This window comes from Gobio gobio (genome assembly GCF_949357685.1).
Source record: "Gobio gobio genome assembly, chromosome: 21".
NCBI classification, from domain to species: Eukaryota; Metazoa; Chordata; class Actinopteri; order Cypriniformes; family Gobionidae; genus Gobio; species Gobio gobio.
Window position 1 is genome coordinate 35,160,157 of NC_137117.1, and position 288,358 is coordinate 35,448,514.

Here is a 288,358-nt window from a genome sequence, read left to right on the forward strand (position 1 = left end):
TGGGCATTTGTTGACAAGCCTTAAAGGAGCCGCCCCTTAAAAACTGATCATTTCAGGGTTGAGGGTTGAAAATAATAGTTTTTCCGCAAAAAAAAACTACTAACATTATAAGTGAACCTCAAGGGACATATTAAAATCATTTTAAAAAATCCATGTCATGACCCCTTTAAAAAACGTATCTATGCATGTTCTTCAAAGGGTTTATAAGTGTCGCCGTTAATCTTTTATCAGACCAAATAAAAGACCATTCTTTTCCAGTGCAATGGGGGATTTCAGTGTGATGGAAGCCGCAGAAGATGTTTATTTGCCATTTAATGCTTTGTTTCTGATGCAGGACAGTTAAAATGAGATCGGCTACAGTATTTCATGTCATAAACATGGGACTCGATGGCAAGTTTGACTAACTGGTTCACAATTTCATGCGCAACATTCCTTAAGGTAGATTGGCTACTATAGCACCTTTTGCCTAAAACCACGACAAACCAACCCCTAGTTTTCTTAAGCAACTATGAGATTAAGATCACATTTACAAGTATTAGTATAAAATAAATGTATGCAACTTTGAGCTTATTCTTTTTTTCTCATTAGATAAATATATTTTTTTAATAATTTATCCTTTTTTTTTTCTTCAGTTTTTGACCTGTATGCTAATAATTTTATGGCAATTAATTTTTCATGATTTCAAGTACCTCAGTTAGAATTATTAGGGTTTTGGAATACATAATTCATTTTTCTGTTGCAAATGATATATTTTTTTCAATCTATAATCTTTTATACAAACCGAGGAAGAATAAAAAGACACACTGCTTCCATTAGTCACCTTTGAGGGTGGACTGTTATGGCTTCAAACATCATTTTCATTTCATATCTGACATAGATTTTCTTTCTAAATTGGGCAATGGAGGACGCGCTTCCTTTGCACGTATCACACGGATCAGGGTGGCCTGTCTGCGATCAGTTTCTCGAACCCTTGTGGATTTATGTAAAGGAAACTGATCTGAGATCTCACAAAACAGCCACTCGTTTAAGGTCGGGAGAATGGAAGCCTAACAGTGCCTGCAAAGTGCAAGATAAGGAGGGAGGGGGAGGAGGGGTTAAAGTGCAGTACGAGCATTTTTCTCAAACAGGCCTTAAATCAGAAAGTTGGGAATCAGTATGTGCGGGACCATTCAGGTGTTCAGTTTGTTTTTGGACAGGCGCTCTGATTCGGAAACGTTCGGATAAAGCCTGCACCATTCTGATTGTGCTCTTCAATGCTTTACACCAAACACTCTCACTATTGCATACAGTCACTGAGGTCCTTAAGTGCATTCCACACACATTGCTTGTACTCCTATCAAAAGTTAATGGGTGAATCTCGCAAAAACATGCCCAGGACTCATTTCACCCTAAAATCAAATAGAAATTATATTGTGCATTAATAAAACAAAGTCTAATTTGATTGACAAGATTGTTTGCATTGTGACAAATTCTCATTACCGTAAGGCAGAGGTATTCAATTCAAGTTCTAAATACTGTTTTTGGACAGTTACACATTTCCATCGGAGCAGCAGCGGTACTTTGTAAAAGAAAAAGATCCTAAACACTCAAAATAGTCATCAAAGATGAGAATCTTGGGCCCCGAGAGCCAAATCAATGATGTCTACGAAGTTTAACCAATTTTATGATTTACCCATTTTTTGGGGATATATATTCATATAAAAAGGTCGATCAGATGTTTTATCAGGCTTTTTTTTAGCATTTAGACACCTACGTGTATGGCACAGAGAAGACATACTGGGGGTGCAGGGTTTACCTCCTAAGAAAAGTATGGACCATAATTATATTTTGCTACTAATACCAAACAATGTACATAATCTAATAATTGTTCAATGCTCTTAAAGGGATAGTACCCAAAAATTTTAACTGGTAATTACTTGCTCACCCTCAAGTTGTTCCAAACCTGTATGAGTTTCTTTCTTCTGTTGAACACAAAAGAAGATATTTTGAAGAATTTTGATAGACAGTTGACGGTGCCATTGACTTCCATAGTAAGAAAAAAGAAAATACTATGGAAGTCAAAGGGCCTTATCATACACCTGCTGGCGCAATGCTAGTTTCAGCCTGACGCAGTTATCATTTTCACGTCCAGCAACACGTTGTTTAAAAAGCAAATGCACTCACGCCCATCTGTTTGCCCATGGGCGTGCTGGTCTGAAAACCAGGTGTGTTCAGGCGCATTGTTGGTGTGTTGATATTTTGAGGAACTGAAAACGACCAACAAAAACCTGGTCTAAAGTCAATAGCGCAGTATTCTTTGTGCCCAAAACACACCCATGACTCATTAAGAGACTAGGTACAACCCTTTTGGATCGTTTTTTCCCCTTTGTTAAACGACACTTTTTAAAAAATTATCATGATTTTAATGATAAAAGAATGTAAAAATGCTACGGCGAAAAAACGTTAAATGGTTAACAGAAAGTTTTCCGTACTATATATGGTGAATAACTGTAATAGAATTCCATTTAATGTAATTTTACAGTAAAATACCTTTTTTGGAAGAGAAAAAGAACGTCATTGTGTAATTTACAGTGAAAAATAGTAAATTGACAACTGCGTGACACTTCACATTTGATGTATTTTCATTGAAATAACAGTTTCTTCGTTTTTTTTCTAATCAGTTAAGTACATTAGGGTTTTATGTTACATCTAATGTTGTTAAATTAATGTTTATTGCATTTTTAAATTTTTCATGTGTGTTACCATGATGGTGTTTAGTGTTGACACTGTGCACCTTCTATATATTAGTATTGTGATGAGGTTCATTCATCATGTGACATTTATCACCACTATGATTGGTGGTTGTCAGTATATATCAAAGGTTCATTACAGATATTAGTATTTCAATAGGTTGGTAATTTAACATTATTTCAGTTAATGAAATATGTTTTCTGACTGTAAATTTAACATAAATCTGTAAAACCTAAAATGTTGCAACCATATTTTTTAAGGTAAATTTCTGGCAACCACAGCTGCCAGTTTTTTACAGTGTAGCAAAAGTGGATTTGGACACACCCTAAGTGCACCTGCGCCTTGCTCTTCAGACCATGTGCTCAGATCGTTAAAATAGGGCCCAATGGGTGGCGTCAACTTTCTGGTTACCAACATTCTTTAAATATCATATTTTTTCCTCAACAGAAGAGAGAAACTCATACAGGATTGTAACAACATGAGGATAAGTAAATGATGACAGAATTTTCATTTATGGATGAACTATCCCTTTAATATGCTGATTCATAATGCTAAATGTATGGGGGGAAAGGCGCCACACGTTAACTTGAAACAAAACTGGTTTAGTTAAACGATCGGAGTCATCTCTATGACAAATAATTGTATTTTCTGCATTCTCGTTTTCTGCAGTGTTTTAGCAAAAGTATTCATTTTGCTGCTCACCGTGTTTCTGCTACTGTTGTTAAAATAACTGCATCATCTGCAACTTAATGTGGCATCTTTAGCGGGAGAGAGAAGCAACGAGCGGAAGGGCTTGAATGAACAGCGTTTGGCTCTAAATAAAAATATTAGAGGATGTTGCGCTGAAAGATCATTACCGTAAACAAACCTGCGCACCTGTGGTGTGTAGCGCACCGTTGTTTTGACGCGCTGCTCACTTTAAACTATGGACACGGTAAAATGCCATAATTTTGTCCCACGGTCCGAATGTAATTATTTGAATATACTACAATATATATATATATATATATATATTATTTTTTTTTAATTTAAATTATATTAGGCATTACAACAACTACTACTATAATGTATAAATACACATTTTAAATAAAGCATTTTTTTGTAATATAATTAATATAATTTATTTTATATATAACATAAATGAAAACTTTTTTGCATTAAGGTAAAGAGAATTTGGGATGCAAAATGTGTCATGAAAAATTAATAGTCCTAAAAAAGCTTAATTTCCTTTTAGTGAAATAGAAATAGTTTGTTTTTGAGGTGAATTCATTCTTGACATGTTTTGTGATATTCGCCACTTGCGAATTTCCCCACTCGATCACTATCATTTCACTGGAGTCTTAGGGGCCGTTCAAACAGAACGCGTTTTTGCATTCCACTGCATTTTTCCATTGTGTTTATATGTAAACATGCACTAGAAGGACGTGTTTTGCAGCATTTTGCGCATGACATGGCGATCTATAAAACCCATCTATAGAACTTCCACTGCCCCACGTCTGGCGTTTTTAAACGCAAAAATGCAACAACAAAAATAAATGTGTGAACGGCCCCTCAAGCTTAAGCAAGGACTGATGACATCACAGATGTCAAAGGGCATTCCTGTGCTTTGAAGGATTCAATTTGTAGTCATCCAACCCATTTGTAGTCATTTATTAGGCAGCGCATGCCTGCTGCAAGCGTTTCCATTTTGCTATTGATTTGAATTTCTCTAATCGTCTGCACTGTATATTCCTTCTAAGTTAAGCATCACAAGCTCCCATAAAAACAACAACAATCAGACAAAATGAAAGCACACAGCTCTACCAATTTCCGAAGCATTTAAAAGGTTTTAACAAAGACCTCCGGGTCAACTGCAGCAAACTACAAACTACAGCCCAAAGGGATGCGGGATAAGGAGTTACACAAGGCTACGAGCTTAGACCCCTCACGATTCCGAGCAAGAGACAGGACAAGAAACCACGAAAGCAACACTATTGCACAGTCGCACACTGTTACAACAGCCGTCGATCTAATTCCAACCCTTCCTTCAGCTGCCACTGACGAAACACATCTGAGGAAAAGCAACCTAAACAATGAACAACTTTTTTTTGACGCACCTTGACGTTTGAAACCGATGGACGAAAATGAATTGCTTTGAATATATTCATATATAGATATAGATATTATATATACACAGCAGAGTATTACCGTGATAAAATGTTAGCAGTAAATTAGCTCACCATGCTAATTGAATGAGTTTGATATTCGTTGTTCAAACACATCATGAAACCACCGGACATGTTGACGTACTGTAGCTACCCAAAAATTACGTAGAAACGTAACTTCGTAACTTCTGCTCTAAAAAATTAAAATTAAAAGTTATCAACTGGGAGCTTAAATGTTATTGACCCCTCCAGAATGAACAACTTATTAAAATGAACTATAAAAATGGAATGAAAAACCAACAGGAGTAATATATATCAGTATACACAAGCACACACATAATGTATATACTCAGCTTAAAAAACACAAAGATCAGTGTGAAATCAATTCAAGAGCAAATCGTTGTTTCCTGCTGTTTTTCATCCCCTCGTTCTTACGTTCAACTTTCCGAGCTCTTTCTTCTGTGTCTTCCTTCATTTCCGTGACCGAACTGAATAAAGTTCACCGGTGTAGTTCGGAAAGCATCCCTTCTGGTGCCGACATAGTGAAAGCCGCGTTACTCAGTGGTCAGTGCTTTCTTAGGTTTGGCTCGTTTCTTTATAGGGGGCGGTGTGTCTCTGGTTTGGGCTGGATTCCCACTGTCCACTGGGTCAGAGGGTGTGGTTGGGCTGTTGGGGATGGGGTTGGATGCTGGGGTTCGGGTTTCTGAGGCTGAGGTTACGATCTGGAGAGGAATCGGAGCTGGAGCAGGGGTTAAGCTCTGAGTCTCTGCTGGAAAGGAGGCTGCCACCAGGTGGTGCTCTTTGGGCTTTCGTCCCCTCTTCTTCCCAGGCACTACGTTTTTCATGTCCTTCTGGAAGCCATTGCTCTCTGGCTCTTTTCTCTTGTTGTTGGCCACCTCGTTGGTAGATGCCCGAAACCAGTTCTGTGCACACAGAGCCACATCAAGTTCAAAGAAGAGTCTAAAAGCCTATTGATGGATTTGCATTATTTTCAGCAGCAGAAGGAAACTATTCATCCTTATAAAGCCCTTCTACATACAAATGCACAAGGTGATGATTTGTGCATAATATGAGATTTTTTTACTATAAAGTTATCTTTATGTACTAAAACTGAAACTAAAGATTGATTTAAAAACATATATAGAAATATGTCTGTAATGCCCAAAAGATATATAGTGCCAAAATTGTCAAATGTCTTGGTTATATTAGATGTAAATAATTCTGAAAATGTTCAGATTATTCCTGAAACCAAAACATATATATATATACTGTATATACACACACACACACACACACACACACACACACACACACACACACACACACGCACCAAAATTTATTCAGACACCTTCATCATTTTCTCACATTATCACAAGTTATTGGCTATAGTTTAGAAAATGGTAAAAAATATGACAAAAATTCATCATGATGATGTCAGATAACTTTGATAGAAAGGGATGTAATGGATTACAATCAACCAATCAGCTGTTAAATTTAAGTACACAATTAGATAATACCAATTTAGGTCAACCAATGTCTAAACAATGCTTCATTTTGTTCAGTCTGTGGTGTGTAAGGTCGCATTAGCAATTAAATAAAAAACACTAAAGCAAAACATGCTCAGGTCAAAGTGTCTGAATAATTTTTGATACCAAATTTTTATAAATTTTACTGGTAGTCACTGTATGAACATTTTTATTTTGGGGTATAATATGTCACAGTTTACTTTATTTTGCTATCCTCACTTACATAAATGAACTATAGGTGTCCTTCACCCACTAGTAAAAAATTATATCTGGTGTCTGGTATATATATATATATATATATATATATATATATATATATATATATATATATATATATATATATGTTTTAGTTTCAGTAATTACAGTTAAGTAATCTGCAAAGAAATAATCAGAACATTTCCAGAATTATTTACATAGAATATAACCAACACATTTGAATTGAATTAACTATATATATATATATATATATATATCAGGGCTGTCAAAAGATTAATCGCGATTAATCGCATCCAAAATAAAAATTTGTGTTTACATAATATATGTGTGTGTACTCTGTTAATTATTATTTATATATATAAATACACACACATTCATGTATATATTTAAGAAATATTTGCATGTATATACTGTATATACATTTATATAATCTATAATATATATAAATATAAAAATAATATTTTTTTCTTAAATATATACATGCTTGGTTGTGTATTTATATATAAATAATAATTAACAGAGTACACACACATATATTATGTAAACACAAACTTTTATTTTGGATGTGATTAATCGCGATTAATCTTTTGACAGCCCTAATATATATATATATATATATATATACATTTTATTTAAACCTGAAAATATTATCAAAATAAAAATGACTTTCATTGCTTAAATGGAGGCATTGAAACATCACAGTTGCTGTACTTTTTCTTGTTTTTTTAAAAAATTGCACAGTTTTGTATTGTTTATTCACATTGAACTTGATGTGAAAAGTCCTTAAAGGGTTTGTTCACCCAAAAATGAAAATTCTGTAATTAATTTCTCACCCTCATGTCATTCCAAACCCATAAGACACAAATGAAGATATTTTTGGTGAAAACCCGAGAGCTCATAGACAGCAAAATTAAAGAACACTTTCAAGGCCCAGAAAGGTAGTAAAAACATCATTAAAATAGTCCATGTGACTCCAGTCGTTCAACCTTTATTTTATGAAGCGATGAGAATACTTTTTGTGTGCAAAAAACAAACAACATTATTCCATATATAACATATTCAACAATTTCTTCTCGTCTGTGTCAGTCTTCTACGCTGTTGACGTTGGTCAGATCCTGCGTCAGCCTCACATGCATGCGTTGTGGAGCTCACGTGAACAGCATCGGCCAATGGTAAGCCGGCGTGTTGACGTAGCTCTGACGTAACTCGGAAGCATTGGACTGTATTTCCTACGTCAACAGCGTAGAGGACTGACACAGACGTGAAGAAATTGTTGAATAAAGTCGTTATTTTTGTTTGTTTTTTGCACACAAAAAGTATTCTCGTCGCTTCATAAAATAAAGATTGAACCATTGGAGTCACATGGACTATTTTAATGACGTCTTTACTCCTTTCTGGGCCTTGAAAGTTGCTAAATTGCTGTATATGGAATGGTCAGAGAGCTCTCGGATTTCATCAAAAATATCTTCATTTGTCTTCAAAAATATCTTCATTTCTGAAGATGAACGAAGGTCTTATGGGTTTGGAACGACATGAGGGTGAGGAATTAATGACAGAAATTTCCTTTTTTGGGTGAACTAACCATTTAACGGTTGACATTTTGTTATACTAGAACACTATGAAGGGTAACTGCTCAGATTACTTTGCATTGAACATACAATATGCAGGGCGAGTGAGTGAGTTTTTGGTTTACCTGCGAGTGTGTCTTGCTGATATGATACTTCACGCCGCTCTCAGAGTTAAACTCCTTCTGACAGAGCAAACAAGTGTACTTCCCTACGTCGCCCCCTCCCTGTGTGGAGAACAATAACAGCAGTGACGCTGATACAGTATCAGCAATGTCTGAGACTAAAAGTCTCCACAGTTGTGAAATTGATCTATAAATTTACAACTACGCCAAAGCACGCAGAGGACTTCTTATACCTTGTTACAGCTTGCCAAGTGAGCTTTAAGTCCAGATACACTTGAGTAAATAGCCTCACAGTTCTGTAATGGAAATCAAGAGAAATATGAAGAGAAGAACTGAACAACATAAACAGCAATGTTCGAGATTTCAGCATTTTACAAGAGCTTCAGTTTGTCAAGCAAATCTAAATCTACTGATATCGTTCAGATGCTCATATTGAGGTTGGAATCTTCCATTCAAACACTAGCAGTTATTAAAGTACGTAATTATTAAATGAAAAACAAGGCGGTGTTCTTACGCAATTGGCGCAGCAGATGAATCCTTTTTCCTTCACCTCATTCTTCCAGCTCTCCACAGTTTCAGGGCTGAAGTTGGGGAGGCCTGGTCGTGTGTAGTTTAGCTAAAACAACAGATATAAAACAAAGTGTGTACAGGAAATACTAAATAAGTAGACAAATGTGTATACAAGTAATTACCAAAATGTACAAACACTACTGACTTTTTTTAACTTATTTTTTAAGTATCACAATATTAGCTTTTTGTGGCAACATGTAGCTGTTGCAAATGTTTTCAAAAGCTATGTTTCCAACCAAAGTTGTGAATTTAACGTGCACAAAATTGGAATATCGCATAAAACATTGATTAAACAACATTTGAGATGCTGTGCAATGAAACTGGTCTGCGGGTTACTCCATGCAATCACATCCTCTGATGAGGCAAAGTCACGTGACTTTTTTTGTTGCGCATTGAGGGATTTATTCAGTGAATGTGTTTATGTGTATGTCTTCTTATGAGATAAAAAATGAAGTGCATACATTTTTTATGTGCAATTTTAGAAACTTGCTGTTTCCGTACAGCATTTTTTATGCGATAACCTAACAACAGCTTATTTTACTGATAAAATAAATATAAAATAATTATTTCAATTTAAGTTTAAAGGTCCCATGGCATGAAATTTTCATTTTATGAAGTATTTCAACATTAATATGAGTTCCCCTAGCCTGAATATTGTCCCCAAGTGGATAGAAATGTTGATCGGTGTAAAACCGAGTTCTGGCTGTCTTTCTCTGCCTTTGAGAAAATGACAGGCCAGACGAGCCAATCCTGAAGTCTCCTGGTTTGACGTCCAAGCAGGAGCGGTTACCTCCCTTTCCTCCGCCCAGAGAATCTGGCACACCCATGCAAACGCTCGAGAGATCATGGGTTGTGAACGAGTGAACGCTGGCAGTTTCTCAGTGTTTGGATGTACAAATGAAAACAGAAGTCTTTTTTCAGTTCCTTCTGATCTGTGATCAGTGATTTCTTATGTGTAGCTTATTATTTATTATTCGTGCACACACTGCGGCTTCTCTCTCTCCCGACAGAACGGTGTTTTCTATCTTGTGAGTCAGTGTTTTTGTACGTCCTCGTGGCGTCTATCTGTTCTTAAATGTGCATACAGTCGGGAGTTTCTGCTTAACATCGGCAGAGCCACAACTTTTAGAAATAAACCTCACGCACGCCGAAGCTCGGCCTTCAACATCCCCGACCCCCAGTACTGCATCTGGCCCACAGCGGAGGCACCAAACGCAGCGTGAGATTAAGCTGAAGGAGGGTAAGCGTGAGGGTATCCGGCTAGGCTAGCCAGCCAGCCTAGCCAGCCTAGCCCCACAATAAACTGGATTACATTCGATTACTGCTGTTGTCTTTGTTTGCGCTGTGTAAGTTACTCAATGCGCGTCATTGACGCTTTTCATATGATTGGAACATATCTAGAAATAATGCTTTAATCAAACTTACTAACTCGTTCATCTCGCTGTAATGGTACATTGCATGTGTTACAAAGTTGGTAGAATAATGATGAAGACGGGGTCGGCGTGACTGGGACTCGTGTTTATTCAGAACTCTCAGATACAAACACAATAAACTCGCGCTGACTGACAGCGCTCTCATAACTCAGTAGTTACTATAAATAACTTTGTTAGCAATCGCTCCGTCTCCGTGATGTCCGGTTCGCGAACGAATCATTCTTTTGAATCGGTTCTTTTTAGTGAACCGAACCAGTTCACCAAATCGGACTGAATCGTTCTAAACGGTTCGCGTCTCGAGTCAGCACTGATCCATAATTTACTAAAGTTACTAACTTTCTGACATGAGTGACAGTCCCTCCGACTAGAAATAAACTTATAACCTGAAGTATATTTTTGTAACTACAACAGTTCACCCTGAACTGAGACATGCTGAGAGAACTGATGAGAAGTGAACTCAGGTCCATCCGTCTCTCTGGCAGCAGCTCGTGCGTCGTAGACCTCGTTAAACCACGCCCCCTCCGCTCATATTAAATGCAAAGATGTCAGCCAATCACAACAGTGGGCGTTTTTACTGAAGTCTCACAGCAGACACGCCTCTTGAAGCAGGGCATTCAGCCACAGGGCAAACAGCAGTATAGACAAAATGCCTTTTATTTCTAAATTATGACATTTTATGATGTAAAAATCATACTAACAATATAAGTACACCCCAGGAAACACTATAAAATAATAGAAAAATGCCATGCCATGGGACCTTTAATACTACTGTTTATCACTATATATTTTCATAAAGTTTTCAATGAAATATAAATGCAAACATTATATATATATATATATATATTAGGGATGCCACAATTCTCAATATAATATTGAACCGTTCGGTACGGCATCCACGGTTCAATACGCGCTTGTGAATTGCGTTTTTTCGGTTTTGCATTGAATTAATAATTTTTCTGCAAAATCTATAATTTGCCTCCATCCCAATATTGAACAACGCGACATACATTCACATCACACGTTAGTGGTAGAGTTATACTCACGGAACACTATAGTTATTCACAATCACGAACGTTCATTATTTGCATGCGTTTTAAAGCCTTGCCGGTTCATTCGCGTGCCCGGTTTTAACATGCGCTTTTCCGAGCGCGTGCACTAAACGCCTGTCAAACATGTGATTACTGAACTAAGTAGTCGTCTAACTGCGCTAATACTGTCAAATACACACAAGGTTAACATAAACACAGTTGGATATGTCTAAAGTGAAAGTAAAATCGCGTGTGTCTATTAGATGCACGGAGGTCTTACATTGACAGCAGCGCAACCTAGTGAACACGCTGTCCTTAAAGGGACAGTTCACCTCTAAAATTATGTCATTATTTACTCCAATGTTCCAAAACCTGTATTAATTTATCAATGACAGAATTTTCATTTTTGAACGAACTATCCCTTTAATGTTAATACAACAACAAAAGACAAAGAGAAAATCACTCACTGCTCTTGACTGAAAAACTAATACAGTAATAAGAATCAGTGTATATTTTATAGTGAAGTCTATGTAGTGTATTATTTTTACATTTATTCATTCAATTTCATACTTAAATGCTGCTGTACAGCTCTGAGCTGCCAGTGGAAATCTTTATATATATTTATTTTATATTATACATACTAGGAATGTGTACAAGGTTTTTTTTTTTAAAGTAAGAATAGAATAGCAAAAAACCGAACCGAACCGAAAACCGTGGTTAAAAACCGAGGTATGTATTGAACCGTGGACTAACTGTATTGTTGCATCTATATATATATATATATATATATATTACATTCTTAAATATTAAAAATAAAAGGACTCCTTTCTGGAGAAGTGTCCATGCAAATTGTGAATCCGCGTTACTGGCTTTTAAGGGGAATGGGGGATGAGACTCTAACTGGTTTATTGCACGTTACGCCCAAAACACATCCATGACTAGGGACAATTTTTAGTCCACCCTGGCGGGCCGACCATTGTCGTTAAACTGAAAAAAATGGACACGCCCTGAGTGCACCTGCGCCATGCACTTCAGACCATGTGCTCAGATCAGTAAAATAGAGCCCATAGTGTATCAGTTCAAAGTAGCTTCAACACAGCCGTACCCTTTTGATGTCCGGTACGAGGTCGTCTTTGATGCGGCGTTTGTTGCCCCAGTCTTTGGCCAGCTCGTCCTCGGCGATCTCCTGCAGGTGGAATACTGCCACCTGAGCCGAGCGCCGTCGCACCCTGCCGCTGGGCGTCCTCTCCAAATCCAGCAGATCCTCCACCTCTGTTTTCTCCTCCTTCCTCTCCTCCATCTTCTCCACCTGCTCGTCTACTCTCTCCTTTGCCTTCACTCTGGCCTTTTTCAGCTCAGGCTCTTCCTCCTCCTCCTCTTCTTCCTCCTCCTCCTCCTCATCCTCCAGCACATCCTCCTCATCTTTGCTGTCTTCCTGTTTCCAGTCCTCAGATGTGAGCTAAATGGGGGAGGCACAAAATAAAATAAAATTGTGAGATAAAGAATTCTGCCTTTAATGTGTATAACAGATATGAATTACTGATCAATAGCATCACACTGGTTGTGACATTTTCCATTTGATGTCACATTAGGACTATGAAGTGAAGCCTGTCTGTGTAATCTCACCGAGTGAGTGGACAGGGCGGTGACAGGGTGCTCAGTGCGCAGGTGGTAGTCACGGCCAGCTTTGGAGCGATACGTCTTACCACAGTGCTGGCACAGGAAGACAGGCTTCTGTGTATTTGGCAACTCTCTGCCACAGCGTTTCTGATGATACTGATAACCCATCAGACTGGAGAAATGAGCTGAACAGCCCTGTTTGACAGAGAATCAAACACACTTCATTAATTCACTCATTGATCTGTGGGTTGACAGTCTGGGTACAGCATTCCCTTGAAGGGCTTGTTTGTTAATACAAACAGCATGAATGTACTTAGTGATAAATAAGCTATTTTTCAATAAATTTCCACATATTCTCCCCTCCTCTCTATATTTTTCTTCTCATCTCTTTATCCACAAATTTTGCCCTGCTGAAAAGACTAAATTACAATGAATTTCCATGCTGGTTTACACTGGTCTAGCTGGTGTACCAATACATCCACACTTATTGACAGACAGACAGACAAGCAGATAGATAGATAGATGGATAGATGGATAGATGGATAGATGGATAGATGGATAGATGGATGGATAGATGGATAGATAGATAGATAGATAGATAGATAGATAGATAGATAGATAGATAGATAGATAGATAGATAGATAGATAGATAGATAGATAGATAGATAGATAGATAGATAGATAGACAGGCAGACAAAGAAAAGCAGATGGATGGACAGACAGATGGGCAGACAGACAGATGGGCAGAAAGACAGACGGATGGACGGACAGACAGATGGATGGACAGACAGGCAGATGGATGGACAGACAGGCAGATAGGCAGACGAATGGACACACAGACAGACAAATGGATAGGCAGAGAGGTGGATGGATGGACAGACAGATAGACAGGCAGACGGACGGACAGACAGACAAAGAAAAGCAGATGGACAGACAGACAGATGGGCAGAAAGACAAAGAAAGAAAAGCAGTTGGATGGACAGATAGACAGACAGATGGGTGGAAAGACAGACAGACAAGCAGGTAAACAGACAGACAGATAGACAGACAATGAAAAGCAGACGGATGGAAAGATATACGGACAGATGGGCAGACAGATGGATGGACAGACAGACAAACAGGCAGACAGATGGACAGACAGACAAACAGGCAGACAGAAGGACAGACAGACAGATGGGCAGACAGACAGATGGATGGACAGACAGATAAACAGGCAGACGGATGGACAGACAGACAAACAGGCAGACAGATAGACAGACGGACAGACAGACAGATGGATGGACAGACAAACAGGCAGACAGATGGACAGACAGACAGATGGACAGACAGACAAAAGGCGCGGGTTGTGAGCGCGTTGTTTGTGTTTGAGCTCCGTCAAATTGATTCATAATCCTTGATTTTCTTCTTAATACTCGCTTACAAACGAATACTTTCTATTATTTACAGCGTGTGAACATTTCTCCGATACGATTCTCTATAAAAAACAATCGGATTGCTTTGATATCGCTACTTATATCCGAACTTCCGCTACTAGCCGTAGCCCGCTAGCCTTGCACGTGTGGTAACTTGTTTAACGTTACACCCGGTAAACACTGATAGCTACAATTCGCCATCGTAGCACTTCTGCTACAATGGCGAATAACTCGGATGTGTGTCTAATGTTACCTTTGAGTGCAGGTGAGGACACGTTCGAGCTGCATTCGGTGCAGTTGGAGTTGGAGTCGTTGGAGACGCAGATTCGCGGCCTTCTAGACAGACAAGCTGTGCTGAGAGAGCGGCGAACGGCGCTTGAAACATCACGCGCCGATGCGCACAAGTCAGTGGATACTAACATTTTGACTCCGACCTCGTCTACTCCGTGTGTTTCTCTGCACAGGACCCAAGCACCCAGGACGCGATCATCATCCCTGGTTTCGTTCACACCGGCACCGACACAGCACCATGGACCCTGGGTATTTCCACACCGGAAGACGCGAGCCCGGACCAGAGCGAGGACCTCTCCGCCCCTCCCGGTCTTCGAGATCTCCACCCAGAACCGCTTCGCGAGACGGAAAGCGACGCTGTGGTCATCGGTACTTCCATCGTCCGGCATGTCCACGCTACCTCAGGTAAAGGCAAGGTTATCACTCACTGCTTTCCTGGTGCTCGTGTTCTCGATGTCGCTGCGCAGGTTCCCGAGATCCTGAACGGTGACGAGCGCATCGGAGCTGTCGTGCTGCACACGGGAACGAACGACACCAGGCTGCGACAGACGGAGGTTCTGAAGAGGGACTACAGGAGCCTGATCGAGACGGTGCGCAGAACATCGCCTGAAGCAACGATCGTCGTTTCTGGACCGCTTCCCACGTACCGACTAGGACATGAAAAGTTCAGTAGATTATTTGCTCTAAATGAATGGTTAATGTCATGGTGTAATGAACAGAAGCTGCTCTTTGTAAATAATTGGAATCTGTTTTGGGAGCGACCTAGGCTCTTCCGTCCTGATGGCCTTCACCCCAGCAGAATCGGAGCGGCTCTTCTGTCGGACAACATCTCCAGAGCGCTGCACACCATCATATGACTAGTAAGTCAAAGTCCAAATCACAGTATTTGCTGTCCTAACTTAATTGACATAAGTACCAATGTAGAACATTATACAGAAACTGTGTCTATTCCTCGTTTAGTGAGGTCAAACATTAAATCTACTGTAGGATCTAGGAAAAATCTAATTGTGATTAAACCAGAAAATCGCAATATTAGTGAACAAAAACAATTTCTAAAACTAGGTCTTCTAAACATCGCTCACACCTAAGGCGATAATTGTAAATGAAATGGTCACAGATAATAGTTTCGATGTACTTTGCCTTACTGAAACCTGGCTTAAGCCAAATGATTATTTCGGTCTTAATGAGTCTACTCCACCAGGATACTGTTATAAGCATGAGCCCCGTCTGATTGGTCGTGGCGGGGGTGTTGCAACAATCTATAGAGATATTCTTAATGTTACCCAGAAAACAGGTCACAGGTTTAATTCGTTTGAAGTACTAGTGCTAAATGTTACGCTCTTAGATGTAAGAAATCCGTATTATCTCTAGCCCTGGCTACTGTATATAGACCTCCAGGGCCCTATGCTGATTTCCTAAAAGAGTTTGCAGACTTTCTCTCAGATCTATTGGTCAACGTCGATAAAGCATTAATTGTTGGAGATTTTAACATACACGTAGATAACACAAATGATGCGTTAGGGGCTGCGTTTACAGATCTATTAAATTCCTTTGGGGTCAAGCAAAACGTCACTGGTCCCACTCATCGTCTTAATCACACACTAGATTTAATTATATCACATGGAACGAACCCAACCGATATAGATATTATACCGCAAAGTGATGATGTCACTGACCATTACATGGTAACTTGCATACTGCGTACTGCTGAAATCTGTCATGTTGCGCCACGTTATCGCCCAGGCAGAACAATCATTCCAACCACTATAGATAGATTCTCAAATAGCTTACCTGATCTGTCTCAGCTGCTCAGTGAACCCAAACAAACAGATGAACTAGAGGAAATGGCTAGCAGTATGAGCACGATTTTCTCTAGTACATTAGAAATTGTAGCACCAATTAGATTAAAAAAGGTTAGAGAGAAAACTAAAGCACCATGGTACAACAGTGCTACATATGTTATCAAGAGAGAAACTCGTAACTTAGAGCGTAAATGGAAACAAACTAATTTAGAGGTCTTTAGAATCGCGTGGAAAGATAGTATGTCACGTTATAAAAAGGCCCTAAAAGCAGCCAGGGCTGAGCATCTCCGCAAACTAATAGAAAATAACCAAAATAATCCAAGGTTTTTATTTAACACTGTGGCTAGACTAACAAATAAACAAGCATCGCCTGAACAAAATATTCCGTTACAGTTTAGTAGTAATGATTTTAAGAACTTCTTCGCTGACAAAATAGAAAGCATCAGAAACAAAATTGTAAATGTACAATCATTAATGATGTCTTATGATTCAACCGCAATTATCGCCCCTCAAGAACTACTACACCGCTTTACAACTATAGGACAGGAAGAGCTAAATAAACTTATCATTGCATCTAAACCAACAACATGTTTATTAGATCCAATACCCACTAAACTACTGAAAGAGTTGTTACCTGTAGTGGAAGAGCCTCTTCTCAATATTATTAACTCATCTTTATCTTTAGGTCATGTTCCAAGAATATTCAAGTTGGCAGTCATAAAACCTCTCATTAAGAAGCCACAATTAGATCATAATAACCTAGCAAATTACAGACCAATTTCAAATCTTCCATTCATGTCTAAAATACTAGAAAAAGTTGTGTCCGCTCAATTGTGCTCTTTCTTGCAAGAAAATGATATCTATGAAAAATTTCAATCAGGATTCAGGCCGCATCACAGCACAGAAACCGCGCTCGTTAAAATCACAAATGATTTACTTCTAGCTTCTGACCAAGGCTGTATCTCAATACTAGTTCTACTCGATCTTAGTGCTGCGTTCGATACTATAGATCATAAAATACTATTAGATCGACTTCAAAATTACACTGGTGTTCAGGGACAGGCATTAAACTGGTTTAGATCGTATTTATCAGACCGCTACCATTTTGTCTGTCTAAATGGGGAAAAATCAAAAGATAACATCAGTAGACTATGGGGTGCCGCAAGGATCCGTGCTAGGCCCTCTGCTATTCTCTATATATATGTTGCCACTTGGTAATATTATAAGAAAACATGGAATTAATTTCCACTGTTATGCTGATGACACTCAATTATATATTTCATCACGACCAGATGAAAACGCAAAATTATCTAAACTGACAGCGTGTGTTGATGATATTAAACACTGGATGACGTGTAATTTTCTGCTATTGAATTCAGATAAAATGGAGGTATTACTTATTGGTCCAAAAAACTGCCCACAAAACCTCTCACAATACAACTTTAACTTGGAAGGATATCCTGTCACTTTATCCACTACAGTAAAAGACCTGGGTGTTATATTAGACCGCAACTTGTCTTTCGAAAATCATATTTCATATGTTACAAGAACGGCATTTTTCCACCTTAGAAACATTGCTAAGCTACGTAACATGCTATCTATCTCTGATGCAGAAAAGTTAGTTCATGCATTCATGACCTCGAGATTAGATTACTGTAATGCTTTATTAGCTGGTTGTCCTACATCCTCAATAAACAAACTACAGTTAGTCCAAAACGCAGCTGCTAGAGTTCTTACTAGGTCAAGAAAATATGATCATATAACACCAATTTTATCATCTCTACACTGGTTACCTATTAAGTTCCGTATCAATTACAAAGTATTGCTACTGACCTATAAAGCCCTAAATGGTTTAGCTCCAGTGTATTTAACGGATCTTTTATCGCCCTACAATCCATCGCGCTCTTTAAGATCACTCAACTCGAGGCTTCTGGTCATTCCTAGGATATCTAAGTCCACTAAAGGAGGGAGGGCATTTTCACATTTAGCTCCTAAACTCTGGAATAGTCTTCCTGATATTGTTCGAGGTTCAGACTCGCTGTCCCAGTTTAAAACTAGATTAAAGACGCATCTCTTTAACCAAGCATTCACATTATAAATACGTTTTATACTACAGTTAAATCGCACCAACAGCATTAATATTCTGAACAGCAGCTATGCTAATTATTTCCCATCTGCTTTTCTGTTGTTTTCTCGGGACACTAGTCCCGAGGTAACTAGTTTGTCAGCTCCAGTTTGTATCCAGCCTCTCATGGAGACTTCAGATGCCCCAACACCTGTGATGAGACGACTCGACGCCTGTGAAGAGACGACTCAACGCCAGCGTTGTTATGGCCTAAAATAATACATGATTGATTAACTTATCCTAACATTTTTCTTTAACATTCTCTTTCTAACATTTTTCAATGTACATTTATGAAATGCACTTTCTGTGAAGCTGCTTTGAAACAATGTGTATTGTGAAAAGCGCTATACAAATAAATTTGAATTGAATTGAATTGAACAAACAGGCAGACAGATGGACAGACAGATGGACAGACAGACAGATGGGCAGACAGACAGATGGATGGACAGACAGATAAACAGGCAGACAGATGGACAGACGGACAGACAGACAGATGGATGGACAGACAAACAGGCAGACGGATGGACAGACAGAATGATGGGCAGACAGATGGATGGACAGACAAACAGGCAGACGGATGGACAGACAGACAGATGGATGGACAGACAGACAAACAGGCAGACAGATGGACAGACAGATAGACAGGCAGACGGATGGACAGACAGACGGATAGGCAGACAGACAGATGGACGGACAGACAGACAGACAGACAGACAGACAGGTAAATAGGCAAACAGAAAGACAGATAGGCATTACAGAGAAAGTGAGAGACAGAAATTAGGACATATTGAGAACAGACAGTGCCGTCTAGGGAGACAGACAGGCGGCAGCCACCAGTGACAGAATTCCTACCTCGTTGGGACATTTGATTCTGCCCATCTGTTTGAGGACGCGGCGTAGCCTCTCTCTCTCCTCCTGCTCCTCCCCAGACACATTTTCACTTGCAGAGGGCTTACAAATGGGAAACAAATACAATGCAACACATTAGTGTCTCTCCAGAAACTCTTCCTCAACTCTTTACAACAATGTGCTTTCAATAACTGCTTTCTGAAAGCCAGATGCCCTGCGCTCTTCAAACCTTTATAGAAAGGCCATTACTCAAGGCGTGTTAACGACAATTGTCAGACTTCACTGCACTTTACACAACACTGTATTTGGTCTGTTGACCAAACATCAGCAGAGGAAATGAGACATAAGAGGCATCTAAACAGGACACTAGACACCTCAACAGAACACCTGAAGGTGAACAAATACTAAGCCTAAAATGCAAAAAAAAGCTAATACACAGAGGCACACAAAACAGAGAGCTGATAATGAGGAGGCCCAGACGATGTGTGACAGAGATGCTCTGCATCCTGCATCATCTGACTATATCAGCCAGCAGCTCTCGCCTGGTTTCTCACTCAATCTAAGCAGGGTTGAGCCTGATCAGTACCCGGATGATGCCGGGAACACACAGCACGTTTTCAGTCATCCCTATTTTTCTCACACTACTCAACTGTCTGAGGTACCATTTAGTTGCTAATGTGTTCACATTACACAACGTATTGGCGACAGGGGGTCACACATTACACAATAGGATATAGTCTACAAACTATATTGCCAAAAGTTTTGGGACGCCTCCCTTTACATGCACATGAACTTTAATGACATCCTATTCTTTATTTGAAGGGTTTAATATGGAGTTGGCCCACCCTTTGCATTCTATAACAGCTTCAACTCTTCTGGGAAGGCTTTCCACAAGGTTTAGGAGTGTGTTTATGGGCCCATCGACCATTCTTATAGAAGCGCATTTGTGAGGTCAGGCACTGCTGTTGGACGAAAAGGCCTGGCTCTCAGTCTCCGCTCTAATTCATCCCAAAGGTGTTCTTTTGGGTTGAGGTCAGGACTCTTTGCAGGCCAGTCAAGTTCCTCCTCACCAAACTCCCTCACCCATGCCTTTATGGACCTTGCTTTGTGCACTGGTGTGCAGTCATGTTGGAAAAGAAGAGGCCATCCCCAAACTGTTCCCACAAAGTTGGGAGCATGAAATTGTCCAAAATGTCTTGGTATGCTGAAGCATTTAGAGTTCCTTTCACTGGAACTGTATGTTCTTCAACACTAGTTGTTGAGGGGACAAATAAATATGATTTCAATTTACATCTTAATTCTATGTGTTTAAAAAAAAAAAAAAATTAATTAATAATTGAGTTTGCTTATTTTAATATATTAACAATAAAGCTCAAAGGTACTAGTCATTGTGATTGGTAGAGACTCTATTGCCAGACACACGGCATGATTTTAGTCCCAATTTTCATTCATTGACCGTTTTGTGGAAATCGCTGACAAATGCCTGAAATCGGAGGCAAATCAGTGCTCATTCACATGAGTTCATTGTGCCAAGTGTAATGTTTGGTGGAGGGGGGGTTGTGGTGTGGGGTTGTTTTTCAGGGGTTGGGCTTGGCTCCTTGGTTCTTGAAACTTCTGGAATCACTAAATTAATCATGGTTGATTAATACATCAATACTCACAGTTTCGCTTAATAATAATAATTAAAAAAAAAACAAGCAGCTTTATGATAATTACAGAATTACTGAAAATTATGACCTTTGAAAGTTTTTTGTACGATGGAAGATCCATTAATACAACTAATTTCGATCCACAAACAGTTTTGTACAGTATATTTAAAAAGTTGTCAAGAGATTAGGGTAGTTATGCCATCTGAAGGAAGAACAAATATTATAATATTTATAATATGTTTAGTTAGTCCCAAAAAAGTGAAGTTGAAATGAAAATTTTTGGTTTCTGTTTCGTTTTGTTTTCCAGGACAAGTGTGTCCAGAAGTTTCACTTTTGTCCAAAAATGCTCATTTTGATGCATCGCTATCTTTAGACAACCTGGCCCAAAATCGCTTCACACGCTTGACGTTCTCTTCCTGTCTGAGTGGGCGGTTCTTGGCTGGAATGATCTGTAATGTGGTCCAGACCTTATGCTGATTCTCAAATGTTTGGCTCAGTCAGACTACTCAGCACCTGGCTCAAATAACAAAATCACAGACCGAAATGCACATCCTCATTAATGTTTCATACTGTTTCTGAGACATTTGGTTGTGCATAATTTAACACATTTCTTTGGAAATATTGTTTGCAGCTAATGCTTGAGCTTGGCAGATGGAGCTTACATCCTCATGGCCCTCTTTAACCAGTTTTTCTCTCTCATGTTTTTACACTAAACCTCACAAGGGTCACAAGGGACGGCATCATCATTACGGGATCTGCCGTTCCTATTTAGATGTTGGCGAATTCGACTGGAATAAACAGATGAACTTTACTCATAAGGCAGATTACAATTATTTGCTGTGAAGCAAAGATTACTGGCAGGAACGGTGTTAATAGCTTAGGAATGCTGAGGACATTATTACAGTAGAGAAATAAGCCTGGGGAATAGGAGACAATCATTGCATTTGAAATGCTGCAAGAAGACGTGAGCTAGACCTTTTCCCATATGTGCAGTAAATGGTTAGAGCCTAATGGATGCTTTAGGTTTTAAAGTGATGCTGGAGTATAGAGGTGGTGTCAGATATAGTAGTAGAGATTAGAGGCCGATGTGGACGTAGGGCAGCCACTGGTCTCTGTAGTGGTCACTGAATGTATTATTAAACACTGCTCCGCTGCACATACTGTACACACACAGCTCCACTAGTTCATTAAAAGGATTGAAATATGTCTACCACTGTTGGTTCGCATTAAAAGCACATTTCATATAGGCTATATTATACTATAGTTTCAGCATGTAATTTTTTTTTCAACCAGGTAAAAGTGCCTTTTTACTTTGAACATAAAACATCTTGATGCTAACTCTTTCTCTTTTTTTTTGATAATTTTTTTTCCACAAAGATTTCATGGCCCCCAAATATTTTGTTGTATGAATATTTGAACACGCAATATATCAAAAGAAAGAACAGATCCTCCGCACAAAATGTTATTCTTTTTTTATCAACACTTGAATGTTTCATAAAAAAAGCTATATTTTGTCATAAAAAAAATCCTCTTTTGTCAAAGACTACATCTGGATCAGATTCAGAACGATGACCAAAACACAGATGGAGTAAATCGAGTCCATGTCCTTGTCCTGGGTCGACATTTTTGTTCAGTAATATTAGGCAGTTTGAATATGATTACATAAGATATCGCTTGTTTCTGCTTCTACTTCGCACATGTTTTGATCTGGAGATTCAGTACTCTTTCAGAAGATGTGTCATTGCGTCCCCCCCCCCCCACACACCGTATATATCAGTGAAAACACGGAAAGCCGGAAATTTCTCTGGAGAACGAATTAAAAGTGCAATTTTAACGGATAAATAACAGTATTTCGAATCAATTTTGACATCTTGGAGTTGAGATGTACTATAGATCCGTAGCTGAATTCTTATAAAAAAAGATGAAGTAAACATTTGTTCTGGCACTGTCGCTCACCTTAGTGTGGTCAGCCATGCAGTGGTAATCGAGTCCAGCTTTGGATCGGAACTGTTTCTGACACTGCTGACATTTGAGAGCGTCCCGCAGCTATAAGAAAAAAAAGACCACAGTTTATGAAGTCAACATCAAATATCATGAAATCATGGGTTCTTAATGTGACATTTATATTTCATATTCACAATTACAATGATACATACTTGACTTATTAATGTAAAATAAATGGTGCACATTATAGTGGTATTTGTGCTGTATATTGTGAACTGTGAAAGTCATTTGTAGGATTTTGTAGGTTTATTTACCAGAAAAGTATAAAAATATTCCCAACCAGCCCCACACAACAACTAGTTGACATTTTTTGATTGATTTTTTTGGTTATACTAATGGAACAGAAATTACACACTTGACCTTTTATAATCAGCTTATATTTAAACAAGATTAAGGTCAACGCGTTAATGCATGCAATTCATTTTTTCAGTTTAACGTGTTAAAAATATTTCATGCAATTAACGCAACATCTGTTTTTTCTGTCATCCTTTGGCTAGCGTTACATTACATGATCACACTCTTATTCATGCAAATGCTGTTAAACCATTCAAGCACGACAAGACAAAAGAGAACGCCCTGTCTGTGAATGTGCTGACACACACACGATGCAAAAGACCCGCGCCAGTATCGTGCGCACAGACAGCGATAACAAAGGTAACAGAAAATTACTCCCTGCTCTTGACTAAGAAACTTTAAGAGCTTTAATAAGGATTTGTCTATATTTAATGTATAATATATGCAGTGAAGACTGTTTGATAACTTTATTCAATTTCAGTATATTTCACAGGGCACAAGTAAATATGACAATTATTATGGGTTTATGTGAGGACTGATTTAAGTTCACTTAAATTAATTTTTGAAGCCTTATAAAAAAATAAAAAAATATAGCTTTCAATTACACTGTAATGTTGAATGGCTATAATTAATGTTTAAAACTGAAAAAAAAGAAAAAAAATTAATAGACATCAGTAGCAGTATTAGTATCAGTGATGATGGCCTTCATTCATAAAAAGATGCCATTACGACAAATATTTAAAATATACTGTCTTCTATTCATTTGGAGATTGACTGTGAAATTATTACATAGTAAAATATTAAAACTTATATTAAAAATGTAAGTGTTTTTAATTGCAATTAATCACAGAAAAGAAATTGATTAATCTAGTTAAATGTTTAAATCGATTGACAGCACTATATATATATATTAACAAATTAAAGGCACATTTTCACCATGAAAAAGCATAGCTGCCATGGACTTTTACTACTGGCATAATTTAATCCAACAACAAAAAAACATTCACATTTTTTGGACACTCTTATTCTTTAATTGGTGAAAATGAACGCACTGATCAATAAGATATAATCTTTGGGTCATGTGTTTGGTAACAGGCAGCATTACAGATAGATTACAGATGGAACATTCATTCCTGTTTGACCTATTCAGTTTATGCGAGAGACATTACATTTACATTTAATCTTTTAGCAGACGCTTTTATCCAAAGCAACTTACAAATGAGCAGAACAATAGAAACAATCAAACCAGAGACAAAATTCATTTGATGACAATGTAACCATGTGTGTGCAATAAAGCAAGTGACATCTGTATAATCAGATGGGTTGTATTTTGAATTAAAGCATGTGAATAACTGAAGGTGTGTGAACATTCTGTCGACAATTTGCTTCTTGCTACGTTTTTCAGGATTATTTGATGAATATTTGAAATACAAATCTTTTGTAACATTATACATGTCTTTCCTGGCACTTTTGGTCAATTTAAGGCATTCTTGCTGAATAAAAGTACACATTTCTGCATGGACATACACAAAAACACAAATGAGAAAATAAGGTCAACGATTATCATTTTAATACATTTTCTTTGCCGTAAAACGTCTTCTCCCTTAATGCCCATCACAGCTATCATTGATTTCACGCAGGGCTGAGGAAGAGCCTGGAGAAACTACAATTACTTGTGACCCCGCAATAACGCAGCCGATCGATTCCCCCTTTAATAGACATGTCATCATTTTTATAGAGTTGTGCTTTACACTGGGCTGGCACCATAAGACTCTACTCCAGATGCACACTGGGTAGGGCCACTCATTGCATCGCTCTCACAGACACTCAATCAATAAAATGCCCCTAATGACTCCCTCTGGCCCCATGCGCGAGGTCCCGAGAGAGAGGTGTCTAATTGCATGCCTGAAACATTCTCCTCTCCACTTCCTCTGCGGTTTGGTTGTATAAACAACAGAGGGAGAGTAATACATTAAAGGTTTGATTCTGTCTCTTTCGTTTTTTTCTGCCTCAGAAAGAACAAATTTCTGTTTAAATCACTCATAAATCCGTTCTTACATAAACCGCCCAGATGAATTCAACGTGACAATTTACGTAAGAATGTTTTCACATATGATTTACATTCAGAAATTCTTTCTGTTTGTGTTTCATGAATAAGGCCTTGTCCTTCATATGGAAGAGCTTGAGCACATCTGTTACATTATGTTTGTTGTGTTTAGAAAACTGAGACAGATGTTGTCTTCATCAGATGATCGGGGCTGTACGTACAGCACAATCCACCAAAGTCCACCAGGGCAGTTTAGGTTATTAATACCTGAGGAAAAAGACCTTCAGGTGGGAATGTCAATGCAAACGTCAATGCCAGCGGTCTGTGGTGGTATCTAACTAGATATCTTGTTACATGTAATACGTTAGATTTAATGGTTGCTGGATAGAGTGAATTGGCGGAAGGCAGGAAACCATGTTTCTCTCGCAGGGACCAATGGGTTTGATTCAAAGGTAAAGTGAGTCATTCTTCACCACCAAGTAGGTTTTCCAAACACAATTCCTGTTTGCTTTTTGTCCAACAGATCTTAAACTCCATTGGGATGCCACTGGGTTGGAATCACACTGGTCGGATGCCCAAACCAACATAAACTCCACCTTTAACCCTTAAAGGTGCAGTGTCAACATTTTAGTGGCATCTAGCGGTGAGGTTGTGAATTGCAATCACCCACTGCTCATCCCTCCCTTTCGGAACAAATATAGAAGCTACGGTAGACTACACAGGACAAAGATGTTGTCGTCTGAGACAGCAGAGACTAGCTAGCGCTCTGTAGAGCAGTTTGTCCATTTAGGGCTACTGTAGAAACATGATGACGCAAAATAGCAACTTCTCTCTAAGGGGACCCGCGGTGTATGACATGATTCTTCTAAGGAAATAAAAACATAACGGTTCATTATGTAAGGTCTTTATACACCACTGAAAACATAGTGATGTATATTATATTGCATTTCTGTCAATAGATCCTCAAATATTACACACTGCACCTTTAAACACCTAAAAAAATTATTACATACATGTACATGTAAAAATGTACCAAATTTTAACTATACAAAAGAATAAAATAAAGTGAATTTCTTGTTTACCTTTTGGAACTTGGAAGGGTTCAATTTGAGCAGATCAGTTTTTTTCATTTTTTTTATACAGTTTTTACAAAACGTTAATAAGAAAACAGGCATTCTTTTATAATTTTTCTTTTTCTTGTTATATTGTTTATAATGAATAGACTGAGGAATACTATGAAGGTTGATGTCTAACTTTACAAAATGAATGAGGAGGAGGGCTTTTAAAGTGCCAGGATATTTATTAATATAACTCTGATTGTGTTCATCAGAAAGAAGAAAGTCATACGCACCTAGGATGGCTTAAAGGTTAGTAAATCATGGGGTAATATTCATTTTAAAGTGAACTAATCCTTTAAGGGTTAAACAAATTGTTCCATTGGGAATGTTGAGAGTAATTTGTTAAATAATGTGTCTAAGCCTATACGCTAGTGTTGTCCAGGTGTCCAAAGTGAGTCCTGACCTTCTGACAGATCTCCATGTGCTTCTTAAGACCGTTGACGGTCTTGCGAGTGACAACAGAGCAGGTGGGACAGACCACTTCCCCTCTCTCAGAGATGGTGTTCTGCCACTGGGCTTCAGCAGGGGGCGCTGAGACAGAAATACATTTAATTAAGATCACAATAATGTAAGTTACACTACAGTTCAAAGGTTGGGGTCGGTAAGATTTTTTAAAATTGTTTTTGAAAGTCTTTTATGTTCACAAAGATCAAAAATAATTTATTTAATCAAAAATACAGTAAAAACAGTGATGTGACAGTTTATTCAGATTTAAAATAACGGTTTCCTATTTTAAAATATTTTAAAATGTAATTTATTTCTGTCAAGTCAAAAAATGTTTTAAAGCCCTTCTCACGTTACACATTGTTTTAAAGCAACTTTATAGAAAATCATGACATTCATGTTTATTATATCTTCATTCTTTACAGTCGCATTTAGCAAGCTGGGTGATAATATAGTTACATTTTGTGATGAAATAAAAAAATCAAGCAGTTGAGATTTGCTATATAGTATATATATAACTTTACATGAGTGCACTGCATGAATGAGGTTAAATTTGGATATAATATATATCCGATTGTATATAGTATAGAGCTGTGCGATAATACGATATAAACGATCACACAGCCACGCAGCGATGGCAAAGCTGAATTTTCAGCATCATTACTCTAGTCTTCACATGATCCTTCAGAAATCATTATATGATGATTTGCTGCTCAAGAAACATTTATTAGTACTACCAATTATTACTAATTTGCATAATTGTATTACTTTATTGCACATTAATTGGATTCATATTTTATTGTTTTATATTTATTTGATAATAGTACTTATTTACTCGATTTGTACTATTGTAATTTTGCTTTATATGAGTTATTTTGATACGGGCCATGCAGAGAGAGAGCGAGAGAGAGAGAGAGAGAGAGAGAGAGCGAGAGAGAGAGAGAGAGAGAGAGAGAGAGAGAGAGAGAGAGAGAGAGAGAGACCTGAACTGATGGCAGCAGGTTCTTTTCTGTTGTGAGCTTGAACCGACTGCTTCCTCTGTGTCTCCTCTGTGAACAAAGTCCCTTCCGCCCTCTTCATCCGACCTGCTTTTAACTTCTCCTCCACCTTATTCATTCCTGTACAACACATAACAAATTACATTCAGGGGAAGCAGAGACCTCACAAGAAAAAAAAAATGCCACTAAAAAGAACAAACAAAGAACAAATGAGGAAATGAAACTCTCAAATTCTCCAGGTGGTCAAAGAGACTTGTTGTGTTGTGTGTCTTGTGGTGCAATGCTTCTTGAACATGTACCATTATAACTTCAACAGGAAATGAAACACTTCTAGAAAAGACCTTACAGACCCCCTATTAGCACCAACAGGGGGTAATTATTATCAAGGAGTATAAGGTTGCTAATTATAAACACACAGGAGCAAAAATACCACTGAAATATCAAGGGGTATTTATTGAATGGAAACCTGGACTATTTTCTGAAAGTCAATGTCTGACAGATTTACTTCAGATACAACAAACTTCTCACAACAAACGCCACTGTGAGGCAGTAACTTCCCTTAATGTAAGAGTTTGGCTTTTCTAAATAAATTAATGACAGCTAATGCAAAAATTCCACTAAAAGTGACAAAAATGCAGGAGAAAATTAAATAGTAAGTGCATAACACGAGTCAGCTTTCTGAAAAAGCAGGAAACGCAAGTAAAAAGCAAATTAGATGAGCTCTTCCTGTAACACAGGGCTCAGCCTCAGTGCCTGTGCTTACCATTTATTCCCAATTTGCACAATGAGTTGTGCAGTTTGTGGGACAAACCGTACTCAGCCCATGTATCTAATCCACCTAGACATGAACATCTTAGATGAGATGGGGTCGAGTAAATTGTCAGGAAATTTTCACTTTGAAGTGAGCTAATCCTTCAACTAACATATTATGACCATATAACCTTTTTGTATAATATTATAGCCTTACTGTAAAGTGTTTTAGGCCTAGAAGAGTTACGAATATTACAAAAAATATGGGCTTAGAACCAATTACATGAATCTATAGTGAATGTTAACATTTTTGAGTCTGAAGATGGACTGGTTCAATACAAAAACTCTTAAAAATTGGGAAAGATTCTCTGCAAGGAGTGTCATAGAGCATCAAGCAAGGTCTGATTTAAACATCAGTCATGAATTTACAGTCCTTTTGGTACAGCTGCACCTCTAGGCTCAGTGGGCCCCAAGATGCAGCTCCGCACCTAGGCTTAGTAGGTTTTGTAGTGTAGCTCCACCTCTGGGCTCAGTGGGCCTTGTGGTGCAGCTCCACTTCAAGGCTCAATTGGGCCCCACCATTGTAGACCTCCACCTCTTGGGTCAGTGAGTGTGTTTAGCAATACTGTTATAAAATATTTACAGATGTTTTTCTTTTTGATGTTGATTGATTTGTTTGGTTTTAACTGCCATACTTGTTCACTGACTGTTTACATTTTATATTTTTATGGCTACAAAAGTGTGCCAAATCCCTCTCAAAATCAAATCCAGAGGACAATTATTGGTCCTTAATAAAAAAAAATATTTACTGGCTGGAGGAATAGGAAGAGTGTGTATGTGTGTGTGTTTCAGGTTTTATTAACTTAACGTGGAAGTTCATAAAGGGACAAAATAATATTTTCACATAAAATGGTAAAAAGAGTAAAGGGTTAAAGTTAGTTTATAACAGTGTACGGTAAGTTACTAAAAACATAATTAATTACTAGCAATTAATTACATATTCAACAGTGTATTTAGATTACTAAAAAGTATTGGATTACTTATTACTAATTACTTATCCTATATCAACCTCAACCAGTTGAACAATATAAGTATTTAATTGACGTTAAAAACATTCATTTTAACATTAGATGTTACATTTTGATGTTTTCAAGGAAAAGGTAATGAATTACTTAGTAATACATTACACCCAACACTGGTCTATAGTAATACTCATTCACTTTAATAATACTGAAGTCAGACTTAAGAAAAACTTGTGTGTGTGTGTGTGTGTGTGTGTGTGTGTGTGTGTGTGTGTGTGTGTGTGTGTGTGTGTGTGTGTGTGTGTGTGTGTGTGTGTGTGTGTGTTTGTGTTACCTTTCAAACCGAATGTTCCTGAAATAGACGGCTGCTCCCCGGTGAACTTCTTTGGAGTTTTCTGCTTCCTCCCTGGCTCAAATGGAGAAGAACAACAACAAGAGGTCAAACATCTCAATAATATGGCAAAGAGCTACATTCATGGTTGGCTCTATGACAACGCTCATAAGCAACTGCTGTAATTTACACTCTCATTAATGATGCTCAAACTTCAACACACCAAAGCACCTGCTGTTGCACATGCTGCGGTTCCTCATGTGGAGAAGCACACAAGCTTCAGGAACCAGTCATGGGAGCAGAGATCTGATATCCATTTCTATGTGTTAGCATAGCCTTTGATTGTCAACTTATGTCACACAAACACAGCTGCTCTAGTGCTTTTTTCTTGACATTTCAGACATCTACACACGCACAGATGCACACACACTGTCCTCGCCTCTGGCTTGGGCATGGAACAACAAACGAAGGGATCGTGTACCCAAACAAAGGCCATAAATAGCGGACTCACAGCATGAGCCACGTCGACATCTCGACACACTGCGTCTCTGCCAGGCAGAGACAGAGACAGCAGCCGCCACCAGGTACCAGAGAGACTTAATGACCAGCAGCCCTCAGCCCTCGGATCTAGCACAGAGCACTTACACACTGCTGCTTAAAGGGCCAGGCCACCATTTCCTACAGATGTCAATGAGGGCATTTCTGGGATGTGTTCATGAAAACATGTTGAGATCAAACCCTGGAAATTGCAGTACAGTTTGAAGTACTAGGAGCTTCATCTTTTTGAGTGGAACTATTTTTCTAGATGGTGGAACTTTTGGTTATGTATTACCAACATAACCTCTGTTGTGTTGCTCAGTGAAACATGAATTTATATTTATTATTTAACATTCATTTGAAAATTATTTTAGAAACATTATTCATTATACATTTCTACACAGTATAAAGTGTTTCTTTTTGTAAAAAATTAAAGAATGTAACATTTTCACTGCCAACAACACAATTCAAAAAAAAAATTTTTTTTTAAATTGACATTAAATGTATATTTTTATATTTACATGTATTTACATTATTATTTAACATTTACTTGAAAATTATTTTAGAAACATTATTCATTATACATTTCTACACAATATACAGTGTTTCTTTTTTGTAAATAATTTAAAGAATGTAACATCTTTATTGGCAACAATTATGAATACAATTTTAAAATTGAATGAAAAAGTAATATATATATTTTTTTTACATATTTTTTTTTTTACATATTTTTACATATTTATTATTTAATGTATATTTTAATACCTTTTTTAATATTTATTATACATTTCTACACATACACAGTATAAAGTGTTTTATTTTTTTGTAAAGAACTTAAAGAATGTAACTTTTTTGGCCGCATTTTCACTAGTAAAACGTTAACAACACAAAAAGTTATGAATAAAGAAAATATAACATTTTATTGAAATGTATACTTTTATATTCACATTTATCATTTTAAATGTATAATTTTTAATTTATATATTTAATATATATTTGTTATTATATCATTTTACACATCTTTTTTGTAAAGAACATAAGTCATCACAAACATCACAAAACAACTTGTGTTGACAAGTTCATTAACTATCTGTGAAGTTTAAAAGAGTTAAAAAGCAGAATTCACATCCAAAAGTCACAGAAAAACAAATGTTTAAGTTTGCAAGGCAAAAATATGCTTGTGCATGATGTAACTGGCCCAAAACTCTCTCACACTGGCCTTAACTAAAGACTTATAGTTATTGGTGCTGAATGATTACCATATTCATGTATTATGGTATTACATGTGGTAAACCAAGATACTTCAAAGAATATTCCCATGTCCATGGACAGGTTTCGGCTACTTTCATGCACAGCATTAATCTCAGTGTGTAGCAATCTTACTGTGCTTCATTCTCTCAGGGTCCTCCTCCTGGAAGGGTGGGGGCAGACTGTCCCCCTCGCTCTCACTGCCCCCTGCATCTAAGGACGTCCCCTGCTGCTCGGAGCTGTGCTGCTGTCTCCTGTCCGGCCTTTGGGAGGCGCATTCCCCATTCTGTAAGGACTGCGACACCTCCTGGGTCTTCTTCACCTTGAAAAATACGGGTGATAGAGGGCTGTTCTCCATGGGCCTGAGAGGGAGCACAGGGAACACAGATTATTAAAGTCAATCCTCAGAGAACTGGTACCATAGCGACACAAGAGGACTTCATCTGGAACTTAATTATGGCAGTGTGGAAAACAAGTCATGTCCTGAAGCGATTTTTGCTGTGTGTTCAAAAATTAAAAAAGCGCAATCAAATTTGCTGCAGAAATGATTCATGCGCAAGGTTATTCAGGAAAAGGGTATTGAGCTTTCAAACCTTTTTTTGGCATTTCCCTTCACAGGGCTTTTCTGCTGTTTGGGTTCGGACTTGGTATCGGATTTGGTCTCCAATGTGGCCCTTTCTGGATGATTCCACAGCTTGTGCTTCTGAAGACGCACCTTGGTGGCAAATACAGCCTCACAGTACGGGCATCTGTGACTCAGCTTCTCTGCTATGGTCGCCTGAACGCCACACACACACACACACACACACACACACACACACACACACACACACACAAAGTAAGTTCAAGTGCTATAGGTCTCGGATCTAAGTGAAAAAGACTTAAGTAGGGATTGGTCAAGATGGTTGACTAGTTGACCTGTCATTGACTTGTTAGGTCAAGTAGTTTGACTTTTATGCTTTCTATATTAATTATACGTTATATATTAATAAATAAATAAATATGTTATATTTTATTCTTTAAACTAAATTCTAAATCGAATTCAAAATCTTGGGGTCAGTAAGATTTCATTTTTTAAGAAATAATTTTATTCTGCAAGGATGCATTAAATTGATTAAAAGAGACATTTATTAAATAAAATTACATTTCAAATAAATGCTGTTCTTTTGAACTTTTTATTCTTTAAAGAATTAGTTTTCACAAAAATATGAAGCAGCTCAACTGTTTTCAAACCAGAATGATGATGATCATTATAAAATGTTTCCTGATCATCAAATCATCACATCAGAATGATTTCTGAAGGATCATGTGACACTGAAGACTGGAGTAATGATGCTGAAAATTCAGCTTTGACCACAGGAATAAATTACATTTTAAAAAATATATATTAAAATAGCAAACACTTATTTAGCATTGAACATTTATTTTATAACATTACTGTTTTTATTTTATTTTTGAGCATACAAAGGTCATATAAATTGTGAGCATAAGAATCTTACCCACCTCAAACTTAAACAATATTAATAGTGTATACATGCATGTATAATTAAAAATATATTTTAGGTGTGATATATTTCTAATATATTTGTAAAGGGGATCTATTTAAAGCCTCCTCCCAATGTTTTGGATAGAGTTTTTAGTGTTCTGTGCTTAGCATACTAAAACCCTTAAAGAAGTTGTGTCTCTAAATTACTCTTAAAAATAAAAAAATGGCCAGTCAGCCACAAAAACACTACTTTTCAAATCTGCTAACTTCAAAACAATTACATTTACATAAAACAAGCTTAATTTTAAAGGGCTTCTTATGACTGACTGACTAGTTGAGTAGCTGTTCAAACAACATACTGATTTTAAATAAATGCAGTTTTGTACATAACTATTAATGAATATATTAATGAGTTGGTTGCATACATTGGTTTTGCAGTGTAAGAATGTAGTTTGGATTTCAGGTTTTACCCCTTGGCATCGCTGATAGTGATATTTAAGTCCGTAAATACTGGGGAATTCCAACCAGCAGCCTGAGCTTGGACATTTCACCCTGGAACGACTCTTAAACTCCTCTTTCCACTGAACCATCATATGGGCCTGCGTGAGAGAAACACACACACACACACACACACACACACACACACACACACACACACACACACACACACACACACACACACACACACACACACACACACACACACACACACACACACACACACACACACACACACACACACACACACACACACACACACAGAAGAGGCATTAGAAACTTTTACACACAGCCCTCTGTGACATGTTCGTCCTCCAAATACAACAGTTGGAAATAGTTTGGAAAGTCCCTTTATTCGTTCACAAATGGCATAAAAAAACACCCGGAATCTCAATCTGGTGTAGCTTCACTCCTTCATCAACAGCCAAGATGGACATTTTATTGCTTTACTCACGGGAATAATGCGCAGCTCCTGCATCTCCACACGTGGACGCCCTTTCTTCTTGCCTTCGGATTTCTCATTGTAGGAGGAACCTGAGAAAATATCAGTATGAAAGAACATTTCCAACCCATGTTATAATGTGATGTGATGCATATATATAGTGTATGTTTTATCTATCCATAACTTTTTTCTCACATCTACTGTCGTTATTTTCTGTTAACTTTATTACATTAACATTACCATTGTTAAATTACTTTTGGCAAGATTTTAGAAATACTACATTTCTACAACAGTCATCGAATACAATTCCTATATACTACAGTGGTATAAAAAGTATTTGGACATTTAACATGAATGTCTTGGCAGTATATAACAAAATGTCAAAGCAAGTGATATTTATTTATTTGAAAGAAATATAGCACAAACACACTTTTAAAGCAATACATTTCACAAAAATAAGTGTTTGGACACTTTGTGGTTGTCAAATGTTACATGTCCATAGTTACTCTACATGTGGTTCATCTGTGGGGTTTATTGAGTTGTGACTTTAGTGTCAAAAAAGTGTCTTTTGGGGCCATTTTAGCTGTTTTGGAACTGTTACCATTAGTATATTATCCACCCAGGTATGGAGAAAACAATGGAAAGGAAAGATATTAAATAAAAAATTATAAACCAGTTTTTTTTTTAAATATCATGCACTGACAAAATAAGAGCAGAAAAGTGAATAAGAAAGTCAATGACTTCATGGTGGTTTCTATGGAATTCCAATCTTATCCTCTCCTCCTTAAAACACATTGATTTTATCAAAGAAGAACCATTAACCTTACTTCAGATTAATGATTGGCTCAGAAACTCCCCTCAACACCTCTCAACATGGCAGCTCTCCATATGTTCCAGACGTCCCCTCTGGGACTTTAGTGAGGCTGAACGAACATTTAGAGACACAGTCAATTGCAGATGCATTCTGCGTACAAATTAGTGCCATTGCTTATTTCATGCAAGTCCCAGGAGAACAGAAGATGATAGCATGTGTTGGCTTTCTGGTTGGCGGAGGTCACGGAAGGTTGCCGCAAATCCATACTAACGGTGGCAAGGTCAAAACATTGAGCAAACGGCAGATAATTACACACTAATTCTCCATAGAGGCCTGCTGGCTTATGGCTGCTAAGCAACTATATAATAAGGACACTTACAAAGTGCCTTCAGACAAATTGTCTGCAGTGAGTGTGTGTTTAAATGAGAGTGATAAAGGCCTTCCGCAGACTAGAGTAAATCAGCCATTAATCAGCCATTTCTTTGACACAGCACTAGGAGGACACACACCTCGAGTTAAAGGGATAGGCCGCCTAAAAATGAAAATTCTCTCATTTACTCAACCTCATGTCATTCCAAACCCATTTGCTGTTATCCCTAGAACACAAAAGGAGTCTTGTTTTCGATACAATGACAGATCAAGCTTCAAAATCAAGATGTTTGTCATACACCCTCAAAACTAGTAGTAACAGCCCATATTACTTATGACTCCACGCAGGGGAGTGCGATATGTAAGCAATAAGGTATGAGAGGCTGCAAAGCGGCCGTGCCTGACTTACTCACGATACAGCACTAGCCTAGAGTACCTTATTGCTTTTATAAAATGGTTACTACACAATACAAATATTAAATACAAAAAATATGTATCAATGCAACTTGCATAAATTAAAATCACTAAAATCACCTTCCTTCCGCTGGAAAAAATAGTCCCTAACTGTGAACTGCAATAGAACATTATTACAGGGATTATTATTATACATTATTATGCCATAAGATTGGCAAAGACTGTCTTCATGAGGTAGTCAGTCAGTAGCGAAGACTTTTATATTGAAAGAGACTAAAACTTGTTGTGAACACGGAGCAAGAAGCAACCGACAAATACTTTGACTAGCACCATTAACTGTTAAAAGGACAAGATATCGCAGCAGACACTCAAATGGATTTTCTATTATGAACATAGGATGGACCTGAAGGAAAATGCTACATCTTAATGCAGGTAATACACTCGCTCACTCGATCTCGCTCTCACAATACTCTTCTATATAATACAGTGAACTTCAATGAACAATATAAATGAGAACAAACATATGTTTACGTTGCTAAGAGTGGTTGCTAAGGGTGTTGTGCAGTGATACACAGAACTGTTGGGTGAAGCGGTCATAGCCGTGTTTTATCGTGCATTTTATCATGGCTACAGCATAATATAATAGAGGTATAAATTCCTTTTTAATTGATTAATAAATTGTTTAAGGTACAAAATTACGTTTTATTCATGCTAGTTTCCATGACAGAGTTTAAGATAAATCCTTTTATTACTACTGGAGCTTAGCCTGACGAGCCAGACCCATTGAGTCTGGGAACTCAACATTGGCAGGGCTCAATCTGAGGGGCAGGATAAACGGTTGTCTTTCAAATTCCCTCTGCACGCAATAGGATAGCTCTACAACCAACCAGAGCAACGAAGAAGGTGAAGCGGAGCTAGTTGATAGATTAAACTTTCCGTATCCGGTTGGCAAAATTCCGGACACGTCTTGGCCTGACCAGAGTTTGTTTTTTCCAGCTCGCAAGCCAACGGAGAGTTGCTAGACTACCCTGACTGCAAATTATATTTGCTGCCGCTAGGGTGCGTCTAGATTTCTAGGCTAACTGAAGCTGCCAGTTTTCTAAGATTCAAATTATTATTAATCAGCAAGCACAATTTATGCAAAACTGGTGGCCCTTCCAGCACACTCAGTGTCTGAATTCACTCACTTATTTTCATTCACTCCTTCAAGTGGACTATATTAGTGGAGTAATGTAGGGACTAGTGAATGAGGGTATAGGGGGCGATTTTGAACACAGACAGAATTTTCAATTTTGGGTGAACTATCCCTTTAAGAATCACACACACACACACACACACACACACACACACACACACACACACACACACACACACACACACACACACACACACACACACACACACACACACACACACACACACACACACACACACACACACACACACACTTTTCTGCTAAATTCTCTTTCTCTCTGTGTATGGAGGGCAGACTCCTTCACTGGCACACTCCTCTCATTCACAATTAGCCGTGTCCTCCATCACAGCGGCTCTGCCAGCCCTGCAACTCTCCACAGAAGTGTGTGGGAGGGGTACAGAACGCTGGGAGAGTACAGAGCAGGGGGAGGAAGGGCGGGTCTGAGACCAGACAACGTGCTAATTAAATGTCACCGAATCCTGCTATCAGCCCCTTTTCACATCTGAGCAGTAGGAACGGCTGGTTTGCTCTTTTTCTCTTCTCCTCACTAATGGCTAGACCCGTTTGTGTGTTAAAAACCACAAAATCTTAAATAATCATAATTGACCGTAGCGAGGTTTGTTGACAAGGGAAGACGGAGGAGGGAACTGGCGAACGTTTTACACAATACTTTGATCGTAAAATAAACAAACACAAAACGAAAGTAAAGTGGCAGCCCCTCACGGACGCACAAACATAAACAAAACACAATGTAAAGTCCAGGGGTCCGTTCTTCGTACCTCACTTTATACATCTGAGATGATTTGACAGATCCCAGATCTTTTAATCGTGATAACTGATCTCTGGCTAATTTGGTACTTCAAACGGATTGGATTCAAATATCTGGATTAAATTGTCTGGATTAAAAGTGTCCCCTGAAATGGGCAGATGCATCGATACTCGAAACCACGATCCGCAATGTAGCGATTGGCTGGCGTCAAGCAACGTAGTGACATCATATAATTAAAAAAGACACCTGACGAAAAACTTGACGAATTTCTGGACCTTAATAAGGAAGCAGCCAAGCAACCCAAATTACATAAATGTTATAAAAGATCAATTAAATGTGCAAAAAAACACAAAAAACCCTACCTTTGAAGCAGATTTGTTACGTGACAGCATTATACTAAAAACATATACCTACTAGGCTACTAAAGTTTCTTTAAAGGGTAACTCAACTAGCCTAAATCCACCCACTGGCAATAATTGAAAAATGCTGGAAAAGTAGGCAGAGCCCAGCGGAGACAGAGGGGACGAACCAAGGGCGGGGCTGAGTGGGGGGCGTGCACCTGAGACCCGCAGTGGCGGATTGATTGACAGCTGTCTGACTCGCAAAGATGGAGAATGACTGGAGTGATGCCAGTAGCTTTGCAACAGAGCGGTCATTCGAAGTAGAGGACTTTTCTCCCCCACCTTCACATGAAGTGGAAGAGGGTGAATTGTCTGTGGACACAGGGCCAGAGCCTTATCAATTAGAGCCGCTGGCTCAAACTGCGTTAACTCCCGATGCCAGCACTGAATGGGAGAATGGGACCACTGACCCATCTATGAACAGCCAAATCCTTATACCGAATACTAAAAATAGATCAGATACATGCAATGTATTTTTTTTCAAAATTAACTGAATCAATAGGCAGCCCAGGACCAATAAGTTCAAACCTAATAGCTTATTATGTACAGATTTCCTCAAATAAAAGTTAGACTATATACGCCAGCACGTTAAGGTATTGTTGTTCGTTACTACGGCAACCACTTGTGTGTCAGGGTTTGAAAGCGCATCTCATGCACGAGTACACATGACGGGTGGCAAAAATATTGCAAGAAAAGCCTGATGTGTACTGACAACTGCATTATTTAACCGCATTTTCTTCATTAGAATGTTAAAGCATGTGTCAAGTAAGTTTCATTCATAATGTTTCTACTTCATGCAACATGAGAGTTCATAGTGGAATGAAGCCGTTCTCATCATGTGATCACGGGAAAACATTTCTTAGGGTGTGGGTAGTGAGCCGTTACGATGGCAAACACATCCAATAGGAAAATTCAACTGCAGTAGCCACCGTTCAACCTTAAGAGGGCAGCACTCAGACGTTTTTACACCATATATTGTAGAATTAAAACACTTTATACCCAAATGTCAAAACATTTCCTCAAATCAATGAACACAGCACTAATAAAGCCCCAGTCTTGCAGATCATTAACTAAAAAAAGTTGTTTTAGGGTTTAGTTACCCTTTAAAGTTATCTGCATGTCATGCGCTGTATCAAGCCTAGGGCTGAACAATTAATTGCATTTGCGATAATATCGCGATATGCTATAACGCGATTTCCTAACCGCAAAGGCTGCGATTACAGTCTGGTCACGTGACACGCGAGAGTAAAGTCTGCAGAAGAAGCATAAACTTGGCACGTTACACATATCATATGCCTGGCCTAAAAGAAAAAAAAAATATTTGTGTTTGATCTATCTAATATGGTGTTGTTCCTACTATAGGCTACTATCATCTCTCCAATGATTCTGGATCGATTCTGAGCTTAGATTTTAACTGCAGGTGCGCTGTGGCGCTGCGTGTGTTTTAAAAACACCCGTATTCTGATTGCTTCCATTATATATCTCTCTCTCTCACACACACACACACACACACACACACACACACACACACACACACACACACACACACAATCACGCACGAACCATAAAATAATATGTCATAACGTTCGGAAAGGTTGACGGCGCGAATTGCAATGACATTCGCAGGCTTCTTTGCACAGGATAAGCGCTGTGAGAAACTGATGTCACGCTTACAGTGTGTTCTCGCCCGCCGGTATTTTCCTTACAAACGCTCAACGAAGGCTTCATTCATGTCGTTAGAAACTCACTGACAGAAGGCTTTCCATTTCAAATGCTCACGCGGCGCATTGTGAAGAGTGCTCGCGAGCACGCGTCTGTGCGCGTCTCAAAATGCTTTTATGACGCAAAATGAATGTAAACACCATCAGTAATGTCTAATGAATTAAACAGACAGGGCAAAAACATCTTATATTTCAAAAGAGATCTGTGCAATAGGGCCCTATCTTGCACCCAGCGCAATTGACTTTGTACGCCGACGCATGTGTCATTCCTATTTTGCACCCGCGCAAAGCGCGCTTTTCCCTCCACAGAAGCACGTCGCTAAACTAGTGAATGAACTTGCGCTCCCTGGGTGGTTCAGCGCAAAAAAGGAGGCGTGTTCCGGCGCAAACAATCCCTGGTGCTATTCTGCTGTTCCATTAAACAATTGCGCCACTGACCAGAAAAAACCTAGTCTAAAGTCAGTGGCGCGTTGCGCGTTGTTCATTATGCTATTTTAAGGGCGCATGCTTGACCATAATGTATAGCGTGCACAACGCGCATACACTTTGCTCATGTAATCTACACAGATGCAACAGTTATTTTTGCAAATCATAAATTGTTACACAAAAAAAAAAAATATTAACACATGAGATGACGGAAATCATTGTGGTGTGCCACGAAGATGTGAAAAAATAGGCATAAATCTAGCTTACAAATGATTCAGGCTAATTGTAATAATTAAGGATAAGACCTGTTTGCCCAATAGTGGCAAGACATATATGTAGGCCTATATAAGGACATCTGACAAATTGGTTTGTCCGTAAAGAACCAGGAAAAAAAATCGACTGAAAAACTGAAAAAACTGAAAGGCTGAAAAAAAAGACTGTGAAATCACCTTTACCATAATGTACAACATTACAACTTCACTTCTCTGTCTTTCACTGCTCTTACAAGCACATCAGTCTCCTCGGCTGTGAACCGCTCCTGGCGTGCGCCTGGTAAATACGCCATAATAATAGCAATCCATAATGGAACTTGCGCACCTGCTTTTAAAGGGAATGTTGGATGACGCTCTGATTGGTTTATTCACGTTATGCCCAAACCACACCTATGAATAATGAAGCTACTTCAGACCAACCCATTTTAGATTTGCGCCGGGCGCAAGAGCCATTTATCCCGCCGGGAAAATAGCAACAGTGCCGAGACCCGCCCACAAAGTTACTTGCGCTTCGCGCTTTGATACTTGCGTTTCAGATCGTTAAAATAGGGCCCTTAGTGTGAATGCAGGTCTCCCGCTGTCTATGATGTCATGATTAATAATCAAACAACAGTAAAGCTGAGAAAGAGAAAAATCACTCACAGTTCAGACACTCTTAAATAGCCTACTGAAAGCACTCTTTGTTCATTGCTTGTAATATGTTTTTTTGTTTCTCTTTATGATTTACTACTTTATGTTTTGCAGCTATATTAGTTTATATATTTAAAATTATTAACATGCAATTGTTTTAATTAAAATGTTATAATGTGTAGTTATTTTAAAAAGCTTATAATTACATATATCATAATAAAAAACATTTTAAGTTTTTAATAAATTAATAAGATTAATTAATAAGGAAAAAGTTCAAGAATTGTTTTGGAATCGGATCATGACTCCCAGAATCGGAATCGGATTGTGAGGTACCAATTAAAGATTTCCACCATTACTATACAATAATGTATTGTTGAATAATTCAGAAGATAAAGAGTTTAAAAAATAATCGCATATTAAATCACAATCGCAATATTGGTTAAAAAAAAAAATCGCAATTAGATTTTTTTCCAAAATCGTTCAGCCCTAATCAAGCCTCTCCCATAATGTCTGTTGTGGTTCAAATTAATGCACCCACGGCAACTGTACATCCTGTATTAGGCCCCGATCACACAGAACGCGTTTTTCAAGTTCGAAAACGCGAGGCGCACCGCACTGCCTTTTATTAGTTGACGTTTTTCAATTTAGAAAATAGCAGTGCGCTGCGTTTTTTTTATGTTGCTAGGAAACCCCCGAATCAGCTGTCCTGTCAGTCTCATCAAGGTAACGGCCGCCACAACGGAAGGCCCGCCTCTCCATTCATTCGATTGGACAATAGAAAAAAACATGATGACGTCGGGCGCTTTTCCACTCAGAGTTGATTTTTTTTCAACGTATGCGCTCAGAGCGCTCCTTCTAAAATGCGAGGCGCCCGGTGCGCTTAAGCAGCGCGCATAACGCTCTCTGCCATCAGAAATCTATTTAAAAAAGGCGCCTCTCGCCACAGGAATAAATTACATTTTAAATATATTACAAATAATATTTCACAATATTACTGTTTTTTTTATTACCAAATAAATGCAGCCTTGGTGATCAGAAGAGACTTCTTTTAATAGAATCTTACCATCTTCAAACTTTTGGTTAATGGTATACTAAATATCAAAACATATCATTTTAAATTTCAGTGCGTACTGTATTATGGCCTATTAAAATGCCATATTGCTAGATTGTGAATAAAGTCAAGGGTTTTACGCTTGTGTTAAACTGTTTAGTGAATTCACCGCTCCTCTTTGTACATGTTGGGTTCTCTAAGCTGTTTTAAAATTAGATTCATACTATTATTTGACCCAAAAAGATCATGTAGTACAAACATTCCTGAGGCGGTTCTCTTTGGAGGTATCCCTGTTAGTTTAGTGGTTTTAGTCCTGTTGGATAAGGGATTAAACATAATCTTTGATCTCAGCCTTAGGAGGGCCAGGAAAGTCAATAGCAAAATTATATGCTTTTTAAAATAATGTTTGGGAAGGTTAAAGGAAGAGCCATGCTTGGGCTAGAGGCTATTGTGGGTGGATTTGAAGGCACACTATTTATGATAACGAGAATTAGAGAGATCTGTTCAGGTTGAATTAGGCTAAAGCACACATATGACATTTGCCGGGTAGATAAGGACTGTATTGAGTGTGTGTGTGTGTGTGTGTGTGTGTGTGTGTGTGTGTGTGTGTGTGTGTGTGTGTGTGTGTGTGTGTGTGTGTGTGTGTGTGTGTGTGTGTGTGTGTGTGTGTGTGTGTGTGTGTGTGTGTGTGTGTGTGTGTGTGTATGTGTGGGCATGTTTTCGTGAACTATCAGGACACAAATGTGTATAATGACATGGGTATGACACAGGTATTACAAAAAGAGGGTGAAATATGAGGACGTTCCCCATGTCCTCACTTTTCAAAATGCTTATAAATCACACAGAACAAGGTTTTTTTCACAGAAAGTGAACTGCACAGTCTCCTGTGAGGGCTAGGTTTTGGGGCAGGGGCAGTGTAAGGGGATAGAAAATACGGTTTGTACGGTATAAAAACCATTACGCCTATGGAATGTCCTCACATTTCACAAAAACAAACATGTGTGTTTGTGTGTGTGTGTGTGTGTGTGTGTGTGTGTGTGTGTGTACCTGGTATTCCCTACGTTATGGGGACCAAATGTCCAGAAAACCAGTAATACCAAGGAACCAGTAATTTTTAACCTTGTGGGGAAAATGTTTGGTGCCCATGAGGAAAACAGCTTATAAATCATACTATGAGTTTTTTTTTAAATGTTTTTTGAGTTTTCTGTTTCCTCTGATTCAGTTTTTTGTGATGGGTAGGTTTAGGGTTAGGGGATAGAATATACAGTTTGTACAGTATAAAAACCAGTATGCCTATGGAAATTCCTCATAAAACATGAAAACAAATGTGTGTGTGTGTGTGTGTGTGTGTGTGTGTGTGCGTGCGTGCGTGCGTGCGTGTAAACACTACAGTACTTAAGAGATAAGAAGTACGAACGTAAACACATGAAAATGACATGGGAGTTAAGTTGAGAATATTTTGTCCGTCATTATGACACTTCTGCTGATGAGCAAATGAGGTATGAATTTTATGAATTTGCAAATATACAGGTCCTTTAGATAAAGAGCATAATTAAAAAATGTTGCTCTCAGGGAAGACATGTTTGTGTTGCTATGGGAATGAGAGCCACTTGTCTAAGTATCTGTCAGGCCGCTTCCAGTGTGGATGTACTACACACACACATTACTACCAAAGAGGTTTGCTTTAATAATACACACGCAAACTTTTTCATTAGTGGTGTTTGCTAAGGCAAGCTGAAAAAAACCCATAATCATAAATATTACACTTCCTCATGCACTGTTTGGCTATGGACATGAATGATAGTGTGGCTTGATGAGGAAAGATGTTCAATTACTGAACTTTTTTAAGTACTTATAAATGCAATATGGCTGATGATGAAACAAAAAAGAGCAAAAAAGACACATTGGTTCCCTTGACGAAAAACACAATACGATTTTTCTATTGGCTTTTGGATTATTGCAGAAAATAAGCTCTGTAACTAACAATAGTTAATGATTCTTACATTTTATTCAAGATAACCTTCACAAATGAACACAACTTTTATAAAATTTGAAGTAAAGATACAGTTTAATCATCAGAAGTAAAAAAAAGTTAAGCTATAAACAAACTACACCAAGGTTGCGCGACTTCAACCTCACCACCACTAAACTTTCAACAACTCTTCCAGTCTTTGTTTAAAATCAACGAGTTGGAAAGTTTGGGTTAGGATAGTTTGCAAGAGCGTGTGCATACTAATGAGTATGTGAGTTAAAGTGTTAAATGTCAGGCATTTAACAAAAAAAAACATTTAAAAAAAACATTGACGTCAGGACATGGAACTGGAAGTGCTAAAATGCAAATCATTCCTGCAGAACTCTACAGTAGTAAGTAACCAGCAAGGTAAACACCCTAGCAACAACCTAGTAACACCCTAGCAACCCCCCATAACACCATAGCTACTGCATAGCAATGTGTGAAAACTATACAATCCGTGGCATCATGGCTGCGAGTTCTGCACAGATCAGAGTATTCAAATTCACTAAAGGAAATGTAAACATGTTGTTATCACCAGTGTCTATTATGTTTAAGAGCTGTTCACACCAAGGACAAAAACTATAACAATATCTATGAAGTTTTAATAATCATTCTAACTCTATGAGAATAGGGAGTCCACACCACATGACCACAACCATAACAATAACGGCACAGAGGAATGATATATAGTTAGAATCACTTTAAGTGCACTTTTTTTCAATCAGAAGCCACCTGACTTTCAAAGAGATTAAGCATTTAAAGGACAATATCATTTGCATTGACACAATGCAATCTCTAGCTCCTCACTCTAACCCTACCCATCTCAACTAAGTGCCTAACCTGAACCCTTAGTTGGGTTTTATGGAGACTTTCCATAGACATAATACATTTTTAAACTGAATATTCTATCCCCTAACCCTAAACCTACCCATCACAGAAAACTTTTACGCTGCATTTTTACATTTTCAAAAAACATCATAGTATGATTTATAAGCTGTTTTCCTATTGGGGACCAAAAAAATTTCCTCACAAAGACAAGGATTTCAGATACTGCCATCTTTGTGGGGACATAACGTTGGGTTTTCCAGGACCACGCACACACACACACACACACACACACACACACACACACACACACACACACACACACACACACACACACACACACACACACACACACACACACACACACACACACACACACACACACACACACACACACACACACACACACACACACACACACACACACACACACACACACACACACACACACACACACACAACTCATTGTTTTGCCCAAATAAACTACTCTCTGTTTTCAGCAACACCCCCTTAAAAAAGCCTAACAAAAGGTGTGTGTGACACACGCATTCCCCAAGACACAAGAACAACTATTGTGAAAGTCATTGTATATAATTATAAAATGGTAAAATCTGCTCATGACCGCACACACCAAACACACACAGATGGGTATGCTGTAATTTTTGAGAGAGTGAGACCCTCCCAGCTGTCTTTGGCTGCAGCTGCACATTGCTCATTTTCATCCTCACTGGAGCAGGAGAGAGAGAGAGAGAGAGAGAGAGAGAGAGAGAGAGAGAGAGAGAGAGAGAGAGAGAGAGAGAGAGAGAGAGAGAGAGAGAGAGAGAGAGAGAGAGAGAGAGAGAGGGAGGAAGGGTAGAGCCAGAACGGAGTGCTGCCAACTGCATAATGATCTCAAATAACCCGGCCACTCTCCTCTTTGCTTTGCCTGCAACAACTCTCCACACACACACACACACACACACACACACACACACACACACACACACACACACACACACACACACACACACACACACACACACACACACACACACACACACACATACACACACACACACACGCTACTCCTTGACCCTCTTATTTTTCCCTCCTCTGTCTTCCTCAATTCACAGGGCTCCTCTCATGGGTCTTTCTGTGTACAATAATCAATTTATATGGCATACAAACAGTAATGAAAGCAATATCTGGGGCTGATTGCAGATATTAAATAACTGAAATGAACACCCTGTCAGTGTTATACATTTCTTCAGCAGTATTTAGAGATAAACACCATACTCTCAACACACTTTTGACTATCTGTGCTTGATTTATTAGCTATTCATGAACTCTTCATTATGTAGTCTTTAAGGGTTCAAAAGATGCTTATAATGTTTTCATCACATGTTCTGTATGCTTCCTTTATGTGTCCATAAGGTTTTCGTAAAGTTCTCATTATTTCAAGGTGTTCTTATGATGAATGTATTCATAGAATAGAAATATCAAAAGTACTAAGTCAAAACTAATAAAGAAATTCCAGTTTGTTTGTTTATATGCATTTTTAAATAACAAAGTGTTCATTAGCATATTAGTATTTGCTGTGGTATCAACATAATAAAATGGTATTGTTAATGGAATCAATAATTGAAATGATCATCTATCATTAAGTGTTCATAAGGTTTCTACACTCAAAAATGATTCTTGCTGCTAATGCAAATTACTTTGTTACAAATGAGCTAAAACAACACAATCCTTGAACATTTTATGACAAATTCATTCCATTATGTTCAATCCACTTAAATTTGTAAAATGGAAGACATTAATGTAATCATTTTGTGTTAGGACTACATGAATAATTTTTCACAAGTTTTCAAAAGTTATATATACTTGGATTTAGTATAAAATGTGCGTATTTGGCATGCTGTCCGGGGAGAGGGCTCAGAGCTTGGAATTTGGCCCAATATCCGAAGGGAACAGACAATGAAGTGAACAAAACACAGGGCTTAAATAGAGCAAACTAGACAATCAACAAAACAAGCCAGTTAATAGTTAATCAATGAAAAAACTATAGAAACAAACTGAAACGCGTGTCAAATCCAGCCAAAACAGAAATCAACACAGATTACCAGTAACAATGAGAGGGCTCCCTTTATAGGCCTGTTTACATCAGTAGTGGTAAAATGGTTCCCCTTCATGGGAACTCGAGCTGCGTCACCGCTTTGGGAACGCCTCTGCGTGCTTGCGTCGTGAAGCACGTATGTCATCAGTCCAATAGAGAGACGGAACATCATAGACGGCTGACATCATCGACTGGAAAATATAAAGCATCCCCGGAAACACACGCCCATAGCTTCTGTTGTTTTCAGCAACCGCTCTGTGTCTATTGTCGATTGTCAGCTCTGTGTTTTGTGTCCGAGTTCAGACTTTCTTGTTTTTCAAATTACACACACACTGACTTTGTTTGAGAGAAAATGGCGAGTGAACAGCAGTTCGTTAGATGTGTTCCTCCCTGCTCACGTTACATCACTCGCGGGGATACACATCTAATGTGTGTTGTTTGCTTGGGTGAGCAGCACGCGCAGTCGGCACTCAAGGGTGCCGGCTGCAAGCATTGTGAGGCTTTGCCTTTGCGTGTGCTGCGATCCCGCCGGGCGCTCTTTGAGGAGGGCGTCCCGGTTCGCGCTCCCCGCGGCTCGGGCCCCACTGTTGTTGAGGCACAGCGACTGCTCGCGACGTGGGGTTCGCAAATGGATCTATCGGGTGGGTTTGAGACGGGCCCCGCCCTATCTCAGCCTTCTCCCGTCAGATCCACGGCTGCTTCTCTGGGTTCGGGAGCCCGCGCTGTGGTTTCTCCCGCCCAGTGGGCGGCCTCGGTGCTGCAGCTGTCATCCTCCGAGGAGGTTGATGTCTGCAGTATCGAGCCGGGGGTTGAAGATTCGCCACTTCAATCCCCCGCGAGTGAGAAGCTTGCAGATGTTCTGAGCAGAGCGGTGGCCAGATTAAACATCGACTGGCCAGCGCAGGATATTAACCAGGAGCGCGCCGCTGTTAAAAGTAGGCTCGATGAGCGCTTCCTGCCTGCCCGTCCTGCTCAGCCTCCGCGGCGGAGCCTTCCATTCTTCGCGGATCTCCACACTGAGGTGTCGAGATCGTGGAGGCGGCCCATGTCCGCCAGAGTTTTCAGTCCCCATACATCTGTGTATAGTAACATCGGGGGGCTGAAAAGGCATGGGTATGGTTCGGTGTCGAGGGTGGAAGAGACGCTTGCGAGCCATCTCTCTCCCGAATCAGCATCGACTATTAAGGCTCCGTCGCTGCCCACTAAACCGCTCAGAGTAACATCAGCTTTAGTGGGCAAATCATACCCGGCAGCAGGTCAGGCCGCCACATGTCTGCATACTATGGCTATAGTGCAGGCATACCAGGCTGACCTGCTGAGGGACCTGGGGGAAAGCGCTGAGATCGGAGCTGATGTGGTCAGTGAGCTCTGATCCTCGGGAGATTTAGCCCTCCGTGCCACCAAGGAGACGGCCAGATGAATTGGCCGTTCTATGGCAGCCCTGATGGTCACGGAAAGACATTTTAGGCTAAATCTGACCGAGATTAAAGAAAAGGATAAGAGTTTTCTGCTTGATGCGCCGGTGTCTCCTGAGGGCCTGTTCGGTGACTCCGTTACTACGGTTACCGTCAGGTTCCAGGAGGCAAAGAAGCAATCTGCGGCACTCAAGCAGTTTCTCCCTCGCAAACCCCGCGCATCCCCTCAGAAAGGGTGGGGCGGTGGGGCGGTGGGCGGTGGGCGGCGGGCGGCGCAGCCTTCCAAGGGCAAGACTGATCTGAGGACACTTATTGTCTCGCGGAAGGCTGCGTCGAAGAAGCCCTGACACCGGTGGGCTCAGGGCTGTGAGGGTGATCCCTTCTGGGGGCGGACGGTGCTTACCTCATCTCACGGTACCCGTCAGCCTTCAGCACCCTCACAGGGTCATTCCACCAACCCCGCCCGAGTGCCGGGGCGTGGAGGGCCCTCGCGAGTCATCCGAGGATGGCCCGCCCCCTCCGAGGAGGGAGGTGGCGCTGTCGGGCCAGTTGTTCCCTGCCGGTTCGCCGTTACAGGGCGCTGCACTCGCGAGAGGCTGGTACCCTTAGTAGATTTTGTGTCAGAGTGGGAGAATCTGCCAAATATATCTCGTTGGGTCCTGCGGTTCATGAAAATTGGGTACGCCATTCAATTCAGATGTCGTCCTCCCAGTTTCAACGGGGTTCTACCCACAGTGTTGGGCCCCGAGCAGGCTCTGGTTATGTCTCAAGAAGTACAGACTCTGCTGCAAAAGGGGGCGATATGGTTCTCGGCCGAGTATGGTTCTCGGACATTGTGTCTCTCCTCGACGGCTCTCCCCAGGAGATTCCGCTCAGGGAGGACCTTCTTTCTCAGGCGGACGGTGTCTTCGTACACCCTCGCCCAGAGTTGCGGAAGCTGTGGGCTTGACCTCTGAGGGGGTCCAGCTCATAAGTTCTGGTCTCTCAACCGAGGTTGTTGAGACCATTCTACACTCTAGAGCTCCCTCCACGAGGAAACTGTACGCACTGAAGTGGAGACTCTTCACCTTATGGTGTAGAGCTCGCTTGTGGGATCCAGTTAACTGCCCTGCGAGTGCGGTGCTGGAGTTCCTGCAGGAGAGATTCTCCACTGGGTTAGCTCCCTCCACACTGAAGGTGTATGTGGCGGCCTTAGCTGCTTACCACACTCCTTTGGGTTAGTAACTCGTTTCCTCCGTGGAACCTTGAGGTTAAGACCTGTTGTTCGCACCAGGGTGCCAGCTTGGGACTTGGCCATTGTGCTTCAAGGCCTTTCCGAGGCTTCCTTTGAGCCACTTGAGGAAGTTTCAGAGAAGTTTCTTACTCTTAAAACTATCTTTCTGCTTGCTATTTCTTCTTTGAAAAGAATTGGAGATTTACAAGCCCTTTCGGTGGCACCCTCGTGCTTGGAATTTGCTCCCGGTATGGCCAGGGCCTTCCAGTCTCCTAGGCCGGGTTATGTTCCGAAGATTCTCACTAATCCTGTGAGACCTATTGTACTTCAGGCCTTCTGTCCTCCGCCCTTTGTGACGTCAGACCAGGAAAGACTTAATCTGCTTTGCCCTGTTCGTGCACTAGATGCTTATGTCCACAGAGCTACCCTGTGGAGGAGATCTGAACAGTTGTTTGTGTGTTACGGGTCACCCTCGAGAGGGGGACCCGTTTCTAAGCAGAGGATGAGCAAGTGGGTGTTCGAGGCCATTTCACTTGCTTTTGTGGCGGCCGGGCAGCCTTCTCCTTTGGCTGTCCGGGACCACTCTACTAGGAGTATGGCGGCCTCTCAGGCTCTTTTGGCAGGGGCTTCCCTGCAGGATGTTTGTGATGCGGCGGGATGGTCCTCACCGCTCACTTTCATCAGGTTCTATGAACTAGATATTAACACTACTCCGGGGGCTCGGGTGCTCGCTTCCTGAGTACACAGGCGGGCATCCAGCTACTATGGGGGCGTGGTTAGTCTCATTCCCAAAGCAGTGACGCAGCTCGAGTTCCCATGAAGGGGAATGTCTTGGTTACGTCTGTAACCTTAGTTCCCTGAGTAGGGAACGAGACGCTGCGTCCCCCTGCCATACTCCCTGCATGCCCGCGAGCACCTTGCTTCATCCTTTTTACAGAAGCTATGGGCGTGTGTTTCCGGGGATGCTTTATACTTTCCAGTCGATGACGTCACCCGTCTATGACGTTCCGTCTCTCTATTGGACTGATGACATACGTGCTTCACGACGCAATCACGCAGAGGCGTTCCCAAAGCGGTGACGCAGCGTCTCGCTCCCTACTCAGGGAACTAAGGTTACAGACGTAACCAAGACGTTTTTTTCCTTAAAGGAACACGCCGACTTTTTGGGACTTTATCTTATTCACCGTATCCCCCAGAGTTAGATAAGTCCATACCATTCTCATCTCCGTGCGTGCCATAACTCTATCTGATGCACCCACCACTAGCCTAGCTTAGCACAAAGACTGGAGGTAAATGGCTCCAGCTAGCCTACTGCTCAATAAGTGACACAATAACGACAACATTTCCGTATTTACATGTTGTGATGTGTATAGTTACATTGTATACTAAGACCGACGGAAAATGAAAAGTTGTGATTTTCTATGAGTCTAGGAACTATACTATCATTCCTGCGTAATAATCAAGGAATTTTGTGCCGCACCATGGGTGCAGCGGCGCAATGATATTACACAGTGCCTGAAAATAGGCTTACTACCCGTCAACATAACCAACGTGACAACCTGCTTGCACAGAGAACGTGCTGGGGACTATTTTCAGGCGGTGCGTAAAATCATTGCACCTCTGCACCCATGGTAAGGCAGTAATTTATAAATTTATTTAGAATTGTGTTGCTGTTGTTTTCATCAGAAGAATGTCACAATGTAAGCATGTCACATTATGGGCTAGATTTACTAACAAATTAGACCGCGAGAGCACAATTCCAAAAAAGCGCAGATGGGAGTGGAGAGTTCTGCGTGTGATCTGCGACGACACGCAAATGAAAGAACACAGACGCAGCCGGATCATTTCCATAATAACCAATGCAATCTACCAAGAGCAGCGCATATTAAATTCTGGTTTTGGTTGGTAAACAATGCTGCAAACACCAGTAAATTGACTAGCGCAAACCTTTGTAAATCACCTTGCATAATTGAAACACTCTCCTCTAGGGCTGGGCGATATATCGCATGACATTGTTAGGCGCATCTCGTCAGTAAAGCCGGTTCCTTGATTAGTAGTAAATCGCCATCACCTGCTTTCAGATAGAGCGGCATTTACTACACAGAGCCGTAGTTCACTGACAAGCTGAGCCATATCGCATTAATTATCACGGACGTATCGCCTGCGATTATTAATGCGATATGGCTCAGCTTGTCAGTGAACTACGGCTCTGTGTAGTAAATGCCGCTCTATCTGAAAGCAGGTGATGGCGATTTACTACTAATCAAGGAACCGGCTTTACTGACGAGATGCGCCTAACAATGTCATGCGATATATCGCCCAGCCCTACTCTCCTCCCATAAATGTTGCGTCTGAAAGGTCAGCCGCAAAAATAACCCTGCCCACACCCTTTCAGCACTAGTTTTTTAACGGCAAAAGATGGTTTGTGATGGCGCAAGCTGTAAATTTGGCCCTATTTTTCAATATGTGTTAGTATATGTTTAAATATTTTCCAAGCAAGTACATTTTTTCCAGTATGGTTTCATTTGACTGCATGTGGCTCTAATTAGCAATTAACACAAAGCCGGCCTGACACCCTTTGTCCAGCCTCTGGCTTTCCAATAGCCTTGGCAGTAGCACAGCAAAACTGTGTTTCATAGAGAAGATGGAAGAAAATCATTTCCCCTGAAGAACTGAAGAAAAAACACATCCTTCTCTGTGAATGTTGCTCTGACAGCTACTCAGCCAAGACATCGTATTTTCACTCCAGAATCAACACTTAAAACCCACAGAGACTGTTCTCCACCTTCTCATCCCTTCTCCATCGTTACCCACCTCCTCCACCATTCACATTCAACACAGAACTCCTGAACTCTCTCAACTACTTGTATCTTTTCCGAGAGATCTCCTCTGATCTTTTGCCTTACCTGTTTTCTGACACCTTCTCAAATGGTGCTGTTCCATCAGAATCCATCACTATAAAATATGCTGTATTCCGTCATTATGTAAATCAGAAGCATTATCCAATCACAAACGTTCTCTTAACACTGATTTGGTGATCAGTGCATTTGAATAATTTCTTTTTATATTTTGATAAAGTTAATGCTGTTCATAATAATTAATAATTTGAAAAGATTCCCTAAATTTCCATTAAAGCATGTTATAAATATATTATCAATCATACCGTTCAAATAAGTAAGAAATTCATACTTTTATTAAGCAGGGATGCATTCAATTGATCAAAAGTGAAAGAAAGGGTATTTATAATGTTAAAAAAATATTTATATTTCAAATAAATGCTGTTCTTTTGAAGTTTATATTCAACCAAGAATCCTGAAACCAGTTTCCACTCAAATATGAAGCAGCTCGACTGTTTTCAACACTGATAATTATCAGAAGGTTTCTTGAGCAGAAAATCAACATATTAGAATTATTAATCAAAATAGAAAACAGCTAACAATATTAATGTTTTTACTGTTTTTTGCAACAAATAAATGCAGCCTTGGTAAGCAGAAGAGACTTCTTTCAAAATTATAAAAAAAAAAAAAAATCGACCAACCCCAAGCTTGTGAACAATAGAGTGTCACACACTTAGAAACGGTCTTAAGTGTGTGATGGACCAAATAAATCATGTGACTGAGAAGCTCATTCCAGAGAACAGCGCTGTGCCACAGAGAATCACTAAGGACACAAAGTCCTTTGTTTTAAGCCCAGACTGAAGTTGTGCAAACATGAAACGCACACTAATAGAGAACAGTGTTTGAGTATATGTGTTGGAGCACCAGAAATCTGCAGTGACAGCTACAGTACAGAATGATATAGAGGATCTGCTGAAGCCATTTATGGGTGTGCAGTATCATAACCAACAGCTGGACGCACTGACCCCCTCTCTTCATTTCCCACTTTCTCTCATTGTACAAGACTCATTGTTCATTTTCTCATGCTTGGGCCTTTTCCCAGACGAGAACAGGGGTCAGGGGAGCTAAAAAACATAACCCCATTTTACTCTCAGAAGAGATAAAAATAGGGTGACCAGATTTCTCATGGTGGAATACTAAAATATTAAGCAGCTCAACTATGATTAACATTGATGCAGTTTGCATACAGAGCAACTGTGTAGGATGCAGTCAACTGATCCTGCAACATCTCGAAAGACCCGGGATCTTATTTGTGGACTTCAGTTCGGCTTTCAACACCATCAGACCAGATCTTCTATCATACAAACTGACCCAGCTTTTCTTGCCCACCCAAATCTGTCAGTGGATCACCAGCTTTCTGACAGATAGGCACCAGCTAGTGAGACTGGGAAAACTTATATCAATCTCAGCACTGGTGCTCCTCAGGGTTACATCCTCTCCCTACTGCTCTTCTCCTTATACACAAATGACTGCACCTCTAAAGACCCATTTGTCAAGTTTCTGAAGTTTGCAGACAACACCACTGTCATCAGCCTCATCCAGGAGTCTGCATACAGAAAAGAGGTTGAACAATAGATCTTTAGGCTGTCTGGTGCCGTCGTAACACCCTGAAGCTTAACATGCCCAAAACAAAGGAGAATAAGATTACATGCACATGCGCATTACCTTGCTTAATCGACGATCGATAAGTTTGATCAATTAAATTATTATCGACAATCCCAATGGTTTGCATTGATTGCCCACAAACAACGTCTACTTTGACACAAATGCTGTAGCTGTGTAGTGTACATGTCGAGAAGAGGCTGTTTTCTGCTCTGTAAAAGCAAATTCTCTTTGCAAACTCTTCCAACGGATGAGGATGTGAAGAGTCAGTGGTTAAAGGTGCACTATGTAAAAACATTTCAGTAAAATATCCAAAAACCACTAGGCCAGTGTTATATATTTTGTTCAGTTGAGTACTTACAATATCCCAAATGTTTCCAACTATTTGTAAATCGTGAGAAATTGCTATTTTAACCAAGGAACCGGGACGTGTGAGGTAGTCGCCTGGCGATGACGTCATATCTGTGTTCCCCTCGGTTTCCGGTTTAATTTTGCAGAAACGCTTTACTCTCACTGCAGTGTGAACAAATGTCATAGCAGCCGCCGAGCGAACGCACAGAGTAACGTCATAACATAATTTTCAACACACTCAGATGTATCTAATATGATAAACAGAGCTGCGTTACCTCATACTCATGGCCGGAAAACCGGAAGTGGAGCCGGCTATTGTGTCATAATAAAAGTCTGGCTGCTCGCGAGGCGTGTGTTGCCTTCATCTTATTAACAATCGCTCCAGCGGCCTTGCTCAGCTCCACAACACTCCGTCCTGCTCTGCTTCATACTACAGTAACGTTAAAGGGTTGGTTCACCCAAAAATTAAAATGATGTCATTAATAACTTACCCTCATGTCGTTCGACACCCCTAAGACCTTTGTTCATCTACGGAACACAAATTAAGATATTTTTGTTGAAATCCAATGGCTCAGAAAGGCCTCCATTGACAGCAATGTAACTTGCACTCACAAGACCCATAAAAGGTACTAAAGACGTTGTTACAAAGTCCATTTCACTAGAGTGGTTCTACAATAACTTTATGAAGCGATGAGAATAGTTTTTGTGCTAAAAAAAAAAAAAATCTAAATACCTTTATTCAACAAGTTCTTGTCTTCCACCTGAACCTTTGACGTGAACTCACGAAGCACCACGACGCATGCGCGAGAATATAACGTAGAGCCGGCGTTCTGACACATGACCCGGTAGTGAGGAGCTTTGTTTACAAGCAGAGGAAGACGCGTCATATCTACGCTGTTGAATTCTACATTGGTCTTGCTTTAGGTCTTGGCGTAGTTGTCAAAATGGGGCTAAAGTGTGCATTTCCTGGATTTCCTGAGTGCACGTAAAAGTGCCTTATCAAAGCCGCAAAATGAAAGTCATATTCTCACGCATGCGTCGTGGTGCTTCGTGAGTTCACGTCAAAGGCCCAGGCGGAAGAAAGAAACTTGCTTGAATTAAGTCGTTATTTTGAATTTTTTTTCCGCACAAAATCTATTTTCGGCGCTTCATAAAGTTATTGTAGAACCACTGTAGTGAGATGGACTTTGTAACGACGTCTCTAGTACCTTTTATGGGTCTTGTGAGTTTAAGTTGCATTGCTGCCATTTCTGAGCCATTGGATTTCAACAAAAATATCTTCATTTGTGTTCCGAAGATGAACAAAGGGGTAAGTAATTAATGACAGAATTTTAATTTTAGGGTGAACCAACCCTTTAATAATCACATCCATGAACATGATTTCTACCCGAGTCCTATCCCGATTCTTTTCCACCGACTGTGAGGTGAAGACCACATGTCCCACGATTCTGCGCTCAAACGTGGCGTCATCAAGCTACGCCCTTGTTTTGAACAGGCGACCTCTAGTGGACGGAAAAGTTACGTAGTGCACCTTTAAAATGACCACAGTGATACAACAGCAGTACAATCTTTAGACGATTCCGTCTAAATGGGGTTTACAAAACGCAATATTATGAGAAAATGAAAGTGTTCTTTGACCTTTGACACATGTAAACCTGTTGTAAGAGACAAAATTATGAACCTTTAAAATAGCATAATAGAGGCCCTTTAAGATAACTAATGTAAACTCAGGTTTACTGTCAGTTCTCATCTCTCTCTTTTGCTTCCAGACTGCATCACAGCTCCCAGCTAATTTTAGACAAATCCAAAATAGAACAGAGCCTTCATCTAGAAGACACAATTTTACACCTGATGAACAGATAAGACAGCACAATGCCTGCTCAAACATTAAACTTGTGCAATTTGCACTTACTTACAACAAAGGTACAAATGAACAAGTTGTTTACTTACAACAACCAAAAGAAAAAGTTTATTTACAACTCTATAAATGCCAAAAATGAACCACCACCTAAATTTAACACTCACCAAGTGCCAAAGGCAAATTTTAACCATAGTTTGACTCCCAGTGATGTGAGCAAACCATATCAAAGAAATGCAATGTTTTCAAATGATTAAAATGAAATGAATGAATCTTATTTGGTACATTATCAAGAAATACTTTGTTAAAGCTGCATTACAGAAGATGCTGTGCTTAAATATAAACTAAATTTTATTATTAAAGTAAAATAATAGTTTTTTTCCCAATTCACCACGTTAGGCCTACCATAATCATTTATGGTTTAGCCTGTCAGGTCAAATGCTGGAAAATAGCAGGCATTTTAGCTGTCATTCATTCTAGTGTGTTTGTGTCTCCGTAAAATAGCAATTAACATGGACACTTCTAAACACCATCCCTCCTTGGCGTCTGAGGAAACCTCCAATTTTATTTTCTACCACAAATGGCGACAGATAAGCCAGCTTTAACAAAAATATGGCATTTAACAGTAAAATGAAATGAATATGGCATGAACATTGGCAACATTTAATAAACATTTAACTCCAACCAATTGTGATTGCAAGTTTGTTTTGCTTCATAACACAGCTACTTAATTTGTTTTTATTTGTCTTAAGAATATTCCTTGTGAGTAAACGTCTGTTATATAATTTATTAAGATCGCTGTTAAATGAATTATAAAAGAGCCCAGCAGGCGGTATTTTAACAAGCTGCAAGCCGAACTCAAATTACTTACTCAAACTTACACTGTAAAAGAGCAGAGCAAACTGAATTTCTGAATGGATTCGGATTTCTGCAGCAACAGGGAGGCTGATCGAGTGGAGATGGGTGGAGTGTGTCTGCACGGGGTCACAAAAAAAGGAACGAAAAGCGGTCGGATCCATTTCCCTTGACTCAAGGTCCCTGCACTGACTCTTAAGGGTTGAATCGATTTTTAAACTACTCTCCATAAAGCTACAGCACATCATTGGCCTTGCGGAGCTTGTTCTGGGCATAATCTCCAGCTATCATCTGCTGACACAGGGCCAAAAGTCTGCGGCAGTCCCAGCATCCCATAATTCACTGCTGCTGATAATACTCCAGGAAAATGTTGCCCTTGTACACTAATCTAGGAGCAGGCTTAATCATAAGCCTCGGAAGCTACTAAAATCATTTTTTAGAATGGCCTTTTTCTAATGATAAAACATTCAGGTTCCTCTTTAAATAAAATGATGCTTAATCTAAGTAGCATAGCAGTGTAATCTGCCAAACATGTCTATTTTATCAGTACCCTGTTATCCAGGGATAAGGGGTTATCAGATAGAGGAAGAAAATGATCATGTCTATTTGATGGATCGCACCCGTCATCAAGATATAATGTCAACAGTCTGACAGTGACTTGATGATACAGGATAAAAGGACTATCCATTTTACGGCACAAAAGAAAAGGACAAAAATCAATATCTACACTTACTGTGTGTGGGAGAGATACTTTACTTGTAGTTTAATAAATGTTTTACTTGTAGTTTAATACAATGCCTGTTTACAATTACCTGTAGTTTAATACAACAAGCCTTTAATACAAAAAGGCTTTTCACATTGAGTTAAAGGGATAGTTCGCCCAAAAACGAAAATTAGCCCATGATTTACTCACCCTCATCCCATCCTAGGTGTACATGACTTTCTTCTTTCAGACGAATACAATCAGAGTTCTATTAAAAAATGTTGTGGCTCTTCCAAGCATTATAATGGCAGTGATTTGCTGTTTCTGTTACACCTAGGATGGCTTGAGGGTCAGTAAATCATGGGGTAATTTTCATTTTTGGATGAACTAACCCTTTAATGTCTTTTAAACCCCAGACTTAAACCGTTTAACACTCGATGAAGCAACACTTGACACTAGCAATTTTGAAAGTGGGTAAGCCCCAATTTACTCCTGATAACCCTAAAATGTGTTGCCAATGTATACTTGTCACAATCACGTTAGTTTGGACTTATGTTTCGTCATCGTCTGCCTTCATCACTCATTTGCTGTCACGGACACTAGTTATGTTCAGCTGTGCACTTATCAATCACCATCATCACCTGTATATATGTTCGGTTCTGTTTTCAGTTCATTGTCACGTGTCGTCTAATGTGGATGTGTTGTGTGTTGCTCTGTTCCTGTTCTTGTGAATCATCGTGTGGATTTATTAAGTATTACAGAGTTATCTTCATCTCCGTGTGTGTTTATACAACCAGCCCCTGACCATACTGTGTGATATCCCAGCATCACACACCAAAACATCCCATATTCTGGTTACTAGCATTGCTGGATTTTTCAGCAGATAAATATAGGCCATGTTAAGCTTTGATAAGAGAGAGCAAGAACGGATACAAGGCTGAAAATGACACTCAAACTTTATTTCTGCATGCGATACTGTTTGTGTTCACACCTAGCAGCTCTCTTCATCAATGGTGTGAAATGGGCGTAGCTCAGGCATGGAACAGATGGACGCTATGCAGTGGGTCAGAAATGAGCTGCATCATCCCTGGCACCTGACAGCATCAGCACCACAGCAACACCGCCATCCAATAAAAAAAGCGGTCGCTGAATTTCTGAACCAGGCGACTAGAGACTAATGTAAAAAAAAATATGGACATGATCCAATGACATTCGACAACCAGGAAGTGTCCAAATATTTTACATTTGATATTTTATCAGTGCTGTCAATAGATTAAAATAATTAATTCGATTAATCACACATTTTTTTCTGTGATTAATCGCGATTAAAAACAAGTATACGTTTTAAAGGTCCCATGGCATGAAAATGTCATTTTATGAGGTTTTTTAACCTTAATATGAGTTCCCCTAGCCTGTATATGGTCCCCAAGTGGCTAGAAATTTAGATGGGTGTACACCGAGTTCTGGCTGTCTTTCTCTGCCTTTGAGAAAATGAGAGCTCAGACAAGCTGATCTTGAATTTTCCAGTTATGACGTCATACCAGGAAAGGTTACCTCCCCTTCCTCTGCTTTGCCCGCCCAGAGCATTGGGGGAAAATGGATTCAGTTTATGTCAGCGCAGGCTTTACAAACAGACTTTACGCTATGAATTCTACAGCACCGCGACAAACAGTGAGTAAAAGTGTTCATTAATGCCTGATCTGTGATCAGTGATTTCTCATGTGTAGCTAACCATTCAAGTTCACTCAGACTTTCTTTCTAGATCGTTTAATGATCGCCGTCTTGATGCCCTAAGCGTAATGTATCAGTGAATCAAGCCAGTGACTAAAACGATCGTTTCTGTTAGTAGCATGAAACAAATCCGGTTTTTAAGTGATTAAACTACAGAGAACGATCAAAGAACACTCTTTATAATGTTCGGATCTGTCAATCACACGTTGCGAGTGTATCTGCACACTTGCCCAAACTGCCGTTATAATGAATGACGCTGTTATGCAGCACAGCGAAGCTCTTACTGTATTTATGTCGACGTCGTATTTGCTGTTAGTTGTGGTGAAAGCATTTTGTGAGAGAAAACGCGTTGCAATGAGGAGATCACTGCATTCACGCGATCAACAGTCTGCCTGTGTACTCAATGCTCATCACTGCAGCCTTTCATGTGATAGGAATAGATCATAAAATAATGCTATAATTAGGAGGTCGACCGATTCATCGGTTTTGCCGATTAATCAGCACCAATAGTTGATTGGTGGAACAATAGGTTATCTGCAAAAATCCACACCGATAGTTTTCCTGTGTTGCGTCCATTGCTGGTGCGGCTGAGATGGGTGCGCTGTCATTACACAGTATGAGAGCTCTGAGAAGGGTCTGCTGTCATGATATAGCACGAGAGCGGCCTCTAGAGGCGAAAAAAACCCTCACGTGTTGTTTACATTACCACGCGCTGAACGAAGAGCACACGCTACACAGAGAGCACTGACACTTCAGATGTTTAAAACACGACAGCAAAACGGTATGAATACAGAGCACTACAGTACTTGTTACCAAATCATTATAAAGTCATTCATTTCTTCACTAGATGCTGCATTAACATGAAAATAACTGAATGCTGTGGAAGTATTGTTCATTGTCAGTATGTTAATTTCAACATTAAATTGTTTGAATTTGTATCTGTTAACCTTGGTTAATGCACTATGAACTAACATGAATGATCAAGGTACAGTTGTATTGCTTATATTAATACATGCTATAAAAATGTATGCATAATGCTTTTAGTTCATGTAAGCTAACACATCCTTGTTGCATAGGGACTTGCAAAGTGTTACCTATGAAAATGTACATGCATGTTTCTAGATTATAGGTAAAGAAACAAATTTGACCTGTAATATTTTAATGTTTAAATTATTTTCTGAAGAATTTGTTCTGTTAGAACTTCTAATTTTAATATTAATATTTATATGTTTTTAATGTAGCACATTTTCAAAGTTCAGCACTGTTTTAATTATGTTTTTTTATCCAGTATCCATTTGAAAAACTATCAGTCGATTAATCGGTTATCGGCAAGTGCGGTCCAACCTAGTTATCGGTATCTGTAAAATCCACTATCGGTCGACCTCTAGCTATAATCCACACTTTGCTTACACGGCTTACAAACGAATACTTTCTATTATTTACAGCGTGTGAACATATCTCCGATACGATTCTCTATAAAAAACAATCGGATTGCTTTGATATCGCTACTTATATCCGAACTTCCGCTACTAGCCGTAGCCCGCTAGCCTTGCACGCGTGGTAACTTGTTTACACCGGTAGCCCGCTAGCCTTGCACGCGTGGTAACTTGTTTAACGTTACACCCGGTAAACACTGATAGCTACAATTCGCCATCGTAGCACTTCTGCTACAATGGCGAATAACTCGGATGTGTGTCTAATGTTACCTTTGAGTGCAGGTGAGGACACGTTCGAGCTGCATTCGGTGCAGTTGGAGTTGGAGTCGTTGGCGAGTCAGATTCGCGGCCTTCTAGACAGACAAGCTGTGCTGAGAGAGCGGCGAACGGCGCTTGAAACATCACGCGCCGATGCGCACAAGTCAGTGGATACTAACATTTTGACTCCGACCTCGTCTACTCCGCGTGTTTCTCTGCACAGGACCCAAGCACCCAGGACGCGATCATCATCCCTGGTTTCGTTCACTCCGGCACCGACACAGCGCCATGGACCCTGGGTGTTTCCACAGCGGAAGACGCGAGCCAGGACCAGAGCGAGGACCTCTCCGCCCCTCCCGGTCTTCGAGATCTCCACCCGGAACCGCTTCTCCCCTCTTCGCGAGACGGAACGCGACGCTGTGGTCATCGGTACTTCCATCGTCCGGCATGTCCACGCTACCTCAGGTAAAGGCAAGGTTATCACTCACTGCTTTCCTGGTGCTCGTGTTCTCGATGTCGCTGCGCAGGTTCCCGAGATCCTGAACGGTGACGAGCGCATCGGAGCTGTCGTGCTGCACGCGGGGACGAACGACACCAGGCTGCGACAGACGGAGGTTCTGAAGAGGGACTACAGGAGCCTGATCGAGACGGTGCGCAGAACATCGCCTGAAGCAGCGATCATCGTGTCCGGACCGCTTCCCACGTACCGACTAGGACATGAAAAGTTCAGTAGATTATTTGCTCTAAATGAATGGTTAATGTCATGGTGTAATGAACAGAAGCTGCTCTTTGTAAATAATTGGAATCTGTTTTGGGAGCGACCTAGGCTCTTCCGTCCTGATGGCCTTCACCCCAGCAGAATCGGAGCGGCTCTTCTGTCGGACAACATCTCCAGAGCGCTGCACACCATCATATGACTAGTAAGTCAAAGTCCAAATAACAGTATTTGCTGTCCTAACTTAATTGACATAAGTACCAATGTAGAACATTATATAGAAACTGTGTCTGAACATAACTGTGTAGAACATTATATAGAAACTGTGTCTGAACATAACTGTGTAGAACATTATATAGAAACTGTGTCTATTCCTCGTTTAGTGAGGTCAAACATTACATCTACTGTAAGATCTAGGAAAAATCTAATTGTGATTAAACCAGAAAATCTCAATATTAGTGAACAAAACCAATTTTGTACTAACTTAATTGACATAAGTACCAATGTAGAACATTATATAGAAACTGTGTCTATTCCTCGTTTAGTGAGGTCAAACATTAAATCTACTGTAGGATCTAGGAAAAATCTAATTGTGATTAAACCAGAAAATCTCAATATTAGTGAACAAAAACAATTTCTAAAACTAGGTCTTCTAAACATTAGATCGCTCACACCTAAGGCGGTTATTGTAAATGAAATGGTCACAGATAATAGTTTCGATGTACTTTGCCTTACTGAAACCTGGCTTAAGCCAAATGATTATTTCGGTCTAAATGAGTCTACTCCGCCAGGATACTGTTATAAGCATGAGCCCCGTCTGATTGGTCGTGGCGGCGGTGTTGCAACAATATATAGAGATATTCTTAATGTTACCCAGAAAACAGGTCACAGGTTTAATTCATTTGAAGTACTAGTGCTAAATGTCACGCTATTAGATGTAAGAAAGAAATCTGTATTATCTCTAGCCTTAGCTACTGTATATAGACCTCCAGGGCCCTATGCTGCTTTCCTAAAAGAGTTTGCAGACTTTCTCTCAGATCTATTGGTCAACGTCGATAAAGCATTAATTGTTGGAGATTTTAACATACACGTAGATAACACAAATGACGCGTTAGGGGCTGCGTTTACAGATCTATTAAATTCCTTTGGGGTCAAGCAAAACGTCACTGGTCCCACTCATCGTCTTAATCACACACTAGATTTAATTATATCACATGGAACCAACCCAACCGATATAGATATTATACCACAAAGTGATGATGTCACTGACCATTACATGGTAACTTGCATACTGCGTACTGCTGAAATCTGTCATGTTGCGCCACGTTATCGACCAGGCAGAACAATCCTTCCAACCACTATAGATAGATTCTCAAATAGCTTACCGGATCTGTCTCAGCTGCTAAGTGAACCCAAACAAACAGATGAACTAGAGGAAATGACTAGCAGTATGAGCACCATTTTCTCTAGTAGATTAGAAATTGTAGCACCAATTAGATTAAAAAAGGTTAGAGAGAAAACTAAAGCACCATGGTACAACAGTGCTACACATGTTATCAAGAGAGAAACTCGTAACTTAGAGCGTAAATGGAAACATACTAATTTAGAGGTCTTTAGAATCGCATGGAAAGAAAGTATGTCACGTTATAAAAAGGCCCTAAAAGCAGCCAGGGCTGAGCATCTCCGCAAACTAATAGAAAATAACCAAAATAACCCAAGGTTTTTATTTAACACTGTGGCTAGACTAACAAATAAACAAGCATCGCCTGAACAAAATATTCCGTTACAGTTTAGTAGTAATGATTTTATGAACTTCTTCGCTGACAAAATAGAAAGCATCAGAAACAAAATTGTAAATGTACAATCATTAATGATGTCTTATGATTCAACCGCAATTATCGCCCCTCAAGAACTACTACACCGCTTTACAACCATAGGACAGGAAGAGCTAAATAAACTTATCATTGCATCTAAACCAACAACATGTTTATTAGATCCAATACCCACTAAACTACTGAAAGAGTTGTTACCTGTAGTGGAAGAGCCTCTTCTCAATATTATTAACTCGTCTTTATCTTTAGGTCATGTTCCAAGAATATTCAAGTTGGCAGTCATAAAGCCTCTCATTAAGAAGCCACAATTAGATCATAATAACCTAGCAAATTACAGACCAATATCAAATCTTCCATTCATGTCTAAAATACTAGAAAAAGTTGTGTCCGCTCAATTGTGCTCTTTCTTGCAAGAAAATGATATCTATGAAAAATTTCAATCAGGATTCAGGCAGCATCATAGCACAGAAACTGCACTCGTTAAAATCACAAATGATTTACTTCTAGCTTCTGACCAAGGCTGTATCTCAATACTAGTTCTACTTGATCTTAGTGCTGCGTTCGATACTATAGATCATAAAATACTATTAGATCGACTTCAAAATTACACTGGTGTTCAGGGACAGGCATTAAACTGGTTTAGATCGTATTTATCAGACCGCTACCATTTTGTCTGTCTAAATGGGGAAAAATCAAAGATAACATCAGTAGACTATGGGGTGCCGCAAGGATCCGTGCTAGGCCCTCTGCTATTCTCAATATATATGCTGCCACTTGGTAATATTATAAGAAAACATGGAATTAATTTCCACTGTTATGCTGATGACACTCAATTATATATTTCATCACGACCAGATGAAAACGCTAAATTATCTAAACTGACAGCGTGTGTTGATGATATTAAACACTGGATGACGTGTAATTTTCTGCTATTAAATTCAGATAAAACGGAGGTGTTACTTATTGGTCCAAAAAATTGCCCACAAAACCTCTCACAATACAACTTTAACTTGGAAGGATGTCCTGTCGCTTTATCCACTACAGTAAGAGACCTGGGTGTTATATTAGACCGCAACTTATCTTTCGAAAGTCATATTTCATATGTTACAAAAACGGCATTTTTCCACCTTAGAAACATTGCCAAGCTACGTAACATGCTATCTATTTCTGATGCAGAAAAGTTAGTTCATGCATTCATGACCTCGAGACTAGATTACTGTAATGCTTTATTAGCTGGTTGTCCTGCATCATCGATAAACAAACTGCAGTTAGTCCAAAACGCAGCTGCTAGAGTGCTTACTAGGTCAAGAAAATATGATCATATAACACCAATTTTATCATCCCTACACTGGTTACCTATTAAGTTCCGTATCAATTACAAAGTATTGCTACTGACCTATAAAGCCCTAAATGGTTTAGCTCCAGTGTATTTAACTGATCTTTTATCGCCCTACAATCCATCGCGCTCTTTAAGATCACTAAACTCGAGGCTTCTGGTCATTCCTAGGATATCTAAGTCCACTAAAGGAGGGAGGGCTTTTTCACATTTAGCTCCTAAACTCTGGAATAGTCTTCCTGATATTGTTCGAGGTTCAGACTCGCTGTCCCAGTTTAAAACTAGATTAAAGACGCATCTCTTTAGCCAAGCATTCACATTATAATTAAGTTTTATACTACAGTTAAATCGCACCAACAGCATTAATATTCTGAACAGCAGCTATGCTAATTATTTCCCATCTGCTTTTCTGTTGTTATCTCGGGACACTAGTCCCGAGGTAACTAGTTCGTCAGCTCCAGTTTGTATCCAGCCTCTGATGGAGACTTCAGATGCCCCGACACCTGAGATGAGACGACTCGACGCCTGTGAAGAGACGACTCAACGCCAGCGTTGTTATGGCCTAAAATAATACATGATTGATTAACTTATCCTAACATTTTTTCTTTAACATTCTCTTTTCTAACATTTTTCAATGTACATTTATGAAATGCACTTTCTGTGAAGCTGCTTTGAAACAATGTGTATTGTGAAAAGCGCTATACAAATAAATTTGAATTGAATTGAATTGAACTTTGACGATTCGTTCATCTCGATGGCTGTAATGGTACATTACATGTGTTACAAAGTTCGTAGAATAAGGTGGAAGAAGACAGAGTCAACGTGACTGCAACTGTATATTTAGAACTGTCAGATACAAATAAGCTCGTGCTAACAGCACAGTGCTCTCAACAACTCAGTAAAATAAAACTTCCTCCAGCTCTCCGTGGTTCACGAGTGCGCAGGCAGCCTCTCTCTCTCTCTCATGCATGCAGTGCGTGCAGTGCCTCGCTAAACCATGCCCCCTCCGCAAAATAAACTAACTCATTTCAAATGCAAAGATGTCAGCCAATCACAACAGTGGGCATTTTCACTGAAGTCTCACAGCAGACACGCCCCTTGAAACAGAGCAAAAATGCCTTTTATTTCAAAATGATGACATTTTTTTATGTAAAAATCATACTAACAATATAAGTACACCTTAGGAAACATAAAATAATAGAAAAATGCAATGCCATGGGACCTTTAATATTTTATAACCTAATAATTTCACAGTAACTCTCAAAATTAATGTAGAAAAAGCATAAAGGCAGCATAAATACTTGTAATGGCATCTTTTTTATGAATGAAGCCCAGCATCACTGATACTAATACCTGATGTCTCTATGAAATTTAGAGACATTAGTAACTAACTTATTAGGATACTGGTAAAAACGGACAGTTTGGCATAATTGTATGTTATTATTCGTTCAAGCGCGAAAGAAAACTAGATTCTGGCACGCTGTATGTGCATACAATACTGGCGCGGGTCTTTTGCATTGGGTGTGTGTCCAGACATTCACAGACAGCGCGTTCTCTTTTGTCTTGTCGCGCTTGTATGGTTTAAAAAGTATTTGCATGACTTAGAGCTTGATCATATAATGTAACGCTAGCAAAAGGATGACAGAAAAAAACTGCTGTTCCGTTAAATATTTTAACGTGTTAAACTAAAAAAAATTATCATATGCTTTAACGTTGACACTACTAATTAACGTATTTAAATGCCAAGACAGAGCACTGGTTCACATGATAGAAAGGCAACAGTAACTCAAATAACCACTCGCTATAACCGAGGTCTGCAGCATCTCTGAACACACAACACGTCCAACCTTGAAGCAGACCAGCGACAGCAGCAGAAGACACACCGGTGACACTCCTGTCAGATAAGAACAGCAAACTGAGGCTACAGTTCACACGGGACACCAAAACTGGACAATAGAAAACATGGAAATGGAAAAACTTTGAGTCTTGATGGTTGGGTCAGAATTTGTCTTTAGCAACATGAACACATGGATTCATCCTGCCTTGTATCAATGTTTCAGGCTGCTGGTGGTGTAATGATATTTTCTTGCCACACTTTGGGCCTCTTAGTACCAATTGAGCATTGTTTAAACGCCACAGCCGACCCTGAGTATTGTTGCTGACCACATCCATCCCTATATGACCAGAGTGTATTATCTTCTGATAGCTATTTCCAGCAGGATAACACACGTCACAAAGCTCAAATCATCTCAAACTGGTTTCTTGAACATGACAGTGAGTTCACTAAACTCAAATGGCCTCACAGTCACCAGATCTCAATCCAATAGAGCAGCTTTGGGATGTGGTGGAACGGGAGATTCACATCATGGATGAGCAGCCGACAAATCTGCAGCCACTGTGTGATAATATCGTGATAATATGGACCAAAACCTCAGAGGAATGTTTCCAGCACCTTGTGGAATCTCTGCCACAAAGAATTAAAGCAGTTCTGAAGGGCAAAAGGGACAGTAAAGACATTTATAATGTTAATAAATGCTGTTCTCTTGAACTTTCTATTTATCAATGGATCCCCCCCAAAAAAAGCAGCACAACTGTTTTCAGCATTGATGATAATCAGAAAATGTTTCTTGAGCATCAAATCATCATATTAGAATGATTTCTGAAGGATCATGTGACACTGAAGACTCGAGTGGTGATGCTGAAAATACAGCTTTGATCACAGGAATAGATTACATTTTAAAATATATTACAATAGAAAATAACGCCAATTTACTGCTTGAAAAGTGAATAAATGTTATTTGGTTTTGATATCTATTGCAATTACATACTTTTTGGGGACACTGAAATGAAAATATCCAAATCAAAGTCACAGGAAATTTGTAACTATTTGGATGTAGGCTGATGATTGTTTAAATATTATATAGCACGATAGTGTTATAATAATAACTTTATAACCAAAGAGCTTTCAGGAGCACTTAAAACCTCTATGCATAATGCATTATAAAGTATTCATAATGTACATTAAAATGCATTATAATATTTGCAGATTCCTTTTTACAACTGAAATTGGTTGTTTGTCATGTTTTTGATTGCATTATACTTCCTAAAAGTGTGTTCAATTAATAGATAAGTATTATAATGTATTATAACTGTGGTTACAATTATTCATGAGACCATAAAATGCATTATATAGTGCATAATGCATAATTAGTGCATTAAATATACTTTTATAATGCAATATACATAAAGTGTTACCGAGCTTTCAGACTGATCTGTTTTCAATTTTCCTAAATAAATGAACTGATATATAACTGTGAGTTAACCTCAAGCCAAAAAAATGAAACTATTCTCTCATTTGCTGTATGTAATAGTTTTTCCAGCCTCTCTGACAGGAAAGAGGCCAATTATAAAGAGGCATATGTTACACTCGCACAAAAAGGTCTTAAGACACACAGTCAAAAAGCGTGTCTGCTCTGCGCTAACTACAATTACAGCAGTCAGTAAGAATGACCTTATTTGTTCCTACTGCCTATTTCAGCTGCACTGGCCAACTGCACACAGCTGTTGCCAAAGGCTTTCCAATGCCTCAGCAAGCACTGCGATCATTCAGCTTTCCACAGGGAAGCTTTCCTAATGCTAGGAGACATATCCAGCTGCAGCCCCGCAGCACACCAGTTTCAGAACACCAGTTTCAGAACACCATCCACAGAACCGGAAGTGAGCGGCGCTACCCATACACGTCTTTTTCATATGGATTTTAAAGTTACTTTTCATGCAAGAAAAACATGCATTTAAGCCAGTGAGATGTGAACAGAAGCATGAAGGAGATTATATTGAGTTGTGAGTGATATTTCTGTCATGATACATGTGGTGGTGAACGAATATTGAATCTGTTCACGTCTTTCACGTTTTATCATTAAAGCTTTTTTTGCCTTTGTCAAAATATATTATTTGTCTTAATATTAAATAATTATTAATTAATAAAACATATTAATTTTGTTTTCAGGGATGAAAAGACTTTCATCTTTTCACGTCTTTCACGTTTTATCATTAAAACTTTTTTGCATTTGTCAAAAGATATTATTTGTCTTAATATTAAATAATTATTCATTAATTAAACGTATACATTTAGTTTTCAGGGATGAAAACACTTTCATCTTTTCAAGTATTTCTGCAGAAATGCCATGATATAGGCTTAAGAGTCACAAGTTTTTGTGTTTTAAGTTTTTTTGCATGTTTTTATTTTGTATTATGTGCCGTTTAAATTCGTTTTAAATATTATTTTAGAAATATTTTATATATGTCCTATTTGTTTTCTTTCAGAGAAACACGTTTCACTTTAAGGCCTTGTATTAAATGGTTACTACAAAATAATACTAATATATCTATAGTCAAATGAGAAACACTTTACAAAATGTTATACATTTATTAATATTTTTTAAATAAAAACTGTGTATAGTTTTAGCCTGTTTTCATGAAGTATAAAGCATGATCAATAGGCTATGTTTTAAAATGTTGATCACTGTACATCATAACATGCATATTATATGAACAGAAAAGTGACTTTATTTAAAAGTATTGTTGTTAAATATTGTAGACATCGATCCGATCAAAATCCATGTGAAAACAGCTTATATTTATCAAAAGAAAATTACATGTATGGATAGCGCAACTATGACTGTTTAAGCCCCGCCCCTCACTTCCGGTTCTGTGGATGGTGTTCTGAAACTGGTGTTCTGAAACTGGTGTGCTGCGGGCTGCAGCTGGATACTATTGAATGCTAGGGGAGAGAGAGACAGAGACAAATTGTTTCAGAGATAAAGAAGGGGAAAGGGAGGAAAACTACGACAGGGATTTTATTAATGGGCACATTGCAAAAAGTGAACGCTCTATGTATATTTTAAAAACCATTCTACATCTAATGTATAAGATAAGCTTTCTAGTAACTTTATCTATCTTAACAAAGTTTAAATATTTTTACAGGAAAACAAGACAAAAATATTGATTAATATATATTTTTTGCAGTGTGCTGTATGTGCAATTTATAGTTGGAGGAGCTATTTCTCAGGATGATCTAAATCTTTAAAATCATTTTCATTGCAATGTTGGTTGGGTTCAGACATATTCAGTACTTTCTACATTAATTATATAATCAATTATAACTTCTTTCAATTTTATATAACATTAATGTTTTTATTTTACTTCATTTTTATTTCCAGTTGCCACTGGGTGTTTTATCATCTCTCTTCTAACTAATGGGTGATTTAATTCAGAAAATATGTTTTCTCAAGTAATATGGGAGCATTCTAGCCAGAGCCAAGCATATAATGAAAAGAAGACAGCAAACTCCCCTGTGGGGAATTATGGGCTTTAACAGTTTGCTACAATTCACACTGTATACAAAACAAAATGGCTGAAATTAGCCTAAATATTTTTATGCCTACCTATGTTCTCAAGAACTCCTACTGTATATGTTGAAAAAGACAAATCGCTTCAGTTTTTCAGCAAAAAGGAACAGCTAAACACACTGAGAAAATGTTGATCAAGTAGCATAGAAGGGACTGCAGTGGCTATACACTGTAAACCCTAACGCTCCAAGATAATTCATTGGTTTGAGTAGGGTAAACTTAAATTAAGCAAATTAGTTCAATCAAATTAACTTTTATGAGTATTTAGAACTTTATTTTGCTTTTGAGTTCTCAAAACTGACACATTTGAAGTAATCTGAATTGTTTCATTGTTTTGAGTTTTGTGAACTTGTTTATTTTCATTTAGACCAACTTAAATTCAACTGAAACTGGGCTGGGATTTCTATTTCCCAGCATGCTTTGCTATGACACTCGAAAGAGAGAGCAAATTGTATGAGTACAAAAAAAAACTGCTAGTTCTGCTCACTTAAACTTTGAATGTCTTAACATAAATTTTTATGTAACTGATTCCCTCAAATTTTTTGAGTTTTGCCAACTTATTCGGGTTCTGTAAAAGTGTACATACCCCTGTTAAAACTGCAGTTGAGATGAGAATAATCAATCAAAGATAAATCATGTCAGATCTTTTATGCAAAAATGCGATTATTCAAAACCAACAAAGGTCAAGTAACATACAAATAAACAGATTATGGGACGGATTATGATGTGGTTGTGCCCTGTGCACGGGCATGTGTAAAGGCCCCCCCTCGTTCAGCAGGGATGTGTGTGTGTGTGTGTGTGTGTGGGTGTGGCTGGTGGTTGCGGCACTCTGATTTCTCACTTTGGCGGGGTGGGCAGTTGGTGGGAGGGGGTGCTTGGAGTGCGGTGCTCTGATTCTAGTTCAGCTTGGGGGTTAGGGGTGCCAATAGGGCCCACCCGCAGACACCCACCTCCTCCCTCTGCTTGTGCCTGGAAGGCCCATGCGTTAATCCGTAAAAAAACTACAATTTTAGCAGGGGTGTGTAGACTTTTTTATAGCCACTGTACATCATGGAAGGATTTTTTGCCTCAAAACTTCATACAGCAAGTCCAAACCCAAGCCATTTACAAAAACTAAGCTGCAAAAATGTTTGCTGCTTCTCTCCTAAACTTTAGTGAGATGTCAAGATTTTGAGTGAAAATAAATTGAATTCTCTTCCTCACAGAAAGTGATTGCATGACTCCAGAGCACTTGTTGAGTGCTCACAATTTTGAGTTGAGTTGTATGGACTACTTTTATGATGATTTGGCTCCATGCACCTGTCAACCGTCCATCGTTCAGAACCGGATTGTTTTTGCTCCAAACAAATAATCGGCAACCAGACGTTTTTTGTTTTGTTTTATTCTGGCAGATCTCTGTTTCTGGACTTGTACACAAAACTGCATTGCAATCATTTTACCAAAATGTCATTTGTGTGGAAATATTAAGTCTGTAAACAGGACGTTGACAAAGGCCAGAGACGGGACACGCTGAAGACAGACACAAAGAGGAGAGGAGAGCACAGAAAATAGCCTACTGTATCAGGCACACCAAGTTCACTGTTCACAATGCTCAAAATATTCTAAGAAAAATATAAATATTGAATTGAGGGTGAGGATTTATATGATTGTATCTCTGAAGGGAACTGGCTGTCTTCAGAAAAGTTTCGATGGCTTTTTCTTCTCGCCTCTGACCTCTGTATAAATGCCTAGTTTATTAGAGGTCGACCAATAGTGAATTTTACAGATAGCGATAACTAAGTTGGACCATACTGGCCGATAACCGATAAATCATAAGTGACCAGCTGAATATAAACTAATGCAAATAGAAGTTAACAATCGTGACATTCAAAATTTGGGTCAGATTTGCGTGCATTTTTTTTTTCTTCACATTGTCACATCCCTAGCTCCAACACCATTTCATCTGCATGGAAAAGAGCACCCAGTACAGTTATCCAACATTCATCCATTTGTGTTCCATGGAACAAAGAAAGTCATACAGATATGGGTCAAACAGGATAACATTTTCCCCTTTAAGTGTACAGCAGCAAAATCTCTAAGGGTCAAAGAGAGGGTGGAAATGGTCTTAATTTTGACTAACACTACATGTCTATCTTGACTAACCTTATAAGAGACTGATAACATTGTTTACAGATTTTCAAACTTTCCCACTCAATTGATTATCGATTATTAAATACAGGGTTTTTTGTTTGTTTCTCTCAGTTACCCGTTTTCCTTTGTTCCAATTTCCCGCTCTTCATTTGTTACCATGGTTTTTAACGAATTAGTTGTCACCTGTTCGTCATTGAGTTCACTCATCCGGTGTATTTAAGTTCCTCATTTAATTCAGTTTGTTTGTGTGCCTTTCTACTTGTAGATTACTTTGTTTTAATCATCACCTGGACTAAACGTGACATCCATCTGGTAGGTCTCTAGATGTAGCGCATCCAGCAACACCATTACACCCCTGCCATTTCAACAGGAACCAACAGTGTCACAGGTAAATTGACTTAATATTTGAAAGTTTTATCTTTTTATTAAAATCCAATCCAATATTAGGCTGGTAAAGCCTAAACTAATATTGGTTATTCTGTAATTACAAGTGGACTTCAGGGGAAAGATAACATACAGCAAACATGTTGAATATGCCCATTTTAAAGTAAGATAAAGCCGTTCCAGACATTAGAAACGAAACAGCTGCAAGCGTGCAATTCAGCTGCCGACATCTAATTGACTAAGACCAGACAACTGTCTCGCAACCTTGGCAGGAGAAGCCATGCACTGTCTCACAAACACGTACACGCTTTCACACACAAAGATCAATTCATGAACGACACTTTGGGTTAACCCACATCCCAGGAAGGCTTGCCTGAATGCTTCGGGTTCGACCCGACCCGATGGCACTGTGACATCACAACCGCAGCTAGAAAACAAACACTATTGTTCATGTCTGAATTCCTTCCAGACACATTGTTTACAAGTTAAAATCAGTAGCCACAATCGCAGGCCAAAAAGAATATCTAAATAAACAGAAAATCTCCATTTTCCATTATGTAAATCATTCTGATGAACAGTTGCTGTCTCAATACAAAGAAAAAAACACCCTCATGATCGGTTTCTTTTAAAAGATCTGAGCTTGTCAAAATGCCATCAGTAAAAACCCTGATGAGAATATAATGTGTCAATTGATCAATTAACCCGCTAACCCACCCACATCAATTCCCTGTGCCTGTGTCACTTACTTTTGTATAGACAACGGCATTCAGTTCTGCCTCAGTGGTCGGTGGAAACACTAACGGCAGATTGTTGTTCTACAAAAGCCGACATCCATTCCAGTAAGTGTTAAATGAATGCATTAGGAACCTGCTTTAGAACATGTAGCCTGTGTCGAGGAGAGGCTCTCTGCATATAGGGGCTGCAAACTCAGCGATAAATATTCTCCGGCAGAGACTGTCTGGCTTGACGCTGCGAAAGCAATAAAATGCTCTTCACAATCCGCAGTAAAATTCAAACAGCATGGCCCGGCACAAATATCATTCTCCTAGCTCATTTGTGAGTCAGCGCCAAGTTTGTTTTCCACCAGACTTCTGCCAGTAAGACGGCCTGCATTCGCTTCAGTCTGAGCAAAGAATTATGGGATTTTTATGTTCATAGCAGTTGCTCAAATTTAGCGTACTAACTAAAACTGTGTGCTGCAGCTGGCACATTTTACATTCAAACAAAACAAAATGCTAAACAAGTGGAACAGCTGAATTACATAATTGTAGTAAGCCTCTCCATTTAGCAAAATAAATATAAAAACCCATTATCATTAAAGCCTATCAAATTATGGTTACCAGAGAGAGCCTCAATTACTAATAATGCCCATGCTGGCCTAACACTGACAATAATAAAAAAACATGAATATGGAACTTCCTTTTGTTCTCTTTCAAAGCACTTAACTGCCGTAGAAATGAGCAGCGCTAGTGGAGTGAATGGACCAGGACGCTGAAACATCGCTTGTTTTTTCACAAGAGCTCATTAAACAGCAATACAAATACATACTCAACTACGACATTTCCCTAATTGTGCCTCAGATTGGTGGTTTGGATGTGAGTGATCGCTGCTTATTGTCAGAATGTCTTTTTGCTATAGAACTGGGGTTTAACACTTTAACAGCCAATAATGTTGTACTGTAAGTCTGGCCTATAATAATATCATACTCTGTCATACTTTGTTATGATACATTGCAGTACAAGCCACGAAAATCATCACTTTTTTTATTTAGCTTAAAGGTGCTCTATGAAAGGTTTTTTAATAAAAAATTAACAAAAATCAATTGATGAGTAAAAAAAAAAAAACCCAGTTTAAAACGGTCTCCTTGCCTTACCCCGATTCACAATTTTAAGCTTATAATAATGATTTATAATTTCAGCTATTTTTGTTGAGAAATGTCAAGTTATGTGAACAGTACCTTAATAGTATGTGAGATAAGTACTAGTAAGCATAGTATGTTGAAAAGAGTATGTCAAAAGTCCCCGGATGGTCTACAGCGGTAGATTTTTAGAAGTGTGGATCCGTGCACTCTATAAAGGCTAATATTGCCCACAACCCATTGTGCTTTGGAGGAGGATTCGGTTCAGAACTACAAACTATGAGAAAACTACAAAACATGGCGGATGTGTGCGGCCAACCATGAGAGGTTTAATAAAGGTTTGAGTGACTAACAATTAATAAAAAATATTTGTTAAATGTTATCCGTGTTATTTTTCATCTGCAATAATAATGTGGACTTTTATAAAGATTCGTTTGGCCATTAACTCTTAAATGCATCATTAAGCATTAATATGAGGAGAGTGTTTGCATGAAAGACATCAACGTGCTACTGCGCTTCTCTCTGATATGGTAGGAAATGAAATTAAATGTGGAGGATTTGAACTGTGACAAGATGATTGACAGGCCAGTTTACGGTGACAGGATGCGACAGAGAGCAACCGTTAAAGACGCAATTGATGTGATAGTATGTCCTAAAGCTTGTGTACACTTTTGCTACACACTCAAAAGTATGTACTTTTTCTTCACAAAAAGAGTACATACTTAAGTATGCATAAGTAGTTTAAGTAGGCGAATTGAGTCGCAGCATATATAGTGACCCCTAACGGAATTACAAAAAGAAATCATATTTTCAAACAACCCTGCAAATGCCTCTTTCGTGCATCGGCCACCCACAACCTGAGCATCACAACACACAGCTCTTACGGGTGCTTGTAACAACATATCTCTACAGATAAAAAGTAGGCTACTTTCAATAAAAGGTTCAACATTTTAGGAATACTTTAACTGTGTTGCTATGTGTTATGAGTGAGCAATTGAGTAGCCAACACTCTGTCTAGAGAAAATGCAGGCGTATTGCTTAAAATAAACCCATCCGTATCTGCACTGTACACATTTTTGACATGGCACGCCATTGAGGCTGTCTACACTGGAGACAGCCCGTTCTACCCTGTTCGCTTGACCCAGAGCCGGCCCAAGGCATAAGCCAAGAGCACATGAAATGAGCGGCGCCATCGGCTGGACACTGTTAGCTTGTTAGCCAGGGTTCAAAGTGCAAAGTGCGAGAAAAATCAGCACTGACACGGTGCTACTCGTCAGCTGCCCGGTAACCTTTTTATGAATGGATGGATTTGAGAATGTGATATGGTTTAGTGCAAATATCGTATTTGACGTGCTGCATGTTTTGGAGTACAGCATAGTTTCTGTTCACAGTAAATGCTTCTCTGCAAGTGCTATTTGTTTAAGTCGCTAAAAATTATCATTTGGGAAGGCAACAAGCAGCAAACATCTTCCCAGATTCGTAATGAAAATCATTTTTGAAATCTGTTGTTGTCAACAAATAGAAGCACTAAGGTCTTCCTGCGTGTTTCTGCCAAAATAAAATCTCTGTTTAACGTTTGAAAGAAATCCACCAACATTTCTTGTTTTTAAAAGTCTCTTCTGCTAGCCAAAGGCTGCATTTTATTTGATCAAAAATACAGTAAATACAGTTCCTGTGATCAAAGCTGCATTTTCAGCATCATTACTTCAGTCTTCAGTGTCACATGAGCTTTCAGAAATCATTCTAATGATGATTTGCTGCTCAAGAAACATTTCTGATTATTATCGATGTTGAAAATATTATCTTTATTTAGGACTCTTTGAAAGCTTTCTATTTCAGATAAATGCTGTTCTTTTGAACGTTCTATTCAAAGAATCCTGGGGGGGGGGGAGCATATTGTGAGCATATTTAGCATAAGAGACTTCTTGTAAAAACATTTTTAAAAAATCATACATATCCCAGTCTAAACTGTACTGTAAGACTTTGAATATTAAGTGCAAATTAACATCTGACCACTCTTGTGGGTTTGCTACTGTAACAATTAAAAACCGTATAACGGTAGATACATGACAGGATGAAAGCAGCACAGCTACAACTAATAAAATTGATAATGGGTGAGCAAATTATCAATAATTGACAATAGTCAATAGTACCGAGGGGCCCCCAAATAAAATTCTGCTTAGGGCCCCATAAAGGCTTGGGCCGGCCCTGGCTTGACCGGTTTATTTTTTGAAGGTCTAAATGCGGTGAATTTTGGCTTGTACTTCTGTAACCGAAGCTGAATGTCTTTTCCCTTGTACCACATCAGTCATGGCCCCACAGCTGCTAAACACCTTCTTGCTCCGCCTGCTACAGTAGCATTTTTTGAAGCCTAATAAATGTAACAAAAATTGATAGCTTTCAGTTACACTGTACTGTTGAATGTCTATGATTAATGATCGGGGGGGGATCAATTTCATAGAGACATCAGTAGTAGTATTAGTATCAGTGATACTGGCCTTCATTCATAAACAGATGCCATTAAACAAGCATAAAATATACTGTCTTTGTTGTTTCTACATTCATCCGGAGAGTAATTGTGAAATTATTACATTATAAAATATATTAAACATTTTTTTAATCGCCATTAATCACAGAATAAATGAGTGATTAATAGTTAATTCGTTTTTTATTGATTGACAGCACTAATTTTAACATAAAAGCCGCAATTAAATGTCTAACAGGTAGGAAAAATACAGAAATTGAATAAAGTTATCAAACAGTCTGTACTGCATAAATTATAAATTAAATATAAATGAATCCTTGTTAAAGCTACCATCTTCTCTGGTACCTTTGTTCTTTGATTAACATTAATGACAGAATCACAGCAACTGGTGTATTAGGCTGCTGTCACTTTAAGATCCCCAGCTGCCGAACATGACGCGGATCTGACACGCATCTCATTAACTCCTAAAGTTCATTTAAGACGTTATTTAACTCATTTAAGACTGCTCTTATGAGAATACTTGACAAAACTGACATTTTGCCATAATTCTGTGTGTTTATTGTTTGTTCAAGCGCAAAAGAGAACTCAATTCTGGACATTCACAGACAGCGCGTTCTCTTTCGTCTTGTCGCGCTTGTATGGTTTAAAAGCATGTGCATGAATAAGAGCGTGATCATATAATGTAACGCTAGCCAAAGGATGATATAAACAACAGACGCTACATTAATTGCGTTAAATATTTTTAACGTGTTAAACTAAAAAATTTATCTCATCCGCTAACACGCTAATTTTGACAGCACTAATCATTTCATAGGTGAATCTGTCATTCCATATCGACTTTGATACATTTTCATGTTTGAGGGCAATTGCTATGCAAGTTGAAATTCAAGCAGAAAAATTCAAACAAAAAAGGAATATCGCGAAAATAACAAATAAAGCACCATTTCCATCAGTGGAAAAACATAATATCTTATAATAATAATCAATCAAAAGTGACTGATTAATCTTTGCATTTTGCATCCAAAAATGTATTCATCATTAAAAATACGTTAAATTAGTCATAGTTACGTTATTTGCAGTACGTGTACTTACATGTACTTACCTATGTAAATAATGGGTAATATAAGGTAGGGGTAGGTTCAGGGTTAGTACCTAGCTATTACCCAGTTATTGTAATGACTGTGAGTACATAGTATGAACATGGGGAACAGAACAGTAAAATAAAATGCTAACTTGCAGATTTTTAATTTTGTAATCATACATTTGAATTTCTCTGAACTTGAAATATTTGAGTGAGCTAATTCATACATTTAACAAAAATATCATGTAATCTCACATTTTTAGTAGTGGAAACTTGGCTAGGTTTAACAAGCTAATTTAATAACACCACCTTGATAATTGGTTACACAATGCTTTGGTAGCATTAGCATAGAACTTGCTAATGAGGACAGTGATATAATACATTTAACCAGGGTTGCCAGGTGTTTAAGTTCAGGTGGGAGTGAGATTTTTTTGTTGTGGGGTGATTGGCACAAATATCGCTTTCGATCTTGTTTCAGTATCAATTCATATGTATATAGCCTACTGTATATATAAGGGAAAATAAGTTTGCCTTAGCACTATTTTAAACATTTCTTGGGTTAAATTATATGTGCTTGCATTAATTTATATTAATTTGTGTGTGCTTATATAAGTATCATTAAAAATATTAGGATGTAAGTTATTAACGTTTTAAAATTTCACATTTAAAGAAATCTAGTGTTTGATCATATCTAAATATTTATTAAAATGCAAAACCTTCAAATAAGTAAGCAGTTATGATTTGCAATACTTTTTTGAGCAACTAGACTAGATACATGTATGTTTATTAAAGAGCCATACAGGCACCTGGTGGGTAATGGCATTACAAATGAAAGGTTTTTTTTTTTTTTTTAAAGCCACAAAATGACTCTAATTTGCCTCTTTGAATTAGAATTCTCTATTTAACCTTCATTACTACACTAATGATGATATAAATAATACAAATATTAGAAGAAAAATATTTTAAGTGGTCATTAATGGACCATAATTTTTGCACAAATAGTATTTAGTACCAAAAGATCTCCTCAAAATATTCAATAATATTATTGAACTAAAATATAGAACATTTATTTAATTGAACAATATTTCAGGTGTATGGTCACATTTGACCATCAATGAGTATGAGTATGAGTGTGACCAATTAGGAATACATGAGGGCTAAATACAAGAAAAACATTAACATTAATGTTAACAATGTTGGATCTCCAACACTCTCCATAATAAAATGATCCTGTAAATATGGTTGACGTAGTAATCAATGCACACTATGCTGTACTGTTTACCAAAACTTGCTGCAAACACCTGTATAGTGAAGCTGTTGTGTATCCGCTTAAGCCATTCAAATGTATTGACACAGCACTAGAAGTATTGAGCGCTCCATGAACCACGTGACCGCAACTCTGCTCTGGCTTTAACTGTTGGGCCTCATTAAGTGCGCCAAAGCGGTATTTATTGTTTGAATTTCATATTAAAACTTTGTTTAATATCAAAAGCAGGTTTGGCCATTTGGCGTGAGATTAAGTTGGGCGGAGTGAGACCGTGTGACAGAGCCTGGAAGCGCGTGTCTCACGCCAAATGCGTGAGAGTTGGCAACCCTGATTTAACATAAGCTCATGCTCCACTCGTCACCATGATGGAAACCCTACAAAAAAACAACGACATAACAAAATCTCTTCTAAATTAGCATAACAAAACATTAAAGGCACACTATGTAGTTTTTCGCCTCTAGAGGTCATCTATTCAAAACAAAGGCGTAGATTGATGATGCCGAGATTGAGCGTGGATTCATGGGAGATGTCGTCTTCACCTCACAGCCGGTGGAAAACTAATCAGGACGCATGGAGTGCTGTGGGAGCTGATTGTTAATGAGACACGAGTGCGACACGCGGCTCGACAGCAGCTTTTATTATGCCACAGTCGCCGCTTTCGCTTCTTCCAGTCATGCGTATGTGAGGTAACGCAGCGCTGTTTTATCATATTAGATACATTTGAGTGTGTTGAAAATGATGTACTAACGTTACTCTGTGCGTTCGCTCCGCTGCTGCTATGAGACACTTAGCAATAAGCTAAAACACTGCAGTGAGCTAGATATAAACGCTGGATGGCTTGTGTTGCTAAATGGCATGCAATTAACTTGAAAACATATTGTATGACGGAGAAAATTTTGTATTACTGTACAATAGTTTCCGGTCTATAAATGTCTCCAAACAGTTGCTCACCTGTCTAAGAAAACATATAATATATTAAAGTGTCTTTGGTATTGTCCTGTTTGGTTTGGTCCGTGTCCTGGTTAAAATCGCTTATTTCTCTGGATTTAAACATTCTTGGAAACATTTGCGATAATGTAAGTACACAAGTCAACCAAATATATAATATTGTTCTAGTGGTTTTTGGCTATTTTAATTGTGCATTTAAACACTACTAAATCTCCCACTTAACGGTAATCTTGCACAAAAAATATAATATAACACTTAATTTTGGCATTTCCTGTTTACTGATTAAAATTTAAGTTAGTCTAAATTAAAAGAAACAAGTTCATAGAACTCAAAACAATGAAACAATTCAGATTTCTTAATGTGTCAGTTTTGGGAACTCAAATGAAAAAGAAAGCTCTAAACTTAACAATTGAATTTGTTTGAACTAATTTGTTTAATTTGAGTTGGCTCCACTAAAACCAATTGATTATTTAGAGCGTTAGGGTTTACAGTGTACCAGTGCTACTCTGCTGATCTAATAAGAGCATAGTTTCTCCCTTTGACCACTTCTCTTCATTCTGCTTGTCCATTTAAACAACTTACTTTGCTTGTGAACTCAGAGAAAATTACACAACATTTATTTTTACTCCAGCACTTAAAATCTGTATAGGCCTGAAGTTCATCTAAGTTCAGCCATGCAGGGAGATGGTATGTGTTTCACTGACATTAAAAGCAACCTTACTACCAGCAGAAGGACTTCATCTGTCAAAACACCTTTCACCATAATAAGGCAGCCATCATTTCCTCTCTTAAGCACACAAGTGTGAAATCGCTTGTCAAAACCGCAGTGTGTAGTTGTAAAAAACCCCAGCTATTTAAAGTGTAAACGTACTGCACGGGCTTCTGAAATACGCGCAAACAAGAAACTGAAATGATGTCAATGATTTTACAAAGTTGTTTATTTATTTTCAATATGCCTAGCATTTAATCCGTCTATGTTTGAGTACCACCTGCATCAACCAATGATTTGTTAGCACTTTGCATGCACTGTGCGTGTTAGATGTAGCTCTTTGTTGTATTTCTAAATTCTTTCTAGTTCTTACCGTGATTGTCGTTTTCAGTGCTGGCCATGCGGGCCATCTCGGCGGGGTGGGCCTGTTTGGCAGCACGTCCCTTTGACATGCCCGAGGAAGGCTTCACCACCCGGGCACCGCTGGAGGTGTCCATGCCTGTTTAGGACACAAATAGATCAGGCCAAAGGAAAACGCATTATCTGCATGCAAACAAAATAAACACAAAGATGTTTTCACTGTATTTGAAAGTATTTAAATTGGGGATTACAAACACCTGCTGAGACCGTACAGCACACACACACAGAATGGCATAAATTGCACATTCACACACATCTAATTTTCTTAGCCTGATTGCATGGGGGAAAATTACAATTACAGTCTTTCAGCGCAGTTGTCTTCCCATGCCAGAGAAACTTCATGAATGAATGATTATCTATCTATCGATCTATCTATCCATCCATCCATCTACCTGTCTGTCAATCCATCCACCCACCCATCCATCCAATCATCCACCCATCTATCTATCTGTCCGTCCATCCGTCTATCTACCTACCTACCTGTCTATTTGTCTATCCATCCATCTGTCCGTCTATCTATCTACCTACCTGTCTGTCTATCTATCTGTCTGTCCATCCATCCGTCTATCTACCTACCTACCTGTCTGTCTATCTATCTATCTATCGGTCCTTCCATCCATCCATCTATCTGTCTGTCTGTCCATCTATCCATCCATCCATCAATCCAGCTGTCTGTCTGTCTGTCTGTCTGTCCATCTATCCATCCAGCTGTCTGTCTATCTATCTATACATGTATCTATCTGTCCATCCGTCCGTCCGTCTATCTACCTACCTACCTACCTGTCTGTCTGTCCATCCGTCCGTCCATCCGTCTATCTACCAACAAGTCTGTCTGTCCGTCCATCCCCCCAATCACCCACCTGTCTGTCTGTCTGTCTATCTATCTATCTATCTGTTTGTGTCTCTCCGTCTATCCATCCATCCATCCACCTACCTACCTGTCTGTCTGTCTATTCACCTGTCTGTCCGTTTTTCCTGTTAACTACACATTTGATAATTACTTTTAAGAGCACACACACACACACACACACACACACCCCCACACCCACACACACATAAAACACACACATAAAACCAAATTAATTGAGTTCAATCTCTGGCTGAATGTATTTTTTTCACAGTCATCAATCCAGAAGGGAAATGGCCAGCTCATTGCAATGAATGAAGCCTGACAATGACTAATTAAAGTAAACAGCGCTGATTAGAATGTGATCATACTTTCTTATTAACTTAAATCAATGTCATTTCAGTTCTTCATTAGGTTTGGCCTAATGGGTCACTAATTTGTGTCTTTTTAAACTGCCATTAATTTAGTGTTCTATTATTTGCCGAACAGTGCCCGAGCATATGGCTGCATGATTTATCATGTGTCAAAAGAGATTTTATGAACATCACAGATAAATATTTCAACTAATGCATGCCGTGGGAATGTTTCGCTGTCAGAGGCACAGATACATTTCCGGTGAGTGCTAATTGAGAGGTTTACTTTTGCCATTAAAGTGTGATCATGACAAACTTCACTAAGATTAAAAGTAGAAATGCTACATGAACTGACACACACATACAGTATGTCTGAAAGACAAGAAATCAAGCTCTAGCTACTCTAACCATCACAGGATATGCGATAGGACGTGACAACCCTTCCCCATTCAAATGCCAACCAAAACAACAGGTACTGCACAGTTTCACTGTGCTACTAAACCACAAAGCGAGCCTGCATGCCGTATCACCATATCAAAGAGTGGCCCGCGCATCACCTAACCCACATAGAAGAACGATGGATCTTCAAGTGCTGAAGATCATTAGACCAAATTATTTATGGCCCAGAGACTCAAGCTCATTTGTGAGCCAGAAGTTTATTCCAGAAAGGAAAGGAGCAATAAGGTAATAGGAAAAGCAGCTGGTAGGACTAAGGGCTATGGTATTTGGGGAATTTATCACACACTTTAGAAAGGCTGTGGATGGATGTGTGCCTACACAATCAGAGAAACACACATGGCTCATTCCTGCAGTGCCTATCAAACTATAACTTTTGAAGAATTAATTTGCTTAAGTTGTCATTTAATCAAGTATTTCTATAAAAAAAATCTTTCTGAAATGCTATGGTCAGGTTCAAGCGCTCCAATGTTATTAAATATTCACAAGCAGACGAATTAAGAGTATACTTACTTAACAGAATAGAAATAAATTATTGCTTCTTAGGGACTGAGTTGACTTACATTATAATGTCAATTTTTTAAATAACACTTTTGAAATATTAACACTATAAGCGTTTTCTGTGGTTTTAACTGGATGAGATGTTTTAGAGTTGCACAAACCAACTAACAGCAATACCACAAAACATCACACAGTCCATTGCTAATATTTCACACATTTACAAATAGATGTTTTGTTGTTTTCCCAAGAAAAATTATGTCACTTTCTGGAGGATGATGCCATTAAGGAACTGGATTTGTTCATTATAGTTGGTTTTGTTAAGGTTTTTAAGTGATGGACAGTGATATTATAACAACAAAAACACCTGCAATATTATATATAATATAAAAATTCTATATTGTTTTTCATTTTCACCCCATGTTAAAACTAATCTTGTCTGAAAATGTAATATTTAACAATATTTAATATACTCAATATTTACATTTTATTGCACCCTCAGATTCCAGATTTTCAAGTAGTTGTATCTCTGTCAAATATTGTCCTATCCTAACAAACCATACACCAATAGCTTATTTATTCAGCTTTCAGATTATGTATAAATCTCAATTTCAATGAAATTGCCCTTATGACAGGTTTTGTGGTCCAGGGTCACATACAGCCTACTAGGACATGTAGGCCTACTACATAGTAAGCATGGCCCACATAAGTCTTTCCAAGTGCTCAAACAGTGTGTGAGTGTTTATATTACACCTGACAGTTCATACATAAACACCACAACACATTTATCTTGCATTTTTCCTCCCCCCCAAAAGCTTTAACACCTTGTAACACATGAAGCCACGCTACTTTGCAAAGGAAATGCGAGCTTGTGTCTCTATTGGCAGTATTGACAGATAATCGACTTCTCGAAGACCACACCTACCTGGAAAGCCACCCAACACTGGCGGGTGAGCGGGTCACCCACGTGGGGTCAGGCTGTAGCCTTTACTCTCGCGTCGCGCCGCTTGACTTTACATGGCAAACACACCTGGCGCGCGGGGGGTCGCGGACAGACGGGCGTTACGGTCGGTAGCCACACTCACAGCCCCCGCTGTGCGTACCCGCGGAGGGAGATGATGAGGAAGAAGAAGAAGAAGGAGGAGGAGGAAGAAAAAAAGAGCAAGCTGATGCAAATGCCCACAAGCCGAGCACTTTCACCGTGTTTCCAGACTGCACTCGGCGCCCCTCTTCATTAATATGTAATCCACGAGCTCTCTCGTATGAAAATCCAACTCAAAAGCACGCGCACAAATACGCAGAAACGCCGGTAAAAATATGAAAATACAAGAAGCTTTCATAGGCAGTGAAGCAAAATGGCGACTTTAATACGAAGGAGGAGTAAAAAAAAAAAAAAAAAAAAAACCTCGCGCTGTTGCTAAAGGAGGCACGGGGATTTGTTTAGTGCAGTAATCGAGGGTGGAAGAAGTGAACGCGACGCAAAGAAAGCGGAGGGGAAGGCACGGCGTCGCGCAGTTTCCCCGCAGCCCCTCGGTTCCTGTCCTTACCTCGGGATTATGCCGTGTATTTGTTTGATAGGGATATTATCTCCGCGACCGTGTACAGTAACAGTATGGGTGCTGGGTCACGCGCGTATCCGCTGCTGCTGCCTTTGACAGTTGTGACTACAGTCGGCAGGCAACTTGCAAACTCTCGCGTTATTATTTATGATCACTCATTTTGATATCAGGCCAATCATTTTGGTATTTCTGCATCATAAAGCCCCTCTGCCTCAATGGAAGCGTTTGATGCGGCTCGACGTCATGCCGCTCAGTTATGACGAAAAGGCTCTTCAACGTAGCTTTATAACGCGCGCATCATTCGATGATGTTCCCGATATTATGACGTAGCCTATGCGATTCCGAGTTTCGAGAAAAGATGACAAAAAAAGATGAAGTCAATATGATGAGAATATCCATACCGTTATGACCCCGTCTACTTTGGATTAAATATTTATATTTTATACGCTCTAAAAATGCTGGGTTAAAGACATCCCAAGTTGGGTTAAAAATGGACAAGTGATTGGGTTATTTTAACCCAGTTTTTGGGTTAAATGTTTGCCCAACGTGCTGGGCAGTTTATAACCCAATTATTGTTTAAAAAATACTATATGGCTGGCTTAAAATGAACACAAAATAGGTTGGAAATTAAAAATCAGACATAATTAGGCTACTTAGAGGCAACGATAATAATCAAAAAGTGAACATTTACAATTTTATTTAATAAATGTTTATTGTTTAAATATTATTCATTAAACATATTAATAATGTTAGGCTATGGTATTACGCATATGAATAAATGTTCATTTCTAACATACTTTGGGTTCATTTTAACAATAGTTATATTGTTAAATAAAACTACCCAGCAGGTGGGGCAAACATTTAGCCCATTCACTGGGTTAAAGAAATCCATTTGCTGGGTTTGTCCATTTTCAACCCAACTTCGGTTGTTTTTAACCCAGCATTTTTTTAGTGTACTTTGGTTTCTTAGGGATTTTCCCATAGTGTTAAAATGTATTTTCTTAACCAGTGGCTAATTATCTGGATTTTTGCCGTATATTAGACAAAAGTAGCCTAAATAATCGTAGAATATTTTTTTGCATCTCTAAAAAATATTACGTTATTGTTCATGTCTGTACTTTCCCAAATTAAACTTAGGCCTAAATGGAACTTTTGAATATTTGTAATATCTTAATTCGGTTAATCAACTAATAATAAAATACGTTTCTGTTTATATTGGATTCTCAAATTATTCATATTTATATTGTCCAAATAATTAGCAACTGAGGTCTCGCTTTCCACACCCCCGTCACGGGGCTCTTTAAAATGGCTTAATAGAGACTTTGACCCATTTTTCTTCTCTTCACACTATGACGTAATGTAACAAACCCACCATTATTGCGTCCACCAGGAGGGGGAGGCAAATGACTGCTTTTCTGAGGCTGTTGCTGAGACTCCCAAATGTGGAAAGGGTGATACCCTGAACTGAATTCTTACTGGCTGTTAATAGAATATTCGTCCCCTCAAAAAACACCTGAAAGTCCAACGTTAGCGCACAAGCTCTTGAATGGCATGATAACATGCTCTGTTTAGTTATCCTATCAGTTTTACAGCATTAGTCAATTCATTCTAATTTAGCAAAAGGGGTTTTCCATCATTACCTTCTTCTCTCATATACGTTTCATTCTCATAAAAGTGTCCACTAGCAGGATTATTTGACATTATAGGATGAGTTTATGACAGATGATAACAGGCGATGAGCACTTAACACGTCCGCGGGCCGTATAGGCCTGTCCCTCAAACCATCAATCACATGACTTTAATAATGCACATGAAATGTAAATATAAATCCTGTAGGCTTTTGTATGTTATTAATACATCAATCTTTTCAGCACAATTCACCAAAGCCGTCCAGATATAATCCGCTACAGAAAATCATATGTAACGGTTCAGCAAACCTTTAATCCTATCCACTAGAGGCCATAAACAGCACATGAACCTCGTGTTACTGGCGAAGGCTGACCTAGAGTTACAAAGTACTCTTACATAATGGACAGTGCCTCTCATTTGGATGCATTCCCATAACCCTGCGGTTATACTGTAAGTTAGCAGTCCAGCTGTATTGTAGGCCATTAAATGAAGTAAAGCAAGCTGTGTGAAAAACTGCTCCACCGCCGAGTAACTCCTCACTGATGAAATCCAAGAATAATGAATACATGCAGAGAAATTTATTTTTACTGCTGAGATTGGCAGTGTGTGTGTGTGTGTGTGTGTGTGTGTGTTATTTCTGTTTGATCAAGAGCTGTTAGTTCAAAGGTAGAGCAGTTTCCTTTGGGTTTTCTTTGACATTCCAGTTTGCATAACTGTGATTCATCTATCAATATCAATTCACTTTCCAGGGGGTCTTCGTCTGGTGTCCTTAGGGGGTCCACCATTTATGGCTGGATCACAAGCTACTTTATGTGGAAAACATGTAAACAGAAATACAATATTACATTCTAGTTAATAACATTTTTGAAAAAGGTCAACATTTTGAAAGTCATGCTGAATGCTGTCCATCTCACACTGAAATGCATTATATATTCAATTTTAATTGTGCAGTGATTAGTATTATGTCTACCAGGCTCTTTAAATGACACCAATAATTAATTTTTCAATGGCTTTGAAACGTAAGCATTTTGAAAATGCATTAATATAGTGCATTGCAATAGTCATTATTATGACGTAATTTAGCTTATATTAATTCATATAATTATTATTTATTTTATTTAAATGTTTTAATGTTTTTTATTTATTTTTATGAAACGTTTTGTTTTAATATTAGTTCAAGTTAATATTATTATTATGTATAAATAATTATATGAAATTTAAAATGTTTCAAATGTATTCATTATTTTAACTGTAATATTATTTATAAACTTATTTAACTTATAAATAATATTAATAATAATTGTAAAACTATATATATATATATATATACAGGGAGTGCAGAATTATTAGGCACGTTGATTTTCTGATCATATTTTTTTTCCAGGCACATTTCACCAATTCCAAACCACAGTAATCCTAATAACTACTATTGATTTAGTATTTAATAATGTATAAGTGATATATAATTGTTCATGAAGGCTGGAAATGAAAAACACCTTATATTCAGGTGTGCAGAATTATTAGGCATGTTTTCTTTTACAGATAAATTGAGCCAAAAAAGAGATTTAAAAAGTTTTAAATGCCCATGAGAAGGATGCAATACTAATGCAATACTAGACATTGCAGTTAAGGCATGACCATTGGACAGTGAAATGCTCGTTGGGTCAGCAGGATCTGACAAAAACAGGTGGTGAAGAAAAGACACCTGTTAACCGCAAAAGAATTAAGAATTAAGGTGAAGAATTAAGGGTGAAACCATCAGGAACCCTTTAGTCTCCAGCGCCACCATTTTCTAAAGCTGCAACCTACCTGGAGTCTCCAGAAGTGCAAGGTGTCAGGATCTCAGAGACTTCAGTTAGGTTAAGAATCCTAAAAAATGACCCCCACTAGATAAGAATCACAAGCTGAAGTGTTGTAAAATACATGAAGAAGGTTTTTTTATAGGCTTTATGGACAGAAAGGTTGAGAGTGACTCTTGAAGGACCAGCTCCTCATCCTCTAGTACCACTGTTTGAAGAATTCATCTTCCAGAATCTGGCAGTACGTTTTGGGAGTTCATTTTTAGTCCATCTCTGCAAAACGGACTTCAGGATGGACTAAAATGAACTCCCAAAACGTACTGCCAGATTCTGGAAGATGAATTCTTCAAACAGTGGTACTAGAGGATGTGGTGCTGGTCCTTCAAGAGTCACTCTCAACCTATCTGTCCATAAAGCCTATAAAAAAACTTATCTAGTGGGGGTCATTTTTTTAGGATTCTTTACCTAACTGAAGTCTCTGAGATCCTGACACCTTGCACTTCTGGAGACTCCAGGTAGGTTGCAGCTCTGGAAAATGGTGGCGCTGGAGACTAAAGGGTTCCTGATGGTTTCACCCTTAATTCTTCACCTTAATTCTTAATTCTTTTGCAGTTAACAGGTGTCTTTTCTTCACCACCTGTTTTTGTCAGATCCTGCTGACCCAACGAGCATTTCACTGTCCAATGGTCACGCCTTAACTGCAATGTCTAGTATTGCATTAGTATTGCATCCTTCTCATGGGCATTTAATACTTTTTGACTTTTCAGTCTGAGTTAAATCTCTTTTTTGGCTCAATTTATCTGTAAAAGAAAACATGCCTAATAATTCTGCACACCTGAATATAAGGTGATTTTCATTTCCAGCCTTCATGAACAATTATATATCACTTATACATTATTAAATACTAAATCAATAGTAGTTATTAGGATTACTGTGGTTTGGAATTGGTCAAATGTGCCTGGAAAAAAAATATGATCAGAAAATCAACGTGCCTAATAATTCTGCACTCCCTGTATATATATATCAGGCATAACATTATGACCACTGACGTGGTGTGAATACTGAAGTGAATAACACTCATTATCTCTTCATCACATTTTGTCCTCAAAGTTGATGTGTTAGAAGCAGGAAAAATGGGCACATGAGCATCAGAACTGGACCAAGGAGCAATGGAAGAAGGTGGGCTGGTCTGATAAATCACAATTTCTTTTACATCACGTGGATGGCCGGGTGTGTGTGCGTCGCTTACCTGGGGAACACATGGCACCAGGTGCACTATGGGAAGAAGGCAAGCCGGCGGGAGGCAGTGATGCTTTGGGCAATGTTTTGCTGGGAAACCTTGGGTCCTGCCATCCATGTGGATGTTAGTTTGACACACACCACCTACCTAAGCTTTGTTGTAGACCATGTACACCCTTTCATGGAAACGGTATTCCCTGGTGGCTGTGGCTCTTTCAGCAGATAATGCTCCTGCAACAAAGCAAAAATGGTTCAGGAATGGTTTGAGCACATCCCACAGATGCTCGATTGGATTGAGATCTGGGGAATTTGGAGGCCAAGTCAACACGACTTGGCCTCCAAATTCCCCAGATCTCAATCCAATAGAGCATCTGTGGGATGTGCTGAACAAACAAGTCCGATCCATGGAGGCCCCACCTCGCAAATTACAGGACTTAAAGGATCTTCTGCTAACATCTTGGTGCCAGATACCACAGCACACCTTCAGGGGTCTAGTGGAGTCCATGCATCGACGGGTCAGGGCTGTTTTGGCAGCAAAAGGGGGACCAACACAATATTAGGAAGGTGGTCATAATGTTATGCCTGATTGGTGTGTGTGCATATATATATATATATATATATATATATATATATACTTTTATATTAATTAATTTTCAGTTAGTCTTTATTTGATATACAAATTGTGTGTTCTGAAAGAAAACAGAAACATAATATTAGTCTCTCTTTCTCTTTATCTCCCTTTTCCCATCATATAAAGCAGCTGTAATTAATGGTTATGGCTGAATACGGATCGACAGAGCATAAATCTACTTCCAGTGGTGCTGATATATAGATTTGTGTGTTGCTGATAAAGCAGAATGGTGTCATAGATCTTGAACACCACTAAGCAGATTTCTCAACACTTACTCCATGGTCAGTTTACCATCAGGTGTTCACTTACCTTTAAGTCACGGCCCAGTGGCTGCAGGAGAGAGGAGCAGTGTCACGAGAAGAGTTAAATGATAAATAAGATGGCATGAGAGATCCAGTATAGGCTGACTAGGGTGTGTGTGTGTGTATCTGATACAGCGACGATCGATCACACAGATCTTTCATCTTAAATAGATGGAGTGTGTAACATGTGTTCTGTGGAGCACAACATGAACAGAACCCAGGGGAAAGTGCAGTCATATATCACAATAGCAGAGCAGTTCAGGGATCTCAAATAAATGCTGCTGTCACAAGCTCACTGACAGAGATACATATGCATCCACGCTGTGCCTGACTAGTTCTGAATCTGCCCCGTCACAGACGGTGTTGTGAATAATGAAAGAGAAGCTACACGGAAAGCTTTGCTAAAATAGAACAGAGTATTTGTACGTAGACCCTGCTGGATAAAAAACTGTCCGGTTAGCTGGTCCGGGGGTTTGTTTGCTGGTTTTATAGAGGATTTGGATGGTGGCTAACCAGGTAAACCACCTGAACACCAGCTTGTCCAGGCTCACTATTCAGCTTAAACCGACTAAAGACTAAACAGTAAGATTTAAGGTGCAAACTATTTTTTTTTACTACTTTTTACTTTATGATTACATCACACGTCATTTTAAGAGTCATTAAACTGAAACTTTTCTCAAAAAAGGTATAAAAATGAAAATGAAAATAAAGAGTACAATTCTATAAACCCGGTATTTTACACTGTTTATAGGATTTTTCACTCACACTTTATATTAGGTGTCTTTAAATATTATGCACTTAATAAAATAAAAAATAATAATGATAAATATAGCTGCAAGCAGCAATTATCGAGGCCAGGCAACAACCAAAAAAGACCAGTGAGCTTCAGAAAAACTGCAACAATGAGTAATTAAAGACATTTAAAAAAAAAACGTTTTGGTCAAAACGGCAGAAATATCACACATTCAATTAAGTACAAGTAATATGTGGTCAGTGCGAGGTGAGAATGACATACAAAGTTTGGTGTCAATATGCCAAAGTGTTGCAGACCTTATACTATTATACTATATTGCCAAAAGTGTTGGGACGTCTGCCTTTAATGACATTCCATTCTTAATCTGTAGGGTTTAAAATGGAGTTGGCCCACCCTTTGCAGCTATAACAGCTTCAACTCTTCTGGGAAGGCTTTCCACAAGGTTTAGGAGTGTGTTTATGGGAATTTTTGACCCTTCTTCTAGAAGCTCATTTGTGAGGTCAGGCACTGATGTTGGACGAGAAGGCCTGGCTCTCAGTCTCCGCTCTAATTCATCCCAAAGGTGTTCTTTCGGGTTGAGGTCAGTTCCTCCACACCAAACTCGCTCATCCAGGCATGCCTTTATGGATCTTGCTTTGTGCACTGATGCGTAGTCATGTTGGGACAGGAAGGGGCCATCCCCAAACTGTTCCCACAAAGTTGTGAGCATGAAATTGTCCAAAATGTCTTGGCATGCTGAAGCATTAAGAGTTCCTTTCACTGGAAGTAAGGGGCTAATGCTGCGTTCGCACCGAACGTGCGTTCTGGAGGTCCTGGGGGCACGATAGACGTGTTTAGCCCAGGGCTAGGGACGCGATTTCGCACTCAAAGACGTGAATTGAGCATCTTGCGTGATACACGTGTTACGCGCGAGTGATTTTATTTGGTGCTTTTTGTGCATTCATGTGTTTGAAGCGAATTCGCGTCTGACTCACGAATTGAAAAATCTGAACTTCGCCTTCTGTTCAGGAGCCTGCTTGCTGCTGTCACGTGATGAAGTGACGTGACTAATGGCAAGTCAATCCGCTTGTTATATGCACACTTATTGTCTGAACCACATATTAATGTGTTTAATATTTGTTTTTAAATGCAAACGAAAAGAGGCATGATTGTGTTTTAAATTTCGTTTGTTATAAATATACATGCAGTGAAGATAATCAAGGTATGCGTTGCCTGAACCACATTTGTGTGGCTATTAATGTTTAATATTTTTTTTTAAGAAAATGAAAAGAGGCAGAGTGGTGTTGAACGCACGTCTATTTAGCTTCAAATGCTCGATTTATACGGATTCAAAATGATCAAGCGTCCAACTAGACACGATTTTGAAGCTCTATTTGCATTCGGTGTGAACGCAGCATAAGCCCAACCCCTGAAAAACAACCCCACACCATAATCCCCCTCCACCAAACTTTATACTTGGCACAATGCAGTCAGGTAACTCTTTGAGACCCTTTCATCGGACTGCCAGTAATAATTATACCTGTAATAAGGGCACTGTAAGTCACTTTGGATAAAAGCGTCTGCCAAATGCATAAATGTAAATAGAAGAAGAAGAAGAAGATGAAGAAGAAGGCTAACGAATACAATAGTTGCCATTGCACCATTTGGTGCTTCGCCCCTAATAATTTGGTCCAATGTACTTATCGTGTTTATGTTGTATTGTAAAACACTTAATGCTACTGAGGTGGGATATGGGTAAGGTTAGGGACGGGTTTAGTGGTATGGGTAGGGTTAAGGGGTAAGAGAAGAGTCAACAGTGTAATTATAGGTGTAATTAAAATTACATGCAAGTATTTTTCAGATATAAGTACAATGTAAAAACATGTATGTACACAATATGTGTATTGTATTAATTTAAATGTTAGTGAAGTAGTTAAATACACTTAATATAAAGTGGGACCCTTTTTTCCTTTTAATTTTCTTGTCATTGGTCCCATATAATCCCACCACTGTGGTGGTGTTCACGTGCACTCATATACAATCATTCGGACATGACTTGAAGGCTGCACACACTGTATTACTGCATTTCTAAGGGAAAATATTTTCAGGTGGCAGATTTGCTGCTGGTTCTGGGAACGAGACACCCTCTGGACAGTGTCCCACAGCTCTAACTGCCCTCTGTACTGTCAGCATTTGATTGGTTAAGCCATGTGGCAGCCAATGAGGCATAACCCCCGAGCTCCAGCGCTGTCAGATACTGTCACATAATGTCACAGGCTGCTTATAATGTGCACATTTGTGTGTGTCTGTGTTCCAAACGCGCAGATAATTATGCGACTGCAATACTCCATGTTGTGTGGTAATTGCCTCTCAAGGTGGCGGTGGAGATCGACCGCTCTTTAATTATCGGTTTGTGTGACAGCTGCTTCCACAAGTGACACTCACAGACACAAAGGTGCGCCGCGCCAGACGCACTGGTCTGTTCTCTGTGGCAGAACTGCACAGTCACTCAGGACGTTGGGCTGACAATTTTCCCTGCAGGGAAAGAATGAACAGGTGGCGAAACAGAGATAATGTGTGGAGAAATGACCTAAGGAGCTTGTGTTATGGTGTAGTGTTTATATTAGAGAATGATGTCCTCTGATGCCATAAAACAGCTTTTAAGTGTAGTACATTCAAATCTTATGGTTATTATACACACAAGTTCTTTGTATTCATAAACCTGAAGTCCCTCTCTCTCTGGAAGAGACGAAATCCATCATTGGTTCTCACATTTATCACCAAGGAGCTACATTTAAATTAAATATTGAATGTCGAATTCAGAAATCAAATAATTAAATACATTTGGCAGAAAGCCAAATAAGTCACTATAGGCCACTGGGATTTCTCAATCCAGGCCTGTAGACCTGCTATATTTTATGAAAGATAGGGTCTGTCTGGATCACAAAATGCTTTTTGTGAATAAAATATTCATTTTGTGAATGTAATACGTGATTTCATGCATTAATATGGATAACAAAAGAAACGTACTAAAGTATGAAATATGTATTTCGTGATACAGATCCTTTCATCCACGAAATTAGGCTCTCCTTAAAAGAGACAAACGGTAAATTCAGAGAAAAAAGTAAGAATTACAAGATTTCGAGAAAAACTCAGAATTGTGTTTTAAGGCCGGGACACACCAACCCGACGTCAAAGAACTAGCAGCAACGAAAGCCTGTTGTTGTCGCCTTTCGTCGGCCACGTCTGGGCCAAAAAGCTGCACTTGAACACACTGAGAGAACTACAGCCGACTGTCAGCTAGCATGCGCGTTCTGTGCCTGCGTGTAAATGAGACAACTGTCCAATTTTTGCAGATATATTCCTGTGGCGAGGTTGACGAGCGAGAGACGTGGGAGGAGCGAGCGAGACCGGTGCGTGATTGGGAATGAGCAAGTACTCTCATTAGGGAGCCCGGAGGCATCTAAGGATGAGCGACACTACTGAAGGACGAGAGAGGGCCAGGCCTGGACTTTACGTTGTTTTGTTTACGTTTTGTTATGTGTGTGCGCGGCAGTCTTCCGTGAGGGGCTGCCGCTTTTATTTTCAGTTTGTTTGTTTATTGATTAAAGTCTTTTAAATGTTCGCCGGTTCCCGCCTCCTTCTTCCCATAACAACGAACTGCGTTACATTGGTGCCGAAACCCAGGAGGAAGGAGAGACATGCTGTCGGAGAGCCCTCGCTGCTGAGGGGGATCGCGGTGCTGAGGAGTTCGGGCAGCGCGGAAGAGAGAAGGCCGCGAGTGGCTGCCTGAGGCGGTGGTGCTGGAGCGAGTGCAGACCGGTGGGACGGAGAGCTCGCTGCCGTGCCCCTGGGTCCAGGCGGGGTGGGTGCCGTCCTAGAGGGAGCGGAGGAGTCGCCGGCGTTCGCTGTGGGCCGTAGCCTGCAGCTGTCAGCCATGTTGGGGAGGAGCAGGGAGTGCGGGACCTGCTTGCCAGGGGGTGGAGGAGGATCGAGCCATCCACCGAGCGTCCAGTATCATCGCATGGCACCGCGAGGAAGAGCTTCTCAGCGGGCTGAGGACTTGAGACCGGTGTGTCTTGCAGGTGACGCTCATTCCCAATCACACACCGGTCTCGCTCGCTCCTCCCACGTCTCTCGCTCATCAACCTCGCCACAATTCGTCTATATTCGTCATTCAAAAGGGAAACCAACGCTCCAAGCCGCAGATACACCAACCGTAAACAAATCAGCGCTTGCTTGCTGTTCTGCTATTATTCTCGTGGACTGACCCATTTGCTAAGCTGAACAACCAATCAGATCTCTCTCTCTCTCACTGATGGCCCGACGTCGTTTCTACAAAAAATCCAGACGGTGTCCGACTAGAACCAACGGTACAGAACACCCCAAAAAAAACTAATTCGGCCGGTGGCCAATCGTTGGTTTGGTGTGTCCCGGGCTTTATAAACTCGCAATTCTAAGAAAGTCTGCAAGATATAAATTCACAATACTGAGTTTAACTCAAGGGATGTTATCTAAAAATTGTGAGAAAAGTTGCAATTACCTTTTTTTATTTATTTATTATTTATTTATTATGTGGCTTCCAGACAACCTTGGAAGGCTAATTCTGTAAAAGGATAAAAGTTGCTAACAAATGGATCCATACGTAAGGATTACAACAACTGTTCAATTCATCAAGTACACAAACTCATGTCCTTCCGTCAGCAACCTCAGATTTGAGGTAGGAATATGTCTAATTTATTCTGACAAGTTGAGTTTATTTGTAAAAACCCATTGAAAACTCATGAGGAAATCCTTGGCTAGAAAATGCTAATTCTGTTACGGGTGTTAGCATACAAACCGAACAGCTCTTTTGAGTATTGAATGATTTCGAGAGGCTTTAGAAGCGGTTTCAATACATGAAAATGAGAAGAGGAGAAATAATGGATGTGGGCCAGATGCACACAGCGGGAAATAAACCGGTGATTAAAGGAATGTGGAGGAGTTTGAGGAAGATCATAAAGAATGGCTGTCTTTTAAAACCTAGTGGGCTGCCTAACTAAACAGTGTTTTTGGGCATCATAGCCTGGTTTCAAGGCATCAATCAAGTGGGCTAAGCAGCTAGCTTGCTAAGCGAAGTTTAACCAAAATATAAAGGAAGGGAAGTGTTTAATTTGAACTTACATAGCTTCAGTCAAATAGTGATATGTCCTGCTTAGGACACAGTGTCACTACAAAAAAAAAAATGTTTCATATGTAAATGTAGCCCACTGTATTATGGTTGATTCAGTCAGGATAAATACTTCATTTGAGTTGTTTTAATTTAACCCACCAAGGCATCCCACTTAGTTTTGAGAGGGTGAAAAAGACAAAGGTTGGCAACAAGACAATAGGTAAACGTGTAGGATATAGTTAAACTAAAATAAATATTTTCACTCATGGCATGTGTACTTTTTGACAGTGGGCCTGCTGAAGTGAATCAGCTTCCTTTAGTGTGACCAGGAAAAGCTTGAGGTATTCAGACACACGGCTCAGAGGACACTCGTGAATAAAATAGCATGCCGAATAACTCCCCTCCATCTCAGCCTGCACAGCTCTGGTGCGAAGAGATTCTGCTCAGCAGGAGCGGACAGAACACCTGTGGATGTGAGAGAGAGATTGGAGTATACCGGTGCACTGCAGAACGGGTAAAATCTCTGATGGTGGAAGCAACTTTATCAACTTTTTTGGTTTTGGTGCATGTAGTGTAAGAATAGGCTGTATTAAACAGAAGCATTCATCAAAACAAAACAGTGCTATAATATGGGGCATTAGCAGCATTTCATTTGTTAACAAAGCAATGTTTGTAAGCAAATATGAATCGTCTTTACTCGATTTCATGCACAGAATGTTTTCTGAAATATCTATTTTAATTGAATATGACTATTTAACTGAAATATCACCTTTTGTAGTGAGCGACAAACAAAATGAACTAACAATAATGAACAAATTAAACGTCTTTCTCACAGTAATAATTCAATGATTCATTCAAATGTAAGAACACATTGTCCTTAATGGTTTCCTCAAAAATATTAAGCAGCACAACTTGAGCAGGATCATGTGACACTGATAATGCTGTGCCATCACAGGAATAAATTACATTTTAAAATATATTCAAATAGAAAACTATTATTTATAACATTTATAACGATCATGCAGGAAGGGACAGAAGAAGCAGGATCTATTTGCAGCAGTCACTTTTATTTACAAAAGACAACAAATGCTGGAGACTAGCAGGAGATAAAGCAAGCAAACATAATACAGATGAGAGGAACTGAAACAAACAGGGATTAAATACAGAGAACATAACAAGATGATTTACTAGACACAGGTGTAGCACATTAGGGCAAATCAAAACCCATGACATCAAACATGGGGAAACTCAAACCAAGACAAAACAGGGAAAGACACAGATGAAACCTGACATTTACACCCCTCCCCAGTGGGCGCCTCCATGGCGCCATAAACAAAAACATCACTAGAATGGATGGAAGGGGGTTATCAAAAACTCTTGGGGTGGGAAGGAGGGCTAAACACTAACATAAGTTCAGGGGTGCAAGGGGATGAGTCCAAAGAGGAGCCGGCAGAGGACAAAACCATGGGGGAACCAGCTGAATGGATGCCGTGGCTCTTCCTGATGATGCCGGAGGGACGGCTGTCCATGGTGGAGCTCTGGGTGGCAATGAGCAGGGAGGAGTAAGAGCAGAGTTGGAGAACCAGGTGAAGCCGGAGGGATGGAGGGACAGGGTGACACTGCAGGACCGGAGAGCTGAGGTGAAGCCAGGAGATCCAAGGACCAAGCTGGAGCTGGGGCTTGGGAAGCAACAGAGACACTGAAGAGATGGAGGAGCAGGGTGGAGCCGCAGGACTAGAGGAACCAGGCGTAGCCACAAGCCCGGAAGTCCGAGGGCCAAGGTGTCGATGGTGGGACGAGATAGCTGTTGGGATGACAAGCCACTGGGGAGCCAAGGGAATGAGGAGACACAGTGGATCCGATGAATTGCAGGGCCGAGGTGGAGTCTTTCACCCGGAAGGCTGAGGTGGAGGCAGGTGATCCGAGGGCCAATTCCAAGCTGGAAGCAGGGAAGCCTGAGTTGGATCCTGTGAGTTGGACAAAGCCAGACGAGTAGGAGGTGTTTAGGAGCTTGTTGGCACCAGCGAAGTCGACGGAGACAGGAAGCCTCGTGGAAACAGCAGAGGATGTGGGGCCAGGAGACATGGGGGATTGAGACATTTTTTTTTTTGTTTTTTTGGTGGGACCAGCAAAGGAGGAAGGGCCAGGGAACAGGTCGGGAACAGAGAGACCATAAAGCTAGTCAGGACTGAAAAAGGGTTTGAGGATGGGTAGAAGGGTAGAAGGGAGGGGACAGGCTCGGTGTCCTCCAAGTCAACGAGCCATTCCTCAACTTCTGGCTCTGGGAGGGACCAGGAAGTGGGTGCAGGGGGCGTGATGTACCGGGCGACGAGCTCTGACTCTAGGATGGGCATTGTGGCTGGCTCCATCTTTAGCACTGGCTCAGGCTTTGGGTCCATGGTCCATTCTATACCCTAATCAATAATGTCTTATTTCACTTATTTCTGTGCCTTAATTATTATATTGATTAATAATACATTGTTAGCTTATCTGTGAGCTTTGTATATGTGCATTTCTGAAATGCATAACGTGGACAAATAACTTGTGCCAGTTGTAATGTAGATGCATGCATTTTTTCTGTGAAGCTGCTTTGAAACAATATGTATTGTGAAAAGCGCTATACAAATTAATGTGATTTGAATTGAATGGTGGGCGTAGGATCTAGCATGAGGTTTGTGGCAGGCTTGGGCTCTGTTTCTTGGTCCATGGCAGGCATGGCAAGGGACTGGATGGGCTCTGAAAGGTGAGTGGGCATTGGTTTGGGTGCTGTAGGGTTGGGACCTCTCTCTTACATACAGTAGAGGGGGATCCAAAGTGAAAAGCCACCCAGTCCACATACTCACAAAGCTCCCCTCGAGGACCATCTCCAGGCAGGCATGTTTTCATCTGGGCATTGAGTCTTTGAAGCTTTCATCAGGATAAAGAATGAGGTGAGCTAGATCTATGTTGTTCCAGATCTGAGTGTGGACCTCGAGGGAGCGATCCCCGTGAGAGATGGAGGATCTGCACTGCTGCTAGATCCATCAAATTAGCTCGTTTCTTCTGTCATGACTGGTTGCAGGAAGGGAGAGTAGAAGCAGGATCTATTTACAACAGTCACTTTTATTTACAAAAGCCATGAACCATGAGCATAACCATGAGTTGAAACAAACTGGGATTAAAGCACATGAGGCCAAAAACAATGACAACAAACAAGGGATAACTCAAACTAAGACAAAATAGTTACCCTAACAGTTACACAGATGACAATTAATGTTTTACCAGTATTTTGGATCAAATAAATGTAGCCATTTATGTTTAAGATTTATCTTTAGATTTAACATTTAGATGCATATTTATATATTTATATATATACCCTGAACACCTTGCTATTTTGCAAGTTCTCCCACTTAGAAATCATGGAGGGGTCTGAAATTGTCATCGTAGGTTCATGTCCACTGTGAGAGACATAATCTAAAAAAAAAAAATCCAGAAATCACAATGTATGATTTTTTAACTATTTATTTGTATGATACAGCTGCAAATAAGTATTTGAACACCTGAGAAAATCAATGTTAATATTTGGTACAGTAGCCTTTGTTTGCAATTACAGAGGTCAAACGTTTCCTGTAGTTTTTCACCAGGTTTGCACTGCAGGAGGGATTTTGGCCCACTCCTCCACACAGATCTTCTCTAGATCAGTCAGGTTTCTGGCCTGTCGCTGAGAAACACAGAGTTTGAGCTCCCTCCAAAGATTCTCTATTTGGTTTAGGTCTGGAGACTGGCTAGGCCACGCCAGAACCTTGATATGCTTCTTACGGAGCCACTCCTTGGTTATCCTGGCTGTGTGCTTCGGGTCATTGTCATGTTGGAAGACCCAGCCTCGACCCATCTTCAATGCTCTAACTGAGGGAAGGAGGTTGTTCCCCAAAATCTCGCAATACATGGCCCCGGTCATCCTCTCCTTAATACAGTGCAGTCGCCCTGTCCCATGTGCAGAAAAACACCCCCAAAGCATGATGCTACCACCCCCATGCTTCACAGTAGGGATGGTGTTCTAGGGATGGTACTCATTATTCTTCTTCCTCCAAACACGTTTAGTGGAATTATGACCAAAAAGTTCTATTGTGGTCTCATCTGACCACATGACTTTCTCCCATGACTCCTCTGGATCATCCAAACCTTTTTTCACCAAGCTGCTTGGCAATTTCCCCGTAGCCCTTTCCAGCCTTGTGGAGGTGTAAAATTTTGTCTCTAGTGTCTTTGGACAGCTCTTTGGTCTTGGCCATGTTAGTAGTTGGATTCTTACTGATTGTATGGGGTGGACAGGTGTCTTTATGCAGTTAACGTCCTCAAACAGGTGCATATAATTTAGGATAATAAATGGAGTGGAGGTGGACATTTTAAAGGCAGACTAACAGGTCTTTGAGGGTCAGCATTCTAGCTGATAGACAGGTGTTCAAATACTTATTTGCAGCTGTATCATTCAAATAAATAGTTCATCATGATCATACATAGTGATTTCTGGAATTTTTTTTTAGATTATGTCTCTCACAGTGGACATGCACCTACGATGACAATTTCAGACCCCTCCATGATTTCTAAGTGGGAGAACTCGCAAAATAGCAGGGTGTTCAAATGCTTATTTTCCTCACTGTATATACATACAGTGGGGAGAACAAGTATTTCATACACTGGCGATTTTGCAGGTTTTCCTACTTACAAAGCATGTAGAGGTCTGTCATTTTTATCATAGGTTCACTGCAACTGTGAGAGACGGAATCTAAAATCCAGAAAATCACATTGTATGATTTTTAAATAATTAATTTGCATTTTATTGCATGACATAAGTATTTGATAACCTACCAACCAGTAAGAATTCCAGCTCTCAAAGACCAGTTAGTTTTTCTTTAAGAAGCCCTCCTGTTATCCACTCATTACCTGTATTAACTGCACCTGTTTGAACTTGTTACCTGTATTAAAGACACCTGTCCACACACTCAATCAAACAGACTCCAACCTCTCCACAATGGCCAAGACCAGAGAGCTGTGTAAGGACATCAGGGATCAAATTGTAGACCTGCACAAGGCTGGGATGGGCTACAGGACAATAGGCAAGCAGCTTGGTGAGAAGGCAACAACTGTTGGCACAATTATTAGAAAATGGAAGAAGTTCAAGATGACGTCAATCTCCCTCGGTCTGGGGCAAGATCTCACCTCGTGGGGCATCAATGATCATGAGGAAAGTGAGGGATCAGCCCAGAACTACACGGCAGGACCTGTAGTTCAATGACCTGAAGAGAGCTGGGACCACAGTCTCAAAGAAAACCATTAGTAACGCACTACACCATCATGGATTAAAATCCTGCAGCGCACGCAAGGTCCCCCTGCTCAAGCCAGCGCATGTCCAGGCCTGTCTTAAGTTTGCCAATGACCATCTGGATGATCCAGAGGAGGAATGGGAGAAGGTCATGTGGTCTGATGAGACAAAAATAGAGCTTTTTGGTCTAAACTCCACTCGCCGTGTTTGGAGGAAGAAGAAGGATGAGTACAATCCCAAGAACACCATCCCAACCGTGAAGCATGGAGGTGGAAACATCATTCTTTGGGGATGCTTTTCTGCAAAGGGGACAGGACGACTGCACTGTATTGAGGGGAGGATGGATGGGGCCATGTATCACAAGATATTGGCCAACAACCTCCTTCCCTCAGTAAGAGCATTGAAGATGGGTCATGGCTGGGTCTTCTAGCATGACAACGACCCGAAACACACAGCCAGGGCCACTAAGGAGTGGCTCCATAAGAAGCATCTCAAGGTCCTGGAGTGGCCCAGCCAGTTTCTAGACCTGAACCCGATAGAAAATCTTTGGTATTCTGCAGGCACGTGCAGAGGGGGGGGCTTTGGGTGCTCGAGCCCCTGCCCTTTTTCAAAATGAATCAAAAGTGCCCCTCTCAGACAAATATCAATGATAATATCGTGGTCAATAAAACGAAATAAATGTAATTATTATAACATGACAATGTATACAATGGTAACGAACGGCTCAAAAGTCGGACAATTTCTGTTGAGGCGTTGCCGTAACGCGTTGCTATGGGTCGTGTGCGTTTTGATTGACAGCTGATTTTCCTCTGTTCGGAAGCGGCTCTCGAGCCAAATATGGTCCTTTCAGAGAGTGTGTGGCCTTACGGGAAAAAAGTAAACCAATATTTTTTTTTCATCCATAATCAAAGCTAATGTGTTGATTTAATTACAAATCTATATATTATATATTTTAAAGTATTACACAATTCACCAATGCCCGTTTGTCATGTATATACACCAACCAATCGTGATCTGGCAAAGCAAGTTCAAATTCCATTGGGTGATGTGAAGCGGAGCGGTAATTTTCTGTTCTTATTCAGAAATCGGTTGAAAATGACACGGACAGACGAACTAACGTTTGTGGAACGATTTCCTGCGGTTTGTCTCATTTTATAAATTGCATCACTGACAAAATGGATTTTAACAAACAAATCCCTGCACAAAACCATGCAGCAGCAGCAAAAGTCGCATTAATGGTAAGTGTTAAATTCACTTGTATTTATGTATATTGATACACCGTTTACTATTTCATGAAACTGTCAAAGTTAACAAACCCCACGTGCCACCGGCACCTATACAGGCCTATTATGTGAAGTGTAGGCAGGCGAAATGGTTACGTGAAAGGACTTTATTATATTACCATTTTTGAATATTATGCAGCATTATGAAAGTCTCTTATGTTCATCAAGCCTGCATTTATTTGATAAAAAACAGCAATATTGTGAAATATTATTAAAATAATGGTTTTCTATTTTAAAATAATTTAAAATATAATTTATTCCTGTGATCACAGCTGTATTTCCAGCATCATTACTCCACTCTTCAGTGTCACATGATCATTCTAATATGAGGATTTAATGTCAATGATGGAAACTGTGATACTATTTTCAAGATTCTTTTATTAATAAAAAGTTAAAAAGAACATAATGTAATAAAATTTCACAATATTAGGCTACTGTTTTTTTCTGTATTTTTGATTAAATAAATGCAGGCTTGATGAGCATAAGGATATATATATATATATATATATATATGTTTCTGTACCAAATATTAAGTTCTGCTTTTCTAATGTATCAAATACTTACTGTATGTCATGCAATAAAATGCAAATTAATTACTTAAAAATCATACAATGTGATTTACTGGATTTTTGTTTTAGATTCCGTCTCTCACAGTTGAAGAGTACCTATGATAAAAATTACAGACTTCTACATGCTTTGTAAGCGAATAAGTAAAATAAGTAAAATTGGCAGTGTTTCAAATACTTGTTCTCCCCACTGTATATATATTTAACAGGCTTTACTTTGCATTTTGATGACCATACCATACTTTCTTCAATCAATTGTGAAAGAGAAACTTCAAAATCTTTATTTTTTAAAACTTTATTCCAAAACACACACATACATCTGTCTTTGCCACATCGTGTCTTGTATAATCATGTTGGTAGCAGGTCATTACATAACCGATGTTCATTTCCCTCATTTTTGCATAACGAGATTTAAAAGAAACCCATTGCATGTCTGGAGAGAAAAGTGCTTGTGTGTCAGGATGCAGGAATCAGCAAAATACTCTGGAAAACCATCTTTCATGTCACATCAATTTCAGAGAGAATTCTGACCTGTCAGCCCCACATAAACACTTTTAACCTGGATGGACTGAATTGGCTTGTGTCACATGGCCAGATTTCCGTCAGCTTTGAGTACACTGTGCAACTGAACAATGACTGGTGTCATGAGCATCAGACAAGCACTCTGAGAGTCTAAATGAGATTTTACTGTAACTCTGAACACAGACAAATATTCGAGCCTCCTAAACAAACACGCTACTGCATCACAGTGAAGTCAAGTGGAGCGTTCAGGATTTTACCACACTAATGGCAAAATCACAAAATGGAAAGAAATTCCAGTACATTCTCTCCACAAAAGGTCCTTTATCATACTAGAGGAAATATAGTAAATACTTAACACGCCTTCTTGCGTTCTTTGTGATAACAAACCTCTTTACTCAAAAGGCTAGTTCACACAGCCAGCAACAAATCAAACATTTAAAGTTGACTTTTGGATTTAGTATGTTGGGAAACACAACTGCCATGTTGATATTGTCCCAACAAACACCCAACATGGTTATACACACCGATCCAATGAAATCCAACAACTATTTGGTGTTCTCTTCAATCTCTCCATTACAACGGTTGACCTGAACGAGACAACGGTGCTACGAATTTCATCATCTTGGAACGCAACGCCAAACTGAGTTAGAATAGAAGCATTTGAGTGCGTATAGTATGTTGCAGACGTAAAGATTCTGATTGTAAGGTAGCTGCTTTAAAAACAGTCTCTAACAGGTCTAGCCATGCAAACATGTGGCAGAGATTTACATTATTGCTTTGTAAAACGAGGACAACTGGGACTTCTACGAGTGACAATGATCTAGACACATACTGTAACTCCTAGAGTAAAGGTATATTCATATTCTGATTCTTTGTATATCAGGAGAAAACCTGAACATATACATCGTGTGCAAGATTTCAAAATGACACTGAAATCAAAAATATATAACAGTGCATTCATGAAGGTAACAGCAGGAACAACATAGAAAGCCATCCTGAGAAGGAAAGAAAAATGATGGTTGGTTTTTAAGTGTGCACATCTGATATAATTAACATTCGATGTTTAGTTTTAAACAAATTGTCATTAATATCCAGTTTCAGATCATGTAGTCATTGTTTTTGTCAGTGAGAACGTCCCTTTAGCCTGTTGTCTAGAAGTCAGGAATAGGAAAATAATCAAACGTCATGCCCTAATTCTACATCTAATTCTCTTTCTTACGTCTGGAAATGGAATGATACAATCTATCGTGAGAGGTAGGAGGAGGAATTGTCTGTTCCCACACTTCCATCTACGTCCATTTTGAGCGAGTGATGCTGTCAGACATCTGAACCCTTTAAACCTCAGGGTATCAACAGGTGTTGCTCCTTTAACGTGATCTGAGATCACTGTTCAAGCTCAGATTTGGATCTGAGATCAACTTCTTCAGAGGTCTTGATCCCATCCATACCCTTACTCTTGTCTGACAGAGCTCTGCTTGGAGCTCTAGGGTTTGTAGAGATGAGGTGAGACTTGAATCTTATCACTATATTACAGTTTTAGAGTCCGACTTTGTCCTTTTTGAGTCTTTGAAACCCCATCCAGTTTTGCATAAAAAGATGGTCCTGTCTGTTAAATAGGTGTGGAGTTAACAGTCTCCTCCGCAGCTCCACCGCCAGGCAGATTCTCTCTCTCTCTCTCTCTCTCTCTCTGACTGTCTGTAGCAGGAACAAGGCCTCTTGTATCTGTCGGGGAGACGAGAGAGCTGCCAAAAGGATAGTGAGCTAAGAAATGTTGCCGAAGGAAGCTGTAAAGAGAGAAAAGAGACCGGAGAATGAAAAAGAGCATCAATTATTCATGTGATTGCAGGAAATACATGTAGAGAAGGGACGTGCATCACAGAACCTCTGTTGTTAGTTTGTTATCTCTGGCTTTACTTTCTCATCTATAAGATCCTTCTAGAAATCCATGTTCTCCCCTCCAATGTGGATCTTATGAGGGAGATCATAAGAACCTTAAAAACACCCCCATATAGCCATGTCTCATGTGCACATTTCAGATGTGAAGGCTGTTATTCTATTAACATTTTAATGATCTAAACAACTATAGAGAACCTTTTGTGCAATGGAAGGATTCTATGGATGCTAAAGGTTCTTCATTGAACCATTGATGCCAATAAATAACCTAAATCCTAAATCCTAATCCTAAAGGTCTGTTCACACTGGATGTGATTTTGATGTGCGAATAATTCCCGCGATGGTTTTATTTTTTGATCAGCTGTTTGTGTAATGAGTGCTTCCACACCGGACGCGAATGTGCTGTGGCGAAAAAATGATGTTTATTTTTTGTTTCAATGTCGATTTTTTTAACTCTTGCAGCACAGAGAAGGCTTCAACCAATCACATACAAGACAAGGAAACAAAGGTCACGAAATGACCAGTTGACGTCATTAGCTATTCAATCAACATTAACCTTTGCCAGGTATCACATTTCTCACGAGATTACAGCTGTAGTTGTAGTTAAAGTTGTACAGATGTAGCTGTGTTTGCCCACTGTAGGCTACAGTCAATATAACATAACCTTTTGAGTTAAAACTCGTTGATTTCTTTCTAAACCTAATTGTGTCCGCGACTATGGAAAGTGAATGTGTTTCCGTCTGTACAACTGTGGCACTTAAATGTTTACATTGTGACTCAAATGGAAACACAGCTGCTCCAGATCGATTGGTTCCCTGAAGTGTGTGGTTTGTCTCGTCAGACGCTCTGGAGGAGCTCCTCAAATTGTCCCATGAACATTTGAAAGTAAGTGCGGAACCGGCCATGATAAAATTTTAGTTCCTGTACAAGATTAGGATACTCCCCTTCAGGCTCTCTGTTCTTAAAGGGATAGTTCACCCACAAACAAATTTTTTATGTTTATCTGCTTACCCCAGGGCATCCAAGATGTAAGTGTCTTTGTTTCTTCAGTCAAACACAAATTAATATTTTTAACTCCAACCGTTGCAGTGTGATAGTCGCATAATGCATGTCAATGGGGATATTTTAGAGTTTGAGAGCAATGACATTAAAAACACATAGACATACGAATCCTTATTAAACCATGCGGCTCGTGGCGACACATTGATGTCTTAAGACACGAAATTATAGGTTTCTGTGAGAAACCCAACAGTATTTATGTTATTTTTTTTACCTCTTATCAGACGAATGTCATCTAGTATTTCCAGCGCCATAACTTCCGGCAAATAAGGTCAAAATACTAGCGTGATCAAAGATATATATATATATACGTAGATGCCTCATTCGACGGATCCGCGCAGGCACTAATGAGGAATCTAGTATTTTGCATGTATTTTGACCTTATTCGCCGGAAGTGATGGTGCGGGGACAGCTGATGCAGAGCCATAGAAAAAAATCAAATACGTTTTTAAATATGGATATTTTTCTTACACAAACACATCGATTCGCTTCAGAAGGCCTTTATTAACACCCCGGAGCCACGTGGAGCATGTTATTTGATGGACAGATGCATGCTTTATGGACTTCAAAAACACAGCAACTATTACTGCCATTATAATGCTTGGATTAGCCAGAACATTTTTAATATAACTCAGATTGTATTCGTCTGAAAGAAGAATGTCATATACACCTCGGATGACTTGAGGGTGAGTAAATCATGGGCTAATTTTCATTTTTGGGTGAACTATCCCTTTAAGACTGGGTGCACCCAAAACCTTTTCGGTCTTTTAAAGAAAATTAAAAGCTTGTCTTCACTGGATGACGAAGTGTCCATGTTTTCTCAGCAGTTGCTGCGAATGTTTAGGAATGTTGGAGCTCTGATACGTCACAGACGTCGCAAACTCGCGTCACGGCTGATGTGAATGGTTTTGACGTGAACTATTCGCACACGAAATATTCGCTTTTTATGTAAAATATCTTCTTCAGGACTTTACTAAATAAAAAATTACATGCATTTTGTATGATCCCTCTTATTTTGTTAAAATTATTCACATTTTCACAGATTCTGCAAGGGGTTCACATACTTTCAAGCAGCACTGTATGTAGACAATAGGCCATACAAAATAGTGATGGGAGAAACTGAGCTTTTTGAATCTCTTGAACCAATAGCTCTGTAGCGTTTAAGGGTTAGGGTTTACCTTGAGATCAACGGCTTCTAGAGCCAAACCACTGAAATTTCGATGACTTAAAGCCTCATTTTCCGAAATGATGTGCCTTGGCCAGTTTGATTCCGCCGATTCGAAACAAACGAGTCACAAAGGATTCAAAGTTTAATTTAATCGAAAGCGCCTATCGCTAATACAAATACAGCTAATATCTACTTCACTGTTTGACAAAATTATGTTTCAATAGATCACATGTACTGTAAAATCTGACAGCAATGATTTCTGAGTGGTATTTGTGTTGCTTCTTTAGCTAAAATGACTCTAAAAACTGTATTTTGTCTCATTTAACCAATTTTACGTTTAACTGATATCCATTCCTACTAACATGAGCTCATTGGAAAAAGGTGCCTGTGGCAAAATTTTTGCCAAACTCCAAAAACGTACCTAAACATGCAATTCCCTGCAGTTTCCAGCTGAAATGAACACCAGTGAAAGTAAAACCCCAAGAACATTTAGTGCCTGATTTGTAATTGTGTACAACCCACTTAGTACAGCATTGCACTTGCTACATTAGAAGACAGCCACTTATTTGGCTCACTAGGTTTTAGAAAATAGCAAAAAACAGGTTTGAATTAAAACAAATATCGTTTAAATTGTAATTTGACTAGTGTGTACTTTTTAAAAAAATGCTTCAGAAACCAAAAATTCTTAATATTCAGATGTGCAGCAAGCCATCATTCATACTCAAAGTGAGACAGACCGCCCAGATGTTGTTTGAGTGGAGGTTGTCTAGTGGTAGCAATTAACATAACTCTCAAGAACATCATGGTTTGCTATATTTCTTATCTGTCACCAGCAGAGTGTTATCAGAGAAAAATGCAGGAAGGATCTTTTCATCAAGGGCAGAAACAAAAAGGACTAGACAAAATGAGATCATATCAGAATACATTATAACTGTAGCAGCTGACTGGAAACACTGCATGATTTATTTATTTAAAAAAAAAAGGCAATCAGTTTGTAGGGATTGTAAAAAAAAAACCACCCCGCTGATTGCAATTTAGAGACGCGTTTCTTCCGGGCTGGGCAATCAATGATAGTCTTGTTCAATCTGACGAGAAAGAACATATGAAAAGGAAAGTTAAAAAAACATAAAAGTATGATGGAACGAACAATTAGAGTCACTGAACAATGGACAATCAGGATTTGAGGAAAGGAACAGGTGGCATGGCTTGTGCTGCAGTGACATCAAATGACACAGTGCCAAAGCTGCTGAAAGTCAGAATGACTGGTGAATGTGTGTTATCTGCAGCACTGGTGTCCATCTATAAATAACATTTAGAATGGAAAGAGAGAGACCAGAGAAAGGGACAACTTCCAAACAACTTGATTTCAGTAGAAACATATTTTTTTCAGTAGTTAAAGGGCACCTATTATGCCCATTTTTACAAGATGTAAAACAAGTCTCTGATGTCCCCGGAGTGTGTATGTGAAGTTTCAGCTCAAAATACCCCACAGGTCATTTTTATAGCATGTTAAAATTGACACTTTAGGGGGGTGAGCAAAAATGCACAGTTTTTGTGTGTCCCTTTATATGCAAATGAGCTGGTGCTCCCGGCCCACTTTCAAGAAGAGAAAGGACCATAGATATACATAACAAAGGCTAGATGTCTTACGGTGGAGTCTCTAACGTCATCACCGGCAGCCATCTTGTCACAGGCAGGGCTCTGTGGTACCTGATGTAAGGTGAGTGATCTGCATGAACACAAATACTCTTATCTCACTGAAATCTTGATGGATTTACAAATGGGTTTGTTTCTTACAAACGTTATTAACGTGGCTATAATTATGGATGCTTCAACAAATTATGAATAATTATTCATAAGTATGCAGTGTCATAACTACATCTCTGACGTTTATAACAAACCAAACAGTTTGAAAATTGGTAGAAAATTGAGCAAGATATGGTTGTTTAAAAAGTGCAAGCACCATGAAAACAATGTTACGAGTGAGCGAGCTGCCTGTGACAAGATGGCCGCCAGGTGCGGACGTCGACCTCCATTGGCCAGACATCTAGCCTTTATTATGTATATCTATGGAAAGGACAATCACAACTGAAAATGTCAGAAACTGTCAGTAGCGGTTTTCAGTTCGAACTGGAGTTGGACACGGATGCCTACAGAGCCAGAAAATATAGGAGCATGGAGATAGAACTGGTATAGTTTAGTTTAATTATGGGTATAACTTATGTTTTCAGTCATCTTGTTCTGATGTTGGGAGTAAATTAAGTAAGTGAAGAGAAGACTGTTATGTTCACTCTTAAATCCAACAACAAAACACCTGAGGTGCTTACAAGACATTATTGTTGCTACAGCAGCTCCGGCCTGGAGAAAATGGCGGACAGTGTACAACTAGCGCATTAGCTATGCTAATAGGGCAGAGTCCGTCAGCAGTCGTGGGCGGGGCCTGTACAATGTGATATCACTTTGTGCATGTAATGTCTAGTGTTTCAGTTTTGTTTCATGTTTGGGTTTTTCATGTCTTATATTTTTATTTAATCATAGTCATGTTTCCTGTTTGCCATATGCTTCCCTTGTTGTGATCCTGCCATGTGCTCCCTTGTCATGTGTACAATGTTGTCATATTCTGATTGATTTAATGTCTTGATTGTGCACAGGTGTCCCTTGTCTTATCATTAGTAGTCTGTGTATTTAAGCTATAAACTCGCTGAAGCTATACAGCACCTAAAGTGGTTCCCCTATGATTACGAGCCAAATAACCACTTTTAGTGCTATATAGCACCTTTTTTTAGAGTGTATTTTCTTATTATTAACTTACTTAAAAGGAGACTTGTTGTGTCTTTTTTTGTGTAATAATTAAGAAAATAAATCTGAAAAGATGTTTCCCGATACATTACCAAACTTTTGACTAGTAGAGAGAGAGAGAGAGAGAGAGAGAGAGAGAGAGAGAGTGAGAGTATGTGTGTGTGTGGACTGGTAATCCCTACGTTATGGGGACAAAATGTCCCCACAAAGATGGCAATATCCGAAATCCTCATCCTTGTGGGGACATTTTTAGGTCCCCATGATGAAAACATCTTATAAATCAGACTAAGTGATGTTTTTTGAAAATGTAAAAATGCAGAATGTCTCCTGTGATGGGTAGGTTTAGGGGCAGGGGCAGTGTAGGGGGATAGAATATACGGTATGTACGGTATAAAAACCATTACGCCTATGGAAAGTCCCCATAAAACATGAAAACCCAACATGTGTGTGTGTGTGTGTGTGTGTGTGTGTGTGTGTGTGTGTGTGGAAGATAAATAAACGAGGTGTAAACAAGGTTTTTCACAGTTATATCATTTATACAAGCTGATGTTCTACTGCTATAGTAGGATCATGCTAATGCACATCCTAAATAAAAATACATTTTTCCCACGTTTTTCTTTCTAAAAATACCCAAATCTCCTGGGGTTCTTTTCATTTTCCACATCTGCTAGATAATGAATGGGTAACTATGGTGTTATGGTCTCGTTCTGTTTTGATTTAGTTGTCATTCTGTTCTGCTTTGCCTGAGTTCTGTTTGTGACGGATTACGTTCACCCGTGGTTCATTTAGTTCCCTCGGTAACTGTGTATTTAAAGGCACAGTATGTAATTTTCACCACAAGAGGTTGCATATTCTCTGTCTAATGAATTAGCCGCAAGTAATGAAATGTTTAATGCTAAATTACTACTCATACATGTCACTTTATATGTGGAATTAAATGGTGGAGTAACGCAGCACAGTTTTATGTGTTCAAAACAATCATACTAAAAGTACATTTGAACATACCAACAGCATTTGCAAAAAGGCTGACTTAACAATTATGTATAACACTTACAGTATTTAATTACTTGTGTTCGGAAATACCACATTGATACTGATTCTAGCCTAGGTTTATTTCTCCTCTTGTCCAAAACTCTTCTTGGGTCATTTGATTCACCCGTACGTTTACGTTTCTTGGAGTTATCTTTGGCGACAGAACCTGCTACAAATGATAACAAATAATTGTGGTACACGACGACTGGGCGAAACAACAACAGAGTGGCGTGCTAGACGCTACAACTACTACTTTGAGACTCGCTTGCTGAATTTGGAACAACATACTAGTATATTATTACTCTAACTACTTCTGCCATACAAAGATATGGTAAAATATTAAGAGTAGCATGTTAGTACGTGGCTCTGAACTCAGCTACTGTTTTGCCATGGTTTTTACCGCAGTACAAGCTGAAACCGAGGACATGACACAAGCCACGCAATGAGGAGGGATTGAACAAAATATATAACTGTGATAGTGTTTTTTTTAGATATTTTAATGCAAAAATCTTACATATTGTGCCTTTAATAAGCCCTTAGTTTCCTCAGTGTTTTGTCCAGTTTTGTTTATGTTTTTGTGGTATAGTTATTATGAGTTTGAGTTCCTGTATTGTCCTTCATGTTTCCAAGTAACGACTTTGCTATTGAATTTCCTGCGTTGCGCGACCATTGCAGCCACCAATACGTGACATATGGAAACCCGGGATTTGTTTTTCCTCATTCTGAACCTTGGCCACAGTGTAGTGACACATTAGCTACGTTTTCCATCCAAAGTTGCAAAATGAACTTATGTACAAATTGGAATATCACAAAACATTTGCGAATAAAGCAGCGTTTCCATCAAGTGAGCCGAAGAGAACAAAATCATCACTTCCTGGCAGGCGAAACACAATAAAGTTGTGTATAGTCCTATTCGTATATATGGGATTAGTTTAACATGGAGAGGTGAGGTAATACCAGAGCTTCTCAGTGATTTCAGTCCTGCCCAAAAGTGGCATCTCAGTAATCATTACGGACAATGTCAATTAAGATTAAGGCGACTTTTACCTTCTGTAAAAGGTCCGGAAGAATTACCTCAGGACAGGTAATACTAATCCCGCGCGAATAGACTGTGTACGTAAATATTCCATAATTTCCTGTTTGAAAGTAGTTTTTCTGCGGTTTATCAAGTATGGAGGCGCTTGAAAAAGCATTCAGTTGCATTCTAGGCGGTGGGACAAGTCTGTGCCAAGCCTAAAGTGTTTTCTGCTTACCATTCAGATTACCAAAAAAGGTCGAAAGCACTTGTCAGAGGCTTATTATATCTTTAGGTATGTGCCTACAGAATCCAATCAGAATTTAATTAATTACTTTAATTAATAAATCGTTCAACCGGACCTAACTGTTATATACCGGTATAGGTTATATTTCGATTATATGTGTTTGTGCATGTGATATCAGGAAGCAACTTAATACGCACAGGACGACAGGGAGGTGAGGGCGGTGCGTAAATCGAGTTTCCGCCTCCCATTTCTGCTAGTTTTACTGAGATTTCTCATCCTGTGCGAATTGGCCATTAATATTACAGACGTCCTGTGGTAAAATCACATTACTCCATCTACCCTTGAAAAACTAATCCCATCCGAATAGGGCTTAGTTCTGGGAGGTTATTATACCGAACCACTTTGATGACAGACTTTTCTCAGGCATTTCAGAACAACTAAAACAGCAATTCAGATGCTGTGCAACGATATCGGTCTGCAGTTATGCCGTCCCATCGCAAATGTCTTTTTTGATGCGCATCGAGGAATTTATTCGGTAAATGTGTTCTCATTGTAGTTTATGCGCATGTTTTCTTATCGGATAAAATGTTTATCCAACTAAATTGAACGCATACGTTTTTTTTGTGTGCACATTTTTAGAATTTATGTGCATTTTGGCGTTTCTACCCAGTGTTTTTTTTTTTTTACCACAACAAGTAGTCAATAAAAGGAGAGTGTATAGTAATAAACATCAAATTAAATGTATATGAAATAGACAAAACGCATACAATTTAAAAATAAAACTTACATTTATACATTATTTGCTCGGTTTCACAGACAAGGCTTAAGCTAGTCTCAGATTAAAAAGCATGTTTATGCTGTTTTAACTGAAAGCAACTTGCACTGATATATCTTAAAATATGTCAATGCCATTGTTTTGTCTCAAGACACACAGCACTAATGTTTTTTTTTTTCAAATGCACATTTGTAAGAGATACTTAATGTCCTACTTGAAACTGTGAAACCAGGCCTATATGTGTTTTAGGTAACACCATTTTTTAATGTGTCCATGTTACACGTTACATGTAGTTAGTTACTATAGTAAATTCATAACTGTAATAAATGATGCATAATTACATGAAATTAACCCTTAACCAAACCCTAATCCTAACCCTATAGTAAGTACATGCAGTTAATTTAATATTATTACTCAGTACTTAAATGTATAATTACACAGAACCTAAATTATATATCATATTTATATTTGTATATATTTAAATGCTGTGCAGTAGAAAGAGTCCAAATGATGTAAACTATTGGGTGCCACAATTTTAATATTTTGAAATAACACAGGGTTGTCATAAATAATGACAGAGTTTTGTTTTTCTCTGAATATATATTTTTAAAAAAAGAAAGAAACATGCTGAAAAATGTGGATTGAGAAGCTTGTTGTGGGCAGATGTTTGGAAGGGCCTCAGGATGCTCTCCTGATGGAAACAGGCATATGGAGAAGACAAGCTGATTACGCTAGCGTTTGTCTCAGGGAGTTTGTGTGGGTCGCTCTCCTCTAAATGAAGCTGAGTCTCAGAGACTTCCCGTTGGGTTCACAGCTTTGGCTACATCAACATTTAATTGTTTTGTTGAAGACTTATCATTTTACTGAGCATCACAAAATCTATCTTGTTTAACAATAAATAATTGTACACTTCCTTTTCCGATTGATATGTCTTCAAAGTAGCACAATGACTTTCTCAGATCTTCATTTCCTTGAATGAAATGAAACATTAAAGCCTTTCAATCTTACAGTACTTCTAAATAGCACACAAGCAAAGTGCATTGCAACGCACATAAAAAAATCATGAAAACATCATGCCTCTTTCAGGAAAAACATCTACGCAATATTAGTGTTTAAATACACATGAGGAGCACCGAAGGCAACGAGAGACATCTCAAACACGACAATGAGACTAAAAAAAGACTTGCTTTGTTAACAGGAACAAAGCGTTGCATTGTTTGCTATGATGAGCAGTGGATGACATGTTTTTCTCTTTGTGTGAGACGTTTAAAGGCTAATACAGTTGGACGATTGGGTGATAATTTGGAGAAGAGGTAATAAGGTTTGGTGTTTCAATAGAAACAGCAATTATAGAGTTGGGAGAATCTGCCTCGCTCTCGGCTAAATTGCTTCGGTGTGAGGAAGGGAGGAGGGTTCGGCGAGGGATGAAGAAGACAGAATTACTTGGCCTTACTTGGAACCAAAAGAACAAAGCAATTTAGAAGAGTGCAGAGGCAACATTTCAGAGGATAAATACCAGATAGCAATTGGACTGAAAGGTCAATCTAAGCCTCCGAATCACTCATGTGAGCGTTATGAGCTTTAACAGAGAGAGCAAGATAAGAAGTCCTCCTGATGAGCTTCATGTTGATCATTAATAAACAACGCTAAATTATTGGGCAGGGGAAAGAAAGCTATTGCCCTTACTGATATATATCGTACCACGGTACATTGATATATACTTTGGACTTTGATAGCACTTTTGCTCAAAGCATAAAAAGAGCCGTTTTGTTAGCGGACACCCAGGTTCAGGACATTTAAAGAGCTGTGGTGTGTCTCGAACCTATTCCCCCACATCTCTCACTCCACTTTCCTGCTAAATCTCCATCGTCCTGGTTAAGGGAAAATCTGTCAAAAAAAGCTAATCAGGAATTTTTTTTATCATATTTTCATGTTTTGTTTACATAGAGTTTTGTGAGGCTTAATTGTAGAACAGGGATGTTTCGCTTTGGGCCAGGGCCAGTGCCACGATCTGATCTGAGATCTGATTTGTGCCCCCTCAGTTTCAATTTGTCCCCCCTTCACCCCCGAAATGCGATTGATTTTAACCTGACACGTCCGATCACACCAGTGCGATTAGAGCGTTCAGTGCTATAAAAACTGCTTTCTCGCTTTGGCTGGCACTGAGTCAGAGACGGACGCACTCAGTGGTTTTCATATATCACAACTAAGGATGCACCGATAGGATTTTTTGGGGCCGATACCGATTTGATAAGTGTACTGATCTACATTTGATTTATTCATTAAAACTTATGAAAAACTTAATTCTTATGAAAGTCACAAAAGTTATTTAGTCAAGAGTAGTGAGCGAATTATTTATTTATTTATTTTTTTTTGTCTTTTGTTGATTAATTAACATTAAAACGCAGACAGCATGGACATTAGATTATGGGTTAATCTTGGATTATGCACAAAAAAAATTCTTACACAAACGCGCCACTTCGCTTCAGAAGGCCTTTATTAACCCCCCGGAGCCGTTTGGAGCAGTTATAGGATGGATATATGCACTTTTATGGACTTCAAAAATTACCCAACAATTCACTGCCATTATAAAGTTTGGAAGAGCCAGGATATTTTCAATATAACTCTGAATTTATTAAAATATATTTCAAATACACCAAGGATGGCTTCAGGGTGAGTAAATCATGGTCTAATTTAAATTTTTGGGTGAACTAACCCTTTAAGAGACTACGTACAACCCTTTTGGACCATGCGCCTGGCGCACAGACCGTTTTTTCGTCATTAAACTAGGAAAAAATTAGATTCGGACACGCCTTAAGTGCACCTGAACCATTCGCTTCAGACTATGCGCTCAGGTCGTGGATGCTGAAAAAGGGCCCATAATGTTATTTTAGGCATTTAAATGAAGTACTATAAAAAAACACATTTATAGTTTGTTAAATACAAATTCCATACACTGATGAAAGCTAATAATCCTTTCAAATATAATTTGGCAAAAGTTTTTTACTCATATCAGATTTACATTGTGTAGGAAACTATAAAGTTTACTCTATTCTTCTCCCAGCTCACTGGCCACTTACTTTTATATATGTCAGGAGAAATGGATGAATTTACATGATGGTGTGTTATAGTTTAACTAACGTGATCATTAAAGGTGTTTAATAAATCTCAATAAACCCGTCTCCGGCGTGTTGACTCAGATTGTTCGAATATTACAATTAAATAATACTTAAATCGATATGTCATCCTCAATAAACCCGTCTCCAGCGTGTTGCCTCCGATCATTCGAATATTGCACTTTAATAATTATTTAATCAACATCATCCTCAATAAACCCGTCTCCAGCATGTTGCCCCCGGTCCCTCGAATATTCTGATCTATTATGACCTCTGAGCTGTAAAGCTGCCAGAATAATAATAATAATACGCTGTTTGTTAATTGGCCAGAGGAGAACTGACACCCGACTGAGCCTGGTTTCTCCCAAGGTTTATTTTTCTCCATTAGGTCACCTAATGGGGTTTTGGTTTCCTTGCCACTGTTGCCTCTGGCTTGGCATGCTCAGTTGGGGACACTCAATTTTTCAACTAAACATTGAAATAAATCTAATTAATAAACTAAATTAACCATTTAAACTAAATTACTGATCGAAATATTGATCTAAAGCCCACACTGTCACTGTATGATAATTGAAATGAACTGATGACATCAGCGTTTTTTCCAGAATGGCTATACAGCTGAATAAAATTATGCTGCATTATTTTCCTGTTTAACACTGTAAAGCTGCTTTGAAACAATCTACATTGTTAAAAGCGCTATATAAATAAAGTTGACTTGACTTGACTTTAAATGGGTCCTATTATGCTCGTTTTTACAAGATGTAAAATAAGTCTCTGATGTCCCCGGAGTATGTGAAGTGTATGTGAAGTTTGAGCTCAAAATACCCCACAGATAATTTTTTATAGCATGTTAAATTGTCACTTTTTGAGGATGAGAAAAAATGTGACGTTTTTGTGTGTGTCCCTTTAAATGCAAATGAGCTGCTGCTCCCGGCCCACTTTCAAGAAGAGGGCGGAAGTTCAATAGCAGCTCCGATTACCTCAAGCATACAACAACTAAAGCAGCCCAACATGGCCCTTTGTTGCGTGTTCCCGAGGTCAGGGTTTATGCAAATGTGAGAGTTAGTGATGTCACTAACCCGTGAAGAAGCTTGTTGTAGTTCATACCAGCCGTTTCTTGTAGTCCCTAAAAATTCTGTAAAAGTAAATATCTACCTTAGCATTGAACTTTGAGCGTTGTATTTTTGCAGATGTTGTTTATGCTCAAACAGCAACATTACAGTTGCAATCACAATATATCATAGAGTTCATGATATAATTAACAAATTTGTGAATATTTTGAAAAAGCAAAATTAAATAAAAGCGATACATCTGACATAGTGTGGCAGCTTGACGTGTTGGCATGAAATACTTTGTCTGCCCCTGCATCACCAGAAGGGGCACACCACGTCCGCATGCAGCCCAATTGTGTGACCGCGTGGATGGTGCTCCTACAACAGTGCATGTGAGAAAGACTTGAATACTTGAAGTCCACTAGATCTTGCTCGTCTTTCCGCGCTCACGGCCAGAATATATTTTGAAAGGCTCGCACGCTGTGAGCGAGATGGAGTGGAACGTGGAAAATGAAGAACACCGGGCCTTAACGATTACCTGTCATTATATGGACTAGATTTGCAAAAAGTTCCTTCAAAACGTATTTTCTGTTCCACAGAAGTCATACAGGTTTGGAACGACACGAGGATGAGTAAATGATGACAGAATTTTTATTTTTGGTTGAACTATCCCAAGTTAAAGAGAAGCACAAAACCTCCTACCCCAACACCAAAACACTTGCCCCTTCAGTTTGTTTACATCAACATTATCCAAAACATAGATCAAGACCCTTCTATTTTCAGAGTGGTAGTCTAGTTTTTCACCCAATCAATATTTCATATTTTCATTCATGCCCACTGAATCAAAAATGACAGGCTGCAATAGACGGCCTGTCTTTAGACATCCACTGGAAACCCTGCTGGCTGAGAGACGCGTCTAAGAATAAACTCACACAAGCTGTGTCCTCCAGCCACGCCAGCCTAACAGTCCCCAGGAGCCAGATTTAACACACTCTGACGGGTGATGTCAACTATCAGAAACAAACTAATCAGATTTGGCGGGACTTCTATTTGACCGCCCTCCTCTCTCCAGCACCCTTGGCCTGTTTGAACCCTCACACAAGTCCTCTGTTGAACCTCAGGTGAGGATTTTTCCATTGGGTGGCTCAATTAGATTCCTTTATCATAGCACGGAGGCCAGGACTTGGTGAACTGTTAAATTAAATTTGCCCCCTAAGCTGTTGGGAGAATTCCCTGACACAGCGTTTAAGTGGTCTCTAATTCCCTCTCCTTGTTAATGTGGGGTACACTGGGGTTTGACACTTGCTGAGGCGGGAGTTCTGAGGACGCGTCTTGCTCCGAGGAGACCGTGATACTTTGTGTCTTCAACTCCAGGTTGTCCTTTAAAACTTTAAAAGTTGTATTGAAGTGAGCTTCAAAAGAAGAGAAACTTAGAGCTTTTGTATCACAAAAAGACTTTCATCCCAAAATACTTAATGCCAATTATGGAAATGAATGGGTATATGTTATATTAGCAACACTTCACTAAGGTCCTGTACATTAGTTAACTACACTGGTTAGCATGAACTAACAATAAAGATAAATCAATAAATCAATATTTTTACAATGTCAGTTAATGTGAATTTTATCATTTGTTCAAAGGTTGGATCTGTTCATATTATTTAATAGACCTGAGCTAACATGAAATAACATGAACAGCTGTATTTTTACTAACTAATGTTAAAAAAGTTGAATAAATAAATGTATTGCTCATTGTTAGTTAATGTTAGTTAATGCATTAACTAGTGGGATATTATACAACAGAACATTTCTGGTCTTCGAATTTGATTGGCTGATATTATATTATATTATATTGTATTATATTATATTATATAATTATCACATTTTGTCTGTTACTTAGTTCAGTTCTCATCCATTCCCTACCTGTCTGTTACATGGTTTCTGATTTGATGGCCATGAGTAGTCTCCTCTAGCCTGACGTCGTCATACTCAATTCTAGTCAGAATATGAGTCTGATTCTGCTCCGTTGGGCTGTGATTATGGGGCGTGTTTCAACCGAACCAGGAAAGACCTCGATTGAATAGACCTACAACCAATCAGAGCAATGGAGTGACGCATAACGTTAGTTGTCAAATGTCAACAGAACTCAACTGCACTGTGTTGCCAAGTCCACGGGTTGAAGCGACCCCAATTATGTGATATACAGACCCAGGAATGCGAATTTTAGCTGCCAGCCCTGCCAAAATAACACATATTTCACCCCCAAATGCCATTTTTTTCCGGAGAACCCCCGGAAAGCTATTGGGCTTGTTTTTGGCTAGTTTTGAGTAGCAACCGGGCGGGTTTTGTTGTAAAAACTTGGCAACCCTGTCTGCACGCACGCTGGAATAAGTAACGTTAGAAGAAAAAGATGAGTGTAAACTAACTTTGCCGGTGTTGTAAAAAAATAATTTAAGGATACACAGAGAACTTACCAACACGATCATCCTTTCTGAGAGAAATAGTAAAGGTGAATGCATATACGAACAAGTTCTCCGTTTAGGATTAGAACAAATTCAACCCAAGCGCCTTTGATGACGTGGATGATTACGTTACTGTTGATCATCTGTCCACCATCATCTAAAGCCCGCCCTGACAATTTCATTGGTCCAAACAGTTTCTGTTCGGGCATAATTACTCCTCTACGGATCAAGTCCAGACCGAACTGCCCGAGCTCAAATGTTGTGGGCGGGGCTAAGTTCGGCTGGCATCCAGGCTAAGTCTCCTTACTCCTATCGACCCCGCAGAGCTACTCCACACCCTCTTTCAAGATCGTCGGCCGATAGAGGAGTATGTACAGGAGTTTATTGAGCTCGCCCATCTAGTGCCCTGGAGCGATGGCACTTTGAAGACTCTTTTCTGGGTTGGGCTTGATGACCATCTCTTCCAGGTACCAGCAGCAGCTACCACATGTTCCCTCGTCCAGTATATGGAATATGTGCTGTGGTTGTCTCATCCCGTCATGGCCGCCTTCCCAGAGTCTCGTCCCGTCATGGCTGCCGTCCCAGAGTCTCGTCCCGTCATGGCCGCCTTCCCAGAGTCTCGTCCCGTCATGGCTGCCGTCCCAGAGACTCGTCCCAGAGTCTCGTCCAGTCGTAGCCGCCATCCCAGAGTCTTGTACCGTCGTGGCTGCCATGCCTGAGTCTTCAGCCAAGATGGCCGCCACGCCTAAGGCTCCAGCCCCTGTCCAGAGTCCCGAGATGTCTCCAGTCCTTGTCCAGAGTCCCGAGATGGCTCCAGCCCCTGACCCGAGGCCCGTCCACGGACTGAGAACCCAGTCCCAGAACTGCCGGCACTTCCCTGGTCCCCTGAGCTGCCAGCTTCGCCCTGGTCACCTGCACGGCTGGCATCACCCTGGAGGCTTCCTAACCTACCAGCACTGCTCTGCTCACCAGCCGGTGACACCCAGAACTTAAGGCCCAGAGTTGGACTCTTATGGAGTTTATTTTGCACCACGCCCCTATCACGAGCCCTCCCTCTTCAGTTGGACTATCTTTGTACGGCGTCAGAACGCGACTATTCAGGAGGGGGCGTACTGTCGCGTTTTGGGTTTGTTTTTGATGTGTTTCTCAGTTCATGTTTTAGTTTCTTTGTTAATCCAGTCTGTTAATTAGTTCAGTTCTCGTCCATTCCCTACCTGTCTGTTGCTATGGTTTCCGATTTGATTTGAGATTCAGTTCAGGTCTGTCTTAATTATCTCATCAGCTACTCTCTTTGCCTTCACGTATTTAAACCCTCAGTTTCTGTCTGTTCATTGTCTAGTATTATTTGAGTTCTATATGATTATGTGGCTGTACATTCTCATGTTTAATATTGGATTAAAGTCTCCTTCAGAAATTTCTTCATCGTGCACTTGATTACAGCCACCTAATCTGTGACAATTATATTATATTAATTATATTTGACTGGCTGATCATTTATTTATTACTTTAAAAAACCCTAAACATAAGTATTAAATAAAAAGAAAAAATATTGATATATTCCTGTCACTGGGTAAGCCTGTGACTATGAACACACACACACACACACACACACACACACATTTCGCACATACACCGGTGTCATGTTAACACGGTCTGTTTGCTGGCACTGACAATCATGTATACACGGACTTGTGTAACATTTGATGGTATTGTGTGTTTAAAGCTATTAAACGGCTCCAGAATTTTAGTATGGGGTGGGAAGTGCTGCTTGTGTCGAGCAGCTGCACGTACAGGTCAGATTTTGTCTTATTGATGTAGTTTATTTGACCATGTGTTTTGTGCAGTTTGTGTTTTGTTGCATTTAAGTTTTTGTTTTAGTTTTTTTGTGTTTTTCCAACAATTATTGGGTGACTGTCATCGTGTGGCAAATAAAAAGCACTCTTGAACCTGACCAGTGGCTTCCTCTGTCACTTTGGGCCTCCATCCGCTACTGCTATCTTAACAATTCCATTGCACAAAAAATTTAAATAAATAAATAAATAAAAATAATCTATTATATATATATATATATGTTTAGTCTAATTAAAATGGTGTAATTGAAAAACATTAGGTCTAACACAATCTTTTTGCCTATAATAAAATTGTAAATTGGGTTGAATGAGTCTATGTCTCATATGGGCCATCCTTGACAACTGTCAACAAAAGTTCTGTATGTTTCAGGTGTTGGACTCTCACCTCTGCTGAGCAGCTGTAGGTTGCGCACTTCCTCTCTGACCTGGAGCTGTAGGACCTGCTGCAGGACTTCCTGTCTCAATGCCTCTTGGATTATACCCATCCTCTCTAGCTTCTCTCCATTCAACCGCAACAGGGCACGACCTGAAAAAGTGTGTGAGAGAGAGGATGAATGACAGTTTAAAAAGTCAATGCCAGCTTTGTAAAATAGCTAGATGGCACAGAAAAGGATTATATCTGGAGAACATTTGATCAATAGTAGGGAATTGGTTTACGTTTCTTTAAATCCTCCCAGAAGCCATCAAATTAATGTCACAAGTCTTGCCAACAGAACAAGCCAACCCAAGAAAAAGTCTGTGAGATGTCCTGCGGCTTTCTGAATTTGAATCCAGGAACCTGACATGTAATAAGACTTTCCCTTCCTGCTGTACAGTTTTAGCTCTGCTGCTTTTAAGACATCTAATTTTGGCTAATATATCAGTTGTGCATAAAGCAATTCCAGAACATATTGTTATAAGCTCTGAGAAAAAAATCATCCAAAGTGACGGATGAAGAGAATGTCGACTATAAAAAAATAAACATAATAAATAGTCCTATTTTGTGTTTGTAAACAGCAATGACGTGTTTTGTGGGCAGAGCCTACCTGGTGGCAAACAATTACAGTTCTGCAGTATCACTCTATGGAAGCCACGTAATAAAACAATAAAAAGGTAATTTCGAGTTTATATTTCACAATTCTAAGAAGAAATATCAGATTGCAAGATATAAACTCGATATTCAGTTTTTTTCCCCTAAGAATTGTGGGTTTATATTCCCCAATTTTGACTTTTCCCCCTTCAGAATTGTGATATCTATGGAGCCCCGCACATGACATGCAAGAAAAAATAGTAGGCTAAATCGTCCACACGATTTACTAATTCGTTCCCTCGATTTATAGATTGTGCGCACGACTTTCTAATTAATTTGAGCGATCTACCCTGAGATTGACGATTTAGCCTGCTATTTAACCTAATTGCGCACAATTTCCTTTTTTTCTTGCACGTCATGTGCGGGGCTCCGCAAATATCAGCTTGCAATTGCAAGAAAAAAGTCAGAATTGTGTCTAAAAATTGTATGTTACCTATATAAAACGTTACAGGTTTAAACATTATTTCATGCTGTAACTGTAAAGCTTGTATGACAACAAAGCACATGGACACACCTGGTTTTCAGACCAGCACACCCATGGGTGAACAGATTGGCGCGAGTGCATTTGCTATATAAACAACGTGGTGCTGGACGTGAAATGATAACTGCGTCGGGCTGAAACTAGCAAAATACACTTGCCTGCCATCGTATTGTGCTGGGTGTATAATAGGGCGCTTAGTTTGTTATTTATCACATGTATTTCTTTGAGTTCCCGTCTGTCTTCTGTCTCCATGGTCACACTTCATTATGAGTTTGTTAGGTTAAGGTGTGTTTAATTATCACCTTGTTATCTGCACTTCTTAAGTTCCTGCTTTTCTTATGTTCATTGTCCGGTCTGGTATATATGTCAAGCGTGTGTGTTGCTAAAGCTGTCTCCTGGATTGTTATCATTAAAACTTCATGTTGGAATACTATTGATCTCATTCATCTGTTTGCCAGCAACCTGTTTGCATTAATTAGTTTGTCGAAAAGGTGACCAATCGCATGAGTCGAAACAACAACAACAAACTACTGGAGACTCAATAACGATAGATGCACTGTACGCGTGTGTGAGAGGGTTAAGAGATACACACAACTCTTAGTTTAAACCAGTACTTATCACTTATAACTTCTGGAGAGAAATAGCACAGATACGCTAAGTATTCACGCCAAAACTTAAGTATAGTTAAGGCTTAAGTTGTAACATGCTATAGTAGAATCTCTCATTTGCACAACAAATCTCTTATGAGTAGGGTTGGGTATCGTTTGGGTTTTTTTTCGATTCCGGTGCCAAACCGATACTTTTAAAACGGTTCCGGTGCCTAAACGGTGCCTGAACCGATACTTTTTTTTTTTTAAAGGCCACCAAACGAGGTGGATGACATTAAATGGCTTTATTTATTTATTTATTATTTAAATTGAACCATTTATTAAAAGTTTAATGTATACTTAAATGTATGAATATAAATAAATACAAAACACAATTTACTTATTTACAAATTATAATTGACATATTTACAAATTCACAGTAAAACCTAAGCCACCCAACTACAACAAGCCTAATATAACTCTAAACAGTTACAGTAATAACAGCAGTCGTCTGTATTCTTGCTCTGCTACAAACCAGCTTCGAGCTTCAGCTTTATTTTGAAATATGATCATATTCTCTGGCTAAATATTTTTGAACACATCGCCTTAATGTTTCCATGGTGACGCGTCATGTTTCTCACATGACACACAGCAGCCGCTGACAGCTCAGCTGTATCGGGTTTATTTCGTTTTTTCTTTTTATTCAAAATATTCACAAACTTCTTAACTGTGTCACGAACTATCTGATGTTCAAATGTGTGAGTGAATGTGTGTTAGTTGATCTATAAAGCGCAATGGGCGGCGCCATGTTAGTTTGCGCCTCAGAATCGGATCTGTCGGATTTACAACACTTGAGTTCATTCTCGTCTCACGAAATACATGAAAGTAAGTGACCAGTGAACTGGAAGAAGAATAGAGTAAACAATATAGTTACTATATAATGTGCATTTATCTGATGTGAATAAAACACGTAACGTTAGTCAAATTATAACCGTCTGAAAGGATTGTCATTGCCGCTTTCATAGACATCAGTGTGTGTTTTTTGCTAGTAGCCTACTTATGAACATTTAAATGTCTGAAACCTGAAATAAACATGATGTCGTTGAAAACACTGAATAGTTGTCATGAGTTGTGATGTGACGAGCGCTGAGCGTCTGTCTCTGGCTCAGCCAAAGCGCGAAAGCACGTTTGAATTTTGGCACCGAAATGAGGAACCGAAATCTGCGTTCTGATTCGGTCCGGTACATACCGGTTATATAAGTACCGGTGCCATATTGGAACCGGATTTCGGTACCCAACCCTACTTATGAGGATCCATTTCAGTTAGTATGCTACCTCAGAAGTCAGCTGCCTATGTAAGCAGTAGACAGCAAAGCAGGTGACTAGTTTTGCAACAGAGAGTTTATTTACATCAGCAGTCAGACAGGCAGACGACGTACAGCCTGATCACGTACCTCACTGTCCCGTCACTGTCAGAGCCTCGTCCTTCAAAAAACATCACAAAGCAGGAGAATTTATTGTCATTTGCCCCGAATGCGCTCGCTCTAATTAAGCGCATAAATCATCTTGTTCTCTCTTACAATATAATCATCCATCCTCATTCTTACCTGGCAAGTACACAGACACCTCCTCACAAGAACGCCAGACATACAGTTTACGTAACGAGAGTCTATTTTAGGCCTCATTAATGAATGTGTTGAATTTCCGCACATATTGCTTTGTGCAATGATTACTAATGAAGTCGGTTTACGTAAGGCCCATTTTGCGACCTTGGATGAGCCTATTGATTTGTGTGGTGTGTGTCCAGGAACATGTGCACTGGACAGCTATTCCCCACCGTAAATGAAACATAATGACCTTAATAACAGCTGGCTGTGGCTATTTCTCTGATGATGTAGAGGAATTGGAGAGATGAGTGCAGTGTGGTTTGGGGGGTTCAGAGACTGGATAGCGATGATTACAATTTTACAGATCATTTACAGGACTTCAAGAGCTGTCCCTTGAGAGAAACCACTAACCGGCGTTTAATTACTTTCTCATAAGTGAGATTTGGAAACAGAAACTTGTATACGCTCAGAAACGGTGAATGACTCATCTTGGTTTTTCAGTGGTTAGAGGCAGAAAGGTTGTCTTTCACATCAGCTAGAAATAACATGACAAGCATAGCCTTCCTTTGTCAACATGAACAGAAAGTTTAGTAAGACCTCCATAGACATTTGGGCAACCTATACCTACATCCAAAGACGTAACTTTACATACAATTCACTGCAGTTTCCAGCTGAAATGAACACTAGTGACAGTAAAACACCAACAACGTCTATTTAATTCCACATAAATTGTGATTACAGGAGCAGATTATTGATTAATAAAGACTTATTCTCATGCGGTTGCTTGCACAATGCTTATGACCTCAAAGCACTTTACCATAGTGCACAGTTTGTAAACTAACTAATACATTTTGATGTTTTAAGCACACCATCAGCTCCATATGTGTGGCTTTTCTAGCATACCAGCAGCCATATCACCCTGCAGCCCAAGACTGGTTTCCCACTGAAGCTAAGCAGGGCTGAGCCTGGTTAGTACCTGGATGGGAGACCAATTGGGAAATTGACCAATTGGGAAAACCAGGTAGCTGCTGGTAGAGGTGTTAGTGAGGCCAACAGGGGGCGCTCACCCTGTGGTCTGCGTGGGTCCTAACACCCCAGTATAGTGATTGGGGCACTATACTGTAACAAGCACCGTCCTTCAGATGAGACGTTAAACCGAGGTCCTGACTCTCTGTGGTCATTAAAAATCCCAGGATGTCCTTCGATAAAGAGTAGGGGTGTAACCCCGGCATCCTGGCTAAATTTGCCCATTGGCCTCTGTCCATCATGGCCTCCTAATCATTCCCATATATACAGATTGGCTTCATCACTCTGTCTCCTCTCCACCAATCAGCTGGTGTGTGGTGGGCGTTCTGGCGCAATATGGCTGCCGTCACATCATCCAGGTGGATGCTGCACATTGGTGGTGGTTGAGGAGATTCCCCCTTCTATATGTAAAGCGCTTTGAGTGCCTAGAAAAGCGCTATATAAATGTAACAAATTAATTATAATCATAGTAAACCTGCTCAGTAGCTCACCTAATACAGCACTGAACTTGTGATGTTCAGAGAGTCTCGTGAAACACAGATCATGGTAAAAGAGCTCAAAGACTAAAATGGCATGAGTGCTTCAGCCAATACGCTTTTATCTCTTGTTTGCTTTTAGATGCTTCACACCTTCACACTTCCACTGTCAGGCCAAACGGTTCAAAGAACGGTAAGGAACAGTTTTAACTCATCACAATAAGTAATTTTCAACTTTTTATACAAGATTCAAATAATTTTAAATTCAGTTTAATGTAAGTTAAGTTGAAATTACTTAAAGGCACAGTATGCAATTTTTCGCCGCTAGAGGTCTCTAATTCAAAACAAAGGCATAGCTTAATGACGCCTGGATTTCGCAGAGCTTTTATTAGACACAGACGAGCGTTTCCGCTTCTTCCGCTTATACATCCGGTTTTATCATATTAGATATATTTGAGTGTGTTGAAAGTTATGTTATAATGCTTCTCTCTGTATGTTCGATATTAGGCATGATAAAACATGGTACTCACGGTAAATCAAGAAAACGAGATGTAAACAGTAAGACTAACTGTGTTACGCTGTAACAATGATTCGTTTTCTGTAGATTAATGTCTCCAAACAGTTGCTCACCTGTCTAATAAAACACAATATTAATGTGTCTTTGGTGTTTCCATGGTTTCTACAAAATAAAACTGGAAATCGATGGTAACGCAGGTATGATATCATTGATCACGCTCCGTGTCCTGGCTAAATTTGCTTATTTCTCTGGATTTAATCATTCTTGGAAACATTTGGGATACTGTAAGTACACATGTCAACAAAATATATAATATTGTTCTAGGTATTTTTGGGATAGTTTAATAAAAAATCTTACATATTGTGACATTCAAGTTGATGGTTCTTAAAAATATTTGGGGCAGCAACTTTTTACAGAGTTATATTTTTACTTGAGCTTGGATCGGCACAACACGATTACAAGCCATATTCTACCCAGAATTCTCAGCACGGTTGGCTACTGTGTTGGTTGGTATGCATGTAGTGACATTGTCTCTCAGGATCTTGTCTGTTGCCTGGTTATTTGCACGTTATTTGAGCGAGGTGAACACAAGTTAATAATAAAATTAAAAGAAATACCTGATCATCCTCCATAACGCGGTCACTATTTAAATCTCATACCAACATCCATACCGGCTGGCCCTGATCGGCATGGAATGGAACGGTTAAAGACCCCTTGTGGTGAAAATCAAGTTTTTCCGCATATACTAAATGAAGCAAGGGTGTACAGTTACATTCAAGCTATTTTAAAGTATGACTATTTTTCATTTTGTATATACAGTATATATATATATATATATATATATATATATATATATATATATATATATATATATATATATATATATATATATATATATATATATATATATATATATATATATATATATATATATATATATATATATATATATATATATATATATATACACTCACCTAAAGGATTATTAGGAACAATTTCTCATTAATGCAGTTATCTAATCAACCAATCACATGGCAATTGCTTCAATGCATTTAGGGGTGTGGTCCTGGTCAAGACAATCTCCTGAACTCCAAACTGAATGTCAGAATGGGAAAGAAAGGTGATTTAAGCAATTTTGAGCGTGGCATGGTTGTTGGTGCCAGACAGGCCGGTCTGAGTATTTCACAATCTGCTCAGTTACTGGGATTTTCACGCACAACCATTTCTAGGGTTTACAAAGAATGGTGTGAAAAGGGAAAAACATCCAGTATGCGGCAGTCCTGTGGGCGAAAATGCCTTGTCGATGCTAGAGGTCAGAGGAGAATGGGCCGACTGATTCAAGCTGATAGAAGAGCAACTTTGACTGAAATAACCACTCGTTACAACCGAGGTATGCAGCAAAGCATTTGTGAAGCCACAACACGCACAACCTTGAGGCGGATGGGCTACAACAGCAGAAGACCCCACCGGGTACCACTCATCTCCACTACAAATAGGAAAAAGAGGCTACAATTTGCACAAGCTCACCAAAATTTGACAGTTGAAGACTGGAAAAATGTTGCCTGGTCTGATGAGTCTCGAATTCTGTTGAGACATTCAGATGGTAGAGTCAGAATTTGGCGTAAACAGAATGAGAACATGGATCCATCAGGCCTTGTTACCACTGTGCAGGCTGCAGATGGTGTAATGGTGTGGGGGATGTTTTGTTGGCACCCTTTAGGCCCCTTAGTGCCAATTGGGCATCATTTAAATGCCACGGCCTACCTGAGCATTGTTTCTGACCATGTCCATCCCTTTATGAACACCATGCCCCCATCCTCTGATGGCTACTTCCAGCAGGATAATGCACCAGGTCACAAAGCTCAAATCATTTCAAATTGGTTTCTTGAACATGACAATGAGTTCACTGTACTAAAATGGCCCCCACAGTCACCAGATCTCAACCCAATAGAGCATCTTTGGGATGTGGTGGAACGGGAGCTTCGTGCCCTGGATGTGCATCCCACAAATCTCCATCAACTGCAAGATGCTATCCTATCAATATGACCAACATTTCTAAAGAATGCTTTCAGCACCTTTTTGAATCAATGCCACGTAGAATTAAGGCAGTTCTGAAGGTGAAAGGGGGTCCAACACAGAATTAGTCTGGTGTTCCTAATAATCCTTTAGGTGAGTGTATAATGTCATTTTGGTGATCAAAGATGAGTTTTAAGGGATTCAATTACTGACTAAAGGGGGACTTTAAAGGTCCCATGGCATGAAATTTTCATTTTATGAGGTATTTCAACATTAATATGAGTTCCCCTAGCCTGAATATTGTCCCCAAGTGGATAGAAATGTTGATCGGTGTAAACCCGAGTTCTGACTGTCTCTCTCTGCCTTTGAGAAAATGACAGGCCAGACGAGCCAATCCTGAAGTCTCCTGGTTTGACGTCCAAGCAGGAGCGGTTTCCTCCCTTTCCCCCGCCCAGAGAATCTGGCACGCCCATGCAAACACTCGAGATCATTAACGTTACTTGTGAACGAGTGAACACTGGCAGTTTCTCAGTGTTTGGATGTACAAATGAAAACGGAAGTCTTTCTTCAGTTCCTTCTGATCTGTGATCATTGATTTCTTATGTGTAGCTTATTATTTATTATTTGTGGACACGCAGCGGCTTCTCTCTCTCCCGACAGAACGGTGTTTTCGTGTTTTATATCTTGTGAGTCAGTGTTTTTGTACGTCCTTGTCGCGTCTATCTGTTCTAAAATGTGCATACAGTCTTTTCTGTTTAACATCAGCAGTCACATCTTTAGAGAGAAACTTCACGCACGCCGAAGCTCGGCCTCCAACATCCCCGACCCCCAGTACTGCATCTGGCCCACAGCGGAGGAGCCAAACGCGGCGTGAGATTAAGCAGAAGGGGGGTAAGCGTGAGGGTATCCGGCTAGGCTAGCCAGCTTTCCCCACAATAAACTGGATTAACGTTACATTCGATTACAGCTGTTGTGTCTTTGTTTGCGCTGTGTAAGTTACTCAATGCGCGTCAATGACGCTATTCATATGATTGGAACATATCTAGAAATAATGCTATACTCAACACTTACTAACTCGTTCATCTCGCTGTAATGGTACATTGCATGTGTTACAAAGTTGGTAGAATAATGATGAAGAGGACTCGGTGTGACTGGGACTCGTGTTTATTCAGAACTCTCAGATACAAACACAATAAACTCGCGCTGACTGACAGCGCTCTCATAACTCAGTAGTTACTATAAATAACTTTGTTAGCAATCGCTTCGTCTCCGTGATGTCCGGTTCGCGAACGAATCATTCTTTTGAATCGGTTCTTTTTTAGTGAACCGAACCAGTTCACCAAATCGGACTGAATCGTTCTAAACGGTTCGCGTCTCGAGTCAGCGCTGATCCATAATTTACTAAAGTTACTAACTTTCTGACATGAGTGACAGCCCCTCCGACTAGAAATAAACTAATAACCTGAAGTATATGCTAGTAACTACAACAGTTCACCCTGAACTGAGACATGCTGAGAGAACTGATGAGAAGTGAACACAGGTCCATCCGTCTCTCTGGCAGACTCGTGCCTGCTCGTGCCTCGTTAAACCACGCCCCCTCCGCTCATTTAAAATGCAAAGATGTCAGCCAATCACAACAGTGGGCGTTTTTACTGAAGTCTCACAGCAGACACGCCTCTTGAAGCAGGGCATTCAGCCACAGGGCAAACAGCAGTATAGAAAAAATGCCTTTTATTTCTAAATTATGACATTTTATGATGTAAAAATCATACTAATAATATAAGTACACCTCAGAAAACACTATAAAATAATAGAAAAATGCCATGCCATGGGACCTTTAAGCAACGAATACGGTTTGGTCCATTTGTGGAAAAGTTGCTTTTGTTAATATTACTGAGTTGGTTTAGTGTACGCAATTTTCATACTCACTCACTGGACATTTCATTTCCAGACTGTCAAGATGTGTACAATAACCAACTTGTTAAAACTTTGCCATTTCCGCATTCATCTGTTCTGAATACATGCTTTTTGTGCCACTCACTGGACTCACTGTCGCGAAACGTGCAAGCTGCAACTTAATATTTTACAGAAATGTCGCCAGAGGCCCATTTTTTTCAATGAGCCTGGGTTGTATTCAGCCTGGTCGGGCATTTGACCGGGCCAAAGACCAGCAGGGATGCTGATGAGCTGCAGAAACAATGCATATTAGCTTGTACTGGTGCTATCACAAGCAAAGATGCTCTCCACACAGCAAGCACAGAATGATGCTACAACTGCAAGCCAGACTCATGGATATACTGTCACAATCTAATTGTGCTGTGTCGCGCCTGACTACGCAGCACGCATCCAGTGTACAGATGGTGCAAACATCTGTGCCTAGATGCCCAAGGCATGCCAATGTCATAATCCGACCTTGGTCAGGACATAATGAAAGGCTCGTCACTCTTTCGTCACAGCCACAGTGATGCAAGAGGCAAGATGAAGCAGTAGATGAAGTGAGCGTTTTGCTACTTGATAATGACTTGCTACTTGCTATTACTAATCAAAAGCAGGTGGCATTCATAATTTAGAAGGCAACATTCTCATTCTAAACAACCTTTTATTGGACAAAAAATCTGGATACACCCATGAATGTAAGAAAAGTAAAAGTGTAAATCTGTTCTGTATTTTATAACTTTAAGGAGAACACTGGCATATAAATTATCTCGAAACTAATAGACACACTGACTCAAAGCTTTCAAAGCAATTTCAATTTTATTGGGTCTTTATTGTGATTTGCTGTACAGTGGAAGAGATCAGCTGCAAAACTGAAGCAATTTTACAGAAATATCTATGGTTAAAGAGATAAAGGAGCGGCCAGTGTGAGAGGACACCTGTTTGTGTGTGTGTGTGTGTGTGTGTGTGTGTGTATGTTTGAACAATAAAGAACAAAGCCCTTAACTTGAATCGCAAGGTGAATTACAAACAGAGAGAGAAAGAGAAAGAGAGAGATGACAAAGGCAAAGCGAGGCCTGGAACACCATACTGAAATGGCCCATCCTCAGCATATTACAGTAAATCACTGCAATTCACAGGATACCACTTTATTAAGCTTTGTCTCTTGCTATATATCTATCATATACAGTAGGAATCTCCACCTATAATATCCAGAAAACTTCAACAGGAATAGGAAGTGCCTTTTCCATTTCGGAAAGGTGATTTTTAAAGTCAATTTCTGTACAATTGTGAAAGTAAATTGCAGTGGCCAAATTAAATGAATGTGTTGAGATATCCTGAACCTGTGATGGAGCGGAACAAAATTTAAACCAAAATGCCTATTGTTCTGCAGCTCTCTCAGTTATCAAGGTGTGCTGCTCGCCCTGTTATCTCCTGTGTGGAGATAACATGCTTGACAAATCATATGACGAATGAAGAAACAACAAATTATGAATGTTAAAGAGCACCTATCATGGCATTTAAAATGTTCCAAATATTGTTTTAGAAGTCCCCAACAACAGTTTTGCATGCATGCAATGACAAAAAAGACTTTAGTTTTCTTATAATATGCATTTATTTTTACCTGTTTTGACAGCGATTCTCAAATGATTCCTTTAGTGATTCACTTTTCAAAACCCCGCCTTTACGTGACGCTAATCTGCGGTGATTGGTCCGATGACCCAGTCAGTTGTGATTGGTATAGTCTGTGCAGATATTTTCGGAAACGGAACGCCCATCAAAGTCTTATAGTGACAGTAATTTGTTAATATGTGTCAGGAGTTATGAATATGAAAACCGCGTCTGTACCGTTTGATTGTAATATGAGCCTCAGCTGATCTCATTCATAAAAAACTCCTCTATTCTCCTCACGAAGACTCGCGACAAATCAACATCCCTCAGGGCTTTTAGTTCAAAAGTGTGCAGATGAGGAGACATATTGATAGATTCTCATATGTCTGTGTCAAATTTCTAAACAGAGGAGTATTTTTTATTCAATACTTCCTCAAAATGCGCAGATAGCCTATTCATGAGCGATTGAGTCTCTTATGTGTTGTTTTCAATTCATACTGGCAGCCGGAGGGCGCTCTGTGCACATGTAGTCCATGTACAGACAGACGAAGAAGATACCATGTGCCATAATAGAAGTCCATAATAAAAGCTTCCTGAGATCGCGAAACATACATTTGACGACTAATAAACACTCAATCGCGACGATGTATGGTTTATCTTCAAGCCACTTAGTCTTCAAATGCTCATCCTTGGGCAGATGAAAAAAGTTTGCTTTTGAGTCGCACTTCAGAACACAGCGTCTCGTCGCCATGATGTTTTCTAGTTTTCACTGGCGTCTTGGAGCGCAATAAGTGGGCGTATCGTATTCAAATAACTTGACAAGTTGACGTCATCTAGTCAGAGAAAAAGCTTCGGTCTTCTAACGATTCTTAAAAATGACTCAGAGTCGACTCTTACTTTTGAAAGAAAATAACTATAAATACGGTGCACTGTCATATTTCAAAACTATGCAGGATGTTTTTGTTCACTTAGATCTATGTTACACACTACATGAAAGGTAAATTTCAAAATTCTATGATAGGTGCTCTTTAAATGAGAGTAGAACTGGACCAAACGGCTCAAAAGTTGTGATGTCACATTTTCTGGAGGTAAATAAGTAGTGTGACGGTGGGCATCAAATTTCATAGACAGATACATCCAGTTCCATTTATTTATTATACATCCAGTTTCATTATCAGTTGTTTTTATATGTATGTGACTGATCTAGGGTCCTATCATTTACCCGGCGCAATACGGTGCCAGGCGCGACACAGGTGTTTTTTGCTAGTTTCAGCCTGACACAGTTATCATTTTCACGTCCTGCACCACGTTATTTAAATAGCAAATGCATTCGCGTCCATCTGTTCACCCATAGGCGTGCTGGTCTGAAAACCAAGTATGTTCAGGTGCATTGCTGGCATGTTGCTATTTGAGGAACTGAAAACGACTGCGCCATTGACCAACAAAAATCTGGTCTAAAGTCAATAGCGTATTTTCCTGTGTTATTTAAAGAGCGTGTTAGTAATATGCGCCTATATGCGGGTACACAACGTGTGTACACTGTTTATTACACACATAGAGAAGCAGCACAAAAACATTTTTATATATTAATAATAAAAGGATCCCTCTCTGGAGAAGTGTTCAGTTTATCCGCTAGCAAATTACGCCGTGTAAATAGTGAATCCGCCATGGTGCGAGCGCAACTGGCTTTTAAAGGGAATGGAGATGAGACTCTGATTGTTTTATTACGCCCAAAACACACCCATGACTCATTAAGAGAATAGGGACAACCCTTTTGGCCCATGTGCCTGGCGCACCGACCATTTTTCCCGTTGTTAAACTAGCAAAAGTGGATCCGGACACAGCCTAAGTGCATCTGCACTTTAGACCATGCGCTCAGATCGTTAAAATAGGGGCCCTAGTGTCAGCTGGACCACTTAAACACAGTTTATCATGACTGTGATAGTTTTAAGAAATATTTTACAAAAAATAATATAATTACTGTATATTTTAATATGTATTTTAAAGTAAATATAACATTTTCATAGTAAATAGATACATACTGGAAAAAATACAGAAAAAAACAGTAAAAAAGTTGGTTAACTATTAGTTCAGTCACTAGATGCTAGATGTAAACTCTAGATGAAGCAGGCTTATAGGTCCTTTACATGCAATCTGCAAGAAATCACATCATTACCGCATGGCACAGGCTGATTGGCCTCTGCTGATCCTGCAGCCAATGAGATAGCTTGCTCAACATTTAAATAGCCAAAACTACTTTAAAAGTTGTCATGATTGAACTGTAAGTTATCTTATACTATATACATTAATACATTAATTATTAAAGGTACACTATGTAACTTACAATATGGAGTCAATACCCCATCAAACCTTGTTCCTAAACATGTTTTTGTCTTACCCTGATTCACTATGGTAAACCCGTTGTGTGTGTGTTCATATTTTAGACCTGATGTGATGGTTTTTGTGGGAAACTGTGTACATACGTCACTTGCCCGTGTGTGGCTACTTTGGGACGTGTATGGGATGGGAGTGGCATAGGTTAGTTGTCAAAACTAGCGAGAAAGGTCAACATGGAGCAGCTAAATCGCCAACCTTCGGGGAATCGCACGTTTTAAACACACACCGAAAAGAGGAGAGTCTGCCAGCAAAATACCAGAACCGGACAGAGCTCGTAATATAACAAGAATCAACATTGGCTTGGCTTTTCAGAGATGGCGAGGTATTTGAAATGTTGTTAAAGCGACTTGGAGATGGTGTTTTTATTAGTCAAATTGGCATATGTAGCTCTCTAACAGAGTTCACATTGAAGTATTATCTATTGTGAAGGGCCATCTTCATTCGCACAGTCACGCAGAGCCGAAGCACAACCAAAACAATGTTCTTCTGCAAAATGCATGCATTTTTGTTTTTAACCTCTAAAAAGTTACATAGTGTACCATGAACATTATATAACTCAATAAAATATACACTTAAGTTGTAAAATATACAGGCACCAATATGCAATCATGTACTGCAGTACTTAAAAACATGTTCACAGTTTTTTTGTTTGTTTTTTAAACGGTGAATTTCTGGCAACCACAGCTGCCTTTTTTTTTTTTGAGTAGCAAAAATGCATGCGCTCCATATGTAGGAAAACAGGCTGCACTACATTATACTGTATAAAAGAGGTTATATACAGGAAATAAATGCAGGTCCAAACCAGGAATTCAATGCATTATCATCATTATTATTCATTATGAATTCTGTATTTCATGTTTGCCAAAATAAAGCCATCTAATTCCGAACAAATTCATATTCTTCAAGCTAATGTAACAACCTTTCAAACTGCACTCTCCATACATCCATCTTCATGCTAAAAAGCACCAATTATCAAAGTATATCTTGTTAAGCCTGATGTATAGGCTGTTAAATCAATTCCTGGTGTATTTAACTACTGGGGGCTTATGGGGTATTATTGGACAGAGATGACCCACTGACCCAACCTCCAGTTGCCCCTGGGGCTTTAGGGGACAGTCATGGGCCAACACTGACCCAGTTTCCAGCTCAGAGAATTCACGCATCGCTGTGGGGATTGCATTCGCTTCCCAGTCACTCACAATAGGCTGGGATGAACAATTAGAGCATGGGTGATGCTAACAGCATTACACAGGATAATGGAAACGTCCGTGACCGGCCAGAGGTGCTACTTGAGGCTGATATTTGGACTATCTTTTCTAAGATGCATTGTATTTTTCATTGTGATATGGCGCTTTGATGCCGCACAACATTGAGGGGCTTGCTTTATGAACCTCTAAAATGCACACCCACTAATTCAGTGCTTTTAAATTCAGCCCTCCAGAAACACTGTATCCAGAATTGCTGTTTGTCTGAGGCTTTTGTGTAGCAGCAGACAGCACAGGTGAACAGAGCAGAAATGAATTCCCTGCAGACAGGTTTAATGTGCTCCCAAATAACACCCTGAAGATAGTGATAGAGGTGCTGTCAGAAAACAAGATGAGGTGGAGTATAGAGGAAAAAGAAAAATGGCTTCAAACTGTTGGTCTTAAAAAGTACACTTTGTTCTTTCGGTTTATCTTACATTTATGACAAAAAAAAAAAGACATTCAGTTACTTCGTGATATTTTTTGAAGTTTTTTGGCTTTTAGAAGGAATATGTTAGCCTAACTGTTATCCATAAGCTAGCATGCTCCAAAACAATGACAACGTTTGCATTTAGAAGATATAAGTGCCAATATGGATCAATGATTTACGACGACATCACTCTGCACTTCAGCTTCTCATCAGATTTTCTGTCCAATCAAATGCTCTCTAGAATCTGAAGCCCCGCCCCTACACTATAAATAGACGCTGAATCTGCGGCTAAAATCGGTCACTTGTTCACTCATTTACTATTTTCTACATGTGAAACCCATTTGAAATCTGCACAGAATGCTGTATTTTAACGCGATATGGAGGAGAAATGGTTAGAGACTGCCGCTTTACTGAGCTCAACGGCTCTGGCCGAACTATGACATAAACAAAACGCTATTGGCTATTTTAAAAAGGGGAGGAGCTGTTCGATTAGTCCTGCCCTGTCTTCCTGTTTCAGGGGAAATTACGTCAACACTAATGCTGCGTGTTTCAAGGCACTTCAGTGGGCCTTTAACGTTTGTTTTGCCAACTTTTAGGAGTACACTAGTACAGCAATGACCTTAAAGTTAACAGACACTGACTAACAGCTACAAAACTGCCATTTGGATTTCATGGGCTCTTTAAGATTCATTTAAAAAGGTGCAGTACTTACTAGAAATGAATCTGGACGCAGTGGAAGGCAATTCACACTTGCAGCTGTTAAACATCTGACTCAAAAGACCAATAACTATTTTGGAGCAGAAACAGTCTGTGCCTGAAGCAAATGACGGTCTTGTCTGACATGAGTCAGTGTTTTACAGTGTGTGTAACAGTGCTTCAAGCCACAGTGCCAATGACCCAGGGAAAATGACACGCGCAAACACTCGCTTAGAGACACACACCATCTTATAAAGATGGTTGATATATGAAGCAATAAATAATAGCGCAGATAATAGAATAAGGCCTCTAGCCGGTGTCGGTGCCCGGATGAATTACTTAAAGGGGCATTTGGAGGGGGCACACATTCTTCACTCCAACCTAACTAAATGTAATGCTGCTAAAATGAGTGCTTGTGCTCTAGCGTCACTGTCTGAAGGACAGGAAGATTCACGGCATGCATACATAACCCTAAAAACATACGAACGTTAGAAGCACCAACTGCACAGAAAAAAAAGACCCACTAAATCACAATTGATTTTGATCAATTGGCTAAACTTAATAAACAAATTATTTATTAAACGATTATTTGTACACACAGACAGTATGAGCTGTGTGTACAAATGTTTAAAGGGTTAGTTCACCCAAAAAGGAAAATTCTGTCATTAATTACTTACCCTCATGTCGGTCGACACCCGTAAGACCCGATGGCCTCGAAGCGTTATGAATCAACGAGTCGAATCATGATTCGGATCGCGTCTCAAACCGCCAAACTGCTGAAATCGCGTGACTTTGCCGATCCAAACCACTGAATCGACTCACTGATTCATAACGCTTCGAAGCTTCATGATGCCGTGTTTTGAAATCGTCATCACTATATCAGTCGTTATTTAGGGTTTTTTTGCGCACAAAAACTATTCTCGTCACTTCATAAAGTTATTGTAGAACCACTGTAGCGAGATGGACTTTGTAACGACGTCTTTAGTACCTTTTATGGGTCTTGAGAGTGTAAAGTGCATTGTGCCAATGGAGGCCTTTCTGAGCCATCAGATTTCAACTAAAATATCTTCATTTGTGTTCCGAAGATGAACGGAGGTTTTACGGGTGTCCAACGACATGAGGGTAAGTAATTAATGACAGAATTTTCATTTTTGGGTGAACTAACCCTTTAATGCTTAAAATCAAGAAATGACAATGGGTCATGTCATGATTTCTTTTTTTTTTGTTGGTCTGGATATATTAATCTATTAATCAAAGTTATACATGGAGTGACCAATTTTTTAAATTTCTGGAAAAAAAATTAATAAATGGGGGGGGGGGGTGGCATAAAGAAAAAAATTTCAGGGTGATCCTGATATCATAATAAAGAAAAAAGGCCTCGTTAAAAGAATGAAATTCTTCAAAATAAAACCTTTGTTAAGTAGTTTGGCTAAATATTTCATTATTACTGTCACCATTCTGTTTGGTTTAGTTCTTGGACTTTCAGTTTGTTTTCATTTGTCACGTGTTTCTTTGTTCTGACTCCCGCCACTCGTCTGTCTCCTCAGTCACCGTTATTATTAGTTCATATGTGTCAGCTATGTGTTATCTGTCATCCTCATTTGTGTTGCTACTCAAGTTGTTCCTTCCCCTGCACTCCTTGTCCTGTCACCGTTATGTGTAGATGTGTTGTAATAATTCCTGTCTGCCTGCTGTTTGGATTATCTGTTATTAAAATACGTTTGGAACTGTATTCGCCTGTCTTCGTCTTCCTGCCTGCACACACGCACCCGTGATAGATGACCGGACCTCTAAAATGGATTTAAGAGCTCTATTTATTTCGGGGGTTCAGGAGAGCACCGATTTTCTCGCCTTTTCCACCAACTTCTGTCGTCTTGACTACTTTTGACTACTTGTGTCTACTTTTGACTACTACAATGCGCTTCTGGCTGGACTTCCATCATGTGCGATCAAAACGCTCCAAATGATCCAGAATGCAGCAACACGTCTTATCTTCAACGAACCCAAAAGGGCCCACATCACACCTCTCTTCATCTCCCTGCACTGGCTACCACTCGCTGCTCGCATCAAGTTCAAGGCGCTTATGCTCGCTTACAGATCCACCACGAGCTCAGCTCCTGCATACTTTGACTCGCTCCTACAAGTCTACACCCCCACCAGAAGCCTTCGCTCAGCTAAGGAGCAACGGATTGTGGTACCATCACAGAGAGGCAGAAAATCCCTCTCCAGAACATTCACATTCACCGTTCCCTGCTGGTGGAACGATCTTCCCACCTCCATCCGAATTGCAGAATCACTGACAACATTCAAACGACAGCTGAAAACTCACCTCTTCCGTGAGCACTTAACATTATCTTAAAAAAAATAAATCCTTTTCCTTATTTTCCTTCTATTTTCCTCTACTTCTTCCCTGCCCTAGTGTGTGATGCTCTGTGCAATGTCCAAAACTTAGTACTTAGTACCTCAGTTGTAAGTCGCTTTGGATAAAAGCGTCTGCTAAATGCATAAATGTAAATGCATAAATGTAAATGCATAAATGTAAATGCAAATGTAAATGTCTTGCATTCACCAGCCCCTTCGACGACGATACCCTGAAGAACCTGTTCTGGATCGGGGCTAATTTCTATCAACACATTGACCTCCCAGACACCACCGGACTGAACTGGAGGGAAACTGCCATTAGGTGTCTGGAGAGTGTCCGGTCCCGATACAGGACACAGCCAGACCCAGAGCCTGAATCACCTGCATCGATCGCGGAGTACTCGTGCGAGCCTCCCGCCTTCAACCTCTTGACAACCTCTTGACCAGAGACCCTCGGACGCGAGGCTCAACCGGGTTCCCTCGTCCTGCCGGCTCCCCCTTGGTCAGTCCTCACACTACTTCCACCACAACTTGCGGGCCATCCGCTGCACTTCGGCCCTCCACCCCTATGGCTGCAGCGGGTTTCTCCTTCCCCTCTATGTCACCTCTGTCACACCGGCTTTGCCTCAGCCCTCGGGTACTCTGGCTCCACCTTCGATGGTCGTCACCGTGGCATCACCGAGATCTCCAGAGCCTGCAATGTTGCTCTCAAGTCCATCGGCTCTCCGTCAGCACCTAGATCCATATGCCGAGTCTCCATCGGTCGTCCCTCAGATGCCGTCAGACACCGCTACAACTCCTCGACTCCGCCGTGGACTGTCAGCACTGTGGAGCACTGGGTCTGTGCCAACGGCCAACCATCATTGCCGCCAGGGGATCGTCATTCCACCATCGCCATCCCTTAGTTTCATCACCTTCGCCACATTCTGCCACCATCTCTAGAACCCCCTCCGTCCCTCTCTTTGTGTCACCATGTTATGGTGCGAGGCCACGCCTTGTCGGAGGGGGCGTTATGTCACCATTTTGTTTAGTTTAGTTCTTGGACTTTCGGTTTGTTTTCTTTTGTCACGTGTTTCTTTGTTCTGACTCCCGCAACTCGCCTGTCTTCGTCTTCCTGCCTGCACGCACCCGTGACAATTACTTTTTAGAAGAAAGGGTTTTGTTAACCCTCTGGGTTTCTTCATTTATGGGTCACACTCAGGACCTTCGGGTCAAAAATGACCCGGAGGGCGGGATTAAGATAAAAAAGATTTGAGTAAAATCAATTAAATACATTTTTGTTCAATAATATTTTTTCTTTTCTTTTTTGGTGTTTTGAGATAATTTTATGATTTATAATTAATATTTATGCAATAATTATGACCCATTTTTTCCCATTGAATATAATAAAAAAAATTATATATATTGTATATATAATTTTTAATTTTTTTTTATTAAAGCTGTATTTCATTTTAGAGTCAAGCCTAGGCCTCATGAAAGCAATTTTTTTAATGAGATCGGTGCCATCCGGTGGACACATTGAGTATTTTTATCACGCAATAGCACATTTTTACCACTATACGTGGATCTTGCATTTTATAAAAAATAAAAAAAAAATCGTAGCTTCATCAGAATGGTCCGAAACTTGGTGACTTTATTGGTACTTGGTATATGAACACCCAAAAAAATCACGCCGCGGCCCCCTCCTCAAAGAACACCCGGCCACAATGCTCACAACCGGCCCCCTCGAGAGCCGACTGAGCGTGCTGCTACCAAACAAACAAACAACGCACATCAAGTGTGTATCCCCACTCATAATGTAGCTAGAGCAGGGAGGAACACACTTTCTGTACTGCTGTTTGTACTCGCCATAGTGTCTCTCTTTTATGTGTCAGTATGTGTTGCAAACTTGTTATATGAAAACAAAAAAGTCTGAACCCAGACACAAACATAGAGCTGACAAGGACAATGTTACATAGCGAGCTTGTTGAAGACAACAGAAGCTGAAGGCGTGTGTTTGCCGGTATGCTTTATAGTTCCGGGTCTATGACGTCACCCGCCCATGACGTTCCGTCTCTCTATTGGACTGATTACATACGTGCTTCACTACGCAATCACGCAGAGGCGTTCCCAAAGCGGTGACGCAGCGTCTCGTTCCCTATTCAGGGAACTACGGTTACAGTCGTAACCGAGACGTTTTTTTGTGCATACAATCTACAAATCAGCCAGGATGCAGAAAAAAAGGACACAACAGTGAAGGTGTGAATCTCTAAAACATTTGTAGATTTGTAGATTGTATGCACAAAAAACCTCTGTATTTTCATATTTTTTGCCCATTTCCCATTCATTTCCTATGGGGGTCATTTTTGACCCGAAGGTCCTGAGTGTGACTATTTTTTTACGACCAGACTTTTCAAATCATGTCCCTGATTTTTTTCATCGGACCATTCCGATGAAGCTACGATTTTTAACATTTTTTTATAAAACGCTTCGGTTCATTTTTCACCCGAAGTACCCCAGAGGGTTAAAATATTATTTTTGTCCACCAAATCAAAGCCATATGGTATGACCAACATGCATAAATGTGCAGAAAAAAACATGGAACAGGAAATTATAATATAGAGAAGACCCTTATGAATGTGTGTCAAATTCTCTTAAAATATCAGAAAATTAATTATTTTAAATAGACAATAAATTCTTATGTAAAATAGATTTAAAAGCTTTTTTGAAGATAATGATTAAAGCTACACTGTGTGATATTTTCCCCCATCTAGCGGTTAAAAGGTATATGACCATCCAATGAATATTAGTTTCTCTTCCTCTCAATTCCGATTTCGTTTTAACTCCTACGGTGGCAGATTTAGTCCAAGATTAATATGGCTTCCAGTTCGACCTCGTCCACATTCGACACGGTGCCATCGAGTGTTAAAACGCGAAAGGCGAAGCTTGAATTCACGGGTATGTCCCTCTTTGGCTGATGTACTTTCAAGATGGAGGGGCAACATGGCAACCTGCATTCGAACCCCTTACCCGTATGTATTTTCAATGGCATATTATAAACTTACGAGAATACTTTATTACTTGAAAGAAGTAAATATGCATTAATGAGCACATATATTTTTGAAAGAACTAAGTGTTTTTATCTAAGAACAAACTAAAAAAGTTAAACAGTGTAGCTTTAAGATGTGTTGACTCATATGTATTGATCAATTACATTTTTTAGCTTAATTAAATTTGAACTTTTCTTGGAAGTGGTATAAGTTGTTCAAAACCATAATGAAACCAAAATGAACACCGAGTACATGTCAAAGAATTACAGCATGTGATTTAAACTAGATTTTTACTAGTTAGAACTCTTTACTGATTGGCAAGATGTCACATGGCTCATATAGCTTGACACTCATATAACTTTGAATGGGGTATCTATGATTCATACACTCCACTCACAGCATTTCTACAGTCTGTGTGCCATCACAAATATTACAAATAACAAAGGCCCTGAACGTCCACCTTTGGTAAATCCATTTAGACTCATCTCCGTTTTCAACACTGCTAAATTTCCAGGAACGAATGTACGGATGGCAGTGTAAAATGATTTTATTACTTGAAAGCGTCGCTCCGGTGACCCCTAGATGGTGAGGCCTCATGGAAATGACTGTGATTTGACAAATGGCTCAACATTACGGTGTATAATTGTCCATTAGTGAGAGAACGCACTGCACGCGGCTCTGGGAGTTGGATGAAAGTGTGTTAGAGGATGTGGCCTGCCAAAGCTGTTCCTCAGAGAGACCAGAGTAAGCCTTTGCGGATCTATGATTATCCTCGGCAGCTTCATTAAAAAAGAATGACTGGATAATCAGATTTAAAAATCATTTTGGTTCATATCAATCAAGTTTTTTAATCATTAACTAAAACTAACCAAAACTAAAATCATTACTTGAAATAAAATAAACGTTAAACTGAAATACAAAGAAATATAAAAACTTATTTTATTTCACGAGGCTGCTGTGAAAGAACATTTTAATCAATTATAACTAACAGTAAAGCTTTTGAAAATTAAATGTCCCTAACACTTGGGCCAAAGTTAGTGTGTTGATATAATGGATGCGGATTCTTAGTTTCAACACACACAGAACGCGTTTTTCCATTCCAATGCGATACTTTTTCATAGTTTTTCTATGTAAACACGTGCTAGACGAACGTGTATGACTGTTGCACTCACGTCTCTCGTCTTTTGCAGTGTCCTGCGCTAGAGGATAAATTCATAGGCGTTGATTATTAGACACCCCAGGTTAACTTAAGTCAGGTGTGTGTAGGGGAATATCTACCACATTGCAAAGGTATAATTTCTTCCTTTTAGTTTAACTCAGTAGTTCCCAAACTGGGGGCCCTGGAGGTATAAAAAGGGGGGTACGGCAAAGCTAAGGGCTATAGTTATGCAAAAGAAACCTCTTTTGGGTCGCCCGTGCACAACTTGACCCTCCCAGGTCTCCGGCTAACCGGCTAAGTTATTACTGTTTTATTCAAATAGTCCTTCTAAGCAGCTGTGGGACCACCATTACCTAAAATTGTGCCCACGCTTACCCCACACCAAACATTTTGGCAAGTGGTGCATAAATGACACACCCAAAATAAAGAGGTTGCTGCTCATAAGTCATTCTAAATAGACACATAACCAACATAGGCCAACACTTGAGAGTTTACAGTTCAAGACTCTTGAATTACTCAGACTGTAATTAATATGGAGATATATAAGCTAAAACATAAAAAGCAAAAATAAATAAATAAATACTAAGAAAATATTTTTTAAATGTATAAAAATATGTGACTGTGTTGTAGAAACTTAGAGACACAATGAAGCTGAAACCACAAGTCTCTTCATGCTACATTATAAATCTGAGGATGTTATCTCTAAAACTATGAAACATGTTTTAAGACCTTGTCATGTGAGTTTTTAGAGAAGGCTGATAAGATAATAATACAATATGTTATTGCCCTGTAATGATGATGATAAAACTTTATTTATCCCCAAGGTTAAACACCCATTTGCAGTCTAATGTCTGGCAAAAATAACTGTCCCATTCATGTTTCTGTTGTTCTCACTCAAACCTTTCACACCTCTGCTGGTATGAGACTTTATCTTCATTAGTCTTTTATCATTATTCTTTTGTTTGTATTCTGTCATTATTAGCCTTAAGTCTGGCATTACATGGCTTGCCCATCTACACCACTATACATTTATTCCACCTATTATCTTAAAGGTCCCATGACATGGCATTTTTCTATTATTTTATAATGTTTCCTGAGGTGTACTTATATTGTTAGTATGACTTTTACATCATAAAATGTCATAATTTAGAAATAAAAGGCATTTTTTCTATACTGCTGTTTGCCCTGTGGCTTAATGCCCTGCTTCAAGAGGCGTGTCTGCTGTGAGACTTCAGTAAAAACGCCCACTGTTGTGATTGGCTGACATCTTTGCATTTTAAATGAGCAGAGGGGGCGTGGTTTAACGAGGTCTACGAGGCACGAGCAGGCACGAGCTGCTGCCAGAGAGACGGATGGACCTGAGTTCACTTCTCATCAGTTCTCTCAGCATGTCTCAGTTCAGGGTGAACTGTTGTAGTTACAGCATATACTTCAGGTTATTAGTCTATTTCTAGTCGGAGGGGCTGTCACTCATGTCAGAAAGTTAGTAACTTTAGTAAATTATGGATCAGCGCTGACTGGAGACGCGAACCGTTTAGAACGATTCAGTCCGATTTGGTGAACTGATTCGGTTCACTAAAAAGAACTGGTTCAAAAGAAAGATCGTTCGCGACAGTGTTGCCAACTTAGCGACTTAGTCGCTATATTTAGCGATTTTTCAGACCCCTTTGGCAACTTATTTTCAAAAAAGAGACTAGCGACAAATCTAGCGACTTTTTGGACAAACGTCAGCTACTTTATTTTGCAAAAGTCGCCAGTGCTGTTCTGCGAGCGCAAGGACTTTCTCCCTGCCGTCACACCTCTCTCTGCATTTACCCTGTTCAGTGAATGGCTGTGGCTGAGAGGAGCAGCGCGTGCCGTTGAACACACACACACACACACAGCAGCTGACAGACGTGAATGAGCGAGCTACACATGCGCACACAGGGGTGCCACGGACCAATCACTTATCTGCTTCCTTTGTTTTACATTTAAAGAATTTAGTTTGACCCGTTATGATTTCCATTCTTCTCTTGTGCTTATCACTTATATTACTCTCTCACAGAGCTTTAGTTCATCCAGTTTCAGACATCTCTCAGATTGTTAAAAAAAAAAATTGAATTCACTATATCATACTCGTTCTACTGTATGAAAAAAAGATATAGGAAATGAGAACATATTTATTAGACAGTTGGCTGTATTGTATTCTTTTAAAATACAGTATGTGAGCACGGATTAAGAGAAAACACATTAGGCAGGCAGAACGCAAGGACGACGCGGTGACGTCACGGATATGCTAATTGACGCATGACGTCATCTAGCGACATCTAGCGACTTTTTGGGCTGGCTTTAGCTACTTTCCTTGGAAAATAGTTGGCAACACTGGTTCGCGAACCGGACATCACTAATGTACCAGAGACGGAGCGATTGCTAACAAAGTTATTTATAGTAACTACTGAGTTATGAGAGCGCTGTCAGTCAGCGCGAGTTTATTGTGTTTGTATATGAGAGTTCTGAATAAACACGAGTCCCAGTCACACCGAGTCCGTCTTCATCATTATTACCAACTTTGTAACACATGCAAAGTACCATTACAGCTGTCGAGATGAACGAGTTAAAAGTAAGTGTTGATAATAGCATTATTTTTAAAATAAAATAAAAGCGTCAGTGCGTCAAAGCGTCAGCTTTGAGTACACAGCGCAAACAAAGACACAATAGCAGTAATCAAATGTAATCCAGTTTATTGTGGGGCTAGGCTGGCTAGCCCGGATATGCTCACGCTCACCCCCCTTCTGCTTAATCTCGCGCCGCGTTTGGTGCCTCCGCTGTGGGCCAGATGCAGTACTGGGGGTCGGGGATGTTGAAGGCCACCGGCCAGTGCAGCCCGAGCTTCGGCGTGTGTGAGGTTTATCTCTAAAGATCTGACTCTGCCGATGTTGAGCAGAAACTCATGACTGTATGCACATTTTAGAACCGATTGACGCGACGAGGACGTACAAAAACACTGACTCACAAGATAGAAAACACCGTTCTGTCTGGAGAGAGAGAGCTGCGTGTGCACGAATAATAAATAATTAGCTACACATCAGAAATCACTGATCACAGATCAGAAGGAACTGAAAAAAGACTTCTGTTTTCATTTGTACATCCAAACACTGAGAAACTGCCAGCATTCACTCGTTCACAAGTAATGATCTCTCGAGCGTTTGCATGGGTGTGCCAGATTCTCTGGGTGGAGGAAAGGGAGGTAACCGTTCCTGCTTGGACGTCAAACCAGGAGACTTCAGGATTGGCTCCTCTGGCCTGTCATTTTCTCAAAGGCAGAGAAAGACAGCCAGAGCTCGGTTTTACACAGATCAACATTTCTATCCACTTGGGGACAATATTCAGGCTAGGGGAACTCATATTAATGTTGAAAAACCTCATAAAATGAAAATTTCATGCCATGGGACCTTTAAGTCTTTCTAGAAATATAGCATATTCTTGGGGCCTTGTGTGAATTATTTTTAAAATTATATTATGGAATAAAATAGTTCCTGATGTGACAGGTGCATTAGAGCTACAATTAGCATCATGCCACATAAAAGGTTAATATTACCCTTTCACTCAAAACGTACTTTAAACCACCATCGAATGTTTGTATTAACTTCCGGATTGCGATCTAATGTGAATTTTAGTCATATAATGATGTTGAAATATGTTATATGCAGCTAATCGCTACACTTGCTTAGCATTTATAATGTAAACATCCATTATCGATATGCAAATACACCAAATCGCATGAAAATCACACACAAACCATATTTGAAACTCAGGTTGTCCAAACGTGTGCTGTCATGAAGAGAGCTGTGCTGTGCAGTACCTGTGATGGCATGGTGAGAGAAGGCCTCCACGTAGGTCAGATAGTTGTGAGGACAGTGTTTCTTCAGCCACTTACACACGTCCTGCTGGGTCCATAGCACTACTGGTTTGCATAAGCTGGAGAGCGTTGGGCTGGTGTGGTACACAGTGAAGGCCTCTCCTGGCTGGATCTATAGAATAGGGAAACATCCTTACTGAGTGCGATTACATGCACGTTCTTAAAACGATTATGCTTAATAAGTCGAAAAAAAAGTATTAATATTATGTAATATAATCTGCGTAAAGTCATAAACGGCTTAAATGGGACATATCATGAAAATCTGACTTTTTCTGTGTTTAAGTGCTATAATTGGGTCCCCGGTACATCTACCAACCCAGAAATTGTAAAAAAGGACAACCCAGTAACTTTGTTTTGGAAAGACTTTCTCTGCTAGTATGTGAAAAAACGAGCCGCTCAGATTTCGATACCCGCTCAGATTTCGATACCCTAGTGACATAGGAAGGGGATCTTATTATAATATTACTGCCCTTAAACTGCACGTTTCCACCCGGGGCGCCAACATTTAGTTTTTGTAAGCGACAATGGTGTACCAGTTCAAATGGATCAAATCCTCTTTGTGATCCAACACCCAGAACACGTAAGTACTGCACTTCATAATGTGTGTTTGCAAATTGCCTTTCTGAATGTGCTAATGTTGTCTCCTACTGTATTCACACAGACCAGAGCTTGTTATTTTTAGCCCGAAAATGCTCACCACCTGTACAATTCAGAAGCACACTCTTATTAGTTCTTAAAAATAAAACTAATGACATACACTATATTGGGAAAAGTATTGGGACACCACTCCAAATCATTGAATTCAGGTGTTACAATAACTTCCATGGCCACAGGTGTATAAAATCCAGCACTAGGCATGCAGACACTTCTACAAACATTAGTGAGAGAATGTGTGGCTCTCAGGAGCTCAGTGAACTCAAGCGTGGTACAGTGATAGGTTGCCACCTGTGCAATAAGTCCATTTGTGAAATTTCCTCACTACTAAATATTCCACGCTAAACTGTTAGTGGTATTATAACAAAGTGGAAGCGATTGGGAATAACAGCAACTCAGCCATGAAGTGGTAGGCCACGTAAAATCACAGCGGGGTCAGCACATGCTGAGGTGCACAGTGTGTAGAAGTCTCCAACTTTCTGCAGCGTCAAGAGCTACAGACCTCCTTCGTGTGGCCTTCAGATTAGCTCAAGAACAGTGTGTAGAGCTTCATGGAATGGGTTTCCATGGCTGAGCAGCTGCATCCAAGTATTACATCACCAAGTGCAATGCAAAACGTGGGATGCAGTGGGGTAAAGCACGCCGCCACTGGACTCTAGAGCAGTGGAGACGTGTTCTCTGGAGTGACCAATTGTGCTTCTCTGTCTGGCAATCAGATGGACGAGTCTGGGTTTGGTGGTTGCCAGGAAAACGATACTTGCCTGACTGCATTGTGCCAAGTGTAAAGTTTGGTAGAGGGGGGATTATGGTGTGGGGGTTGTTTTTCTGGGGTTGGGCTTGGCCCCTTAGTTCCAGTGAAAGGAACTCTTAATACTTCAGCATACCAAGACATTTTGGACAATTTCATGCTCCCAACTTTGTGGGAACAGTTTGGGGATGACCCCTTCCTTTCCAACATGATTGCGCATCAGTGCACAAAGCAAGGTCCATAAAGGCATGGGTGAGGGAGTTTGGTGTGGATGAACTTGACTGGCCTGCACAGAGTCCTGACTTCAACCCAAAAGAACACCTTTGGGATGAATTAGAGCGGAGACTGCGAGCCAGGCCTTTTCGTCCAACATCAGTGCCTGACCTCACAAATGTAGCGCCAATATAGCATCCTAACCAGCACATTCACAAAGATGATTTGTGTACATTCACAAAACATAATGTGCGGTACTTACATGTCCTGAAAATGAAGTTAATTTAAAGAGACACGAAAACAGCGTGTTTTTGCTGCCACCCAAATAGGGGCTTTCAAAACATCCTATAATAAATAATCCATGGTTTTATCTTTCGCTGAAACTTCAGACACATTCTGGGGACACCTGAGACTTATATTACACCCTTTAAGAATAAACCGATTGACAGAGCTAGATTTTTGCCCATTACCCCGATTTCGCTCAGCATGTAAACACCTTAACCTGTATTCTGTCGGCTTATTGAAGTGCACGTGTGTGATATGTGACAGGAAAGCATCCTTATACGGCAGATTAAAGCGCATCCAGCCAGGTTTGCCAGGTTATTGATTTGCATGTAAAACCAGTAAATTGGGGTAAATTAAGTTATCATTTTATTGGTGCGCATGTAAACATACTCAGTGTCACCATCTGCACAGAAACCAGTTCAACACTGGTGCAAAAATGTATACAGTCCATATGTTAACCAGGAAACACTCCCACTAGGCTTTAAAAAAGCCTATCTTTAATGCTAAAGGCAAGCAGAAAGAATGTGGGAAAAATGGTTTGCTTTCCTATCTTCAGGGTGTACTTACAGGGTACTTTTTTCTTTGAAAGCGCTAATTAAAACAACTAACGTTGCATGCTTCTGTGTAAACAATGCTCTTCTAATTACACGCGCACTTTGTTCTGACTGCCGCAATGAGCAGAAAGATTCATCAAAACACACTTTTATGGCTCTCTGCTGCAGATTCTTGCATAGAGGGAGATGTAATAAAAACTTTTACTAGAATATATTACGCTTGTGTGAGAAGATGATGAAATGCAGTGTTAGCTTGTGTGAACTATGAGAGTAAACACTCACAGGGCCTCTCAATTTACGCTTTGCTGTTTTATCATCCTGATTGGTTTAATCGTGACTACTACACAGTAAAAGTTTAAAACTTACATTGTGGGAAATACCTTTGAACTTGAGCAAAGAAAACATTCATAAGTCACAACGTCTTATTTCTAAGGCCTGTCAAATTTAACGTGCAAATGATGGACTTAACTCTGCAATGCCTGAAACGAAAAAATATATATATACAGTGGGGAGAACAAGTATTTGATACACAGCCGATTATGCAGGTTTTCCTACTTACAAAGCATGTAGAAGTCTGTAATTTTTATCATAGGTACACTTCAACTGTGAGAGATGGAATCTAAAACAAAATTCCAGAAAATCACATTGTATGATTTTTAAATAATTAATTTGCATTTTATTGCATGACATAAGTATTTGATCATTATTTTTTCTATAAGAAGCCCTCCTGTTCTCCACTCATTACCTGTATTAACTGCACCTGTTTGAACTTGTTCCCTGTATTAAAGACACCTGTCCACACACTCAATCAAACAGACTCCAACCTCTCCACAATGGCCAAGACCAGAGAGCTGTGTAAGGACATCAGGGATAAATTTGTAGACCTGCACAAGGCTGGGATGGGCTACAGGACAATAGGCAAGCAGCTTGGTGAGAAGGCAACAACTTTTGGCACAATTATTAGAAAATGGAAGTTCAAGATGACGGTCAATCTCCCTTGGTCTGGGGCAAGATCTCACTTCGTGGGGCATCAATGATCATGAGGAAGGTGAGGGATCAGCCCAGAACTACACGGCAGGACCTGCTCAATGACCTGAAGAGAGCTGGGACCACAGTCTCAAAGAAAACCATTAGTAACGCACTACACCATCATGGATTAAAATCCTGCAGCGCACGCAAGGTCCCCCTGCTCAAGCCAGCGCATGTCCAGGCCTGTCTGAAGTTTGCCAATGACCATCTGGATGATCCAGAGGAGGAATGGGAGAAGGTCATGTGGTCTGATGAGACAAAAATAGAGCTTTTTGGTCTAAACTCCACTCGCTGTGTTTAGAGGAAGAAGGATGAGTACAACCCCAAGAACACCATCCCAACCGTGAAGCATGGAGGTGGAAACATCATTCTTTGGGGATGCTTTTCTGCAAAGGGGACAGGACGACTGCACTGTATTGAGGGGAGGATGGATGGGGCCATGTATCACAAGATCTTGGCCAACAACCTCCTTCCCTCAGTCATGGCTGGGTCTTCCAGCATGACAACGACCCGAAACACACAGCCAGGGCCACTAAGGAGTGGCTCCACAAGAAGCATCTCAAGGTCCTGGAGTGGCCTAGCCAGTTTCTAGACCTGAACCCAATAGAAAATCTTTGGAGGGAGCTGAAAGTCCATATTGCCCAGCGACAGCCCGAAACCCGAAGGATCTGGAGAAGGTCTGTATGGAGGAGTGGGCCAAAATCCCTGCTGCAGTGTGTGCAAACCTGGTCAAGAACTACAGGAAACGTATGATCTCTGTAATTGCAAACAAAGGTTTCTGTACCAAATATTAAGTTCTGCTTTTCTGATGTATCAAATACTTATGTCATGCAATAAAATGCAAATTAATTACTACAATTAAATGCTATATCTCCCAATAATATGTCTTATTAAGATGATATTCAAATGCTTATAATTTTATGATCAAAGCTCAGTATTTTTTTATTGTGGAGGGCAAAACAAATAATGTAATGCAATACAAAGATGATTAAAATATGTTAAAATAAACATTCCTCAAAAGCCTAATGGATTATAGTTGATCCTCACATTTAAAAAAATGTTCTAAAAAAAAAAAAGAAAAATTGGATAATCCAATAAACTTAAGAAGCTTCTGTCCAGTAAGTGTTCATATTGAAATATTAATAACAATATAAAATGTATTCTTATGTTTGCTTAATAAAAATAAAGATTTCACAGCTAAAACACACGCAAACCATGACCTGAAGGGGGACGTTTTCCCAAAAGGTCTTTTAATACGTTTTTCAGCAGTTTTGATTATGTTGATAATTTAGAGGCCTTAGAAATGTGCAAATCAAATATGATACAGTAGACTTTATAACCATTTACAGAGAAGACCAACAGAGGACTGCTGTGACATTATTTGGTTACACTTTAGATTAGGGTCCAATTCTCACTATTAACTACGTTTTTTGCCTCAATAAACTCCTAAATTACTGTTTATTAATAGGTAGTAGTTGTTAAGTTTAGGTATTGGGTAGGATTAGGGATGTAGAATATGATCATAGAGAATGAGGCATTAATAGTAATATGTGCTTTATAAGAAATAATAAACTGCCATATCCTAGTAATATGCATGATAATAAGCGACTAGTTAACAGTGAGAATTGGACCCTAAACTAAAGTGTTACCCATTATTTAATAGTTGACAAACTGAATATATTAAACTGAAAGCACTGAATTATTAAGGTGTTTGTCACATTTACCGTTGCTCTGTGACATTGTGACATTTTAGAAATCTGTGCTTGAGGGCGAAAAAGTTTCCCATGCAAATTTAAAAAATTGTAAAAAAATTATCAGTTGACTTAACTTGAAAAAAGTGAGGAAACCTGTTGCCTTATAGTTATTAAGAAATTAACTTCATGCATAATTGAAAAAATTAAGTTATGAGAACTTTACAATTCCACATTACGCATGAAGTAATAATTTTAAGGCAACATATTTCCTCCCTTTTTTTTAATTAAGTCAATTCATCAATTTTTACAGAGCACATTGACTAACAGAAAGCTGACTACTGTGTGAGATATGCTTCATATTCGCTATATTATTTTAAAACTGACAATGAACCGAAATTTCGCAATTGTAAACACACCTGTATTGTAGATCTCTATCATCCCTCCAAGAAGAGAGTATGCATTTCAAATAAAATGACTATGGTCAGTCAGAATGATGGCAACTCTTGCAAAGGAGGTATTTGTTGTCAAGAGCCGCAGGTCACACATTAATCAACACCTAATGACAAAAGCCCATTTTCACTCAGGAAAGACAGGTATTGACTTTGGTAGCAGACAGGGCAAAAATGATAGTGGAAAAAAAAGTACTGATTCAGACATGAACATCATTTTATTTTCAGAGTAAGTGCAAGATGGCTCAACATACATGAGCGCACCAGTGGAAAAGCCTGAAAATGTGATTCAGTGTGAGAAAAAAAAAGTCAAACTCAGAAGCGAAGCAAATAAAAGAACAGCATAGGCCAGAAAAGCAATGGATTCAAATGACAGAGTATAATATAAAAGAGAAAAAGAGAAGTCATTTAATCCTCTGCATATTATTTCTCTGTGTATAATGGGTCATATTTCTGCTGGTATAGGTACTGTACTTTCCGAGAACAGGGGCCGGTTGCATAAACCGTTAAGACTAGTCTTACAAGTTAGACATACATTTTTTTCTTTAAGACTGTTCATAATTTTTTTAAATCAGTTACATAAAAACATAGACTGGCCTAATTTGATACGAAAAGTAAGACTGAATGCCACTTGCCTAACTGCTAGTGGCTCATACTAGATCTTAAGACACTGTCTTAACATAATGGCTTAGTTTATGCAACTGGCCCCAGGATACAAAATAGAGCCTGAATCTCTTAAAGGGATAGTTCACTCAAAAAATGAAAAGTCCGTCGTCATTAGGACCCTCATGTTGTTCCCAACCTGTTTGACTTACTTTCTTCTACACAAAAGAATATATATATATATATATATATATATATATATATATATATATATATATATATATATATATATATATATATATATATATATATATATATATATATATATATATATATATATATATATATATATTTTTTTTTTTTTTTTTTTTTTTTTAAAGACAGTTTTTTTGTTTTCTTTTGTCCATACAGTGGAAGTCAATGGCCTCCAATGTTGTTTGATTCAGAACGTTCTTCAAAATAGAAGAATGAACAAATGAAAGAAAGTCATACAGGTTTGAAATGAGGATGAGTAAGTGAATGACATATGACCCTTTAAATGAACGTCAACTGTTCACCAAATGTTCGTTCTCAGTTACTGCACTTTATAAACGTATATTTCACATTAAAGAAAAACATTGATAATTCTTATTATAACTTGGGTAACAGGGTTGAATGGTTGAGCCAGATGCATGCATTCATCATAAAAAAAGGCAAAAAATTATTTTCTTCTTCAGTATTTTGCCCTTGTTTTCCAGTACAAATATCAAAGTGAGTGAAAACTCACAAAGTGAGTTTTTGCTTAAAAGAAAACAAATCAAAAAGTCTGGTGGAAAATATTATGTCATTTTGCATATCAAATAAGTGTATCTTGATTTGTTTAAATATTTGTACTGGAAAACAAGACAAAAAGGAAGGAAGCAGATATTATCTGAGAAGCTACCAAGATATTATCTGATCCTTCACATAACTTAAATACAGAAAACGAATTGCTGCCTTCTGGCAGACGATATAGGCTGCCTGTGTGTAGATACAATCCTTTTAAGAAATACTTTGTACCTACATCGAATAGACTTTTAAATAAGCAATAATTGTTCTTTTTTATTTATAATGTGCATGTGTATGTTTATGGATTGGTATGTTTTTCTGGTATGTGTAGCTGTGGTCAGAATTATTGGCACCCCTGATAAATATGATCAAAGATGACTGTAAAAATAAATCTAAATAAAAAAGAATTGAAAGTGTGTGTGTGTGTGTGTGTGTGTGTGTGTGGGGGGGGGGGGGGGGGGGGGTATTTAAAACACGTTGGCCACAATTATTGGCACCCCTGGACAGATCTCTGAAGTATATTCCCATTTATGTTTTTGACTAGGAGCATCCAGCCATGACTTCCTGTCCAGGAGTATAAATAGCGTAAACAAAAAGGCCAAATTCCCTTAATGATCATCACAATGAGTAAAACCAAAGAATATAGTTCTGATGTGCATAAAGATCGTTGAGCTTCACAAAATAGAAAGTGGCTGTAAGAAAATAGCTAAAGCATTGAAAATCCCCATTTCCACCATCAGGGCAATAATTAAGAAGTTCAACTAAAGATGTTCCGAATCTGCCTGGAGAGGACATGTGTCTATATCGTCCTAATGCAGGGCGAGGACCTACATCACCACATGTTGTTCGGGAGGGTTTTTTAAGAAAAATCCTCCTTGCTCAACCAGAAACAAACTCCAGCATATTCAGTTGTCAGACACGACTGGAACTTCAAACGTGAACGGCTTCCATGGTCAGATGAAACTAAAAAAGAGCTTTTTGGCAGCAAACCCACCAGATGTGTTTTGTGCAAACAGGTATAAAAAGTACCCCATGCCCACATTTAAATATACCGCTGGATCTTTTTTGCTGGAGTTCCTGGACAGACACATGGTATCATGGATTCTAGCAAATACCAGCAGATAAAAAAAATCAAAACCTGACGGCCTCTGCTAGAAATCTTATAATGGGCCGTGTTTGGATCTTCCCTCAGGACAATGATCCAAAACCAAAAAGCAAAGGAAAGGGCAGAAAGAGGATCTAGTGAGTGTCGCTTCACTATCAACACCTCCTCCTCCCTCTCCTCCATCCTCCATCCTCCGCTCCCTCTTTCTTTGCCATCCATCACCCTCTATCTCTCCCAAGCCAGCCTCTGGGCATTAAACAGCCACCCTTGAACCCATGAGACCCGATTCTGTCCAGCCTGAAACATACAGTCATTAATAATACACAGGGGATTGAACCTGTGAGGAGAGGGACGGCCCAAACCGGGCGGCCATTTTATGAGATGAGTCTGAATGCTTCTCACCGATGCATGATTAGAAGAATAGCCATGACCTCCTTAGCTAATGAAAGTGTATATACTATCCATAAATATGAAGCAGCACAACTTTTTTCAACATTGATAATAAAATGTTTCTTGATCAGCCAATCAGCATATCAGAGTGATTTCTGAAGGATCCTGTGACACTGAAGAATGGAGTAATGATGCTGAAAATTCACATTTATTTCAAATTGTAATAATATTTTATTTCTGTACTGTATTTTGATCAATTAAATGCTTTCTAAGCGAGCCTAAGAGATTTTTTTCAAAAAGTCTATTTAGGGATGTAAAAATGTACGCATTAACGCATGCAATACTTTTTTAATGGAATTATTAACGTAGCATCCGTTTTTCCCGTTATAATTTTGCTAGCGTTACATTATGTGATCACGCACTTATTCCCTCAAAACTTTTAAACCATTCAAGCGCCACAAGACAAAAGAGAAAGCAATGGAACGCCAGGAAGCTCAAAAACTGAGTAAACAACACATAAACAATGCGTCAACTACTTGCTGTTTATGTTGTTTACGCTGTGTTTGCACTTTAGAGATTAACGCGTAATATCTTGTCTGTGTGACATACACACGACTCGTGTGCACAGAAAGACGCACCAGAATCGAGTTCGCTTTTGCGCTTGAATGAACAATAACACAGAATTATGGCAAAAAATCTGTTTTGCTGAGTATCCTCATAAGAGCAGTCTTAAATGAGTTAAATAACGTCTTAAATGAACTTTAAGAGTTAATGAGATGCGCATCAGATGTGCGTCATGTTCGGAGGATCTTAAAGTGACAGCAGCCTAATAAACCAGTTGCTGTGATTCTGTCATTAATGTTAATCAAAGAACAAAGGTATCAGAGAAAATTGTAGCTTTAATAAGGATTAATATGTAATGTATTATTTATGCAGTGAAGAAGACTGTAAAGTGTTTGATAACTTTATTCAATTTCTGTATATTTCCTAACTGTTTTATTATGGGTTTATGTGAAGATTGCTTTAAGTTCAGTTAAATTAAAAGCCTAATAAATGTTCAAATTGATATCAGTTATACTGTTGAATGTGTATAATGTTCATAAATATACATTTCATAGAGACATCCGTAGCAGTATTAGTGTCAGTGATACTGTCCTTCATTCATAAAAAAGATGACATTACAAAAAATATTTAAAATATACTGCCGTTAAGTTGTTTCTACATTAATTTGGAGAGTGAAATTATTACAATATAAAAAATATAAATTTTTAATTACGATTAAATAGTCAAATATACAGGCATCGAAATACCATCCAGTAATACCTGAAATCTCACCACCATCTTTTAGTATATGGACTAATTTTATGGTCATTAGTTGTCATTTTTGCAGCTTGACAGGTTCCGAATGAAACAAGCGTGATCGATTTCTTTAAGCTAAATGATCGTATCAAGTGGGAGTTTATGAAGTGTCGTCTGTGAGCTCTACTGAGTGTATAGAGTTCTGCTGGCATATTATTCCATGCCTTTTTACTTCATATTTCCTCTAAGGCCCATGTTCTGAACCACTGCTATAAATTCTTAATCAGTGTGATTAATATGTATAGATTATTACTCTCATTTTAGTTCCCCCTCAAAATCTCAGTTGGCCACAGAATTCCTTTGTATGTTTCTTCATCCTCTTTCCGACCTTTCAAATCTTTACTTTTACTCTTTTGGGAACTTTTTCCAACTGTCCTCTAAGTCTCCGTCATTCATTCAAAATCTCTCTCTTCTTTATTGCCCATTCCTCTCCGCCTCGCTCTTTCTGTCAGTCTGTTTCTGTCTCTGTGCCCCTTTATTCTCCCGATGGCATAAGTTCTTCATGTCCTGGCTTCGGATGTCTGATTTCGCCCACTGGAGCTGAATCAGGGATTACGCTTAAAGGCATTGACGGGTGACATCTCTTTAATATTCTGCCCGCTCCTTCTGTCTTAGAGATCGTTTTGCTCTTACAACCTCAGATACAATCAGAGATCACAATGAGTTAGCCGGCTCAGTATGAAGCACACAGTGAGTCTGTTAGCATGTAAATAGGTGATGTCACACTGACCTTGTTGTGCTGCTTGTTTTTTGACTTAAACATGAGATTCTGCTTGTGTTTCCAAGTAAATCCACTGCTTTCTGCCTAATGTTTTCCTGCCTGTCTCCAGTTCATTTCAATTTAGTTCAATTCATCTCAGTTCCGGTATAAGTTTATATAGTTAAGCATTGGTTTGTATAAGTTCAATTTAGTTCCGTTCAGTATAATTTAGTTTACTTTAGTTAAATTAGTTCAGTTCATTTCTGTTCAGTATAATTTAGCAAAACTGAATTCAGATCAATTAAAGGGATAGTTCACCCAAAAACGAAAATGTGATGTTTTTCTGCTTACCCCTAAGGCATCCAAGATGTAGCTGTCTTCGTTTCTTCAGTAGAACACAAATTAAGATTTTTAACTCCAACCGTTGCTGTGTGTCACTCATATAATGCTTGTCGATGGGGTCTAATTCTATTAGAGTAAAAAAAACATGGACAGACAACTTCAAATTAAACCCTGCGGCTCGTGACGACACATTGATGTCTTAAGACACGAAACTATCGGTTTCTGAGAGAAACCAAACGGTATTTATGCAATTAATTTCACCTCATATCAGACGAACGCTTCAGCTCTCCAGACTGCCATCACTTCCCGTGTGTGAGGTCAAAATTCTGTCCGGGTCATAGATATATATATATATGATACCTCATTCGAGCGATCCACGCCATGATCCACGCAGGCACTAATGAGGTATCTATATATATATATCTATGACCCGGACAGAATTTTGACCTCACACACAGGAAGTGAAGGCAGTCTGGAGAGCTGAAGCGTTCGTCTGATATGAGGTGATATATTTGCATAAATACCGTTCGGTTTCTTTCAGAAACTGATCGTTTCGTGTCTTAAGGCATCAATGTGTCGTCACGAGCGGCGGGGTTTAATTTGAAGTTGTCTGTCCATGTTTTTTTTTACTCTAATAGAATTAGTCTCCATTGACAAGCATTATATGAGTGACACACAGCAACGGTAGGAGTTAAAAATCTTCATTTGTGTTCTACTGAAGAAACGAAGACAGCTACATCTTGGATGCCTTAGGGGTAAGCAGAAAAACATCACATTTCCGTTTTTGGGTGAACTATCCCTTTAAGGTCAAATTAGTTCAGTAGTTCAGTATAGTTTATTTTATTTCAGTTTAGTTCACTTCAATTTGTTTAAGTCAGTTTAATGTAATTAAGTTGAATTGACTTAAATATGCAAGTCAATTGTAGTTAAAACATTTAAAGTAGCAACTTTTTTTACAGTGCAGTTCATTTCTATTGCAGAACAGTTTAGTTCAGTTTAATTTAATCCATTTCTTTTCAGGCCAGTTCAATAATTTTTTTAATTAAGTTAAACTTCAAATCAATTTATTCCTAATAAGGTCAAGTCAGTTCAGTTCAGTTCAATTTGTTTCACTGAATTGAACTCATCAGTTCATAAGTTCATAGTTAAAATAATTTAAGTTCACAGATAATTTAGTTCAGTTCCGAGATCAATTAGTTTATTTTACTGATCAATTAGTTGAGTTCATTTCTGTTCAGGTCATTTCAGTATAATTGAACTAAAATGAATTAAGATCAATTAATTTCTATTCAGGTCAAATCAGTTCAGTAGTTCAGTATAATTTATTTTATTTCAGTTTAGTTCACTTCACATTTCAATCCATTTCTATTCAGGTCTTCTGTAAAAAAAAAATATTGTGATTTTAACGGTAAAAGACTGTAAAAATGCTACAGTAAACAACAGTTAAATTGGTTAACAGAAAGTTTCCATACCATATACGGTGAATAACTGTAATAGATCTAACCTTACATTTAAATGTACAGTTTTTGGAAGTGAAAAAGAACAAGTCATTGTGTAATTTACAGTGAAAAACCGTAAATTGACATTCCCAGAAATCACTGTGACACTTGACATTTGATGTATTTTCGTTGAAATTACTGTTTCTTCTTAGTTTTTTCTAATCAGTTATGTACATTAGTACGTCTAATGTTGTTAAATAAATGTTTATTGCATTTTTTTAATTTCATGTATTACTATGATGGTGTTTAGTGTTTGTGTGAATGACTCTGTGCACCTTCTATTTAGTATTGTCCTCCTAAAAGCTGCTTGTGATGAGGTTGATTCATCATGGTAAATGGTAAATGGACTGCATTTATATAGCGCTTTTAACAGACCAATGGCCATCCAAAGCGCTTTACACATTGCCTCACATTCACCCATTCACACACTCATTCACACACCGACGCCGGTGTCAGCCATGCAAGGCGCCATCCAGCTCGTCGGGAGCAGCTGGGGCTAGGTGTCTTGCTCATGGACACCTCGACACTTGGTCAGGTGGAACCGGGGATCGAACCACCAACCTTCCGGTTTGTAGACAACCTACATGAACCACTGAGCCACTGCCGCCCCAGTCATCATGTGACTCTCCTCGCCACTGTGATTGATGGTTGTACATAACATATATTAATATTTTAATATCTTGGTAATTTAACATTATTGTTTTAGTTAATGAAATACGTTTTTTTTTTACTGTACATTTAACTTAAACCTTTAAAACTAAATATATTGCTACCGTATTTTTACGGTAAAGTTCTGGCAACCACAGCTGCCGTTTTTTTTTACCGTAAATTTAACTTAGATCTTTAAAACTAAATATGTTGCTTCCTTATTTTTTACTGTACATTTTTGACAACCACAGCTTTTACAGTAAATTTAACGTGTTTTTAGTACAGTGTACATGTAATTATTACAATATAAACCTTTAAATTACACGGTTTTGAATTGTAAAATAGACAGTAAACGTAAAAGTGCTGTCCCGTAAAATTTTGGTACCGTATTTTTTACGGTAAAGTTCTGGCAACCACAGCTGCCGTTTTTTACCGTAAATCCTACGGGGATTTTTTTTTACAGTGTACAGTTTATAGTGTAATATGTTTTTGTTCAATTAAGTTCAAATTAATTGATCCCTAATCAAGTCAAGTCAGTTTAGTTTAGTTTGTTTCACAGAATTTATTTCATCAGTTCAAATCAAATCAGTTCAGTTGAATAGTTGATACATTAGTAGATTTATAGTATACAAGTAAGCTTAGTTAAGATCAGTATCATTTATTTTACAGTGGTTCATTTTAGTTCAGTTTATCTCTATTCAGCTGAGTTCAGAATCATTTAACTCAGTTTATTTTAATGCATTTCTATTCAGGTAAAGTCAGTTCAATACAGTTTAGTATAATTTTGTTTAGTTCAATTAAATTCAATTTAACGAATCAAATAATTCCAAATCTGGTCAAGTCAGTTCAGTTCAGTTTGTTTGACTGAATTGAGTTTATCAGTTCATTTCAAATCAATTCAGCTGTTGATAGTGCATTATTTGACCTGTTATTGATGTATTCCAAATTATTATGATTATTCATATATTCTACAGTTCATAGTTATGGGTTTAGTATGTATGTGTCAGAGACTGTAGTAACCTGTAACTGAATTATTTACTGCTATTTGTTTAGTCAATCCTTCTGTCTGGTTATGTCGTCCTTCAACTCAACATAATCTTTCTTACAAATAGGTAGACCTTCACTCCCACTTGTCTCTCCATCTCTCTTTTTCTCTACAGACATCCTCCAATCCTTTGCGCCAGGGCTGCTTACATGCATAAGAACTCAATCATCCCACTCAGCCTGGTTACAACTGACTGATATGAGACTTCAGATGTGGGCCTGCATTCATTATGAGGTTCCAAACCGTCACCACAACATCTGTGCACATATACAGGGTGAGAAAACCATCGTTCTCATTTTTATTGGAATTCATTCATTTATCTGAGATTAACTGAGAACTGCATGCTGATGTGAAAAAGATTGAGCTATTCAGCCCAATTAAGACAGGCTGGCCAAGTTTGCTGACTTTTTGTAATCTGTGTGCTTTTCTAAATTGTTTTGTGCCGCTGATGGGGTCGGTAACCTTCACAATAATGAGGAAAATAAACAAATCTGGAGGCCAATCTCCTCTGGCTGTCAACCTCAGGTAGCCTCATCACAGCTCTGCTTTAATAGACTAAGCTCACTGCATGCTAAACAACATTTGTGCTCTGTCTGGCATTGTTCAAGCGAAGGAATCAGACAGTTTACTCCTTTTCCTCTTCCCATTAATCCCGTATTTAGTCTGTCTTTCTCACTCTCTCGTCCTTTTCATCACTAATATTACGTGCACGCAAGACTTTACACTAACAAAAATTAAACTGTACTTCAAAGTCACACATTCACACAAAAAAGCAAGCTATTCACGTTCAATGAAAGTTGCCAATTTCTGGCAACATGACCGACAACAACTTGAGTCCCTAAAGGACATGGCCATGGGAAAAAAATATGAGATGGAGGAAAAAAATATATGTCACTGCTATTATGTTCTCTCTGCTAAAAATGTAAAAATGTTTTGCGTTCCCCTGATGAAACGTGGGGAGACATTGCATTTGTTTGCTTCATTTCACCGGATTTGGTTGTTACAAGAGACTGGATTTTCAGACAGGATTACATTAAAAAAACTATGCTGTGGCTTCTGGATCTGACAGGAACTAATACTATGCAACACAATTATGTGAGTAAAACATTTTTTATATATGTGATAATATTGCATTGTTATGTTTGATATCTACTGATTATGTACGTGTGTAACTAAACATAACTTCCACGCTGTCACAGGGTGGAGTATCCTTTGTATTTGAGGTGTTGTTGATTCATTGTGCTGCGATTCGCGACTCGGACATGTATGAGCCAGGGCTCGCAAAGCCCGACGTCCCATCTTAATTAGTGAAATAACATTCCTTTCTTGATGTGCATTGTTCACTCTCTTGACTGGTAATTTGAAGGAAAAATACAATCGTTACAAAAAAACAAATACAAAAAAAGTTTTGAACATGCTGATTTTTCTGCAGTGAAGTTTTGCTGGTGCACGTACTTAACTTGTGGGTGCGCGCGCATGTGTGTGTGTGTGTGTGTGTTAGTTATGCATGGATCGCAGTTATATCCACCGATCGGGCGGGCCAAGTAAAAAAAAATAGCATTCCAATAAATCGCGGGTGGATGAGAGATAAATCATCGTGTTTGTTTGATAAAGACATTTTGAAAGCCCGTGGACGAATTATTCCAGATGCCGTTTCTCCACATTGGTAGTTTTCAAAACAATTCCTCACGTGTAATGATGGGGGAGCCGAAGCTCATTATAATATGCAAAACTGTTATCCAATCATAAAAACCGAGCGTTTCTAGAGCTAGGCTCAAAATCAGGGTAAAAAACAGCCTATTACGTATTCATTATGATGTTTTTGAATGTAAAAAACACGCAAACGTCATAAATTGACCTCAAACAACTTTTTTTTTTAAAAGCCAGTTCATGACCCCTTTAAGAACTGGTTATTCATATCACAAAGAGTAGTTAAAGATATAAATAAAAACAAATAAATGAAATGTTACAAAAAATATTAGGCTGTCATATAAAGTTAGGTACAATTATTTTGGCCTTTGCAAACAAGATTTTAAATTGATTTATTATTTAAATCTTTTTCATTTTTTTGCCAATGAAGATGCATTTCTTTTTTTCCAAAATATTTTATTGGTAATGTGAAGAATACATATGGCGCAGTGTAACTTATGAATAAGTTGGACTGTAGGTACTATGTATATAAGAGGCAAGATTTTGCGCTAAAATAAATGTGTACTTTTTACCAAATTCTCACTTTTCTTCAGACAAGATCATTTTAACCAGCTTTGATGTAGTAAACCAAAGTCACTCATCAAATTTTGGAATATATTCTAAAGAATGTGTTTCTAAATGAGATGCAAAACCACAAAACAAGAACATTTTGTAGGTAATTAAATAAACTGCTTGAGAAACCATTCTCGTACATAGTTCATTAGTCATGGTCATGGTCGTCCTAATTATTTCTATCCTTGATAATCTTGCCGACAGCAAACTGACACTTTTGCTCACCTTGAAATAACGAAAGTTTATCCCTAATCATTCCCTCACCAGTCTTCAGCCAAATACAGTAAATGAATGTTATCTTTAACACAAATCCCATAAGCAGAACTCATTTTCATGCCAGGACTGGTCCCATGAGATAAGCCTTGTCAGAATAAGCCACAACATAACATCTTCCAAAGGACATCATTCTGCCACTCTAACTGGACTCTATACCCACAACCAATGCCAAGAGCAATCATGTGTAATGGAAGTTTAATCTAAGAATATGATCTGGTAATGATGGATTCATGACCACCGAGTATTTTTACCATGGTGTCATAATGTCATTGGAGACTGGGAGCCAATTACAGCGGGACTGCTGCTGCGAGGCTTGCTTGACTTTTGCTATACGATTACACAACTTTCTTCATAATACCAGGTTGTGTCTCACATGGCTGTAGGTGATATGATATAATAAGCACATATGAATTGTTAGAGTCCAGGATGTTAAAACAATATTTACTTTCTTAATTTAGAACATCATGTAGGAAATATTTGTCAGCGGCTATTTGCTATATAGTAAAAATAGCATATTTTCTTAGCGATAGCTGCTATTTACACTAAGTTTAAATAGCGGTTGATTCTATTTACACTATGTAAAAACAGCAGTATTTTGCTTTGCAATAAGTGTTAATATAAGTGTTAATAGTTAGATGCTACTTATACTTATAAATAGTGGCAGAAACTATTTGCACCTCAGTATTGTGGTACATTAAACAGTATGCGATAATAACAGTGTAAATGATTATATTTATTAAAATTATTCAAATGGATACCGCCTTATTGTGACAATAAAGCCCTCCCTACACCTATACTTACCCGTAAACAATGTATAATTAAACACAAGTTGGACACTTTATTTCCACTTTTCTTATTTTAAAGTTCAGGCTTTATTAAGTTTATATGTGGAGGACGAAATCTGGAAAAAATCACGCCAAATTACTTATTTGCCTAATCTCCAAGGTACTTTAGACCGCGATAGAAATGCAGACAGCAACAGGTTTTGGGGGTGAAAGTTCCTGGGACAAATTGGGGACAAATTGTTCCGGATAATTTTGGTGGAAAAACTTATTTTCACTTAAAATGCACAAAAATCTATAAGCAAATGTGATTTCACTGAAAAATGAAAACACTGCCTCTGTGGTGCAACCAAAACTTTAGCCATATTCGGTTGGGACTAGTCTTCCTGTACATTAGAGAAATGTGTGTTCACAGGCATACTTTGTGATTTTAATTGGTTCGAATCTGCCATGTCTGAGTTTCTCACACAATGACAGTAAAAATTCCAGGGAACATTTTTCGGGCAAACTTCCAGCCTTTAGGCTTACAATGCTTTTGAAAAACCCAGCCCTGTCTGTCAATAACACTCTGTTTAGTTCTGGTATCTATGTAGTCCCTCCTTCTAAAAAGTACAATGTGCTCTGATTGGCTAGATCAGTATGTTGTGATTGGTCAACTGTGTTGAGTGTGTTTTAGAAATGGGAGTTCAGAAAAAGTGCTAACTAATATAGAGAAGAACTCCCTTTGGACTGTGATTTGTTTTCCAGGCTCAAACAGCAACATTACACACTAAAGAAAGTTGAAAATGCAAAAAAGCATAATAGGTCCATTATAGGTATAGCATTTGATAACCGTTCTGCAGAAACAATTTGAAAGACTCACACAATTTATAATTCAAGTTTTAAGTTTAAAGTTTTCTCTTCATTCTAGTTGCCATAACCTTGAATTTCAACAGTTAGCTGTGAGCGTGTGTGTTTGAATACATGCCAGTGACCTTCTCCTTTTCACACACACACATCCAGCCTCATGCAATACTGAGCTCATCTGAGCCAATCCTGAGACCAGGACAGAGGCATAAAATCTGTTCTATTTAAAGTGATTCTCAGAACGCCAGAGCAGCTCCATTTACACACACATCTCCTCACAGTTAACCGTCAACCAGAAAAAAAAGGAGTTTAACATATAATAACCGCATGCTTCTGTCAGCCACTCTGCAAAGCCTTTGTTTTAAGGTGACACTACAAAATATATTTTTTCAATTCACTCCATTCAAATCAATTATTCGCAACATAACAGACAGAGCGTAAAGAACGCGCTAATCAAATCTGGTAGTTAAAATCCGGGTGAAAATATTTTATTATGAAATGATTATGGCCCTCAAGGTTGATGCATACAAAGAGGGACTAATTAATTTCAAGTACGCCTCTCATTTGCGTCTGCTAATAGAAAAACCATGCGTATTATGAGACCATCAGATCAAGCTTAGCCTGATTCTTGGCTAATGGTTCTCATAATAAGATGCTATAATATCCAGACATCAGAGGTACAGGTAGAGTATGAGCCTGTTATGACGGTTTGTGTGTGCAGTGAGAAAGAAGGGCTAGAGGAGAAGTTTACACACTGCAGCTGAAGACATGAAATATCATGGAGCCAATGCAGTAAACAAGCCAACCTGTCTGAAATGAAAAAATTCTGAAATGACCTTCAGAGCTTTGTCCTTGTAAAAGTTAAAAAGAAATACAACTATTGGCATCTATTAACAGTATAAAGAAGTAAAAAAAAAAAAAAAAAAAAAAAAATATATATATATATATATATATAGTTAATTTAAATGAAGGCTTTGGTATCTTTGCAAATCTGAGCACATTGTTGAGATCTCTTATGAAACTCGAAAGGAAACAGTTAAAGGGGTCATGATATGAGAAATCAAATTCGCCTTGATCTTTTGATACATAAGAGGCTTTGTACTATTAAAATTCCCTGCACATTTCAGAACTTAAAACGTCCTCCTCATTATAAACAAACAATTTATAGTTTTATTTATAATGCTATTTCATGCATTCTGACTTATTTACACAGTTAAAGAGTTGGATTCTCATGCTAAACATGGTCAAAGTTAAAAAAAAGTTTTTCTGTGCCAAATACACTCCTTCATGATTTTTTTTGTATGGGCCTGTATTACCCCTTTTCCACCAGAATGAACCGGGTGCTAGTTCAGAGCCAGAGCTAGTCCCAGTTCATAGTTGGTTCGACTGAGGAGCCTTCTAAGAACCGTTTGCTTTTCCACTTGCTGAGAGCCACAGCAGAGCCATGTCTTACGTCACTGTATACGTCTCATCTTTCTCAGAAACGCTAGCGAGGCAGCGGCAGTGTTGCCAAGTCCGCGGTTTTCCCGCGGAATTGGGCTACTTCATCACTGTTGCCGCGGGCTGTTTTTCATGTCCGCGGGTTGAAGCGACCCCAATTATGTGATATTTAGCCCCGGGAATGCAAATTTTAGTAGGCAACCATGCCAAAAAAATACATATTTTACCCCCAAATGTGATTTTTACCGGGGAAGCCCCCCTAAAACGCGATTGGGCTTGTTTTGAGTAGCAATTGGGCGGGTTTTGTTGTGAAAACCTGGCAACCCTGGGCAGTGGGAAACACAAACACACCAGGCTTGTTCGAGAGGCATTGGCCCTGCGCAGACCGATCCACGTATGATATAAAAAAAACCGCATGAGTGAATCAAAAGCATAAGGAGTCATATGCTCTCGCTGGACTCGTTATCATACGGCGATCGGTCTCTGCACAGCACCGCTGCGGACAAGCCTTCCATCAACAATGCAAACGTTGCGTTACTATTGATTCACATGGCTTTACGATCCTACATCGGCATCAAAACACAACGAAAACACAGCGAATCCAACGCATTCATGCAGTTCGCCGTAATTTGTATAGACGGAGATTACAAACGAGCAGCAGCTGTTAGCTCCATTAGCTGCTATTTCAAACATGGCAGATCTCAGTTTGTGTTCGTCTTGTTGACCCCGCCCCCAGCGCAAATCGGTTACGTAATCGGTTCTTACTTCTAGCCCTGTTCTAGCCCAGCAATGTTTTGGTGCTACTTAAGAACCACTTTTCCTGGCTCGGAGCTGGGGCTTTGGGTGTGGAAACACAAAGAACCGAAATTTGTTGAACGGGCACTTCTCCTGAATGAGGGTGCGCACATCAACCACAGCAAGAGCAAGAGCGCGGCCATCAACGAGCTTCGTTCGGGTTACGGAAGCCGTCGGCAGTGCTGGCATTTTGTTTTTAGACCCTGCAATCAACAACGTCACTAAAGAAGTGTGTTTCTGGTTGTGAGGGAAAGATAAGCTTGTTCAGCTTCCCAAATAACCCAGCATTAAGGAAACAGTGGATGCAGTTTGTTTTTACGGAGCTCTGAGTTCTGCAAGTGTGTTTGTTTGTTCCCGGTCATGAGTCGAAACCGCAGGCGGTGAGTGAAACTGCATCAAATGCCTGTGTTTTGTTGGCATTCGGCGCGAAAGTGCATATCATGTCAACAACATAAACATATAGTGAATCCGAAAGTTATCCAGGTTTCTGTTCCTTGTTTACAAAACAATCTGCAGTCAAATGCTCCATACAAACATAAAAACCATGAATAAATGATTTCATAATCTGTAAATTATGGTTTTATACGGATAATGTTTTCAAAACACTTACTCAAATGCAATAGCGAGTGGCCGTTGATAATGTTTCCTATGCAATGACAGAGGGTCAGAATGAAGGTCGAAAATAATAGTTTTTCCACCAATACATTTTTTGTGCAACATTAAAAGTGAACCTCAAGGAACATTTTAAAATAATAAAAAAAAAATCCATGTCATGACCCCTTTAAGATGGTAGTGAGATCTCATAAGTGACTTTCTCTCCTATGGCGAGTGTGTACCTGTATTCCTTCTGTGCCGGGCTGCTGTAGCAGCTTGACGGTCCTCCTCGTCATCCTCTGCCCGCGTCCTTCATGCCAGGTAAAGTTGGCCCCGGCCTTGCGTGGCAGCTGATAGTTCAGCTCCTCTGCTGAGACTGTGTGCTCCAGCGCAGCCCGACAGAAGCTGAAGCTGGACGCAGCTGTGGAGGATAGATGAAGAGATGTTATATTACACAGGATCATTGTCATTGTTACAGGAAGCTCCATGAATTCATTATAATGTCAATCATAGGTCATTGTGCCATAGTAACAAAATAAGCAAATACCAATGCACTTTTCCGTGTATGCAGTTAAACACATACAGACACATTTAACTAGTAAATTAGTCAAGCTTTCTAAGCATATGTATGATTCAGGGGTGCCTGGCAACCCAACATGCCTAATCAGCAAACTTGTGATTGAAGTCCAGAAAAAGAGAAGAATAGACATTAATTCCTCTACTAAGTGGCAATTGAGGGCCAATCTTTAACCCCACCAGATACAGGAGACAGGTGTGGCAGGTCATGGACCCGCTGAGCAGTCCAGAAGCCCTTGTGTGTGCGCATGAAAATGCAAATTAAGCACATCAGTATGTCAGCGTCTGTTTGTGATGCCACAACATAATTATCATATACAGACTCTTTCATGCATACAAAGTATCCGCAAAAGACAAACCTACTGTGTACAAACTACTGTGAAACCCTACTTTATTATGAAGCACTATGTATTATGCAGTATGCATCAGAAAACATTTCAAACAGTTGCTTGCTTCTTTGTTGTCACAAAACCAAAGTTATCATTTTGGAAATAAAATTGGTTATTTTGCAGTGAATAACTGGATTTTAAGTAAAAATTCCTTCAAGAAAGATCAAATAATCGCACTGGAAATAGAAGGTGAAGTATTCTGCTCATTTTGGCAAATTGTGTGAGTATGTTTACTAGAAAATACTAATTTGGTCTTTCTACTTCAAAACTTTACATTTAATTAATTGTGTTACTTGCATAATAATTATGTAATTATTCATTGTAATTATTTTGCTTAATTTACTAGCAATTTCTGAGTGACTGTTACCCCATTATTCAGATATTCCATGCATATGGGTCAATCTAATGTCATGTAAAACTGTTCATATTGTAATGAAACTCAGGAGAAAAATGTGCTAACTTGTCATCAAAATAATGTGACGATGCAACAAAACTCTCACAAAAGTAGAGACAAATCTTTTGTTCCATATTGACACATACTGTACATCTATTTAGATTTAAAATTATGAGGTAAAAAAAAAAGTTAAACAAATGAATGAATCATGCACAATAAGATCTTCAACATGCATTTACAAAACAGATGCGTTTTCATTTCATGCCGACTTAATTGGGCCTAAAAGATGACTTACCACAGTTGCTTAACAGACTTCTCATTCTATTTAAATAAAGCTTCATTCTGTCTAACTAACACTTTTTAGTTCACTTTACTTAATGTCTTAACTCAAAGGGTTAGTTCACCCAAAATTGAAAATTCTGTCATTAATTACTCACCCTCATGTCGTTCCACACCCGTAAGACTTCATATTCGGAACACAAATGAAGATATTTTATTTGAAAGCTGATGGCTGAGAAAGGCTTCAGATAGGCCTCCATTGGCATTCAGTACATTTACACTCCCAAGACCCATAAAAGGCACTTAAAACGTCGTTACAAAGTCCATCTCACCACAGTGACTCTACAATAATTTTACGATGCGACAATAGTTTTTGTGCGCAAAAAAAAAATCTAAATAACACCTTTATCCAACCTCTTCTTGTCTTCCGTGTGTGCCTCCACGACGCATGCGCGAGAATATGACGTAGCGCAGGGGTTCGGGAATCCATGAAATGCACACTCTAACCCCATTTTGAGCACTACGCCGAGACCTAAAGCACGATCAATGTAGACTCCAACAGCTTAGACACGAGCGTCTTCCTCTGCTCGTAAACAAATCGCTTCTGGGTCATGTGTCCGAACGCCGGATCTGCGTCATATTCTCGCGCATGCGTCGTGGAGGCACACACGGAAGACAATAACAAGCTGGATAAAGGTGTTATTTAGATTTTTTTTTGCGCACAAAAACTATTGTCGTCGCATCGTAAAATTATTGTAGAGTCACTGTGGTGAGATAGACTTTGTAACGACGTTTTAAGTGCCTTTTATGGGTCTTGGGAGTGTAAATGTTCTGAATGCCAATGGAGGCCTATCTGAAGCCTTTCTCTGCCATCAGCTTTACACTAAAATATCTTCATTTGTGTTCCGAAGATGAACGGAGGTCTTACGGGTGTCGAACGACATGAGGGTGAGTAATTAATGACAGAATTTTCATTTTTGGGTGAACTAACCCTTTAATTGTAAAAATCTAGTATTTTCTACTATTCACATATGACTTTTTTTACTCAGAAAACCCAAGTTAAGATTAATTGGTTTGAGTACTATTTTGTCAAGCTGTTATTTTTCTCTGTTTGCATTCACTCAAGTCACCTTGAATGTTGAACTGTCAATACAACTGAAATTTTTGAGAGATCACATAAGCTGACTTCATAAATTGATATTGATTTTCCTAAAATTTTAGTTTGCACTCACCGTTATGGTGATCAGTGTTCCCTATATTTAATGTCAAATAATGAAAAAAGTTGTAGTTACTAGAACTCTTCTGTAAGTGAACTATACTAACTAAGCATTACATACAACATACTTTTCCTATTTCACTTTACTTGGTTTTAAAGAAATCGGTTTGCATGGTTTTTTTTAAGTAAGTCGATTTTACAGTGTAGTATAGTAGTTTCCGCCATTGACACTCCTGAGCTTCTTTATTCAAACACCCAACTGCAAATAAAAAGATGTGCTTGTAAAGGTCATTGGTCTTTCTTTTTCTTTTTCTGACCTTCTTCTACCCCTGGCTATCTCTCTCTCTCTTTCTTTGTATCTACCTCTCCCAGTTGGCTATCTTATGTAAGCTCTTTTTTTTCCAGCATGCTAATGTGATTACGAGAGCACTTGCTTAGTACAAAATATTTAATGAAGGGTAAAGGATGATACCAGCGCATATCAGCACGTAAGAGATTAAAAAACAAGAGTGCAAGTCAGTGAGAAAGAGGAAGCGGGAGATGAAAAGCGATGAAAAGACTGTAAATAATACATTAATGGCCATTCACAAGAACCCACAAAGGATTGAGGTAGCCCTACACAGCTTGGAAAAAGTTTTGTTTGTCTGGTTAAGCTGGTCTCAAAGCTCTTTGCATAGAGTCTCATTGCGTGAAGAGCTAGAGCCCATTGTGTTTCAAACAGTGCTGCAGTCGCCGCTACCTCTGTGCTAACTGAAGTATTATAAAAGCCACTGTGGGAAAATGGAAACTCTGGGAAAACCGGCTAGAAGATGCTGACAGCTAAAACAAAAGTGTTTCCACCTATCAAAACCATCCCAAAGGGCAGGTCAAGTTCATAGTGTAATCATGGTGATGGGAAAGAGGGATCGTGGAGAAGTTTGTCAGGGTTCAGTGATGCGTTTCCTGTGTCTGCTTTTCTCACTGTTCTCTCGCGCTCTCTCTTGGGCAGACAAGAAATGAAAGTCGCAGGCTTATTACTGCCACTCAAATCTGTGGGAGTCAAAAATTAGAGCTCTACACACCGAGATGGATCAGAAACACATCCCATCACTCAAAGAAAGGGGTGGTTAAAGACTGTACAGCATCTGTCCTTCATCCATAGGGGGTTGCGGCTAAGAATGATATTTTCTCTGGATATCCGGCAGAATCTACCCATCTGCCCAAATCTATGTGTCAGCATTTCACTCAGAGAATACAACTTCTACTCAGTATCCCAGAACAAGACACTGGCTACGTCTGAATATGCTTACAGTATGTCCCCACTATATAGTAGGTGAAAAACAGTATGCCAAAAGAGTCGTATGTCTGAATTCATAATAAAACAGTATGCGAAAATTAACCCACATGGCCCACTACATCTGATGAGATTCTTAAATGCGCAGTTCATGGACACTTTACTATCCCATGAGGCCACAGTGAACAGTGAATGGACGCAACTGACGATGGTAGGTCACATGACTGTGACAACATGACAAATCTAGTACGTCCAGATTACATTCATACTAAATAGAACATGCTTTTTTAAAGATTGCAAAGTACTTATTCAAAAGAAGTAGCAACACACAGTGTATGCAATTTCATACACAGCCATACACTCTGTTTGGAATCTTAGCAAGTTGCCTTGCTGTCTACATCCTAACTAAAGCAGCATCATAAATGACAAGGATAACTGACAGTGACTGATCTGAAACGATTTACATAGGCAGCAACTCTATGTACCACACAAACAGAGCCATTTTCAAGATATGCAATTCATTTTGACTTTAGCAGGTTGCTAGGCTAACAACGTGACCATTGCAAATCTCAGAGGAACAGTGTGCAGTTATGTTCTGGAAAGAATCACTGTTTTAAAGGGGGGGTGAAATGCTGTTTCATGCATACTGAGCTTTTTACACTGTTGAAGACTTGGATTCCCATCCTACATGCCTAGTGCTCGATTGAATACACATGTGGCCATGGAAGTGATTGGAACACCTGAATTCAATGACTTGGAGGGGTGTCCCAATACTTTTGGCAATGTAGTGTATATTATCAATATATAATTAACCTCTGTTTCCTAGAATATCCAGTTATACTGTAGGTTTGCACATACATGCAATACCAAGATCACATTGCTGAATAAGCCAGAAATAAGTCAGATGAGGCATTCTCTGGAAAATGTTTGACTTTGATACAATGCCACCGTGTCTCTTTTTCGTTAAGACTATAGAATAGATTACAGCATGCTGGTGGAGACAGTCTGGTGTAGCTAATATCTGTAGCCAGATGATTTCTGACCCTCACTCAGACTTCTCGTTGGGCTTCAGAATGTGAACTTGGCCAGAATTGATCTTCAATTAAGTACTCAAGTCCTTCAGTGTGAAGAAGACAAAAAGCGGTCTCAACACTACCATCAGAAGAGGGGTGGGGAGGGGCAGGAGGAGACAGGAAAGGTCAAATGTGGACAAAAAGTCTGAATATTTTCATTAAATATTCTGGGAGGGAGATGTACAAAGCTCTTTGAGTGCTGATGCAAGGCACTAAACCGCTTAGATACATGTAATAGAAGACAAAGAAAGAGAGAGAGAGATGGAAACAGGAGCAAGGACCGTTAAGTAAATGCAGAGAGAGAGAGAGAGAGAGAGAGAGAGAGAGAGAGAGAGAGAGAGAGAGAGAGAGAGAGAGAGAGAGAGAGAGAGAGAGAGAGAGAGAGAGAGCTGGGATCCAATGGCAAATGCTTTCAACCCTGAAGAAAGAGTCACTCTCCTGCCTGATGTGATTGATGGAATGGCTTAGATCTTCTCCTGCCACCGTGGAAAAAGATTAATCATGAAAGTTTCCAAACTTCATTTGACATTTCCTTGCTTTTTTTAACAGTCATTAGCAAGCAATTACCCTGTGGTTTGGTCTGGCTTGTGGGAAGGTCATACCGAGTCAAAACCGGTGTAGATTACCACAGCACTTTTGGAAAAACTCATTCCTTCCTAAAGAAACGACTATACTCCTCTTTTGAGTGGAATAAACTTTCCCAGAGGCTCCATTACTCCTTCCCCTATCAACAAAGTTGGCATCTAAGGCTTTTGCACTTCCTTCATCCCTTCAAAAATGCCACTTACTTCCTGAAGTACTGTACAGAAAACAAAAACAAAAAAATGTACATGAAAAACACACTAACAAATTATGATTTAATTACACACACATTTGAACATTTGCATATTTGGTAACACTTTACAATAAGGTTTCATTAGTTAACATGAGTTAACTAGTTAATGTTAATTTCAACATTTACTTATACATCATTAAAATCAAAACTTGTATTTGTTAACATTAGTTAATGCACTGCGAGCTAACATGAAAAAACAATGAACAGCTGCATTTTTATTAACTAACATTTACAAAGATTAAAAAATACAGTAATAAATGTATTGCTCATTGTTCGTTCATGTCAGTTAATACATTAACTAATGTTAACAACTGAAACCTTATTGTAAAGTGTTACTGCATATTTTCAGCATTTGCTTGACATAAAAGTTTATACACCTACTCATTCTTTATCATTGCTATTTTTAGCCAAACTTAATGCTTTATTATTACTATTTTATATTTTAGAATAATAGTAAAGTCATTAAAACTATGAAATATCCAAATGGAAGTATACAATAAAATAAAATAAATGAAAAAATGTCACCCTTTGTCGAGATTATGGCAAATTTTACGATTTTTAAGGTCTTTAATCCTCATAAGCCTGCATTTATTTATTTTTTTTATCAAAAATACATTAAAAAGAGTAATATTATTGAGAATTGAAATATTATTATAACTTAAAATAGCTTTTTTCTGTTTTAATATATTGAAATATGTAATTTATTCCTATGATCAAAGCTGAATTTTCAGCATCATTACTTCAGTCTTCAGTGTTACATGATCCTTCAGAAATCATTATAATATGATGATTTGCTGCTCAATGAACAGTTATTATTATCAATACTGCTTAATATGTTTGTGGAAACCATGATATTTTTTTTTCAGGATTCTTTGATGAATATAACAGCATTTATTTGAAATAAAAATATTTTGTAACATTACATTACTGTATACCCTTTTGATAAATTGTATGTATCCTTGCTGAACAAAAAAAAAGACTTTTGAACGTATACTGTGTGAATGTGCGTTGAATTGCCATCTGATACCATCAGAAAAGGCATAAACATTCTAAAAAAAAAAACTAACATTCAAAGCAAGTGTCCTCAAATGAAAACGTTTGCACCTTAAACTACAGTTAACATGAAAATGTTAAATATATAAGCCACAAGCTAATTTAAAACATATTCCTGAGATTATCTTTTCAATTTTTAAGGCTATTCCATATCGGCATGTTTTCCAGCTAGTGGGTGTTCAATCCACGGTTAGTATTTACCAAGGGGAAGTCCTGTGGGCACTATCTTGAACCCCTGAAATGAAGCATGAAATTATTCCATTTTGACCCAGCTCTAGAGAGCAATTCAATCATGTTGAGAAAAATACCGTAAAAATATGAAGTTGTTCTCAAAGATTGTGTTGTCGAGCTTCATCCATACAAACTAGCTTTGGTACTTAGCTGGCAGGGTGGATAGTCCCATCTCTCATTTTTTTCACTTCAAGATCTCCAAAGGAAACTCGTTTGACCCACAGAACCAAGCAGAGACAACTTCAGGACCAACACGATTTCAGTTTATGTACATGGGGATTCACAAAGTCAACATAACATGGTTCAAACTTGGAAGTTTCAGTGAATCTCTAAAAAGCAGCTTTAAACTTGAAGTTTAATTGAGTATTTCTAACTCTAGGGTTATCCAAACCTTTTCTGTTCAATGATGTGCTAGAATTCGAAATTCAGCTTCACTTTACTTGAGGGTTATTCAGTTTATGGCAGTGACATGCATTACTAAAATGAATCCACACTGCAAACAGTCAGTCTGTGGGAGATCAAATTGCTCCGACAGCCAGCAATTCAACCTGAAACGAAGGAAGATTGACAGGGGAGAAGCATCAGGAATAACAGATCTCCCGCTGAAAAAAGACAAGTCTGAGACGGCCTCCATCAACAGAAAGAAACATCATTAAACAAGGAAAACAAACAACAGAGGAAAGGATTATTCACTACGGCATTGATTTACTGACCGAAAACGACACTCCCACGGAACGGTTAATAGCAAGGAAAATAAATCTTCCATGCTGAGAAAGACAGATATTTATTCAGCTAGTTGTTAAGGTAAAGATATCAGTGTTAGGGGCCGATCACACAGAACGCGTCTTTGTAAATAACAGAAATAGCCAAACAGCAGAATAGATAGCTACTATTTTTGCCATCGAAAGAGAAAATAATGGCACTGGCTATGACATTTGACCTTGATAAAAAACTGTGTTGCTGCTCAGAGAACGTCAGGACAGAGATCTGTTTGGGTTCACCCCATCCTCCGACACGTCAAACAAAACAGTTGCCATGCCTACTTGCTGCTACTGTAAACAAAAGCTCACAACCTTTGCCCCGCCTCTGGGGTCTTCCAATTGGTCCATTGTTTTGGAACTGACAAGTTCAAAATTTTTTAACTTGACACGTCTAGCACGTTTACATAGGCCACGTTCTCACAGCAGCAGAATACGGTTGCCAGTCCTGTATTTGAGTCGGTTAATTGACTTTATATACTTAATAATATACGTAAATTCTCAGGACTCACAACCGCATTCTCGGAAAACCGAGATCATACAACAATGATATAAACACAACTTCAAGCGTTCAAAAAGTGTTTTTCCTCTTTTGTTTTCTACTGACTAGAATTAATTTAGAACTTTTCATGCAACTTAGAATGCAACTTTTCAGAAAGAGTTTTACCATGCTAAGAATACTGCACACTAAACCCTATCAGAAAAGTTGTGTTTTTCATCTCCTCTGAAGCTCAGTAATATACTTATGAGGGAACTACCATTTTACATGTCAAAAATAAGGCAATACTTTCAACTTCTGTAAATGCTGTATTGCAGCACTGCTATTTGTCCTTATTTGTAAGTCACTTTCGATAAAAGTATTTGCTGTTTGCTATAAGTTGATGTAAGGTAATAAATATTATACTGCATATGTAAAGTACAAGGCTTTCATTCAAAGGCTCCGATAGCTGTATTTACCTGCCATGTGTGTTGGACTTAAAGGATTAGTTCACTTTCAAATAAACTTTTGCTTATAATTTACTCACCCCCTTGTCATCCAAGATATCCATGTCTTTCTGTCTTCAGTCGAAAAGAAATGAAGATTTTTGATGAAAAGATTTCAGGATATTTCTCCATATAATGGAAGTCAATAGACCCCAAACGGTTCAAGGTCCAGTACAGCTTCAAAAGGGCTTTAAACCACATCAAACGGTACCAGATGATCAATAAGGGTCTTATCTAGTGAAACGATCGGTCATTTTTTAAAAAATAAATAAAGTTTAAGTTTTATAAGCACAAATGCTCGCCTTGCTCTGTTCAGTGATGCGCGCTCGTGACATCACGTAAAACGCAATTACGCTGAAAAGGTCACGCTAGACGCAGGCGCAAAGACGTTTGAATATGTGGATACGGTCCTCCTTCCGCTCATTTGTAAACACTGATTCGGTACTTCCGCCTGCGTCTAGCGTGACCTTTACAACGTAATTGTGTTTTACGTCACGAGCGGCTATCACTGAACAGAGCAAGGCGAGCATTTGTGCTTATAAAACTTAAACTTTATTTATTTTTAGGGATGCACCGAATCCAGATTTTTGGGGTTTGGCCGAATACCGAATCCACTGGTTAAGATTCGGCCGAATCCGAAACCGAATACCGAATCCACTGGTTAAGATTCGGCCGAATCCGAAACCGAATACCGAATCCCACTCCCATCCGCAGTCCATTATCACAGTAAACACATTAATGAAGTTAACAACGTCCACAGCAGTGTAGGGATGCTACCATTAACTGTTTTGGTCAAGTTTATTAAAGTAAACATTGTCGTCTATTTTCTTCTCGACGCTATTTCATGATGGTTTATAGAAAAATTACCCCGAGTCGTCCTCTGTCGCTTCAAAGAACAACCCAACGGAGAGCGCAGGAGGCGGGCGCTAGGGTTGTGCCACCATCGTGATGCCACGCCCCCGTTGCGAGTCTGTTGTGTGCGACACACACTAATCCTCTTCTATAGTATTAGTTAAACAAAAACTTAGCAGGGATTGCTCTGTAAATTAAATTGAGAATGTAACTAATGCATATATGCTATTTTAAATACTGTAGTCTATGCCAGATATATAGCCTACATTTTGAAATCATTTGAGGCTGAAACATCATAAGCATGCGTGTTTATTTTAGCACTTCCATCAGTGAAACAACACAGCCTATAAAACAAAAACGATTTTCAGTAAATAATGGTAACCTCAAGAATATATGAAAATTAAATATTAGTTAGAAAAATATTTGATTCATACTATTTCCCCGCAAAGATGCGTCATATACCGCTCTGCGCTTTGAGAGGAATGGGACACTGAATGGACACCTTCTCGAATATCTTCATCTTCATATGTTCTACTGATGTTGCAAAGCAACACTTGTTGTAAAAGGTCTGAAGAGCGGATTTTATCTTCCACAAAGACATTTAGGCAATGTTTGATTATTCACTGCCAGAGAAAACGAAACTAAAAAAAATGGCGTGTGTGTGAAATGCGCTATTCAAATAAACCAAACTTGACGCGCCTTACCAAGTTTAATAACAAGAACAAACTGTGTTAAATAAAATTTGAAGTAAAAAGGTATTCGTCCTACAGTGTTTTTTATACTTTCCCACAGTAAAGGATGTGAATAGTTATAATAGACTTAATTATAAGCAAACGAAAGGAACAAACGTTTATAATCCCCTGCGAACATGGGTGCGACGTGAGTGAAGTTTTTGTGAAAAGAAACGAGATGTCCATGTCCATTGGGATAAAATGGACTAGGCCTATTGTTCAAATTCACGGAAAATCGAGTGACCATATCCAGATTCCAAAACAGAATGAAAAAGTGCAATCTGACCATTATTTCCTTTCTAGGCTAAACAAAGCTTTGCGCTTCACTCCTGTGGCAATATTCACGTGAAACAGCTTCACATACAAAACACTGGGTTAGTAAAATAACGAAGTTATTTTCTTAAAAAGTAGAAAATAGTATTTATGTAAAGAGATATATTAAAATAAAAAGAGCTCAACTCTTAAGTGGAAGGAACCTATTTTTCCCCCTCACGTGCAACCTAGCGGATGAATCATTATTTGGGTTAGTAAAAATAACGAAATTTGGTTTTAAGAGAATAGTATATATGTAAAGATATATAGTATATTATCTACCTATTTACCTAATTCCGGTTCTTCAAAGCTTGCGGATTCAGTGTATTTTCGTTTTGTCATCTTAATTTGGTAATTATTTAAGTGAAAATATTTAGTGTAGGCCTATATATTTTTTTAATTTTATTTATATTTTATCTGATCTATAGATCTATAGGCTGTTTGCACGTTCGACCAGCGGGGCGCGCATAGTGCAAGCCCAGGGTTCGGGTTCGGTGGAAATAAATTCTGAGGTTCGGCAGAAACCGAACCCAGTCAAAAAGCCCAATATTCGGCCGAATCCGAACCCGAACCCTGGATTCGGTGCATCCCTATTTATTTAAAAAAAAAATGACCGATCGTTTCGCTAGATAAGACCCTTATTGATCGTCTGGTACCGTTTGATGTGGTTTAAAGCCCTTTGAAGCTGTACTGAACCTCTCATTTGGACCTTGAACCGTTTGGGGTCTATTGACTTCCATTATATGGAGAAATATCCTGAAACGTTTTCATCAAAAATCTTCATTTCTTTTCGACTGAAGACAGAAAGACATGGATATCTTGGATGACAAGGGGGTGAGTAAATTATAAGCAAAAGTTTATTTGAAAGTGAAATAATCCTTTAAGAGCACAAGAGTGGCATAACAGGTCTAAGGTGGGGAAACGTCTCGGTTACGTATGTAACCCTCGTTCCCTGAAGGAGGGAACGGAGACGTACGTCGGAACTGACCGACGAATTGGGATCTGATCTCAGAGACCAATCTACTTCGAGTGTATTAAAAACGAGCCAATGGAGATTGGCATGCGATCCACGCATTCCACGCACCGCCCCGCAGCGCGGGTATAAATAAGGAAGTGGAATGCTTGATCATTGCTTTTTTCTGCTGAGGAGCCGAACTAGTGACTCTGCCCCCTAGCGGAAGCACAGCACCTGGCGACGGGACGTACGTCTCCGTTCCCTCCTTCAGGGAACGAGGGTTACATACGTAACCGAGACGTTCCCTTTCAGTCGGTCACGTTCGACGTATGTCGGAACTGACCGACGAATTGGGATCCCTACCAAAACGCCAGGGCGCTGGCCCTTCCAGCGTCCTGCTTGAGCGCACTGGACCGTCTTAGATGGTACGGAAGTCAGGGCTCCAAGCAGGGAGGTCAGTCACTGCTGTTTCTGCAAGACCCACTCAGTGTGGCTATTGGATAACGCTGGGAAAGCGTGCCCGTCTCGGGAGATGGTACGCTGCGGAGCCACGTCCTTCGTAGAAGGCTAGGTGGCAGAATACACATAAGGACTAACCTGGCAGGGTAGTGCAACATATGGCAGTCTCTGGGGTGGTTCCAGCCTGGTCCCAGGGGGGAAAGAACACGCCCAGAGACGACAGAGCGGGCTCTGTCAAGGGAAAGACACGGGGCTAGCCGAGTAGGGTAGCTGGTACCGTGGAAGAATACACATATGGGGTAGCCGTGAGGGGACCGCTACATATGGAACCCAGCCTACACACACGTTTCACAAGCATACGGGTGCAGGCCTGGCGTCAGACGGCCGCAACGTCTGGCACCGCAGGGGTGACGGAGGAGCTCGACAGGGTTAGCCGTATCCGGCCCAGAGGGCGGGAATGGCGTTGCAAGCCGACACTTAGAACGGGCACTTAGCGCTACTGGCCACTGGGGGCGAGGATGCGGGAAGATACCGGCTCTACACGGAGGCTATAGAATCTAGCGAACGTGTTAGGTGTCGCCCAGCCCGCAGCTCTACATATATCTGTCAGCGAGGCGCCTTGAGCCAGCGCCCAGGAAGAAGCAACACTCCTTGTTGAGTGTGCTCGCAACCCGAACGGGCAAGGCACGTCTTGGGACTGGTAAGCCAAGACGATAGCATCCACTATCCAGTGGGCCAACCTCTGCTTGGAGACAGCCTTTCCCTTCTGCTGGCCTCCGTAACAGACGAAGAGTTGCTCTGAGGTCCGAAAGCTTTGAGTCCGGTCGACGTAAGCGCGGAGAGCGCGGACGGGACATAACAAAGCCTGGGCTGGGTCTGCCTCCTCCGAAGGCAGCGCTTGCAGGTTCACTACCTGGTCCCGGAAGGGAGTGGTAGGAACCTTGGGCACGTATCCAGGCCGGGGTCTCAGGACAACGTGAGAGTTGGCCGGCCCGAATTCTAGGCACGATTCGTTGACCGAAAGTGCATGCAGGTCCCCTACCCTCTTGATGGAGGCCAATGCCGTCAGAAGCACTGTCTTCATTGACAGGATTTTAAGCTCCACAGACTGCAAAGGCTCAAAGGGAGGGCTCTGAAGTGCTCTGAGCACTAGAGCTAAGTCCCAAGAGGGTAACGAGTTTGGACGAGGAGGATTTAGCCTCCTCGCACCTCTGAGGAACCTGACGATTAAGTCGTGCTTTCCTACGGACTTACCTTCGACTGCGTCGTGATACGCCGCTATTGCTGCGACGTACACTTTGAGGGTGGAGGGAGACAGCCTTCGCTCCAGCCCATCTTGCAGGAAAGAAAGCACGACACTAACCGAACACCTTCGGGGGTCTTCCCGGTGGGAAGAACACCATTCAACGAACAGGTTCCACCTCAAAGCATAGAGGCGCCTCGTAGAGGGGGCTCTAGCAGAAGAGATGGTGTCCACCACTGCCTGTGGTAGACCACCTAGAACCTCCGCGTCCCGTCCAGGGACCAGACATGGAGTTTCCAGAGGTCTGGACGCGGGTGCCATAGAGTGCCCCGTCCCTGAGAAAGAAGGTCCCTCCTCAGGGGGATCGGCCAAGGAGGGGCTGTCGCGAGGAGAGTTAGTTCTGGGAACCAGGTCCGGTTGGGACAGTAGGGCGCAACTAACAAGACCTGCTCCTCGTCCTCCTTGACCTTGCACAGGGTCTGTGCAAGAAGGCTCACTGGGGGAAACGCATATTTGCGCAGGTCCCGGGGCCAGCTGTGCGCCAGTGCATCCGTGCCGAGGGTGCCCCCGGTCAGGGAATAGTACCACTGGCAATGGGTCGAGTCCGGAGAGGCAAACAGGTCTACCTGTGCGGCTCCGAAGAGGTCCCATATCAGCTGGACCGCCTGGGGATGGAGTCGCCACTCCCCCGGAGGTGTCGACTGGCGAGAGAGCTCGTCGGCTGTCTGGTTCACCGCACCTGGGATGTGAATGGCACGAAGCGACCTCAGATGCTTCTGACTCCAAAGGAGGAGGTGGCGGGCGAGTTGGAACATGCAACGGGAGCGTAGACCACCCTGACGGTTGATGTACGCAACGGCCGCAGTGCTGTCCGTACGGACCAGTACATGCTTGCCACGTAGCGGCCCCTTGAGGCGGCGCAGTGCCAAGTGTACCGCTAACAACTCGAGGCAATTGATATGCCAATGCAATTGAGGTCCCGTCCACAGACCTGAAACTGCATGCCCGTTGTACGTGGCCCCCCAGCCCGTGGAGGAGGCATCCGTGAAGAACACAGCATGCCTGGACACTTGTTCTAAGGGCACCCCGGCCCGGAGAAACGAAGCGTCGGACCATGGGCTGAAAGTTTGGCGGCAGTAAGGAGTCACTGGGACCCGGTACTGGCCGCTCTGCCACGCCCACCTCGGGACTCGGCCATGGAGCCAGTGTTGAAGCGGTCTCATATGAAGCAATCCGAGCGGCGTTACCGCGGCTGCAGATGCATTATGCCCCAGGAGCCTCTGAAAAAATTTCAGTGGGACCGCCGTCCTGTTCTTGAACGAATTCAAGCAGTTCAACACCGACCGGACCCGCTCTTCCGTGAGGCGCGCAGTCTGGCTGACAGAATCCAGCTCCATACCGAGATAAGAGATCCTCTGTGCGGGACAGAGTTTGCTCTTCTCTCGGTTGACCCGAAGGCCCAACAGGCTGAGGTGACTGAGCACCATGTCCCTGTGTTCGCACAACTGCTCCCGAGACTGGGCGAGTATAAGCCAGTCGTCGAGATAGTTGAGGACGCGAACGCCGCGTTCTCTGAGCGGAATAATGGCTGCCTCTGCGACTTTCGTGAAGACGCGAGGCGACAGGGACAGCCCGAAGGGCAAGACTTTGTACTGATATGCCTTCCCCTCGAACGCAAAACGTAGGAACGGTCTGTGTCGAGGAAGGATAGAGACATGAAAGTACGCGTCCTTCAGGTCGATCGCTGCAAACCAATCTTGGGGAAGGATGCATTCGAAAATGCGTTTCTGCGTTAGCATCCGGAACGGGAGCTTGTGCAGGGCCCGATTCAGGATACGCAGGTCCAAGATTGGCCGTAACCCACCCCCTTTCTTGGGTACAATGAAGTAGGGGCTGTAGAACCCCGCCTTCATATCGGCTGGAGGAACCGGCTCGATCGCGTCCTTCACCAGCAGGACATCGATCTCTGACCGCAAGACCTGGGCATCGCTGCTCCGCACGGAGGTGAAGAGAATGCCCCTGTACTTGGGAGGCCGGCGAGCGAACTGAATCGCGTAGCCGAGTCTGATGGTACGGATGAGCCAGCGAGACGGCCTGGGGAGCTGAAGCCAAGCCCCCAGAGACCGTACAAGCGGGACCAACGGCACCACAGACGTACCCGGGGTGGGGCAGCGAAGTGGAATAGACGGACCCGACTCGGGAGGCCCGGAGGCGGCCCGGAGTGTTGTCCGAATATTCCAGGGTGGGGCAGAGTGTGGGTGAGAAGGCCCGGGGGCGTTCTCGGTGCCCACACTGCTGCCCCCTGGCGAGGGGGAGAGGGGAGGAAAGGAGTGGCAAGGCCCGGGGGCGTCGCGCACTGCCAACCTGGCCCTCTTGGGGCCCAGGGAAAATAGAAACTGCTCTTTTATTGAAAATGTGGGTGCCGCTGGACTCCGGAGAGCCAGCGGCAGAGATGTGATACCAGTCGGGGCCCCCCGGTCCTCCTCCGGGGGGTGGGAGAAGGATGCGGACATCATCTCCCTCAGAGCAGCTCCCGTCTTCCCTGGGCTGCCCGTCTCAGGGCCGCTTCCCCTTGCGCTTGCCGGCTGGTTTAGCGGAGCCCTGAGCAGGTTGGGCGCCTCCCTTACGTCCGGCACCCTGCTTTCCCGGTGGAGGCTGCTGCTTGGGCTTCGCAGGGGCGGAGGCGGACGCAGGGGGACGCCCTCGGCGACGAGCAGGCGGAGGTGCTGCCGACGACAACTGGGTGGAGGCAGCAGCGGGTCGTCGGGGCAGGATGTTTTTGATGGCCTCCGTCTGCTTCTGGGCCACCGAGAACTGCTGGGCGAAGCTCTCGATGGCGTCGCCGAAGAGGCCGGCCTGACAGACAGGGGCGTTGAGAAACCGGACCTTGTCGGAATCACGCATGTCTGCCAGGTTCAGCCACAGGTGGCGTTCCTGGACCACTAGTGTACATCGCCCGACCCAGGGAGCGTGCAGTGACTTTCGTCGCCCGGAGAGCGAGGTCAGTCGCCGCACGCAGTTCCTGCATAACACCCTGGTCGGAACTAGCCTCGTGCAATTCCTTTAGCGCCTTGGCCTGGTGGACCTGCAGGAGCGCCATGGCATGCAGAGATGATGCGGCTTCCCCGCAGGCGGTGTAAGCCCTGCCCGTGAGACCGGACGAGAACTTACACGCCCGGGAGGGGAGACGCGGGGCACCCCGCCAGTCCGCAGCGGTCTTGGGACACAGTTGCATCGCCACAGACCGCTCGACTGGGGGGATTCCCACGTAGCCCTTAGCCGCACCACCATCGAGAGTAGTGAGGACGGAGGAGTCAGTCGACCGTGAGCGAGCGTTGTAAGGCGCTACCCACGATTTCGTGATCTCCTGATGCACTTCCGGGAAGAAAGGAACCGGGGCGGGGCGCTGAGAACCAGCACGGGCCGTCCCGAGAAACCAATCGTCCAACCGCGAGGGTTCGGGACACGGTGGAGGGTTCCACTCGAGCCCGACACTCGCGGCGGCCCGGGAAAGCATAGCCGTAAGCTCTGGGTCGGACTCGGGCAATGCTGTCACACCCGAAGGGGGCAGCGCAGCCGAATCTTCATCCTCAGAGCCCATTAGCTCGTCCCCCGATGCTGCAATCGACAGCATGTCCTCAGCCGGAGCCCCAAAAGAAACGCCTGGGACCTCCCGGGGGAGGCCAGCGCGCTCTTCTGGAAGCTCCACCGGCGCAGCGGAGGGGGGAGGGGCCCGAGGAGCCGTTTGACCCGTCGGGGAAGCCCTCACAGTAACCCTCAGGTCCCCACCAAGGCCATCAGCCAAAGTAGCAGCCCTCTGCTTTGCAGCGGGAGGACCACTAGATCGGGGGATGCGCAATGGTGCTCCGCCTCTTTCGAGGTAATGGAGTCTGGACCGTAAAACTGCGAAACTATGAGTCATTCACGAACGCAGCCTCAGCGTGCTGAACGCCCAAACACGTGAGACAACGATCGTGACCGTCAGCTGGGGACAGATATCGACCGCATCCAGAAACACACGGTTTGAATGACATCTTGAAAAAGACGCAGGGTCAAACCGTGTTGCTCTTTTAGAAAGGAAACTGCTCTTTTACGTGCTGAAGCACCCAGGGAGATGACCGCGGCACCACACAGTACAAAGGTGCAAGCCTGTGTGTGCACTCAGAAATAGGAAACGCCCAGCGAACCAACAGCTGATCTCCGTCTGAAGCGGCACTCGCTGACGCGCTGTCACACCCGCACTGGAAGCAGATCCTCTCACGAGACTCGTCAAACACTCTTCGTAGAAACAGGAAGCAGGAAACATTCGCTGTTCGGCTCCGAAGTAGAAAACAATGATCAAGCATTCCACTTCCTTATTTATACCCGCGCTGCGGGGCGGTGCGTGGAATGCGTGGATCGCATGCCAATCTCCATTGGCTCGTTTTTAATACACTCGAAGTAGATTGGTCTCTGAGATCAGATCCCAATTCGTCGGTCAGTTCCGACGTATGTCGAACGTGACCGACTGAAAGGGAACTGTGTCCTGCCCTAATATGATGTGTATGAATTATTCATGCGCACCGACTGCCTCATCATGTCACACATAAACCAAACCTTGTAGAGAGAGCTAATTTCCCTAACCCATGTAGTTGTGATGTAGTAAATAATACCCATAAAAGAAATGAGGACTTAATTGTGAATGCAAAAACAAATGAACATATGAGCAGTCTGGAGGGAAACTTTTTTTATAGACTTCATTAGCATATTCGGCATCTTCTGCATAATCAGAATATACACTAGATATCAAATACCAAATATTCACTTATAAAATCCAGCAGTACATTATACTGGAATATTACATAATCTCCATAAGCTATTGTACTGAATCCTACACATAACAACAATAGGAAGTAAAACCACAGATGAGATCTCAGTATCCTAAAGGTGTGGTCACATTTACTGTTTTTCAGTGAATTTCCTCAGGTGAAATCTAGTCATTTCTCTTGGACTACACTATAAAGTTTTTCACTACATTGACAATAGACCGTGTTTGCAAAACTTCACTGATATTTCGCTAATGTGTCCACATGTTACAACTGTAATATCATAGTTTCCAGACAATAGTTAGATTAAATGGATTTTGCTTCCATTGCTATATTTTACATTAGTCATCAAGTGATGACCTAACACAGTCCCATTACTGTGCAAAATGTTTATATTAACATAAACTGCACCTTTTCAAAAATATGCACAATTATTAACACATTGGCTGAATAGCAAGACTGACAATTGTGTAAATGCACAAAACACAGCAGAAGCTAATATTGTATTAATATAATGGGCCCTATTTTAACGATCTGAGCGCATGGTCTAAAGCGCATTGCGCAGGTGCACTCCGGCATGTACGGATCCACTTTTGTTAGTTTAACAACGGGAAAAATGGTCGGCGCACCCGGCGCATGGTCTAAAAGGGTTGTACCTAGTCTCTTAATGAGTAATGGGTGTGTTTTGGACGTAACGTGCAATAAATCAATGCAATCAGAGTCTCATCTCCCATTCCCTTTAAAAGCAAGTTGCGCTCACGCCATGGCGGATTCGCAAGCGGAAAGACTGAACACTTCTCCAGAGAGGAATCCTTTTATTTTTAAAGGGGTTTTCACTATGACGATAGTGTATAACGATATAACGATTTCACTATTCTAACTTTAGCTAGCGTGTAATGTTGCTGCTTGAGCATAAACAACATCTGCAAAGTTACAACGTTCAAAGTTTAAAGCAAAGGGAGATATTTGCTTTTAAAGAAATCAGTTTCTAAGAACTACAGCAAACGGCCAGTAGGCGACTACACACATTCCTCCAGGGTTGGTGACATCAACAGGCTCAATATTTACATAAACCCCTCCTCCGAGAATATTAAATAAGGGAGGGTGAGGCCATTTTGTATCGCGGCGCTGTTGTGGTATAGTTAGTTAGGCTGGAGTGTTGTTGCCGCGATGCCGAGGAAACGCTGTTATTTTCATCCGGATTGCAGGTCTGGGGTACTTGCTCTGTTCAGCCTTCCTTGGGATGGGGTTGCGTTGCAGAGCGTTTAACATAAAACATGTTATATGCACATGTGTTTGAGTCAGCGGGGAATCAGGCGCGCGCAGGGCTCACTGCAGCACATCTAACAGAGGAAAACATCCACCGTCTTCGCGATTTCAATGCCAGATTTGCACAACGTCAGCTGCGTGAAAAAAACACTGCCGGTGCGTGGATGCACGACGCGCGTGCTGCACATTTCACGGAGGACAACACAAACTTCCACAAACTTCGCGAGTTCAATACAGGATATGCACAACGGCTTGTCCTGAAAGCTGGATTTACAAACAGAAGCTGTTTACGGGCCACAACCTGTAAGTCTGATTTATTTTTCATCGATGTGTTTTCCTGTAATAGGTTGTAGCAAGGAAGTAAACAGATGACAACGCTGTTCTGCAAACCAGTCTGTTAAATGCTCATTCATACTTAACGTTATCCGACGAACACCTAACGTTACAAACATTAACGTTAAAATCTCAACAGCGAACCTGGCATTAGTGTAAATGATTCTTTGATTAGAGCTTTTATGTATTGTTTATCTACAGGCTTGCTAAACATGCTTCTGTGTGTGATTTGGCTAACTTACTAGTTAAAGCCAGTAGTGTTCGTTTTGGGTTAACGTTAGTTCTTGCGACAGATATTTGGCTATAATCGTTCTAAAAATACAAAAGTTAAAGTGCCATTCAGTAGCGATCATTATAGATCCGCAGTCTTTACTCTCGAGGACTGAGCAGGTTCTGCTCGATCATCTTCACTCAAATGTTCTGGGTCTGATTCGAGCTCATATGGTTTTATTGACGCCGTTGTTTCTAATACTGAACAGCCTCCAGTAAGGGGCGTGACGTTTCCGACGTGCACTGCGGTTAGCGAATCACAACACACTGGGCCAGCTAACCAATCTGAGCCCACTGCGTATTTTTGAGGGACTGGCTTCATACAACCCGGAAAGCATCAGACCGTTTTACAAGGAGGGACAGAGCAGTGTAGAATAAAGGTCAAATATATGAAAAATAAGGCAATTTTTTTTAAAACGAAGCTTGAACACATGTTACAGTGCACCCCACAAACACAGCCAAGCCTTCAAAAGAATGTGTTTTACCACCCCTTTAATGTTTAAAAATGTTTGTGTGCTGCTGCGTGTCCCTGTGTGTGTAATAAGCAGAGTGTACGCACGTTGTGGACCCGCCTATAGGCGCATATTACTAATGCGCTCTTTACACGACAAAGAAAAATAATGTGCCATTGACTTTAGTCTGGCATGGATTTTTTATTTTATTTTATAATGTATTCTGAGGTGTACTTATATTGTTAGTATGATTTTAACATCATAAAATGTCAAAATTTAGAAATAAAAGGCATTTTTTCTATACTGATGTTTGCCCTCTGGCTGAATGCCCTGTTTCAAGGGGCGTGTCTGCTGTGAGACTTCAGTGAAAACGCCCACTGTTGTGATTGGATGATATCTTTGCATTCGAAATGAGTATCAGATCTTGTAGCGGAGGGGGCGTGGTTTAACGAGGTCTACGAGGCACAAGCCTGCCAGAGAAACGGATGGACCCGAGTTCACTTCTCATCAGTTCTCTCAGCACGTCTCAGTTCAGTGAACTGTTGTAGTTACTAGCATATACTTCAGGTTATTAGTTTATTTCTAGTCGGAGGGACTGTCACTCATGTCAGAAAGTTAGTAACTTTATTAAATGATGGATCAGCGCTGACTCGAGACGCGAACCGTTTAGAACGATTCCGTCCGATTTGGTGAACTGGTTCGTCCGGTTCACTAAAAAGAACCGGTTCAAAAGAATGATTCGTTCGCGAACCGGATATCACTAATGGACCAGAGACGGAGCGATTGCTAACAAAGTGATATTGTAACTACTGAGTTGTGAGAGCGCTGTCAGCGCAAGTTTATTGTGTTTGTATCTGAGAGTTCTGAATAAACACGAGTCCCAGTCACGCCGAGCCCGTCTTCATCCTTATTCTACCAACTTTGTAACACATGTAATGTACCATTACAGCTGTCGAGATGAACGAGTTACGAGTAAGTGTTGATTATAGCATTATTTTTAGATATTTTCCTATCATATGAAAAGCGTCAGTGCATTGAGTACACAGCGCAAACAAAGACACAACAGCAGTAATCGAATGTAATCCAGTTTATTGTGGGGATAGCTGGCTAGCCTAGCCCGGATATGCTCACGCTTACCCCCCGTCTGCTTAATCTCGCGCCACGTATGTCGCCTCCGCTGTGGGCCAGATGCAGAACTGGGGGTCGGGGATGTTGAAGGCCGACCGGTCAGTGCAGCCTGAGCTTCGGCGTGCGTGAGGTTTATCTCTAAAGATGTGGCTCTGCCGATGTTGAGCAGAAACTCACGACTGTATGCACATTTAAGAACAGATAGACGCGATGAGGACGTACAAAAACACTGACTCACAAGATAGAAAACACAAAAAAACACCGTTCTGTCGGGAGAAAGAGAAGCCGCAGCGTGTGCACGAATAATAAAGTTCTGTGTGAACTTAAATAATTAGCTACACATGACGTCATAACAGGAAAATTCAAGATCAGCTCGTCTGAGAAAGACAGCCAGAACTCGGTTTACACCGATCAAAATTTCTAGCCACTTGTGGACAATATTCAGGCTAGGGGAACTCATATTAATGTAGAAATAAACTCATAAAATGAAAACTTCATGCCATGGGACCTTTAAAATAGCAACACGCCAACAATGCACCGGAACACACCTCGTTTTGCATGCCCATGGGCGAACAGATGCATTTGCTATTTAAATAACGTGGTGCAGGACGTGAAAATGAAAACTACGTCGGGGCTAAAACTAGCATAAAAACACTTGCGTCGCTAGTGCTGTATTGCACCGGGGTTTATGATAGGGCCCAATATATTACTAAGACACATTTGCGCCAAAATATCAATGTTTGGTTGGACGCACAATCTTTGACATGAACAAAAAATAAAATGGCAATCCTCCTCTTCTTTTAAAAGTTAGTAAGTCTATGCATGATTTCATTGATATATTTTATTATTTGCATTTAGCAGTTTTTCCCTGTTGCCAATGAGCCTTTCAGAACAGATCTGCAACCTATATTTTGACCTGCGACCCACCATGATCTAGAGTTTCAGAAGAGCTCCCAATATCACAGACTACCAAAGCCAGACATTTCAACTCGGATTCTCATCCCATCAAATTCGTTCAAGACCCAGTTATGTGAGCTATACTATCCACATTCATTTTAAAACTCTCTAAGTCACATGTATATCTATTTTTATTTTTCCCTAAAGGAGTTTTAGCAGAAAAATCTGATACGAATTTGACACACATGAAGCATATTATGAAACATAACTGACAGCTAAATTAGGTCTCCTGAGCACTGAAAGCAACAACACCTTCCTCTGGGACAAACATTAACAGAATTCATCATTGTAAACCATCCAACCAATATTAATAAGAAAAACTACTCACGTATACCAAAAAAAAGACCACAATAATGAAAAATAATTGTACCTTCGATGAAAGTCTGTATGGCAGCTCTGTACACCGGAGCAGTGCCGGGCTGAACCACCATTACCCTCTGCCTCCTCATGGGCCTGCCCCGCCGGCTGCAGCCGGCCTACCTTCACCCCAATTCAGCCACGGGACTCAACCGTCCCGGCCTGGCCACTGCTGGGACCAGAAAGGTCAAGAACAGCCACCGTCAAGAGCACAGAACTTGTTACTGTGCATTTCTAAATGGTTGAAATAGAAGATAACAGCTTGCGCACAGCGATATAACGTCCTGCTGATATAAACAAGCATACAATGCTCCTACCAGATCAATGAAGCTAACCTCTGCCCAATGTACTCAACACTGGCCGCATTCGATAGTGTATCGACTGCATTGACTTGGGAAATGTGTGTCTGTGGATGAAAATGTCAACTATAATATGACAGTGCCAATTATAAACATGTGTGTTTTTAGATTTGAATGGATAAATGGATAACCCTACCCTAACCCTAACATATGTCATTAATTAAATGTGTTTAATTCTGTTATTTCTAGGGGTGTAACAGTATAACAACCCAATTGCTGGGTTAGTCTATTTTCAACCCAACTTGGGTTATTTTTAACCCAGCATTTTTTAGAGTGTAATATGGTTTGTTGAAAATAACAACGGGTAAAACAGACAGACAGAGTTAGGTTAATGTATGTTTCTGTTGATGGATAAGCATTCTGGCTACAACAGCAATGATCAAAAAACATCTGCCCTCCCAGTTTAAAAGTGGGAGGTTGTCCCCAGAAGCTGCTGCTGTTCCCTGTCTTGGCTTTTCATGGAGCCCATGAAAAGGATGGGGAATTTAGAACAGAGCCAAATGTGGATTTTGTTGCAAAATATGCCAATAAAAAGTTGACTAAAAGTTTGTCTGTGGTGTTTTTGACTTAAAGGGATTGTTCACCCAGAAATGTCATCATTTACTCACCCTCAAGTTGTTTCAAACCTGTATGAGTTTCTTTGTTCTGCTGAACACAAGAGAATATATTTTGAAGAATGCTGGTAACCAAGCAGATAGAGCAACCATTGACTACCAGTAGGGAAAATATCTGCTTGGTTACCAGCATTCTTCAAAATATATTCTCTTGTGTTCAGCAGAACAAAGAAACTCATACAGGTTTGGAACAACTTGAGGGTGAGTAAATGATGACAGAATTTTCATTTCTGGGTGAACAATCCCTTTAAGTGGACCTGACTGAGTGTGTACTGAAACGGTGACCCTATAACCGTGATAAAAACTGAACCGTAAGTAATTTGATTTTATACCCCTAGTTATTTCTCTTTCACAATCAACATATGTATTCAAATATATATGAATATCATGATTTCTAAAGCTAATCTTGATATTCAGAGCTGACTGGGACTTTTCAAAGCTTCAGTGCGTGAATCCATGTTCACACACGCACACACACACATACACAGAAGAGTTTCTCTTGAATTGTCCAAACTGAGTTACATTATGACTGAAATCTATGATCAGTCCTGCGACAGATGAGGCTCAAATATTCTCAGATTCTAGGAAAACAGAGAGATAATTGATACCAAATAAATCAAATAAGAATAAAAATCTCTAAAAGACTTTTCTCATTGCAGTGTTGGCATAGTAACAGTGTTTTTCATTTGTATGCCACAGTGGAGTGTAAAATAATAAAATATTATATTATATTAATGTTCTTCAAGATGTATCTTTATGTATGAAGTGTGAGAAAAGTCGTTTCATTCAGAATTATTGCATTTTTGTGTTTGCATTTCCTGTGCAATTTGAATGGATAAATGAAGGAAAGGAAAGGAAAGAATAAATGAATGAAAAGGGCAAAAAATTAAGGAAGGAACAAAAGAAACAAAATAATAAACAGAGGAAAAGGAGGAACAAATGGGGAAAAGAAAGAATGGGAAGAACAAGTAAATGGGGGAGCAGAAGGACTGAAGTAAGGAAGGAATGAACAAATGAAGGAAATGAAGGACGGACCAAATAAAGGAAGGGAGGAAGGAACAGAAGGAAGATAGAAAGTTAGGATTGATGAACTAACCAACGATGAAACGAATGAATAAATGAAACGATGGAACAAAAGGAGGGAAGGGAAAAAATGAAGGAAATAGACAATAAAAGAAAGGATGGGAAGAACAAACAAACAGACTTATGAATAGAACATGAAATAAAAAGAAGGAAGGAACAAATGAAGGATAGGAAATAAAGAACGAATTAAAGAAAAAAGAAAGAGGGATGGATGGATGGAATGAACAAAATGAAGGAAGGATGGTACAAACAAATTAAAGGAGGAAAGAAAGGACAAATGGAAGAAACAAGGGAACAGAAGGGAGAAAGGCAGGAATGAACAAATGAAGGAAAGGAAGGAACGTAAGAATGAAAGGTAAGAAAGAAGAATGGAAAGAAAAAAAATTTAAAATAAGGAAGTGAAATGAAAGAAAGAAATGAACAAACAAACGAATGAAGGATGGATGGATGAAAAGAACTGAAGATCAAAAGGAAGGAATGAGAGAACAGAAGGAAGAAAGGGAGGAATGAACAAATAAAGGAAAGGAAGGATGGAATAAAAATAAGAAGTGAGGAAGGAACACAAGAAAGAAACAAAGGGGTAATACATATAACTAATGCAAATAAAAATAAAAGGAAAGAAAGAAGGATGGAAGAAACAGATGGAAGAAAGGAAGAAACAGAAGGAAGAAAGGAAAGATGACACAAACCAACAAATGAGAGGAGGAGAGAGTCATCTCTGGACACCAGAGAGAGAGAGGGAGAGAGAGAGAGAGAGAGAGAGAGAGAGAGAGAGAGAGAGAGAGAGAGAGAGAGAGAGAGAGAGAGAGAGAGAGAGAGAGAGAGAATAATAAAGGACAAACAGAACTCAAGACAGAGAGTGAAAGTAATGAACAACAGAGTACAGCCGAACACACACACTCTCATACAAACAGTGGGGTGTCTCAGCTGTGTTTTTTGTGTGTGTTTGTGTGTGTGTGTGTGTGTGTGTGTGTGTGTGTGTGTGTGTGTCTGTGTGTGTGCGTGTTTACTGAACTGCAATCTGCTTATTGATCAAACTTCTAGGTGCAAACAGGCCACCTCAGTTCAGATCCTCACAGAAGGTGCTGCTACACAAATCAGTGTCAGTTTAACTCTCTCTCACACTCTTTCTCTCTCACACACACACACACACACACACACTTCGCTCTGCAAAATGCAAACTTTTTCTGTACAGTCCAGTCAGTGGGAGAAACGTATTCCACCACATTTGAGCTGTCCTGTCATCCTGTCTGTGTGTGTGTGTGTGTGTGTGTGTGTGTGTGTGTGTGTGTGTGTGTGTGTGTGTGTGTGTGTGTGTGTGTGTGTGTGTGTGTGTGTGTGTGTGTGTGTGTGTGTGTGTGTGTGTGTGTGTGTGTGTGTGTGTGTGTGTGTGTGTGTGTGTGTGTGTGTGTGTGTGTGTGTGTGTGTGTGTGTGTGTGTGGAAAAACACAAAAAAATACCCTTTTTACATGCTTTAATATTTTCAAGTTTAGTGTGTTTAGTATGTTAAATAACATGACGGTATTGAACACATTTACTAAAAATCTCATGGATTAAAGGGATATTCCACCCAATATTGCCATCAATTAATCACCTTCATGTTTTATTAAACATTATTTAATTGTCTATACAATTGAAGTCAATGGACTCCAATGTTGTTAGGTTTTCCAACATTCTTCAAAATATCTTCTCTTATGTTCCATAAAAGAAAGAAAGTCAAACAGGTTTGGAACAACATGACGGTGATGTCCAAATGATGACCACATTTTCATTTCGAGGTGAACTATCCCTTTAAATCAAATCATTGGTAATATCAGCCATGTCCACACAAACAGTGTGGTTTGAGTTATGTTAGTTTAATATTTTAGAGTGGTTTGTTCAAATCCAAGAATGAGCAATAGTAATTGCTTTAGCAGGTATTCAGAGAACATTTCTCTCTCATTCACACAGACTCAGAGTAGAAAGGTTATGTCTTCATGAACTCCCCCGACTCCTCAAAGGACCCAAATGTAATCTCTCTTTACGTTCTCCATTCACTGTATTCTCTTGCTTTAATTGCCATGTTATCAGCCTCTCCCTGACAGCTATGCCAATTACCCGTCTGCATTGTGTGCTTTCGAGAATGGCCGTTTAGACGCAGAACATTGAAGAGAATAAAAGCTACTGCACTTTATGCATCACAGTCTCTCAGCACGTTCTTCATCTGTCTGTCATTGCCATTTTTCAAGACAGAAATGAAAATTGAAAAACTGAAATGTTATAAATACCGAAGACTTGAAATATCATGCTGGGCTTTTTTCCCCTAGAAATTGACATTCTGTGGAAACATGCTACACCTTCATTTTATGTTGAACAGCATAATGGACACTCTGCTAAGCGTCTACTTTTGTATTCCACAGAAGAAAGAAAATCATGCAGGTTTGGAACAACATGAGGGTGAGTAAATGATGACAGAATTTCCATTATTTGTGTGAACTATTGCTAGTTCACACAAATAAGCTAGTGCAAAATAAGCATTTATGTGTCCAGTGTCTTAATTGAACAATAATATATTGCTATTTCATGCATTCTGACTTAAGTTACACTGTTAAAGAGCGAAACATGGCCAAAATTAACAAAAAAAAAATATTTTTTTAGAAGAGTTGGATGCATGCTGGAGTATTTCTGTGCCAAACACACTTTTCGGAAAGTTTTTTCGAGTATGGCTATGTATGGTGGCCCAGTAGTGCACAACATAACGAAATTTAAAAAGCAAACATAAGTTCACAACACAACGAAAAAGCCGCAACACAAAGAAATAAAGCCACAACTTTTTTGTTGTGTTGTGGCTTGTTTTCGTTGTGTTGTGAACTTATGTTTGCTTTTTATTTTGCGTTGTGTTGTGCACTACTGGGCCACCGTAGCTATGGCCCTGTATGATGTCATAAAGGGCAGAATTCCTTGTATGGGCACTTCTCCCGGATGAGCGCATGCGCACATTTTGTTTTTAGACTGACATCTTTTTAGAAAGAGAAGGAAGCAATATAGCTACTCAAGAATAACATGAGACTGGCAGAAACTGTGTGTGTTACCCTTTAATGTCAGGTCAGTGGTCCTTTCCTTTTCCTTCTTTAATCAATGAGACACAACAGAGCTTCATATTAATGTTTCCCTTTTCCTTTCTAATCAGAAGAGACTCTCAAACAAGCACTTTTAAATAATCGTATCCTCCTTTTTGTAGATGAGTGTAGATTATTGTATCTGGTGCGGAAACCTCTCAGCGAGTATAAAGTGAACAGTGTCAAAAGATGTTTAAATATTCCATTTAAATGTTCTAAATGCTTTTTATATTGAATTAAAATGCAGATTATTAATGCAGTTTGTTTTTGCTTACTATCCCTGGTTAAATTTAATTTATTTTGGATGTCTCTCTTTGACACACTGTCAAAGGACCTTCATTTTTTTTTTAAACCCTACCCAATAATAGCAATTTTTGGGGTATCTCCTGTTGTTGGCCTGCAACTAATAAAGTCAATACTTTTTCTTGTTAATGTAAAAATACAACTTTTAGGATTCGGGATGATTCAATAAGAGCTTTTGACAAGTGAATCATTCACTCAAACGATTCGTTCAAACTGTCTTTACACAGTAAGTGAGTCATTGAAACTGAAACTGAAGCATTTACGGAAGAACTTAATTCAAACACCCTGAATCTTTCAGGAACAAACAAGTGCATGTCTTTACGAGTGAGTCACTGATTCCTTTACTCAACTCAAAAATTATTTCAGGAATTTTTACACATCATATTTCGCACATGAAAGATTAGCTTGAAAGATTAGGTCCAATCTATCAGGGTTTGCCAACTCGGACGAAGCATTTGCTGATATGTCTTTAATGGATTTAATTTTTAACAGTCTTTATTTTTGGTCCATGGGGAATTATATAACTCAATACAGCCTCGAGTCAGCGAGGGGAAAATCCTGAGGGTGACTTTGAAGCTGCAGCTTGAGTTCAAAAACCAAGAGGACTGTTTACTCTGAGATGACCTGCCAGAGTGTATTTCTCGCTATCCTCCCTCGCTCTCTCTCACACACACACATGCCAGTATACATCAAATCCTTTCACAGATAAGGTGGTCTGGACTCTTTCAGAATGGATTATGAGAACAGACATGTTAAAAGGTCAGTGATACACTACTACCTCACAAACACACACACACTCGCTCACTCACTCAAGCAGCAGAGAGAACCAATGTGTCACAGCGCAGAGATTAGAGTCACAGAGATAATGCATGACCTCTAGGAAACATAATAAAGCGATTACGGGAGTGTAAATAAGGAAAACATGAAATGAGAGCAGTAGTCCATCTGATTTAAACACACCTCAGAGCCAGAGAGAGAAAGTAAGACACAGGCTGGAAAGATGCAACCTTACTGCTGACATAGGCAGACATTCTTGACTCTTTGAATTTGAGTTTCACCCAATATTAAAACCAGAGATAAAGCGATATATCAGCCAGACTGAATAACAAGTTAAAATACTTCCTTTCTTGGAATAATTTCCATGTGTACATCCTTTGAACCTCTTTGTCAGATCATAGGGGATCTCAGTTTTTTTTATTTATGTCATTCTTTAAAAACACAGTGGAAAAAAACTAAATGAATGGGTTTTATTGAAATCAAAATACCAAAATATTGAAATCAAATAGAAAAAAATTTGCTCTTTAAAGGGATAGTTCACCCAGAAATTTAAATTGTCATAATTTACTCACCCTCAAGTTGTTCCAAACCTGTATTCATTTCTTTCTTGAGCTTAAAGGGGACCTATTATGCAAAATTCACTTTTATAAGGCGTTTGAACACGTGTGTCCACAGTGTGTGTAAACAATCAGCCTATAATGGTAAAAATCCACCCAATACTTTTATAATCCCCATCAATCATTATTAATCTCTCATAACATGCATTTCATATTTCCCCCTACTCCTATGTAAGAGTAGGGAAACCCGCCCATGACTGTTGATGATCTGCCCTTTTATCATAGACACACCCCTGAGTGAGAAGCACAGACACCGCCATTTCTGTTTACTCGCTGTTATCAGATAGCTAGAGTGTTACATTGTCAGCGCCAAAAAACATTGTATAAAATGGTTAGTTCCAGTCCTTGTTTCTGATTGGTCAATCACCCACCTCTTCCTGAGTCTCTCATCTGTGTCCGATTCCTGTTCAAACATGTAAGGCTGCACTCCACATCTTGTTATCTGTGACATTTTGGCTGAGTGAGATTCGCCTGTTTTGTTGTTGACGGAGTATCCAAAGCTTGTGTAAAGGATCTGGAAGGGGGGTAGGGAGCAGAAGCTCATTTGCATTTAAAGGGATACAAACAAAAACGGGGCAAACAGTAGCCTGGGAAAACCCAGACAACTTCCGGCAAATTTAGATTTGCTCTGCAAGTAGTCTGGCAAAGAGTCCATTCAAACCCATTTCTAAACCCTAGAAATCGTGGCACCAATTAGAAACGTTGGGGCGGGCTTTACACGATGACGACCGCGCAGCGACGTTGAAGCAGATTTGCTGCTGCTGTGGAGCATCACTCGTTCGAATCAGCAGTATCGCGTCTGTTTTAAGCGATTTAAACTTCTCCTTTTCGTTAAAACCCGAGCAAAGAACAACACTCGAAGCCTTTATATCTAAAAAAGATGTTATCGCTGTCTTACCGACTGGATTCGGCAAAAGTCTGATACCAGCTTGGCCCTTTGGTGGCTAAACGAATGGGTCTTAGCGAGAGTCCTCTGGTAGTGTTAATGTTTTACAAAATATAGTTTTATGTTCTTTTCAGGAGTGAATGAAGTTGTTTAAAGCTCAAATCTGTGGTTTATTTATAAAGAGAGCGCCTTTTTTTAAAAATTTGATCTGCCGTTTTCGGAGTTGTGAGTTCCAGTGGTTCAGCGGCGCTCAATCGATCATTGAGCCCGCCGAGAGGCGCCTTTCCTCGGCCAGTCCTTCTGCCGTCTGCCGCTGGCTCTGATGTCTCTGCAGTAGATCTAACGGCTGATCTTTGCTCTCATTAATCTATAATTTGTTCCTAGACAGATCGTTTTGTCTGAGGGCAAAGTGAAGTTTCATAACTTTATATTTTTAAGATATTAAACTTTACCGTTGTAGTCTCCTAGCGCTGACTTTGACTGAATTGCTTTATTTATTGTTTAGCTTCTTACACCTTTTACTTATACTTTTATAATTGCTATTGATGATCACACATAAACTGACATTTAACAAAAAGAGACTGGGTTGTGTTTTGTGTCATATTTAATTTATTACAGTGATAATCATAGCCTATATATTATGTGTGTGTGTTTTTTTAAATGTAAACGAAAAGAGGCTGGGTTTTTTATATTTCGTTTTGTTATAAACATGCATTGAAGATAATATGCATTGCCTGCACTACATATACAAATATATACTGAGTGATACTGTCAAGAACGCTGCTTGTCCATTAGCAGAGTAGGCGGACTAGTGTCCTCCCGTCCTCGGGAGTTCGTTCTCCGGAGTCAAACTTGGTAAGTCACGGACGCAAGTCAGAAGTTCGCGTACGAAATATGTCATAAAACACCACTGCCTCATTTCATAAAAAAATAAAAATTAAACATAATAATAATAATAGCCACACGAATGTGGTTCAGGCAACGCGTAGCTAGGCCTACATTGATTATCTTATATATTTATAATAAAACGAAGTATAAAACACCCTGCCTCTTTTCGTTTACATTTTAGAAATAATATATTAAACATTAATATGTGGTTTAGGTAAAGTGACCAGATTTCTGAAATGGAAACCGGGGACATTTCCTATTTGAGAACACAAGTACAGACAAGAACGCATATTGAGAAACGGCCAGAGTCTCAGATGTTTCTCCGTCGCTCTGCATACGTCATCTCCCTCATCGCTCTGATTGGTTTTAGGTCTATCCAATTGCGCCGAGAGGCATTTGAGCGACGCCCGTTGGTGACGCCCCTTTGGAAATGATTTGTCTATGAAGCTTTGCCAGACCATAACTCAGTTACTACTGAGAATGGTCTGGTTTTAACCAGGCTAGGCAAACAGGGGCAAATTTGAGAAACTATAATAAATGATCTGGGGGGTATTTTGAGCTGAAACTTTGGACCACATTCTGGGGACAGCAGAGATTTATATTACACCTTGTGAAAAGGGGTATAATATGTCCCCCTTTAGACAAAATAAGATATTTTAAAGATTATGGGTAACCAAACATTTGATGGGCCCTATTGACTTCCATAGTATGGAAGAAAAAAAAATACTATGGAAGTCAATGGGGTCCATCAACTGTTTGGTTAACAACATTCTTCAAATTATTTTCTTTTGTGTTCAGCCGAATAAAGAAAAATCTCATACAGGTTTGGAGAAACTTTTCATTTTTGGGTAAACTATCCTTTTAAAGGTAACAATTGCAGGATACCACTTTTTACAGTGTGTAATGATTTTTATGACGTCTATGTTCACTTGCATTTTGTCAATTATACATTTTTATTCTAAATGTTTTATTTTTTTTATTTCAGCATTTACTACTATTATTATTATTACAACTAATTTCTTTATTACTAATTTCTTCATTATGAATAATGAACATTTATTATTTTAAAGCTGCACTATGTAACTTTTCCGTCCACTAGAAGTCGCCTATTCAAAACAAAGGCGTAGTTTGATGACGCCAAGTTTGAGCGCAGAATCTTAGGACATATGGTCTTCACCTCACAGCCGGTGGAAAAGACTCGGGGCAGAAATCATGTTCATGGATGAGATTATTAACATTACTGTAGTATGAAGCAGAAGCAGGAGTGATTGTTAATAAGAAGAGCAGAACACACGCCTCGCGGGCAGCGGGACCTTTATTATGGCAGAGTCGTCGGCGGGACTTTTATTATGCCTCAGTCGCCATTTCCGCTTTTCCGGCCATGAGTATGAGGTAACGCAGCTCTGTTTATCATATCTGATACATCTGAGTGTGTTGAAAATGATGTTATGACATTACTCTGTGCATTCGCTCGGCGGCTGCTATGACACTTGTTCACACTGCAGTGAGAGTAAAGCATTTCTGCAAAATAAAACCGGAAACCGAGGGGAACGCAGATATGACGCCATCGACAGGCGACTCCCTCACACGTCCTGGTTCCTTGGTTAAAATAAAAATTTCTCACGATTTACAAATAGTTGGAAACATTTGGGATATTGTAAGTACTCAACTGAACAAAATATATAACACTGGCCTAAAGGTTTTTGGATATTTTACTGAAAAATTTTACATAGTGCACCTTTAATGTATTCATTGGAAGTTCTGACACAATCTCACCCTGCACTTCTTTCACAATCCCCTTGGGGAAAACCCTGATCTAAATGATATGAGTAACAAATAATGTAAATACATAACATATACATAAATACTGCACATAAATAAAGATATCTGAAATAAAATTAAAAAAAACTAAATATTTATCGGCTTAGACTAAGCTGCCATTTTCTTTTTAACATAGCATATCACACATGTCAGACGAGACAAAGCAAAAGAGAACTCTATTACCTCAAGTATAGTACTTAACATTCAAGTGCAAAATGAAAATGAACTCAACACCTGCCAGCCAGACCCTCATCAAAAACTCGTCTGACCCCTAACAATGGCACCAATGTTGCAGGACCCATTATTTATATTGCAAATATTTTTTTTAAATGAACTAATTAAATGTCAATTAGCTGACACTTCCATCCAAATCACCTGAATTATTAGAGGGAGAGTCCCTCTGGAATAACCTGGAGTCTTAATCAAGGACAAAGTCTGTGATCCACTTTGCATATTATTCATGGCATTTGCTAACGTTGGCAAATCCACAGACAAATGTTTGTATGCAACATGCATCAGACAGTCCCTACACTCTTAAAAAAAAACGCTTTATTTTTTGCAATAAGAACATTATTTTTTATTTTATGAAATGTTCACTGAGAGGTTCTTTGGGGAAACAACAACTTTTCAGTGAACATTTCATTAAAGAACCAGTTTTTTTCTTTCTTTTTTTCTTTCTTTCTACTAAATTGCTATATATATATATATATCACAACAAGAGATTATTAAATCATGATCATTTAAACTGTACTTTAAAGTAAAACTTTTAATTTGACATTATTACAAACTGCTCTTTTTGAGCGTTTTTAAGTGTGTTAAGAAACTTCCTGAAAGTGTACTCTCTTTAAGTGCACCTAAATGGCCTTTTATTTTGTTAACATTATCTGGAACTATACTTTTTTTTAATATAAAAAACACTTCTAAGATTTTAAGTACACACTTCTTTTTCACAAGCCCCTGAGGAAAGCACCAAAGGCAAAGGCATTTTTCTACTATCTATTGTGGTACATATTAAAATACCATGGTATTATCTTCTGGTAACTATAAAGATGAATCAGAGGATAAAATCGAATAAACTGTGTGGTAAACCTAGCCCCCTCATTTTAGAATATCCACATCTACGGCCCTTCCAGCTGAAGGAAGTGTTTGTGTTACTGACCAGACAGTCAGAAGGGGTCAGAGAGAGAACGCTGATGTGAAAGAAAGGGACAGAGACAGAGTTTGAGTCAGAGATATGGCCCATGGGTGATATTTTGAGGGACAGGGTGGAATGTGGAGAGCTGTTTATCACACACAGAAACAGAGATGAGAAGAGAAGGACGACGCGGCCTGTTGAGCCCCTCTCTCGTGTTCACAGGTTCATAACTGCACCCATTAGCCGGAGTAGAGCTGGATGAGACTAATAATACAGATGTAAAAATCAGTGCAATCAAATTGTGTAATTGCTTTTTGCCGCCAGGAGCTGCATCGTCTCTGCCTAGTGCCTTCAGCGAGGCCATTGGCCAATCAGAAACCTCTATCACACATGAGGAACAGTCCCAGACAGTTCACAATTACAGAATAGAGGACTGGTTTAATAATAATGTCTACATGATACATATGAAGTGAGGGGGTCTAAGGGGGAAAAAAGAAAATAAATTTATATCGGCATATAGCTTTGGGGGAATACAGTATAGCCTATATATATATATATATATATATATATATATATATATATATATATATATATATATATATATATATATATATATATATATATATATATATATATATATATATATATATATATATATATATATATATATATATATATATATATATATATATATAGATATATGTATATCGTTCATCAGCTGGATAAAATTGTTCTGAAAGCGATTCCAACAATATTGTTTCACTGTGCCGTTATTGTTATAGTTGTGGTATGGACTCTGCTATTCTTTTACATTTAGAACGATTGGGTTAATCGACAGCATTTAACTTATATTTAACCAACAAAAGTCAGCGGTTTTCAACCCTTTTCACTCGAAAGCTCTCAACACAATATTTGAAGGCCCCACCTCCATATACGCTATTTCTGGTATTTCTAATGTAACTAGATTTTTTTTATTGGCTTATTGAATACATTGACTAGAATTAATTTTGTGATATTTGTGTGTGCTCTATATTCCAGACCTGTATGTACTTCTATAAAAAAATAGTTATTGAGAGAAAATAAAAATAAACACTATTTCACGTTACATCTTGATTGTATCAGTTTTTTTTTGTTTTTTTTTAGCATTTTTGTTTAGATTTGAGTTATTATTTTAACCATTAAACGCATGAATGTTTCACCAATCATATATAACATATTCGGGTCTTAAGCGAACCGGATCTATATCTAACACGGATTGATCTCTACCAATCGTGATAATATAAAACTCTCCTGATATTAGAGTAACAATTACAGAAGAGTACATTCAGCATCTGCCTCATATTCACCATCTCAAACATATTCTAAAAACTATCATTTTCAACATCTTCAACATCAATATTTAGATCTCTGACAGCTTCTTCAGCAGATTCACCATCAGTGACAGTAATATTTGACTGCGTTCAGTTCTTGCTCTGCAGTAAATCTCTGAGCCATTTCAAGTTTTGCTGATGAATCTTCCTATTCTTTTGTTTTCTGCCTGCGGTAACTATGAGTGAAACGTCACTTCATCATTGTGTGTCAGACATTGCCACCTTGAGGAATAAAGGTGAACTGCACTTATTCAGTCATCAAAGATTCAATTATTGCTGTGCAGAAAAAATATACTTACACTGTTACACACCTTAGCGACCCTAGACAATTTTTACAAAACATGAAAGGGAAAACAGGCATTCTTTTATACTAAGAAGGTTCATGTCTAACTTTAAAAAATGAATGAGGAGGAGGGTAGTGAATGACGTCCCGGGTCACTAAAGACCTGAGGTATGCATTTAAAGGTTAGTATATTAATAATAATTTATTAATTTAAAAATGTTTTAAGTCATCCTGTGGCCCCCTGGTTGAGAACCACCGCTTTAAAATGCAACTAACTAGCATAAAGACCATCAATTTCCATCAAATTCAAACCAACTTTATTATCTCTAATTAGCACAACCCTCTCAGCAGTTTCCATTATCTTTTCTCCATTTTCTCTCTCTATCTCTTTCTTCAACCTCATCTTCTTTCATCCTTTATCTTTCACAATCGTGCATTTCTTTCCTTCGCGGAGCACTAATTAACGGAGAGATATTGGACATGGGCCCATGCACTTGCTAATACAACAGGATGAGAGGAGCTGACAGACCGCCCATTTAAAAAAAATCAAGAGTGACCACAGTACTGAAGAAATTAGGTACCACTGGGGGGGTGGAGAACGAAGATGAGAACACTTGGGATGTTGGGGGGGTGGGGGTATAAAGCTTTGCCCTCTGCGAGAGCAATTATCCATAGCTCACGGGTCGACCCAGCCATCAGTCCTCCCAGCAAATGAAATGGACCTTTCTTCTCCATTCTTCAGCCATCACTCTGCCGCCTCCTTTCTCTCTGTCCATTTTCTCAAAGATGCTTGTTGATTTAAGCCCAAATTGATCCCTCCCGGGTTTTAACGCTTGATCAATCTGTTTAAAGTCCAGGGGGATAGACGAGTGAATGTTTATTAGACACCTCCCCCTTGCTTTTCCTCCCCATCCCCCTCAATCCCACTATTATTCATAGGGAATCTCAGAAGTGTAGCAATGATCCGTAATGAAGCAGCATATGGATGAAGCATGTGATTTTCTAGGATCTATACAGTCTTATGCCTGCAAATTCGACAATCCGATAAGATCATTACAAATCACACTGTCCGGCATGGATCTACTGTAATAAGCTTGTACGACATGTATGTAGTCTGTGATGAAGACAACTATTGAATCACAGACTACGACACAAGCTAGTACAGAAGCATGTGCTAGTGGTAAACAAATAGAGCAAGGTGTTTTTTATGTGAGCTGAAAAAAGAGGAGGAAGCGAAAGAGGAGAATATGGACGCTGTCGACTGTGAAATTATCATGCTAAATTTCTGACACTGTCAGAAAATTATCGCAGGCTATATTTGGTCGCAAGACCGTGACAATGGCCGTCTTTGAACTTCTCTCACTGTGCGACGTCGTAGAGCCAGCATTTAGGAGCCACGGCCACAGAAATCGCCTGGGACAGCCCAAAATCGTACAATATTTACTGGCTTTTATTGATTTGAATGAATCTGTACCCTGGATCTTCAGGTTCCACCTTATCCAAATCATTTTAATCAGATCAAACAGGCAGATTTCAACACAATTCATTCATATTTATAAACGGTCTCTGTTCAGCATTATATTTAAGTGTTAAACTCAAGCTGTACTGTTGTGCTATCTGTAATTGTATGATGTATTATATTTATATAGAGAAAACATGCTAGAAACCATATAACAATGTTCTAGAAACTACATTGCAACCACTTCAGAACACTATATCAACCACCCAGAAATGTTCATAGGATTGCTAATAGAAATACAGTTTGAATTTGGAACAAATCATAGCTATCCAGTAAGATTGGTTTCTTCACTGTTTCATTCTTAAAATGATTTAAGGTTCTGGTTCCAAATTCGGACAAAAAGTACACATTCCTTTAATATGTCTGACGTGTGAATGTACCTAAAGGTGAAATGTCTAATCAGATCAAAGTCAGAGACAAAAATATCCAACAGCTGTGCAAATTTGAAACACAAACAATAAACCTGTTCTATGCCTAAGCACTGACAGTGAAGTCTTTTCATTTAAGATCTTTTAAATGGATCACTGCAAGGAAAAAAAGCAGGCAAATCTTTCCTGATGTCAGCATGGATGCTGCCTGAACTGCGATGACACCGTAAGAGGATAGACCAACAACAGACCAACGGAACGAGAATTAAAACCCAAACATACACACAGCAGCATAAAAACATAATGCAAACTCATAGATATGCACATACACACACACAGAGATCAAACATGCCATACACACACACACACACACACACACAAAATCCATTTTAGCTAAATCCTTTGTCTGCTTGAAAGGTACGATACAAAAGGATAGTGGGGATAAAGGGACGGATGGATGGTTTAAGGTGGATATAATGCCTGCGAGGACACAAGGATGCTGGCCTAAACACACACACACACACACACACACACACACACACATTCCACACCATTTGAGCCAGGATCACATTTCAAAAGCTCTCCAAAGCCAACTTTTGGGCAGGACACCAAATAGCTGTTAAGAGCCCCTCCTTAACAAACATGTGAGAGACGGCTAATAAAGGCCATGTTTATGTGGCTAAAGAAAACAGTAGCTTCCTTTCATTTCACCTCCTTTTCTTCATTATTCATGCGCTCATGTGAGAATCGGTTCACAGGGACGCAACTTTGGTCATGTGGTTTGGGCGAGATTCATTTAATCTGACCTACAATGCACTGAGTACAAACAAGATCAAGAGGCTTTAGGACAAAATCTCTTAAAGGAGCAGATTTGGGACCATTGTTAAAGGAATGTTCAGGGTTTAATACTAGTTAAGCTCTATCAACAGCATCTGAGGCACATAATGTCGATTACCACAAACAAAAAAATGGACTTTTGTTTTTTAAGAGTGGTGCCAGGATGACGTCAAAACCCAGAAGTCTAATTCGCTGCTGGTTCCTTTGAGATTTTCTTATGGGGTTTTATAATGAGGGTTTTCAATTTATGAGTAAAATAAAGCCTGTGGTAAACGTAACTTGACTATATTTTGACGTTTTGTTCTACAACGTAAATGACCCAAAGCAATAATTTTGAAGCAGTTATGTTCTAACCATATATGTTTAGACAAATTTTTGAAGGTCTTGGTCTTGGCATTTGTACTTGGTCTTGTCTTGGTCTCAGACTAAGAGGATTTGGGATTTTATCTCAACACCACAACTGCGAGGATATCATTAAATTGCCGGTGCATTGTCTGATTCATTTGTTAACATCATTAATGTGATTTGATGTAAAACGTACTGCTTAAAACACAATCAATAACTTTTCTCATGTGATTTCTTTTGTTACTGTGCTGCCGGGCTCAAAATCAATGCAGGATTGTCTCAAAAATGCCCAAAATGCCAATAAAATTCAAGATATTGCAAAAACATACTTGTTTGAGATTTTGTTTTTTATATAATTAAGCAATATCACAAGAGCAAGAGAGCTGTTTGCAAATGAGAACGCGATTGCGCTATTGCGATATTGATTTTATACAAATGTTCAATAAACAAGAAGTTGATATTAAGGGACTCATTTGAGACAATTTTAGACAAGTTTTTGCTAATTCGGCAACATGTTTCGTTATTAAGTGAATCAGCTGCTTTGAACAAATCGGTTGAATAAATTATTCTGTGACTGTTAAATAACGTTAATGTTTGAATGTTAAATTAATCGGAACATTATTTATGCAGGTGTAACTGTACCAATTCGGATGCAACTTCTGAACAACCTCTGCAACAAAAAAGATGAATTTTATTGTTAGTTATTTGATTGGTAACAGCTCTAAAGTGACTTATTATTCTAATTGTATTTATTGACTAAATATAAGACATTTCTCAGACAGCAGACACGGATCTTTTAGATGAATTTGAGGAGTGCTGGTCTGGTCTTGACTCGGTCTCGCCCTGCCTTGGTCTTTGGGGGTGTGTAGCTGCATTTAACCATTAAATTGAAGGTCAAATTGACCCACAAATTGAGGGTGTACATGGTCTGCAACAATGCTTAGGTAGGTGGTACGTGTCAAAGTAACATCCACATGGATGGCAGGACCCAAGGTTTTCCAGCAGAACATTGCCCAAAGAATCACACTGCCTATGCCGCCCCATACGCAACAAACTGCGATGCTCTGTGTATTCTGACACCTTTCTATCAGAACCAGCATTAACTTCTTGAGCAATTTGAGCTCCAGTAGCTCGTCTATTTGATCGGACCACACGGGCCAGCCTTCGCTCCCCACGTGCATCAATGAGCCTCGGCCGCCCATGACCCTGTCGCCGGTTCACCACTGTTCCTTCACTGGAGCACTTTTGATAGAGACTGACCACTGCAGACCGGGAACAGCCCACAAGAGCTGCAGTTTTGGAGATGCTCTGACACAGTCGTCTAGCCATCACAGTTTGGCCCTTGTCAAACTCGCTCAAATCCTTACACTTGCCCATTTTTCCTGCTTCTAACACATCAACTTTGAGGACAAAATGTTCACTTGCTGCCTAATATATCCCACCCACTAACAAGTGCCGTGATGAAGAGATAATCAGTGTTATTCACTTCACCTGTCAGTGGTTTTTTGTTTTTAACCATTGAATTGCTTCAAATTGACCCGCGAACTTCAAAATCGTCAAATATTTTGTACACGCATTTCACAACACTTCATAGTGTCAAAATTTTGCAGGCATATTCATGACCCTAAATGATTGTCACAAAATAAAAATAAAAAATCCCTATGTTTACCAGTATTTTGTGTTAAACTAACCTGCAACATTAGGGTTAAACAACTTTATAGCTTAAATAACGCACACTGTGTATGGCAGAATTAAAAGATGGATTATAGCACAAGCTGCACATTTCTGCAGTTTTAAACCCTCCAGACTGCCTTGCCCCAAAGACTTCCATTATAAGTGCATTGCGTTTTTGCAAACTGATGGACCAAAGTCAAAAACTATGATGGAATAGCTGTTATCTCTCAGCAATTAGGGTAAAAGAATAAATGAATAACATGACTAGATGTCAAAGTGAAAGTTATGCTTGGTTTATTTTAAAAATAAACAAAATGAATAATAATTGGAGGGTGGAAAATGTGACACATGAGATTTAGCAAAAAAATGTCTGCGAGGCGACCGAAGCGAAACGGTCGAAATTAATGAAATTCATTATTTGTGTTATCAAACGACAGAGTAACAGCAAATGTCTAGCAGTCACAGGAAGAAAAAAAAACAGTCAATGAATGGTGTTGACAGACTGGTCAAGCATGGAATCGCTTCTGCTGATAACAGGCAAACGCACATTGAGCCAAAATATACACTCCCTTCACCCGTTGCATGTCAGTCTGAGCGAAACGGAACCAGAAATTACTCTTTTTATCGCCACTGCTCTGTCACGCTGGTCTCTCTTTCTATTTTTTCAGACATCGTGCGTGTGGTTAGAATCCGTGAGTGAACCGTGTGGGTCTAGCATTTCTAATCCATCTGCATGCATGAATGAGTGACACGCGTTTGTCCATGCACTTAATGCATTGGTGGCCCCTTAGGTAGCAGGAGAACAGCTCAGTCTTCCTGCTGCATGCTGGGATTGGTTGAGAGCTTTAGGGTGTGTGAAACAGGGCGAGAGGGGGTTAACCCAACATCTGTGCCTCTCCAGATCTAATGAAGCTTTATATGAGTGGTGACACAAACATGCTTTATGTGAATCGGAGACCAGTTCTATTCTGGAAACCTTTTTATTACGGCCTGTATGAAATGAAACCTTGCCGAGCAATAACTGTACTGTAACAGGAGAATGATGTAGCAATATCTGTGCAATAGAAGATATTAAAGCAAACAATCTGTTCTCTCAAGTGTAATTCAGTTGTCTAATCGAACGCCTCGGAAGCAAATATAAGCTTCCTCTATATGAACCGCTCGTGTACTCACATATCAGACTTTCTCCTAGGAGGAAAAACATGCTTAAATGTTGGTAATATTCTGCTCAGGATACAGCACAAATTAAAACAAGCCATTTTAATTGCACTAAAAACAACATGTTTGAATAAACAATGATCTAACGTTCCTTGAGGGTTGCTTTATGATTATGCAATTTGTTTGCCAATGCACGTTTTTGCTCAACGCAACATAATTCTACATCCTATTTTGGGATCAAAGTGAACTTTTACGTTTCTGAATCGCACATGTGAGCAGGAAAGAGAATAGGAAAAGGACAGGATAAGAAGAAGTGCAGGTTAAAGCGAGGCAAGGTCTTGCTGTCCGTTTCAGCACCACGCTGAGCGCTGCAGATATAGCTGCTATGATTATGCATAATTGCCTGGGGCCAAGGGATAACATATATTTCTTACGATTACATAAAAGCCCTTGAGATCACTGTAAGCGTGTGTGTGAATGTTTTCATTTATCATGCAAGTTGTCAGGTAGACTTATGTTTATGTCCAGCTGTGAACCCATGAACTCTATCTGACATTCCCTTCAGCGAGTTGAGCGCAATGTCAACATGATGGACAAACATACGTCAACATTTTTTTTTTTTTTTTTAAACACAATGTGTGAGTCTGCCTGCACCAATTACTTTCTGACCTAAACTTGTACATGGCATTCAGCAAAAATATAAACAGCATCACGGGGTGCAGCAACAACAAAAAAAGCAGATAATATTGTTCTATAGTAACAGTGTAGTATAGGATATTAATAAATAATACTATAGTAAAAATAAGTCTAACAACTTTTCATTTAATTACTGATGATGTAAACCAAGTTCAAACTTTGGCAAACGGCAAAAAAAAATCATAAATAAAAGTAAATGTCAAATGCTTAAAAACAATGATGTTGAAAAATTATTCTATAGTTTTAGTCCTATACTTTAGTACAAGGCATTAGTAAATAGTACACACAGAGAAAAGAGGTCTCATAATTGTACCTTTAGGGGTACAATCACTATAAGTACCCTTAAAAGGACATCTTTGTACCCTTTGTACTCCTAAAAGGTGCATTTTAGTACCTTAGAGTACAAATAAGGTACTACTATGAACCTTTTGTGGTAAAAAAAAAAAGGTACAAATATGTCCTTTTAAGGGTACTTTTAAGGGTGTCCCAAAAGGTACAATTTTGACACCTTTTTTCTCTGTTAAATAGTATGTAAACAGTGTAATGTAAAGAGTTAAGTAGGTATTACAGAACATAATTGGTTTTTAGTACTGTATAGTCTAATATAGTAGTACAGTAAACATTTAGTCATAAGTATTGTCTGCGTACTGTAACGCCAGCATGTAAATAAACGGCTCACATGTGGCTGCAGTATGCAGTATGTAGGCTAAATAACACATTCAGTGTGCTTACCGTCTACAGCCATAGTCGGTATAAACGCGTATCTCTCCGTGGTGGCTTTAGTAGGTGTCTGCCATGCTCACGGGTGTCCGGTCCGGTAGAAGAGAGAGCCGGTGCTCCTGAACGACACCTCCGAGCGCAAAGATCTTCCGTGGAGCAGGAGAAATCAGCGCGCGCGTCCACATACAAACCCGAGAGAGAGAGAGATGACAGTCATTCACCCTCTCAAAGCCCCGGGTAAGTTTAAACTCCTCCCTCTGCTTTCTCACCTTGGTGCTGAACGCACTCACGCGGCGAGCGATTCACTGATTGCACAAGTGGCTGTGGAGATGAATGACAGAATGCAGTCAGAGCAATAAAACACGCGAGTCATTTAAACTACTACACCAGCGCGTGCACGAGGGAGTGGGGAACATATGGGCAAACGCGCCGCTTGACAAAATAAACTTGCGCGCCAGCACAGGGTGATTAACTAACACTTTCATTAGTACAAATATTACTTTATGATTTAAAAAAAAATGTCATTAATGAAAGAGTGCAAAGAATACAAGCCATGTTAGCAAAACAAAATATGTTAAACCTATGGCATTTTTTCGGATTTCGCGGGATTGCGCACATGTCATTAAACCGTGCATCATATCCGTACGCAGAGCCGAAGCACATCCAAAACAATATTCTCTCATAGGCTACGCTTTATTGTTTAACTACTAAAGGGACAAAAATTAGTGTAACTTTAATGTTTTACTGATTAGTTATAACAAACATTACCCCGAAACAGATTCTCAAGAAATTCAGCACGGGTTGAAAAGGTTACATTTTTATCAATACCACTTTATAAAAGCACAACTTTATATAGCCTAATGTTTTTTTGTTTTGTTTTTGTTTTTCCATATTTTAATTAATGTTCATAATCAAATCATTTAAATTTACTATGAAAGTATTTAATGCATTTGCTTTGGATAAAACTAAGCATCTGCTAAATGAATAATACTGCTCAACCCTTCTTCGACATTTCTAAATATAGCTTATGTACATTGTGAAAAATTGTTTTATGTTTACTCTAATGTCTTTTTTATTTATTGTAATATATATTGTGCATCTTGTCTAAAATGTACACATGTTTCCTGTAGGCCTTTTATTAGATTCTCTGTCTGTCTATCTATCTATCTATCTATCTATCTATCTATCTATCTATCTATCTATCTATCTATCTATCTATCTATCTATCTATCTATCTATCTATCTATCTATCTATCGTCTGTCTGTCTGTCTGTCTGTCTGTCTGTCTATCCATATTCTATAATAATAAATGATAGTCTGTCTGTCTACCTATCTATCTGTCTGTCTGTCTGTCTATCTATCTAACTGTCTGTCTGTCTGTATATCTAACTGTCTGTCTGTCTGTCTGCCTTTCTATCTATCTAACTGTCTGTCTGTCTGCCTTTCTATCTATCTATCTAACTGTCTGTCTGTCTGTCTGTCTGTCTGCCTTTCTATCTATCTATCTATCTATCTAACTGTCTGTCTGTCTGTCTATCCATATTCTATAATAATAAATGATAGTTAGATATTGTATTTTTGTGACTGATAGGCCAATTGTTCACTCAAAAATGAAAATTCTGTCATCATTTCCTAATCTTCATGACATTCTAAACCTGTATGACTTTCTTTCTAAAGTATATTTCGTATTTATAGCATTTGCATATCTTTCTATACTTCAGTTAGTCATTTCATGAACAACCAAATGCATATTTTCTGTTTTTATTCAAACTCTGTTCACGGTACATAAAAATGATCATATTATTTATTTCAAATAAATATGTGAATACATCCCCTGCATTTTTAATGTCATATAATCATTTATGGACGTGAAACAACACAGAAAAACAAGTTCCTTGAACAGTTTAAAACAATGAGAAGTGCTGACTCCACTTAAAGCTTTACAACTTGTCCACAGCGTGACTTTCTTCTGGGTCACAACACACTCTTGAGCACTCTGACTCCCCCAGTCTTGCAGTTTCACTAGGATAAGAGCCATATCTGTTCTTTAGAAAAGGAAGAAAAAGCCTGTTAAGTGCTGCCGTCACGCCTCAGGGCAACACTCGCTTGTCGTGAAGCTGTGGAGGAGGGAGTGGAGTCAAGAACATCAGCGTATCAGAGTGGTCTTCAGTGGCCTGCTCTACAAAGAAATCTTCCTGCGTGTCCTTCCTGTTTTGACGATCAACAGAACAGTGCCCGAGAGATGCCACTGCAACAAACACCAGAGATGATGTCTGCTTAAATGAGCTGTATTCAGCTACTGTCGTAATTAACATTGATTGCCTTCACAGTATGAGGAGATGAGAAGGTGTTTGGTGAGGCGGGTTTCTGAAGTTTAAAGAGGTGTGGGAGAGTCTCTGCAGGGCAAACATGCAACGCTACAAAGCAGCAGCTACAGCTTTTGTTCACTTCACAAGACTGGTGTTATTGATGTTGCACAGATTAACACGAAAGTTTTAAGCGTTTTGACAGTTTTACTTTTTAGATGCAAGCTTTTGAAAATGTGTTTAATTGTGGGGTTCCGTTGTTAGCGCTGTTTGCCAAGAAAACATCACAATTCAAATTGCTTGTACACTGTAAAAGATTATTGTGTTTTAACAGTAAAAGACTGTAAAATGATACTGCGAAAAACAGCTCATTGGTTAACAGAACGTTTCCGTACTATATCCGGTGAAAAACTGTATAGATCTAACCGTATGTTCATTTTACAGTAAATGCTGTTAAACTTACAGTTTTTGGAAGAGAAAAGGAACAGGTCATTGTGTAATTTGCAGTGAAAACCCGTAAATTACTTTTACAGTGAATTCTCATTGAAATAACAGTTTTTAGTTTTTTTCTAATCAGTTATGCACATTAGGGTTTTATGTTACATCTAGTGTTGTTAGATAAATGTTTATTGCATTTTCATGTCATGTGTGTTACCGTGATGGTGTTTAGTGTTTGTGTGAATGACACTGTGCACCTTCTATATATTAGCATTGTCCTCTTGTGATGAGATTCATTCATCATGTGACTCTCATCACCACTGTGATTGGTGGTTGGCATTATATATCAAAGGTTCATTACAGACATTGGTATTTCAATAGGTTGGTAATTTAACATTATTTCAGTTAATGAAATGTGTTTTTTTTTCTGTCAATTTAACTTAAATCTGTAAAACCTAAAATGTTGCTACCATATTTTTTACTGTGCATGTCTGCAACCACAGCTTTTTTACAGTAAATTTAACAGATTCTTTTTACAGTGTACTTTAAAGGTCCCATATTGTCAAAACTGAAATTTCCTGAGAAATTTTTCATGAGAACTACCAAATTTCAAAACAGTAATCCACAGTCAAATGCACACAGCCTGCATAAAGTAGCTGTCCCTTTTCACAAGCCGTTGAGATTTCCGTAAGAATGAACTACTCAGTCACCACCCCGAGCACTGCCCACCGTCCCACCCTGCTTTTGCCAAACAACCCAGACAACATTGCTGAGCAACAACAACACAGAAACATGTAGAGAAAACGCTGTTCATATGTAATAATAACCATCTGAGGCTTAACATCTCAAAGACCAAAGAAATGGTCATGGATTTTAGGAGGACGAGGCCCAAAGCTGCGATCATTTAACATTTGCCCATCTCTGCTGTGCACCTTCTATAAGACGTTTTGTTTGTGGCCAGTACTCTCTTCTTTGAGGTGGTGTGCTGGGGGTGGAAGCACGGACATCTGACAGAAACAGACTAAATAAACTGATTGAAAAGGCAAGCTCCATCATTGGCATCACTCAGGAATGGGTTGAGCAGGTGGAGGTGAGGATGCTGAGAAAAATAAACGTTATCTTGAACAATGACATGCACCCACTACATGCCTTAGAGGTGTTTCGGCAGAGTCCATTCAGTGGCAGGATGATCCCACCAAAAATGTAAGACTTAACGGCGCCGTAAATCATTCCTGCCTGCTGCCATCAGGCTTTTTAATGTGCAATAACTGTTTTTCTTTCTTCTTGTCATATTTATTTGTCATGTGTATTTTTGTGGGCCTTTTTGCAGTAATTCTTTTTAGCACTGGTACTTTGTCTGTTGTATATTAATTTATGTTTTACCTATGTTCTTAGTATTATTATAATAAGGTAAATATGCTTTAGTTATATTTTGTTTGTGTACACTCACCTAAAGGATTATTAGGAACACAGACTAATACTGTGTTTGACCCCCTTTCGCCTTCAGAACTGCCTTAATTCTATGTGGCATTGATTCCACAAGGTGCTGAAAGCATTCTTTAGAAATGTTGGCCCATATTGATAGGATAGCATCTTGCAGTTGATGGAGATTTGTGGGATGCACATCCAGGGCACGAAGCTCCCGTTCCACCACATCCCAAAGATGCTCTATTGGGTTGAGATCTGGTAACTGTGGGGGCCATTTTAGTACAGTGAACTCATTGTCATGTTCAAGAAACCAATTTGAAATGATTCGAGCTTTGTGACATGGTGCATTATCCTGCTGGAAGTAGCCATCAGAGGATGGGTACATGGTGGTCATAAAGGGATGGACATGGTCAGAAACAATGCTCAGGTAGGCCGTGGCATTTAAACGATGCCCAATTGGCACTAAGGGGCCTAAAGTGTGCCAAGAAAACATCCCCCACACCATTACACCACCACCAGCAGCCTGCACAGTGGTAACAAGGCATGATGGATCCATGTTCTCATTCTGTTTACACCAAAATCTGACTCTACCTTCTGAATGTCTCAACAGAAATCGAGACTCATCAGACCAGGCAACATTTTTCCAGTCTTCAACTGTCCAATTTTGGTGAGCTTGTGCAAATTGTAGCGTCTTTTTCCTATTTGTAGTGGAGATGAGTGGTACCCGGTGGGGTCTTCTGCTGTTGTAGCCCATCCGCCTCAAGGCTGTGTGTGTTGTGGCTTCACAAATGCTTTGCTGCATACCTCGGTTGTAACGAGTGATTATTTCAGTCAAAGTTGCTCTTCTATCAGCTTGAATCAGTCGGCCCATTCTCCTCTGACCTCTAGCATCAACAAGGCATTTTTGCCCACAGGACTGCCGCATACTGGATGTTTTTCCCTTTTCACAGCATTCTTTGTAAACCCTAGAAATGGTTGTGCGTGAAAATCCCAGTAACTGAGCAGATTGTGAAATACTCAGACCGGCCCGTCTGGCACCAACAACCATCCCAAGCTCAAAATTGCTTAAATCACCTTTCTTTCCCTGCACTAGGGTATTTGCATAGGCCATCTGATTGGCTGACGCCTGCGTTGACGCTTGAAAATTTGAAAACTTTTCAACTTCTGCCCACAATTCAGTTTGGTAACGCATGACGTCACCCATTAAATGAGAAGCGTTGTCGCCAACGCCCCGTGTGAATGCAGCGTAATGCTTCCCAGTTCTGTAGCTCGCCCTCGGTTGACATTTCATTTGATAGCGTTAGGCGGTTTTGATTTATATGCTGTAGAATGTTTATGATCACGTTATTTTACATATACATCTGCTTATATATGATATCACTTGTTTCTACATCTTCTTCTAGCAACGTTATTTCACAACGCAAAAGTATGCGCGTGCCCGATTTTTGTCAATAAATCAATAAATTCCCCTTCTTGTCATTCCAATCCAATTTTTAGTTCAACTTCCTGTGGTGTGTGGCCAAATCAATTCAAATGCATCCTCATGAACTGAAAGAGTTTAGCACAGCCCTGATCCTAGCACCCACTCAAAACACCCTAGCAAGGTTTTAGCAACCACCAGAAGACCTTAGCATTGTCATGATAAGCTTTGCACTAGAATGAAATTGTAAATATCTAAATGTCTATATGTGTAGCATTATTATGACATATCCATCCATCAAACGCCTTATCCCAAAGCTTGTAAATCTGAAAAGATGGTTTTGGCCTTCTTTCTTTTTTCATGTGTTGAGCATCAAGACTGATGGTCTCAAGATCCAAATACCAATCGCAGTGTTCACTGACCCCTGGCAGAGAGGTTGTGTTTCCAGTGTGCCATTAGTACTTTCATTTCTGTGTTTCAGACAGGCGGCAAGCTGAGAGAGAGAGAAGTTTTCAGTCCCTGCCGATAAGATTGACAGCCCGCGTTTAGACACATATGGTACAACCCGCAGATGGTGGTTTTGTGTCCAAACAGTGATGGACAGTGCGTGTGTAATTAAACGACTGTGGACCAATGCCTCCCTTGTACGGCCACCGGTTTATCCGAACCAAGCTGTCAGCTGGCACAGTTTCCGACAATGCCCAGCCTCAGACAGGAAAACGGGATCGGTCATGGTTCTGGTGGTCAAACAGATGCACCACAGAGTTCCTTGTCTATTTAACAGAAGAACAGAGTGTGTTCAGACTATCTGCCAGTCGAAGTCCAATATCAGGCTGTGGACTGCATCCCGTATCGGAAGACTAATTAAAAATGTATTCTGTCATGCTCTCTCATATGGTCTTGGTTAGTGTCAGGGCCAGGCGTTGCCTGGGAAACTGGGTACCACAAAAGAGTAAAGTTTGGGGGTTGAACATACTGGGGCACTTGATTTTCACACTATAATGGTGTCATGGTGTTGGCATTTTGAATGGCTGGCACGAAAACGCAATGCTGACCAGGGACGCTCCAAATCCTGAGTTTGTGGCTAAAGTCCAAAACTGCAAAACCTGAAAACATATTTGCAAACACGTACTGTTGTACGGCTGCTACACTGGGATTCAGTTGGTTTTCTAGCACAAAATAAATCAATAAACCATGAGAGCGTTGTGCATTATAGTAGTTTTAACCATGTAATGGAATATTCTTTACCATCCTTTACCATGGGTCTTTGCCATTCCACTCACACCAAAAACTCGGCCTGTCTCATGCAAAACAGATGCTGCTGAAGCAGACTTGTGCATTCAGACTAGAATCTCTGTTTATCTGACACAACCATTTTTAGAGAACACAGCATGGGTCAGTGTGTCGCTGCTTGGGAAAGTCTTTTATTTCGTCTCTGCCTTCTTTTTCCACTCATCTCTCCCTCTCTGATAATATCTGTACAGTTTCTCTTTATCTTCCTCTGTCTCTGGGGCACAGATCACGTGATAAAGGATTCATTCATTTTCCCCATAAAGCCACCTTTCCCCCCAGTCAAGCTGAAAATATGCCCTACATACTCTCATGACGAATACAGCTCCAGAAGATCAGACAGCCTGTTGATGGATATTCCCTCGCTACCAGCCTGAGAGACTGTTGTTGACTCACTTGGAATTATCCTTTGCGAAAGGGTCGGATCCACAAGTTTAGCCTACAGCCCTAAAGTCACCATGAAATCAAAATTGACAATTTGTATTTTTCATGGAATATTGCAGTGTTGTTTATTAAAAGTGATTTATTCATGCACATCATTACTTTCATGTGCTCTCGTAATCTTTAACTCTTTCCCCGCCATATAAGGAATTTTCCGGCTTTCCGTGTTTTCACTGTTATATACAGTATAGGGGGCGCTATGACACATCTTCTGAAAGAGTACAGAATCTCCTGATCAAAACACATGCGAAGAAGATGCAGAAACAAGCAATATCATATAATCATATGCATATGTACAATAACGCGATCATCAACATTAATCAGCATATAAATTAAAACTGCCTAATGTTACTGAATGAAATGTTGACCCAGAATGAGCGATAGGACAGATTCATCATTCTGAATCTGATCCGGATGTAGTCTTTAACAAAAACGTAATTTTCTCAGTTTTTTACTCAAAATTTTGCTTTTTTAATGAAATTTACCCACATTCAAGTGTTGATAAAAAAAAGAATGCATGAAGCTAGAATAAAACGTGTTTTTTTTTTTTAAAGCAGAGGGTGTGTTCTTTTCTGATATATATTCATACAACAAAATATTCGGGGGGCCAGAAAATGATGTGTTTATTGGCGCGAGGGCGGGACAACCTCATGAGATCCGCCAATAGCAAACCACAACCATCCAATCAATTCTCCATGGACAAATCAAGTCCTGGACAAGAAGGCCTGGCTCGCAGTCTCCGCTCTAATTCATTCCAAAGGTGTTCTATCGAGTTTAGGCCAGTCAAGTTCCTCCACTCCAAACCTGTTCATCCATGTCTTTATGGACCTTGTTTTGTGCATCCCCACACCATAATCACCCCTCCACCAAACTTTACACTTGGCACAATGCAGTAAGGCAAGTACCGTTCTCCTGGCAACCGCCGCACCCAGACTCATCCATCGAGCCAGACAGAGAAGCGTGATTTGTCACTCCAGAGAGCACGTCTCCACTGCTCTAGAGTCCAGTGACGGCGTGCTTTACCCCGCTGCATCCAACGCTTTGCATTGCACTTGGTGATGTAAGGCCGTGTGTCCACCAAAGTGTTTTTTCATGCAGATGGCTGGCATATTCAATTCTTTTCAATGGGAGCGCCACGTTTTAAGAACGGCATGAGTGTAACGAGGCGCTGAGCGAGTATTTTACGGTCAAGCGCTGAGCGCTCAGCGTTTTTTACTGGTCGCCTAGAGTTGAAGAATGTTCAACTTTGAGTAAAACGCAGCGCTCATCACTGTGAGTTTTCACCCAGCCGTCCAATCAGAGTGGATCACATTGTGAATCAGAGTCCAATCACATTCTGCTTGTACTGTACAACGTCAACAGATGAAAACAAGCAAAATAATAACGGAACAAAATCATTTAAAACAAGAGCCAGAGCAAAAACTTTACATTGTATCCGCATTTTTATATAGAATCAATACAGAAAAAAAACATCTGTGAAATGAGATACTAGTAACACTTCCGCGGATATTCCACATCATAACAAGCAGAGTCTCAACTGAAAAAACCGCTGCGCTGCCAAAACGCTCTCAAGCGCCCACAGGGAGGCATTTTTAGCAGAGTGCCTAGCGTTTTCAGCCGGATAAAAACGCTTTGGTGGACACGCGGCTGCTTGGCTGCGGCTGCTAGGCCATGGAAACCCATTCCATGAAGCTCTATGCACACTGATCTTGGGCCAATCTGAAGGCCACAGGAAGTTTGGAGGAAGTTTTATTCACTCTACAAAGTTTTATTGACTCTGCAGAAAGTTGCCGACTTCTGCGCATTAATGTCCATTAATACCACTTTGTTATAATACCACTAACATTTGACCGTGGAATATTTAGTACTGACGAAATTTCACAAATGGACTTATTGCACAGGTGGCTACCTATCACGGTACCACGCTTGAATTCACTAGTATCCCTTTTCCACCAGCATGAACCGGATGCTAGTTCAGAGCCAGTGCTAGCGCCAGTTCGGTGTTGGTTCGACTGGCGAGCCTCCTATGTACCGGTTTGCCTTTCCATGGGCTAGAGAGCCACCACAGAGCCAGGTCTTACGTCACTGTATACGTCTCATCTTTCTCAGCAACGCTAGCGAGGCAGCGGGAAACACAAACACACCAGGCTTGTTCGAGATGCATCGACACTGCGCAGACTGATCAGCATATGATATCAAAACACTGCATGAGCAATTCAAAAGCATAAAGAGTCGTATGCTCTTGTTGTACTTTGCTGTCATACGGCGATCGGTCTGCACAGTGGCGATGCATCTCGAACAAGCCTTCCGTCAACAATGGCGAACGTTGCGTTACTATTGATCCTACATCGGCATCAAAGCACATCGAATCCAACGCACTTGTGCAGCTCGCCGTAATTTGTATAGACGGAGATTACAATCGAGCACCTATTAGCTCCATTACACACAGAGAAATAGGGTGTCAAAATTGTACCTTTAGGGGTACAACAACTTGTCGCTGGGGCAGTACCCTTAAAAGGACATATTTGTACCCGTTTTACTCCTAAAAGGTGCATATTAGTACCTTAGAGTACAAATACGCACCTTAAGGTCCTAATATGAACCTTTTTGTGGTAAAAAAGGTACAAACGTGTCCTTTTAAGGGTACTGCCCCGGCGACAAGCTGTTGTACCCCTAAAGGTACAATTTTGACACCCTATTTCTCTGTGTGTAGCTACTATTTCATAAAATGGCGGTCACAAGTTTGTGTTCGTCTTGTTGGTCAAGGTAACCCCGCCCCCAGCCCCTGACGCAAACGCTTCTTACTTCTCGACCAGCAATGTTTTGGTGCTACTTAAGAACCACTTTTCCCGGTTTAGAGCTGGTGCTTTGGGTGTCGAAAGACAAAGAACCGTTTTGAAACTAGGCTCTGGCTCCGAACCAGCACTCAAACTGCCTTGCTGGAAAAGGGGTATGAGCTTATGAGAGCGACCCATTCTTTCACAAATGTTTGTAGAAGCGTCTGCATGCCTAGTGCTTGATTTTATACACCTGTGGCCATGGACGTGATTGGAACACTGAATTCAATGATTTGGAGCGGTGTCCAAAGCATAGGTCTTAACTTAAATGGTTGTGATTAATGCTTTGGAAAACAGACTTAAGTTTTTTTTTATTTTATATACTCAGCAGATTATTGCAGAAGTGAAAGCAGCTTCAAAATATGAAAGTGTAAAGTTTAAGTTTACTGTAAAGCATATGTACTAGCCATATGTCTTACCAAGCAAGTTGTGTTCCAATTTTTAAGTTGATTTCAGAAAAAGCGGCACCACTATAAGGTTTTAAAGTACCATTTCCATGGTAAAGCAATGTCCAATTTCAAACTTCAAATCACCCGTCACCCACCGAGCGAAGCAACAAAAAAAAAATTTTATCTTACTGTTATTTCATGTCAGGCTTTACAGGGTTAAAATTGATGCTTTTCTCAGTAATCAGCACTAATTACAAATATTCCATAGAAAGAAAACCAGAAAAAAAACACTATCAGTAGCTCAAGTACTCCAATGCACTTTCCATTATTTCATCTCTTCAAAATCATTCTCTTTGTCGTTCTCTAATCTGTCAGTGTCTTTCCAAGGCCTGGTTACAGGCACTGTTTTTACGCATCTGTCAAACACTGTCTTATAAAAGCACAGAACCTTCACACCAAGATAGGACCAGGAAATAAGATGAAGGGCTCCATGCATCGTTGAAAATGTCTATCACTTAGGAAATTATGTTCTGAGGCTCCTTAAGGCATATCTCGCTGAAAATGCATTTGTCAATAGACTCATTTGTTAGCCTCTGTGGTTCTCACCCACCAAAATTGGACGAGAACTTGATAGAAAACACGAAAGGGATGAGAATAAGACTCAGTTTCAAACTTTAAATCGATATTATTCTGAAGTCTGTTTACTAGAAATGAAAGAAGCCATTAATCTTTGAATTGATGCATTATGTAATCTAGCAGCTCAGTGGACGCCAAGCCTTGTGTGTCATGCCTCATTCAGACACTGAACTATAATCTCATCCACACACAAACCTGCAGGCCATTGATTTTTTTTTACCTGTCTTACTCTTCCTTTCACTGTCACTTCACATATTGAATGGCTCGTTCACCATCTGAATACTGAACTGTGTTTCCAGTTCTGACATCAGTCGTTTGAGTTTTTCTCTGTTTGCACAAGCTGTTTCAGGATCAGTGCTTGCTATTGCCCTCTTAAATGTCTCCAGACTATTTCATTTTCCCAGGAGTTCGTGCCAGTGATAAAGACAGCTTGTCGTTCGGCTGGCACGGTTGTTGGTTGCCCAAGGCCTTGCCATTATTAGAACAATGTCACCAGTATTTACAGTTTCCTTCGGAGTGCTCGGTTTTGCCAGGCTGACCTCAATGCTGTCTTCATAAAATAAAATGTTATTTATAAGCCTTCAGAGACATTATGACCTTTTCCCTATTTTATTGTAAGTGATTTGTCTAACTACTTGTCAGAAGCGGTTAACCCTTAAACGCATACCTCAGGTCTTTAGTGACCCGGGACGTCATTCACTACCCTCCTCCTCATTCATTTTTTAAAGTTAGACATGAACCTTCTTAGTATTCCTCAATCAATTCATCATAGGGGCGAGGGTGCAATATCGAACATGTCTCAGGCTACAGGGTCTTATGGCTTCATCTATCCAGGTTTTGCCACTAGGACTCCTGAGAATGAGGGCGTTCATGAAATGGGTTTTGTCACTACATTTCAGCCCATTGCACGATCTTTGCCGTTCTGTGACAGTGATGCGCACCTGCGCTGCAGCTCTGTGCCACTGGAAGAGCGTGGACTTTTACGCACAGGGCACCCCTCTGGGGACGGTTAACAGTCTGTGGTGCCACCCAAGAGGGCAGAACTGTGAATGGTTTGTGGCCGAGCAAACTACGTTCAGAGCACATTAATTATTTAGAGCTTCTGACCATTTGGAAGGCCATTTCTGAATCATTTTCTGCCTTGTCTGCAGGGACATCATGTGCTCGTACGCTGCGACAATACCACTGCAGTGGCTTAAATCAACCGTCAAGGTGCCGTGCGCTCGTCAAAACTTCATGCTCTAGCTTACAAGCTTTTGGTATGGAGCAGGCGATTTTTCTTGTCGTTACGCGCGACTAGGGTTGGGAATCGTGAGAAATTTTCCAGTTCCGGTTCTTGTTCTGGTTCCGCCTAACGATTCCGGTTCCGATTCCGATTCCGGTTCTATTAAAATTATTAACCAAACAGTGGTAAAGGAAAAAGGCACAATACGCAACTCAAACAATCCTTTTTGTGTTTATTACTTGCTCTCAAATTAATTTACAGGTTGGCAATGTCAAAAAAAGTCCTGTATTGAACATATATTACAGTATTAATTAAGCCATTCTTGCAAAAAAAATTGAATTTATGGACATTAAAATTCAACATGTTTAGGTATCCCAATCAGTAAAGATCCCAGAATTTGGATATTAGGGAATATTGATTTGTTAGGCTCATCTCATCATAAAAAGTATTTTTCACTGTTAGCAGGAACTGCGGGGGAAAAGTGTATATTAGTGAACTGGAAGTCGATTCACTCCCCATCCAGACGACAATGGATCAATGAACTACTTTCATACTGCACCCCTGAGAAAATCCTTTTTAATGTTAGGAAATCTCAGAGGACTTTTGAAAAGATCTGGGGCCCCTTTTTGGAACATTTACCTTCTCTTACTGTAAACTAAATGCAATGTCATCTGTTGCCCTTTTGTTTTATTATAATTATTATTATTATTATAAATGTTTTTTTTTTTTTGTAAAAGAAAAATGAAGGTTATAATGTGATTGTGTATGTATATGTTTTCATGCATTATAAATGAAAATAAAAAAAATTTAAAAAATAAATTCAATATGTTCAAATGAACACCTCTGAAATTGTACTATTACATTTTCTCTCTCTGTCTCTGAATAAAAGTTAAGTTATAAAATATATTTATATTTAATATTTAATTTCTTTGATAGTCTATAGTTTATTACTACTGAAATAACATTTACCCGTGTTATGAATTCCTACCTGGCAATGGGGACGTGCAAGGTGCAGCTGTCTTCTTTAAACAGTTGAAAACATTGCATGTTTTGAGGTTGATTCCGTGCTGTTGCAAATGTTTTGTCAAATTGCTAGTGCAGCATCCTCTGCATGTTATTAACTTTTCACATGTGATACATTTTGCTTCATCGTCATTCATTATTTGGAAACTTTATCTTCACCATGCGAAAATATCTGCCGCGAAACCGTGAATGTGTTTAGCGCGAGGGCTCTCAGTTGCCGAACTGCGTTAATTGGTTGCACTCCTGGAAGCGTCAGGCAACGTAATTAATATTCATGATGAGGTGAGCTGTCGCTCGCTATAGAGACAGAGCGACACGCGTCATAATCTGAAGACCACGCCCACCGGGGGGGAAAACAATCAAACAGTCTCCATTGACTTTGCATTGCGGGAGGCTGCCTCCTTGTCATTTCGGACTTATTACAAAAAACTGAACAATGTATAAAAGCTGATATGTGACAAAGTGAACTGCAAACAAGCTAAACAAAACCCAGAGGCAAAAACCCAGACGTTTTTATAAGCTGTTGACCCAAAAAACGAGCGTTTAAGGACAAAAAAGTGGATTCAGGCCATTGAGACAGAGCGCTACAGGTCATATTACACTGAGAACTACGGCGACTAGAGGGGAAATGTAATCAACGACAGGAAATATCATATATAAAACGGACATTTGGATATTTGACTTAACAGTGACAAAATGTTTACTGCACACATACACATACTGAGTGTCAGGATCCCAAAATTTACCCATTTATCCTGCTGAAGCGTCACTTCGTATTGCCTGTATCCACTTTTATCTTCTTAAACACTCGTTTTTTTGGGTCGACAGCTTATAAAAACGTATTTCTGTGTTTTTTAGCTTGTTTGCTGTACACCTTGTCACATATCAGCTTTTATACATTGTTCAGTTTTTTGTTATAAGTCCGAAATGACAATCAGGCAGCTTCACACAATGCAAGTCAATGGAGAGCGTTGGATTGCCCCCCCCCCCCCCCCCCCCCCCGGTGTGGGCGTGGCCTAAATACGCTCTGTCTCTATTAAAGGATACGCTCCCAGCGCTTCGCACACACATTGCACCAGAACCGTTTTCGGAACCGAAACTTAGGAATTTTGTGCGGTTCTGGTATTTTTCAAAAATCAGTATCGGTTCTGCATAAGAACCGGTTCTCGGTTCCCAACCCTACGCGCGACTCATGTTCCAGGGATTCTGAACAGAGGCGCGGATCTTCTATCGAAGGGGAACCTGCTCTTCGGAGATTGGCGCCTCCACCCTCAGATAGTGGGCATGATATGGAGGAGATTCGGACAGGCGTCCGTAGATCTGTTCGCCTCGTGCGAAAACAGCCATTGTCCCATGTTCTTTTCGCTAAAGGACTTGGATGCACCCCTCGGGGTAGATGCACTGGCCCACCTGTGGCCCAGAGTACTGCTGTATGCCTTTCCTCCCCTGTGCCTGATAATTCCCACTCTGGCCAGGGTGAGAGAGGGGGGTCTGTCTCTCATTCTGATAGCGCCCAGGTGGCCCAAAGCAGCATGGCTGGCGGAGTTAACTTATTATCTGAAGCTTATTATCTGAAGCTTATTATCTGAAGCGAACGGGCGCACCCGGACAGGGTAGCTCTCTGGGCCTGGCCCATGAGAGGACGAACCTAAGCGCGTTAGGGCTTCCCCGCGTGTGGTGGCTACTATACAGAATGCCATGCAGGGCCGTGTTTTACAAGGTCCTTATATGGCTGTAAGTGGCAAGTGTTCGATGAGTGGTGTGATAGGTGGGATCTCACTTCATATCAGTGCTCAGTGTCTGATATTTTGTGTTTCCTCCAATACCTTATGGATAAGGGCAGGTCCTTTTCCACTATTAAGGTCTATCTGGCAGCTATTTCTGCTTGTCATGTGGACTTTGAGGGCTCGACGGTTGGGCAGCATCCTCTATTCCACTGATTTATGAAGGATGCCCGTCGCATGTTGCCAGCCATTAGGAGAACGATCCCAGAATGGGACCTCTCAATGGTGCTGGAAGCTCTGTCTCAATTCCCTTTTGAGCCTCTGGGGAATATTTCCCTAAAGTTGCTGTCCTTCAAGACAGCCTTGCTCTTGGCCTTGGCGTCAGCCAAACGTGTCACTGAGTTACATGCACTCTCGGTCCACCCTTCGTGCATTATATTCTCTCTGGGTGGAGATAAGGTTTTCCTTAAGCTTAATTCAGCCTTCATGCCGAAATGTTTCCCTGCGTTCACATCGGAGGTGCTGGATCTGTCCGCTTTTCACCCTCCGCCCCTCAAGGGTTGAATGCCCTGTGTCCGGTCCGTGCGTTACAGACGTATTTGGCACAACTCTTTGTTTCATGGGCTCCTCCCCACAAAGGGGTTCCCCTGTCTAAGCAACGCTTTTCACATTGGCTTGTGGACGCTATCATTTTTGGCTTACGAACCAAAGGGAGTGCTACTCTCAGGGGATATCAGAGCTCATTCCACGAGGGGCTTGGTCACCTCTTTGGCTCTGTTCAGGGGAGTATCGCTGCAGGCTATCTGCTCTGCTGCCAGTTGGGCTTCTCCCCGTACGTTTGTGCATTACTACAGGCTGGATGTCACCAGAACCTCGGTTGCACATTCGGTTTTGGGGGTGGGGTCTTCCTAACCCTGCCTTCTGTTGTGTGTGCCACACACGTTTCATGTCCTGCTTCCACACCGCAGTTACGTGTGTGTGGCGGTGTGGCGGGTTCATGATTATAAGATGTGTCAAGCACCGCCCCTTGGGGTGACCGTCTTTTTCTGACTAACAGGACCTCACTGCCTGTCTTGTAAGACTTGGTGCAATTGGATGCTTCTGCAGAGAACAGGTACGGATGCCCTTCCCATAGATGGATCTCGATGTTTCAGAGAACTGGGGTTACGACAGTAACCTATAGGTTTAGAGAGACCAAATCCTTTATCGAACCATTTCAGACAAACAAAAGTCTACATTAAAATGACTTTTTACAATATAGAGCACAACAGTATAGTATAGAGAAAATTATTTGAATTAGTAATGTATATAACATACAGTACAACATGACTAACTTAATCTAAAAAAAGTATGTGTTTAACAGCCAACTTCTTATTGCAGAACTACATTACCCATAATTCCCATAAAAAGAGCCACTAATCAGAGAAGTTGCTGTTACCATAGAACAGGAAACATATATATATATATATATACAGTATATAAATCATTAATTGTACCAGTAAAATATTCATATAGTTATAGTTATATTTTTTTATTTTTTTAAGCTGGTTGGTTCAAGAAAATGAAAAATAGTTGGTTACTGTTGCACTCTATTGCAATATATCCTGTCTTGGGGGGGAGGGGGGGGGGGTCTCTCTACCCAAAGATTTACTCTATGATACACTTGCACCCAACACAAAAACATGGGCCACTGACAGCAGAGCTACAAGGATGACTTCAAGCGTTACATGAGAACTCCATAAATGAAGAAGAGCTGGGAAGACGGCTGTTCAGATGGAGAAATGTCCTCCAGCTACAGATGAAGAGTGATGGGGGAAACTCATTAGCCAGGCAGAGGACAAAAGTCCTGCCGTAAGGAGCGCTGTCACACTGGCGACTACACAGGTACAGGAACTGGCACAGTCTCTCATGCTCACATCAGTCCGATTATACATGCTTGACTTCATTTCCTGGAGCGCCCAAGGAAATTCGGTTTCTGTGTATAATCATTTAACCACAATTTTTTTATTGCATGTTACTCAAAATGAACGTGTCTGGATACAGTAAAGTTGTCATAAAAATGCAAATGATAATACTTGTTTTTATAATGATTATATAATAATGATAATAACAATTTAAACTTTAATATATTTTATTCATAGTTCTATCCCTGTCACTTTCATTAAAAGGCTAAATATATTCCAGCAAACAGGAAACAATTTCCATGTACGTACTGATGAGGTTATTGATCGAGTCTTTTAATTTTTAATCAACTTCTCTTTCTTCTTTGTTCTTATCTGCCACAACAAAGGGTTCTCTATCGATCGCCCTTTCTTCACCTCTCTGATGCTTTTCTCAGGTCATCTGGGTCAACTAATTGCTAGTTTGTCCTTATTTGAACCTCTGGATATCAGCCATCTTTTTGTAAATCAATGAAACTTCAATTGGCAGTTTGTTACCTGGGAAGGATCTCTGCGGCTGTTTAAATTGAGTAGCTGTAATGGCATTTGCCGCCGTCCCCTTCAAGGACAAAATACATTTTCTGAGAGTTCAAATGCAAATCATTTTGAAAAGTACTTTTATGTAGTAATGTTCTGCATATATTTTTTTTATGTTAATTTAAACTATAATGGATGGTTACATTTCAATGTCAGTTTGAAGTACAATGTCTGCATGCTCTCCATCTCTCCATCTCTCCATCTCTCTCTCTCTCTCTGCCTTAGGTTAGAACATTAACTGTTTTCTTTGTGATGATGAGCTGGTGGGGTTGAGCATAGAGGAATCTATATATATAGATATACATTGAATCCTCATTAGTGTCTGTTTCTATGGGCTGCTATACGTATGTAAGCCGTCCGCCATATTGGAATGGTCAAACTTGCTTGAGAGCAACTGAAACTGCAACCTAGTTATTCACATGTATGAATATCTGTATATCTGCAATAGACATTATACTTTCACAGCATTTAATTTTGTCCTTAAAGGGTTAGTTCTCCCAAAAATGAAAATTCTGTCATTAACTACTCACCCTCATGTCGTTCCAAACCCGTGGGACATTCACTCATCTTTGAAACACAAAATTATTTTCTGTCCCTCCATAGACAATTAGCATAGGCAATAGGTATAGGCAACTACCACTTTGACACTTTAAAAAATGCGTAAAGAGATGGTAAAACGAATCCATATGATTTGAGCGGTTTAGTGCAAATTTTCTGAAGACACGCGATCGATTGATTATGACCGATTTAATTTAGGCTTTTGTTCACATAATCATTAATCAGCGAACATAAACAGAAGCTCAACAGAACCTGCTTAACATGCAAGAAGAAACCTTTTTTCTTAAAGAAGCTCAAGCATGCAGCGTAACACGAGAATGAACATCATTGGTTCTTGAGGAAGCTCAAATGTGCTGCGTAACACGAGAATGAACCTCATTGGTTCTTGAGGAAACTCAAACGTGCTGCGTAACACAACAATGAACATCATTGGTTCTTGAGGAAGCACAAACGTGCTGCGTAACACGAGAATGAACATCATTGGTTCTTGAGGAAGCTCAAACGTGCTGCGTAACACAAGAATGAACCTCATTGGTTCTTGAGGAAGCTCAAATGTGCTGAGTAACACTAGAATGAACCTCATTGGTTCTTGAGGAAGCTAAAACGTGCTGCGTAACACTAATGAACATCATTGGTTCTTGAGGAAGCTCAAATGTGCTAAGTAACACTAGAATGAACCTCATTGGTTCTTGAGGAAGCTCAAATGTGCTAAGTAACACTAGAATGAACCTCATTGGTTCTTGAGGAAGCTCAAATGTGCTGCGTAACACAAGAATGAACCTCATTGGTTCTTGAGAAAGCTCAAATGTGCTGCGTCACACTAGAATGAACCTCATTGGTTCTTGAGGAAGCTCAAATGTGCTGCGTTACACAAGAATGAACCTCATTGGTTCTTGAGGAAGCTCAAACGTGCTGCGTAACATGAGAATGAACCTCATTGGTTCTTGAGGAAGCTCAAACATGCTGCGTAACACAAGAATGAACCTCATTGGTTCTTGAGGAAGCTCAAACGTGCTGCGTAACATGAGAATGAACCTCATTGGTTCTTGAGGAAGCTCAAATGTGCTGCGTAACATGAGAATGAACCTCATTGGTTCTTGAGGAAGCTCAAATGTGCTGCGTAACATGAGAATGAACCTCATTGGTTCCTGAGGAAGCTCAAACATGCTGCGTAACACTAGAATGAACCTCATTGGTTCTTGAGGAAGTTCAAATGTGCTGCGTCACACTAGAATGAACCTCATTGGTTCTTGAGGAAGCTCAAATGTGCTGCGTTACACAAGAATGAACCTCATTGGTTCTTGAGGAAGCTCAAATGTGCTGAGTAACACAAGAATGAACCTCATTGGTTCTTGAGGAAGCTCAAATGTGCTGCGTAACACGAGTATGAACCTCATTGGTTCTTGAGGAAGCTCAAATGTGCTGAGTAACACTAGAATGAACCTCATTGGTTCTTGAGAAAGCTCAAATGTGCTGCGTAACACAAGAATGAACCTCATTGGTTCTTGAGGAAGCTCAAATGTGCTGAGTAACACGAGTATGAACCTCATTGGTTCCTGAGGAAGCTCAAATGTGCTGCGTCACACTAGAATGAACCTCATTGGTTCTTGAGGAAGCTCAAATGTGTTGCGTAACAGGAGAATGAACCTCATTGGTTCTTGAGGAAGCTCAAATGTGCTGAGTAACACTAGAATGAACCTCATTGGTTCTTGAGGAAGCTCAAATGTGCTGCTTAACACAAGAATGAACCTCATTGGCTCTTGTGGAAGCTCAAACATGCTGAGTAACGCAAGAATGAACCTCATTGGTTCTTGAGGAAGCTCAAACATGCTGAGTAACGCAAGAATGAACCTCATTGGTTCTTGAGGAAGCTCAAATGTGTTGCGTAACAGGAGAATGAACCTCATTGGTTCTTGCTGAAGCTCAAACGTGCTGCGTAACATGAGAATGAACCTCATTGGTTCTTGAGGAAGCTCAAATGTGCTGCGTAACACGAGAATGAACCTCATTGGTTCTTGAGGAAGCTCAAATGTGCTGCCTAACACAAGAATGAACCTCATTGGTTCTTGCTGAAGCTCAAATGTGTTGCGTAACAGGAGAATGAACCTCATTGGTTCTTGAGGAAGCTCAAATGTGTTGCGTAACAGGAGAATGAACCTCATTGGTTCTTGCTGAAGCTCAAACGTGCTGCGTAACATGAGAATGAACCTCATTGGTTCTTGAGGAAGCTCAAATGTGCTGCGTAACACGAGAATGAACCTCATTGGTTCTTGAGGAAGCTCAAACGTGCTGCGTAACATGAGAATGAACCTCATTGGTTCTTGAGGAAGCTCAAATGTGCTGCGTAACACAAGAATGAACCTCATTGGTTCTTGAGGAAGCTCAAATGTGCTGCCTAACACAAGAATGAACCTCATTGGTTCTTGCTGAAGCTCAAACGTGCTGCGTAACATGAGAATGAACCTCATTGGTTCTTGAGGAAGCTCAAATGTGCTGCGTAACATGAGAATGAACATCATTGGTTCTTGCTGAAGCTCAAACGTGCTGAGTAACATGAGAATGAACCTCATTGGTTCTTGAGGAAGCTCAAATGTGCTGAGTAACACAAGAATGAACCTCATTGGTTTTTGCTGAAGCTCAAATGTGCTGAGTAACACGAGAATGAACCTCATTGGTTCTTGAGGAAGCTCAAATGTGCTGAGTAACACACGAATGCACCTCATTGGTTCTTGAGGAAGCTCAAATGTGCTGAGTAACGCAAGAATGAACCTCATTGGTTCTTGCTGAAGCTCAAACGTGCTGCGTAACATGAGAATGAACCTCATTGGTTCTCACACGTCAACCAAACATGCTTGAGTTTCCATTTACCACAATTTATATGCGAGTTGATGAATGTTTATGTGTGAATAAAAGCTTAAATTTATTCTGTTCAGTGAGCGTTTCTCTTCAGAAAATTTGGACTAAACCGCTCAATTCATTTGATTAGTTTTATGATCTCTTTATGGACTTTTTAAAGCGTCAAAGTGTCAGTTTTTTAGCTGTCAATGTCTTACGGGTTTGGAACGACATGAGGGTAAGTAATTAATGACAGAATTTTCATATCATATTTTCATGACAGATAATTCTACATATTGAGTTATGCATAAAAACACAAACCAGCACATTCTCACCTCTGAAAGTTTATCCCATTTTGTCTGGAAATGTACAGCTCAGTGGTTTTTACAGTGATAGGTTCCTTTGAACAAACCAAAACATATTCATGAACTTTCCCTTTAGGTTTTGCCATACCATGGAAATTCAGATTTCACACACTAAACCTCTCTCAGGTATAATCTGCTTCTGACCCTCGTTCACCCACTGCTGTCCTCACCCCCTTCCTCCCGGGAGTTCTTTCCCTTCTCTTCCTGCTTCATTGTTCAAGGTTATGTGTGGAGGAAAGCCAAAGCCAAATGCTCCATGGGAACAGATCAAAGAGAATAATTCCTTTCCTGTTCCTCTCCCCTGTACCTCCTCCTCCAGTGGCTCAATCCGTTGGCTCCACACGTGATGTGTTCTCAATCCTGGCCTGTGCATTCACAATACTACAAAAGCGACGATAACACGATTATGTTTTAGTCCTGATTATCATAGGGTGGCATACAAAGGACACAAGTCTGTAAGAATCCCAGGGAGAAATCTTTATGTCTCAATAATGAAAGACACAGACCCAACTAGAGTTTCTGGTCTGGATGGAAAACCATGGCAATTGACTCCAGTGCATTTCTGTAACAATTATATCATATGTTGGTCCATCATGAAAATGAAGCCAATCAGAGTACTCCGAACCTTAAACTGAGCATGAAATATAATTTGCATCCCAGATTGTGTGTAAAAAAAGTAAATGGTCAGTTTGATATCAAGTTCTGGAGAGAGCTTAAGCAAAACTCATTATGGGTGAGGAAACATGAGGAACATCTAAGAGCATGGACATGGAAGAAGAAGTTCAGAAAGTTTGTACCACTGCGCTATAAAAAACTCATGACGTTCCTGTAGTTTTACAGAAATTGACTCTGGCAGCTGAGCTTTATGTTGGCCAGTGCTTCTGACATTGACATCATATCGGTAAGGGCAATAGAAAAGAGAGAACTTGGAGAGAACTTCAATTCATATTCCAGCCTGAGTGACAAATCTTAGCCAATATCAGGCCACTGAAAGCAAGGGACTGTATTGTATTTGGAAAAGTTGTGTGTTAAACACAGTCTGGTTAAGCAGGCATTTTTGCTTGAATCTATAAGCTTCTCAGCCCAGCTCAATTTTCTAATGTTGTAGTTGCATTTATTAAATTGACCTGTCGAAAGTCCTTTAGTCTGATGTGACAGTGTCTGTTTTCATTAGTGTCTCTACAGAGAAATCCATAGCAGGAGCATTGGGGTAATGTGAAGAACGGTTGATGGATTCCAATTGAACTTAAAATTAGCTATTTACTTTCACTGGTATGCACAAATTGATTTTATTTAACATTTATAAGCACAGATTGAACGTATACTATGTAGACTGTCATATAGCCTACAATGTAGCCTATTGTATATGACACTCACCAAAAATGTATTCTTGAAGCTCCATTAAAAAAATCCATTAAAATGATTTTTACTCATTTAAAGTTTTAGCATCACAATTCAGTTTCGTACTTTAGTATTTGGAATTAAAGTCCCATGAAATGGAAGTTGCGACAGTCTTTTCTTCCCTGTTGTGACATTGAACATGAAAAAATTTAGGGCGGGACTTGATTTTGTTCGTGAGGAATTGATTGGATGGTTGCGGTGGATCTCATGTGAGTGACAGGTTGTCCCGCCCTCACACCAGTAAACACATCATCAGAGAAGAAATGTCGCTGCGGAGGGAGGGGAAGTTATTTTGATTAAAGATTATCAGGGCACATGAATTTAAAACAGTAATGATGTGCACGGATACATCATTTATAATAAATGTCCGTTTTGATTTCATGGAGACAATAAATAACTTTTTTAAAGAGTACATTTTTTATGCACCACTAGCGTCGCCAAACAGAATTGCAGGTTTCCAAACACTCCCCTTGTCTTCCATTGGTCAGAACAACAGAAAGCCCCGCCCCAATCTCCATTGGTTGAGCAGGAGGAAGTGCCACATGTTTACACTTTTCAGCGGAATCAGGCTACAAATTATTTAATTTTAATTGTCTCTGCATATTAAGCTGGAATAAAAGTAAGTATTATAATACTAGAATGCTAATTCTTCACCTTTAAAGCCACAGTATGTAATTTTCCGCCGCTAGAGGTCGCTTATTCAAAACAAAGGCGAAGCTTAATGACGCTTGGATTTCGCGGAGCTTTTATTATGCCGCAGACGACCGGCGCTTCCGCTTCTTCTGCTCGCTTGCTGTTTTATTTGAATTTGATACATTATTTGAATGTGTTGAAAGTTATGTTATAATGCTTCACTGTGCATTCGCTCGACGGTTACTATGAGACACTTGTTGCACACTACAGTAAGATTGATATATATATTAAAACATGGTAGCTGTATAATGATTAGTTTTCTGTTTATAAATGTCTCCAAACAGTTGCTCACCTGTCTAATAAAACACATAGGCCTAATATATAATAAAGTGTCTTTGGTGTTTCCTCGAAATCGAGGGTAAGGGTATAATGTCATTAATAGGTGATGCACAGGCAAAGTCTGTGTCCTGGTTAAAATGGCTTATTTCTCTGGATTTAAACATTCTTGGAAACATTTGGGTTAATGTAAGTCTCACAAGTCAACAAAATATATAACATTGTAATGGTTTTTGGATATTTTAATCCAAAAATCTTACATATTGTGCCTTTAAGTGCTGTACTGAAATACCATCACCCTAGAAATCAAGCCTCTGCTGCCCTCTGTAGATGACACTCATATTGATGATCTCATGATATATTCTCTGACATTAAACATTCATTTCAAAAGACACAAAGCTTTATTACTATACTTATTACTATACTATACTTACCTATAATTTTAGCTCAAAAGGTTTCATTTTTCTGTTGAAAGAACTAACTCAATAAAATAGATGTGTAATGGTCAGGACGGCTAATTTAACCATAATTTCCTCATAATTTGTTAAATCAATCCTAGTAGCATCAAATAAAAATTCAAATCAAATTCAACAAACCTAACCATATGATTTTTTTATGTAGGTATCTTTCCAAATTTTAACCCTACAACTATGACATCAATGATAAATCAGATACACACGCTTTAAGATGAAAGGGAAGTTTGAGGTCCACTAATATAATGGACCCATGTTTACATATTTTTCATCACATATCAACTTCTTTCAGTTATTTTGGAAACGTGCATTGGAATCCAACAACAACAAAAAACAGGTTAATTTAGGTCAAGCTACTTCATTCCGCCCATCCTATGATGGCGCTATAGTGACACTAACACATTTTAAAAGCAGACTTTAATGTCACACACACAGGAAGCCCGACTGTTGTTGTTCCGGAAGTAAAGAGTGTTTTCGGCAGAGCAACGATGGCGAGCGCCACAGCGAAGCAACCTGCGAAATCTGCAAACAAAAACCAGTCCGGAGGTGCCGGCGGGGCCGCGAATGGGGCTCCGGCAATGCCGCTGGCTTCTCCGCTCATGGGGGGCTTGAATAAGAAGAAGAAGCCGTTTCTCGGCATGCCTGCGCCGCTGGGTTACGTGCCTGGTCTGGGCAGAGGGTGAGACACCAATACTAATAATCACGACAGCCTAAACTCAACGCACTCACGTATTTGTAGGGGTGTAACAATATATCTTGTCACAATATATCGCAATACAAAAATACAACCGTGGATAGTGACAGTCTGTATTGTGTATACGTTAGTTCTCCCAAAATGAACAATTCTGTGTGAGGAAAAAAATTAAAGTTTACAGAGTTGTTGTGTCAGTACTACATTAAACTACTATGTTATATATAACAATGCAATGGGGGATATTTGTGGGTTCTTATAATGCCAAATGTCTTGTTACCAGTAAAAAGTGGCATACGTTATTTTAAATATATCTAGTAAGTGAGAGTGCAAGCATTTTATTCGTCTAAAATAATTATGTATTTTCAGCTTTAGAATCATAAATCAGCACCAAGTCCAGGCCTATTCATTTCCTCCCCCAATGTAATACCAAATTTAGCATTTTAATCAACAGTTCGTTTTTTGTTAACCTTTTACCATATGCCTTGGAGTATCGTAATATCGTATCGTGAGTTCAGTGTCATATGTATCGAATCGTAACATGAGGGTATCGTTACACCCAGACTTATTTATAAAGTTATGAACGTTGTGCTGTGCTGTCTTGTGTATTGTAATGTTTTGTTGATGTGTAAGGTCGTTATTTTGTAATGTTGCTGTAATGTTTTTGTGTGATTTAGAAGGGAACACTTTCCTAACTTATAATATAAGAAATTATATATTTAGAAATACATTTATTTGCATATTTAATTTGTTCTGAACTCCCCCAGCACCCACTTAAGGCACCCTGGATCTCAGTTTGAAAACGGCTGTTGTAATGTATTGTGCTCTGCAGTGCCACGGGTTTCACAACACGGTCTGATATCGGTCCCGCTCGTGATGCCAATGACCCAGTGGACGATCGGCACGCCCCCCCTGGGAAGAGGACGGTGGGCGATCAGATGAAGAAAAACCAGGAAGAGGATGAAGAGGATCTGAATGACACTAACTATGATGAGGTACATCATTCTGAAGAGAGTCGTGTTGACTTGATGCGCTAGATGTGATTGCATGCAAATATGAAACTTAATATACATAATTGTTTGTTAGTTATTTATTAGTGGCTTTGTAAGATATAAAATAAATATGTTCTTGTGAATCCTCTAGTTCAACGGCTATGCAGGCAGTCTGTTCTCGAGTGGGCCGTATGAGAAAGACGACGAGGAGGCAGACGCCATCTACGCCGCACTGGATAAACGAATGGATGAGAGACGCAAAGAAAGAAGGTGTGTGGACTTTCTTCTCTCATCAACGCTTGTTTGTTTTTGTGTAGCTTCTCTTGGCTCATTTGATTGATGTATCTTCAGGGAGCTGCGGGAGAAAGAGGAGATCGAGAAATACCGTATGGAGCGGCCCAAGATTCAGCAACAGTTCTCAGATCTGAAGGTTTGTGTGGGACTTGGTGTGGATATTGACCTGCTGAATTGATTTGTTTATTCCCCTGTTCCCCTGCCTGCTTTAACCTACAAATAATCTTTAAAGTGCCCCTATTAGGCTTTTTTGGACATTACCTTTCATGCGGTATTCAATATAACTGTTTGTGAATGTAAAAGGTCTGCAAAGTTATTGTCCTCTAAAAGAAAGAATCGTTTCAAACACTGCAGACTGAGCCATCTGACCAATCAGAGCAGACCAATCACAATAGACTGGACCATCTGATGAAAACATAAAAAAATCTTGTGAAAAATGTCAACTATAACCCTGTTGCATTATCTGTGCCTTCCAGAGGAAGCTGTCTGAGGTCACAGAGGATGAATGGTTGAGTATTCCTGAGGTGGGTGATGCCAGGAACAAACGTCAGAGGAATCCCCGCTACGAGAAGCTCACGCCTGTGCCGGACAGCTTCTTTGCCAAGCACCTCCAGACAGGAGATAACCACACCTCTGTTGACCCACTGCAAGCGGTGAGTAACATTTCGTTGCCGGTCTCACAGTCTTTAAGGAAAATGTGTGGAGTAAACAGGAGACAGACTGCATGTTGCCACGATGTGCAATTTTTTTGTTATGCATGGGAAAACGAAATGGCCTCACCGTGTAATGCATATATGAATATTAGATTAGATTAGATTAGATTCAACTTTATTGTCATTACACAAGTACAAGTACAAGGCAACGAAATGCAGTTTAGGTCTAACCAGAAGTGCAATAGCAGCAAGTGCAGGATATACAATGGATGCGTAAGTGCAGGACATGGATATGTACTGAATATGTATAAATATGTATAAATAGAGAGACGTTATTACTATAAACAGAACTGAATTTACAGGTGAATATGTACAGTGAATAAATATACAGATGGCTATTACTATAAAAAGAATTTACAGGTGAATATGTACTATGAATACAATATACAGATGGCTATTACTATAATCAGAATTTTACAGATAGAGGTATACAATAATATGTTAGGCTAATATGAGGAATAGCAGTGGATTAGGGTAGTGCAATAAATTATGGACAGAGCTATCCGGAAAAAAAAAAAAGTGTAAAGTGCAGTGGAAAGTGGTTGCATATTACATTTAGAAGTACAGTGCAAAAATGCAAATGTAAACATTGGTACTATAAATACAGTCAGCAGTGCAAATGAGCATAATCCAGTTAAGATATGGCAGTGTAAGATGCATATGTAAACAGTTGTTACTGTGATAAACAGTCGGTAGTGCAAATAACAAAGTGAAGGTGGATGTGAGGTAGGAGAGTTATCAGTATATGAGGGAAGTGGATCAGCGGGGGTTGGAGTTCAGTAAGGAGACAGCTCTGGGGAAAAAACTGTTCTTTAGTCTGCTGGTCCTGGTCCGGTGGATCCTGAAACGCCTGCCGGAGGGCAGGAGAGAAAACAGTCTGTGGGCTGGGTGCGAGGAGTCCTTGAGGATGCTGCGAGCTCGATGCAGACAGCGTTTCCTCTGGATGTGCTCGATGGCAGGCAGTGGAGTCCCTGTGATGCGCTGGGCAGTTTTCACCACCCGCTGCAGTGCCTTGCGCTCCGCAACAGAGCAGCTCCCATACCACACTGCCACACAGTTGGTCAGGATGCTTTCTATTGCGCAGCGGTAGAAGTTCACCAGGATAGCCGAGGAGAGCTGATTCTTCCTCAGTGTCCTCAGGAAGAAGAGGCGCTGGTGAGCCTTCTTGACCAGGCTGGAGGTGTTGGTCGTCCACGACATGTCCGCCGAGATGTGGATCCCCAGGAACTTGAAACTGGAGACACGTTCAACAGCCATTCCATTGATGTGGATGGTGTCGTGTGTGCCTCTTGACTCCTTCCTGAAGTCCACGATGAGCTCCTTCGTTTTGGTGGTGTTGAGGAGCAGGTTATTATCAGCGCACCATGTGGCCAGGTGCTGGATCTCTTCCCTGTAGGCAGTCTCATCGTTGTTGCTGATGAGACCGATCACCGTTGTGTCGTCCGCAAACTTGACGATAGAATTAGATCCATACACAGGCTTGCAGTCGGCGGTGAAGAGGGAGTAGAGAAACGGGCTTAGCACACAGCCCTGTGGTACACCAGTGTTGAGTGTGATGGATGTGGAGCAGGTGAATCCTGAACGAACATTCTGGGGTCTGTCAGTTAGGAAGTCCAAAATCCAGTTACACATTGAAGTGTTGATGCCCAGGTCTCCAAGTTTAGCTATTAACTTGGATGGGATGACAGTGTTGAATGCTGAGCTGAAGTCAACAAACAGCATGCGTGCATACGTGTTCTTATGGTCCAGATGGGTGAGCACAGAGTGCAGTGCCATGGAAACGGCATCCTCTGTGCTCCTATTGCTGCGGTAGGCAAACTGGTGTGAGTCCAATGTGGATGGTATAGAGTCTTTTAGGTGTTCCAGGACCAGCCGCTCAAAGCACTTCATAACGATGGGTGTGAGTGCTACAGGGCGGTAGTCATTAGGGCACCTCGGGTTAGAGTGTTTCGGCACTGGCACAATGGAAGTGCGTTTAAAGCATGTCGGTACAGCTGCTTGGGCAAGAGACAGGTTGAAAATGTCTGTAAAAACCCCAGCGAGCTGCTCCGCACATGCCCTGAGAACACGTCCAGGGATGTTGTCCAGGAATATAACCAGGGCACAATGTTATTTTGATAAGTGTTTGTGGGATACAGTATCCAATGCGTTTGACTATTTTAATGCAAAATACGAAACAAAAATGCAATTTCTAATTGAGGTGCTTCCTTTTTCAGCAATTTGGTGGGTTAAACACACCCTTCCCAGGGGGCTTGAACTCACCCTTCCCAGGAGGCATGACGCCCGGTGCTGGAGAGCTGGACATGAGGAAGATCGGACAGGCCAGGAACACACTGATGGACATGAGGCTCAGTCAGGTGACGCACCATAGTGTTTTAATTCCATATTTAAAGGGATAGTTCACCCAAAAATTTAAATAAATTTTTGAAAGTTCACTTTTTTCTGAACTATCCCTGTAATTAAAGGGTTACTTCAGTGATTTAGCATTAAGCTTTGTATCAGTAGAAACCCGTTAGTATATTCGAATTATCGTACTTTCCCCCCCTCATGTCCCCCTGAGATGAGAGAATTATGCATTTTATTACTGGAAAAAATCCTCCGATGATGCAAATATTCATCATCAAGACATTATTAGGTGCGTCCCTAAAAAAATTACTGAGGCCAGATACCAAAGAACCGGAAAACTAATCCGTGTGACCAGAGTTCAGCATTTATGCTGTTCATTGCTTTATTTTGTGAATAATGGCAGTAAAATAACCACAGTTCTGCAGTGAAAATAGCATGTAAACAGGAGTGAAAGGTTTAGCTCATGTCCTTACGGTTACATTTTTCTTTAAGATGTGTTATAGCATAACTATTCATTTATACTTACTATACAGTTAGGAACAGGGTTTGGTTTCGGGTTAGTTTGGTGTAATTATGCATAAGTTATAGTTATTACTACAGTAACTACATGTAACGAGTAACAAAGGCACTGTTACCATCCTTTCTCTGGTTATTGTAAATAATCACTTTAATGGTGAACATGTAAACATAGTGGATGTCTTTGTGTCTCCAGGTGTCTGACTCCGTGAGCGGGCAGACTGTTGTTGATCCTAAAGGCTATCTCACCGATCTCAACTCCATGATCCCCACACACGGAGGAGACATCAGGTACTGAGTGTTTTACATCTGACCCTCATGCGCTTTATATCTGGGCTGTTTGTATTGCATTTGCTAAATGTCATTCTGTGTGTGTGTGCGCAGTGATATTAAGAAGGCACGTCTCCTCTTGAAGTCAGTGAGAGAAACAAACCCTCACCACCCCCCCGCCTGGATCGCGTCTGCCCGTCTGGAAGAGGTGACCGGGAAGCTGCAGGTGGCCAGAAACCTGATCATGAAAGGCACTGAGATGTGTCCGAAGGTGAGAGACAAAAATGGTCGTGTGTGACTAAGTTTAGGCCCCAATATACTCAAGGCTTTTTCGTTCTTTGCTTGGGGGGTAAAAAGAGCAATATACTGTTAGTGAACATCCTGATGCCGTCCACGATGCTGAGAGGATATTGGTCCAGGCTGTGACCACATTTTGCGACCTTTTTTCCTGCTGGTGCGACAAAATATTGTTAGAGGTTGCACTGGTGCGACCACCATGGTGTTCAACTGATAAGAGCTGCCATTTCCACAGATATCAGATCAAACAGCGCTGACGTGGGAACCAGGAGAAACATTGAACCATGAGTGAAGTTCAGGGGTTTCAGTCCACAAATCACCAACATTCACCATGGATTGAATTTAATAACACCACATGGTATTGTGGAAGAAATAGAACAAAAAAGTGAAACTCTGAACGGAAAAGCGCCCGACGTCATCGTGTTTTTTTTTCTATTGTTCAATCGAATGAATGGAGAGGCGGGTCTTCCGTTGTGGCGACCGTTACCTTGATGAGACTGACAGGACAGCTGATTTGGGGGTTTCCTAGCAACATAAAAAAAAAACTGAAAAATGCGTTCTGTGTGATTGGGGCCTTAAAGGGATAGTTCACCCAAAAATGAAAAATTAGACCATGATTTACTCACCCTCAAGTCATCCTAGGTGTATATGACGAATAAAATCGTAGATGTATTAAAAAACGTCCTGGCTCCAAGCTTTATAATGGCAGTGAATTGCTGGGTCGTTTTTGAAGTCCATAAAAGTGCATCTATCCATCATATAACTGCTCCACACGGCTCCGGGGGGTTAATAAAGGCCTTCTGAAGCGAAGTGGCACGTTTGTGTTAGAAAAATATCCATATTTAACACTTTATAGACTAAAATAACTATCTTCCAGTCGACTACTAAAAGAGTAACCCATGACCCTTAAAACCTTGTGTAAAGGCAAAGGCGAACGCAGAAGCACAGAGAATAGAGCAAAACAAAACACTGGTCATGAATTCGAGTCTAAAACGAGATTTTTTCAAGATAAATGGCAGAGGATTTCGATATAAGAGAAGAGGGGGGAGTTTGTTGGCCAGCTCTATCCTCGAGAGGCATCAAAGCGTGCAATGCTCCTGTACTTCGCGTCAGGGACTGCTCTTTTGTGGAGCATTTATATGATGGATAGATGCACTTTAATGGACTTCAAAAATGACACAACCATTCACTGCCATTTATAAAGCTTGGAAATTTTTTATATAACTCTGAAAGAATAAAGTCATGTACATGTAGGATGGCTTGAGGGTGAGTAAATCATGGGCTAATTTTCATTTTTGGGTGAACTAACCCTTTAAGTATGTATATTGACAAAAAAAATCTTAATGTTTAACATAGGATGGAAAGCCATACAGATTTAGACTGACATCAGGTTGAGTAAATGATGATCGAATTTTCATATTTGGTTAAAGTTAAACTATCCTTTTAATGTAAAACAGAATAGCTTGACCCTGTGTGTCCTGTAGGGGGCAGTGTGTGTGTGTATGAACCATTGAAGGTTTATGGCTTTAGGAATGTTGCCAGAGTTGACAGGTTGCTATAGCAATGCATTTAGCCTGCAAAATCCCACTTCCTAAAATGTTAAATATGGTTCAAGAGCAACATAAAAATGTCATGGTGAATGTATGAGGTCTTGTTTATGTAAGCTGTGCCTTCAATTTGTCTACTAGTGCTGACTTTGGAGTCGGAGAGAGAGGACTGGAAATGAAAACGCACACCGTGCGGAAACAGTGTCAGGGCCTTTGCTCTCAGTGTGTGTGCACAGCTTCATTTAAGTGTTATGAAATTCCTGCTGGCTCATTAATCAAAGTTAATAGTTCAGCTCTTCCTTTCAGCAGAAGAACAGTGACACACACTGGCTGTGTCTCAAAGCCTAGAGAGCGGCTCACTTTGACAGGATGTCTGGGCACGATCAGTACGTTCAGCCGTCAAACACGCCTGCGATGAACAAACATGCTGTTTTGGCAGCTGATTCATTTTGAATGGTTATATAAATCGATGCGCATTCATTTAGTTTTTTTAACAATTCTCCAGCCCATCCTCATTTACTCCTTACGTCCATGTGAACTATTTACAAGTTCATCTTTGATTTCTCTTAAAGGGATAGTTCACCCAAAATTTAAAATCATCATCACTTGCTCACCCTCATGTTGTTCCAAACTTGTATGTGTTTCTTTCTTCTGCAGAACACAAAATAAGTTATTTTAAATAATGTTGGTAATCAAACAGTTGATGGACCCCCTTGACATCCACAGTATTTTTTTCCTATTATGGAAGTCAATGGCTACCGTCAACTGTTTGATCACCAACATTCTTTAAAATAACTTATTTTGTGTTCAGCAGAAGAAAGAAATTCATACACAAAAGAAGATATTTTGAAGAATGTTGGTAACCAAACGGTTTTGGTTCCCATTGACTTCCATTGAATGGTAAAAAATATAATGCAAGTCTATGGGAACTGAAACGGTTTGGTTACCAACTTTCTTTAAAAATATAATCTCTTGTGTTCAGCAGAAGAAAAGACGTCATGAGGCATGAGGGTAAGTAAATGACAATTCATTTTTGGGTGAACTATCTCTGTAAATTGGAACAAATGTATACTAAATACAACAACAAAATGGTTTAATTTAACCAAAATATTTTCTGAAACCCAATGAACAACCAACTCTAGAGAGCATTTCTAAAACAAAATATTTTTTTGGCTCCCTTGTCTTTTTTTTCCCCCTTTTCTTTCTCTTCCTAGAGCCCTGCTGAGGATGTTATTTATTCTGAGATTGTGTCTGTTATTAACTCTTTCCCCGTCAGCTTTTAAATTATTTTTATTTTTTTTAAAGTTGCCAACCACTGCCAGCATTTTTGATCATTTTCACAATTATTTACTTTTGTTGTATGTCTGAACATGCAATATATCAAAAGAAAGAACAGGCCCCCTGCTTTTAAATAATTGTATTATCATTCATATTTTAGCTTCATGTATTAAAAAGCTGAGAAAAATCGCATTTTATATTAAAGGCTTCATCCGGATCAGATTCAGAATGATGATCCTGTCCTATTTCATTCAGTAACATTAGCCAGTTTTGATTTATGCACTATTTAATTTTGGATGATTGTGCTAACACATGAAAAAACATGGATTGCTTGAAAATTCTGTCAGTCACAAGAACGAGTTAATCTAGAGTGCTTTTGTGTTTGTATTATATTCATAGAGTGAGGATGTTTGGCTTGAAGCCGCCCGGCTGCAGCCAGGAGACACGGCAAAGGCAGTGGTTGCCCAGGCAGTGCGTCACCTCCCTCAGTCTGTGCGCATCTATATCAGAGCTGCTGAGCTAGAGACCGACATCAGGGCCAAGAAACGAGTTCTCAGGAAAGGTCAGCCGCTCTTTGTCTCTCTCTCTCTTCTATTTGTTTTCAGTCACCTGCTTTTTTTTCTGCCTGCATACCTGTGTGACAGAGACGGATGAATTGTTAGTTATGTATGAAAGCTCTATCAGTCTCAGCTTGTTAAAACATCCTGAATCTCCCACTTATAATAAGAGATCTCTCCTAACAGGCTGGCAGTTCTACTTCATCACTGTCTCTTAAGTGATTATCATGGTAACTCTATAAAGTAATGTTTTTTAAGTGAAGTAATTAGTGTCATTAAAAATCCGACACAGTCATTTTAGTACCAGTTTGATGATTATTCCTGAGGTGTTTTACATAGTCTTTGCCAACAATTTTGCGTTTTCTGCAGGAAATTTGAGGCTTTGCTTGCCCATGCGGAAGCCACCTCCACAATGCCAGTGTTGTGGGTACTTAAATAGGACTCAAGATCAATAAGTCTTTTAAAATATCAGATAATTTGGTCTTTTATGGAAAGGTCAGTTCAGATTTAAAACAAAAATGATGTTTATGAATTATTTCATGGGAAGAAAAAAGTAAATAAAGAAAAGATTAAGTGCAAGACATTGGTACTTAGTGGGGATGCACATTATGTTGGCCACCAAATTGGTATCGGCCGATATGTGACCCTGGACCACAAAACCAGTCATAAGTGGCACGGGTATAATTGTGGCAATAGCCAACAATACATTGTATGGGTCAAAATGAACGATTTTTTTTTTATGCCAAAAATCATTAGCGTATTAAGATCATGTTCCATGAAGATATTTTGTAAATCTACTACTGCTAATATATAAAAAATTTATTATTATTAGTAGTAATATGCATTGCTAAGGATTTCATTTGGACAACTTAAAAGGCGATTTTCTCAATATTTGAATTTTTTTGCACCCTCAGATTCCAGATTTTCGAATGGCTGTATTTATTCAGCTTTCATGTGTGTGTGTATAAATCTCAATTTCCAAAAAAATACCCTTATGACTGGTTTTGTGGTCCAGGGTCACATATATGTCCATCTTTAATGTTATTGTTATCGGCCTGATAAGAAAATTAGAAAATATTAAAGCCGTTAAGTAATGGATTATTTCCTTCAGCTGAGACACTTCGGATGCACATTGTATTAGCCATGATGGTTTTGAATTGCTTGAAATATGATTTGAATCACTTCAAAAAGGAAATTAAAGTCAACACAATATGTGCAGTCTTTCATATAGGCTACATTAAATTATACATTATTATAATTGTGTGCTTGGGAGATGGCTTTAAATGGTGAGTCTTGGTTTTGTAATCAGGCTCTCAAATTATTAAAATATATTGTGTTTGGATGTATTGGCCAATATATCGGTTATCGGCTTTCAAATGTAAAGAGTTATTGGTATCAGTCAATGTTCATGTTGGTGCATCCCTAATACTTAGATTTGAGAGATTGTTCCAAAAAACCTTAGCACTAGTGCCACTTTTTGTTTAATCATTAAAAAAAAACATGTCTACGTACTGTCTTTTTTCCCAATATCTGCATGTTTCCACAGCTCTGGAGAATGTGTCGAAGTCGGTGCGTTTGTGGAAGACAGCTGTTGAGCTGGAGGAGCCAGAGGATGCCAGGATCATGTTGAGCAGAGCAGTCGAGTGCTGTCCAACCAGTGTGGAGGTACACACACACACTCTTGTACATCTATCTTTGTGAGGACATTCATTGACACAATGCAATCTCTAGCTCCTTTAAGAGGTGGTCTCGGTGCGCTTACAAGCGAACTCTGGAGCGGTTCGTTTGTGGTGAGAGAACGTGATCCGACCTCGAACAGACCCAAATGCAAAAAGATCATTTTTGGTCTAAACCAGCTGCCGTAGTCAGTTGCGCTGTGCATTGTGGGATGAGGAAGTGTTTGTTGACAGTTTGAACTTTAGCATGGCAGCTCGCAGACAAACTTGGAGTAGTCAGGAGGTGCAGAGCCTCATAGAAATTTGGTCTGATGACCATATTTTGGTCCCAACTTTCGAAATTAATGCACGCCTCCGCTTGAAGTGGCGAGCTATGCACGCTCGCCGTTTGAAAACGTTATTTTCAAGCCTCATCCACACTTCATTATAGAAATGTATTGTTTGCGGCGTATTCAAACAATGTAATAGATTATGGGCATGGAACAAAACCAGCCCGCACCGTCGTTTCTCCATAGTTGTGTTGTTTGCTGGCTTTTCCTCTTCTACTGGAATTTTCCTGCACGTAAATTCTGACCAATCGAAAAGCAGTTTAGGAAATACGCCATGGCCAGTGAGTGATGTGGATGTTGTCATGTGACTGCATTTTGGTTCGTTTCGGCTGGTTCGGACGAAAGCAATTAGTGTGGTGTGAAAAGGAACCAAAAAAGCTGAGAAATGCTACAATGTATAATTGTTTGCCCTTGGTTCGGACCAAATGAACCGAACTAGAGATGTGAAAGCACCCTAAGTGCCTAACCTGAACCCTTCCCCTAAACCCTTTACCCAATTATAACTTTATCCCTAAAACCAAGTCTTCAACCTCAAACAGGCCTTTAAAAGGGTCTTTGTACAACTATATTAGACCATTGGAGTGAGGACCAACATGTGCGTGCACACACACAGGCTTAATCAGCCAAAACCCATAAACCTTTGATAGGGCAATCTGATTTGGCCCATAAAGTGTTGTCCTTGTCTCCCGTAGCTCTGGCTGGCTCTGGCCCGATTAGAAACCTATGAGAATGCCCGTCGTGTGCTAAACAAGGCCCGTGAAAACATTCCCACTGACCGGCATATCTGGATCACCGCTGCCAAGCTGGAGGAGGCCAACGGCAACACACAGATGGTGGAGAAGATCATTGACAGAGCCATCACATCTCTGAGAGCCAACGGCGTGGAGATAAACCGCGAGCAATGGATTCAGGTTTGTGTTATGTGTATGTATGTATGTATGTATGTATGTATGTATGTGAAAACCCAGCTAAAGTCATTTTTTTTTGTCATTCACTGTTTTATACATAAAATCATCCTACATAATGTAAAGAACATTCTGTGAAAATATAACCTTGATATCTTTAATATTGACTGAGTAAGACCATGTCAAAAATAAGCTGAATTTCGGCCTCAGAAAATCATGATTTTGAGAAATTCCAATTTTAAAATCAAGCTTATTTTTAAATTTGTAAAACATTTTAACCATTATTATTATGACAATGTGCTATATACCACATTAAAGCTAAGATTCTCCCATTTTCAGTGATATAGGACACATTTATGGGAAAATTCTTAGTTTTGTAAAACAAGTCTATTTATTATGATGTGCATGTCCAAAAAGCGTTAAACATTGAAACGAATGGGGGCACCACAAGAGCTTGATTTATCAAGTCAGTTCACTATAAAGATTTGTAGGCTATAACTTTATTAGTAAAATGAAATCTCAGTAGAAAATGTCATTAATAGGCCTATATATTATCCACTAATATATAAAACATCCATAGAAAATCTCACTGTGTAACATTTGGAGTAAATCCAGGACTAGGCCTAATGCCCTACCAAGTTAACAGGTCAGTCTCAAACTTTGTGCAGATAGTCATAACTGTGAATCTTCACTTGTCTCACAATTCGATTCGATTATGATTCATTATGATTTTTTCATGGCTCATTGCGCTTAATAACTCTTTTACATAAAGCACGTCCTGCACTTTGTTCTCATTCATGCATTCTATTCGTATAGGTTTACAAACCGAAACCAAAACATCAGACGCAAGAGCTTTGCTTCCGAAGGACATACGCAACTTTTTTATATTAATATATAATATGGGTTCTTTATTTAGCCTACTAAAGACAGTAGGCCTATATTAATCATTATTAATTAAACTATCAGCTGTTTCTGTTCCTTGCGCTTTGCGTGCCGTGGCCGCCCTGTCAGAGAGCGAATTCATAAACCCAGCGCATCAGCAGCCATTAAATGTCTTTAAAATAAGATGGATATATCGGCAGAAGGTGGAGTTAGAAAACAAATAAGCTGTTCCTGAAATGTCGGTGATGACACAAAGAAATCCACACAGAAATCGGAACCCGGCTTAAGTCGCCGTTTTCTTGCCTTTCCCGACACTGACCTGATCGTTGGTCGTGCGGATTGATATTATGGTCTGTTTGCACTTTGTAATTGTAAAAAATATGTTTCTGAACAGAATGATATAAGAATCAGGAGTTGTTTCTGTGTCGAAAGTAAACAAAGAGACAATTAGAATCAATACTTAAGAAGCCCACGTCCGGTATTTTTTGGTGCAAAATAATAAAACGTAGCGTCAATAAAATCATTAATTTCAGTATTTATAATATTATAAATGAAAAATTCAGTACTGCATCTCAAAGCCCTTGGTATAATCTATCATTTACAGCAATAAAAACAAATCACCTGTTTTGGTCATTTTTATGGCTATGACTACTTTGACGCTCTAGATCTCATCATTAGATTATGCGACTTTAGCTGGGGTTTCACAGACGGGGTCACATACTATTTGAGGACTTTAAGTAAAAAGAAAACAAGTGAAAAATGCAACAGACATTATTGTCTGGATGGAGAGTTCTCAGCTGCATTGCCAGATACATCAAAGGAAATATTCAAATGTTTCCGCACACAGGCAATATCAGGATGTTTATTTGAAACTGATGTCTGTTTTGTGTTCCTGTCTCAGGATGCAGAGGAGTGTGATAAGGCTGGCAGCGTGGCCACATGTCAGGCTGTGATCAGAGCTGTGATTGGGATTGGTATTGAAGAGGAGGACTGCAAACACACATGGATGGAGGATGCAGACAGTGTAAACATCCTCTCACCTTCATGCACCCACATTCTGTTTTCAATCAGCACCACATATTTGTTTATTACAGACCTTTCCCATAATTTATGATGTTATATTAGAAGATTCAGTGTATTTTTCAGCAGTAGTATGGCTAAATTCCACAGCTGGATGTTATTACTGTGATGTCTGATGCTGATTGGCTGTTGTTTTTGCTGTAGTGTGTCTCTCATGGAGCTCTGGAGTGTGCTCGTGCTATCTACGCACATGCACTCCAGGTCTTCCCCAGCAAGAAGAGCGTCTGGCTGAGGGCCGCTTACTTTGAGAAGAACCACGGTACACGGTGAGAAATACTCACTTCCTCTATTGTCCTGGAAGTCAAAGTCTCACTGGCCGAACAGAATTTCTGTCAGCATTCACTGGCACTGTCCAGGCGTTCACAGGCAGTATATGGAGAGAGGAAGGCATATTTTTTGGCTAGACCATTAGACTGTCATTATGGAAGCCTTGATGAAACCAGTTTCCTTAAGAGGTGCCTTTATACGTTCAGACAGTGCCAAAAGTGGCATGTATTCACAGGGCTCGACATTAGCACCTGTCCGGGCCAAGTGTTTTTTTTTTTTTTTTGAAGGGGCAAGTGAGAAATCCCAACAAATGAGCGCAGCTCACACAAAGAAGTTAACATACTTCTGTAATAATTCATTATAACACACGACTAATAGTGCTAAATACATCACGATTGAAAATGTGACACTGATTTCATATGACAGTTCAATAAGCAAGAAATTAATATTTAGACGCAATATTGACTGTTTTTGTTCTATTTCAGCAGCGAAAATAGTTCCAAACAAAGATCGCAGCAGAACCATACTTCACCCAAAAATGAAAATTTTCTCATTAATTCCTCAGCCTCGTGTCATTCCAAACCCGTAAGACCTTTTGTTTATCTTCGCAAATAAAGATATTTTTTATGAAATCTCAGTAGGGCTGTAATCAACAAAAGAAAATCTTGATCGACAGAAGTCCTGAAATTTGACTAAAAATGACGTTAGGAAAAAAAAGTTAAATGAATCAGCTGCGCACTGTGCGCAGTACTTGGTAGCCTTGTTGTCTGCCTAAATGAATTATAAATAAACATGAAAAAATAGTAGGCTATTTGCAGTATATTAAATTGTTTTTGACCTGATTATTTTGCACTTAAATGAGTCTGACACACGAGTCTGTCAGCTCGGACAGCGTTGCATCACGTGCACCTGCGCAATATCATAGCCTATGATTTCCGAAAATATAGCACTATGTTGTCAACTAGAACTTTTGAGGAATATGCAACAATAATTTAGACAATTGTTTTTGTCATATGTATTATAATTAGGGCTGGGCAAATTAACGTGTTAACGCGGGCGATTAATTTTTTCAGCTTAACGCAATTAAAATATTTAACGCAAATAACGCAGCGTCCGTTTTTATATCCATTTTTGCTTAGCGTTACATGATCATCACGCTCTTATTCATGTAAATGCTTCCAAGCGTGACAAGACACAAGTGAACGCGCTGTATGCCAATGTCCTGTGTGTGTGTGTGTGTGTGTGTGTGTGTGTGTGTGTGTGTGTGTGTGTGTGTGTGTGTGTGTGTGTGTGTGTGTGTGTCAGTGTCCTGTCTGTGTGGATGCGTCTCATGTCAGCTAATCAGGACACACACACACACACACACACTCGACGCATAGATAGACTCGCGTCAGTTTCCTGCTCACATCGAGTTCTCTTTTGCTCTTGAACAAACAATAACACAGAGGACTTTGTGTATTCTCATATTAGGAGTCTTAAATTAGTTAAATAACGTCTTAAATGAATTTAAAGAGTTGTGAGGAAATGAGATGCGCGGGACAGCGCGTGAGATCCGCGGCTGTTCTTAAAGTGACAGTAGCACTGATGATCATCAATAATGTTCATCAAAGAACAACGGGAACAGAGAAAATTTTAGCTTTAATGATGATTCATCTATATTTAATGTATTATTTATGCAGTTAAGAAAGATAACTATTACATTTCTGTATATGTATAACAGGGAAGGCCATGGGTAAATATAACATGTACTATTTTGGGTTTATGTAAAGATTGTTTTAAAGGGTTAGTTCACCCAAAAATGAAAATTCTGTCATTAATTACTCACCCTCATGTCGTTGGACACCCGTAAGACCTCCGTTCATATTCGGAACACAAATGAAGATATTTTAGTTGAAAGCTGATGGCTGAGAAAGGCTTCACACAGGCCTCCATTGGCATTCAGTACATTGACACTTCCAAGATCCATGAAAGGCACTTAAAACGTCGTTACAAAGTCTATCTCACCACAGTGGCTCTACAATAATCATACAATGCGACGACAATAGTTTTTGTGCGCAAAAAAAAATCAAAATAACACCTTTATCCAACTTGTTCTCGACTTCCGTGTATGCCTCCACGACGCATGCGCGAGAATATGACGCAGATCCGGCGTTCGGACATATGACCCAGAAGCGATTTGTTTACGAGCAGAGGAAGACGCGCGTGTCTAAGCTGTTGGATTCTACATTGATCGTGCTTTAGGTCTCGGCGTAGTGCTCAAAATGGGGCTTAAGTGTGTATTTCATCGATTCCCGAACACCGGCGCTACGTCATATTCTCGCGCATGCGTCGTGGAGGCGCACACGGAAGACAAGAACAAGTTGGATAAAGGTGTTATTTTGATTTTTTTTTGCGCACAAAAACTATTGTCGTCGCATTGTATGATTATTGTAGAGCCACTGTGGTGAGATAGACTTTGTAACGACGTTTTAAGTGCCTTTCATGGATCTTGGAAGTGTCAATGTACTGAATGCCAATGGAGGCCTGTGTGAAGCCTTTCTCAGCCATCAGCTTTCAACTAAAATATCTTCATTTGTGTTCCGAATATGAACGGAGGTCTTACGGGTGTCCAACGACATGAGGGTGAGTAATTAATGACAGAATTTTCATTTTTGGGTGAACTAACCCTTTAAGTTCACTTAAATTAAAAGTTGTTTTTTTAAAGCCTAATAAATGTTGAAATTGGGAGCTTTCAGTTATACTGTAATGTAACGTCATTAATGTTTCATAGACACTTTAGTATCAGTGATACTGGCCTTCATTCATAAAAATATGACAATACAACACATATTTAAAATATGCTGTCTTTAAATTGTTTATACATTAATTTGGAGAGTAACTGAAATTATTACAATATCAAAATATTAAAAACGTAAAATATTAAAAACTTGCGATTAATTACAGAAAAAAGTGCGATTAATTAGTTAATTTTTTTTAATCGATGCCCACCACTAATTATAATAACTGACAGACACTATAATTTCCGCCGCTCTGTGCAGCTCGAACATAGGATCAGCTCAGCTTTGTGGCTGAGACACGAATAGACTATTAACTTAAAGCTTTTACTCTTAAACAGAAAAGGCACGTCCACTTTAATAAAAAAGGAATATTTATTAAACAAGCCAGATCAAGAGCAGAAACGAAATAAAGTGCATAACTTAAAAATAAAGCATAGGCTCAAAACGAATACAAACAGTGGGCACAGCGCATTGCTCCAAAAAAAAAAATAATAAAGTGCCCAAATCCAATAAATAATACTAGAAATAAATTGCCAGTTTGCACAATAATAAAAGGGACGGGGCAACCTAACACAGACAAGTTAGCTGACTGTTTTTAGGTGACATGACAGTTTGTCGTCGAGCTGTGATATGCAAACTGTTGCTTGCAAAATTTGCATTCAACTTTTCCCATTTTCTATTTTTTTTAAATGCTGCCACACTGCGGATGTCTTTGTTGACATGGTAGAAGAGGACTGACTAGGAAAATGCTCACAATTAAATAAATAATATACAGCAAAGTAGCGTACTTCAATTTGTCTCTCTTCTCCAGTGGGCTGGGCTAATCCAAAAGAAGTGAAAACAATGGGGGTGTTCTGAAGACAGACTGTTACTTGTGAAACAGGGGTGCTCTGAAAACACCCCCATTAGCAATTAGTGCTTTCCACCTGATGAAATGAACGCGGCAAAAAATCGACCACTCAGAATTTTGGTCAAGCCAGAATGAATCGACTGGGAGATTACAGCCCTAAATCTCAGAGCTTTCTGACCCCACAAAGACAGCAACACAACGGCCACCCAACAACGTGAATAGCATAAGAGAGTGACAGGGAAGAGAAGATATTGTTGAATAAAGTCGTTATTTTTGTTTGTTTTTTGCGCACAAAAAGTATTCTCGTCGCTGCATAACATTTTAAGGTCGAACCACTGGAGTCACATGGACTATTTTAATTATGTTTTTTCTACCTTTCTGGGCCTTGAAAGTGGTCATCTTTGCGTTGCTGTCTTTGGAGGGGTCGGAGAGCTCTCGGATTTCAAAAATATCTTCATTTGTGATGAACAAAGGTCTTATGGGTTTGGAATTAATGACAGAATTTTCATTTTTGGGTGAACCAGCCCTTTAACCGTGTTTCATTACTGAATGATTCAGCGTTTTGAAAGAATAATTTGAATAAATGATTAAATGACTCACGATGGTCACCTGCCGCCACCTACTGGTGGTTTAGATTTGTGTTTAAATGCATCATTCTTTCCAACATTTTTTTATTTATTTGTAAATTCAAAAAATATTTAAAACAATCTCATAACATTATTTAAAGCAGTTGTAATTTTTCAGTGTCAATTATTTAATTTGATTGGTAACAGCCCTATCGCGTCTTATTATTCTAATTGAATATATTGATCAAATTTAAGAATTTAAAATGAAAGATGAAGCATATATTTGAAACGATTAGGGAAAAAATGCCCTTTATAAAGGTTAAAATATCATAAATATGCAGATTTAAATATGTCAAAGCTGACTGAACACTAATGAGAATATTGCTTCAGAATAAATTATATTTACAACACATTATTTTTTTATTTTCTGGACAAGCTCATTTTTTTTTCCTCGAACAAGTGAAGGACCTATTTTCTTGAAAAGGCTTAATGCCGAGCCCTGATTCACTTTATTACTGTAAAGAATGAATGAATTTGAATCTCTTTCTCCCAGAGAGTCGTTGGAGGCTCTGTTGCAGAGGGCCGTAGCTCACTGTCCTAAGGCTGAGGTGTTGTGGCTAATGGGTGCTAAATCTAAATGGTTGGCTGGAGATGTTCCTGCAGCCAGAAGTATCCTTGCTTTGGCTTTCCAGGTAAGTGCCGCCCACCCAAGCTCCATGACTACTTTATTAGTGGCAAGCATTACTATTATTATTGTATATTATTAACACCATAGCATGTACTATTTGTACAAAAAGAATAGTGGTGACTGTTGTCTTCACATTTATTGTCTTTATTTTATTTCATTTTAAAGCCATTTTTAATTGACATCAAATGAATGGATATATTCAGGGTTCGTACAAGATGCTTAAAGTGCTTGATGTCCTTGAATTTGAATTTGACATTTAAGTTCTGGAAAACCCTTGAAAGCAGCCATATTTATGAAAAGGTACTTAAAAAGTGCTTGAATTATTGAATGACAATATTAAAAAATGATTAAAAATGTGTATATGGGAAATTAGGGTATAATTGTATTAAAACAATATTTTCAGGCAAAATTCTGATATAGATATGGGGGGGGGGGGTCAGTTTGAATAAGGAAAGTGATCTCTTTGTCATGGTTAACACAGTCATGTGCTACACTTTATTTGTATAATTTTGTTTTATCAATTTATTTTTATTTATCTATTTACCTTTTTTAGAATTTGAAAGATAGTAAAGATATTGTTTGATAAGTCCTTGAAAACCAAAAAAGTAGTGCTAATATTGTGAAATATTATTACAATTTAAAAGAGCTGTATTACATTTTTTACACATTTTGTAATGTAATTGTATTCATTGATTCATTGTGGGCCTTGTCATAACTGAAAGAACACCGAACCTGCAAGTCCTGGGCACGAAACGTCAAATTGACGAAGCAAAACAACAACAAAAAAGTTCAAGCTAAACTGCGTATCAGTGCTCTGAGTGAACACTCATTTCCTGAAACAAATTGTTCCACTTTTACAGTATTGAAGTATTCACTGGGATGATGGCCAGTAAAAACCTATCTCGCCTCTTTCTGTCACTCTCTTTGTGTTAGGCTAACCCCAACAGTGAAGAGATCTGGCTGGCTGCCGTGAAGCTGGAATCGGAGAATAACGAGTACGAGAGAGCGCGCAGGCTCCTGGCCAAGGCCCGTAGCAGCGCCCCCACTGCCAGGGTGAGCGGCCCAGTGTTCAATGTGTGAAATAAATGTAACTGCTGCTGTGTCATGCTGGGGACACCCATCTGCCGGGAACACGCTGTGTCGGTTCTGCAAGTTGTTGTGATTTCTCTTTTATTTCGATTTTGGAGAGATAAGCGATGAGATGTAGATGAAGGGTGAGTCACCCTGTAAAAGTGCTTGTGCAACAGGGTTTTGAATGTGACATTAGTGTGAAGACGATTTATAAAGGCATGGCTAATGAAAAGTCCTTCTTTGTTCTGCATATGTATTTTAAGCGTATCATGGCATGACGGGTTGGTGTGTGAAAACTAGGCTACATTTAAAGGGCTGGTAAAACACATTCTTTTGAAGGCTTGATTGTGTTTGTGGGGTGCACTGTAACGTGTTCATGCTTCGTTTAAAAAAAAAAAACATTATTTTTCATATATTTGACCTTTATTCTACACTGCTCTGTCCCTCCTTGTAAAACGGTCTGATGCTTTCCGGGTTGTATGAAGCCAGTCCCTCAAAAATACGCGATGGGCTCTGATTGGTTAGCTGGCCCAGTGTGTTGTGATTCGCTAACCGCAGTGCACGTTTGTCGGAAACGTCACGCCCCTTACCGGTAGACTGTGCTTTGGTCAGTATTAGAAACAACGGCGTCAATAAAACCATATGAGCCCGAATCGGACCCAGAACATTTGAGTGAAGATGATCGAGCAGAACCTGTTCAGTCCTCGAGAGTAAAGACTGCGGATCTATAGTGATCGCTACTGAATGGCACTTTAACTTTTGTATTTTTAGAACGATTATAGCCAAATATCTGTCGCAAGAACTATTAACCCAAAACAAACACTAAGCACTGGCTTTAACTAGTAAGTTAGCCAAATCACACACAGAACCATGTTTAGCATGCCTGTAGATAAACAACACATAAAAGCTCTAATCAAAGAATCATTTACACTAATGTAAGGTTCGCTGTTGAGATTTTAACGTTAGTGTTTGTAACGTTAGGTGTTCGTCGGATAACGTTAAGTATGAATGAGCATTTAACAGACTGGTTTGCAGAACAGCATTGTCATCTGTTTACTTCCTTGCTACAATGTGCAACCTATTACAGGAAAACACATCGATGAAATATAAATCAGACTTACAGGTTGTGGCCCGTAAACAGCTTCTGTTTGTAAATCCAGCTTTCAGGACAAGCCGTTGTGCATATCCTGTATTGAACTCGCGAAGTTTGTGGAAGTTGTCCTCGTGAAATGTGCAGCGCGTGCGTCGTGTATCCACGCACCGGCAGTGTTTTTTTCACGCAGCTGACGTTGTGCAAATCCGGCATTGAAATCGCGAAGACGGTGGATGTTTTCCTCTGTTAGATGTGCTGCAGGGAGCCCCGCGCGCGCCTGATTCCCCGTCTCAAACACATGTGCATATAACATGCTGTATGTTAAACGCTCTGCAACGCACCCCCGTCCCAAGGAAGGCTGAACAGAGCAAGTACCCCAGACCTGCAATCCGGATGGAAATAACAGCGTTTCCTCTGCATCGCGGCAACAACACTCCAGCCTAACTTATACCACAACAGTGCCGCGATACAAAATGGCCTCACGCCCCCTTATTTAATATTCTCGGAGGAGGGGTTTATGTAAATATTGAGCCTGTTGATGTCACCAACCCTGGAGGAATGTGTGTAGTCGCCTACTGGCCGTTTGCTGTAGTTCTTAGAAATGGATTTCTTTAAAAGCAAATATCTCCCTTTGCTTTAAACTTTGAACGTTGTAACTTTGCAGATGTTGTTTATGCTCAAGCAGCAACATTACACGCTAGCTAAAGTTAGAATAGTGAAATCGTGGTTTACCACCCCTTTAAGTGAATCTGTGAGGCAGCACGTACACATGCACTTGTCAGCGGAGATGAGGTTAAACTAATAACCTAATAATAATAATATAACTTTTAAATATCCAGTGACAGCTTGACAAATGTTTTTAGTTTTATTCATTTTTACCTGCCATGAACATTTTCTTACACCAAATTATATTAAAACATTTTTAGTATATCATCACATGCAGTTTGCTAGATTAAGGGGCTGACACAGCTTACCCACTGACTCATTTTACATAAAATATCAGAAGCAGTTTGAGACTTGATTTGAACTTGCCAGATTAAGATTAAGCGTTGAGACATGACTTCAACTTGGCCTTGAAAAATGTGGAGCGCTATGAACATATCTATGTGTCATCGAGTTTGACGTGAGACATATGCGAAACAACAAGCATGAAGCAAGTTCTACTTCATGAATGTTTATTGATTCAGTGTTGTTGCTTTTGCTACGGTGTTGTTTTTACAAGATTACTGCACCGAAATGTGACCAGAGGTTAGGTCTTTAAGTGGATAAGCACCTCACAGCAGATGTGCTTGCTCTTTGCCCTATTAATACTGTGGGATTTTGGGGAGAAAATTGTGCTAGAATAGATGGTGCTAGAATAGCCTCATGCCTGGGCTTGTTTAACTTTTGGCTCCAGCAAAGAGTGTCAGCATCTATACAAATATCAAAGGATCAAATGTACCTCAAGCACTTGGCAGGATTCCTCATAAGTGCTAATGTTATCAAATAAAACAAACAAACCACAATTTATGTTTTCCTGCATCTATGGAAACTAGCCATGTGAGCTTCATACGGGAAAGGCATCATGAAAATCTCCCTGGACGTTTTTTTTATCCTTAAAAGTCAAAATGACACCTACATCAGAGACACTTTAAAGGCTGTTAAGAGCATTATATGAGTTGTCATAACTGTCTTGTGTGTTATTTGTAGGTGTTTATGAAGTCGGTGAAGTTGGAGTGGGTGCTGGGTAATATTGAAGCGGCACAGGAGTTGTGTACAGAGGCCCTAAAGCACTATGAGGATTTCCCCAAACTGTGGATGATGAGAGGACAGATCGAGGAACAGTCAGAGAGCATCGACAAAGCACGAGAGGCCTACAACCAGGGAGTAAGTTTTGGGGCTCTAGAGGAGATGCCTTATAATGGAACCTTTTAGAGTCAATGTTTTGAGAGTGATGCAAAACCCAAGTCTTAATAATATTAGGAACAAACTTGGAATTTTTGTGTGAAAAATGTGTGAAAAGTGACATTGTCATAATGTGTTCTTCTAATGTGGCCGTTCAGCTGAAGAAGTGCCCTCATTCCATGTCATTATGGCTCCTTCTGTCTCGGCTGGAAGAGAAAGTTGGGCAGCTCACGCGTGCTCGAGCCATCTTGGAGAAAGCTCGCCTCAAGAATCCACAAAGTCCTGAGCTTTGGTAAGAAACCATGCCACATCATCTTGCACTTCAGTACAAAGCCAATATCAAAATCTAATTCTATTCTTTTAATTATTTACTGACTAAATTCATGTGCAGGTAGCAAAATTATAAATTCTACTATGGCAGGGCTCCAGACTGCGACTAAATGGTCGCATTTTGAGACCTTTTTTCCTACTGGTGCGACTACATTTTGTGAGAAGTTGCACCACCATGTTGCCCAACTGATAAGAGCTGTCATTTCTGTTACATTTGAGAAATATCAAATGGCAAATGAAAGTTTTTACGGAACCACACTACTCGTTTGAGCTGCGCAGAGCATTTATCAGCTCAGAGCAATACTAGACGGCACAGCGCGAGCACATAACCGGGCCGATCTCTCAATCACGCGACACTGTTACTACACAACACTGGGAGATTTTTACATTGCTCATCTCAGGGTTCGTCAACTTTTTTTAAAAGGGTGAAATTCAAGGTCTTTCAAGTGCTTAACACTTTTTCTAGCACTTCAAAGTGTTATACTATAACCAGTAGGTGGCGGCAGAGGAGCACTTATTTGACTTATTACCCATTTCCACTCATTAATATATGGAAAAAAGTAGGAAGTCACAAAGTCTCATGAAAAACAACAACTTTTCTTCAATTTGTGACTGAATTACACAGGAGGCAAGTAAAGAGTGCTCCTTTTATTATCACTTAAAGGGTTAGTTCACCCAAAATTGAAAATAAAGTCAGTAATTACTCACCCTCATGTTGTTCCAACCATGTAAGACCTTCGTTCATCTTCGGAACATAATTTAGTATATTTTTGATGAAATCTGAGAGCTGTCTCACTCCTCCATAGGCTTTCAGAGGGAATGAAATTTGATGGCCCAGAATAGTAAGTAAAAACGTCATTTAAGGAGTCCAAATGACTACAGTGGCTCTGTATTAAGTCTATAATGCGACGAAAATACTTTTTTAGCGGAAAAACAACAAAAATAACGACTTTATCCCACTATTATTGTTGTTCAATTTGAGCCTCTGACGAGAGTTCGCGGGAGTGCCACGACGCATGCGCGAGAACTGAGATTACGGCGTTCTTCTTCTACTACTACTTGTTACTGGCTGCTCACTCTTTCGGAGTAGTAAATCTCAGTTCTCGCGCATGCGTCGTGGCACTCCCGCGAACTCTCGTCAGAGGCTCAAATTGAACAACAATAATAGTGGGACAAAGGTTTCAAGTTTAATTCCCTCTGAAAGCCTATGGAGGAGTGAGACAGCTCTCAGATTTCATCAAAAATATACTAAATTGTGTTCCGAAGATGAACGAAGGTCTTACATGGTTGGAACAACATGAGGGTGAGTAATTACTGACTTTATTTTCAATTTTGGGTGAACTAACCCTTTAAGATGTCAGTGAGTTCAAATTTAGACTACTGCCACCTACTGGTATGAAGAGTTATTTCCTCTCACGCTGGTGCAAAACACACGAGTTAGTTGAACATTGGTGTTACCTTGCATCTGAACCAAACGTTTTTGACAACACATTGCAAAGACTAGTCACAGTCTTTCATTGGTGTGTCTGGGCCTTAACATTTTACATGCCTGTGCCCGGTTGCATGAAGCACCTTAAGTTTTTCCCTCAAGTATGATACTTAAGGGGCGATTTCCCCTTACCTAAGAGAATAACTTAAGGGTGTTGCATATAATCTCTTAAATGGTTCACTTAGGTAAGGGAAACATTTAAAGGGGTGGTAAACCACGATTTCACTATTCTAACTTTAGCTAGCGTGTAATGTTGCTGCTTGAGCATAAACAACATCTGCAAAGTTACAACGTTCAAAGTTTAAAGCAAAGGGAGATATTTGCTTTTAAAGAAATCCATTTCTAAGAACTACAGCAAACGGCCAGTAGGCGACTACAGACATTCCTCCAGGGTTGGTGACATCAACAGGCTCAATATTTACATAAACCCCTCCTCCGAGAATATTAAATAGGGGGGTCGGGGCGCCATTTTGTATCGCGGCGCTGTTGTGGTATAGTTAGGCTGGAGTGTTGTTGCCGCGATGCCGAGGAAACGCTGTTATATTCATCCGGATTGCAGGTCTGGGGTACTTGCTTTGTTCAGCCTTCATAGGGACAGGGGTGCGTTGCAGAGCGTTTAACATACAGCATGTTATATGCACGTGTGTATGAGACAGAAGGGAACAGGCGCGCGGGGCTCCCGCAGCACATCTCTCGGAGGAAAACTTCCATCTTCGCGAGTTCAATACCGGATTTGCACAACGTCAGCTGCGTGAGAGAAACACTGCCAGTGTGTGGATGCACGACGCGCGCGCTGCACATTTCATGGAGGAAAACTTCCACAATGTTCGCGAGTTCAATACAGGATATGCACAACGGCTTGTCCTGAAAGCTGGATTTACAAACAGAAGCTGTTTACGGGCCACAACCTGTAAGTCTGATTTATTTTTCATCGATGTGTTTTCCTGTAATAGGTTGTAGCAAGGAAGTAAACAGATGACAATGCTGTTCTGCAAACCAGTCTGTTAAATGCTCATTCATACTTAACGTTATCCGACGAACACCTAACGTTACAAACACTAACGTTAAAATCTCAACAGCGAACCTGACATTAGTGTAAATGATTCTTTGATTAGAGCTTTTATGTATTGTTTATCTTCAGGCATGCTAAACATGGTTCTGTGTGTGATTTGGCTAACTTACTAGTTAAAGCCAGTGCTTAGTGTTCGTTTTGGGTTAGTTCTTGCGACAGATATTTGGCTATAATCGTTCTAAAAATACAAAAGTTAAAGTGCCATTCAGTAGCGATCACTATAGATCCGCAGTCTTTACTCTTGAGGACTGAACAGGTTCTGCTCGATCATCTTCACTCAAATGTTCTGGGTCTGATTCGGGCTCATATGGTTTTATTGATGCCATTGTTTCTAATACTGACCAAAGCACAGCCTCCGGTAAAGGTAAAGGCGTGACGTTTCCGACAAACGTGCACTAGGCGGTTAGCGAATCACAACACACTGGGCCAGCTAACCAATCAGAGCCCATCGCGTATTTTTGAGGGACTGGCTTCATACAACCCGGAAAGCATCAGACCGTTTTACAAGGAGGGACAGAGCAGTGTAGAATAAAGGTCAAATATATGAAAAATAATGATTTTTTTTTTTTAAACGAAGCATGAACACATGTTACAGTGCACCCCACAAACACAATCAAGCCTTCAAAAGAATGTGTTTTACCACCCCTTTAAATGTTTCACGACAGCGATCCTGGATTCACATTATAAAAGTCTTGTTGCCATAGATACGCAAAACACTAACACTAATGCTGCGTTCACACCAAACATGAATAGAGCGTCAAATTCACGTCTAGTTTTACGCTTGAACTTTGAATGCATTCGCGTGTCCAAAGTGACATGGACTCGTGTAAAAGCAAGCGTTTGAAGTGAAATTGACGTCCATCCTTCCTTTTGCGCTTTTCATAGTGGTTGTGTGCGGCCGCGAAATTGAAAAATACTACTGTTGTTGTGTCCCGAAATGTAGTTTTAAGAGTTGTTCAGTCGAGAATGTAGTTGTTTAAAGCTCAAATCTGTGGTTTATTTGTAAAGATAGCGCCTATTTAAAAATGTTGAGAGATCCCGGCGATCACCGGGAATGTGTTTAAATTCACAATCTATAGCTTCGGTTCTATTATATGAAACATCTAAGTTAAAAGACATTGATGACTTGTTATAACGTCAAACGACTTCTTTAATTATGTGGGGGTTTTTTCTTCATCTCATTCAGAAATGTACGTATGACTGCAAGTGTTCAGTGTCACAGTGGTTGCGATGTGTGACGGTCAAATCGGTATTCTTGCAACAATTTTTCATCGCTATTCTTGCAACAATTTTTCATCGCTAAGATGGTCCAAAGGGTTCTCCCTATCCCTTAAAATTCTTCTTGGTTGGTTCCATAAATTCAGCCATGTCGTCTTATTTTTGTCCGCGTTACTCTTAAGGTTTACGATTTCCAAACCTTAAGTTATACTTAGGGAAATGACCGTTAAGGTTTTTAACGCTTTTTAAGGGATTATTTAAGTGAAAAAACAGCATTTAAGGGGAATTCTAAGTGTTTATGACGTTTCACTTAAAGAAACCCTTAAGGGTTTTTTTCTGCAACACCCTTAGGTTTAAGGGAAACGTAAGGGTGAACTTGTGGGAAAATTACACTTAAGGTGGTTTATGCAACCGGGCACTGGATCACAGAACATATTTAATATTTATAAGCAATGCCTTATATTTGTTAGAGTATCAGCTGCCTAGAAACAAATTACTTATACCTGCCTTTTAGTTTTCAAACTTATTAGGTGAATAGCATATTCCCTAATTGATATTCATAAGCTGAGCCCTCCTTGCAGTACCATGTGAGACATGAACTTGGATCCAACCAAGACTCGTCAGAAAAACTGCAGAACTACTTTTTGTTCAAGGCTACATACAGTTGCATTTTAATTTCTTAATAGTTTTTATGACTCACCAAAATAATAGTTGGTAATCTCAATTTTCTAGGCTGGAGTCTGTCCGACTTGAATACAGAGCGGGATTGAAAAACATCGCCAACACACTCATGGCCAAAGCCCTTCAGGAGTGTCCTAACTCTGGTAAGCCACCCCTTTCAACACCCCTAAACAGATTCATCAAGAGCACATTATCACACCTCAACACTCACTTCTTCCTGTCAGGTATCCTCTGGGCCGAAGCGGTGTTCTTGGAGGCCAGACCTCAGCGCAAGACCAAGAGTGTTGACGCTCTGAAAAAGTGTGAACATGATCCTCACGTACTTCTGGCTGTGGCCAAGTAAGACTTCTGACCAGACTCTTGCCAAAATTCTCCCAACCCTAAATTCCAGTTTGCCCACCCTCATTCCTCCTCTGTTTATTTTTTTCTTTTGATCTGCAAGAACAGGCTGACCTTTTCAGTCGCATTTACATCATATTTGTGCTTGTGTACTGTGCAGATTGTTCTGGAGCGAGAGAAAGATAACGAAGGCGAGAGAGTGGTTCCTAAGGACGGTAAAGATTGAACCAGACTTGGGCGACACCTGGGGGTTCTTCTACAAGTTTGAGCTTCAGCATGGGACAGAAGTAAGCATTCAGTCACAGTATTACGCTAATGTGTTTTATTCTCAGATCTTGCTTTTGTTATACAGGGATTGTAAATTAACCAGGTTAGGAATAAGCACTTCAGGGCATTTTTAAAGAAATGGCTTGTGCAAAAATATAAAATTCTATTGTCATTTACTCACCTGTTCCACACCTGTATAACTTCATTTCTTCTGTGGAACATAACGGAAGAGGTTGCTGTTTTCCATGCAGTTGGACTGGTAAATCCAGGTCTTATGTGAAATCTCATCTCCTTACTCTGGTGTTGTTCTCTCCGTCAGGAGCAACAGCAGGAGGTAAAGAAACGCTGCGAGAACGCAGAGCCGCGGCACGGCGAGCTGTGGTGCGCTGAATCCAAGCACATTCTCAACTGGCAGAAGAACATCGGTGAGATCCTGGTCCTCGTGGCTGCAAAGATCAAAAACACCTTCTAAACTGTGGGACTGATATCAGATTCACAAATCGGAGCATGTTTGGTTTAGCAAATATGTTGTTTTTATAGAGTCTGTGGATTTCTTTTTTTTATTATTATTATTATTATGGTCATTTTTCCACTTTTAGTGTGTTTGTCCCTCTGGAACAGTGATGATTTTCATTACACATGCTGTTAAGTTCAGGGTGTTGTAAAGTCTAGTCACACCCAGAGATATCGAGTCCATTTTCAACGTTATTTGCCGGAACGATCTGATAGGCTCGTATTCTGCTTCTCATTATGGTTGTGTGTAAATGTGCTGCTTGATTATCAGAAAATAAATGAAGTCTGATCTGTTTCAGATATCAGTGCTTATGCGATAATTACAGTGCTGTTGATTTTGCCCCAGGTTTTGTTTTGAAAAAATATCTACTTTCTAATTGTAACTTCTAGAGCTTTCAAGCTACAGCAACCAAACTTGGCACAGTCCTATAGTTTGCAGATTTTTGACTGTGGAATTGCTATATAATCAAAAACTCATATCTAACCAAGTTGTGTTCCAAATTTGAAGTAGATATCCCAAAAATTGAGGTTGCAATGAGATTTTACCAAAAATACGTGAGTTACCAAAATATGTGCTTTTTGGAAGTGACTGTTATGATGCTATAGCATTTTGTGGATGCTGAATCATGATTGGTTTTGTTTCTTGCATTTGTTTTGCATACTGAATCGTTCATCTATTTAACGGCCTGTAGATGTATTCACTGACTTACACTAATCAGGCATAACATTATGACCATACTGACAGGTGAAGTGAATAACACTGATGATCTCTTCATCACGGCACCTGTTAGTGGGTGGGATATATTAGGCAGCAAGGGAACATTTTGTCCTCAAAGTTGATGTGTTAGAAGCAGGAAAAAAGGATTTGAGCGAGTTTGACAAGGACCTAATTGTGATGGCTAGATGACTGGGTCAGAGCATCTCCAAGGCAAGCCGGTGGAGGCGGTGTGATGCTTTGGGCAATGTTCTGCTGGGAAGCCTTGCGTCCTGCCATCCATGAGGATGTTACTTTGACACACACCACCTACCTAAGCATTGTTGCTGACCGTGTACACCCTTACATGGAAACAGTATTCCCTGGTGGCTGTGGCTCTTTCAGCAGATAATGTGTCCTGACACAAAGCAAAAATGGTTTGAGAAGCATGGGTTTGAGGGGTTGACTTGGCCTCCAAATTCCCCAGATCTCAATCCAATCGAGCATCTGTGGGATGTGCTGTACAAACAAGTCTGATCCATGGAGGCTCCACCTCGTAACTTACAGGACTTAAAGGATGTGTTTTGGCAGCAAAACGGGGACCCACACATTATTAGGAATATAATGTTATGCATGATCGGTGTACGTGTTGACTATAATGTAAATTGGAAACAACAGACATTGAGCATCATAGCTACAGCAATGCAGCTCTGATGGGAAATTCTGATTGATCTATTGAGCGGATGATTATAATGCGAGTACGGTTCAGAAACACTTGTCATAGAGCCGGACCTGTGGTGTGGACAATGTTCCCCTGAAGATGACCCTGCCTACAACTTAAGCTTTGTCTGCCTTTATCTACTGGAATTTCCTTCAAGAGAATCAAATCTATTTTAAACACAAATGCAGGATGTGATGATTTTATAAGCTTGACACACAAACCACACGACCTCAATGAACTACTCTGCACATTGAAACTTGACACAATAAAAAGATCAAGGTTTTTGTCTGTCCAACAAATAAAGAGTCATTTCCTGATCACAGCCGGGTCCAGTGATAAATCAAACCCTTCAGTGCACCACTTTTATACACTGATCTCCCTCCGAAACCGAAAGAAAGGAGCAAAGTTGATTGATCGCGGAAGTTTTCTCGACTTGATCAGACTAGAGATCTGGTGAAACTCAAAGCGCGATGGCAGCAGCAGCCCGTGACGGCTGAGACACATGAGAGCCTCGCCACATTTCCTTCACCAATGCTGGAATGGACGCGGTTAAGCCTCATCAACGCGCCTCTCGCCACAGCACCGACTCAAACTAGACCAAAAGCTCGTGTAGAAGGTTGATTTTTTTTCTTTCTCTCGGTCGGACCGTTGTTGAAGTTTTCTGTGAGAAACATGTAACAGGCGTTGGACGCCGCTGGACCATGTCCACATTTCCAAGCCCTGACTGGTGCGCGCAAGAGTCCCTCTTCATCCCATGGTCAATGGTAAGATCCCTCTGCATCACTGCGACTGCATTATCTGTGTTCTGTTTCTAAGACCAAAGTCACTTGCTTGCATTACTATTAGCTACTAATCCTAGTAACAGATCAGATTCCACGTGCAGTTAAATGACTCGGATACACTACATGCTTTTCGAAGTGAAATAAAAAGTGTGTATAAATGTTTTACTTTTCTATAAAAACGTAAAAAAATTGCCCAAATTTCCCAGGAGACCAAATAGACCGTTGAAAGGCAGTAGTAGAAAAAAGAAGAAATTAGGATATTCGTCAAAGGCTTACTTTGATTTAATGTAACAACACTTTGAAATGGCTGATTATAATGTGAATCATGTGACCCCACTGGTCACAAACGAGATCTCTGACATGATCAGAGTAAACCTAAAAATACAACACTAATATAATCTCTAAATATGATGTGTATTAAATACAGTAGTTGCAGGCTTATACATTATAACATGTTTTATGGAGCTTTACCAGGCATTAGCTCTGGTCATTTGACTTCTTTATAGCTCCTAATTTATCAAAATGTATTTAAAATACATTTATTTCATATACTGTAAATCCATTAACAGACCTATTTACTGACGTATATCGCTTGAGGTTACTGATATAAATATTATAATTAAACTTTATTTGGAGTACTGCTTTATTGCACAATGCACATTTCTTAATATTAAGCCTAAAATGTGTTTTAATAGCGCTATTAGTAAGGATAGCATGATCTCTGTATAATATCAGTCTTTAAATGCAAGATATTACCTAAAGTTTACTTCCACTTTAGCGCAACAAATATACTTAAGTATATATTTAGTTTCCGGATAACTAAAGTGCATTTAGTACAACATTAGTTGTTCCAATTTAGCAGGCTTTAAAAATACCAATTTAATGTACTAAAAGTACAACTGCAGGGTATTTATATTAAGTGCATGTGTAAATGTGTTTGTTGTATGCTTAGCATAAAATAAATGTATTTCAAATACATTTTAGTATATTTATTTTTCGCTAGGGCCATGTAAAAATCAAGAGTCTGCGTTATATGATTTGTTATTGACAGTTCTGTGTAAAAAATGCATCTTTTTAAAACCTCCAGGCTTAAAGTTACCATATGAGTTGGGTAAATAATAATGAGGAATCACTTTTGGATATATTTTCAAATCTGAGGAAATTATGTTTTCTATCAATCAAAAATGATCCGGTGCAGTAGGCTATTGATTATGGTCTTGTTTTCAGTGTGTGAACAGGCCTGCTGTCTGTGTGGCTGTAATGCTGCTGCTCGCGGTGGCCCACGGTAAACGCGCTTGTGATTATTCTGTGATCATCAGTACCTACAGGGCGGTCGTCCTGGTCGAGCTCCAAAACCTGGTAAGTGTCATGATGTCAGACTAACGGACTATGCGTGTAGCTGCTGTTCTTGTTTGATCTTCTTCTAACATATTATATAAGCATACCACAGGAAGGTTTGTTATGAATACGTGGTTACTTGTTGCCCTCTTCTGGTTATCTGTAGAAGGTGAACTGACTGAATGTGTTTTAAGATGTGCTCTCTCCTCTTTCTTCAGAATCTGACTGGTCCATTTGACCTATCAAAAGAAAAGGACCACTGTCCTTCTGAGAAGGTACAGCCACCTGTACATAGCTACATGTATGTTTCCTTAATACACAATTTTGTCTTTGAAGTCTTTAGAGACAGTTGATTATTGTGAGCATTTTTCTTTTTGGTGGTGTCTTAATAATCTCTACGCTGTTTTGACGGTAGGTTCACCGCATCCTGCGAGATATCTATAATATGACCCAAATCTTCAGATGCTTGAGTGAAAGCAAGAGGCAGCAGCGGGGCAGAGCTGACAGAGGGGGGGACATGTCAAAGGTGGTGGGACAAATGGCACAGCTCATCCGAAAAAACTGCTGCAGACCCGAAAGCTTGGTATAGTATTTATTTGTTTGTCTGTTGATTGAATAATCAAAATAATGTTAATCTGAATATTAATAATCGGAAATAAACAGAGGATAACATGATCTAGAAAGTTATTTATTTATCAAAATAAAGTTAATCTGAATATTAATAATCGGAAATAAACAGAATTAATTTATTAATTTATTTAACAATAAAAATAAATGTCATATGAATAATTATAATGTGAAAAACAGTATAACAATAAAAAAAAATTAATTTATTTTTAAAAATAAAGTTAATCTGAATTATTAATCATAATCTAAAACAAACAGAAAATAATCTAGAAATTAATTTGATTAATTTGTTAGTCAGTTTGTTTATTTGTTGATTGAATAATTAAAACATTAATTTTAATCATTTATAATAATAAAAAATACATGTTTTAATTATAATATAAAATAAACAGAGGATAACATTATCTAGAAAGTTATTTATCAAAATAAAGTTATTCTGAATAATTAAAATGTGAAATAAACAGTATTTATTTATTTAACACTAAAAATAAATGTCATATGAAAAATTATAATGTGAAAAACAGTATAACTCGATATAAAATGTATTTATTTATTTATCAAAAAAGTTATTCTGAATTATTAATTATAATCTAAAACAAACAGAATATATAATCTAGAAATGAATTTGATTAATTTATTAATTTGTTAGTTAGTTTGTTTATTTGTTGATTGAATAATTAAAACATTTATTTTAATAATTTATAATATTAAATAAATAAATAAATTTATTAATTATAATATAAAATTAACAGAGGATAACATGAAATTTATTTATTTATCAAAATAAAGTTATTCTGAATAATTAAAATATGAAATAAACTGAATTTATTTATTTAACAATAAAATAAAGTTAGTCTGAATAACATCTAGAAATGTTTTTTTATTTATCAAAAAAAGTTCATCTGAATAATTCATTGTAATCTAAAACAAACAGACGGTAACAATCTAGAAATTAATTAATTAGTTTGTTTGTTTATTTGTTGATTGAGTAATTAAACATTAATCTGAACAATTATAATCCAAAATATGTATACATTTATTTATCGATATATCAAAAAATTTCATCTGAATATTTATAATCTGAAATAAACAGAGGATAACATAATCTAGAAATGTAGCTATTTATTTATGTATTTATTTATCAAAATAAAATTAATCTGAATAATTAATTATAATCTAAAACAAACAGAATGTAACATGATCTAGAAATTAATTAATTTGTTTGTTTGCTGATTTAATAATTAAAAACATTAATCTGAACATTTATTTATCAAATCAAATCATCTGAAATAAAGAGAGGATATAACATGATTTAGAATTTTTTTTTTATTACTTTGCAGGCAAACAGATGCAAAAAAGCATCTTGCAATCCAGGGAAGAAGCGGAAAGGAAGACAGCAGTGGAGAATGAAAATGATGGGAAGGCTCATAAACTGCTGGCAGAGGCTGCTGAGTGTGACGGCGTATTAAATCACAGCAAACACAGTTCAGCTCCACTCCACATTATTTAAAACAGTATGCACATTCATTTTCCCTTCAGCATTATTTATTCACTTTCAATTAAAAAAAAACTGAGATTGTGTCAAGCTCATAATCTTTCTTCTGGTTGTATACTGAATGTTTTATTTGATATCACTATATATGGTTTATGCATAGCAAGTTTAAAAGCTATTCATGTTAAACAGTTACATGCACATGTATATATGGACACTCACATCTGGTGCTGCAAATTGAGCCAAAATTACAACTGTAATAATTTAACACTGCCTACGTTATTCATGTTCTCATGGGTCTAGCTAACACTATACAATACACTCAAAATAAGCTGTCTCTGTAACTTATCTCATGTTCAGTGGATTCATCTTTTAAACCGTGTCGGGTAGAATTACTGTGTTCGAAGTTTTATTGGAAAGTGTAATGTTTTGGAAACTGTCAGGCATTTCATCATATCAATACTGCCAATATTCCAGAAACTCATTATGGACATCACTTTATCCATAATTGTGCTGCTTTGGTGCTGCTGATTTATGTCTTGTTTCGTTGATTCTTTCTTTTAGTCCTCCTTTTCTGTAAGTAGATTAAACAAATAAACACTTTTTAAAAAGACATTTAAGCTTTTGGTTTTATTCACAATCGTTTTTTTAAGAACCAAGGACTTTTATTTTAAAATGGCCGGCGTGTGCTACCTGCACGTCAGCATTCGCTCATACGCATGCGCAGTGTGTGCAGTGCACTTCCTATTGTCAGTTTGTAGTATTTGTGCGTATCCATGTCGCTTGAAAATATAGTGTTGTTTATCTCTGCTCACATCTCGTTACTTCATGCTTACTTTCCTTTTCTCCGCCGTTGTTTGCGCCACATACCTGTCTCCGAGCATCAGTCATGTTAAAGGCAAAGATTTTACTGAGCAGGAAATGTCTCATTACAGGTGAGATATGCTCAATTCATCATTCATTATTGATGTGTAATAAGTGGGTCAGATGATAGGGAAGCCGTATAGAGACAATTAATTGTTACAACTGTATAACTCGATGTCCTTTATGGTCAGGAAGGGGGTATTTGCTGTCAGTCAATCAGCTTTGCCATATGGTCAAGTGTAAACACACAAGAGTCAGCAGAAACTAGTCATAATGCCTTGAGCTGCTTTGAGGAATATTGACATGCTGCTTATATGTGTTGTTTGTTTTATTTGTCTTAACAGGGACAGAATAAAGTCAATGTTTTATCATGCTTACAACAGCTACTTAGAGAATGCATATCCTTATGATGAGTTGAGACCGCTGACCTGTGATGGACAGGACACATGGGGAAGGTATGGCCATGTTTCTATTCTTCAGTAAGACGGACAGAACACTGCCACAATGCTCTCAAACTGCTTTTAATGAGACTTCGTCAGGTAGTCACAAATATTAAAACTTGTCCATACTTATGATTATTTGTGGCCTGGCCAGCAAACAAGACAGCAATTAACCAATGAAAATACATTATATTCTCCTAAAAAGTAATTAAATAAATAGTTCTAGACAGATTTAGCTTGTATAGAAATCACAAAAAGGTGTTCTGTCAAAGTCTAAATTAAGTCCTTTCGGAAATAAAGTATAAATATTAACACACACACACACACTTCGTGGCACGGATTCAACAAGGTGCTGAAACATCCCTCTGAGGTTTTGGTCCATATTGTCATAATATCATCACACAGTTGCTGCAGATTTGTCGGCTGCTCGTCCATGATGTGAATCTCCCGCTCCAGCACATCCCAAAGCTGCTCTATTGGATTGAGACCCGTGGCCGTATTCAGAAAACATTTGATCTTAGCACTAAGAGTTCTCCTAAATAGCAGCAAAAGTTCTTAGTTAAGAGTTTTCTCTTAAAACCTATTCACAAAGCTGCTGAGACCAACTTTTACCAAGGAACAGAGAGAAGTCTTAGGGATAGTTAACCCAAATGAAAATAATTACCCCATGATTTACCCACCCTCAAGCGTCCTATAGGTGTACATGACTTTCTTCTTTCAGACAAATACAATCAGAGTTATATTAAAAAAATGTCCTGGCTCTTCCGAGCATTATAATGGCAGTGAAAGGCAGCACAAAATTTTAAGTCCAAAAAAGTGCATCCATCCATCATAAACATACTCCATACGGCTCCATGGGGTTAATACAGACCTTCTGAAGTGAATCGATGGGTTTTTGTAAGAAGAATATCCATATTTAACACGTAATAAAGTAAAATATCTAGCTTCCGGCGGACCGCTTTGCGTATTCAGCTTACACAGAAAGTGTAACGCCTATAACAGTTCAAAACGCTTACGCTAAGTCCCACGTCATCGTCGCGCCAGTTACGCTTTTTCCGTAAGTTGAAAAATTTTCATAGAACATATACTGAGTAATAATAATGAACTACATGTACTTACTATAGGGTCAGGGTCATGGGCGTCGAAGCAAAAAAAATGTGGGTGGGTCCTCTCTCAGAAAGTTTTTACTGGAGTAGATGCCATTTACATTAAGTACAAATATATCGCCTTGTTTGCTAAACGTCTGGTTGGACAAGACAAGATTACGGAAATCATCATATCTTTGACAGCGGCAATAGTGTAGGGTTAAGACGCATGGCATCAAGTTTTGATGCAAATCGACCCGCGGTTCGAATCCACCTTTTGCCGAACTCACTCTACTCCCTTTACCCATCACATATCAAATCAGAAAGGTATTTGTTTTCCAAAAAAATTTAGAAAATATTAGAAAAGTGGAAATAAAGCGTTTAATAATAAGTGTTTATCGGTTAGGGGGTCGGTAAACAGACGTGCTGAGTTACAGACGGTAAAAGTGAGTGGGTCCAATATCATTGGTCGTAAAAAGCGGTTACACATACAATGGTTGCGACGCCCATGGTCAGGGTTAGGTTTAGGGTTTGGTTTAGGGTTAGTTGCATGTAATTAAGCACAATTTATAGTAATTACTTCATTAATACATAATTAATACATTCAACATGTGTAACAAAGACACTGTAAAGTAAAGTGTTATCAGATGTTTTAACTCTGAGATCAGTTTAAGTTTTGTTTCACAGAATTACAATGTACAGCAATTATTTATTTTTTTCTCTCTTTCATTTTTATTGAACTTTGTCAGTGTAAAATTCTCACTTACATTCAATTTGGCCCAAAATACTTCTGGGAAAGTAGGTGCAGTTTTTTCTTTTATTTCAGTCATATTGAGCAAAAGCCTTTGTATGTAATATATTATCTTTCATTGTGAAACATTATTCAGAAGTAATTTGCTGTCATTATAACATCTCTTATTTTTTCTTCAGTTTTTCCCTCACACTCATTGATGCTCTGGACACATTGCTGGTATGAAATTATATTCAACAAGATTCTTCCATGCTAAACAGGGGTTTTATTTAGTTCAAATGCAGATAATGTTTTTTCTTCTTGATCACAGGTGTTGGGAAACCACACAGAGTTCCAGCGCGTGGCCACTCTGCTTCAGGACACGGTTGATTTTGACACGGATGTAAATGCATCTGTGTTTGAGACGAATATACGAGGTAAGGAGTCCTATATAAATGTATATGTGTCATTTATCTTTATTTATCCTGTAATACGGGATTGTAATCATTGGCATTCAGTGAGATTCTCCACTGTATCTGTTTATAATCTGGTCACTTGATGAAATGTATTTCTCTGCAGTGGTCGGTGGGCTTCTCTCGGCCCATCTGCTTTCCAAGCGTGCTGGGATGGAGGTGGAGGAGGGCTGGCCCTGCTCTGGACCCCTCCTGCGCATGGCAGAGGAAGCCGCCCGCAAACTGCTGCCTGGTGAGGGAGCTAATGTATACTTTAAAACCATATTCAAAACTAATAGTGACTACATTAGTATCTGAAACATATTTAGCATGAACCGTTTGTTGCATTTGTCATTGCACAAAATGGCATGAAATTAATTTGGAATAGGCTTTTCTTCCCTGTTGTGACAAATCCGAGTAAAACAGCTTCTCGAACCAGACAAAATGTAGGGCGGGACTTGATTTTGTCCATTAGGGATTTAATGGATGGTTGTGGTTTGCTATTGGTGGATCTCATGTGAGTGACAGGTTGCCCCGCCCTCACGCCAGGAAACACATCATCAGAGAAGAGAAGAGATGTTGCTGCAAGAAGGAGGGGAAGATATTTTGATTAAAGATTACGAGTACACATGTATTTAAAGCTAAAATCATGATGTGCATGAATAAATTAGTTATAATAATTACTGCAATATTCCATAAAAAAAAAAGAAAAAGAATTGTCAAATTCAATTTCATTGGGACTTTAATGACAATGTTGTTATCGTTAACTAAAACTATTGAAAAATAGTTTTTATTAATTAAAATAAAGCTAAAATAAAATATAAATATTAGATGAAAATCTTTAAACTTAAAAAAATAAATAAAATGGCCTTAGTTCACTAGTAAACTAGTAAACAAAATAACTAGTTTAAGTTCAAGTCCTAAATTACTAAAACTTAGAAAATATAGAAATATTTAAAAAACTAATACACTAATAAAAATGACAGACACAGCAAAATAACTCAAATTAAAATAAAAACTTAAATATAAAAATAAAAGTTAATTCATAATATTAACAAATACTATAATAGTATATAAATAATATGAAAATAACTGATTAATTTGTGCATATGTTTTTTATGATTATCTTAACTAAAAAGCTACATCATACATAACATTCATCAATAGTTTAGCATGCTATTAGTTTTCACAGAAAACAAAGACTGAATTGGCTTACTGTTATTTATTTAGAAAAGCATGTAGTTTTAAGCATTAGCTAAGCAAGTATCCCAGTATTGGGACATAAAATTGCATCTTTCTTAATTGTGTGAGCAATATTTGCCCAAGAGGCATGCATGGATACATCCAAAACTCACCTTTGATGTACTATTTTTAATGCAATGCACTAATCCTATTCTGGCATGCTGTATAGTATGTGAATTAGGATTCAGAAATACTGTACTAATATAAAAGATATTGTTAGAATTTAACTTTTAGGTAGACTATCAATATATCAATATTCTCAATCATCAGTCGATGTCCACCCCTGTGATGTGTGAAGCCCTAGAAATAAGATAATATTAACAGATATATTATAATCATGATAATTGAATAATGCTATCAGTTTTTGTATATCCTGTCCCTTCTCAGCTTTCCAGACCCCCACCGGGATGCCATATGGCACGGTGAACCTTCTGAGGGGGGTGAACCCCACTGAGACCCCCGTCACCTGCACTGCTGGAGTGGGCACCTTCATCCTGGAGTTCTCCACCCTCAGCCGGCTGACTGGAGACCCTGTGTTTGAGAACGTGGCTCGCAAAGCTCTTAAGGCTTTATGGAGAACACGCTCAGATATTGGCCTGGTAAGAGCTTTTTATCCCCAATCAAGCTGTTTGTAGGACAGCGTTGTGCATATCTAAGGCTGCGTTCACACTGCAGGCTGAAACGACCCAATTCCGATTTTTTTGCCCTTATGCGACCTGTATCTGATCTTTTCATGACAGTCTGAACGACACAGATCCGATCTTTTCAAATGCGACCCAGGCCACTTGGGTATGTGGTCCAAATCCGATACATATCCGATCTTTTGAAATGCGTCTTCAGTCTGAACTGCCAGGTCACATGTATCCGACCCGCACGTCGTTGATACGCGACAAACGTCATCATTGTACGTTGAAGTAGGCGGGAATGAGAAGATAAACAACTATAAATAAAAGAAGTACGCACCTGTTGCTAGCCAATACACTCCAACTCCAACGCGTTTCTGCACTGTTATGGGCCGCCGCAGACGTGTCTCTTCCCGTGACAAAGTTAGTTGAAGGCGCTCACAAACATAATTGAAGGTGGATCTGGTCATTCTGAAGTTACTGACGAATTCGGTATCAGTAAAGCCACTCACATCAGTATCCCACCACTCCTGGCTGCGACTCCGCACACACACGTTTCTCTGTACCGACGTTGCTACCACTGCTCCACAAAACGCCATGGCAAAAAACCTTGCTCTCCTCTTTTTTAATTTTCTTCTTAACATGAGAAGGTTGTAATGGTGCTGGCTCCGTTGCGAAAATAACTTTAATAAAGCTAAACAAACTCCAATGCTGACACCCATATTTGGCTACTTCCGTAAGCAACAAGTGACGTCGTTGACCGTTGAGTACTCTTCTGCGCATGCGGGTCACTTCTGGGTCATTTCACGTTCACACAGGAGATCACAAAAGGTCGCATTTAATTGGAAATGTGAACGGCCTTGCAAAAAAATCGCATTTTTTCGAAAAATCGGAATTGAGCATTAAGCCCTGCAGTGTGAACACATCCTAAAAGTCTTTGGTTTTAAAGGGATAGTTCACCCAAACATGAAAATTCTCTCATCATTTAGGGGCTTTCACACCACATAGCTATAGAAGCTCAGTTATATGAACTAGCCCCAGGGCGGTCACCTGAGAACTAAATGTTTGCCTAGGGCCATTTTCCTGGTTGCATTGACACCGGCAGGGGTGCACTATGGGAAGAAGGCAAGCCGGCGGAGGCAGTGATGCTTTGGGCAATGTTCTGCTGGGAAACCTTGGGTCCTGCCATCCAAGTGGATGTTACTTTGACACACACCACCCGCCTAAGCATTGCTGCTGACCATGCACACCCTTTCATGGAAACGGTATTCCCTGGTGGCTGTGGCTCTTTCAGCAGATAATGTGTCCTGCCACAAAGCAAAAATGGTTCAGGAATGGTTTGAGGAGCACAATGAGTTTGAGGTGTTGACTTGGTCTCCAAATTCCCCAGATCTCAATCCAATCGAGCATCTGTTGGATGTGCTGAACAAACAAGTCCGATCCATGAGGCCCCACCTCGCAACCTAAAGGATTTAAAGGATCTGCTGCTAAAATCTTGGTGCCAAATACCACAGCACACCTTCAGGGGTCTAGTGGAGTCCATGCCTCGACGGGTCAGGGCTGTTTTGGCAGCAAAAGGGGGACCAACACAATATTAGGAAGGTGATCATAATGCTATGCCTGATCGGTGTATGAATGTAATGCGTCATGAATGACCCGCCCCGTCCCCAACAGTCCTACTGACCACCCTCAGTAGTAGTTAAACCAACCAGAAATGTCTCTTCTGGAATGCTTTGACCAAATGCCTCTAATAACATTAATATTTATGTTTTAGCGGCTGCTTTCTTACCAGAGAGTTAATCGGTTTAACAGCAATTACTAGGACAGGATGCCGGCTGACTAAAAAGGCAAAATCTCTGTTTATGTTGTTTCTCTATGTGATTCCACTTCTGTTGTTTACAACCAATTATCCTTGAGTTCACTGAAAACAGATTGCCATCCCAATCCCTGTTTTCTTTTTTGGGGATTAAGTATTGTACAGATCCATAAAGCTTTCAGAGATCCAAATCTGATTTAAATGTACAGTTTAGCATTTTGAATCTCAACATATTTGCAAGCTGATTTAAAAGGGTCATATACTGTACGTCTTGTTTTTATTTATTTCTATTCGTCATTTAATTTATAAAATTCTGATCAGTTTCCAACCTCTCTCTGACCCTGAGAATTAAGTGGGGCTTTAAGACCACAATGTAAACCCTCTTTGCATGTGAAACGAGGAGCATTGTTTTTCACACACGTGCAACTCACACACGTGCAAACATTTTTTATATGACCCCGGCGATCCTACACAGCATGGGATTTAATTTAAAGTAATTTCCAGGTCTAGATAAGAAAAATATTTCCAGACAATTTCCCTGTTCTGTTTTTATTTCTAAAATATGAAATTGAGAAATTCTAAAAATACATGTATCATACAAACAAAGTGTTAGTGCAGCTAAATGTTTAGTGATCGTTCAATGTAAAGTCATGCTGTTTGGCGTATTGAGTACACCAAACAGCGAGTATACACAAATTGAGTATTTTAAAGCGCCTCTATTATGTTATATTAAAGGTTCCAAATTCTGTTTTGGAAGTCTGTCAGGTTTACATGCATCCAAGGTCAAAAACACTTTAATGTTCTCATATACATTGCAGCATCATCTTTTTTCTCACTAAAATGGTTCACTAAATGATTCAGTCTCTAAATCCCTCCTTTCTGAGAGACTACTCTGCTCTGATTGGTCAGATTGCTCAGTCTGTTTGATTGGTGTGCTCTTCTCTGATTGGTCAGATGGCCCAGTTTGTTGTGATTGGTCTACCACTAATAACACGTGTCAGAAACATCCATTGCCATATCTGAATTCCAGCTCTGGATCTTCCTCAGCACTTGACACACAGTGATATGAAACGGATCGATGGCGTTGTTTTTACCATTTCCATTTGAGCGCCGAGTTCTCATCCTTTGGGAGTGCATTAAAGTGGATTTGCTTTTCTTCTCAACATGTTGATAACACGAACCAAGCTCTTCAAGCTCTTCTATTCACAAGCATCTACACACACCTAAAGGATTATTAGGAACACCTGTTCAATTTCTCATTAATGCAATTATCTAATCAACCAATCACATGGCAGTTGCTTCAATGCATTTAGGGGTGTGGTCCTGGTCAAGACAATCTCCTGAACTCCAAACTGAATGTCAGAATGGGAAAGAAAGGTGATTTAAGCAATTTTGAGCGTGGCATGGTTGTTGGTGCCAGACGGGCCGGTCTGAGTATTTCACAATCTGCTCAGTTACTGGGATTTTCACGCACAACCATTTCTAGGGTTTACAAAGAATGCTGTGAAAAGGGAAAAACATCCAGTATGCGGCAATCCTGTGGGTGAAAATGCCTTGTTGATGCTAGAGGTCAGAGGAGAATGGGCCGACTGATTCAAGCTGATAGAAGAGCAACTTTTACTCATTACAACCGAGGTATGCAGCAATGCATTTGTGAAGCCACAACACGCACAACCTTGAGGCGGATGGGCTACAACAGCAGAAGACCCCACCGGGTACCACTCATCTCCACTACAAATAGGAAAAAGACGCTACAATTTGCACGAGCTCACCTAAATTGGACAGTTGAAGACTGGAAAAATGTTGCCTGGTCTGATGAGTCTCGATTTCTGTTGAGACATTCAGATGGTAGAGTCAGAATTTGGCGTAAACAGAATGAGAACATGGATCCATCATGCCTTGTTACCACTGTGCAGGCTGGTGGTGGTGGTGTAATGGTGTGGGGGATGTTTTCTTGGCACACTTTAGGCCCCTTAGTGCCAATTGGGCATCGTTTAAATGCCACGGCCTACCTGAGCATTGTTTCTGACCATGTCCATCCCTTTATGACCACCATGTACCCATCCTCTGATGGCTACTTCCAGCAGGATAATGCACCATGTCACAAAGCTCGAATCATTTAAAATTGGTTTCTTGAACATGACAATGAGTTCACTGGACTAAAATGGCCCCCACAGTCACCAGATCTCAACCCAATAGAGCATCTTTGGGATGTGGTGGAACGGGAGCTTCGTGCCCTGGATGTGCATCCCACAAATCTCCATCAACTGCAAGATGCTATCCTATCAATATGGGCCAACATTTCTAAAGAATGCTTTCAGCACCTTGTGGAATCAATGCCACGTAGAATTAAGGCAGTTCTGAAGGCGAAAGGGGGTCAAACACAGTATTAGTCTGGTGTTCCTAATAATCCTTTAGTGAGTGTATATTACACTACACGAAAGGCAGTATCCAAAGAAGCATAATAGAGACTTTGGAGTGATAATGCCTGATAATTATTATTATTATGCTGAATAGCATATCCTACCATTATTTTTTTAAATAACATTTCAGTTACATCAGTTACAATTTTAAAACGTATAATATAAATTTCAAATGTTTTCAGTCAGTGAATGTGTGAAAGCATATCAAATGTAATTTGCAGTTTTCATTACAGTTTTAATAACTCGTCTTTGTTTGGTGTTAATTGATGTGTATGAGCTACAGTGCCTAGCTACAATATTCCAGCAATTATAATCACATACGTAGTCAGAATGTTGGCTTTAAAACCATTTATCTCTTGTTAAATATGGTGTGTAAAATTGATAGAGACATTTGGAAAAATATGGCTCCAGCATTCAGTGTTCCTGATCTTTTTAGGTGGGCAACCATATAGATGTCATCACTTCTAAGTGGGTGGCTCAGGACGCAGGGATCGGGGCAGGAGTGGACTCGTACTTCGAGTATCTCGTAAAGGGGGCCATCCTGCTGCAGGACGAGGAGCTGCTGGCAATGTTTCACGGTAAACACTGACTAATTAATAAAGCAGCTATATTACACAAGCATTGTACAATGGGCTACATTTTACAAGAAAATACTATTTCAGTCTTTCTACCTCAAAATTATATGATATATAACAATGTTTCATTCAATGTTACTTACGTGTATGTGCAATTGATTACCCTTATCTTGCTTACACAAAAGCATTATCAACTTTCAAATGTGTGTTGCAGAATTTGATAAGTCCATAAAGAACTACACTAAGTTTGATGATTGGTATCTGTGGGTGCAGATGCATAAAGGAACAGTATCAATGCCTGTGTTTCAGTCTCTGGAGGCGTTCTGGCCTGGACTGCAGGTGAGAAAGCAGATCTTTCACCATACACTAGTCCAATATGTCAATGGAAAGACATCATTTTCTATATATACTGTGTGTATATAATATATCAGATTCTGTGGTGCCTAATAATGTACATGTGTTTATTTAATATCAGAGTTTGATAGGTGATATTTCCAGTGCCACAAAGACGTTCCACAACTACTACAGTGTTTGGCGTCAGTTTGGAGGCCTCCCAGAGTTCTACAGCATTCCTCAAGGTTACACAGTGGACAAACGCGAGGGCTACCCTCTGCGGCCAGGTATCTATAAAACACACCGCACAAGCCAGAAATGCACACATGTAAAGCCCTCAAATCATAGATTAGTTGAAATTTTTGACCCGGAAGACATTCCTGAACTTTTCTTAAAAACACACAGTTTGTAATAAATAAAAGTTTTGTAAATGGATATACAATTATTAAAAAAAAAAAAAAAAAAACTATATATATATATATACAGTGAGGAAATTAAGTATTTGAATCTAAAAAAAAAAAAATCCAGAAATCACAATGTATGATTTTGTAACTATTTATTTGTATGATACAGCTGCAAATAAGAATTTGAACACCTGATAAAATCAATGTTAATATTTGGTACAGTAGCCTTTGTTTGCAATTACAGAGGTCAAACGTTTCCTGTAGTTTTTCACCAGGTTTGCACTGCCGGAGGGATTTTGGCCCACTCCTCCACACAGATCTTCTCTAGATCAGTCAGGTTTCTGGCCTGTCGCTGAGAAACACAGAGTTTGAGCTCCCTCCTAAGATTCTCTATTGAGTTTAGGTCTGGAGACTGGCTAGGCCACGCCAGAACCTTGATATGCTTCTTACAGAGCCACTCCTTGGTTATCCTGGCTGTGTGCTTCGGGTCATTGTCATGTTGGAAGACCCAGCCTCGACCCATCTTCAATGCTCTAACTGAGGGAAGGAGGTTGTTCCCCAAAATCTCGCTATACATGGCCCCGGTCATCCTCTCCTTAATACAGTGCAGTCGCCCTGTCCCATGTGCAGAAAAACACCCCCAAAGCATGATGCTACCACCCCCATGCTTCACAGTAGGGATGGTGTTCTTGGGATGGTACTCATTATTCTTCTTCCTCCAAACACGTTTAGTGGAATTATGACCAAAAAGTTCTATTTTGGTCTGACCTTTTGGTCATGACTTTCTCCCATGACTCCTCTGGATCTTCCAAAAGGTCATTGGCAAACTTAAGATGGGCCTGGACATGTGCTGGTTTAAGCAGGGGAACCTTCCGTGCCATGCATGATTTCAAACCATGACATCTTAGTGTATTACCAACAGTAACCTTGGAAACGGTGGTCCCAGCTCTTTTCAGGTCATTGACCAGCTCCTCCCGTGTAGTTCTGGGCTGATTTCTCACCTTTCTTAGGATCATTGAGACCCCACGAGGTGAGATCTTGCATGGAGCCCCAGTCCGAGGGAGATTGACAGTCATGTTTAGCTTCTTCCATTTTCTAATGATTGCTCCAACAGTGGACCTTTTTTCACCAAGCTTCTTGGCAATTTCCCCGTAGCCCTTTCCAGCCTTGTGGAGGTGTACAATTTTGTCTCTAGTGTCTTTGGACAGCTCTTTGGTCTTGGCCATGTTAGTAGTTGGATTCTTACTGATTGTATGGGGTGGACAGGTGTCTTTATGCAGCTAACGACCTCAAACAGGTGCATCTAATTTAGGATAATAAATGGAGTGGAGGTGGACATTTTAAAGGCAGACTAACAGGTCTTTGAGGGTCAGAATTCTAGCTGATAGACAGGTGTTCAAATACTTATTTGCAGCTGTATCATACAAATAAATAGTTAAAAAATCATAGATTGTGATTTCTGGATTTTTTTTTTTAGATTGTCTCTCACAGTGGACATGCACCTACGATGACAATTTCAGACCCCTCCATGATATCCAAGTGGGAGAACTTGCAAAATAGCAGGGTGTTCAAATACTTATTTCCCTCACTATATATATAAAAATATATATATATAATCTCATTTTTGCATTCTGGGTCCATGTTGACCCGGATATCATCTGTAGCTTTAGAAGTGATTTGATGCCCTTTTTCCATCTCTGAATTTTAGATCTATTTCACATATCTCTCACACTTTTAGAGCTAAATTATGTTGATAAACATGACAATGCATGCACAGACGCTATACAGCAAATGTAAATGACATAAATCATAAACAATATCAAATGAACTACTGCCTAGAAGGTGCACAGTCAATATTTCACTCTGCTGAAACATTGATAAATCAATGCAGCATGTACATTTGATCATATTTTATCATAATAAAAGTATTTTATATAATATTTACACTACCGTTTTAATGTTTGGGGTCAGTAGGATTTTTAAATGTCTCTTATTCTCACTACGGCTGCATTTATTTGATCAAAAATACAGTAAAACTAATTACAATTCAAAATAACAATTTTCTATTGTAATATACATTAAAATGTCATTTATTCCTGTGATCAAAGCTGAATTTTCAGCATCTCTACTCCAGTCTTCAGTGTCACATGATCCTTCAGAAATCATTCTAATATGATGATCTAATGCTCAAGAAACATTTATGATTATTGTCAATGTTGAAAAGAGTTGTGCGGCTTCATATTTTTGTGGATAAATGTGACAGTTGATCAATTTAATGTATCCTTGCTGAATAAAAGTTGGTGTAAATGTAGGTTTCATAAATTTAGGAAACTCGCTCCTGCATTTAAACACGGTTGCCACTCCTGAAACTATACTATGTGTAGAGTATTTCAGCCTTGAGCAACCGGTGAGAACACTTTAGCAATGGCTTTGCTAATAACGGGCATGTTGGCAGCATTTTTCTGTTCAATCTGTATTGATTCATTTGTATGAATTGTGTTGTACAGAGTTGATCGAGAGCGCCATGTATCTGTATAAGGCCACCGGTGACCCGGCATTCATGCAGCTTGGCCGGGATGCAGTCGAGTCGATTGACAAAATCAGCCGGGTGAACTGTGGTTTTGCCACTGTGAGTGTCTCAAAATGAGCTTTAAAGCTTGAGCAATGTTGAGACTGAAACCGGCACAGTCTCTAAACATACTCCTCTTTTTATTTCTGCCAAAGGTGAAGGACGTAAGGGACCACAAGTTGGACAACCGCATGGAGTCCTTCTTCCTGGCCGAGACCATTAAATACCTCTACCTCCTCTTCGATCCTGAAAACTTCCTTCATAACACGGGCACTGAGTTTGAGCTCGGTGGCCTGCAGGGGGACTGCGTACTCAGCGCGGGGGGTTACATATTTAACACGGAGGCTCACCCGCTCGACCCCGCCGCGCTCCACTGCTGCAGCCGATACCAGGACGAGCACAGGGAACTACAGGACATACTACTCAGCTTCTCACAACCACTCAGGCCTCCCACGGACCAATCAGAGGAGACGCCAGGGGACCAGGATGCCCCAGAGAGCATTGCACTGAAGC

The 288,358-nt window shown here is 39.7% G+C and overlaps 5 protein-coding genes across 7 annotated transcripts in view; 3 read left to right on the forward strand and 2 right to left on the reverse strand.

Moving 5' to 3' along the window:
- Positions 1-4,364: 4,364 nt before the first annotated feature.
- Positions 4,365-85,729, reverse strand: znf512b (zinc finger protein 512B). Its single transcript, XM_079801887.1, has 17 exons — positions 85,273-85,729; positions 82,147-82,272; positions 34,318-34,397; positions 33,836-33,964; positions 32,473-32,657; positions 32,015-32,241; positions 30,098-30,169; positions 27,977-28,111; positions 26,953-27,080; positions 23,043-23,132; positions 19,441-19,539; positions 12,964-13,152; positions 12,443-12,796; positions 8,821-8,922; positions 8,540-8,602; positions 8,310-8,408; positions 4,365-5,797 (listed from the first exon to the last, which is right to left on the reverse strand). Exons 2-17 carry the CDS (start codon positions 82,268-82,270, stop codon positions 5,429-5,431), a joined length of 2,445 nt encoding a protein of 814 aa, XP_079658013.1. The 5' UTR covers positions 82,271-82,272; positions 85,273-85,729; the 3' UTR covers positions 4,365-5,428.
- A 19,069-nt stretch (positions 85,730-104,798) lies between these two features.
- Positions 104,799-215,313, reverse strand: samd10b (sterile alpha motif domain containing 10b). 3 transcript variants are annotated; one of them, XM_079801843.1, is made up of 6 exons: positions 214,935-215,124; positions 171,430-171,608; positions 150,012-150,180; positions 127,121-127,151; positions 123,915-124,055; positions 104,829-106,845 (listed from the first exon to the last, which is right to left on the reverse strand). In XM_079801843.1, exons 1-6 carry the CDS (start codon positions 214,945-214,947, stop codon positions 106,671-106,673), a joined length of 708 nt encoding a protein of 235 aa, XP_079657969.1. In that variant the 5' UTR covers positions 214,948-215,124; the 3' UTR covers positions 104,829-106,670. The 3 variants fall into 3 exon arrangements, with proteins under 3 accessions (XP_079657971.1, XP_079657970.1, XP_079657969.1); XM_079801845.1 differs by lacking the exon at positions 127,121-127,151 and having other exon boundaries at positions 104,799-106,845; positions 214,935-215,313; XM_079801844.1 differs by lacking the exons at positions 127,121-127,151; positions 214,935-215,124 and adding an exon at positions 194,385-194,689 and having other exon boundaries at positions 104,799-106,845.
- Positions 215,314-239,609: 24,296 nt separating this feature from the next.
- prpf6 (PRP6 pre-mRNA processing factor 6 homolog) lies at positions 239,610-268,947 on the forward strand. Its single transcript, XM_079801967.1, has 21 exons — positions 239,610-239,836; positions 240,681-240,843; positions 240,992-241,110; positions 241,192-241,270; positions 241,611-241,787; positions 244,064-244,204; positions 244,906-245,000; positions 245,094-245,250; positions 248,501-248,663; positions 250,205-250,323; positions 251,356-251,574; positions 253,352-253,474; positions 253,675-253,796; positions 258,544-258,682; positions 259,612-259,731; positions 262,532-262,708; positions 262,885-263,018; positions 267,568-267,659; positions 267,741-267,855; positions 268,016-268,142; positions 268,442-268,947. Exons 1-21 carry the CDS (start codon positions 239,646-239,648, stop codon positions 268,592-268,594), a joined length of 2,925 nt encoding a protein of 974 aa, XP_079658093.1. The 5' UTR covers positions 239,610-239,645; the 3' UTR covers positions 268,595-268,947.
- A 1,348-nt stretch (positions 268,948-270,295) lies between these two features.
- On the forward strand, positions 270,296-274,895 carry LOC307117192 (uncharacterized protein). The gene is made up of 5 exons (XM_079801968.1): positions 270,296-270,814; positions 272,060-272,191; positions 272,389-272,445; positions 272,586-272,753; positions 274,138-274,895. The coding sequence occupies exons 1-5, from the start codon at positions 270,752-270,754 to the stop codon at positions 274,264-274,266; spliced, it is 549 nt and encodes a 182-aa protein (XP_079658094.1). The 5' UTR covers positions 270,296-270,751; the 3' UTR covers positions 274,267-274,895.
- Positions 274,896-275,006: 111 nt separating this feature from the next.
- Positions 275,007-288,358, forward strand: part of edem2 (ER degradation enhancer, mannosidase alpha-like 2) — a 13,578-nt gene continuing 226 nt past the window's right edge. The window contains exons 1-11 of the mRNA XM_079802332.1: positions 275,007-275,224; positions 275,498-275,608; positions 277,609-277,648; positions 277,740-277,845; positions 277,988-278,113; positions 279,490-279,701; positions 284,401-284,542; positions 284,754-284,878; positions 285,015-285,159; positions 287,784-287,905; positions 288,001-288,358. The exon at positions 288,001-288,358 is cut by the window's right edge and continues 226 nt beyond it. Coding sequence (XP_079658458.1) covers positions 275,118-275,224; positions 275,498-275,608; positions 277,609-277,648; positions 277,740-277,845; positions 277,988-278,113; positions 279,490-279,701; positions 284,401-284,542; positions 284,754-284,878; positions 285,015-285,159; positions 287,784-287,905; positions 288,001-288,358 — 1,594 coding nt within the window. The 5' untranslated portion in view covers positions 275,007-275,117. The remainder of the gene's footprint in view (positions 275,225-275,497; positions 275,609-277,608; positions 277,649-277,739; positions 277,846-277,987; positions 278,114-279,489; positions 279,702-284,400; positions 284,543-284,753; positions 284,879-285,014; positions 285,160-287,783; positions 287,906-288,000) is intronic.

What these genes read in the sequence shown, in the direction of transcription:
- znf512b (XM_079801887.1), bottom strand. Translation starts at nt 82,270, where the DNA reads ATGGACACCTCCAGCGGTGCCCGGGTGGTGAAGCCTTCCTCGGGCATG. An exon ending in AAGGGAAATGCCAAAAAAAG is followed by an intron (nt 32,242 to 32,472) that starts GTTTGAAAGCTC and finishes GCTCCCTCTCAG; the next exon opens with GCCCATGGAGAACAGCCCTC. An exon ending in TCAGCAAGACACACTCGCAG is followed by an intron (nt 5,798 to 8,309) that starts GTAAACCAAAAA and finishes CTGTGTGCACAG; the next exon opens with AACTGGTTTCGGGCATCTAC.
- samd10b (XM_079801843.1), bottom strand. An exon ending in CCGGCACAGAAGGAATACAG is followed by an intron (nt 150,181 to 171,429) that starts GTACACACTCGC and finishes CCTATTCTATAG; the next exon opens with ATCCAGCCAGGAGAGGCCTT. An exon ending in CTCTCACCATGCCATCACAG is followed by an intron (nt 127,152 to 150,011) that starts GTACTGCACAGC and finishes TGTTTTTTGAAG; the next exon opens with GACGAGGCTCTGACAGTGAC.
- prpf6 (XM_079801967.1), top strand. Translation starts at nt 239,646, where the DNA reads ATGGCGAGCGCCACAGCGAAGCAACCTGCGAAATCTGCAAACAAAAAC. An exon ending in CTGTTGACCCACTGCAAGCG is followed by an intron (nt 241,788 to 244,063) that starts GTGAGTAACATT and finishes TTCCTTTTTCAG; the next exon opens with CAATTTGGTGGGTTAAACAC. An exon ending in TGGACATGAGGCTCAGTCAG is followed by an intron (nt 244,205 to 244,905) that starts GTGACGCACCAT and finishes TTGTGTCTCCAG; the next exon opens with GTGTCTGACTCCGTGAGCGG.
- LOC307117192 (XM_079801968.1), top strand. Translation starts at nt 270,752, where the DNA reads ATGTCCACATTTCCAAGCCCTGACTGGTGCGCGCAAGAGTCCCTCTTC. An exon ending in TGGTCGAGCTCCAAAACCTG is followed by an intron (nt 272,192 to 272,388) that starts GTAAGTGTCATG and finishes CTCTTTCTTCAG; the next exon opens with AATCTGACTGGTCCATTTGA. An exon ending in ACCACTGTCCTTCTGAGAAG is followed by an intron (nt 272,446 to 272,585) that starts GTACAGCCACCT and finishes TTTTGACGGTAG; the next exon opens with GTTCACCGCATCCTGCGAGA.